The sequence below is a fragment of the Salvelinus alpinus genome, chromosome 14 (assembly GCF_045679555.1).
Source record: "Salvelinus alpinus chromosome 14, SLU_Salpinus.1, whole genome shotgun sequence".
NCBI lineage: Eukaryota > Metazoa > Chordata > Actinopteri > Salmoniformes > Salmonidae > Salvelinus > Salvelinus alpinus.
The window spans coordinates 35,690,546-35,978,659 of NC_092099.1; the positions used below are offsets into that span (position 1 = coordinate 35,690,546).

Below are 288,114 nucleotides of genomic sequence, written 5' to 3' on the forward strand. Positions count from 1 at the left end.
TGAAAGGGATAACGAATCCAGTTTTTTGTGTCATCCATACCTGTGTAATTGTGCACCCAACTCACTCAGGTGCTTCGCTATATCACATTTGACATTGTCCATAAGCTTGAGTTCATTTGCACACAAAAAATCATACAATGATGGAAAGACCTGTGTGTTATCCTTGTTAATGCAGACAGAGAAGAGCTCCAACTTCTTAATCATAGCCTCAATTTTGTCCCGCACATTGAATATAGTTGCGGAGAGTCCCTGTAATCCTAGATTCAGATCATTCAGGAGAGAAAAAATATCACCCAGATAGACAAGTCGTGTGAGAAACTCGTCATCATGCAAGCGGTCAAACAAGTGAAAATTATGGTCAGTAAAGAAAACTTTAAGCTCATCTCTCAATTTAAAAAAACGTGTCAATACCTTGCCCCTTGATAACCAGCGCACTTCTGTATGTTGTAAAAGCGTTACATGGTCGCTGCCCATATCATCATCAGTTCAGGTGCCTTGCTTTAACAAAGTTAACCATTTTAACTGTAGTGTCCAAAATGTCTTTCAAGCTGTCAGGCATTCCTTTGGCAGCAAGAGCCTCTCGATGGATGCTGCAGTGTACTGAAGTGGCATCGGGAGCAACTGCTTGCACGCGCATTACCTCTCCACTATGTCTCACTGTCATGGCTTTTGCACCATCAGTACAGATACCAACACATCTTGAGCACCCAAGTCCATTTGATGTCACAAAGCTGTCCAGTGCTTTAAAAATATTGTCTCCTGTTGTCCTGGTTTACAGTGGTTTGCAGAAGAGGATGTCTTCCTTAATTGACCCCCCATAAACGTAAAGGACTTGTACCAGGAGCTGTGCCAGGCCCGCCATGTCTGTTGACTCATCCAACTGTAAAGCATAGAATGCACCGGCTTGTAAGCGAAGCAATAATTGTTTCAAAACATCTCCTGCCATGTCACTGATGCGTCATGAGATAGTGTTGTTTGATGATGCATTTTCTGTATTTTTTGGGGCCTTTTCCCCCAGCATTGTTCCAGCCATATCGGCGTAGAATTAAGTCCTCCGCACAATAGTATGGGGCTTGCCTGTCCTAGCCACTCGGTAGCTCACCATATAAGACGCTTCTAGCCTCTTATTATTAATGGTGCTAGCTGTTGCTTTTATACAAGTCTTACTACTCGAAAGTAGTCTTCATTCTCACTCAAAAACATCCTGTGGCTTAATTTTCAAATTGGCATGTTCCGTTTCTCTTTGTCTGCGCAAGAGTGAAGGTTTTATCAAGTTGTGAGATAGTACTTTTGCACATATAACACACCGTGGCTGAGGAAAGGCACTACTTCCAATATAAGTGAACCCCAAATCAATGTAGTTCTCATCATCATCTCACGTCCCTGTCTGTTGTTCGGTGCTTTCCCGGGTAAAGGGGCAGTAGCTTTTCAGCTGCATCATATTCACAACTGTCAGTGTCCATGCTAAGTTAGCCGGGCTAACAATAAATGTAGAATTACTGATGCTAGCATTGGATGTGCTCGTGGAAGCAGAACAACTTGTGTTGTCGACAGGTGCAGGTGTAGTACTGCTGGTATATGTCTCTATGGACGCGGGCCTAACTTTTTTAACCATCTATCCATTTTTCCCCCATTTCTTTTTCATCTATCCATTTTCGAGCAAACGGAATGAGCACCAGCTACGTTTGGCTACATACGGACCGTTATCGGAATTCCCGCGAGAGTAACGGTTAATGTGATTGGACGTTAATTATTTGACTAGGCTACCTGTATTTGACATTCTGTTGTTATTTCGCTGAACACTAAATGGTTTAATTTAATTTTTGGCAGTGAAACGAGGCTACTCAGGCGAGAAAAAAACTCACCCAAATATATAGCCCAGTTGAAAAATATAAATGAACTGTTTGAAAATGTGAAGAAATGTAAAAACATTTTTTATTTTTTTTTTAAATGTGAATCCAATTTTTATTATGCGTACCCCCGACGGCATTACCCCAGTTTGGGAATACTTATATTAGGCTATCATATTAGAACACAAAAACAGGCCAGCATTGTTTAGAAATGTGTTGGACCTCTGTGTAACCCCACCCCTATAAGCTTGGTCACCCCAGAGACTGACAGCACAGCGTGATTTTTAGGTGCAGCTGTTGTCTCACAGCTGCCACATATGGAAAGTAGCTTTCCCACTCCTTATATGGACATATTGGAGATGCAAAACGGATGTTGGTGCAACCTTTATTATTGTCCCTTGACTTTCTGGCGCTAGCCAGTTTTCTGATAATAATGCATAATAAACACCGATTAAATATGATTCGTCCTCAGAAAAATACATTATTGTTCAATTACTCTGAAATAAGTTTATATTTGTGATAACTGACAAGTATTTACGTTTTTTACATTTAAAGATCTTGTTTTACTCCGGAAGAAATGTGGGTGAGGTCCTTCTATTTCCGTGTCTGGGGAGATAAGTGGTGTGATTTCAGCGTTTGTCTTGAACAGTTAAAAAATGCAGGTTTGTAAACTTATAACACCTTTTCTAGCTATAGAAAAAGTAGTAATGAAGGTCATAGCTGACGTTTTGAGCAGTATGAGTATATGTTCGCACGCCACCTTGATTGGGACATAGCTAACGTTAGCTGCATTTAAACATTAGCTAATGTTCGCTAGCTGTAATACCACAGATAAAAGGTGGTTACCGGTAGTTATAAGTATCTTTGGTAATTCCAAAGAGCCTAGCTATAGATGTTTAAAAACTATGTGGCAAACTAACAACACTGTTTGTGCTTAAATAAAACTCCAATGATCTGTTATTTCTCAATCCCAGGACCCTAACGCAGATACCGAGTGGAATGACATCCTGAGGAAGAAGGGGATCCTTCCTCCCAAGGAGAAAACTCAAGATGAGGTTGATGAGGACGCTCTAGAGCAGCAGATTCTTCTTCAGCAAGAATCTGTTGGTAAGAGGTGGCTATTAATATCATATAGCTACCTCTGTGGGACTAGGTTTCTCCTGAACTGGTCTAAAAATAGTTTTTATGTTATTCTTAATTTTTTAACTAACAGGACATGGTTTTGGAAGGCTGATCCTTGGTCAACAGCATCCTCTGTTAGTAGTTTTAATACCTTAAATTATACTTTTTCTGACTTGTATTTCCTGTGGTGTTTTGTGACCAGTAAAAACCTATGAGAGTATGACTCTGGACCAGCTGGATGAGAACGAGGATGACTTCAGTGAAGAGGATGAGGCTGCCATCGAGATTTACAGGTTTCAAAGCATTACTAAGATGGTACATTATACATACAACAGATATTGGCTGCCATATGGCCCGGGGCCATAGCTGAGCAATCGGTCAAGTTGAGCCGGCTCTGTGTTTGCCACATTGGGCATGTTAATTATTTTATTGAAAACAACCTAAGTGCAAAGAATTTCTGATTCCTCCCCTATGTCGGTGTGTAAACAGCACATTTTAAGTCTTTGGGGAACTAAAAATACTCACTTGATGGGCAAGTGCCTTTCAGACCTTAATGTCAGTCCCTTAATACAACCTACTGCCATTAAAAGAGATGCTGAAAAATGTAAAGCTCCATTGTGGCTATCATGTTAATGGTGAAATAGCCTTTTGCATCCCAAATAGAGAATGACAATGTTATGACCTTGTTATTACCAGAATGAACCTACATTGCCTCAACTCTCGCCATTTCCTTCTCACCAGGCAAAAGAGGCTTGCAGAATGGAAAGCCACCCAGATAAAGAATTGCTTTGGAGAAGTAGTGGAGATCTCTGGGCAGGACTACATCAAGGAGGTGAACAAAGCTGGAGAGGGCATCTGGGTTGTGCTGCATCTCTACAAACAGGGGTGAGTTCTGTTAGATTTTTTTTTTTAGATCTGATAACTTTATTGGCCAAGACCTTATTTGAAAATCATGAAACAAGGTTTTCCTTTTTTGTTGTTCATATAAGCCTGATTAACAGTGGTCCTTTTTAAATTGCACTGAATAGGTCTATCTGCCAAATACATAGATTTAACTAATTGACCCATTGTAATCAAATCTCTCTGTTCCATTCTCTCATCCTCCCAGAATTCCTCTGTGCACCCTGATAAACCAGCATCTGTCAGAGATGGCCAGGAAATTCCCCCAGACCAAGTTCCTGAAGTCCATCTCCACCACATGCATCCCCAACTACCCCGACCACAACCTACCCACCATCTTTGTCTACCATGAGGGAGAGATGAAGGCACAGTACATCGGGCCTCTGGTCTTCGGGGGCATGAACCTCAAAGTTGAGGGTAAGAGACAATCGCCTCAGCTAGACTTTTATAGGATACTATTAGCGACATGATATGGTAGTTTATGCTGTCCAGTGTGTATACTTCTCACCCTCAGATTTGTGCATTGTCAGTTTTGAATGACAATTTCTTACTTTCTCTACTAGATATTTAAATCTGCTTTATCCTATCATCCTCAGAGCTGGAGTGGAGGTTATCAGAATCTGGCGCTGTCAAGACAGACCTGGAAGAAAACCCCAAGAAGCAGATTGAAGACAAGCTGATGTCGTCGATCCGATCCACTCTCCCCACACGGAAAGACAGTGACTCCGAAGAGGACTAGCCGCCTAACACCAAATAACATTACTCTTAACGCTCAACCATCACTGTGTGTGAGGATGGCTCTCTCCTGTGGTGAACTGCACACCTCTCACGCTCTCTATGTTACCTCAGTCAGCAGAGAGGCTCCATCAGAGTACTATCCCTCCCCGGTTGAAAGATCTCTTATGTTACGAGATCATTCTCCTAAATCAGATCGGAACTTGTGTTTTTACATAACATTTGGTTGAAGATTGTCCTTTTTTTAATTTAACATATGTTTCATAATAAATGACAATAGAAATGAATACATTTGTAATTGTTTAAATTAAATGTAAGTAACCATTCACCCATGCCATAATCAGTTGACGCTTTTTATAAAGTGTTCACCCTGATCTGTGTAACCATCACAAAGGACTCCTTTGACTGTGTTCACTGTTAGCGGTCTGAATTTGTGTATGTGCAATTGTCTACAAAATGGCAAAGTACAGAATCCTCATCTTATATCACAAAATATTTACATTTACCAACTGAAATCAGGAAGACACTTCACAATCTGCAATTTATTTCTCATAAATATCAAGTCCATTGCCAGAGAACACTGAGGATGCTGCTTCTGTCTGTCCCTCAGTCTGCCATTTTGTGCTCAATGTTCAGGGGGGTTGCAGTGTGCTGATGTCTTCTGTCCAGTTATTCCAAAGTCAGATTTTTACATCACACATCAGAGTGCTTCTGTGTAGCAGGGAATAGAGAGAACCTCGGTCATAGGCATGGCATTTCTTGAATTGTCTACTTTGTTCTAACTTTTATGTAGATTCTATTCAGGGGTAGTATATGTCTAAAGTACATATTGTACCTTGATTGAGCCCTGCGGACTGGCCACAGAAAGACTGTGGTCCTCAACCTCTAAGAGAAAGGCACTGGAGAAGCTTTCACAAACTCTTGAGCTTCAATCAGAAAAGGCTACATGGACACTGCTGACCTGCAAACCGATATTTCATTTCAGAATTGGTTAAAATTGCGTAAAGGTCAGGGTTAAGGGTTTGGTTAAGGTTAGTCGGTCTTGCAGGTCAGAAGTGTCCTTGTCTCCTGCTTCAATATTGATATTCTGCTAATCATCAAGGTTGAAACAGCACAGGGTCCTTACCAAAAGCATGAGCTGCTTCTTTCTCCTCTGAGACAGTTTGGGTGACAGGCGCATCAGCGGGTGCACTGAATGGGACTAGAGAGGGGAATGCCTGTTAGATTCCAATCGCATGTAATTACTAAATAATCAGATCAATAAAACATGTTATAACAAATACAGCATGTTATCATCTAAAGACAAAATCCCATACTGTGCTGTCCAGGAAATCCAATGACACTTTTGCTTATATGCCTGAAACATTGTACATGGTTGTTTGAGGGTGTGTACATAGTTCTAATTTGCTCTCAGACATAATTCACTGACATTCTGAAGCAATATGGAAATACAGTTTGTGCATCAAGGAGTCTTTCTCTACTTACCGCATGCTGTACAGAGTCTACCGAGTTGGCCTTTGAATAGTGAAACAGGAACTGACGAAAAGAGCATATACAAAGTCAACACTGTTCCAAAGACAATGAATATTGCAACTGCAAGTTAACCTCAGTATTTTGAGGAATAAGTTATGAACAAGTATTTAGTAATAGGGTGTGATATTGTTGAGGAACTTACTCTTTTGAAAACATTCTGAACTTGCTCCTGTGACGGGGAGAGGGACAGGGAGAGAATAATTACACTGGCGTCAGAGCTGCTATCATATATAATCTGTGATAAGATTGAGTCATACAGTAGCTAAGCTTTACCTCATTCTGATCTCTCCCCATCATATCACCAACATCAGTCTGGATCCCAGGACCCTGCAGCAGACAAATCAATGGTCAATGATAAAACACAAGTCTATAACACATCTAAAGGCACTAAACCCAAGCAAACATAAAAGCTGTTGTACATGTCATCCATTGTCTACTGTATACTGTACCCATTGCAAAGTAATGATCGTATCTCTGTCATCGGTGTGTCTAGTTGATAGGAGTGGGGGGAAGTCCTATATATTCTTATTCCCCTCATCCTGTCCCCCACCAGTCTGATTTAAGTTAGAGTGACTCACTTGTGTGTCCCCAACCCCCTCTCCACGTATAACCTAGCCCAGCCACCACAAGTAACAAGAGGCACCCTTTAATTTGGTTGGAATCACCTGCTGACCCCTTATCAGACACGGATGAGATTTCTCCAGTGGTGCAAACTCTCCTCTGATGAACGCAGAAGAGGACTGAGATGTTTAAACAGTGAAAGACTGAGATACAGCGAGTGATACACATTCAAGGCATATATTGAATGATTTGGGCCTAGAATACCTTCATACTACATTTTAACACTTTGCTTCTGGTATCAGGTAAGGAAATGTATCCTTGTTGTCAATCTAATAATCCATTCATAAGTAATTCATAATTTATTTAAAAACTAATTTCACAATATTTGTTTGAATTACACAATTGCCTTTTATTTTCACTTTTCAGGTATAGGCATGCAAAAAAAACAAAGTCCCATACCCTTCTGAAAGCAATTCCATGTTCACACTCTTTGTATGGACTAGCCTCTACAGAAAGAAAAAGAGTAAGTTTCAAAAGTATACATTTGTTTATTTTATCAATCTATAACATACAATAAAAATACATGTAATAGCCAACAATATCAACAATATAAATAGCTAATTCAAAAACAACATAAACATCGATTTCAGATTTTAAGATTTAGATAGCCTAAATTATACAGAAATGTTGAAGTTCATTTAAATGACATAAATAATCTCTCACCTGTCGCCTTCCAACATCCAAGGCACCAGACCAATTGAAGTATGCAAAGTTGTTGAAGATACGAAGCGCTCATCTCGAGCTATGAGATTCTAATGCGCTTTGGTGAGGGTATATGCGCTCTGTGTTGGTTTTGTGGTCTGCCCGAGAAAGTCTTGTTATATTGCCACGTCACAGTACAGAATTGAACTCTACTGACTATCTCATCCGACATAATTATATAGGCTATAACTTTGATGGGAGAAGCATCATCTCCCACGCACAGGTGACCAGTCAACGTCCCACTGGTCTCCTTGGTCACCAGCTGAGTGTTTGTGCGCAAGTCCCCTCTCCCTCGTCATTTTGAACGGTTTTAAGATACATTTAGATATGGAAACTAAATCAAAGAAATCCATCAAAAACAGGATGTTAACCAAACATAAAATCGGAATGGAAGTTAAACAACTGGTGTCGAATATTTTTTCAGTACACTTGATTATAGGACAAGGTGATGAATAATGACCCCGTGATGTTCAAGTTCATTGAAAACCATAAACAACCAAGTAAATGTTGGGGAGTAACAGATTACATGCAGTCTCTTACATGTAAGGGATTACAAAAAGCTGTAACAGTAATACGTTACATTACCAGCAAAAATATTGTAACCAGATTACAGATACTTTTGAAAAACTAGATGATTACTTCGAAGATTACTTTTAAATTCAGAAATAATGTTTGCCAAAAAAGTATTTGACACTTCTCTCTTTTCTCAATGACATTCATACATCATTGAAAATAGGCGCAAATTTAAATTTGTTCAATGTGAGCGAGTCTGACCATAAATCAGAGACCACTATGATGACACACCAAATGTGTTTTATGGATCGCGGGAAAAGAGCAGGAATAGGCTTTTGTAGGCTACAGTCCAAGTGATGTCTTCCAGTGGTTTGACTGCTGTCGGCGTCCAAAGATTATCCAACTTGAATAAACTCTAGAAGATAAGGATGTCAGCAGTGGTGTAGTTTACGGTGATACTGATATCACTTATTATTGATATCTACATAGCGCATTGATGTGAATCACACTGCTGCTTTTTAATTTAGCTATTTGCGCCTTATGGATTGTGATTGTTGTGGATGGCTGTTCACAAATCTAAATGTGTATTTGAACCCAATAATGGTTGAATTCCAGAAGTTTAAGCTGCCTATCAATCATTGTTTTTTAAACCAGTGGACAGCCTGTGAAAAAAAATCCATAGGCCTAATGGACACATGCTCAAACTTGCTCACTTTTGATAGACTTAAAGGGAAAATCTGTAGTTGCTACTTCCATTTTTGGACTTATAAATTATATACAGTACCAGTAAAAAGTTTTAAATGAGTAGGACACACCTACTCATTCAAGGGCCAAAAAAGTGTTAAACAAATCAAATTATATTTAATATTTTCAAATCTTCAAAGTAACCACCCGTTGCCTTGATGACAACTTTGCACACTCTTGGCATTCTCCATCTTCATGAGGAATGCTTTTCCAACAGTCTTGAAGGAGTTCCCACATATGCTGAGCACTTGTTGGCCACTTTTCTTTCATTCTGCGGTCCAACTCATCCCAAACCATCTCAATTGGGTTGAGGTTGGGTGGTTGTGTGGGCCAGGTCATCTGATGCAGCACTTCGTCACTCTCCTTCTTGGTCAAATAGCTCTTACACAGCCTGGATGTGTGTTTTGGGTCATTGTCCTGTTGAAAAACGAAAGATAGTCCCACTAAGCGCTAACCAGATGGGATGGTTTATAGCTGCAGAATTCTGTGATAGCCATGCTGGTTAAGTCTGCCTTGAATTTTAAATAAATCACAGACAGTGTCACCAGCAAAGCACCCCCACACCTCCTCCTCTATGCTTCACGGTGGGAAGCACACATGCGGAGATCATCTGTTTACCTACTCTGCATCTCACAAAGACATGGCGGTTGGAACCAAAAATCTCAAATTTGGACTCATCAGACCAAAGGACAGATTTCCACCGATCCATTGCTCGTGTATCTTGGCCCAGAGCAAGTCTCTTCTTCTTATTGGTGTCCTTTAGTAGTGGTTTCTTTTCAGCAATTCAACCATGAAGGCCTGATTCACGCAGTCTCCTCTGAACAGTTGATGTTGAGATGTGTCTGTTACTTGAACTCTGTGAAGCATTTATTTGAGCTGCAATTTCTGAGGCTGGTAACTCTAATGAACTTCTCCTCTGCAGCAGAGAACTCTGGGTCTTCCTTTCCTGTGGCAGTCCGCATGAGAGCCAGTTTCTTCATAGCGCTTGATGGTTTTTGCAACTGCACTTGAAGAAACTTTCAAAGTTCTTGAAATTTTCCAGATTGACTGGCCTTCATAACTTAAAGTAATGATGGACTGTTTTTTCTCTTTCGTTATTTAAGCTGTTCTTGCCATAATATGGACTTGGTCTTTTACCAAATAGGGCTATCTTCTGTATACCACTCCTACCTTGTCACAACACAATTGATTGGCTCAAACACATTAAAGAAGGAAAGAAATTCCCCAAATTAACTTTATACAAGGCACACCTGTTAATTGAAATGCATTCCCAGTGACTTCCTCATGAATCTGGTTGAGTGTTCAAAGTTGTCATCAAGGCAAAGGGTGGCTACTTTGAAGAATCTCAAATATTAAATATATTTTGATTTGGCTACTACATGATTCCATTTGTGTTATTTCATAGTTTTGATGTCTTCACTATTATTCTACAATGTAGAAAATAGTAAAATAAAGAAAAACCCTTGAATGAGTAGGTGTGTCCAAACTTTTGACTGGTACTGTATATATTATATATATCCATTGATTCTTGAAGAATATAATTTATAAATGCCTCATGATGTAATGGGTTCGTGTTGGTGCTAAGGAAGTCAGGCCCAGGAGAACGAACTTGGTATAAACGGAGTCGTTTAATAAGTGCTGACCAAACTCCAAAAACCAAAACATATAAAACAACAAAAGTGGGTACAAAACCCGTCGCACACCAACACATTACTAGCACAATCGCATACAATCAAACAATCTCCGACAAGGACATGAGGGGAAACAGAGGGTTAAATACACAACATGTAATTGATGGGATTGGAACCAGGTGTGAAGGAAGACAAGACCAAACCAATGGAAAATGAAAAATGGATCAGTGATGGCTAGAACGTCGGTGACGTCGACCGCCGAACATCGCCCGAAGGAGAGGGACCGACTTCGGCGGAAGTCGTGACACATGAGCTTAGTTCAACTGTCACACTCCACAAGAACCCAAAATATAAGCTTGTTTTTCTCCAATGTTTGTAAACATTGTAAATGTAAAGAAACACTGTATAGCATCATAACATGGTTAAAACAATAATTTTGATATCATTGATGGTCAGTCCTTGCATCCATAGCTCTGTTTATTCATCTGAGAGTGGTTACATTTCTCCAGGCCCATCCCTCAGCTTTTACCAAAACAGAGGCTGGGCGGCAGTTTTGTTATTGTTTCATCTGTGGATTTGCCCTTTAAACAGCTGCATATTTTCAAGATATTAAAGTGTCACCAACAAAAAAGGTCAACAATAGGCCTATTGCAAATGCAGCATATGGCATTCATTTTTCACATGTAAATAGCACTTTTCAGTGGTGCTCAAAGCATACCATTCCATGAGTGCAGCATTTATTTTTCAACTCGAATTAATGAGCCAAATCAGTCCTCCATGACAATAAAATCATAAACAACAGAGTGGGGCTGGCTAATAAGTCCAAAGTTTTGGGGCTATGCTCAGGTAAAACAATTTAGCTAATCTATACTTCCATATTTCCAAGTCCTATTCTTGAATATTAAGAGGTATAATATTTATTGGAATGACTGGAATTGTGATAGACTTTGGTTTTTAATGTAAAGATATAATTGAATCATATGTAGTAGAAAGCGATGGGTTAGAAGAAGCCTACATAACAAACCCATAAAGTAAAATTTAACATCCATACATGGCCAGCTATGTAAACTTTAACATAGATTTTTCCTGCAATAGATGTCTATCAATTGGTAACACACATTTTTGTCTTCTTCTAATGCCTCTTAAGGGGAAAGTAATCTAAAAGTAACACAATGTAATCAGATTACATTACTGAGTTTGGGTAATACAAAAGTTACGTTTCTGACTAAAGTTTTGGCCAGGTAACTAGTAACTGTAACGGATTACACTTAGAAAGTAACCTACCCAACCCTGATGTCACATATCTGTGTGTGTATCTACTTACTAATCTTTTCAATCTGTGATCTTGAGAATGAAATCAATGAATATTTTTGAATGAAAATGTGTCATCAACATTTACATTTTTGTCACTTAGCAATCGCTCTTATCCAGAGCAACTTACAGTTAGTGCATTCATCTTAAGATAGCTAGGGGAGACAGCCACATACAGTGGGGCAAAAAAGTATTTAGTCAGCCACCAATTGTGCAAGTTCTCCCACTTAAAAAGATGAGAGAGGCCTGTAATTTTCATCATAGGTACACTTCAACTATGACAGACAAAATGAGAAAAAAAAATCCAGAAAATCACATTGTAGGGTTTTTAATGAATTTATTTGCAAATTATGGTGGAAAATAAGTATTTGGTCACCTACAAACAAGCAAGATTTCTGGCTCTCACAGACCTGTAACTTCTTCTTTAAGAGGCTCCTCTGTCCTCCACTCGTTACCTGTATTAATGGCACCTGTTTGAACTTGTTATCAGTATAAAAGACACCTGTCCACAACCTCAAACAGTCACACTCCAAACTCCACTATGGCCAAGACCAAAGAGCTGTCAAAGGACACCAGAAACAAAATTGTAGACCTGCACCAGGCTGGGAAGACTGAATCTGCAATAGGTAAGCAGCTTGGTTTGAAGAAATCAACTGTGGGAGCAATTATTAGGAAATGGAAGACATACAAGACCACTGATAATCTCCCTCGATCTGGGGCTCCACGCAAGAGCTCACCCCGTGGGGTCAAAATGATCACAAGAACGGTGAGCAAAAATCCCAGAACCACACGGGGGTAGTGAATGACCTGCAGAGAGCTGGGACCAAAGTAACAAAGCCTACCATCAGTAACACACTACGCCGCCAGGGACTCAAATCCTGCAGTGCCAGACGTGTCCCCCTGCTTAAGCCAGTACATGTCCAGGCCCGTCTGAAGTTTGCTAGAGAGCATTTGTGTCACGCCCTGGCCTTAGTATTCTTTGTTTTCTTTATTATTTTAGTTAGGTCAGGGTGTGACATGGGGAATGTATGTGTTTTTGTATTGTCTAGGGTGGTTGTATGGTTTAGGGGGTTAAGTAGAGTAGATGGGTTTGTGTTTAGTGTAGGTGTCTAGCTGTGTCTATGGTTGCCTGAATGGTTCTCAATCAGAGACAGATGTCATTAATTGTCTCTGATTGGGAGCCATATTTAAGACAGCCATAGGCACTAGGTTAATGTGGGTAATTGTCTATGTTGTACGTCTATAGCTTCACGATCGTGTTTTGTTTCAGTTTGTTAAAGTGTTCGTTGCGTTTTTTTCCTTTGTCTAAAAATAAAAGAGAATGTATTTTGCACACGCTGCGCCTTGGTCCACTCTCTCTCAGCAAGACGATCGTGACAGAATTACCCACCAGAATCAAAGGACCAAGCAGCGTGTGAAACAGCAACAGGACCCACCTACACAGGAGTTATGGCAATGGGAGCAGGATCTGGGCTACACTACGTGGGAGGAGATCGACAGGTGGGCGATCGACCCATGGCGAATGCCGGAGCCCGCCTGGGATTCTCTGGCGCAGTGCGAGGAGGGATACCGGCGAATGGAGGCAGCGCGACGATGTGGTAGGAAGCCTGTGAGTCAGCCCAAAAAATTTCTTGGGGGGGGGGGCTGAAAGGGAGTGTGGCGAAGTCAGGTAGGAGACCTGCGCATACTCCCTGTACTTACCGTGGAGAGCGAGAGTACGGGCAGACACTGTGTTACGCAGTAGAGCGCATGGTGTCTCCTGTACGTGTTCATAGCCCGGTGCGGGTTATTCCACCTCCCCGCACTGGCAGGGCTAGATTGAGGATTGAGCCGGATGTCATGAAGCCGGCCCAACGCATCTGGCCACCAGTGCGTCTCCTCAATCCTCAATTACATGGCACCAGCCTTATGCATGGTGTCCCCGGTTCACCTACATAGCCCGGTGCGGGTTATTCCACCTCCCCGCACTGGTCAGGCGACGGGGAGCATACAACCAGGTAAGGTTGGGCAGGCTCAGTGCTCAAGGGAGCCAGTACGCCTGCACGGTCCGGTATTTCCGGCGCCACCTCCCCGCCCCAACCCAGTACCACCAGTGCCTACACCACGCACCAGGCTTCCTGTGCGTCTCCAGAGCCCTGTTCCTCCTCCACGCACTAGCCCTGTGGTGCGTGTTCCAGCCCATTATCACCAGTGCCTACACCACGCACCAAGCCTCCTGTGTGTCCCCAGAGTCCTGTGCGTCCTGTTGCTGCTCCCCGCACTAGCCCTGAGATGCGTGTCCCCAGCCCGGTACCACCAGTGCCGGCACCACGCACTAGGCCTAATGTGCGTATCCAGGGTCCAGTATGCCCTGTTCCTTCTCCCCGCACTAGCCTGAAGGTGCGTGTCATTAGCCCGGTACCTCCAGTTCCGGTACCACGCACCAGGCCTACAGTGCGCCTCAGCCGGCCAGAGTCTGCCGTCTGCCCAGCGCCATCTGAGCCATCCGTCTGCCCAGCGCCATCTGAGCCATCCGTCTGCCCAGCGCCATCTGAGCCATTCGTCTGCCCAGCGCCATCTGAGCCATCCGTCTGCCCAGCGCCATCTGAGCCATCCGTCTGCCCAGCGCCATCTGAGCCATCCGTCTGCCCAGCGCCATCTGAGCCATCCGTCTGCCCAGCGCCATCTGAGCCATCCGTCTGCCCAGCGCCATCTGAGCCATCCGTCTGCCCAGCGCCATCTGAGCCATCCGTCTGCCCAGCGCCATCTGAGCCATCCGTCTGCCCAGCGCCATCTGAGCCATCCGTCTACCCAGCGCCATCTGAGCCATCCGTCTGCCCAGCGCCATCTGAGCCGCCCGTCTGCTCAGCGCCATCTGAGCCACCCGTCAGTCAGGATCCGCCAGAGCCGCCAACCAGCCAGGATCCTCCAGAGCCGCCAACCAGCCAGGATCCTCCAGAGCCGCCAACCAGCCAGGATCCTCCAGAGCCGCCAGTCAGCCAGGATCCGCCAGAGCCGCCAGTCAGCCAGGATCCGCCAGAGCCGCCAGTCAGCCAGGATCCGCCAGAGCCGCCAGTCAGCCAGGATCCGCCAGAGCCGCCCGTCTGCTCAGCGCCATCTGAGCCACCCGTCAGTCAGGATCCGCCAGAGCCGCCAACCAGCCAGGATCCTCCAGAGCCGCCAACCAGCCAGGATCCTCCAGAGCCGCCAACCAGCCAGGATCCTCCAGAGCCGCCAGTCAGCCAGGATCCGCCAGAGCCGCCAGTCAGCCAGGATCCGCCAGAGCCGCCAGTCAGCCAGGATCCGCCAGAGCCGCCAGTCAGCCAGGATCCGCCAGAGCCGCCAGTCAGCCAGGATCCGCCAGAGCCGCCAGTCAGCCAGGATCCGCCAGAGCCGCCAGTCAGCCAGGATCCGCCAGAGCCGCCAGTCAGCCAGGATCCGCCAGAGACGCCAGTCAGCCAGGATCTGCCAGAGCCGCCAGGATCCGCCAGAGCAGCCAGTCAGCCAGGATCCGCCAGAGCAGCCAGTCAGCCATGAGCAGCCAGAGCAGCCAGTCAGCCAGGATCTGCCAGATCCGCCAGTCAGCCATGAGCAGCCAGATCCGCCAGCCAGCCATGAGCAGCCAGATCCGCCAGCCAGCCATGAGCAGCCAGATCCGTCAGCCAGCCATGAGCAGCCAGATCCGTCAGCCAGCCATGAGCAGCCAGATTCGTCAGCCAGCCATGAGCAGCCAGATTCGTCAGCCAGCCATGAGCAGCCAGATCTGTCAGCCAGCCATGAGCAGCCAGATCCGTCAGCCAGCCATGAGCTGCCGTCTCTCAGTCCGGAGCTGCCGTCCCTCAGTCCGGAGCTGCCGTCCCTCAGTCCGGAGCTGCCGTCTCTCAGCAAGACGATCGTGACAATTTGGATGATCCAGAAGAAGATTGGGAGAATGTCATATGGTCAGATGAAACCAAAATATAACTTTTTGGTAAAAACTCAACTCGTCGTGTTTGGAGGACAAAGAATGCTGAGTTGCATCCAAAGAACACCATACCTACTGTGAAGCATGGGGGTGGAAACATCATGCTTTGGGGCTGTTTTTCTGCAAAGGGACCAGGACGACTGATCCGTGTAAAGGAAAGAATGAATGGGGCTGTGTATCGTGAGATTTTGAGTGAAAACCTCCTTCCATCAGCAAGGGCATTGAAGATGAAACGTGGCTGGGTCTTTCAGCATGACAATGATCCCAAACACACTGCCCGGGCAACGAAGGAGTGGCTTCGTAAGAAGCATTTCAAGGTCCTGGAGTGGCCTAGCCAGTCTCCAGATCTCAACCCCATAGAAAATCTTTGGAGGGAGTTGAAAGTCCGTGTTGCCCAGCAACAGCCCCAAAACATCACTGCTCTAGAGGAGATCTGCATGGAGGAATGGGCCAAAATACCAGCAACAGTGTGTGAAAACCTTGTGAAGACTTACAGAAAACGTTTGACCTCTGTCATTGTCAACAAAGGGTATATAACAAAGTATTGAGATAAACTTTTGTTATTGACCAAATACTTATTTTCCACCATAATTTGCAAATAAATTCATTAAAAATCCTACAAAGTGATTTTCTGGAATTTTTTTTCTCATTTTGTCTGTCATAGTTGAAGTGTACCTATGATGAAAATTACAGGCCTCTCATCTTTTTAAGTGGGAGAACTTGCACAATTTGTCACGTTCCTGACCTGTTTTCTCTTGTTTTGTATGTGTTTAGTTGGTCAGGACGTGAGCTGGGTGGGAATTCTATGTTGTGTGTCTAGTTTGTCTGTTTCTATGTCAGCCTAGTGTGGGTTCTCAATCAGAGGCAGATGGTAGTCGTTGTCTCTGATTGAGACTCATATATAGGAGGCTTGTTTTGTGTTGGGAGTTTGTGGGTGTTTGTTACCTGTCTCTGTGTTTGTGTTCTGCACCAGATAGGTCTGTATCGGTTTTCACGTTTGTTATTTTGTAAGTTGTTTGTAGTGTTCACTTGTTTTGTATTAAACATGTTTAACACTAGCCGCGCTGCATTTTGGTCCTCTCCTTCACCCCTGGAAGAAAACCTTTACAGAAACACCCACCAAACCAGGACCAAGCAGCGTAGCAACGGGGAGCAGCAGCGGCCCAGTACACAGGACTACTGGACACAGGAGGAATGGTCTTGGGAGATCATGGACGGAAAAGGACCCTGGGGAAGGGTTGGAGAGAATCGCCGCTCTCGGGAGGTGAAGGAGGCAGCCACAGCCCAGGAGCGGTGGATTGAGGAGGCAGCACATAAGAGAGGCTGGAAGCCCGAGAGGCTCACCCCAAAATTTCTTGGGGGGGGGCTAAAGGGGAGTGTGGCGAAGCCGGGTTGGATACCTGAGCCAACTCCCCGGGCTTACCGTGGAGTGAGAGGGCGTCGTACTGGTCAGACACCGTGTTATGCGGTGGAGCGCACGGTGTCCCCAGTACGCGTGCTTAGCCCAGTGCGGGCTATTCCACCTTGCCGCACTGGTAGGGCTAGGTTGGGCATCGAGCCGGGTGTCATGAAGCCGGTCCAACATATCTGGCCTCCAGTACGTCTCCTCGGGCCGGCGTACATGGCACCAGCCTTACAGGTGGTGTCCCCGGTTCGCCTGCATAGCCCAGTGCGGGCTATTCCACCTCGCCGCACTGGCAGGGCTACGGGGACCATTCAACCTGGTAAGGTTGGGGAGGCTCGGTGCTCAAGAGCACGTGTCCTCCTTCACGGTCTGGTATATCCGGCGCCACCTTCCCGCCCCAGCCCAGTGCCTCCAGTTCCGGCACCACGCACCAAGCCTCCTGTGCGTCTCCAGAGCCCTGTACACACTGTTCCTTCTCCCCGCACTCGCCCTGAGGTGCGTGCCCTCAGCCCGGTACCTCCTGTTCCGGCACCACGCATCAGGCCTATAGTGCGTCTCAGCCGGCCAGAGTCTGCCGTCTGCCCAGCGGCGCCTGAACTGCCCGTCTGCCCAGCGGCGTCTGAACTGTCCGTCTGCCCAACGCCTTCTGCACTGCCTGTCTGCCCAGCTCCGTCTGAGCCATCTGTCTGCCCAGCGCCGTCTGAGCCATCTGTCTGCCCAGCGCCGTCTGAGCCATCTGTCTGCCCAGCGCCGTCTGAGCCATCTGTCTGCCCAGCGCCGTCTGAGCCATCTGTCTGCCCAGCGCCGTCTGAGCCATCTGTCTGCCCAGCGCCGTCTGAGCCATCTGTCTGCCCAGCGCCGTCTGAGCCATCCGTCTGCCCAGCGCCGTCTGAGCCATCCGTCTGCCCAGCGCCTTCTGAGCCGCCCGTCTGCCCAGCGCCTTCTGAGCCATCCGTCTGCCCAGCGCCTTCTGAGCCATCCGTCTGCCCAGCGCCTTCTGAGCCATCCGTCTGCCCAGCGCCTTCTGAGCCATCCGTCTGCCCAGCGCCTTCTGAGCCATCCGTCTGCCCAGCGCCTTCTGAGCCATCCGTCTGCCCAGCGCCTTCTGAGCCATCTGTCTGCCACGAGCCATTAGAGCCGCCCGTCTGTCCCGAGCCATTAGAGCCGTCCGTCAGTCAGGAGCCGCTAGAGCCGTCCGTCAGTCAGGAGCCGCCAGAGCCGCCAGCCAGTCAGGAGCCGCCAGAGCCGCCAGCCAGTCAGGAGCCGCCAGAGCCGCCAGCCAGTCAGGAGCTGCCAGAGCCGCCAGCCAGTCAGGAGCTGCCAGAGCCGCCAGCCAGTCAGGAGCTGCCAGAGCCGCCAGCCAGTCAGGAGCTGCCAGAGCCGCCAGCCAGTCAGGAGCTGCCAGAGCCGCCAGCCAGTCAGGAGCTGCCAGAGCCGCCAGCCAGTCAGGAGCTGCCCTACAGTCAGGAGCTGCCCTACAGTCAGGAGCTGCCCTACAGTCAGGAGCTGCCCTACAGTCATGAGCTGCCCGTCAGTCATGAGCTGCCCTTCAGTCATGAGCTGCCCTACAGTCATGAGCTGCCCTACAGTCATGAGCTGCCCTACAGTCATGAGCTGCCCTACAGTCATGAGCTGCCCTACAGTCATGAGCTGCCCTACAGTCATGAGCTGCCCTTCAGTCATGAGCTGCCCTACAGTCATGAGCTGCCCTACAGTCATGAGCTGCCCTACAGTCATGAGCTGCCCTACAGTCAGGAGCTGCCCTACAGTCAGGAGCTGCCCTACAGTCAGGAGCTGCCCTACAGTCAGGAGCTGCCCTACAGTCCGGAGCTGCCACCCAGTCCGGAGCTGCCACCCAGTCCGGAGCTGCCACCCAGTCCGGAGCTGCCACCCAGTCCGGAGCTGCCACCCAGTCCGGAGCTGCCACCCAGTCCGGAGCTGCCACCCAGTCCGGAGCTGCCACCCAGTCCGGAGCTGCCATTAGTACAGAGTTGTCCCTCTGTCCGGAGCTACCTCTCTGTCCGGAGCTACCTCTCTGTCCGGAGCTACCTCTCTGTCCGGAGCTACCTCTCTGTCCGGAGCTACCTCTCTGTCCGGAGCTACCTCTCTGTCCTGAGCTACCTCTCTGTCCTGAGCTACCTCTCTGTCCTGAGCTGTCTCCTCTATGTAGGAGGGGCCTTAGTGAAGGTTCCTGGACCATGGTCGGGGGCGAGGGTCGCCACTCAAAGGACGCTAAGGAGGGGGACAAAGACAATGGTGGAGTGGTGTCCTCGTCCACCGCCGGAGCCGCCACCGCGGACAGATGCCCACCCAGACCCTCCCCTTGAGTTTTTAGGGGTGTGCCCGGAGTTCGCACCTTGAGGGGGGGGTTCTGTCACGTTCCTGACCTGTTTTCTCTTGTTTTGTATGTGTTTAGTTGGTCAGGACGTGAGCTGGGTGGGAATTCTATGTTGTGTGTCTAGTTTGTCTGTTTCTATGTCAGCCTAGTGTGGGTTCTCAATCAGAGGCAGATGGTAGTCGTTGTCTCTGATTGAGACTCATATATAGGAGGCTTGTTTTGTGTTGGGAGTTTGTGGGTGTTTGTTACCTGTCTCTGTGTTTGTGTTCTGCACCAGATAGGTCTGTATCGGTTTTCACGTTTGTTATTTTGTAAGTTGTTTGTAGTGTTCACTTGTTTTGTATTAAACATGTTTAACACTAGCCGCGCTGCATTTTGGTCCTCTCCTTCACCCCTGGAAGAAAACCTTTACACAATTGGTGGCTGACTAAATACTGTTTTGCCCCACTGTATCACAGTCATAGTACAAGTAGCTTACAGTCTTTCCTCAATAAAGTAGCTATCAGCAAAGACAAGTGCTAGGGTTATCTTAAGAAAAGCAAGGGTGTTAGTCTCATTGGCCTCTTCTAATCTCACCTAACTGAAGCTACATGAATGTCAGTGTTGTCTGTGTACATTTAATGATATTTAAGTGTAATTTTTCAGTCTTCGTTAGTTTGACCACAGAGAATGACTGTGATTGCTGGGGGTGGTTTCCGTATGTAAGTGTGAAAGCTGAAAGTGTGGGTCGGTGTATCGAGTTTCACCTGGAGACAATATTCCAGAGAGGCTGTGGATTTGCTGTACCTGATCGATTGACCATGGATGGAAAATAGGGCAGAACACTCAAGGAGACCCAGACACCCGCCTTGGAACATGTACAACACAACCACATGTAAATTCTGCATGCTGTCTGTTTAGTCTATGTTAATTAGTAGTTATGATTGCTTATAACATGGTTATGAATGCTTATTACATCCTATAACATCCTGCTTCTGACAGAGTCACTATGCTCTATGATGGAAAAACAAAAGCTTTTGCGGTTAGACTTCAGCTTAATTTATCCTTACTGTGTTCTAGGTTCCCTGAGCAGTGATTCTATGTTGTATCGACCATATTATACTGAACAAAAATATAAACGCAACATGTAAAGTGTTCGTCCCATGTTTCATGAGCTGAAATAAAAGATCCCAGAAATGTTCCATATGCAGAAAAAGTGTATTTTTTTGAGACCAACCACCCGGACAGTTGATGAAACTCTGGGTTTGCACAACCAAAGAATTTCTGCCCAAACTGTCAGAAACAGTCTCAGGGAAGCTCATCGTTGTCCTCACTAGGGTCTTGACCTGACTACAGTTCGGGATCGTAACTGACATCAGTGGGCAAATGCTCACCTTCGATGGCCACTGGCACGCTGGGGAAGTGAGCTCTTCACAGATGAATCACGGTTTCAATTGTACCGGGCAGATGGCAGACAGAATGAATGGAGTTGTGTGGGAGAGCGGTTAGCTGATGTCAACACTGAACAGAATGCCCTATGGCGGCAGTGGGGTTATTGTATGGGCAGGCATAAGCTACTGACAACGAACACAATTGCAATTTATCGATGGCAATTTGAATGCACAGAGATACCGTGACAAGATACTGAGGCCCATTGTCGTGCCATTCATCCACCGCCATCACTTCATGTTTCAGCGTGTTCCAGTTCCCACCAATATCCAGCAACTTTGCACGGCCATTGAAGAGGAGTGCGATCACATTCCACAGGCCACAATCAACAGCTTGATCAACTACGAAGGAGATGTGTCGCGCTGCACGAGGAAAATAGTGGTCACACCAGATACTGACTGGTTTTCTCATCCACGCCCTACCTTTTTTTTAAGGCATCTGTGACCAACAGATGCATATCTGTATTCCCAGTCATGTGAAATCCATAGATCAGTGCCTAATTTATTTATTTCAATTGACTGATTTCCTTATATGAACTGTAACTCAGTAAAATCTTTGAAATTGTTGCATCTTGCGTATATATTTTTGTTCAGTGTAGAAAGGACAGTACATTTCAGAGATGAGCTTCAGAGACAGGTGGGAAGATTTATATCTCTAATAAACCATTGTATTGATTTGCCAACAGTGTAATCTGGATTGAGGGATCAACTACAGCCAACCTAGAGGCATGGCTCAAAAAAGGGCTTAGGCGGTGGCCTTGTCAGGGTCGTGGCAATAGGCACGGTCAGCCCTTCGGCACGGCTGAATTGTACAGAACATTTTGGCGGTGTAGAGAAAAGTTTTAAAGCTAATTTCCAGCAATTCTTTGCATTTTTCCATGTCTATTGCTGTGTTATTTTGCTCAAACATAATAACAAAATAAATACTGCTAAATTAAAAGTTTTGGGAATTTTTATTCTCCCCGACTGTCTAGCTTATATTATTTAAAAAAATATATAGGTCCATTATCTTTTCTACATACTTTATATCTGGTTTAAGTCATTTCATTTTACACTGAAAGCATTTTTCCATCCTGAAAATGAATTAAAAATAAAATATATATTTATTTTTGCACTGTTTGGATTTATGTTTAGGCGAATAATGCTTAGGCGGCCCAGCCAAGAATTTAAATGGCAGAAAAATCCATGAGTGTACTGCCTCAGATGGCTTGACCAGCAGCATTGATCTGCCCCCTGCTTTGAACCAATTAGCCCATCTGATTTTAATCCCTGCTAGCCAACAGGAACCTTTCCTGTTCAACTGTGTTGATGACTCCCACTGTTCCCACAGGTAACTCCAGAGAGATACCATACATAAAGTTAAAGCCTCACATGAGAGTGATAAAGGGGGAGATAGAAGGCTGTACAGAGAGAGAAAGAGAGAGATACAGTAGATGAAATGAGAGGCTGAGAAAGAAATGCCAAAAAGGAGAGAGGTGGAATGAGAGAGAGAGCAGTCACCTGATAGCCGATGCTCATATTCTCCATTAAGTAGGAACCTTATTTTGCATGAGTATCGCTGAGACTGCGTCAGGGTCTGAAGAGTCTTCTAAAGAGGGCCACAATCTATCTCATACTGAGCCTCAGAACAGCACAGTGGGCCAGTCGCTTTTAAATGGCCTCTTCATCACTAGTTTCCTATATTTGCTATTGCTGTTCTTTTCAGGGCAATCACACTAGACAGTTGATGATTACAACACTTACATATGCATGAAACTCTGCGTATGCATGACACCCTGCATGACTATTGACAGTTGCACAGACACAAGTGTTTATGACACGGAACTCATCCCTTCTCTTCAATTTTTTTTATTTTTATTTATTTTATTTCACCTTTATTTAACCAGGTAGGCTAGTTGAGAACAAGTTCTCATTTGCAACTGCGACCTGGCCAAGATAAAGCATAGCAGTGTGAACAGACAACAACACAGAGTTACACATGGAGTAAACAATAAACAAGTCAATAACATGGTAGAAAAAAAGAGAATCTATATACAATGTGTGCAAAAGGCATGAGGAGGTAGACAATAAATCGAATAATTACAATTTAGCAGATTAACACTGGAGTGATAAATCATCAGATGATCATGTGCAAGTAGAGATACTGGTGTGCAAAAGAGCAGAAAAGTAAATAAATAAAAGCAGTATGGGGGGTGAGGTAGGTAAATTGGGTGGGCTATATACCGATGGACTATGTACAGCTGCAGCGATCGGTTAGCTGCTCGGATAGCAGATGTTTAAAGTTGTTGAGGGAGATAAAAGTCTCCAACTTCAGAGATTTTTGCAATTCGTTCCAGTCGCAGGCAGCAGAGAACTGGAAGGAAAGGCGTCCAAATGAGGTTTTGGCTTTAGGGATGATCAGTGAGATACACCTGCTGGAGCGCGTGCTACGGGTGGGTGTAGCCATCGTGACCAGTGAACTGAGATAAGGCGGCACTTTACCTAGCATAGCCTTGTAGATGACCTGGAGCCAGTGGGTCTGACGACGAACATGTAGCGAGGGCCAGCCGACTAGGGCATACAGGTCGTAGTGGTGGGTCGTATAAGGTGCTTTAGTAACAAAACGGATGGCACTGTGATAAACTGCATCCAGTTTGCTGAGTAGAGTATTGGAAGCTATTTTGTAGATGACATCGCCGAAGTCGAGGATCGGTAGGATAGTCAGTTTTACTAGGGTAAGTTTGGCGGCGTGAGTGAAGGAGGCTTTGTTGCGAAATTGAAAGCCGACTCTAGATTTGATTTTGGATTGGAGAAGTTTGATATGAGTCTGGAAGGAGAGTCTGCAGTCTAGCCAGACACCTAGGTACTTATAGATGTCCACATATTCTAGGTCGGAACCGTCCAGGGTGGTGATGCTAGTCGGGCGTGCGGGTGCAGGCAGCGAACGGTTGAAAAGCATGCATTTGGTTTTACTAGCGTTTAAGAGCAGTTGGGGGCCACGGAAGGAGTGTTGTATGGCATTGAAGCTCGTTTGGAGGTTAGATAGCACAGTGTCCAAGGAAGGGCCAGAAGTATACAGAATGGTGTCGTCTGCGTAGAGGTGGATCAGGGAATCGCCCGCAGCAAGAGCAACATCATTGATATATACAGAGAAAAGAGTCGGCCCGAGAATTGAACCCTGTGGTACCCCCATAGAGACTGCCAGAGGACCGGACAACATGCCCTCCGATTTGACACACTGAACTCTGTCTGCAAAGTAGTTGGTGAACCAGGCAAGGCAGTCATTAGAAAAACCGAGGCTACTGAGTCTGCCGATAAGAATATGGTGATTGACAGAGTCGAAAGCCTTGGCCAGGTCGATGAAGACGGCTGCACAGTACTGTCTTTTATCGATGGCGGTTATGATATCGTTTAGTACCTTGAGCGTGGCTGAGGTGCACCCGTGACCGGCTCGGAAACCGGATTGCACAGCGGAGAAGGTACGGTGGGATTCGAGATGGTCAGTGATCTGTTTGTTGACTTGGCTTTCGAAGACCTTAGATAGGCAGGGCAGGATGGATATACAGTGGGGAGAACAAGTATTTGATACACTGCCGATTTTGCAGGTTTTCCTACTTACAAAGCATGTAGAGGTCTGTAATTTTTATCATAGGTACACTTCAACTATGAGAGACGGAATCTAAAACAAAAATCCAGAAAATCACATTGTATGATTTTTAAGTAATTAATTTGCATTTTATTGCATGACATAAGTATTTGATACATCAGAAAAGCAGAACTTAATATTTGGTACAGAAACCTTTGTTTGCAATTACAGAGATCATACGTTTCCTGTAGTTCTTGACTAGGTTTGCACACACTGCAGCAGGGATTTTGGCCCACTCCTCCCTACAGATCTTCTCCAGATCCTTCAGGTTTCGGGGCTGTCGCTGGGCAATACGGACTTTCAGCTCCCTCCAAAGATTTTCTATTGGGTTCAGGTCTGGAGACTGGCTAGGCCACTCCAGGACCTTGAGATGCTTCTTACGGAGCCACTCCTTAGTTGCCATGGCTGTGTGCTTCGTGTCGTTGTCATGCTGGAAGACCCAGCCACGACCCATCTTCAATGCTCTTACTGAGGGAAGGAGGTTGTTGGCCAAGATCTCGCGATACATGGCCCCATCCATCCTCCCCTCAATACGGTGCAGTCGTCCTGTCCCCTTTGCAGAAAAGCATCCCCAAAGAATGATGTTTCCACCTCCATGCTTCACGGTTGGGATGGTGTTCTTGGGGTTGTACTCATACTTCTTCTTCCTCCAAACACGGCGAGTGGAGTTAGACCAAAAAGCTCTATTTTTGTCTCATCAGACCACATGACCTTCTCCCATTCCTCCTCTGGATCATCCAGATGGTCATTGGCAAACTTCAGACGGGCCTGGACATGCACTGGCTTAAGCAGGGGGACCTTGCGTGCGCTGCAGGATTTTAATCCATGACGGCGTAGTGTGTTACTAATGGTTTTCTTTGAGACTGTGGTCCCAGCTCTCTTCAGGTCATTGACCAGGTCCTGCCGTGTAGTTCTGGGCTGATCCCTCACCTTCCTCATGATCATTGATGCCCCACGAGGTGAAATCTTGCATGGAGCCCCAGACCGAGGGTGATTGACCGTCATCTTGAACTTCTTCCATTTTCTAATAATTGCGCCAACAGTTGTTTCCTTCTCACCAAGCTGCTTGCCTATTGTCCTGTAGCCCATCCCAGCCTTGTGCAGGTCTACAATTTTATCCCTGATGTCCTTACACAGCTCTCTGGTCTTGGCCATTGTGGAGAGGTTGGAATCTGTTTGATTGAGTGTGTGGACAGGTGTCTTTTATACAGGTAACGAGTTCAAACAGGTGCAGTTAATACAGGTAATGAGTGGAGAACAGGAGGGCTTCTTAAAGAAAAACAAACAGGTCTGTGAGAGCCGGAATTCTTACTGGTTGGTAGGTGATCAAATACTTATGTCATGCAATAAAATGCAAAGTAATTATTTAAAAATCATACAATGTGATTTTCTGGATTTTTGTTTTAGATTCCGTCTCTCACAGTTGAAGTGTACCTATGATAAAAATGACAGACCTCTACATGCTTTGTAAGTAGGAAAACCTGCAAAATCGGCAGTGTATCAAATACTTGTTCTCCCCACTGTAGGTCTATAACAGTTTGGGTCCAGGGTGTCTCCCCCTTTGAAGAGGGGGATTACCGCGGGAGCTTTCCAATCCTTGGGGATCTCAGACGATATGAAAGAGAGGTTGAACAGGCTGGTAATAGGGGTTGCGACAATGGCGGCGGATAGTTTCAGAAATAGAGGGTCTAGATTGTCAAGCCCAGCTGATTTGTATGGGTCCAGGTTTTGCAGCTCTTTCAGAACATCTTCTATCTGGATTTGGGTAAAGGAGAAGCTGGGGACGCTTGGGCGAGTAGCTGCGGGGGGGGCGGAGCTGTTGGCCGAGGTTGGAGTAGCCAGGTGGAAGGCATGGCCAGCCGTTGAGAAATGCTTGTTGAAGTTTTCGATTATCATGGATTTATCGGTGGTGACTGTGTTACCTAGCCTCAGTGCAGTGGGCAGCTGGGAGGAGGTGCTCTTGTTCTCCATGGACTTTACAGTGTTCCAGAACTTGTATAGGTCTGTAATTTTTTATCATAGGTACACGGAATCTAAAACAAAAATCCAGAAAATCACATTGTATGACTTTTAAGTAATTAATTTGCATTTTATTGCATGACATAAGTATTTGATCACCTACCAACCAGTAAGAATTCCGACTCTCACAGACCTGTTAGTTTTTCTTTAAGAAGCCCTCCTGTTCTCCACCCATTACCTGTATTAACTCCACTCGTTACCTGTATAAAAGACACCTGTCCACACACTCAATCAAACAGACTCCAACCTCTCCACAATGGCCAAGACCAGAGAGCTGTGTAAGGACATCAGGGATAAATTGTAGACCTGCACAAGGCTGGGATGGGCTACAGGACAATAGGCAAGCAGCTTGGTGAGAAGGCAACAACTGTTGGCGCAATTATTAGAAAATGGAAGAAGTTCAAGATGACGGTCAATCACCCTCGGTCTGGGGCTCCATGCAAGATCTCACCTCGTGGGGCATCAATGATCATAAGGAAGGTGAGGGATCAGCCCAGAGCTACACGGCAGGACCTGGTCAATGACCTGAAGAGAGCTGGGACCACAGTCTCAAAGAAAACCATTAGTAACACACTACGCCGTCATGGATTAAAATCCTGCAGCGCACGCAAGGTCCCCCTGCTCAAGCCAGCGCATGTGCAGGCCCGTCTGAAGTTTGCCAATGACCATCTGGATGATCCAGAGGAGGAATGGGAGAAGGTCATGTGGTCTGATGAGACAAAAATAGAGCTTTTTGGTCTGAACTCCACTCGCCGAGTTTGGAGGAAGAAGAAGGATGAGTACAACCCCAAGAACAAGGTCCCTACCGTGAAGCATGGAGGTGGAAACATCATTCTTTGGGGATGCTTTTCTGCAAAGGGGACAGGACGACTGCACCATATTGAGGGGAGGATGGATGGGGCCATGTATCGCGAGATCTTGGCCAACAACCTCCTTCCCTCCGTAAGAGCATTGAAGATGGGTCGTGGCTGGGTTCTTCCAGCATGACAACGACCCAAAACACACAGCCAGGGCAACTAAGGAGTGGCTCCGTAAGAAGCATCTCAAGGTCCTGGAGTGGCCTAGCCAGTCTCCAGACCTGAACCCAATAGAAAATCTTTGGAGGGAGCTGAAAGTCCGTATTGCCCAGCGACAGCCTCGAAACCTGAAGGTTCTGGAGAAGGTCTGTATGGAGGAGTGGGCCAAAATCCCTGCTGCAGTGTGTGCAAACCTGGTCAAGAACTACAGGAAACGTATGATCTCTGTAATTGCAAACAAAGGTTTCTGTACAAAATATTAAGTTCTACTTTTCTGATGTATCAAATACTTATGTCATGCAATAAAATGCAAATTAATTACTTAGAAATCATACAATGTGATTTTCTGGATTTCTGTTTTAGATTCCATCTCTCACAGTTGAAGTGTACCTATGATAAAAATTACAGACCTCTACATGCTTCGTAAGTAGGAAAACCTGCAAAATCGGCAGTGTATCAAATACTTGTTCTCCCCACTGTATGCTTTCTCTTGGCCAGGTTGCAGTTGTAAATGAGTACTTGTTCTCAACTAGCCTACCTGGTTAAATAAAGGTGAAATAAAATAAAAAAATAAAAAGATGAAAGCACACTTGTTCCTTTGTCAATATCAGTATACCTATTAAACCAGGGTTAGGGTAAATGCCATTTTAATTGTAGTAAATTCTGAAAGCAAACCAAATTCCAATTACACATTTTTCTCATGGTTTGGAATTTCTGTGTGCTCTCTGAATTTACTGGAATTTACATGAAATTGATCCCAAACCTGCATTGAACCTGGGGATGTTTGCATGATACAGGGCAGTGTGTGTCACAGTGAGTGAGAGCGAGAGAGTGTGTATATCTGTTTTTCTGTCAACACATAACGTTTGTGTCCTTGAAATGCTAATTTTTTTGTATTGGTGTGAGTGTATCGCAATGTTGTGCTCTCTAATAACGATTAGGTAAGCCTTCCCTTGGGCAGACGTGTCAAACAGCGAGCGACCAACAGCTGGGGGAGAGATGATGCGCAACAATACATAACACAAAGTGATGACCAAACCCACTTCAGGGAAGGACTTAAAGGACAGTGATACACCTCTACCACAGTGCTGTAACCCAACATGCTGATGCTAGGCTGGATCTGGAGTCCCTCATTGGCCGTGGGCTTTTATAGACCTTTGGGGACAGCTGAGGAAGATTTGCCTCAAGCACTCCACTGGAATCAATCAATCAAATGTATTTATAAACCCCTATTACATCATCAGATGTCAAAAAGTGCTATACAGAAACCCAGCCTAAAACCCCAAACAGCAAGCAATGCAGATGTAGAAGCATGGTGGCTAGGGAAAAACTCCCTAGAAAGGCAGGAACCTAGGTAGAAACCTAGAGAAGAACCAGGCTCTGAGGGGTGGTCAGTCCTCTTCTGGCTGTGTCGGGTGGAGATTATAACAGTACATGGCCAAGCATTCAAACGTTCATAGATGACCAGCAGGGCCAAATAATAATAATCACAGTGGTTGTAGAGGGTGCAACAGGTCAGCACCTCAGGAGTAAATGTCAGTTGGCTTTTCATCCCCGAGCATTCAGAGTAAGAAACAGCAGGTGCGGTAGAGAGAGAGTGTCAAAAACAGTAGATCCGGGACAACGTAGCACGTCCTATGAACAGGTCAGAGTTCCATAGCCGCAGGCAGAACAGTTGAAACTGGAGCAGCAGCACGACCAGGTGGACTGGGGACAGCAAGGAGTCATCAGGCAAGGTAGTCCTGAGCCATGGTCCCAGGGCTCAGGTCCTCTGGGAGGGGAGGGAGAGAGAGAGAATTAGAGGGAGCATACTTAAATTCACACAGGACACCGGATAAGACAGGAAAAATTCTCCCAACACATAAACTATTGCAGCATAAATACTGGAGGCTGAGACAGGAGGGGTAGAGAGACACTGTGGCCCCGTAAAAGGGTTAGAGGCAGAAATTCTCAGTGGAGAGAGTGGAACCGGCCAGGCAGAGACAGCAAGGGAGGTTCGTCGCTCCAGTGCCTTTCTGTTCACCTTCACACCCCTGGGCCAGACTACACTCAATCATAGGACCTACTGAAGTGATGAGTCTTCAATAAAGACTTAAAGGTTGAGACCAAGTCTGCGTCTCTCACATGGATAGGCAGACCATTCCATAAAAATGGAGCTCTATAGGAGAAAGCCCTGCCTCCAGCTGTTTGTTTACAAATTCTAGGGACGATAAGGAGGCCTGCGTCTTGTGACCGTAGCGTACGTGTAGGTATGTACGGCAGGACCAAATCGGAGAGATAAGTAGGAGCATGCCCATGTAATGCTTTGTGAGTTAGCAGTTAAACCTTGAAATCAGGGAATCTCCCATGAGGACTCCCTTTCAGTTGCATTCTACATGACTATTTGATGTGATTTGATCCTGATCTCCTAAGCACACTCAGATGAGTAGTAAAATATATTGACTCATTATAGTGAGTTTAGAGGGTGGTAGGTCTTGTACTAATTATTGGCTCCCAATCTTTAAATTTTCTGTGTGTCCCTGTTGGTACTTGAAAATTATGTGACAATATCCACCTCCCTCTCCCTTTCATTGCTTGGTATTAACCTCTGAGGGAGTAGAGTGTAAATGCCTACCTTAGTGAAGGTGTGAGGCCTTTAGCACCATGTTAATTAGCCTCACAGAGAGACATGGCTACGACGAGATATGACGTTAGCACACAGCCACATGCCCAGTTCCAGGGATCCTATGAATCACAGTCAAATGTCAGGGGACACCCTAGAAGGTGTCAAGTCACCTGTCCCTAGGTTAGACGGTTTTATGGGAATTAGTGGGACGTAAACATCATTATACGGGCATTATAGGGGGCAGCGTGACGGGGGCTGTCAATGCCTGACAGTAGGGCCCAGTAAACCCACATATCCTGCTCAGGATTTTTTTAAACACTTTTGATCCCCCTTTGACTGTTTTTTTTCAATGAAAAGTGGTAAATGTGAGTGTCGATGGTAATACGGTTAAAACAACCCACTGCTGTAGTTTAATGTTTGAATTAATATCCTTTAGAATGTTTTTCTTTCAGACAGTGAATATTGTTTTATTGACTAAATGACTCTACTATAAACACACTATATCACAGCTGAACATTTAAGTTCTCCTACTTTAACTTATTTGGTCTTTCGTCTTTTAAAAGTTAGGGGACAACAAAGCGCCGTCTTGCACACACAATGCTGTGTATTCTCCCTGAAATGTGTCTATGAGCAAATTAGGTAGCATTTAATGTTTATCTATTCAGCTGTAGTTAAACTTTCATTATTGACAGTACTGGTCAGGCTGGACAGGGATGGTATAAATCTAGATTTTATGATTTAGTTTATTGACGGTCATAGATCTTCCTTCCAGGAATTTAACACTGTGACGCTATGGCCGTGAGTCTGTAATAGATTGACTAGGTTTGTCATCCTAGCCCAATCAATGACAGACTGAACACTTCTCTCTTCAACAAAGGTCATATTCTCAGTTAATGCTGAATGACTCGCTAGGATGGAACCTACATGTCTGTTGATGACTCAGTAGATTGTCTTACAACCAACGGCAAAAAAGGGTTTACATTTTTTTATGAGAACGAAACTGGAATAAGGCTGTAAAGGACAGGGTGCCATCTTGTGGTGTATAATGGTAGCAGACAAACATCTTCTGTATAGAATCAGATAATGAACAAGTTGAAAATCCTGAACGAGCACTAGTGTCTGCTTGAGCTATGGTCAGACTTGCCATCTGTCTCACTAAAGCAGAATAAGTGCACGTTCAATAATATGAGGGACAGAGAATGATAATAAATTAATTCATTATTATTACTCTGCTGTGTTCCACTAGTTGTTCTTTTGTTTTGATCAATCAAATCAAATCTTTTCACGTCAGATCTTTTCTACAGCTGATCTGATTGTTCAAAAGACCAATTAGTGGAAAAAATATCAGAATTGGGTTGACTGTGTAAAAGCAGCAGTTGATCCATGTTCCATGCCTTAAAGAGGGGCACTACATAAGCAGAGACCAGGCACTACATAGTGTGAATCATTAATGAGCCTATTACAGACTACATTTACATTTACATTTAAGTCATTTAGCAGACGCTCTTATCCAGAGCGACTTACACTACATGTACGCAAGCCTACCAGATGAGCTAAACTACTACTAACTTCGAGGCAAATAACACTGAAACATGCATGAGAGCACCAGCTGTTCCGGAAGACTGTGTGATCACGCTCTCTGCAGCCAATGTGAGTAAGACCTTTAAACAGGTCAACATTCACAAGGCCGCAGGGCCAGACGGATTACCAGGACGTGTACTGCAAGCATGCGCTGACCAACTGGCAAGTGTCTTCACTGACATTTTCAACCTCTCCCTGTCCGAGTCTGTAATACCAACATGTTTTAAGCCGATCACCATAGTGCCTGTGCCCAAGAACACTAAGGTAACCTGCCTAAATGACTACCGACCCATAGCAATCACGTCTGTAGTCATGAAGTGCTTTGAAAGACTGGTCATGGCTCACATCAACACCATTATCCCAGAAACCCTAGACCCACTCTAATTTGCATACCGCCCCAACAGATCCACAGATGATGCAATCTCTATTGAACTCCACTCTTCCCTTTCCCACCTGGACAAAAGGAACACCTATGTGAGAATGCTATTCATTGACTACAGCGCAGCGTTCAACACCATAGTCCACTCAAAGCTCATCAATAAGCTAAGGACCCTGGGACTAAACACATCCCTCTGCAACTGGATCCTGGACTTCCTGACAGGCCGCCCCCAGGTGGTAAGGGTAGGTAACAATACATTTGCCACGCTGATCCTCAACACAGGGGCCCCTCAGGGGTGCGTGCTCAGTGCCCTCCTGTTCACTCATGACTGCACGGCCAGGCACGACTCCAACACCATCATTAAGTTTGCCGATGACACAACAGTGGTAGGCCTGATCACCGACAACGACGAGACAGCCTATAGGGAGGAGGTCAGAGACCTGGCCGTGTGGTGCCAGGACAACAACCTCTCCCTCAACGTAATCAAGACAAAGGAGATGATTGTGGACTACAGAAAAAAGAGGACCGAGCACGCCCCCATTCTCATCGACGGGGCTGCATGGAGCAGGTTGAGAGCTTCAAGTTCCTTGGTGTCCACATCACCAACAAACAACATGGTCCAAGCACACCAATACAGTCGTGAAGAAGGCACGACAAACTTATTCCCCCTCTGGAGACTGAAAAGATTTGGCATGGGTCCTCAGATCCTCAAACGGTTCTACAGCTGCACCATTGAGAGCATCCTGACTGGTTGCATCACTGCCTGGTATGGCAACTGCTCGGCCTCCGACCGCAAGGCACTTCAGAGGGTTGTGCGAATGGCGCAGTACATCACTGGGGCCAACCATCCAGGACCTTTATACCAGGCAGTGTCAGAGGAAGGTCCTAAAAATTGTCAAAAACTCCAGCCACCCTAGTCATAGACTGTTCTCCCTGCTACCGCACGGCAAGCGGTACCGGAGCGCCAAGTCTAGGTCCAAGAGGCTTCTAAACAGCTTCTACCCCCAAGCCATAAGACTAACCAACACCTAATCAAATGGCTACCCAGACTATTTGCATTGACCCCCCCCCACCCCACCCTCTTTTACACCGCTGCTACTCTCTGTTGTTATCATCTATGCACTTTTTATTTTATTTTTTATTTCACCTTTATTTAACCAGGTAGGCTAGTTGAGAACAAGTTCTCATTTACAACTGTGACCTGGCCAAGATAAAGCAAAGCAGTGTGACACAAACAACAACACAGAGTTACACATGGAATAAACAAACATACAGTCAGTAACACAATAGAGGACTTTAATAACTCTACCTACATGTACATATTACCTCGACTAACCGGTGCCCCCGCACATTGACTCTGTACCGGTACCCCCCTGTATATAGTCTCGCTATTGTTATTTTACTGCAGGTCTTTAATTACTTGTTACTTTTATTTCTTATTCTTATCCATATTTTTTTTAAACTGCATTGTTGGATAGGGTAAGTAAGCATTTTACTGGAAGGTCTACACCTGTTGTATTTTCGGCGCATGTGACGAATTGGATTTGATTTGATATATACAGTGTGGTCAAATTATTTATACCCTTGATAAAGTTGAGAAAAAATGACTGTATAAAATAAACTATTAAAATTCTGAGCTATATTTTATGACCAAAATAAAGGGGAGAAATTATATAACTTTATACTAATATAATTGCTCAAAGAAAGAGATTTTGTTTTTCTCAAAAAGGTAGGTGTCAAGATTACTGACACCCCTGCTGTGAATACCTTTCAAAACCTCACCGTGCCAGGATAACGGCACTGACCCTTTTTCTAAAATGTTTTATGCGTTAGAGAACACATTAGGAGGGATCTTAGAGCATTTCTCCATATAGATTCCTTCCAGATCCTTGATATCCTTTATCTAAGCTTATGGACTGCCCTCTTCAATTCAAACCACAGGTTTTCAATGGGTTTCATGTCCGGAGACTGAGATGGCCATTGCAAAATGTTGATTTTGTGGCTAATTAACAATTTATTTGTGGATTTTGATGTGTGCTTGCGGTTATTGTCTTGCCTTAAGATCCACCTGCGATCCACCTGCCAAGTTTCAGCTGGGTCGTTCCACCTCAAAAGGCACAAGAAAGAGAATCTCAACACCCTCTATCTAAGATGTTTCTGAAAACGTTTCTGTTGTTAGAAATAGATAAGATTAGCATTCCTGCAACATTATTTTGTATAAATATAATTTGATCTTTGAGAAATTAAGCTAATTTATTGCATCCATATTGGCGATTTTTATTTATAGGATTCATATAATATTCAATAAATATAGTACCTAACATCCGATTTGGACCAAACTGTTTTCTAACAATGAGTTAGAATCCAAAGGAATGGTCAAAAGCCACCCACAGACCCTCCACAACCCACACCAATCCCACACCAATCCCACCCAAACAACGAGTATATAGTATCAGTTCTCTGTATCTGACAAGTAGTATGGAGCTGAGGCTCAAAGTATTGTTTCTTCATCCTATGCAATGTATTTCCAGTGAATTTGGTGATGTTTTTGTCCCCTGTTAAATTAGTCAATGAAGTTGATAGGCTTATGTCCCATTCTACATCCTGATATTACCAGGTTCTGATCACTAGATGGTGCTGTTCCTGCTATTAGATGAAAATAATTTGAAGGTCCCCCCCCTTCAAAGTTAAAGGGATAGTTCACCCAAATTACAAAATTACATTGGTTTCCTTACCCTGTAAGCGATCTATTACCAAGATATGACAGCAACTCATGCTTTGATTTTGTTGGCAACTGTTTCCAATGTTTAGCATTTGTGGCACAAATCCAATGCAAGTGAATGGTACCTACAGTGCATTTGGAAAGTATTCAGACCCCTTCCCTTTTTAATTTTTTTTGTTATGTTACAGCCTTATTCTAAAATCGATCAAATATTTTTCTTCTCAATCTACACACAATACCCCATAATGACACAGCGAACCCAGATTTGTAGACATTTTGGCAAATGTATTTGCTCAGGGAGATGACCAAGAACCCGATGGTCAATCTGAGCTCTAGAGTTCCTCTGTGGAGATGAGAGAAACTTCCAGAAGGACAACAATCTCTGCAGCACTCCACCAATCAGGCCTTTATGGAAGAGTAGCCAGACGGAAGCCACTCCTCAGTAAAAGCACATGACACCCCGCTTGGAGTTTGCCAAAAGGCACCATCCCTATGGTCAGAGGACTCTTTGACCATGAGAAACCAGATTCTCTGGTCTGATGAAACCAAGTTTGGCCAGAATGTCAAGTTTCACATATTGAGGAAACCTGGCACAATCCCTACGGTGGCAGCGTCATGCTGTAGGGATGTTTTTCAGCGGCAGGGACTGGGAGACTAGTCAGGATCGAGGGAAAGATGAGCGGAGCAAAGTACAGAGAGATCCTTGATGAAAACCTGCTCCAGTGTACTCAGGACCTCAGACTGGGGCAAAAGTTCACCTTCTAACAGGACAACGACACTAAGCACACAGCCAAGACAACTCAGGAGTGGCTTAGGGACAAGTCTCTGAATGTCCTTGAGTGTCCCAGCCAGAGCCCGGACTTGAATCCAATCTAATATCTCTGGAGAGACCTGAAAATAGCTGTGCAGCGATGCTCCCCATCCATCCTGACATAGCTTGAGAGGAGAAGAATGGGAGAAACTCCCCAAATATAGCTGTGCCAAGCTTGTAGCGTCATACCCAAGAAGACTGAAGGCTGTAATCACTGCGAAAGGTGCTTCAACAAAGTACTGAATAAAGGGTCTGAATACTCATGTAAATGTAATATTGCTTTGTCATTTTGGGATATTGTGCGTAGATTGATGAGGGGAAAAACGATTTAATCAATTTTAGAATAATGCTGTAACGTAACATTTGGAAAAAGTCAAGGGGTCTGAATACTTTCCGAATGCAATGTATATTAATTAGCATTTTCAAAATGTCATGTTCAAATCATCCTAAGGCATCTAAAAATGTATTGTGTAACTCAATGTTACTTATCGATGATTTGGAAATTAAGCGTGAATATGCGAATATAGGTACCATTGACTTTCATTGAATTTGAAGCATAAATGCAAAAACAATTTAACATTTGAAACAGTGGCAAGGTACACAAAACCAAAGCATTGGTTGCAGTCATACCTTGTCCATAGAGTGCTTACATGGCAAGGAAACCAAGCCTTTAGATCAGGGTTCATCAACTAGATTCAGCCGCGGCCAATCATTTTTTTTGCGGATGGTCAGGGGGCCAGAACATAATTACAAATCATTTGTAGACTGCAAATTGACTGCAAGAAGATCAAACAAATACAGTTGAAGTCGTAAGTTTACATACACCTTAGCCAAATACATTTAAACTCGGTTTTTCACAATTCCTAACATTAATCCTGGTAAATATTCCCTGTCTTAGGTCAGTTAGGATCACCACTTTATTTTAAGAATGTGAAATGTCAGAATAATAGCTGAGAGAATGATTTATTTAAGCTTTTATTTCTTTCATCACATTCCCAGTGGGTCAGAAGTTTACATACACTCAATTAGTATTTGGTAGCATTGCCTTTAAATTGTTTAACTTGGGTCAAACGTTTTGGGTAGCCTTCCACAAGCTTCCCACAATAAGTTGGGTGAATATTGGCCCATTCCTCCTGACAGAGCTGGTGTAACTGAGTCAGGTTTGTAGGCCTCCTTGCTCGCACACACTTTTTCAGTTCTGCCCACATATTTTCTATAGGATTGAGGTCAAGGCTTTGTGATGGCCACTCCAATACCTTGACTTTGTTGTCCTTAAGCCATTTTGCCACAACTTTGGAAGTATGCTTGCATTGTATGCATTGTCCATTTGGAAGACACATTTGCGACCAAGCTTTAAGATGTCTTGAGATGTTGCTTCAATATATCCACATCATTTTCTTACCTCATGATGCCATGTATTTTGTGAAGTGCCCCCGTGCTTCACGGTTGGGATGGTGTACTTCGGGCTTGCAAGCCTCCCCCCTTTTCCTCCAAACATAACGATGGTCATTATGGCCAAACAGTTCTATTTTTGTTTCATCAGACCAGAGGACATTTCTCCAATAAGTACGATCTTTGTCCCGATGTGCAGTTGCAAACCGTAGTCTAGCTTTTTTATGACGGTTTTGGAGCAGTGGCTTCTTCCATGTTGAGCGGCCTTTCAGGTTATGTTGATATAGGACTCGTTTTACAGTGGATATATACTTTTGTACCTGTTTCCTCCAGCATCTTCACAAGGTCCTTTGCTGTTGTTCTGGGATTGATTTGCACTTTTCGCACCAAAGTACATTCATCTCTAGGAGACAGAATGCGTCTCCTTCCTTAGCGGTATGATGGCTGCGTGGTCCCATGGTGTTTATACTTGCACACTATTGTTTGTACAGATGAACGTGGTACCTTCAGGCGTTTGGAAATTGCTCCCAAGGATGAACCAGACTTGTGGAGGTCTACAAAAAAAAGTCTTCGCTGATTTCTTTTGATTTTCCCATGATGTCAAGCACAGATGCACTGTGTTTGAAGGTAGGCCTTGAAATACATCCACAGGTACACCTCCAATTGACGCAAATGATGTCAATTAGCCTATCAGAAGCTTCTAAAGCCATGACATAATTTTCTGAAATTTTCCAAGCTGTTTAAAGGCACAGTCAAGGTACAGACTGGAGAGTGAAGGAAAAGCAGCCAACAAGTGCTCAGCATATGTGGGAACTCCTTCAAGATTGCTGGAAAAGCATTCCAGGTGAAGCTGGTTGAGAGAATGCCAAGCGTGTTTAAAGCTGTCATCAAGGCAAAGGGTGGCTACTTTGAAGAATCTCAAATATAAAATATATTTTGATTTGTTTAACACTTTTTTGGTTACTACACGATTCCATATGTGTTATTTCCTAGTTTTGATGTCTTCACTTGCTAGAGGTGTCACTACAGACCCTGATTAGATTCCAGGCTGTATCACAACCAGCCATGATTGGGAGTCCTATAGGGCGGCGCACAATTGGCCCAGCGTCGTCAGGGTTAGGGTTTGGCCCTGGTATGCCATCATTGTAAACAAGAATTTGTTCTTAACTGGCTTGCCTAGTTAAATAAAGGTTAAATAAATAAAAAAACAACAACAAGGCACTAAAGTAAAACTGCAAAACATGTGTGTCCTTTATGTCCTGAATACAAAGCGGTATGTTTGGGGCAAGTCCAACACAACACATCACTGAGTACAACTTCATATTTTCAAGCATTGTGGTAGCTGCATCACGTTATGGGTATTCTCTTCATCGGCAAGGACTAGAGAGTTTTTTAGGATTAAAATAAATGGTATAAAGCTAAGCACAGGCAAAATCCTAGAACACTAGGGCAACATACACTGGAGTTGCGTGCCAAGACAACATTGAATGTTCCTGAGTGGCTTAGTTACAGTTTTGACTTAAATCCTCTTGGAAATCTATGGCAAGACTTGAAAATGGCTGTCTAGCAATGATCAACAACCAAATTAAAAAATAATAAATGTGCAAATATTGTACAATCCAGGTGTGCAAAGCTCTTAGAGACCCAGAAAGATGGCGCTTCGTACGCTATTCAGAAGAGGACTGTGCGAGGAGGGTCAGACGGAACTGGCCTGTCGAGACAACAACCTATCCTTGCGATGGCCATCCGTCTGGATAAACTTATTCGGACACGTCGGCACTCATTGCTTCTCTCCCTCCCTCAGTGAACACTTTGGATCAGAGCCGGAACCCATGGAGCTAGGGGTCACACGCCTCCCCCGCAGCAACGCAGACAGACAGCTGGGGCTCTGTCTCTATTGTGGTCAAGGAGGGCACCAGTTCCAGCAGTGTCCGGTACATCTTCCACCTCCTGGGGTAGGTGTGAGTATCCCCTCTTCATCACTTTCGGCCAAACCCTTTTTGGTGTCGATCGCACTAGTTGACTGTACCTCATGTACTGTTTCTACAGCATTAGTGGAGTCCGGTGCCACGGGGAACTTTATTGACCAGGCCCTTGCCTCCTCTCTCAACATCACATCATACCCGCTCTCCTCTCCTTTCCCGGTTCAAGCCCTCGATACTCGGCCATTAGGTTCCACACACCCTCACCGTGGAGTCCATCCATCAGAAGAACATCCCCTTCTTCATCACCAGTGCACCAGCTCACAAGATCATCCTCGGCCTCCCTTGGCTTCAACGACACAACCCGATCCATCTCATGGTCGAGGATGGAAATCACAGACTGGGCACCCGAATGCCGGAGGACCTACTTCCCCATCCCCTGTGGTTCCACGTCGGTTGAGAGTCCTGTGGTTGCCCTTCAGCCGAACATCCCGGAGGTATACCAGGACCTGCGGGAGGTATTTTCCAAAACCCGCGCCACCATATCTACATGTACATACTACCTCAATCAGCCTGACTAACCGGTGTCTGTATGTAGCCTCGCTACTTTTATAGCCTCGCTACTGTATATAGCCTGTCTTTTTACTGTTGTTTTATTTCTTCACCTACCTATTGTTCACCTAATACGTTTTTTGCACTATTGGTTAGAGCCTGTAAGTAAGAATTTCACTGTAAGGTCTACACCTGTTGTATTCGGCGCACGTGACAAATAAACTTTGATTTGACCTGTCTCCCTCATCGCCCCTGGGACTGCCATCGATCTGCTTGCAGGCTCTGTGCCCCTGCGCAGACACATCTACCCTCTGTCGGTGGCTGAAATCCAGGCCATGGAAGATTACATGCACGAGGCAGTTCAATGTTTCATCGGCACGTCCACTTCTCCTGCGTCGGCAGGTTTCTTCTTTGTGGCCAAGAAGGATGGAGGGTTACACCCATGTATTGATTACAGAGGACTCAATGAAATCGCCACCAGGTACCGTAACCCTCTCCTGTTGGTGCCGGCAGCCATCCAACAGCTCCGCGGAGCCCGGTTCTTTACTAAATTGGACCTGCGGAATGGATACAATCTCATCCGCATCTGGGAGGGGGATGAATGGAAGACAGCTTTTAGCACAATGTCTGGTCACTACAAGTACTTGGTGATGCCATTTGGCTAAGCCAATGCTCCGTCAGTGTTCCAGGCATTCGTCAATGAGCTGTTCCGGGACATGCTCGGAAGCCAGATGATCGTGTATATCGACGACATCCTGGTCTACTCGGCTACCTTGGAGGATCACATCACTCACATCTGAGTAGTCCTGGAACGCCTCCTGGCTAACCACCTGTTTGTCAAGGCTGAGAAGTGCCAGTTTCATCAGGAGACTGTCTCCTTCTTTGGCTACCAAATCAGCCCACAAGGAGTCAAGATGTTCAAGAAGGTAGGGCCAGTCCCAACCACCATAAAGTCAGGGCCAGTCCCAACCACCATAAAGGGGTTACAATGGTTTTTGTAGTTTGTCAACTTCTACTGCAGTTTCATCAGGAACTTCAGCTCCATCGCTGCTCCTCTCACCTCTCCTCAAGGGTGGTCCACGTAGGTTGGTGTGGAGTCCAGCAGCTGTCGAAGCTTTCCGACTACTTAAGGGACGTTTCACCTCCGCCCCATTGCTCAAACACCCAGATCCCACGATATTCTTTGTGGTGGAGGTGGACGCTTCAGAGGTGGGCATGGGGGCAGTTCTGTCTCAACGACAAAGTAATCCACAAAAATTGTATCTGTGTGCATATTACTCTAAGAAACTGTCCCCTGCAGAGAGGAATTACGACGTCGGTGATCGGGGGCTCCTGGCGGTTAAGTTGGCATTAGAGGAGTGGAGACACTGGCTGGAGGGCGCCAAGGACCCATTCGTCATCCTCACGACCATCGGAACCTGGAGTACATATGGACAGCGAGGAGACTGAATCCACGCCAAGCAAGGTCGGCCCTTTTCTTTACAAGAGTTGACTTCACGCTGACCTATCGCCCAGGTTCAAAGAACACCAAAGCCGATGTCCTGTCTGTATGATTTGGGAGAGGGTCCTATCCAGAATGCACCCATAATCTCTTCCTCTTGAGTCGTAGCCCCTGAGTTCTGGGACGTAGATGTGGACATCCGCCAGGCTCTGTGGAGGGAGCCCACAACCACTACCTGTCCTCCTGAGCGCATCTACGTTCCCATGGGGATAAGGGATTGGCTGATGACCTGGGCGCACACAGTTGTCATCGCTGGACATCCAGGTATTTCTTGCATCCCCCAATCTATCTCCGAGAAGTATTGGTGGCCTAACTTGGCGCAGGATGTTAGTCACTACGTCAACTCCTGTTCTGTATGTGCTCAAACCAAATACCCCCGGCACACTCCAGCAGGGAAACTCCTTCCCCTTCCCGTGCCTCAGCGTCCCTGGTCTCATCTATCCATTGACTTTGTCACTGATCTCCCCACCTCTGACGATTTCACTACCATTTTGGTGGTTGTGGATATATTTTCTAAATCCTGTCGTTTCATCCATCTCTCTGGTCTCCCTACCACTCTCCAGGTCTGAGGCTGTATTCCAGCAGGTCTTCTGGAATTATTGCCTTGTGGAGGACATAGTCTCAGACCGTGGCCCTAAATTCACCACACGGGTATGGAGAGCCCTTTTGGAGAAGCTAAGGGTCACGGTCAGCCTCACTTCCGGATACTCAGTCCAACGTGTAGGTGGAGAGGATGAACCAGGAGCTGGGGAGGTTCATGAGGAATCACTGCAAGGACCGGTATGGAGAGTGGGTCCGATTCCTTCCATGGGTGGAGTACATGCGGAATTCGTTACATCACTCCTCCACCGGGCTGACTCCCTTCCAGTGTGTTCTGGGTTTTCAGCCGGCTCTGGCTCCGTGGACCCCGGGCCAGACCGAAGCTCCTGCGATTGATGAGTGGTTCAGGCGCGCAGAAGAAGTGTGGAGCGAAGATCACGTGAGACTCCAGCAAGCCGTCCACCGTCAGAAGGAGCAGGCAGACCGCCACCACAGTGAGACTCCCGTGTTCCATCCTGACGATCGTGTCTGGCTCTGTACCAGGAACCTTCCAATCCGCCTGCCCTGCAAGCAGCTGAGCCCCGGGTTTGTGGGGCTGTTCATGTTTCCTCCGCCCCACCTGGATGTCGAGGGAGCTCCTGGCTATGCCGTCAGATCCCTACTGGACTCCCAATGTTGTGGGGGTCGGCTCCAGTACCTGTTAGACTGGGAGGGGTATGGCCCAGAGCAGCAGTGTTGGGTTCCGGTGGAGGACTTTCTGGATCCCAATATCATCTGTGATTTCCACCTTCGCCGTCCGGACCGGCCCGATACTCGTCCTCGGGTCCGTCTCTCTGGCCGGCATCATCCTATGGCTGGAGCCAGAGGGGTACTGTCAAGTTTACTCCCAATCCTGCACTCCAGTGTTCGACGTCACCGGTTTGCTAACAACCGGTCCTCGAAACCATCATTACGCGCACCTGGCATTTATCATTACACGCACCTGCACTTCATCATTAGGCACACCTGGGCTCCATTATCTCCTCTATATTTGGCACTCCCTTAGGTTCTTTCCCCAGGAAATATTGTTTCTGTTGTTCATGTCTAGACCCTACTCCTACGTTGTATCGTTTCATGTTTGTTATATTAAACTTACCACCTGCTTCTCGACTCTCAACGTCTACGTTACAATACTGTATACTTGTTGTTGGGATTGGCATGGGGTCCGTGGGTGGCTTTTGACAATGTATTTGGATTTCTCATGTCTTACTCATTTTTAGAAAAAAGTTTGGTCCAAATCAGATGTTAGGTACAATATTTATTGAACATTATATTAATCCTATAAATTAAAATGGCCAATTTGGGTACAATCAATTAGCTTAATTTCTCAGATCTAATTATATTTCAACAAAATAATGTTTCAGGAATGCTAATATTATCTGTTTCTAATGACCAAAACAATTTCAGAACAATGTGTGATTGGTGGGTGTCATGGCTTGCTGAAATTACATGGAACGACCCAGCACACAAGCACACATCAAAGTCCTTAAAAAACATTTTTAATTGGACACAAAAATCAACATATTGCAATGGCCGTCCCAGTCTCTGGACTTAACTCATTGAAACCTGTGGTTTGAACTGAAGAGGGCAGTTCATAAACGCAGATGAAGGATATCAAAGATCTGGAAGGATTCTGTTTGAAGGAATGGTCTAACATCCCTCCCAATGTGTTCTACAACTCATAAAACATTAGAAAAAGGGTCAGTGTTGTTATCCTCGCAAGGTGAGGTATTGAGAAGTACTGAAAACAGGGGTGTCATTAATTTTAACCCCTTACTTTTTGAGAAAAAATATTATTACTTGTTAAACAAAATATTTCTCTGAGAAATTGTATTAGTATAAAATATCATTCCCTTCATTTTGCATACCTAGCTCACTATTTGAATAATTTATTTTATATAGTCATTTTTGCTCATCTTTATCAAGGATGTCAATCATTTCAAACTCCACTGTATATATGAAAGTTTGTCTTTGGTTCCTAAATTAAATCATTGTTAGAACAGGGATGGCTTTGGTTCTCAGTGAAAGTCTTGAGAAATCATTTTTCAAATGAAATATAAATGTCATATATCAAACTGTTATATTCAATTACATTGCGATCACTGACAATCAAAATAATAACCATGTCAATGGCATTACGCAAATCCAACTAAATCTTTCTGAACAAATTATGCAACCAAATAGACATAGCGGCCTTGATTAGAGGGGATTACATGGGGCCAGTCCAACCCAGGTAGCTAAGCCTTCACTTCCTCCCTGAGAGAGAGAGAGGCCTGACCTCTGGGATTCAATCCAACCAACCATAACAATGTTTAGACAGTGTCTTTGTTTACCTACTACTACCCAGGCACACTCTGTATTCTGGAAGTATCTACATGTGAGGGTCTCTACCCAGGCTGGTAGTGGTGGTAGTATGTTTTTAAAGTAAAACCTGTCATTTTATTTGAACATGGGAAAAAAAACTAATGCCCTTAAAGGAAGTATAGCTGTCTTCAGACTCAAGCCATCTATCAGCCCAGTCAGCAGAGCTGACCGTTACGTGTGGCCACTCAGGGCATACTCCAACCCTGGCTAATCACCTCATCAAGTGGTCACAGCCGGCAATTTGAGGCCAAAGAGGAGCAAAACCAGTATGACTGTTGTTATCAAGTAGACCTGTTTGCATCTTAAGCTCAACAACAAGTCCCAAGTTATGTTGTTTTCCTTCAGGGGGAGATGGTTATTGCATCTCTCACAAAACTAAACAAATGAGAGGTTGTCTGGGAAGCGCTTTCTCTTGTGTTAGAGTAGAGGCGGACTCCTTATTTTAGATCATTTAATTTATTGATACCATGGAGAAGTCTGTTTCTTTGAATTGACAATTGCGCATTGAAAATAGAAACAAAGTCTCTTGGGGCTGTTTTGAATCAATAGCGAGAGTGGAAGGTTTGCATGCATATATATACGTCATCCACACAACCGAAAGGTTGCTGGTTTGAATCCCGGAGCCAACTAGGTGAAAAATCTGTTGATGTGCCCTTGCCCAAGGCACTTAACACTAGTGTTGCTCTGGATAAAGAGGGTCTGCTAAATGGCGAAAATGTTAAAAATGTTAAAAGAAATATGTCATGAATCTTGCATGAGGGCAAATTAGTTAGTATTGTATAATGACTGTTTTAACCAACAGGTATGTTCTGTTTTTTTATTCTAGATAAGTGGCACCTGGAACTTTTCCCGAATACTGTGATATCATGAATGTAATTTAGCTCTGGCAAATCCTGACCAAGGTGGCCCAGATCCTAGGCATAAACATCCTACATAATCCTGATAATGTCAACGGCCTGTTCTGTGTTTCTGGTTCCCAAATACCAGTATATGATATGATCAATAACCCTAACTGTATTACTATACTTTTGTGCAATTTAATGGCCCAAATATGTCACTTTGCTCACACACATTCAGCACCTCTTGGCATGATCTTATCCCAACTCTTATGCCAACATAACTCTTATGAAATATAACTCATATGTCAACATTTTATAACATCACTAGTCATGGTGACTCATGAGATACTGTGTTGATACTCATTACTTAACTGTGGTGAATGTGGTGAAACGTGCATAACGTACTGGGAGGCCTTTCCACTCTGTCAGTGAGTTTCTTCCTGAGCGGGAATCCTATAGATTACTCTTCTTAACCAGGATCTCAGGTTAGCCACGGATTCTTATGCTTCAGGGATTAAATGGTTTTTACATCAGAGGTTTTGGCTTTTCTTCGCCTCTTTGATGTCTGCATGGATGCTGACCAGATGAGACTCTAAGAGCCTGTTCTGCTTTTGCCTTTGTCAGAGTGTGCTCTGCGATAAACTGTTATATACACTGAGTGTACAAAACATTAAGAACACCTGCTCTTTCCATGACATAGCCTGACCAGGTGAATCCAGGTGAAAGCTATGAACCCTTATTGATGTAATTTGTTAAATACACTTCAATCCATCTAGAAGAAGGGGGGAGACATGTTTAAGAAAGATTTTTAAGCCTTTAGACCAGTGGTCACCAACCGGTTGACCTCCAAGCTATTCCTAGTCGATCACCAAACATTTCTGTAAATAAAACAACAATAAAGCATTGCGTTCCAATTATTGTTATTCGTTTCACGCTGTATTTGTATTTATTATGGATCCCCATTAGCTACTCTTCCTGGGGTCCAGCAAAATTAAGGCAGTTTATACCATTTTAAAAACATTACAATGCATTCACAGATTTCACAACTCACTGTGTGCCCTTAAGCCCCTACTCCACAACTACAGTACAAAATCCATGTGTACGTGTGTGAATAGTGCGTATGTTATCGTGTGTGTGTGTATGCATGTGCCTATGTTTGTGTTGCTTCACAGTCCCCACTGTTCCATAAGGTGTTTTTTTAATCAGTTTATTAAATATAATTTTACTGCTTGCATGAGTTACTTGATGTGGAATAGAGTTCCATGTATTCATGGCTCTACGTAGTACTGTGCGTCTTCCAAAGTCTGTTCTGGACTTGGGGATTGTGAAGAGACCTCTGGTGGCATGTCTTGTGGGGTATGCATGGGTGTCCGAGCTGTGCGCCGGTAGTTTAAACAGGGCACTCGGTGCATTCAACATGTCAAAACCTCTCATAAATACAAGTAGTGGTATTTGGTATTTTATTAGGATCCCCATTAGCTGTTGCTAAAGCAGCAGCTACTCTTCCTGGGGTCCACACAAAACATGAAACATAATACAGAACATCATTAGACAAGAACAGCTCAAGGACAGAACTACATAAATTTTTTAAAAGGCACACGTAGCCTACATATCAATGCATACACACAAACTATCTAGGTCAAATAGGGGAGAGGCGTTGTGCCACGAGGTGTTGCTTTATCTGTTTTTTGAAACCAGGTTTGCTGTTTCTTTGAGCAATATGAGATGGAAGGAAGTTCCATGAGATAAGGGCTCTATATAATACTGTACGTTTTCTTGAATTTGTTCCGGATTTGGGGACTATGAAAAGACCCCTGGTGGCATGTCTAGTGGGATAAGTGTGTGTGTCAGAGCTGTGTGTAAGTTGACTATGCAAACAATTTGGGATTTTCAACACATTAATGTTTCTTATAAAAAGAAGAAGTGATGCAGTCAGTCTCTAATCAACTCTTAGCCAAGAGAGACTGAAATGCATAGTGTTAATATTAGCCCTTTGATTACAATTAAGAGAAAAACGTGCCACTCTGTTCTGGGCCAGCTGCAGTATAACTAGGTCTTTCCTTGCAGCACTGAACAATAATCAAGATTAGACAAAACTAGAGCCTGCAGAACTTGCTTTTGGAGTGTGGTGTCAAAAAAGCAGAGCATGTCTTTATTACGGCTAGACCTCTCCCCATATTTGCAACCATTGAATCTATATGTTTTGACCATGACAGTTTACAATCTAAGGTAACGCCAAGTAATTTAGTCTCCTCAATTTGTCAATCTCTCCTCCACTTTGAGTCAGGAGAGATTGACATGGATATTATTAATATTAGCTCTCTGTATACATCCAAGGGCCAGCCATGCTGCCCTGTTTTGAACCAATTGCAATTTTCCTAAATCCTTTTTTGTGGCACCTGACCACACGACTGAACAGTAATCCAGGTGTGACAAAACTAGGGCCTGAAGGACCTGCCTTGTTGATAGTGCTGTTAAGAAGGTAGAGCAGCGTTTTATTATGGACATACTACTACTCATCTTAGCTACTGTGGTATCAATATGTTTTGACCATGACAGTTTACAATCCAGGGTAACTCAAAGCAGTTTAGTCACCTCAACTTGCTCAATTTCCACATGATATATTACTAGATTTATTTGAGGTTTAGGGTTTAGTGAATAATTTTTCCCAAATACAATGCTTTTAGTTTTAGAAATATTTAGGATGAACTTATTCCTTGACATCCACTCTGAAACTAACTGCAACTCTGTGTTAAGTGTTGCAGTCATTTCAGTCGCTGTAGTAGTTGGCATGTATAGTGTTGAGTCATCCGCATACATAGACACTCTGGCTTTACTCAAAGCCAGTGGCAATTCATTAGTAAAGATTGAAAAAAGTAATGGGCCTAGACAGCTGCCTTGGGGAATTCCTGATTCTACCTGGATTATGTTGGAGAGGCTTCCATTAAAGAACACCCTCTGTGTTCTGTTAGACAGGTAACTCTTTATCCACAATATAGCAGGGAGTGTAAAGCCATAACACATAAATTTTGCCAGCAGCAGACTGTGATCGATAATGTCAAAAACTGCACTGAAGTCTAACATAACAGCCCCCACAACCTTTTTATCATCAATTTCTCTCAGCCAATCATCAGTCATTTGGGTAAGTGCTGTGCTTGTTGAATGTCCTTCTCGATAAGCATGCTGAAAGTTTGCTATTTTACAGTAAACAAATTGACAACATTGTATCTGGTCAAACACCATTTTTTACAAAAGTTTACTAAGGGTTGGTAACAGGCTGATTGGTCAGCTATTTGGGCCAGTAAAGGGGGCTTTACTATTCTTAGGTAGCGGAATGACTTTTGCTTCCCTCCAAGCCTGGGGGCACACACATTCTAGTCGGCTTAAATTTCAAATATGGCAAATAGGAGTGGCAATATCGTCCGATATTATTCTCAGCAATTTTCCATCCAAGTTGTCAGACCCTGGAGGCTTGTCATTGTCGATAGACAACAATCATTTTTTTCACCTCTTCCACACTAACTTTACAGAATTTAAAGTTACAATGCTTGTCTTTCATAATTTGGTCAGATATACTGGGATGTGTAGTGTCAGCATTTGTTGTTGGCATATCATGCATATATTTGCTAATCTTGCCAATGAAAAAAATCATTAAAGTAGTTGGCACTATCAGTTGGTTTTGTGATGAATGAGCAATCTGATTCAATGAGTGATGGAGCTGAGTTTGCCTTTTTCCCAAAATGTAATTTAAGGTGCTCCAAAGCTTTTTTACTGTCATTCTTTATTTAATTTATCTTTGTTTCATAGTGCAATTTCTTCTTCTTTTTATTCAGTTTAGTCACATGATTTCTCAATTTCCATTTTTTGCCAATTGGTTGTGCAGCCAGACTTATTTGCCATTCCTTTTACCTCATCCCTCTCAACCATACAAGTTTTCAATTCCTCATCAATCCATGGGGATTTAACAGTTTTTACAGACACTTTCTTAAATGGGTGTATGCTTATTAGAAATTGGAATAAGCAATTTCATAAATGTGTCAAGTGTGGTGTCTGTTTGCTCCTCATTACACACCACGGACCAACAGATATAGTCATTACATCAATTACATAGGAATCACTACAAAACTTCTTGTCTGACCTCTGATACACTATATTAGGCCCAGCCTTTGGAACTTTGGTTTTCCTAGATATGGCTACTATATTGTGATCACTACATTCGATGGATCTGGATACTGCTTTCAAGTAAATTTCTGCAGCATTAGTAAAGATGTGATCAATACATGTTGATGATTTCATTCCTGTGCTAACTACCCTGGTAGGTTGACTGATAACCTGAACCAGGTTGCACGCACTGGTTACGGGTTGAAGCTTTTTCTTGAGTGGGCAGCTTGATGAAAGCCAGTAATATTTCAAATCACCCAGAAAATATACCTCTCTGTTGATATCACATACAGTTGAAGTCGGAAGCTTACATACTCTTAGGTTGGAGTCATTAAAACTTGTTTTTCAACCACTGCACACATTTCTTGTTAACAAACTATAGTTTTGGCAAGTCGGTTAGGACATGTGCTTTGTGCATGACACAAGTAATTTTTCCAACTATTTTTTACAGACAGATTATTTCACATATAATTCACTGTATCAGAATTCCAGTGGGTCAGAAGTTTACATACACTAAGTTGACTGTACCTTTAAAAAGCGTGGAAAATTCCAGAAAATTATGTCATGTCTTTAGAAGCTTCTGATAGGCTAATTGACATCATTTGAGTCAATTGGAGTTGTACCTGTGGATGTATTTCAATGCCTACCTTCAAACTCAGCGCCTCTTTGCTTGACATCATGGGAAAATCCCAAAAAATCAGCCAAGACCTTAGAAAGAAATGTGTAGACCTCCACAAGTTTGGTTCATTCTTGGGAGCAATTTCCAAATGCCTGAAGGTACCGCGTTCATCTGTACAAACAATAGTACGCAAGTATAAACACCATGGGACCATGCAGCCGTCATACCGCTCAGGAAGGAGACACGTTCTGTCTCCTAGAGATGAATGTACTTTGGTGCAAAAAGTGCAAATCAATCCCAGAACAACAGCAAAGGACCTTGTGAAGATGCTGGTGGAAACAGGAACAAAAGTATCTATAGCCACAGTAAAACAAGTCCTATATCGACATAACCCGAAAGGCCGCTCAGAATGGAAGAAGCCACTGCTCCAAAGCCGCCATAAAAAAGCCAGACTAAGGTTTGCAACTGCACATGGGGACAAATATTTTGAGAAATGTCCTCTGGTCTGATGAAACAAAAATAGAACTGTTTGGCCATAATGACCATCGTTATGTTTGGAGGAAAAAGGGGAGGCTTGCAAGCTGAAGAACACCATCCCAACCGTGAAGCACGGGGGTGTCAGCATCATGTTGTGGGGGTGCTTTGCTGCAGGAGGGACTGGTGCACTTCACAAAATAGATGGCATCATGAGGTAAGAAAATTATGTGGATATATTGAAGCAACATCTCAAGACATCAGTCAGGAAGTTAAAGCTTGGTCGCAAATGCGTCTTCCAAATGGACAATGACCCCAAGCATACTTCCAAACTTGTGGCAAAATGGCTTAAGGACAACAAAGTCAAGGTATTGGAGTGGCCATCACAAAGCCCTGACCTCAATCCTATAGAAAATTTGTGGGCAGAACTGAAAAAGTGTGTGCGAGCAAGGAGGCCTACAAACCTGACTCAGTTACACCAGCTCTGTCAGGAGGAATGGGCCAAAATTCACCCAACATGTGGGAAGCTTGTGGAAGGCTACCCAAAATGTTTGACCCAAGTTAAACAATTTAAAGGCAATGCTACCAAATACTAATTGAGTGTATGTAAACTTCTGACCCATTGGGAATGTGATGAAAGAAATAAAAGCTTAAATAAATCCTTCTCTCTACTATTATTCTGACATTTCACATTCTTAAAATAAAGTGGTGATCCTAACTGACCTAAAACAGGGAATTTTTACTCATATTAAATGTCAGGAATTTGTGAAAAACAGAGTTTAAATGCATTTGGCTAAGGTGTATGTAAACTTCCGACTTCACCTGTACATTATCAAGCATTTCACACCTGTTATCCAGATAATGACTGTTTGCACTTGGTGATCTATAGCAGCTTCCCACCAGAATGGTCTTTAAGTGAGGCAGATGAACCTGAAGCCATATTACCTACCTTTAGGTAACAGACTGTAGCTGTTGACGGTAGGTGCACTTGATTCAGCAGCCCTAGCGCCAGGAAGGCTATGTTACCAATTTTAACCATGTAATGTCTTAAGGTAGAATTCTGCCTACCCGGAAGGCCCATAGAACAAATCAATTGTACCTATTCGCCTATCTCTGGCCAATCAGATAGCTCAGATCATCATGTCTGCAGTTTCCTTGTGCAATAGTCTGGAAAATGAAGCCTGGAACGCACATCAAAGTTGATAATTTGAGATTTCAAAACTTTTAAAACCATGACCACAGAGTGACTCAACAAATACAGCAACATGCTGCTATTTGTATGAGTAAGTTCATGTTTAAGTTGTTATTCAGCACTGTCAACACTTCCAACAGTTTTATAAGCCATAAACTGCGTGTGTTTTATACAACTTTAAAATGACACAAACGCTATTGTTACCTGGCTGAGAGAGGAAGAGATAGTTAGGGAGAGTCTTCCACAGCCATTACAAAATTATACATTTTGTAGCTACTTAGCCTGCTATCTGAGTTGGTCATATTCTTGTTATTATCATATCGAATAATGCCTCAAGTTTCTGTTTTGAAAATGGCATCCACCAGCAATTTTGACCACATTTTCAAATGATAGGATTACGGTTTTCCGTGTCTTTCAAAGCAGTGCAATATGTTTTGACAGTGTTCTCAAAACAAATGTAAGTGTTATTCTCGCTTTGCTTCTTATGTAAATTATTACATAAAACAATATATCCCACCAGTTGTTACATGAATTGAGTGCCTGGGCGATTTACAATGTTGATGGTATTGGGGTATATACAATGTTGCGTCGTAACCATATAATGGACCAATGACGTTTCACAGATAACGACACGTGCTTATGTGCGCGGCGATGCGTCTCTGAAATTGAATTCACCAACTGATCAGCAAGATAGAGTACTGCGAGGACCAGATACTTGCCTTTTAAATGTATTTTTCCTAACAGTTAAAAGTTCATTTGGCTATTTAAATGGAGTAGGAAATTTGCAAACCTCCGGTGAAGGATTTGAGCTGCCAACAATGTTTTGCTAGCCAGCAATTACAGACCGCCTTCTTGCTGTATTTTGAGGAGGCGTAGCTAGTGAAGTTAACGTTATGTCACAGATTGGAGGTTTGGTTATGTCAGCCAACTAACGTTAGGGACATGGGAAATGGGCATTACGGTGCTGTAATATAGAATCTGTATATATAGGTTGACAAAATGGGAAGTCTTCATACGAACTATTTTGACGTTAGTCACCAGCTTGGTGCATGTTCTATTCGGATCTCGCGGAATAAGGCCTACTAGCTCTTCTCTTGGAAAACAACACGGGTCTTTCACAATGGCACATGTAAAAGAGTGAAGTATTTTTCTGATGAGTAAGGACTGTTTTTGTCCGAATATCAGTTAAGTTGTCAACACTGCTAGCTAGCTATACGTTTATAGTCCGAGACGAAAATGGAGACGGGAATCCAAGCTCACCAGTTTGTCCACGCGGTATCCAGCCCTAGAGCAGCGGGTATATGCACTGAAATGCTCGAGGTGGCAGCGGAAGCAACCCGGGCAGGTGACTACGACCTTGCCGCGGAAATCTATAGCTCTCAGCTGGTGGACCTCCAGCATCCAGACCGGGGCATCTGTTTGCTCAAAGCTGACGCTCTTGCCCAGGCCGGGCGGATAGCGGAGGCGCTTGACTCGTACTGCACGGCGGCCAACATAGGCAAACTTCGGCCGGACGAATTGCAGCTTTTGGTTGTAAACATAGCACGGACTCTTCGCGAGAAGGAGCTAAACATTCATGGGAAGGCAAAGAGTTGTCATAAAAGTGGGAATGGAGACGATGATATCGAGGCCGATACAGAGGCATTTGAGGACGAACCCCTGGACTTGTTTTCGTGCCGCCTTTGTAGGTGTTTACTGTCCGAACCAACCACCATGGAGTGCGGCCATACGTTTTGCAAAAATTGTTTAGAAAAAGAAACTGTCAAAGACTGCATACAATGCAAACATAAACTGAACAAAAAAGATGTACAGATCCTACCCATTGGGCTTAGAGTAAATGTCATCCTCAGTAGTTTGTTGGATAAATGGTTCGACTCTGAAAGTAAAGCCAGGAGGCATTGGATAGAAGGTGAGGTCTCACAGAAGAAGCACGACTACACAGATGCTTTGGAGAAGTACAACAAAGCCTTAGAACTGGGTAAGATAATGTAACATTTAAGCAATTGTCGGATTCTTATGTTTTAGAACAGATTATGTATTTTATGTAACCCCTTTACCGACTTAAAACCAGATAAATCTGGTAGACCAGATGACCTACTTTTCACTATTTCACATCGTGTCACCGATAGGGGGCGACACTGCACTGCATCTTTCGAAGCAATTATTTCATAAGCCCAGTAGTCCCCACTCCCCGATTACCTAACCCACATTTCTACTCTGACTCCGAGTCTCATACCCCATGGATTGATATAATATTCATTGCATAATGGTTGTGCTGTTACATTAAAATGGACTGAACTCCATTCAGTCTTTCCCCCACCAGCTATCATTTTACCAACATGCTCCATGTGTTTCTTATTTAGGGAAGCTGCCGGGATTTAGGTCACTCCCTCCTCCTCCGTTCTACCTTTGAAACACCCGATCAGCCCTGAGCAGTTCACTCCCTATAGATATGGACAGGAGTTGTTTTCCAACTCTGTGACCTGATTTTGACCAAGAAAAACTCAGGCCCCTAATTAGTCCCTTAGGAAAAAAACGTGTGTCCTGACCCTTAATACAGAAAGAGCATTGAGTCAGTCAGGAGTGAGAGTGAGCCAGCATCAGTGTGATTAAATCCTTTGGCGTTAAAGTGGAGGCTGGCCACACAGCAGCTCTGCTTTAATGTCAGCTACTGACCCGGTTGTGTAAATTGTGGCACTGCGGAGTCATGTCATCCAGAGATTAGCCAAAAATAGGCAATCATTAATCAGAATGTTGACCTTATCGTCTCTCCCCTCCCCACTAGCCAGAAGGGTGATACATGCTATTGTAGGCCTAATTCCCAGCACAGACTGTGCATGGGAGATTACAGTGCAATATTCTAATTCAAGGAAAATGTTTTCTTCAGTTTGGACATGATAAAAGCATTTGGTTGTTGTCTGACTCACTGTAGGATTGTCTATGCATTTACAGGCTGGCTGCCTGCCCAGTAGCAAATGTCATACTGTGATAAACATCCAACTTCACAACAATGTACCTGTTTGAAAGGGTGTAAATTAAATTTTCTCATTCTGCTTGTTCTCTCTGTTGTGCAGCGCCATCTGTAGGTCTGCTACTGGCACAGCGTGCTGAGCTGCACTTGGAGAGTAAGAACTACAGCCAGGCCATCCAGGATGCAGAGAGCCTGTGTAGACTCAACCCTCTCTGGCCAAAGGTGAGGGAAATAGATATGCAACTCAATCTACCCAGCAGAGTATAGACCACTAAATGTCCTCATTATATCTGGGCCTAAAATATTAATGTCTCTGTCTAGTTATTCACATTTTAGTCATTTAGCAGATGCTCTTATACAGAGTGACTTACAGGAGCAATTAGGGTTAAGTGCCTTGCTCATGGGCACATCGACATATGTTAAAGTATGATTGAGGCTGCTGTGTGTTCACAGGTGAGATAGGATGCTACATGCTTGTGTGCATGTCAATATGCAAATTACCACTGCTGACAGAGACATGCAAAATAGAACAGATATAGCTGAAACCCAGGCACTGTGAATAGGGAAGAGCTTATGTTGACCTGGTTGAAGAGCTCCTGGATGTTATGACAATAATTACCAAGTTGGGGATTTAATTCCCATGTTTTGCCGTTTTAAAAAGTTCTCTTAAATTGTTTAGGAAGGTCATTAACAATATTCAGATTACTCGTTATCAGTGTTTTGAAAATATACTTTATTTTTGAAATGCCAATAGAGTAGTTCCTACTCAAATGTTTTTCCTCTCGCTGTGTTTTCCCAGGCCCACTACATCAAGGCCTCGGCCCTGAGTAAAGCCAACCGCAACGATGAGGCCTTAAAGGAGTACTTCATGTGTGTGGCACTGAAACCTGACTGGATGATGGTGAAGCTGGAAGCCCAGAAGGTAATACACAATTTTACCCCCCTTCAATTCAGCATTCCTGTTGAAGCTAGTTCAAAAATGTAAAAACGTTCAAACTCTTTTGTCCATTTAATTCCATTACACAGGCTCAACCACAAACATAATGTCCTTAATGTCACATCACAATAGTATAAAAAAATCACAGTACAATCACAGTTGCTATGGTACTAATGCAGTATCACTATGTACGATATGACAGTGTAAATCTGTCTCTATGCTTACTAGACAGGATTAGTTTGGTTTTAAATCCTGCTCCACAATAGGTGATGACGCAATGCCCCCATTCCAGCTGTCTTAGCTGGGGAGCTATGCCAACCCTATCCCCTTCTGTCACTGTGGCCTGTTTTAGTAGCTCCACTGCTGTTACATATTCACTGCAATATGTACTGTCACTATGACAAGACCATCTGTTCAGTATGTGAGCCATGTCCTTTATTTCCACTGTCACATATTCCCTTTACACTATGGATACTATTTCAAGTTCCAAGTTTTTATTGGCACTTGCACAAGTACAATGAAACACCTTTCTTACAGAGAGAGCATTGAGGCAAGTCAGGAAGGAGAGCGAGCCAGCGTCAGAGGGTGATTAAGAGTTATAAGCTACTTATGAGTGCTATGACATTGTATGAGCGTACTTACTGACCGTGTGTTCTGTTTTTGTAGGTGCTTAGTGAGCTGTTCTCGTCGGTGTTTGAGAAGGATGGTCAGCCCACTCCCATACATCCTCTACAGGGTGGTCCCTCCACTCGCCTCAAGCCCCCCGCCCTGTACGGCTCTCTAAACCCCTTCACCACGCCACAGAAGCCTGGCTGCTCCTCACAGGTCAGTACATGCATACATACACGTTTACACCCCCACACACCTATTTCTCCTAGTAACCCCTCTCCTTTTCCATTCTCCAGGACTTAGAGTTCAGAGTGAGTAAGAGTTCATTGTGCGATGGTCCCTCAGACTCCTCCAAACATCCCCTGTCCCCCAGCAGTGAAGCTGAGAAGCCCTTGCTAGAAGACGCCAAGAGCCTGGCCAGTGTCCTGGCTGCCCAGCCTGCCCCCCCAGGCAGCCTCAAGAGGAGACACAGTGGGGACAGCATAGCCTTCAGCCCTCCCTCCAAACTTCTCAGACCAGATGAAGCCTGCTCCTCCTCTCACCTTCCTGCTGCTTACCTCTGGGGAAGGACGGTGTCCTCAGACCTGCTCGACAGTAGAGATATGGAGTGCTCCCTCTGTATGAGGTAAGAGGACCATCAATCAACCACCACAATTATATCTTTACAGTTAGCTACTCAGGATGTTTGATTTTCAGTCAATAGTGATAATTACCTCTACTGATAAAGCTCCTGTTATTGTGTTGTTTCTTCCAGGCTGTTCTTTGAGCCTGTCTCCACCCCCTGTGGACACACCTTCTGCCTCAAGTGTCTAGAGCGCTGTCTGGACCACAACCCCAACTGCCCTCTCTGCAAAGAGAACCTCTCCGAGGTGTGTGTGTGTATGCATACATACAGAGGAAGTAGCTGTGCTCTATATGTGTATGGAAGGCTTAGGGCAGAGCTGGTGATTATGAAAATGATGGCTGTAATTTCTGTCGCGTGATAGATGATTTAGCGTGACAAAAACAAAGTTGGCACAAAGCTTCCTCTGACATGTATTAAACTAGGATATTGGACCAATATAAAATGTAAAGAAAAATGCACAAAGACATGGATGATCCAATCAAATGTAAATGTCCTATTCCACTGTGTAATTCCAGTATCTGGCCACTAGAGGATTCAACAAGACCCTGCTGATGGAGGAAGTTCTGCAGCGTTACCTGGGAGATGAGCTGGCAGAGAGGAAGAAGGTCCACGAGGAGGAGATGAAGGAACTGGCAAAGTGAGTCACAGATTTGATCATTTTACTTAGCCATTGACTTAATGGTAAATTAATCCTGTAGTCCTGCTTTTTATGCTAATCACTGACCAATCGTGTCCCTCCTTCCACCCTAGCTTGAACCAGGAAGTGCCGATCTTTGTGTGCACCATGGCCTTCCCCACCATCCCCTGTCCACTGCACATCTTCGAACCGCGCTACCGCCTCATGATCCGCCGCTCCATGGAGACCGGCACCAAACAGTTTGGCATGTGCATAGCTGACGAGTTGAAGGGTTTTGCTGATTACGGCTGCATGCTGGAGGTCCGGGACGTCAAGTTTTTTCCTGATGGGAGGTCTGTGGTCGACACCATCGGTGTGTCCCGCTTCAAAGTACTGAGCCACGGCCAGAGAGACGGATACAACACGGCCAAGATCGAGTACCTGGAGGATAAGAAGGTGTGTACTGGCAAACGCTGTGTGTGAGGATGGTCATGTATGTGGATACAAAAAGTGCATTATAGATATTCGTATCCTCACTTTTGTAAGTTTGGTGTGATTAGAGTGTATGCTAACTTTTTTTTTAAATATTGTGTGTGGTCAGGTGGAGGGCCCGGAATTAGTGGAGCTGCAGAAGCTTTATGTCTCTGTGTACGACCAGGCCAGCGGCTGGTTCACCTCCCTTAAAGACAACATGACGAGCCAGATAATAAGCCACTTTGGACACCTACCTGGGAAGGACCCTGACCCACAGGTACGACACTAACCTAACCATCTCTCTCTCACACACACACTCATGTCATATAGTGATTGAGTGTGTTGCTGTTATCAAGTTGACTTCCTCCCTCTCCCTCCAGGGTAATCCCAGTGGTCCAGCGTGGGCTTGGTGGCTGTTGGCTGTGCTGCCTCTTGACAACCGTGCCCAGCTCACAATCCTGGCCATGCCCTCCCTCAAGGACCGCCTCATTGCCATCCGCAGGGTCCTGATCTTTGTCACGCGCAAGAGACCCCGATGACCGCTCAGCCGCCACCACAACCGCGTAGACCATGCATGATCATTCACTCATTCAGTAAACCCACTTAGCTTTCATATGAGGGAAATGCCTTTGACTCCTTTACAAATGGCGCTCTCTGAATCTGAAGAAGCCGTTGGATTGTAGGGTGTGGGATAGGGAGGTAATTGTTTCTGGTTATCCATCCATCTACCTATCAATGTCCAGTTCACCTGTCCTCTGTCACAAGAACTCACTGGAATTATGGACTTCTGTCACGCTATCTCAACTTCTTATGTTCCCTCTTTCAAGGGAGGGAATAAGAGCACGAAATCAGACTGGTGACTGTCATGATGTAACTGAACAGAACTGGGCCGACCAATTAACGGTGTTGGGTCCACAATGTTCTGACTTGGTGTACATTTTCTTTTTTTTAAGAAAAATAAAAGGACCTGACAAGTACCAAAAAATAATTTGTGTGACTGAAAAAGAAGCCAATGTCGAATGTATTGTGTTGTCTTCAGTTTGGGTGTTATGTTTCTGTTTAATCCCCGCTGACTATGTTGAGACTCATAAAACCCAGAGCGATAGAAACCTCCAAATGGAGTAGAAGGTGTACATATGAGAATGTGCTCCTGCTTAATTGGCCTCTTCATTTCTACATGACTGGGGAAATGGATGCAAAACCAGACATTTTTCATCTAGCCCAGTCATATGTACAGTTGAAGTTGGAAGTTTACATACACCTTAGCCAAATACATTTAAACTGAGTTTTTCACAATTCTTGACATTTAATTCTAGTAAAAATTCCCTGTCTTACGTCCGTTAGGATCACCACTTTTATTTTAAGAATGAAATGTCAGAATAATAGTGATTTATTTCAGCTTGTATTTCTTTCATCACATACACTCAATTAGTATTTGGTAGCATTGCCTTAATTGTTTAACTTGGGTCAAACGTTTCGGGTAGCCTTCCACAAGCTTCCCACAATAAGTTGGGTGAATTTTGACCCATTCCTCCTGACAGAGCTGCTGTAACTGAGTCAGGTTTGTAGGCCTCCTTGCTCGCACACACTTTTTCACTTCTGCCCACACATTTTCTATAGGATTGAGGTCAGGGCTTTGTGATGGCCACTCCAATACCTTGACTTTGTCCTTAAGCCATTTTGCCACAACTTTGGAAGTATGCTTGGGGTCATTGTCCACTTGGAAAACCCATTTGCGACCAAGCGTTAACTTCCTGACTGATGTCTTGAGATGTTGCTTCAATATATTCACAATTTTCCTCCCTCATGATGCCATGTATTTTGTGAAGTGCACCAGTCCCACCTGCAGCAAAGCACCCCCACAACATGATGCTGCCAGTGTAACGGATGTGAAATGGCTAGCTAGTTAGCGGTGGTGCGCGCTAATAGCCTTTCAATCGGTTACGTCACTTGCTCTGAGACCTTGAAGTAGTGGTTCCCCTTGCTCTGCAAGGGCCGCGGCCTTTGTGGAGCGATGGGTAACGACACTTCGTGGGTGACTGTTGTTGATGTGTGCAGAGGGTCCCTGGTTCGCGCCCGGGGCGAGGGGACGCCGTAAAGTTAAAACTGTTACACCACCCCGTGTGTCACGGTTGGGATGAGGTTCTTCGGCTTGCAAGCCTCCCTCTTTCCTCCATAACGATGGTCATTTTGGCCAAACAGTTCTATTTTTGTTTCATCAGACCAGTGGACATTTCTACAAAAAGTACGATCTTTGTCCCCATGTGCAGTTGCAAACCGTAGTCTGGCTTTTTTGGAGCAGTGGCTTCATCCTTGCTGAGCGGCCTTTCAGGTTATGTCGATATAGGACTTGTTTTACTGTGGATATAGATAATTTTGTGTCTGTTTCCTCCAGCATCTTCACAAGGTCCTTTGCTGTTGATCTGGGATTGATTTGCACTTTTCGCACCAAAGTATGTTCATCTCTAGGAGACAGAATGCGTCTCCTTCCTGAGCGGTATGACAGCTGCGTGGTTCCAGGTCTTGGCTGATATCTTTTGATTTTCCAAAGCAAAGAGGCACTGAGTTTGAAGGTAGGCCTTGAAATACATCCATAGGTACACCTCCAATTGACTCAAATGATGTCAATTAGCCTATCAGAAGCTTCTAAAGCCATGACATCATTTTCTGGAATTTTCCAAGCTGTTTAAAAGGCACAGTCAACTTAGTGTATGTAAACTTCTGACCCACTGGACTTGTGATACAGTGAAATAATCTGTAAACAATTGTTTGTCCTAACTGACTTGCCAAAACTATAGTTTGTTAACAAGACGTGTGGAGTGGTTGAAAACTGAGTTTATGACTCCAACCTAAGTGTATGTAAAATTCCAACTGTATATGCCTCAATAATAGTGGTAAAGTAATAATCGCGCATATCAAAGAAATGCTAAAGAGTCCTAAAATTGGTTTAAATGTAGATTGAAGAGGTTTGGGGTTAAACTCAGACATTTTTGTAAACTTTCAGTAAAATAGAGACATGCATTTCTCCACTGTAATTTGACATTGTTTATGAACACTTTTTTTGTATGTGGACACCTATTAAAATTAGTGGATTAAGCTATTTCAGGGGTGCAGAGAGCAGCGCTGGGTTCTTGAGGTTGCGAGTGGAGGGACCACCCAGCAGAGGATGTATGGGAGAGGGCTAGCGAGGATGTATAAAATCAAGCACACAGCCATGCAATATCCATAGACAAACATTGGTAGTAGAACGGCCTTACTGAAGATCTCTGACTTTCAACATGGCACCGTCATAAGATGCCACCTTTTTAACAAGTCAGTTCGTCAAATGTCTTCCCTGCTAGAGCTGCCCCATTCAACTGTAAGTGCTGTTATTGTGAAGTGGAAAAGTGTAGGAGCAACAACGGCTCAGCTGCGAAGTGGTAGGCTACACAAGCTCACAGAACCAGACCGTTGAGTGCTGAAGCCCGTACAAATAGTCTGTCCTCGGTTGCAACATTCACTACCGAGTTCCAAACTGCCTCGAAGCAACCTCAGCACAATAACTGTTAGTCGGGAGCTGAATGAAATGGGTTTTCATGGCCGAGCAGCCGCACACAAGCCTAAGGTAACCATGCGCAATGCCAAGCGTCGGCTGGAGTGGCGTAAAGCTCGCCGCCATTGTAGTCTGGAGCAGTGGAAACGCGTTCTCTGGTATGATGCTTCACCATCGCAGTCTGACGGACAAATCTGGATTTGGTGGATGCCAGGAGGAGAACACTACCTGACTGCCTAGTGCCAACTGTAATGTTTGGTGGAGGAGGAATAATAGTCTGGTGCTGTTTTTCATGGTTCGGGCTAGTCCCCCTTAGTTCCAGTGAAAGGAAATCTTAACGCTACAGCATATGATATTCTAGACCAGGGGTGGGCTACTCCAGTCCTCAGGGGCCTGATTGGTGTCACACTTTTTCTCCACCCCTAACAAACACAGAAGATTAATCAAATTGCATTACAAACTGAATATCATGATTAGGTGATTATTGGAGTCAGGTGTGTTAGCTGAGGTTGGGGCAAAACTGTGACAATCAGGCCGCTGAGGACTGGAATTGCCCACCCCTGTTCTAGACGATTCTGTGCTTCTAACTTTGTGGCAACAGTTTGGGGAAGGCCCTTTCCTGTTTCAGCATGATAATGCCCCCGTGCACAAAGCGAGGTCCATATGGATTTTTTGTTGTTTTGAGATCAGCGTGGAAGGACTGGCCTGCACTGAGACCTGACCCCATCGAACACCTTTGGGATGAATTGGAACGCCGACCGCGAGCCAGGCCTAATCGCCCGACCTCACTAACGCTCTTGTGCTGAATGGAAGCAAGTCCCCGCAGCAATGTTCCAACATCTAGTACAAAGCCTTCCCGGAAGAGTGGAGGCTGTTCTAGCAGCAAAGGGGGGACCAACTCCATATTAATGCCCATGATTTTGGAATGAGATGCTCGAGCAGGTGTCCACATACACTATATGACCAAAGGTATCATAGTTTAATGTAATCATGATAGTCCAAAACAACGATAATGTACTGTACGTGTATAATTATTTTGTTTCACATTGATCTGTTTGAAATGTAACTCCTTTTTGGATGGTGATATGACATGCTGTATTCCCCATGTATATTTGTAAAAGGAGCTGCATCAATTTTGTATCTGGAATAATAAAACACTCAAGTTCAGATATGTCTGAAATGTATTTTGTTTCCGATTGTTTTCCTTGAAGTGGTCAAAAAGATTAATTGTTGGCATATCATTGTGATGTTATCTGAACAGGAAGCTGAACCAACTAAGCCACAGTAGAGATAATGGATTGAGAGCATGTTTTGCAGAGAAACAAAGAGCACATTACATGCAAATTACTCTCATTGTGGAAAATAAGTCTACTATAATATTTATTCAGATCTTTGTAGAATATCCCCAATTTTAGGACCTGTAGGTATAATTGTATTTTATATTATTTGATAAAATATTGAATTTGGCCTTTACTACTATTTTACACATTGAATAACACTTTCATAAATGGCAAAACAGACAAGTCAAATAAATGATAAGGAATATGGTTTCGAAGTGTCTACTATATCTAGGAGATGTAAAGGTCAGGATATATATATATATATATATATATATACACTGCTCAAAAAAATAAAGGGAACACTAAAATAACACATCCTAGATCTGAATGAATGAAACATTCTTATTAAATACTTTTTTCTTTACATAGTTGAATGTGCTGACTACAAAATCACACAAATTATGAATGGAAATCAAATTATCAACCCATGGAGGTCTGGATTTGGAGTCACACTCAAAATTAAAGTGGAAAATCACACTACAGGCTGATCCAACTTTGATGTAATGTCCTTAAAACAAGTCAAAATGAGGCTCAGTAGTGCGTGTGGCCTCCACGTGCCTGTATGACCTCCCTACAACGCCTGGCAATGCCTCTGATGAGGTGGCGGATGGTCTCCTGAGGGATCTCCTCCCAGACCTGGACTAAAGCATCCGCCAACTCCTGGACAGTCTGTGGTGCAACGTGGCGTTGGTGGATGGAGCGAGACATGTTGTCCCAGATTTGCTCAATTGGATTCAGGTCTGGGGAACGGGTGGGCCAGTCCATAGCATCAATGCCTTCCTCTTGCAGGAACTGCTGACACACTCCAGCCACATGAGGTCTAGCATTGTCTTGCATTAGAAAGAACCCAGGGCCAACCACACCAGCATATGGTCTCACAAGGGGTCTGAGGATCTCATCTCGGTACCTAATGGCAGTCAGGCTACCTCTGGCGAGCACATGGAGGGCTGTGCGGTCCCCCAAAGAAATGCCACCCCACACCATGACTGACCCACCGCCAAACCGGTCATGCTGGAGGATGTTGCAGGCAGCAGAACGTTCTCCACGGCGTCTCCAGACTCTGTCACGTCTGTCACATGTGCGTGTGAACCTGCTTTCATCTGTGAAGAGCACAGGGCGCCAGTGGCGAATTTGCCAATCTTGGTGTTCTCTGGCAAATGCCAAACGTCCTGCACGGTGTTGGGCTGTAAGCACAACCCCCACCTGTGGACGTCGGGCCCTCATACCACCCTCATGGAGTCTGTTTCTGACCGTTTGAGCAGACACATGCACATTTGTGGCCTGCTGGAGGTCATTTTGCAGGGCTCTGGCAGTGCTCCTCCTAATCCTCCTTGCACAAAGGCGGAGGTAGCGGTCCTGCTGCTGGGTTGTTGCCCTCCTACGGCCTCCTCCAGTCTCCTGATGTACTGGCCTGTCTCCTGGTAGCGCCTCCATGCTCTGGACACTATGCTGACAGACACAGCAAACCTTCTTGCCACAGCTCGCATTGATGTGCCATCCTGGATGAGCTGCACTACCTGAGCCACTTGTGTGGGTTGTCTCATGCTACCACTAGAGTGAAAGCACCGCCAGCATTCAAAAGTGACCAAAACATCAGCCAGGAAGCATAGGAACTGAGAAGTGGTCTGTGGTCACCAACTCCTTTATTGGGGGTGTCTTGCTAATTGCCTATAATTTCCACCTTTTGTCTATTCCATTTGCACAACAGCATGTGAAATTTATTGTCAATCAGTGTTGCTTCCTAAGTGGACAGTTTGATTTCACAGAAGTGTGATTGACTTGGAGTTACATTGTGTTGTTTAAGTGTTCCCTTTATTTTTTTGAGCAGTGTATATATTTAACCCCTTTTTTGTGGGGGGGTGCAAAACTGCTTCCATTCATTTTTGGTACTGGTACCAGGTTACCTTCATACTAGTCCCGTGACACCTGTGGGGGTCATAGAGCAAAACGGAGAACACCATCTTGTTTGTGAGAGTGGTATAGTAGTTTTGATGCTACAGACGTTTTCGTGAGAAGACCGATTTTCGGGATGTCTCTAAAAGGCGCTGCATGGTCAATCTGACGTCTGCGTTGGCCGTGCAGCATTTACGGTGATATGGCCTCTAAGAGTCAGGGCATTGATACGTATTGTGCATTGCCGAGCAGCGTAGAGCTGTTGTGAAGGAAGTTCTCAAGGAAGTGAGTGGGCCTCCTGCCCTCACCTACCTTCAACCAATCATGTCAGTACGGAGCCCTCCGCATTGTCACAAAATTTGAGAGGCGCACAGCGATGCGGTACAGAGCTCAATTTGGCCTCTGGATGCCTCCGGGGGCTCCGCAATTGCATCACACCATCCATACGGCTCCTCCGACCACATTTTCGGATCAAGCTTAAATTGTCTTTTAGTCTGACAAACAATGCTGTAGCTCTGCCTTTTTCCACCGCAGATGGGGGAGGCAGACATAGGCGGTTGTGATGGATTGAGACGGAGCTCGCAGCTAAAAGAAACGGACATTTTGTATTATTATGTTAAATAGATTGAATGATTAAATAAATCTTCCGTTTTGGAACTCTGATCTTCTGACATAATCTGCTGCTCCCTTTGGCTTGTCCCTCTTAAATATCTGTTTTTGTAACATGTTTGCTTGGTGTTGTCTGTTTATCCTGGAAGGGCTTATGAAATGTTATTTTCTGGCCTGGATATGGACCCTCTGCTTTTACAGGCAAAGAATTTTACACCAACAGGTTTCTGTGCCAATGCACCACACTGTTGACATAAGAGTGTAAAAACACCAGCAAATCAGCTCCAAGTGATTTTAATTTGAGAAATCTGTTCCAAATTATTCCCACACAGAGAGACATACAGTAGGCTATGTGATCGTATACAAATGTAAGCAAAATTTGAATTGATTGTTTTATTCAAATATAGTGCTGAGCGATTAACCAACATTTTTGCGGGGTTATTAAACAACTAATTGACCAACATCGGTTCAATTACTTGAATTCCATTTAGGTTGGGTTTTGTGAGCCCAACGCGCCGTTTCTCTAGAGAGAAATCAAATCATTTGCGAAAGAAATCAACTCTAGAACTATGTGGGACGTTGGGCTGAAGGGAGTTGTAGTTTTCATTAAACAAATATTCAACCTAGTTCAGCACAGAAACATGGTAATTAACTACAATCCACTGCTCCATTTCCCCTGGCTCGGCTACGTGTCAGAGAAAAAGGCGAAGCGAGAGGTTTCTCTCTCTACAAAATCTGTCCAAAATAATCCCAATAAGTCTCTATTGTTCTATTTTGGGTCTAAACTTGTTGCCTGCCTTTCGGACGACTCCCATAGAGCTCCTCAGTGGAGATGTCATAATACCCATAAAACCTAGTGGTCAAACAGGGAAATGGTTCCAAATTGTTTTTACACCATTCATTTTCCCCATAGGGGATTTTTTTAGAAACACTTAAAATAAGGGCTGTGTTTTATGTAGGCAGAGCCCCACTTGTTTTGAGCCTCACATTTTTAGCAAGGCTTGCCTGTTTTGCATGTAAAAAAAAATATATATATATCGTTGAGTTAATAAAGCTGCAAGGCAGCTCCAAAAGTAAGACAGCTCCAAAAGGCAGCTCCACAATGCAGGTGTTTCAGCCTAGCTCAGTGCTTTCTGCAGTGGTGGGGCAAACCAGCAGAAAATACAGAGAATTGTGCTGTGATTGGCTCAGTGTTCTGTCACTCATAGAGACACTACATCACTGCCAAGTCTAAGGGTAGTGCTTGAAAATTCAAGCCCGTTGGGTGCTGCCATAGAGATACATTAGAAGTGCCCATCCAAGAAGGCTCAAGATCATTGGCCACAGATAAAATGACAACAAATCATGTGATATCTACAGTAGCTTTTATTGGACTGATCATGTTAACATCATACTTTCAAAATCTTAGCTAGTAATCATCATGAATCAAGTCAACAATCTACTGGCAAATCCTTTTTAATCCTTGTCATATGAAGAGAAATAATGAAGAGAAATTATAGATGTATCGGTGCTCATCGGCCATTGGCTCATCGGCCAAGTTGGAAATTGCAAATTCAACAATGAGTGGTTTGGAAGGAATCAGTGGCTAACTGTAAGCATTGCAAAGCAATCATTAGCCTGCTATTCAGTGGAGTGGCTGTGTGGTCCCAAGATTAAGATCCAAGTTTAAAATGATAACCATTCAACATTGGGCATGCTGTCAATGAAGCATGATTTGTGCCGCGCTCAAAACAACTGTTAACTCTGAACTGCAAAATCTGACTTTAGTGAGTTCAAGACAACTGGGAACGTTTTGAACTTTCATCCAACTCGGAATTGTGAATCGGGAACTCGGGCCTCTTTGTAGTGCTACGACCTGAAGATCACTGACGTAATCATGTTTCAACCTTTTTCTTCTTCTTCCAGTTCCCAGTTGTCTTGAAGCACCATAAATCCAGAGAATGCCAGACTTTGATGACAAAGTTTGCCCACAAAGGACCGCCACGCCACCTTCCTGTTCAAGTGGGCACAGCACAGTCCAAAAATGTATTGTATTCTGCTGCATAGATGATGTAATATGCCAGGGATATATGTATACTGTTGCTAAGAAAGTAATACTAAGTGTATGTTGTGTATCAAGTTGTTAGTAGCCCATGTGCCTCACCTTAATTATTTGGTATATTTTCACCTCTTAATTTCGCCTACTGTTCTGACTTGGTGGTGCACAGGTAGCCTATAACCTATTTTTGAGAAATGTAATCATCTAATATTGTAAGAGCTTTCATTGGCTGCTTACATGCCCCCTTTATTTATCCTATGGTTCTGACAGAGTACAGGAAGAACACTAAGAACGAATGTTCTGAATTCTATCGCTATACATTTCAAAAGTGCTGAACAAATAGTTATATTGACTACATCCGTCCTAGCTCGCTCATTAATGTCTTAATTGAAATTACAGATTGCCTCTTATCCGCTTGTCGTCCCCTTATGCCAGTTTCTACATCTCAATTGTCAGTAGAAACCACATTTGTTTAAGCAAGTCAGCCATATCAGATATGTTTTTTTAAAGGCAGTAAATGAGGCTGAATGAACTGTTGATGCCAGACAAGGCTCCGCTGATAGCCAGGTGTAGCAGTGGTAAGCTGTTGGGACTGCTGTTGGGACTCTGCTATTGGGACAGCTGTATGTAGGCCCTAACAGTTTGTGGGCACCGTTTGTCACCGTTATAGTGCAATTAATTTAGTGTTGTGGCTTTGCTGGCATGCATCCCACATTATAATTTTTTTGCTCAACCAAGATTTACATGCTAAAATCGCCACTGATAAGTCCATACAAATCTCAGCCCTTGGTTAGAAAATACATAATAAAAACTATAGATTGACTCCCAGTTATGCTTGCCCTATGATGTACAGTGGCTTGCGAAAGTATTCACCCCCCTTGGCATTGACCCCCCTTGGTATCTAGCCACTGGGATTTTTGCCCATTCTTCAAGGTAAAACTGCTCCAGTTCCTTCAAGTTGGATGGGTTCCGCTGGTGTACAGCATGTCATACCACAGATTCTCAATTGGATTGAGGTCTGGGCTTTGACAAGGCCATTCCAAGACATTTAAATGTTTCCCCTTAAACCACTCGAGTGTTGCTTTCACCAGTATGCTTAGGGTCATTGTCCTGCTGGAAGGTGAACCTCTGTCCCAGTCTCAAATCTCTGGAAGACAAACAGGTTTCCCTCAAGAATTTCCCTTCATCATTCCTTCAATTCTGACCAGTTTCCCAGTCCCTGCCGATGAAAAACATTCCCACAGCATGATGCTGCCATCACTATGCTTCACTGTGGGGATGATTTCTCGGGGTGATGAGAGGTGCTGGATTTGCACCAGACATAGCGTTTTCCTTGATGGCCAAAAAGCTCCATTTTAGTCTCATCTGACCAGAGTACCTTCTCCATAGGTTTGGGGAGTCTCCCACATGCCTTTTGGCGAACACCAAACGTGTTTGCTTATTTTTTTCTTTAAGCAATGGCTTTTTTCTGGCCACTCTTCCATAAAGCCCAGCTCTGTGGAGTGCACGGCTTAAATTGGTCCTATGAACAGATACTCTAATCGTCGCTGTGGAGCTTTGCAGCTCTTTCAGGGTTATCTTTGGTCTCTTTGTTGCCTCTCTGATTAATGCCCTCCTTGCCTGGTCCGTGAGTGTTGGTGGGCGGCCCTCTCTTGGCAGGTTTGTTGTGGTGCCATCTTCCTTCAATTTTTTTTATAATGGATTTAAATGGTGCTCAATGGTGGATGTTCAAAATTTCATATATTTTTTTATAACCCAACCCTGATCTGTACTTCTCCACAACTTTGTCCCTGACCTGTTTTGAGAGCTCCTTGGTCTTCATGGTGCTGCTTGCTTGGTGGTGCCCCATGCTTAGTGGTGTTGCAGACCCTGGGGCCTTTCAGAACAGGTGTATATATACTGAAATCATGTGACAGATCATGTGACACTTAAATAAAGTCCACCTGTGTGCAATCTAACTAATTATGTGACTTCTGAAGGCAATTGGTTGCACCAGATCTTATTTAGGGGCTTCATAACAAAGGGGGTGAATACATGTGCATGCACCACTTTTCCGTTTTGAATTTTTTGAAACAAGTTATTTTTTTCATTTCACTTCACCAATTTTGACTACTTTGTGTATGTCCATTACATGAAATTCAAATAAAAATCCATTTAAATTACAGGTTGTAATGCAACAAAATAGGGAAAACGCCAAGGGGGATGAATATTTTTGCAAGGCACTGTATTAGGCTTAGGAGTTTTCCTGCTCAGGTAAAAGGGTCAGGAAAACTCCTGGCCCCACACCTACATGAATATGAAGACTACAGTAAAGGGAGATGAATCATTTATTTTCCATAAGTCTTTTAGATTTAGCTCCAGTCACACTTCTGTTTTTGGGTAAGGATTATATGAGCAGGTCATTATGGACAACTTTAGCATTTTAGCTAATTAGCTACTTATGCAACTACATAGCATGTTAGCTAACCCATCTCCTAACCCTTTCACCTAATTCCCAACCTTAAATTTAACCCCTAGCCTAGCTAACGGTAGCCACCTAGCTAACTTTAGCGTTAGTCACCTAGCCACCTTGCTAACTTTAGCCACAACAAATTGGAATTCGTTACATATCAAACATTTTTGCAAATTTCAGAACATATTGTACAAATTGAAATTCGTTACATATTGTAAGAATTGCAATCTGTAACATATCATACGAAATGGATGATGGAAATAAACAAATTAATACATACCATTTGAAACGTAACATGTCATACCAATTGAAGTGCCCCGGCTTTCCAGAGCCCTATATTCCCCTTTAACTGTGTGTGTTTTCCTTTCTAACCTCTAACCTTGTCTCTGTGTGCAGTATCCTGTGAGGCCCAGAAAGTCAGTGTTCAGGTGGAGTGCGGTAGCAATGCTGGCATGGGAACAATGAGCTCAGGTGGCTCCCGAGTGGCGCAGCGATCTAAGGCACTGCATATAAGTGCAAGAGGCGTCACTACAGACCTGGTTTGATTCCAAGCTGTATCACAAACGGCCGTGATTGGGAGTCCCATAGGGCGTCGCCCGGGTTAAGGCTTGGCCGGGATAGGCCGTCATTGTAATTAAGAATTTGTTCTTAACTGACTTACCTAGTTAAATAAATAAAACATTTAAAAAATGTCTTCCTACCTGGTGCGTGCAGTCGGCCCAGGCTGCCACTGGACCAATTGTGACAGCAACTCCACCAGCTGCAGTATACCCAGCATGCACTGTGGTCAGCACCACAACCTGACAGTCACAGCCCAGGTGTTCGTAATGTTTTGTACACAGTGTATAGTTAGTCTATAATGGGGCTGTTGCTGGGTAGTGACGTTGAGCTCCTAGCTGTTGGTAGCCTGCAGTAATGTTATTTGACCACCGGGTGGTAGTGGAGAGTTACAGTAGATGAGTCACTCAGTGGGGTTATTTTTGGGGCACTGAGTTCACAGACACTTAGACAGACAGACAGCTCATGTTCTCCCTTTGTGACAACAACAACAGACAGAACACACCCCAGTCTGCCTTTGATGGTCACCTAGATTCTGAGCACAGATGTCAATATAAGGCCTTGATCCATGAGGTGAATATGTTGATTCAGAACCGTGATCTATTTCCCAATAGATTGATCAAAGTAATTTAGTATTTTTCCTAATTTCATGTGCTGTGTGTTAGTCTGTGTCTACATCAATCAGCTTGAGAATGTATAGCCTACAGCTATCTGCGTGTATGGTTTATCTATACATGTTTATACATGGTTTAAGGTACAGTGGGGAGAACAAGTATTTGATACACTGCCGATTTTGCAGGTTTTCCTACTTACAAAGCATGTAGAGGTCTGTAATTTTTATCATAGGTACACTTCAACTGTGAGAGACGGAATCTAAAACAGAAATCCAGAAAATCACATTGTATGATTTGTAAGTAATTAATTTGCATTTTATTGCATGACATAAGTATTTGATACATCAGAAAAGCAGAACTTAATATTTGGTACAGAAACCTTTGTTTGCAATTACAGAGATCATACGTTTCCTGTAGTTCTTGACCAGGTTTGCACACACTGCAGCAGGGATTTTGGCCCACTCCTCCATACAGACCTTCTCCAGATCCTCCAGGTCTTTGCTGCTCCTATCCTTACGAGTTTGCAAAACTCACTCAAGCACTCAGGTGTGCGCACACACGCTTGTGGTGCATGAAAGTACAGAAGCCTGGAACTGTATCATCGTATCACATGATGCTTGAACCAACAGATCCCATGAGATAGTATGTTTGTTGGCATCTCATTTCATTTAGATTATCTTTTTGTAATAAACCTATCCCCTGGAGGTGCGTGAAATTGGCTGAGGCTTTTGAGTTACACACACTCATCCCACACATTCTGTATATTCTCCACTCAAACACCATACACATCTTATCTGTAAATATGAAAATACTTGTGTAACTGGGTTGTACCGGAATTACAACGCAGTCATGAGGAGTATTTGCATAGTAATTTGAGTATTGTCACAACATTGTTTTCTAGACCAGAGTAACTGAGGTACTGTCTACTCAGCAGGAGTAAAAGATGGGTTGCATTTGTTTAGAAGGGTGTCAAAAATGTTATCCTTGTCTCTCGTGTATATTATGGGGTAAAGGGCCACGGAAAACTCCTCATATCGTTCACCTGCCCATAAAACCCCTCCCTCCCTCCCTCTTCCTCACCTCAGTGCAGACCATCTGTGAAAGTGTGTGATTGTGTCTGGAGTGCAGTGGTAGCTGGATGGGTCCTGAACAAACATTGTCTTTTTGCCCACACCTGCCGCCGATATATTGTATGCAAACGGTTTCGCTTTTCTGCTTTTCTCTGTGGCCGGAGGAGGAAGCAGTGTTTGTGCGTGTGTGTACAAGCACAGTGTGACAGTTATCAGACACCACAGGTTGTAAAGGTGGTTAACTGTAATACTGAATAAACAGGAAGAACTGAATGGCTCTGCTTCGAGTGTCCTTTCATTTGCACTTCCAAGTCTTTACCTCCCTCTTCAATGTGTCTGCTCTTGTTTTCCACTTTTGCGCCCCTGAGGCAAGTAGGCAAACACACACACACACACACACACACACACACACACACACACACACACACACACACACACACACACACACACACACACACACACACACACACACACACACACACTGAGGTGAATCTCTTCTGTTTACCCAACCAGCTCTAGTGTAGGGGGAGGTATGAGGTTGTTAGGACAGACAATATTTAAATATTCTGTTTGGATGCTCAAATATTGAACTTTACTCTACTTTTATAGACTGCAATGGTTAATGAGAGATTTTGTTTTGGGCATATTTGGATCTGCTTACATGAGGGAAATCACACAGACTGAGTTATGAGGAAATGTTTAGGAACCGAGGAACTGTTTACTTCCCATATTGCCAAATTAGATTCTGTGAGGGAATGCAATTTGGAAAGTGACATCATTGTAATGTATAGGGTATTGGCATTAAAGAAAGGTACATTACATGTACCTCCTGAGGTGCACTCCTGAGGTGCACTCCTGCGGTGCACTCCTGTTTAGAAGGGTGTCAAAAATGTTATCCTTGTCTCTAGTGTATATTATGGGGTAAAGGGCCACGGAAAACTCCTCATATCGTTCACCTGCCCATAAAACCCCTCCCTCCCTCTTCCTCACCTCAGTGCAGACCATCTGTGAAAGTGTGTCCTGAACAAACATGGGTCCTGAACAAACATGGTCTTTTTTGCACCTGAGGTGCACTCTTGAGGTGCTGACTTGCTGCACCCTAAACAACTACTGTGATTATTATTATTTGACCATGCTGGTCATTTATGAACATTTGAATATCTTGGCCATGTTCTGTTATAATCTCCAACCGGCACAGCCAGAAGAGGACTGGCCACCCCTCATAGCCTGGTTCCTCTCTAGGTTTCTTCCTAGGTTTTGGCCTTTCTAGGCAGTTTTTCCTAGCCACCGTGCTTCTACACCTGCATTGCTTGGTGTTTGGGGTTTTAGGCTGGGTTTCTGTACAGCACTTTGAGATATCAGCTGATGTAAGAAGGGCTATATAAATAAATTTGATTTGATTTGATTACATACACTGAGTGTACAAAACATTAAGAACACCTGCTCTTTCCATGACACAGACCAGGTGAATCCAGGTAAATGCTATGATCCCTTATTGATGTCACCAGTTAAATCCACTTCAATCAGTGTAGATTAGGGTTAGGCAACCCTAGTCATGTTTTTTATTTAACCGACCTAGAAGACCAGGTGTGTTGAATTTAGGCAATCACTGAACTGATCAATTAGCTCAGTTGGTCAGGTGTGGTGCCTAGTTGGAACAAAATCCTGTAGTATCTGTGGCACTCCAGGAACAGGGTTGCCTACCGCTGGTGTAGATCAAGGGGAGGAGACAGGTTAAAGAAAGATTTTCAAGCCTTGAGACAACTGAGACATGGATTGTGAATGTGTGCCATTTACAGGGTGAATGGGCAAGAAAATATATTTAAGTGCCTTTGAACGGGGTATGGTAGAAGGTGCCAGGGGCACTGGTTTGAGTGTGTCAAGAACTGCAACACTGCTGGGTTGTTCACACTCAACAGTTTCCTGTGTGTATCAACAATGGCCCACCACCCAAAGGACATCCAGCCAACTTGACACAACTGTGGGAAGCGTTGGAGTCAACATGGGCCAGCATCACCCGTGGAACGCTTTCGACACCTTGTAGAGGCCATGCTCAGACAAGTTTTTAGGCTGTTCTCAGGGCAAAAGGGTGTGCAACTCAATATTAGGAAGGTGTTTCTAATGTTTTGTGCACTCAGTGTATATGAGATAGAGTAACAACTGACTGCAATATGAGTGGTATTACAGTGCAGTGCAGATGCAGAATAAAATGCTCTTATGTTACAATAAGGCCCTTTTCATAAAAGCCATGTGATGCCAGAGAAATATAATTCACATTCAACAAAAGAGCAGGGATTGATGCTCTATAGAACATGGTGAAAAGGAAATGTTTTGAATAGAATTACTGTGAAAATATACAAAAAACTGTTCAAAAGTTTGGGGTCACTTAGAAATGTCCTTGTTTTTGAAAGAAAAACACATTTTTTGTCCATTAAAATAACATCAAATTGATCAGAAATACAGTGTAGACATTTTTAATGTTGTAAATGACTATTGTAGCTGGAAACGGCAGATTTTTAATGGAATATCTACATAGGCGTACAGTACAGAGGCCCATTATCATCAACCATCACTCCTGTTTTCCAATGGCACATTGTGTTAGCTAATCCAAGTTTATAATTTTAAAAGACTAATTGATCATTAGAAAACCCTTTTGCAATTATGTTAGCACAGCTGAAAACTGTTGTCCTGATTAAAGAAGTTGGAGCATCAGCATTTGAGGGTTCGATTGCAGGCTCAAAATGGCCAGAAACAAAGAACTTTCTTCTGAAACTCGTCAGTCTATTCTTGTTCTGAGAAATGAAGGCTATTACATGTGAGAAATTGCTAAGAAGCTGAAGATCTCGTACAACACTGTGTACTACTCCCTTCACAGAACAGCGCAAACTGTCTCTAACCAGAATAGAAAGAGTGGGAGGCCCCGGTGCACAACTGAGCAAGATGACAAGTACATTAGCGTGTCTAGTTTGAGAAACAGACGCCTCACAGTCAACTGGCAGCTTCATTAAATAGTACCTGCAAAACACCAGTCTCAACATCAACAGTGAAGAGGCAACTCTGGGATGCATTAAGAATGTCTACACTGTATTTCTGATCAGTTTGATGTTATTTTAATGGACAAAAATTTGCTTTTCTTTCAAAAACAAGGACATTTCTAAGTGACCCCAAACTTTCGAATGGTAGTGTATATACTCAGAGACTTGTCCCGAAGCCACTCCTGCGTTGTCTTGACTGTGTGCTTTGGGTCGTTGTCCTGTTGGAAGGTGAACTTTCACCCCAGTCTGAGGTCCTGAGTTCTCTGGAGCAGGTTTTAATCAAGGATCGCTCTGTACTTTACTGCATTCATCTTTCCCTTGATCCTGACTAGTCTCCCAGTCCCTGCTGCTGGAAAACATCCCAACAGCATGATTCGGCCACCACCTTGCTTAACAGTAGGGATGGTGCCAGATTTCCCCCAGACGTGATTCTTGGCATTCAGGCCAAAGAGTTCAATTTCAGTTTCATCAGAACAGAGAATCTTGTTTCTCATGGTTAGAGTCCTTTAGGTGCCTTTTAGCAAACTCATAGGGGGCTGTTATGTGCCTTTTACTGAAGAGTGGCTTCCGTCTGGCCACACTACCATAAAGGCCTGATTGGTGGAGTGCTGCAGAGATGGTTGTCATTCTGGAAGGTTTCCCTATCTCCACAGAGGAACTCTGGAGCTCTGTCAGAGTGACTATTGGGTTCTTGGTCACCTCCCTGACCAAGGCCCTTCTCCCCCGATTGCTCAGTTTGGCCGGGCGGCTAGCTCTAGACTTGGTGTTTCCAAACTGCTTCAATTTAAGAATGCTACTGTGTTCTTGGGGACCTTAAATGCTGCAGAAATGTTTTGATACCCTTCCCCAGATCTGTGCCTCGACACAATCCTGTCTCGGAGCTCTACGGACAATTCCTTCGACCTCATGGCTTGGTTTTTGCTCTGACATGCACTGTCACATGTGGGACCTTATATAGACAGGTGTGTGCCTTTCCAAATCATGTCCAATCAATTGAATTTACCACAGGGTGATCAATGGAAACAAGTTCTAAAAAACTGTTTTCACTTTGTCATTATGGGGTTTTGTGAGTAGATTGATGAATATAGAAAAAAAATACATTTTAGAATAAGACTGTAACGTAACAAAATGTGGAAAAAGGGAAGTGGTCTGAATACTTTCCGAATGCATTGTACATACTTCCAACTGTCATATATTTCTTCCCACAGTCCAGGGCCTCAGTGGCCCGCTCAGACAATACCCAGCAGTCAGACTTACGTACAGCAGTAAATAATGTACATGTCCTATTTCTAGCAGCTAGAAGAACTGTGACATCGCCACATTGTAAAGACAGCTGTGGCTGGGAGAAATAGGGAACCATTTTAACAATGGCAGCAAGATAAACACATTTACAAACTTTAGTACTGTGATGTTGAAGGTGGGACAGCAAGACTAACCTAGTTCTTCAGCAGCAATGACTGCTGTTATATACAGGATAATTTGGGGCCTTCATGGGCCTGTCTTAGTTGAGTCATGGGGCATGGGTAGTAGGGAACTGATCCCCACGAAGAGCACCTTGCTTTGGGACACAGCCTGGACAAACAGCCTGCTCACTGACATTTCAGCCATTGCGCATGACATGAAAAGAGTTTGCAAAAAAGTCTGCTGATATTCAGTGGTGTTGGAAGCAATGGGATAGAACCCAACAACAATACCAGGGTTGACAGCAGTGGTAAAATATTTATCACTGCTTCCATTTCACATGCTCTAATTAACTCTTCATCTGATATAGAGAGCTGGAGGTTGGCGACATTACCACGTGACTGTGTTGCCTACAGCACAGGCCTCAGAGAAAGATGGAGGGTGTTTTCATAGATTTATAAAGAAGGTTTGTCCATCTTATGTTGGTTAAGTCAATGTTTTGAGAGGATGTATTGATTCAGTACGATTCAGCCGTTTAGCTGATCTACCACTGTAAACATTGTCTGCACTAAGGCTACAAAACGTCCTTTTTATGAATTACAGGCTATTTGTCATTGTTAAAGACTAATGAGTTAACTGATCGAAAGCCTTATCTAACAAACTGACAGACAGCATGGATGTGGTTTTATGAAGACTACAGGAAAACAACAATGCTCAAAAAGTCATTATTATGAGTTTAGCAGCAGGGCACATAAATTCAGCATGTTTGGATGAATTTCTGATGGGGGAGCTCTTCACTATTATTCTCTCCATCCACTCCCCCCTGCACCTGCAGCGTCTTTCTCTCGGGTCTATCTGTCTCTCAGACACTGACTGATTCTGCTTCCTGTGTTGGTGAGGCTTTACAGTGGAGTGAGTGGGAGAGCGAGAACGAGAGATAAAGCTCTTAAATTGAATTGAGAGCGAGAGAGGGGCAGGGCGGAGAATTGAGAGGAGCAAGCTCACTGCCAACCGTGGTAGCGCAATATGGAGTAATCGCGTCCGCTCGACAACGACGGGAGTAGTTTACAAAGAAAAACCCGCTTTGGATCGACATTACATTAGCAAGGAATAAGATAACAATTTCAATTATGAGATTACGGCATTGCATATAGACAATTGACTTGAAGAGACTAAAATAGACGTTGCAATTTCTATTTATTATAGAAAAATGGCGAACGAGTCTCCAGCTAAAAGTCTAGTGGACATAGACCTTGCCTCTTTGCGGGTGAGTGCAATGCATGTTATGCGGATTTGTGTTATTTGCTGTTCAAATCCTTGTATTGTAATTTTATTGACGCCACCATGGGATAAACCCTGGTAAAATGTGTCACAAATAGTATGTGTTCTTGTTGTGGATACCGTTAGGTGGCTGAGTTCCAATCATTCTTTTGTTTGCAATGCTCTGGGATGTGAGGCAATTCGGTCGCAACCACCTGATTTAACGGGTTGTAACGTGGCCCATACTAAACCATCCCTCTCTCACAAACAGTTATTTGGTAAATGTTAACCATTTGATCATTTAATTTTATAGGACCCAGCTGGTATTTTCGAACTGGTGGAAGTGGTCGGCAATGGTACCTATGGACAAGTATACAAGGTTTGTTTGGATTTTCATATTCCATATAGGCTATATACTCGAAATAGGCGGAAACTAGCTCAAACATGTATTTTTCTCCCTGCTCAAGAGAAGCTGCAATTATAGACCGTTGGACCAGTGCGGTGTGGACTGGATTAGTAATGCGCTGAGGTGTAAAGGCCAACCTATATAACTGTTCCTTTTATTTTCTTTACGATTTTTTCGTGTGTTTTATTGTGTTAGGACTTACCAACTATTCGTTTATTTATCCGTCAACAACATGTAAGCCAAACCAGACCCTCATCTCCCTGCCAATTTTCCTGCCAATGCTTAGGCCATCATACGAGCCTGACAAACTTCTCCCGTTTTGCTACTGGGTGTGCACGGTTGCGCATTCTAGTTAGGCCTACTGTATACTCAGATCCGATGCCGTGATAGGCAAATTGACATGCCACTGTAATAACAGTCGACTAGCTCAGCATGGGATTCGATGTGGAGGAGATTGCGCCTACAGTATCCAGCTACCGTCACCCCTTCCCCATGTCACTGGAGAGTGGTTAGAGCAGCCTACCTACATCACATCCTGTTGTTTTGAAGCTGCTGTTACCTTGTAGAAAGACAGAATATGTCCAGACTTGTTCAGAATAGACGACTTGCATCACACTGTTGTCGCCTGATTTTATTGGTCACATGGATTCCAATGGAAGACTATTAGACCTGGGTCAAATAAATTGGTTGAAAACTTTCAAATAGCCAATTTGATAATGATGTTGCTTGCCTGGTAGCATATGCAATGGCATAGTCTCAAAAGTGCCAACTCAAAGCCAAATAAATTGCACTATATAAATGATGTATTTGACATATGTAATTAATTACATAAACTTATTTGACATAAAACGATCTGTAAAACTAACATTTGGACAAATGAGTCCTCCGTGGGTGGAAACACTCCAACAAACACATGGATTCACAGTGTACGCCACTACACCCTACTGTATACAATGACCGGGCTGACCAGGACTGGATCAGTGCAGATCACACAGGGGCCTAGTGATGAACTGAGTCAGTCGATATCCAGTGATACAGTGATCAAAGCTGACCTCCATCAGCTCTACATAGCTGTTCAGCAGGGTATGATAGAAACATGTAATAATCAGAGGACATGTCAGAGGTTCAGAGTGAGGATACACAGTGGTGTGTATTCATGGATGCCAACGGAAGCCAGGTGTCCCAAAAAAAAAGAAGATATTTCGTCTCTCATAAATTTTCAAGAGGCTGAATGTATCTCACTGGAGAAAGCATCCCTCTGTCTCAGTATGTTTTTTTTAACAGGTAAGTTGACTGAGAACACATTCTCATTTACAGCAACAACTTGGGGAACAGTTACAGAGGAGAGGGATGAATGAGCCAATTGTAAACTGGGGATGATTAGGTTACCATGATGGTATGAGGGTCAGATTGGGAATTTAGCCAGGACACCAGAGTTAACACCCCTACTCTTACATTAAATACCATGGGATCTTTAGCAACCACAGAGAGTCAGTCCACCATTTAACATCCCATCTGAAAGACAGCACCCTACACAGGGTAATAGGATATTTTTTTTAGACCAGAGGAAAGGGTGCCTCCTACTGGCCCTCCAACACCACTTCCAGCAGCATCTGGTCTCCCATCCAGGAACCAACCCTGCTTAGCTTCAGAAGCAAACCAGCAGTGGGATGCATGGTGGTATGCTGCTGGCAAAGCTTATCTGTGTAGCGTATCTATCTGATGTCTGGTCAGAAAGAATGTGCCATTGTTGCCGCCCATAGCATTGAATGCATGGGAAGCCAGCGAGCATTTGGCATCCCTTGATTAAAATAATAGCCAATTAGCGTTGAGCTAAACTGAGTGAGCTCAGCTGTGAATGGTTCTGGCGCACCCCAAAAAATTATCAAGGGAAGCCAGTTTGGGTTTGGCTTCAGACCAATCACAAGCCATGTCATTATTGACAGAAAACAAAAATGTATTTATTGCATTTCATTGTGTTGTTGTCCTCTGGTGGCTGGCTGGCTAAAATCGTCCCTTTCCTAATTTAGCCATGGATGGAGATAGGGATTTGGACTTGTGGTTTTACTTAATTCTCCGTACTGGCTAATGATTATAATGGCGATTCTGATCAACCGTAAACTCATACATTGTGCCCCTGGCCTGAGAGGATGGAAGATCAACATGTAGCTAGATATAGTATGCTAATGTTAGCTAGCTGGCCTGGCACATCGTTGCCCATGAAAGGAAGTTAGTCTAGTGAGCAAGTATTTTAGCCAGGTAGTCTAGGACAAAAAAAAAAAAAAAGCGTGTACTGTATGACCGTTTAGGCAACATGAAAGAGGAGGATGGCATTGCGTTTCTCTACAAGTAGAGTGAGTCAACATGTTTTTTCTACTTACACATACACAGAAATCAGTACCATGGACAGCCACATCATATTTAGCTTACGTTGATGGGATTAAATCGTTTTTGCTATCTTTTAGTTGTCATTGTATTGAACTAAGCATAGATGATTAGATGTTGAAATGGTGCTGGAATAGTGGAAGCAGCTCCCGTTTTCTTTGAGACTTGCGGTAACTCTCCATGGTTCTAAATCAATAGTTGATTAGTAGTCTGAAAATTTGTCAGAAACATTACTTTGCTTGACCATGCTGTAGGTCATGTAACTGTTTGCTACATGCAATATGTTTTGTGGACTTCACCGGACAGATGTTGCTCTCCAGTTTTGTGCTGAAAGAATTGTGTGGTTGAATTTATTCTGCCACTGTTTGCGTATTGTCTCGACCTTTCGGCCTATATATCACGGTGTCCAGGCATATGAACTAACAGGTTATAGAGCAAACAAGGCAATTATCACAACACAGGTTGTAATATGCCTTTTCTTCTGCATTGGCTTCCCTGGTGATTTTACCCACACACTGCTACTGAAGATACAGGCTCCTCCTCCCTCCAGGAATCCACAGAATGTCAACATCAAGATACAACCAAGAGTTTTCTGTAGTGTGTCATTATCTTGATTCTGTCTAAAACCATCCACTCTGCATTTGGGTGTGTGCTGACAGGTTGTCTTCCTTTTAGGGACTGTAGCAGATATTCTCTGTACATAAATCTAAAAACATACATTCTGTAGCAGCCATTTTCTCTTGAGAGCAGATGATATCCTTGACTGAATCAACTTGTTTTATATGAAATCATTTCACCATGAGTACCTAGCTACAATGTCTTCTTAGATCTGGGGACTGGCACATAAACAATTTGCTATATATAAAGAACCGGGCGTAAAGAAATGTTACATCAAATCATATTGTTTAGGGACTGCCAACGTCATGAAGGCTGCCGGGGGATTAAGCCTACTCGGTCATTAAAATAGAGAGTTTCCCATATCCCACATTCATTTAGTGCCTCAGTCTATGTGTGTGTTTGGGGTTTGCATATGTTTTGATCCACAGCTGTGTGTGTTTGTGTTAGGATCTGCATGTGTATATTCGATCTACAGCCCTTTTTGATTGGCAATCATATTCAGACGTGCTAATGGCAGCTGTGTGCCTTTTTTGTAGCTATGTGGACAGCAGCTGTTGTGGTGGAGAGAGAGATTTCCCTCAGATTACACAGACCCACAAAGAAAACAAATCCAATTTTGATAAACTCCCAAATCCAATTTTGATAAACTCCCATGTCTATTAGGTGAAATACCACAGTGTGCATTCACGGCAGGAATATTTGTGACCTGTTGCCACAAGAAAAGGGCAACCAGTGAAGCACAAACACAATTTGTAAATACAAACTACACTGAGTATGCAACACATTAAGAAAATGACAGACTGACCAGGTGAGTCCAGGTGAAAGCTATGATCCCTTATTGATGTCACTTGTTAAATTCACTTCAATCAGTGTAGATGAAGGGGAGGAGACAGGTTAAATAAGGTTTTTTAAGCCTTGAGACAATTGAGACATGGATTTTGTATGTGGGCCATTCATAGGGTGAATGGGCAAGACAAAAGATTTAAGTGCCTTTGAAAGGGGTATGGAAGTAGGTGCAGGGCGCACCAGTTTGTGTCAAGAACTGCAACGCTGATGGGGTTTTCATGCTGGTTAGTTTCTTGTGTGTATCAACAATTGTCCACCACCCAAAGGACATCCAGCCAACTTGACACAACTGTGGGAAGCATTGGAGTCAACATAGAGAGAATCTCATAATGAAAGGTGTTTTTGTTTAGAGGGTAAGACCCAGCAGGAGTTGTAATGGCCCATTCTGCAAATATTTTAACCCAATTATAACCCCTCATAATAACTGTCTAGTCCATTCTACAACTGGTCAACAGTTCAGTTAATTCTAGTTAGTCTGACATGGTTATTTCAAGGAACTTGATATTGTTTGCTTGGTCCTCAGCTTTGCTGTAGAGAGCTGGTGGATGTTAGGTAGATGTGAGGAAGTAGAAAAATGCCAGAAGTCATCATGTAATGACGAGAAGTTGGTGACTTGAGCGGTGTACTGTGTATACCGGGGTATTTGGAAATAGCCACGGGATGATTATTCAATACCGTTGAAATTATTTATTTGAAGTTTTTCAAAACATTTGGATATTTATATATATATATTTTTCAACTTGTGCAATGCATTAGGAGATAAAGTAGATTGCGTTCTTCATTTCACCTGTCACATATTTTACATTATGACGCTTACGTAGTTACCCTGAACAGTTGTAAATAGCACAACGGGAGAAATCGGGAGCAAGTGAGTCCAGCTCTGTATTGACAGGGTTGCGTTTTATATTGAAAGTCAAGTGTTTTTTTGCCTCTACAGAGTGATTAGGGATGTGCAACTATAGTTTTCCTTAACAGAAAATACATTAGTGCAACACATTCAGAAAATTGATTAATTTTCATCAGATGACAACAGAAGTGTAACGCTATGACTGCCAGCCAAACAAGTAAATGAGCTAACAATTAAATAGCAAGGTCTTTTTTGCGAAACGATGCATGGCCGTCATATTTCTAATGTTTAGGCCTGTCATATAAAGAATGTAGCCGGATATATTTCCTAAGATATATTTCCTAAGTTAATCTTGCATTTTACTGGAGAAAAATGGTCTGGCTTCACCGAGAGGAGAAAATTAGCTACACATCAGTCAGAGTGCTGTCAGTTGATAGAATGCCGTTCGTGAATTCTCATCTGAGTTTAGAAGTGCAACTGAAGCACAAAAGTTGTCTGATGCTGAGCAGAAATTACAATAAGAAGCATTTTAGATCTGCGTTTATAAAACGCAGCATGATATTTCTCGGCCGTCTGTTCCTCCCTCTTCTCCGAGCAGAGCATGTCCAAACTCACCAAACTCTTCGGTTAGCTCCTCCCTATAAATGTCTAACTTTATGAGCTGGATTGCCTGTCTTTGCAATTAGTTTATTTTTGTTTGTGCTTATTTAGAATATTTAGCTAGCAGCCTCCATGGAAATGTTCTATTACTTGTGCTAATTTTGTTAGCGTTCTGGTAATAGATGCCCAATGGTATTTTTAGCATTTTGGCGCCTCCTTGTGTACCAAGCCGATAATACAGTAAATCCCGGGGTGACAGAAGGACGGTATGACGATATGAAAATCTGGATACCGCCAAACCCCACACTGTTTGATGCAATGTCAATCTGAAGTTCCATTTTGGACACAGAGAAAGATGTCGAATGAGTCTGATTGCTTATTTGTGCTGGCTCAAACGCATTAAGAAGGAAAGAAATTCCACAAATGAACTTTTAACAAGGCACACCTGTTTAATTGAAATGCATTCCAGCTGACTACCTCATGAACCTGGTTGAGAATGCCAAGATGTCATCAAGCTGTGCAAAGCTGTCATCAAGGCAAAGGGTGGCTACTTTGAAGAATCTCAAATATAAAATATATTTCGATTTGTTTAACACTTTTTTGGTTACTACATTATTCCATATGTGTTATTTCATAGTTTTGATGTCTTCACTATTATTCAACAATGTAGAAAATAGTAAAAATAAAGAAAAATCCTTGAATGAGTAGGTGTGTCCAAACTTTTGACTGGTACTGTATGTGCCTCACCCACACCTATGCATAACACATTCCTTTATGGCTGCACCTCAAGATCAGCTCCTGTAGCTATAATTAAGTTTACAAGGGAAAAGTCCAGTGCACATTTTTGGATCATGGCGGAAGGAAGGTTCTGTGTCAGTCTATCTTTTTTATTTATTTTTTATCTCTTTTCCATTCGTTTGAAGCACCTAGGCATGGTTGGCTGAGCTTGCTTTTTGAACTCTGGCTTTTTCTTCTCCTCCTCTCTCCGGGACCGAGGGCTTTTATCAGGCGGATGTTTGGGTTGGGCATCAATACCGTACATCAGAGTAAATACTGGCAAAGACGGAGAGGCAGCGTTGCAGCACTTTACAGATGGGCCAGGGGAATTTTGGCTCTGCAGGAGCTGTCTGCTTTAGAGATCTCCCCCTGCCCTGACCTTCCACCACCTCCTTCTCCATCTGCCTTAGGTCTACAAGAGATGAGAGAGGACAAAGATGAGAGAGCGAGTGAGGAACAGGGTTACGGTCCATGGTGGGAGGTGTGATGCGGTGCAGTGTCCATGTAGTTTGGAGTGGGCACCTACACTTACTTACAACAGCTTAAATGTACTAGAAGCCTGGCAAGAAGTAAGGCCTGATTTTTCACCTGACTTTCATTTCCACACTCTGCTGATTCAAACCACCATCCCTGCTGGTGTCTTTAAAAAAAACTGAAGGAAAGTGTAAATTTAACACTGGATTGCCCCTTCTCACTGTAATGTCAGGCACACCAGTCCATGGCATTAGCTACCACCTAATTAAAACACTGTTTGTGGTTAACACCTAGTTTCCCCTCATTACCTGCTCCAGGTGTAGGTCCTTCATGAACATACCGACATTCTACCCAGATGAAGTCACTGCTACTGCGTACTGAAACGCTGGCTCAACTCTCCCTAACAAGAGTTTAATAGAGAGACTGCAGTTGTCCTATCCTTCCCAGAGCCCGGCCACCCAAGCACAGGGGCTCGGCCAAATGCTTAGCCCCCTGGCAGCTTGCTGTGAAAGGTGGAAAAGCTGCAAAACATACAGCGGTCCTCCTCTCCCTCCACTATGGCAGTAGTGGACGAGCCCTCACTGTGGAATGCAAGGTCTGGGCTGTGTCCATGAGAATTAAGAGGGGGGGGGGGGGGGGGGGGGGTGAAGAGGGAGGGAGGGAGTGAGAGAGAGAGACCTGGCTTTTGGCCCCAGATTGACTTGACACCCCTCTGACTGCCCTCAGGGTCAGGTGGCTGGCTGGCCCATTATCCAGCCATGCATAGCCATGTCTAATTAGCAGCTTATGGCCATGATGTGACTGGGTGACAACTTTACCCCCCCCATTTAGATCGTGTCCATTTACCTCCTCCCCCTTTTTAACTTGTCCCCCTGATTATTAAGCTAGCTTTGGTCCTTCCATATACCCAGCTAGCCCCCAGTACACCATGCCCACCCACTCCCCTCCCCCATATGATAGGAAAATTAAGACGCAGTGAAGGGAGTTGAGACCTGATCAATAAGGGCTAAGCGTTGTTCTTCGCTTGCGTGCCTCCAACAAAATACAATCATCACAAGCACCAGCTGCTTGTTTGTCCTGATCGCCTTCAGACTCATTAATTTCCAAACCATAAGCATCTTTATGTCCCCTGTGAAGAGACAGATTGTTATACAATACACTCAGTATGTGTTCATGCTCTGTTATAGGGCGGCCCAATGACTAATAAATTCAGACAATAGGGTAAATAGACAGCCATTCTAGCTCCCAGAGACAGTGACAGCACTGATCTTTTTGAGTGCATTTCTGTGAAAACACTATTTCCTCTGTGTGGGTTTGACAGCTCACTGGATACTTTCTTCACAGATACAACTTTGAAGTCCACAATGCTATTTTGCAAGGCGTGTATTGTTTCATTGGGTCTGAAGAAGACATTACAGTATTATGTCTATGTAGTGTGTAGAGAACAATTGTGCTCCGCTGGCTTTTAGGTCTTTCAAAATGAGGCTGTAGCTCTACCCCTAAAGAGGGTTAGCTAGAGATGCAGGAGTCTTTTCTGAGTTATTCTATCTAAACCAAGAAGGAGACCAGTAGATGGCTATGAGTCATAAGTCTACACAGGAACGCACCCACGTCCAATGGCACACATGTCATGTCACTGTCAGTTCATCAGTCATGCGTGTTCGATGTGTCCTGATAGGTGTCCCATGGTGTGGGGTAGTAGGTTTAGCTTAGTCAGATGTCGCTCTCCTTCTCCCCCTCTCTCTCTCTCTTTCTTCCTCTTTCTTGCTCTCTCGCTCGCTCGCCTGGCTGTATTGATTCTAAAAAGAGTTGTCTGTTAGACACAGAGAGCCTGGTGCTAACTGGCCTCACAGACAACAGCTCCTTCATTCTGCTATCTATTTCTGACCTCCTTCTGACTGATAAGGCCTAGAGAAGGCCTCTCTGTTCCACACCAAAATGTCCGCCGTGGCCGGCCAGCTGCCATCAGATCCGTGTGTACCGGACAGACAGAAGGGCAACTGTGAGCGGGCGGGCTCTGGAGAAACCCCACAATGCTACACTCTGCCTGAGAGGGGTTCAGACACAAGGAGATAGTATGACTGTCTTATGTATTCTGTCTATTAGTGTAGTCAATCAAGCAAGGTCCGATGAATGGTGGTACTAGCAGTTTAGGATGAGAGACATTGTCTTGTGGCTTCTGGCTGCAAGACATTCACTAGCTCTTAGGTATATATCTTCAGGTTCTGTGTCTTAAAGTCTAACTCGGTGTGTTGTGTTTGTTCTTAATGACAGTTGTGGCTTGTCTGAGCCTTTAGGGTTTAGCATGCTACTGTATGGGAGGCCATCTGGACTGGGTATAGGGGATATAAGGATGGGAGGGGCAGGCTGAGGCACTCTGTCTGATCTGTGTGGGCACATGGTTTTAGGGAGAGATTGGGGAATGTAGCATAAAAAGAAGACAAAAAACAGCAGGTGTCCATTGGAATAGCTTATACCACTCTCAGTAGTGAGACTGTTGGTATATCTGGCTGTATTCACTTTAGTTTAGGGGTACCAAACATATGGCCCGCAGGCCAGTGGTTTGAGTAAATAAAGAACTATACTTTAAAATGACTAAAACCAAATTCAAACTTTGTAAAAATTATAATGGACCTGCAGTCATACAGTTTATGTCCAGCTAGCTAATAATCACCTAAATGACATCTAGAGAGTCAGGGAACATCAGAAAAAATGACTATTTTTTGCAAATTTTGATGGCAAGGAAATTTCAGTGTGGCCTTCCGGCCCTCATTGAAGACCGGATGCGGCCCCTGAGACAAAATGTGTTTGACACCCTTGCTGTAATGTTGTACCTCACTCTTCTTTGTTTTAATGGCTTTTTATATTGCATAAAAGTTGTATCTCCTCCAAACACATTTCTGACCACGGCCCTATTGTCTTCCATTTCGGTTTAACCTTAAATATATCTATCAGTGTGTTTATTTATACAAAGTTTAATTTGTCTTATTTTGTAGTTTTCCTTCACTTAAACTCCTCCCACTTCCCACACACACTCACTTAACACACTTCCATGCAATCTCCATATGTCCCTGATTCTTATAATGGCTGTTTTTCTTAATTGGGGGCTGCCTCTTTCCTTTCATCCCCTTCCCCTCCACTTTCAGGGCTAGGCGGCTGGTTCGACTGACAGACTGGCTGGTTGAACTAAATTAATGACTGGCTGACTGAATGACTGTGGGCCTCATTTAAGGTTGTTTTAATCTGATTCACAACACTTGAGTGCTGCCCAAGTCACCTGACTAGAACCCAGGCCTGTGATTGGAGCAGAGCACCAGAGCACTTCCTCCTGTAGCTGGGCAGACTCTCTAAACTCCCGAGAGAATGTGTACTTCAAACGCACATATGCACACAAAGATACATCCTCATAGTCTATCTAACACATACATACTTCCACACACTGATGGAGATTCAGAGTTGAACCCAGACGTGCTACCTGTCCCAGACCTGCTGTTTTCAACTCTCTAGAGACAGCAGGAGCAGTAGAGATACTCTGAATGATCGGCTATGAAAAGCCAACTGACATTTACTCCTGAGGTGCTGACTTGTTGCACCCTCGACAACCACTGTGATTATTATTATTTGACCCTGCTGGTCATCTATGAACATTTGAATATCGTGGCCATGTTCTGTTAGAATCTCCACCCGGCACAGCCAGAAGAGGACTGGCCACCCCTCATAGCCTGGTTCCTCTCTAGGTTTCTTCCTAGGTTCTGGCCTTTCTAGGGAGTTTTTCCTAGCCACCGTGCTTCTACACCTGCATTGCTTTCTGTTTGGGGTTTTAGGCTGTGTTTCTGTACAGCACTTTGAGATATCAGCTGATGTAAGAAGGGCTTTATAAATAAATTTGATTTGAACACTGACACTTTCGCATGCACTGACTGTACACATACACAGGCTTGTGTTGAGACACTGACTTTCACTTTCTCTCCCCCGTATCACATTTAAATTATTTGAATACCCTGAGTAGCACACACATACAGTACCAGTCAAAAGTTTGGACACACCTACTCATTCAAGGGTTTTTCTTTATTTTTACTATGTTCTATATTGTAGAATAATAGTGACGACATTAAACTATGAAATAACACATGGAATCATGTAGTAACCAAAAAAGTGGTGAACAAATCAAAATATATTTTATATTTGAGATTCTTTAAAGTATCCACCCTTTGCCTTCATGACAGCTTTACACACTCTTGGCATTCTCTCAACCAGCTTCATGAGGAATGCTCTTCCAACAGTCTTGAAGGAGTTCCCACATGCTGAGCACTTGTTGGCTGCTTTTCCTTCACTCTTCGGTCAAACTCATCCCAAACCATCTCAATTGGGTTGAGGTCGGGTGATTGTGGAGGCCAGGTCATTGATGCAGCACTCCATCACTCTCCATCTTGGTCAAATAGCCCTTACAGTGGTTCCTCTTAAAAGTTGTGAGTTTACGCCGCGGGATTTAGAGGTAATTTGTGGTTTAGTAAGGTACCCTGCGTCACCACTTCATTGCTCCACTGATTATGCTTTTGGGGCCTACTGTGTCTCTAACTGACAATGAATGGGCGACATAAACCTAAATAGAAACTGATAATTGTGCACGACTTCAGTATTACTTACTAAAACTGTTGTTACACTAAGGTTTTTATTATTTTATTTTGTTAGGATTATTTTGCTCTTACTGTAGGCCACTCCCGACCAGTCACGTTGTACAGCGTCTGAGTTGGTCTAAGACACTGCATAGCAGTGCAAGCTGTGTTGCTACAGATACTGATTCAGTATCCGTGCCGGCCTCGACTGGGAGACCCATGAGATGGCTGTAGGTTTTTGGTTTTTCTCCCTCTAAAAACAGAAATAAATCATTCTAAATAACAAACTGGTTTTATTTACAAATTAGTACCAATGTCTCACCCCATGTTCAAGAATGGCCTTTTTCAATGTAAAAAACAATGTAAAACAATGTAACAACTAATAATGGCATCTTTATGCAGTCAATAATACAATAATGATACAAATACTGATGTTTATTTAGTTATGGATCCATAACGAATTACTATGGGAATAAATATCACTGAATTACAGAAATATCCCCCAATCCTCTATATGTAATTATTGGTGCAGAGTCACGTCATATTTTTCAATATACTGTAGGCCTACCGTAAGCGACATGAGTCTCACTAATGTTGAGTAATGTGCCGTTAAAAGGGGTGTATGTCTTATTTATTTAAAGAGCACATTGAAGTTAGAAGCAATAGAATTTTAGCACCGTTCCGCGCTGCTCTGAGACGAGCATGGGGACTGGTCTTGATAAATCAATGAGATTTTATTTTCACTGAATCCCTGTTTGGGTATTGGTTAGATTAGAAAATGATGGTGTAGAAATGTAATGCTCTTATTGCAACCTTTAACTAGGCAAGTCAGTTTAAGAACAAATTCTTATTTTCAAGGACAGCCTACTCCTTCCTCCCCTTCGGGGAATTGAACCCCGGTCTCCCGCAGGACACTGGATTCTTTAGCTAAATAGCCCAGTACTGTACTCCCGACCGTCACGTTGTACAGCGCCATATTTTTCGTTCCATCGTAATTGAAACCCAGAGTGTTTTTCGTTTTCCTTGGAAAAGAAACACCATAATATTATTAAAATTAATCCCAAACTAAAATTACTAAAAGTAATTGGAAATGTAGATACAAATTATTTGTGACATTGTGGTTACAATAAAGAATGTAAACAAGGTGCTGTGCTTTTATTTACGGTAGTGATGGACAGCTGGTGGCATTTTGAAAACAGGTTTTCAAACACTTGTGGCCCGATTAGCAGGACAACAGACACTATAGCCCGGCTACTGTAGGTGTGAACATCCCCCTACCTGCAATGTATTCGATGCTTAAGTACTCTGAAGTGTTACATTTCCAACTCAAAACAACAGTACAGTATTTCTTCATCAACATCTTAATGCTTTCGTTAATAAAATAATTATAAAAATGTTCTTTCAAACTGCTGATGTTTATTTAGTTATGGATCCATAACGAATTACTATGGGAATAAATATCAGTGAATTACAGAAATATTGGAACAAAGTTGTCTAATGAAGGTAAACAAATTGTTGCTTACTGGAAAATACTCTTTCAAACACACGGTCACGTTGTACAGCACCATGATGGATATTAGCAGAGCTATGTTTTGGCCTTTATGGGAGGCGCACAATTGGCCCAGCGTTTCCCTCCCTCTAAAAACAGAAAGAAATGTTTTTGCCTTTACAAATATTATTTTGGCCATTATTCAGATTGCAATCGCTCTCTTCCGTTTTTTGAAGACGAAATAACCTCCAAAATATCATTATATATTATCAAGTTGATGACACAGTCATATAGCCGGCATCTACATAAAGCTGAGTGACTCACTCATTCATGGCTTTGGATCAAAATAAATACGTACCAACATTCTTTCTGATAGTCTTTAATAAAGAAATGTCTTAGTTATCCTGACCTGGACACCATGTACAGTATTATAATAGCCCATTATGGGCTATTAGCAGGACAACATACCTTTACCAACACCTCTCTGTATTTTGATACTTTGCTCCGGAGTAGATGGGCATTGCTACAGATGCAGGTTCGATACCCGTGCCGGCCGCCACCGGGAGACGCATGAGGTGGCTTTTGGTTTTAATTTAGAATCCTCCAATCCTCTATATGTAATTATTGGCAGAGTCACATAATTTTTTACGATATACTGTAGGCCTACCGTAGGCAAAATGAGTCTCACTAGTGTTGAGTAATGTGCTGTTAAAAGTGGTGTAGGTCTTATTTATTTAAAGAGCATATTGAAGTTGGAAGCAATAGGATTTTAGCACCGTTTCGCGCTGCTCTGAGACGAGCATGGGGACTGGTCTTGATAAATCAATGATATTTTATTTTCACTTAATCTCCGTTTGGGTATTGGTTAGACTAGATAAGAAAATTAGTGTGCAGAAATGTTATGCTCTTAGTGTAAACTTTATTTAACGAGGCAAGTCAGTTAAGAACAAATTCTTATTTACAAGGACAGCCTACTCCTTCCTCTCTGTCGGGGAATTGAACCCCAGTCTCCTGCGTGCCCTGCCCACACGACACAAGGATTCTTTAGCTAAATAGCCCAGTACTGTACTCCCGACCGTCACGTTGTACAGCGCCATATTCACCTAGTCTGTGCCTCACAATGACACAGCGGTTGGAACCAAAAATTTCAAATTTGGACTAAAGGACAGATTTCCACCAGTCTAATGTCCATTGCTAGTGTTTCTTGGCCCAAGCAAGTCTATTTGTGTCCTTTACCAGTGGTTTCTTTGCAGCAAATCGACCACGAAGGCCTGATTCACGCAGTGTCCTCTGAACAGTTGATGTTGAGATGTGTCTGTTACTTGAACTCTGTAAAGCATTTATTTGGGCTGCAATCTGAGGTGCAGTTAACTCTAATGAACTTATCCTCTGCAGCAGGGGTAACTCTTGGTCTTCCTTTCCTGTGGCGGTCCTCATGAGAGCCAGTTTCATCATAGCGCTTGATGGTTGTTGCGACTGCACTTGAAGAAACTTTCAAAGTTCTTGACATTTTCCGCATTAACTGACCTTCATGTCTTAAAGTATTGATTGACTATCATTTCTCTTTGCTTATTTGAGCTGTTCTTGCCATAATATGGACTTGGTCTTTTGCCAAATAGGGCTATCTTCTGTATACCACCTCTACCTTGTCTCAACACAACTGATTGGCTCAAACAAATTCACTTTTAACAACACACACCTGTTAATTGAATTGCATTCTATGTGACTACCTCATGAAGCTGGTTGAGAGAATGCCAAGCGTGTGCAAAGCTGTCATCAAGGCAAAGGGTGGCTACTTTGAAGAATCTCAAATATTAAATATATTTTGATTTGTTTAACACTTTTTTGGTTACAACATGATTCGATGAGTAGGTGTGTCCAAACTTTTGATTGGTACTGTGTGTGTGTGTGTGTGTGTGTGTATGCATGCATGCACATCTACACAAACAACACACACTCACCACCCTGTTTGCTACAGTGGAGGTGAATAGTGAAAGCCTAGTCTCATTGTGGTTGTGGATGCAGCCGTGGGCATTTTGACACCAGGCACGAGAAGGGCAGCCTCTTTCTCTCTCCTCCTCTCCTCTGTCTGTGCCAACTCTTTGCTCTGAGCTGGAAGACTCACTAGCAAGGTGTTCTACATGCCAACACTGCCTTTAACAAGAGGGAAAGAACTGCTGCAATCCTCTCCCGCCAGCCAGCTTATATACAGCACTGCGACCCCCTTCCCAAGGGTACTGCTAAGGTATTGAACTGACTTCACAAAGACCTTCCCCCTCTCTCCTGTCTCTCCACAAAAGCCTTGCAGTTCTGACTAAGTTTGTCTCAGTTGCACAGGTGGTGGGGGAGTATTCATTGAGGGGAAGTGGGTGGTAGGTTAGGGGGGTGCGGTATAGATGTCATGGTGATGAGTTGCCATGGTTTTGTCTCAGGGTTCTGGACAGTATGGTACTTCATTTAAACTCTGGTTCCCTGTTGTGATGCACTGTTTTCTCCAAGGTAGGTGTGTGTGTGTGTGTGCGTAATGGGTCATCTGTTTCCAGTTCCACACAGCGATTCTCAGTGTAGTGAAAGTCAGCCTTTAACTGACTTGGTAACCTGTAACTACCTCTCCACCCCCTCTTCCCCAAAAACAAAAGCACACTTTCACCGCTCACCACATACTGTAGGGCAAGTCCAGACAAAGAGGAGGGCTAGCACCTGCTCCCCTCATCTCTCTTTCTGCAGGTAAGCCCATCTGATGCCTGTCATGCTCAGCCCCTATCAGTTTCATGTGGAGCAGGGCCATACCCGGAGGAAACAGGGAGGTAGAGTGGTTTAGGCAGGTCTTTAATTGCTGGGCTCAGGACCAGCTGGCAGAGGATGGGAGGGGAGGAGAGAGCCCTGGGTGGTGTAATAGAGAGAAGATGGACCAGGGTATTTTTGGATAGAAGTGTGTTACTGGTGGTGAATCCCTAGCTCTACTGAATGAATGGCCATGAAGGTGCCCCAAGACTTCTGTCTTTCTCACTGTTAGTTTTCACCTATCTCTCTGGCTCTCTCTGATCCCGTCTGTCTCTTGCACTCTTTCTTTCTAAATCCCCCATCCCCATTTCTCTCTCCCTTCCCTCCTCCCTTTCTTCTCTCATCCCTACATAGAGTTAGCTGTGCCACGTGTGTAAGTTATGTGCCAGACAGTGGTGGGTTAAGGCTGAGGGTGAGCGTCCTGCTTTAAATCACTTGGCCTACTTCTGCACTGCACTCAGCTCAGGGGCTGTGACTGGTGCGTGCTTTAGGGATGGGCATTTGACATTTTTTAAACTATTTTTTAGAACACAAGGCCCACACTGGAAAAAAAGTGTGCATTTATCTATACGCCAACAGTGCTCAACAATGCCTAATTTGTCAACCATTACAGATATCAAATCCTAATTGCTAAATTGCCATATACAGTGGGGAGAACAAGTATTTGATACACTGACAATTTTGCATGTTTTCCTACTTACAAAGCATGTAGAGGTCTGTAATTTTTATCATAGGTACACTTCAACTGTGAGAGAAGGAATCTAAAACAAAAATCCAGAAAATCACATTGTATGATTTTTAAGTAATTAATTTGCATTTTATTGCATGACATAAGTATTTGATACATCAGAAAAGCAGAACTGAATATTTGGTACAGAAACCTTTGATTGCAATTACAGAGATCATACGTTTCCTGTAGTTCTTGACCAGGTTTGCATACACTGCAGCAGGGATTTTGGCCCACTCCTCCATACAGACCTTCTCCAGATCCTTCAGGTTTCGGGGCTGTCGCTGGGCAATACGGACTTTCGGCTCCCTCCAAAGATTTTCTATTGGGTTCAGGTCTGGAGACTGGCTAGGCCACTCCAGGACCTTGAGATGCTTCTTACGGAGCCACTCCTTAGTTGCCCTGGCTGTGTGTTTCGGGTCGTTGTCATGCTGGAAGACCCAGCCACGACCCATCTTCAATGCTCTTACTGAGGGAAGGAGGTTGTTGGTCAAGATCTCGCGATACATGGCCCCATCCATCCTCCCCTCAATACGGTGCAGTCGTCCTGTCCCCTTTGCAGAAAAGCATCCCCAAAGAATGATGTTTCCACCTCCATGCTTCACGGTTGGGATGGTGTTCTTGGGGTTGTACTCATCCTTCTATTCCTCCAAACACGGCGAGTGGAGTTTAGAGCAAAAAGCTCTATTTTTGTCTCATCAGACCACATGACCTTCTCCCATTCCTCCTCTGGATCATCCAGATGGTCATTGGCAAACTTCAGACGGGCCTGGACATGCGCTGGCTTGAGCAGGGGGACCTTGCGTGCGCTGCAGGATTTTAATCCATGACGGCGTAGTGTGTTACTAATGGTTTTCTTTGAGACTGTGGTCCCAGCTCTCTTCAGGTCATTGACCAGGTCCTGCCGTGTAGTTCTGGGCTGATCCCTCACATTCCTCATGATCATTGATGCCCCACGAGGTGAGATCTTGCATGGAGCCCCAGACCGAGGGTGATTGACCGTCATCTTGAACTTCTTCCATTTTCTAATAATTGTGCCAACAGTTGTTGCCTTCTCACCAAGCTGCTTGGCTATTGTCCTGTAGCCCATCCCAGCCTTGTACAGGTCTACAATTTATCCCTGATGTCCTTACACAGCTCTCTGGTCTTGGCCATTGTGGAGAGGTTGGAGTCTGTTTGATTGAGTGTGTGGACAGGTGTCTTTTATACAGGTAACGAGTTCAAACAGGTGCAGTTAATACAGGTAATGAGTGGAGAACAGGAGGGCTTCTTAAAGAAAAACTAACAGGTCTGTGAGAGCCGGAATTCTTACTGGTTGGTAGGTGATCAAATACTTATATCATGCAATAAAATGCAAATTAATTACTTAAAAATCATACAATGTGATTTTCTGGATTTTTGTTTTAGATTCCGTCTCTCACAGTTGAAGTGTACCTATGATAAAAATGACAGACCTCTACATGCTTTGTAAGTAGGAAAACCTGCAAAATCGGCAGTGTATCAAATACTTGTTCTCCCCACTGTATGTACAGTTGAAGTCAGAAGTTTACATACACTTAGGTTGGAGTCATTAATTCGTTTTTCAACCACTCCACAAATTTCTTGTTAACTTCTCTGGGATATGTGGGACGGTAGCGTCCCACTTGGCCAAAAGCAAGAAAAAAATGTAGCGCGCCAAATTCAAATATATTACTGTAAAAATCTATCTTTCATGAAATCACACATGAAAGACACCAAATTAAAGCTACACATGTTGTGAATCCAGCCAACATGTCTGATTTCAAAAAGGATTTACGGCGAAAGCACACCAAACTATTATGTTAGCTCAGTACATAGCCACAGAAAAACACAGCCATTTTCCCAGCAAAAGATAGTAGTCACAAAAAGCAGAAATAGTTCGGTTTACATTGGCGCCATGTTCAGAAATGCCTCCAAAATATCCGGAGAAATTGCAGAGAGCCACGTCAAATAACAGAAATACTCATCATAAACTTTGATGAAAGATACATGTTTTACATATAATTAAAGATACACTTGTTCTTAATGCAACCGCTGTGTCAGATTTCTAAAAAAACTTTACGTAAAAAGCACACCATGCAATAATCTGAGACGGCGCTCAAACATAACAACATTTCTCCGCCATGTTGGAGTCAACAGAAATACGAAATTACATCATAAATATTCCCTTTGAGTGTTTTATATCCAATAGTAATAATAATATGCATATATTAGCATCTGGGACAGAGTAGGAGGCAGTTCACTATGGGCACGCAATTCATCCAAAAGTGAAAATGCTGCCCCCTATCATAAAGAAGTTAACAAACTATAGATTTTGGTAAGTCGCTTAGGACATCTACTTTGTGCATGACAGAAGTAATTTTTCCAACAATTGTTTACAGACAGATTATTTCACATATAATTCACTGTATCACAATTCCAGTGGGTCAGAAGGTTACATACACTAAGTTGACTGTGCCTTTAAACAATTTGGAAAATTCCAGAAAATTATGTAATGGCTTTAGAAGCTTCTGATAGGCTAATTGACCATTTGATTAAATTGGAGGTGTACCTGTGGATGTATTTCAAGGCCTACCTTCAAACTCAGTGCCTCTTTGCGTGACATCATGGGAAAATCAAAAGAAATCAGCCAAGACCTCAGAAGAAAAATTGTAGACCTCCACAAGTCTGGTTCATCCTTGTGCGCAATTTCCAAATGCCTGAAGGTACCACGTTCATCTGTACAAACAATAGTATGCAAGTATAAACACATTGGGACCACGCAGCCATCATACCGCTCAGGAAGGAGACGCGTTCTGTCTCCTAGAGATGAATGTACTTTGGTGCGAAAAGTGCAAATCAATCCCAGAACAAGATCAAAGGACCTTGTGAAGATGCTGGAGGAAAGAGGTACACAAGTATCTATATCCACAGTAAAATGAGTCCTATATCAACATAACCTGAAAGGCCGCTGAGCAAGGAAGAAGCCACTGCTCCAAAACTGCCATTAAAAAGCCAGACAACGGTTTGCAACTGCACATGGGGACAAACATCGTACTTTTTGGAGAAATGTCCTCTGGTCTGATGAAACAAAAATAGAACTGTTTGGCCATAATGACCATCTTTATGTTTGGAGGAAAAAGGGGGAGGCTTGCAAGCCCAAAGAACACCATCCCAACTGTGAAGCATGGGGGGGGCAGCATCATGTTGTGGGGGTGCTTTGCAGCAGGAGGGACTGGTGCACTTCACAAAATAGATGGCGTCATGAGGAAGGAAAATTATGTGGATATATTGAAGCAACATCTCAAGACATCAGTCAGGAAGTTAAAGCTTGGTCGCAAATGAGTCTTCCAAATTGACAATGACCCCAAGCATACTTCCAAAGTTATGGCATAATGGCTTAAGGACAACAAAGTCAAGGTATTGGAGTGGCCATCAGAAAGCTCTGACCTCAATCCTATAGAACATTTGTGGGCAGAACTGAAAAAGCGTGTGCGAACAAGGAGGCCTATTAACCTGACTCAGTTACACTAGCTCTGTCAGGAGGAATGGGCCAAAATTCACCCAATTTATTGTGGGAAGCTTGTGGAAGGCTACCAAAAACCTTTGTCCCAAGTTAAACAATTTAAACGCTATACTACCAAATACTAATTGAGTATATGTAAACTTCTGACCCACTGGGAATGTGATGAAAGAAATAAAAGCTGAAATAAATAATTCTCTCTACTATTATTCTGACATTTCACATTCTTAAAATAAAGTGGTAATTCTATCTGACCTAAAACAGGGAATATTTCCTGGGATTAAATGTCAGGAATTGTGAAAAACTGAGTTTAAATCTATTTGGCTAAGGTGTATGTAAACTTCTGACTTCAACTGTATGTACTGTATATTCAGTCAATGAAAAAGCCAATGCCTTTTCAAGATGAATTTACCTAACCCGTAATATCAACTGGTTATATTATATCATGGAACACAATCTTCAGAAAGGCAATAACCTCAGCAGTGGCGCTTGCTTGAAGAAGCCTATAGCTGTGCAATGACATAGCCTTTTATTTGTTAATTAACAGACAACACGCTGTTATTTCCCAAGCCCTTATCACATTCAGACCCACCTATTTTATGGTAAAAACATGATGTGATCTAGAACAGAATATTTTTTCAAATGATAAAAGTTGCAAGTGTGAAGTGACGCGCGTCTGGAACAGTTATTCTCAAAGAGTGATCATTTGAAACTGGGCTCAATTGGGCAAGTTGAAATAAAAACATTTCAGGGTTACAAATCAAAATCTGTCATTTCGCTAGGTTTGATCTAGATTATTCTGCCATTTTATTTCTTATGTTCTGAGTGGATGAACAACTCCACATTGAACAGTGCATGGTGATGAATCACAGCCAGGACATCTGTTTGGTGAGAAGGACTATGCTTAATGATTCTGATGAAAATACGCTCTTTGTCTTTGTCAAACTAATGTTTTAGCATCTTTTCAGTGTGGAACCCGTCTAGCTAGCCTCGGCTAACCAATTGTTAATGGCATTAGCAGTTCGCAAAGTAGGATACCCATCCCTAATCTGCGTTTGTATGTCAGACTCTGACAAGAAGACATACGGACAGACTGACAGTGCATGTCTTCAGAATGACATGATACAAGCCACCATATTGTGTGCGCACATACATTAGGTGGCTCACGTGATGTCGTGTGAGACGGTGACTTTATCTCGTTGGTATTGACTTGAGGTGTTAGAAGAAACTCTTCAGATGACCAACTGTGTTAGCTAATGTTATTCAGTAGTTCCACAGGTTCACTTTTTACACACACACACACACACACTTATGAATGAGGGAAAATCAGACCCCAGATTGTGGCACTAAAGGGTGGGTCAGGAATGCTACTCAACAACAGTAATGCATCACAGTAAATATTATGTTCATCACTGTGGTGTGTGTGTGTTTGTGGCGTGTGTGCATGAGTGTGTGTGTGTCAAGCGGAAAAAGCATCAATGGAAGTCAACAACACATAAATGCCTTGGATGCACGGAAGATATGTGTACTCATAGAACTCTCCCTCTCTCTCCCTCCCTTACTCCCTCTCTTTCATCATCCCTCCTAGGGCTGGGGATGAGACGATATGTATTGTGCCTATAGGATATGCATTGCGTCTCCCGATTCTATATGTACTGAGATTTTATTGCAATTTGATGTTCCAAACATTTTGCTCACTATATATCTTCTGCAGAGAGGCGAGATAGCACGAGAAAACAAGTTTTGATCAGTCAGGGAAATAACAGTGCTGAAAACATGTTGGCTCACTTTAAAAAGAGAACAAGGTATAGGATGAAAAATACTGGAGTTTTGGTGCCAGTACAGCCGACTAGCCCTAGCTAACGCTACCTACAGTAGTAAAAAATATGATACATGTATGAAATATATATATATAACAAATCGATACTTGTAGTCAAATATCGAAAAAAATATCCTCCAAAAATATTGCGATATGTAACTGTATCAATGTTTTCCCCATCTACTACCTCCCTTCCCCCTCTTCCTACTTGGTAAATATCTCACTCTCTCTGTGAAGGCCTCATTCTTTTTTTTATTATCATGGCATCGCTCTGCACTGTAATCATTTTGTAATTGCTCTCTCTCTCTCCCTCCCTCTTTCTCACTCTCTTTTTCTTCATGACTAACACCACCACCCCCTCCATATGATTAAAACAAGCCCTTGGCAACCATGGTCCCATGGCAACTTGTGAGGCAGACAGGTATAGCTGCTATATTAGACCGCTCCCCCTGAGTGAAGCGAGAGAGTGACCGAGCTAGTGAATCAGTTGATCTGTGTCAGGCCCAGTAGGAAAGTGTTAATGGCTTCAGTGGTGTTAATGGCAAAGATTTGCCGAGCTCTATCTCTCTCCTGAGTGCTGTTGTGCACAGTTGCTTTGGGACAATTTATGAGCTCGGGACTCACAAGCCCACAGTGCTTTATAGGGGAGTGTGTTTGTTTTTGTACCGGCAGTGGTCCATTGCTGAGAATCAGATCACCCCCCCCTAAAAACCACAATAATGTAATATTCTGGCGAGGCAGTAACAGATTGCGTAAAATAAAGCTATTTATCATGTCGTGCTGATTTGGCTCCTATTCTGTCTGCTCTCCTGCTGACTAGTGGCTAATGCTGTCCTTAAAAACACCTTCCAACCACCAATCTGTTTTACCATCAGCACTTTTCTTCTTCCCTTCCATACCATTATAATCACAGCCAAACTTCTCTCTCCTTGTGGACTGTAGCTCAGGCCTATTTTTAGGAAGGATTTGTTATTTTCTGTCATCTCATGCAAAGCATTCTGTGAGGATAAAGCATAGGGGGACATCATAATGGAGAACAGATTGATGGAGGAGGGGGAATTGAGGACAGACCGAGGCTGATGATGCTGATGAGGATGCAAGGGAGAAGAGGCAAGTTTACCTTAACAGAACCCTACGACAGGGTTTACAGACTGTTGCCTTGATGGGCATATGGTTAAATCTTTTATTTTTCCCCCTCTCCCTTTTTCTTCTCCCATCTCTCCATTCTCTTCTCTATCCTCTATTGTAATCCCCTCTCTCATTCTCCTAGCCATCTAAATAAATGATCCCCTGTTTCCTGGATGTGTAGCCTAAATGACAGAAGGTTTTGTCAGACCAGATGCAGGAGGCTGGGAGCTCATTAACCCCAGCGCTGCTGGTATCTGGCAGACTGGCACGGGAAGGGTTAAACTGCTCTCTCCGTCTGCCTCTCCTCTCGCTGTGGATTAACAGCTATTTTTGTAGCGCAGCAGGGCTGCATTGTGGGTTAGTATGTGTTTCAGGCAGAGGCAGGGGGCTACAGTCATATGTAATCTGGGTAGTGGTTCAGGGTGAGGCCTCCACGGCGCTAGGCTAGCCCAGGAATCAGGGTTTTGCGCTAACAGCCCTTCACAGCTGTTTGCTCAGTTTAAGAGCGATCAACGTTCAAATCCATCTTTCTGTTGAGTCCTCCAACCACGATAACACGCATACGGTCTCTCATAGGCGTACACACTTAATACACAGGCATATTTTTTTTAGTACACACACCCCCACACACACACACACACTAGAGCTGGTATGATTAACTGAAAAGTATCGACAATGACCATACGATCACTTATTACAGGCATTTTGCTGATATCGTTCATTACGATAAGAAATGTGAAGTTTGACATGAAATAAGGTTGATAATCTGGGAGATTGATGGCTCCAACCATCTAACTAGTTATTAAAAGGATAAATAAACAAAACTGTGGTGCAGATTAATGTTCTATTTATCGTTATCGCATCAATTCAAGCAATTTACCGCAATTGGATTTTGTCCATATCGCCCAGCTCTCTCTCTCTCTCTCTCTCTCACACACACACACACACACACACACACACACACACACACACACACACACACACACACACACACACACACACACACACACACACACACACACACAGACAGACAGACTGAAAGAACCCTTGCACTGTGTACATGTTTACAGAAGGAAGAAGCCGGTGAAGCTCTGCTCCTGCATTAGGGGTCTGAATAGCGGACAAAATGCTGTCTGCTATTATTAGCCTTGGATTGTGTGTTTATTATGATTGGTGATATTAGTATTAAAATAGACACCTAATCTAAGACAAACACAGGTTTCAGCCTCCTGAGTGTATAGCTAACAAAGCACACAATAGTCAGCTTTTGTATGTTCGTTGTATGACCTTGTACTTTGACTGTATCCTATTCTGTAAACGCCCACCTTAATGAGTGGTACCAGTACAGATCCCGGAGGTACACCCAGTCTGAGGCCTTGTTTTTGGGTTACTCCCTTGGAACAGGAGGTGGATGGGTGTTGAATGTGTCACCCTCTCACTAAGAGGGCCGGGGTTTGACCCGGTGCGACAACAAGCATTAATGTCTCCTTGTTGACATGTTGGTATGTGTTGTTTTGGAACTGAGAGGGTGGATAAGCTTCATTATGACAACTCCCCATCTTCTACCTCCCAATGCTAAAGCTTTTTATAATGGATGTCACAAGGACCACAGTAGCCTACAATACGTGTTTTTGGTAGAGAAGAAGACCAACAGAGTACGGACTGTCCATGCAGTTGCCTGAAAAGGACTCTGGTTTTTGTAAAAGAGGACCCATACATTTTTGGCTTTCCAAAGCCATTGCCCGAACAGAATGCTCTCTTCTATCACAACTTCTATGGTTCACACAACTTCACAGCACTTTTGCTGACCATGTATATGCTTGTGCAGTTCTTGGCAAAGTTGGTCAACTTAAATCATTTGGGCTGTCTATGGCGTTGCCGGAGCAGAATTCTGTGTCCTGCAGCTGCTCAGCTTTGGGGAAGAAGCTCTTCTCTGAAGCGGCTCATTGTGTCAGACTAGCCATCATTGCGTGCCGTGAGAAAGAAAATCTCGACGAAACAACACCGGGCACTGTGTTCCTCTCAAGGACTGTTATCCAATCTCCAGTGTAATGTTTCTCACTCCCCGTTTCTCTTTTTTTGGCATTTGTTTTTACTGGCGGTTAAAACAACTCTGTCTTAATTAACTGAGCCTCGCCCTTCCCTGCACCAAAGAGGCACTCTTTTATTACTGTGAATATGAAACCTCATCACAAGGACATATATTTATCATAAACCCAGCCCTTTGAGGAGGTGATAAAAATGCCTGTGTAAAAATTTCCAGTGGTTTAGATATCACCCCACTTGTTCCCACAAAATGGACGGTTATGGAGCCTTGAGGAGGCCTGGTGGACTCAAAGGCCCCGACAGCAGCTTCCTGTCTGGGAGACGTGGAGAAATGACCGAGCAGGATAGATCCTAGAGAGAGAGAGAGAGTTTTTAATTTGGTTTTCAGAAGCATTTGACTCTCCCTGTCAAATTCTCCCCATTGCTAGTTTTCCTTTAGCATCCACCTACAGACACATCCAGAATAGCTCCTCTTTCTTTCTGACGCATAGTTATCCAGGATCCTATCCCGCCTATCCACTCCTTTGAGAATGACGAGTCCAAAGACTTTACATGGATGAGTCGTCAAGGGGAAGGGAAGGAAGCAGGAATCCCTGGTTTGTCATTGGCTGGAGTGTCTTCGATATCATACTCCATACGATCCTCTGTGATTGGAGCTTGGCGTGTGCGGTGATGTTATTGCTCAGTGCACTTAAAGGAGCTGGTATGGGAGGGTCTCCCCTTGGCCCTGGGAAGGTTGGTGGTGTGTGTGTGTGTGTGTGTGCTGCAGCCTCTCGCTGTGTGTAATTGGTAGTCATACAGGCCAAACAGAGAAACAGATTATAAACCCAGCCGGCCGAGTGGAGTGGACGGGGCAACCCTGTCTCTGTCAAACTGCACCTATATACACCGCCAGGACCACCATGCAGCATTCTTCATCTTTACCTGTCCTCTCAGTCTTTCCATCACATTACTGCCACTCAATGATGCATGAGTACAATACATATGATTAGAAATAGTGTGGGTGTTTGGGTAGGTTGGAGACCTTTCTGACCTTTGACCTCTATAGATTGGTCTTTATGACAGAGCTAAATCAGGATTATGATGTTGGCTTGTTTCCATGGTGATGCAATCCTTGCACTCTGTAGTGCAGCCAGAGGTTTATGTCTTATGGGAATGAGAATATGCACACCACGCCACCCCTGCACTGTTGTGTGTCCAGTCAAGAAGATGACACACACACACACACACACTCACACATGTTTTGTTCTTCTATCCTCATGGGGACCTACAATTTATTTCCGTTGAAATTTTTTTTTTCCCCTTAACCCTAACCTTAACTCGTAACCCAAACCCTAAACCTAACCACTAACCCTTTGCTCTAAACCTAATTGTAAACCTAACCGCTAAGCTTAAAATAGCCTTTGTCCTCATGGGGATGTGGGAATTCTCCTTGTTTTACTATCCTTTGGGGGATTTTAGGTCCCCACAAGAATAGAAGAACCAACTCACAAACACACACACACTCCCTCACACACTCTTCCAGATGTACACTTCTCCAGTCACACATTCATTAACCTTACGTAGCAGGCATAAAAGAAACGCCTGAGTGGGATTCCCCACATTCTGGTCCTGACGAGAGAAAATAAATACTATCGGGAGATTCCCTTCTGCACTGTTCAACCAATCCAGTAGTTGTGGAGGAGTTAAGATGGATTGTTGCCTTAACGTCCAAAGGATCTCTTCCATCTCCCCTAAAAACCAGATGCATCCGATTCCGATTGTTTCCGTCCTCGCTGAGAGTGCACATTCATGCAAGAATGCACTGATGCTTTACACTATGCATTTGTAGGCCTACTCTACATTCACAGTCATACACACACACACACACACACCTCCCCTCGAGGCTTGATAAAGAATACATATGCTTTCTGTATTAACCCCTATAACCCAATGGAATGGAAAGAAGAAAGGAGTAAAATACTGCCGTGTGTGTCTCTCTCCAGTGCTCATGTACTATGTAGCTATCTTAGATACGTCATTTGTACAGTATTCAGGCATGCTGCATTTAGAAAGCAGCAGAGGCTAATAGATTTCTGTAGCAGTGCTCTTCTTGCATCACTACCCAGCCAGAGAAACTAGGCCTTTTGACTTTTCACATACAGGAAGGCAAATGAGACCAGGTAGGCTGAGCAACTGATCACTATTGAAGTCGTGTCAGACAACAGACATGCGTCTGTGTTTCATAATGGTTGCCTGTAGCTATAACTAGCTGGCTGCACTGTATCCGATGGACTGTCTGTCCTTGAAATGGTTGGTGTGTAAAATGATTCTGAGACTCCATTATCTGCTCGTGTTAACGGTGCTGTGAGATTATCTGTTGGTTGACTGGTTGGGCTGTATTTTGGGTTGCTCAACAGTGCAGTAGGTAAGTGGCTAGTTTGCATTAACAATATCCATCAGTAGTTTTTCTGGGTTTTCCTGCATTTCTAAGCATAGTTATAATAGTCTCATAATGGTCTGGTTTTATTGAGTTCCCCCATCAGGATGTTAAGGTAATTGTCACTCCCCATAGCAATAATGAATACTAATATCAGAGCTTGGAGTATAAATCATAACTGGAAGCCAGACCTAGCAGCTCGTCTTATTCGCTAATAAGAGCTAGGCTAGTTCAGCCATTAGCTCTCCCCATCCGTTTAAGAGGACAGATAGGCTAATAGCTAACACAGACAGCTCCCGCTAATTCAGTTACCGCTTTCCCCTGCTGTCCCCTCTCTGATTAACCGTAGCATTGGTTCCAGGTTTGGTTTGGTTTTGTTTTATCAGGTTCTGGTGCCTAAGAGGATAATTAAAATTAGCTATAACTGGGCTAATAATTCACTTACTAGCAAATATAAGGAACAAATGTGCACACGTGGCTACATGCAGCTCTCGCTTGGATCTCAAAACCAAGAGCATCTACTCGTGACCACTCATGCTGTAAACGCAATCCAGTTCAAAGGAATAGCACAGATCCATATATGGCAATGATCTATTTGCATAAAGGGATACTGCAGCTCTGATTGGTTGTCACACCTGTCTGTAGAGTACAGCTGAGTCGTGCCTATCAATGCAATAGAATCCCCCATCCGGTGCGTTCTGCCTATAAGAAAATCTCTTGCATAGTTAAGTTTCGCTATGTTGCATTGAAATTGCTAATATTGGCAATTCCTACAGTAGATGGAAACGTTGATAGTGTTAACTAAAGGGAAAGTGAAGTTCAATCTTGTGCTTCTTGCGTGGGTTGATATTTCTTCTGCGCTGCAGTCCCAGGGGAGCTGTATGCAGCTTAGAGGGAACGTTGACTGTGGTTTTGTCTCCGTCCGTTGGTACATTAGTCACATGTGATATCTCAGACAGCACTGGCCCAATTTTGAATAACATGGGTGAATGATGTGTCTTGCCATAAAGATCCTACATTTACACTTACACTGATTGGCCAGATGGTGGTGCTATAACAAGAGATTGACAATTAAAACTTTGAAAAGTCATGAAATTAGGTAAACTCAGCAGAAAAAGAAACGTCCTCTCACTGCTAACAGTCAGTATCTGGTGTGGCCACCAGCTGCATTAAGTACTGCAATGCATCTCCTCCTCATGGACTGCACCAGATTTGCCAATTGCTTGCTGTGAGATGTTACCCCACTCTTCCACCAAGGCACCTGCAAGTTCCTGAACATTTCTGGGGGGAATGGCCCTAGCCCTCACCCTCCGATCCAACAGGTCCCAGACCTGCTCAATGGGATTGAGATCCGGGCTCTTCGCTGGCCATGGAAAAACACTGACATTCCTGTCTTGCAGGAAATCACGCACAGAACGAGCAGTATGGCTGGTGGCATTGTCATGCTGGAGGATCATGTCAGGATGAGCCTGCAGGAAGGGTACCACATGAGGGAGGATGTCTTCCCTGTAACGCACAGTGTTGAGATTGCCTGCAATGACAACAAGCTCAGTCCGATGATGCTGTGACACACCGCCCCAGACCATGAAGGACCCTCCACCTCCAGATCGATCCTGCTCCAGAGTACAGGCCTCGGTGTAACGCTCATTCCTTCGACGATAAATGTAAATCTGACCATCACCCCTGGTGAGACAAAACCGCGACTTGTCAGTGAAGAGCACTTTTTGCCAGTCCTATCTGGTCCAGCAACGGTGGGTTTGTGCCTATAGTCGACGTTGTTGACGGTGATGTCTGGTGAGAACCTGCCTTACAACAGGCCTACAAGCCCTCAGTCCAGCCTCTCTCAGCCTATTGCGGACAGTCTGAGCACTGATGGAGGGATTGTGCGTTACTGGTGTAACTCGGGCAGTTGTTGCCATCCTGTACCTGTCCTGCAGCTATGATGTTCGGATGTACCGTTCCTGTGCAGGTGTTGTTAAACGTGGTCTGCCACTGTGAGGACGATCAGCTTTCTGACCTGTCTCCTTGTAGTGCCGTCTTAGGCGTCTCACAGTTCGGACATTGCAATTTATTGCCCTGGCCACATCTGCAGTCCTCATGCCTCCTTGCAGCATGCCTAAGGCACATTCACGCAGATGAGCAGGGACCCTGGGCATCTTTCTTTTGGTGTTTTTCAGAGTCAATAGAAAGGCCTCTTTTAGTGTCCTAAGTTTTCATAACTGTGACCTTAATTGCCTACCGTCTGTAAGCTGTAGGTGTCTTAACGACCGTTCCACAGGTGTATGTTCATTAATTGTTTATGGTTCATTGAACAAGCATGGGAAACAGTGTTTAAACCCTTTACGGAAGATGAAGATCTGTGAATGAATGAAGATCTGTGAAGTTATTTCGATTTTTACGAATTATCTTTGAAAGACAGGGTCCTGAAGAAGGGGACGTTTCTTTTTTTGCTGAGTTTATATAAGTCCCTCTCACAAATAACTAATTTGCGATTCATAAGATATGCCATGATGGATTTTCCGCCATTTACAATTTTGTGAAAAACACTTGAGGCGCTTCTCTTCTGGCACCGAGTTACTGATTTGCGCAATTCTTGATTTGTGGCATCTATGGACAAAAGGTTTCAACGCAATATTTTCCAGACTAGTACCTAAAACATTAATGTGGACGTTCTGGCACATAAATGCATATAAAGCAGTCATGGATATTTGTATTGTAACAAAAGTGGGTATACATGTTGAAAACACTGTCAAGACTCAACATATGCAAGAACATTCATATCGACTACATGGTGGCGCGCTAACGGGCACGTTTATCTCTTGACCTGTTTGATTTGGCACACATGCCCAGGGATATGGTCTAGCTAACCCACGCGATATCTCAGACACCACTGGCCCGATTTTGACTAAACTTGTAGTGTTTAGCGATCTTCAACAGCTGTTCTTTATTACTTAATTCTAACAGTTCCTCTGATGGAAAGCGAATTAGACGCCATAGTCAGAAGTAAATACAAAAAAAATATATATATCTCGCTCTTCCGCTCTGCTGAACACACCAGACCGGACCACAAGAGAAGTGACAATCACACTGGGCACCACAGAAGAGAGATGAGATATATATGGAGCTTCCCCAAAACCTACAGTAACTCAACCCTAGTCTTCATGCAGATTTGCGGTGGGTAATTGCGCACTGTAGCCCACTGGCAAGGAAATAAACCACCCAGCACCCTGGCAGATTCCCCCAAGCCACGGATGTGCCCCCGAGACAACTGCTCAGTCCACAGACACCACACAAAAATAACAGACAAAATAACCATGGCCATCGTATTCCAAAATGAAACACGTCGCTAAGCCTAACAGGGGAAAAAGGTTATAGCTCCGGGTAGTAAGTGTCACTACCCTACCCAAATCTCCCACTGAGGTACACAGCCAATTGTATTCACCTCAGACCAATGTCCCAACAGCGAGTAAAGCAAGAGTTTCCAGGCTGGGCAGGGGCCTGGAAACTAACCAATGTACTCTCTCCAACACAGCACACTATCCACCGCAGTGGCAAGTTTACCAAAAACAAACAAAGGCAACCAATACTGGGCCTACCAAACTCAAAAACTGTAACAAAAGATACAAACAAAGCATCTATAGAATTTAACATTAACTCCACCTTTTCTCCCAAACACCACACATACTAGTAAGCCAAATGACACTAGTATTAGTCCTTCATAATGCAACAAAGTGCTATACACCAAAATGTCTAGGAACCAACCTTATTATCCCGAATGAGCCCCCACTTGTCACGAACCGGCTCGAAGTTCATAACAAAAGGGAGACAAGGAATAACAAAATATATTTATTAAATGAAGTAAACTAAATACAATTAACAATGGTGTGTGTAATCAGTAGTGTGAGTGTTTGCATGCGTAAATGTGATAATGCGGTTTGTTGAAAGGTGTCCAAACAAAAGGCCACCAAAAATACCACAACAAAATCTATAAAGGTGTCTGCATGGAGAGAGTCTCCTCCATAAATGGGGAAGTGGTGTATTTATCCTGGGACACACCCGGGCCCAAGTGTGTCCCATGTCGCTGACGACCCTCCCGGCTCCGCCCACCGGCATACTAATAAGGAAAACGAGAGCAAAGAGAAAGAATACGGCAGGCAGAGTGGGAGGGTCGTCACTATTAAAATAACACCATATTGATCAGAAATACAGTGTAAACATTGTTAATGTTGAAAATTACCATTGTAAAAAAGCTGATTTTTAATGGAATATCTACATAGGCGTACAGAGGTCCATTATCAGCAACCATCACTCCTGTTTTCCAATGGCACGCTGTGTTAGCTAATCCAAGTTTATCATTTTTAAAGGCTAATTGATCATTAGAAAACCCTTTTGCAATTATGTTAGCACAGCTGAAAACTGTTGTTCTGATTTAAAGAAGCAATAAAACTAGCCTTCTTTAGACTAGTTGAGTATCTGGAGCATCAGCATTTGTGGGTTCGATTACAGGCTCATAATGGCCAGAAACAAAGGACTTTCTTCTGAAACTCGTCAGTCTATTTTTGTTCTGAGAAATTAAGGCTATTCCATGCGAGAAATTGCAAAGAAACTGAAGATCTCGTACAACGATGTGTACTACTCCCTTCACAGAACAGCGCAAACTGTCTCTAACCGGAATAGAAAGAGTAGGAGGCCCCGGCGCACAACTGAGCAAGAGGACAAGTAGATTGGAGTGTCTAGTTTGAGAAACAGATGCCTCACAAGTCTTCAACTGGTAGCTTCATTAAATAGTACCGCAAAACACAAGTCTCAACGTCAACAGTGAAGAGCGACTCCGGGATGCTGGCCTTATCGGCAGAGTTCCTCTGTCCAGTGTCTGTGTTCTTTTGCCCATCGTAATCTTTTATTTTTGTTGGCCAGTCTGAGATATGGCTTTTTCTTTGCAACTCTGCCTAGAAGGCCAGCATCCCGGCGTCACCTCTTCACTGTTGACGTTGAGACTGGTGTTTTGCGGGTACTATTAGTAGCTGTAATGTTACAGTGACTTTTGTGTTTTATGGTGAAAATGCCATTTAAAAACATTCTGATACAGATTATTTATTGTTTTTTGGGGGGGCAAATTTTGACACATTCTAAATTGTGATTAACTAATGCCATTAACTCGATTTGAATTATTTTAAATTGTTTGAGAGCCCTAATTCTGGACGATGGATATGATTAGCATCTAGCTAGCTAGCCACTTTAGCTTGTAACTTCCTCAGGCTCCAAATCCTAATTGTTTTCCCCCCCCAATGTTAGTCTAAGAAAGCTTTCCTTTGAGCCCCTTTGTTTCGTGGATTCTCTGATTTGTATCTCTGTAATTCACTCATCCCAGATCCACACGCTCTGAATGAGTTTATGAAATAAACTCTCTCCCTCTGGACAAGGTGGATCTGACAGGGCGAGGCAGCGCAGCGCTCCAGATGATAGTGCTCTGTAATAACATGAATAATGGCGTCGGACAGCGCGGTAATCCTCCTGTGTGCCCAGGGCTTCACTTGGCTTTATTCAGGGGCTCAGGCCTGAGCAACACTGCCCCTGCCTCTCTAACACCTCTAGCTCCACTCCCCTGGCTGTTTTTACTAGTGATTCTTGTGCTTCAAATGAGGAATGTGAGGAGGGGATGGGTGTATGATGGAGGAGAGGGGAGGGGGGATCCTCTGTCTGTCTGTAAGCTACACACCATAAAGCAGGGATTGCATAGCGGAGCTGCAGTCTTTTCCCAGCTTCTGGCTAGCATTTTACTGTCTCCAAATGGTCTTATGTTAAGATTTGAAGGTGTTACGCTTAGGTCTCTCTGCGGCACGTCTGGCGGAAGCGTGGAGATTTACTTCACACTATCCAGGGTGCTGATTTTGGAGAACTTTTCATATTGTAGTCTATCACCATCACCACTTATAAACCTTGTGTGTGTGTGTGTGTGTGTGTGTGTGTGTGTGTGTGTGTGTGTGTGTGTAACTCAAACCCCAGTGGATCTAAATATGTGCTGAGCACTCTTAGGTGTGGGAAAGTTGTGCCACTGCGCAGAATTTAACTTCTTACTTACTAGTACTTGACCTGATGGTATGTGCAACACACACTTACACCTACGGCTGTGACGGTCATGGAATTTTGGATGACTGTAATTGGCCAGTCCAAGTGACCGCAGTCTCCGTAATAACAAAATGGCAACAACAAAAAAAGTTAAATATATATATATACAGTTGAAGTCGGAAGTTTACATACACTTAGGTTGGAGTCATTAACAAACAGATTACCGACCATTTTGAATCCCACCGTACCTTCTCCGTTGTGCAATCCAGTTTCCGAGCTGGTCACGGGTGCACCTCAGGCACGCTCAAGGTACTAAATGATATCATAACCGCCATCGATAAAAGACAGTACTGTGCAGCCGTCTTCATTGACCTGGCCAAGGCTTTCGACTCTGTCAATCACCGTATTCTTATCGGCAGACTCAATAGCCTTGGTTTTTCAAATGACTGCCTCGCCTGGTTCACCAACTACTTCTCAGATAGAGTTCAGTGTGTCAAATCGGAGGGCCTGTTGTCCGGACCTCTGCAGTCTCTACGGGGGTACTACATGGTTCAATTCTCGGGCCGACTCTTTTCTCTGTATATATCAACGATGTCGCTCTTGCTGCGGGTGATTCCCTGATCCACCTCTACGCAGACGACACCATTCTGTATATATCTGGCCCTTCTTTGGACACTGTGTTAACTAACCTCCAAACGAGCTTCAGTGCCATACAACACTCCTTCTGTGGCCTCCAACTGCTCTTAAACGCTAGCAAAACCAAATGCATGCTTTTCAACCGTTCGCTGCCTGCACCCGCCTGCCCGACTAGCATCACTACTCTGGACGGTTCTGACCTAGAATATGTGGACAACTACAAATACCTAGGTGTCTGGCTAGACTGTAAACTCTCCTTCCAGACTCATATCAAACATCTCCAATCCAAAATCAAATCTAGAATCGGCTTTCTATTTCGTAACAAAGCCTCCTTCACTCACGCCGCCAAACTTACCCTCGTAAAACTGACTATCCTACCAATCCTCGACTTTGGCGATGTCATCTACAAAATAGCTTCCAATACTCTACTCAGCAAATTGGATGCAGTCTATCACAGTGCCATCCGTTTTGTTACCAAAGCGCCTTATACCACCCACCACTGCGACCTGTATGCTCTAGTCGGCTGGCCCTCGCTACATATTCGTTGCCAGACCCACTGGCTCCAGGTCATCTATAAGTCTATGCTAGGTAAAGCTCCGCCTTATCTCAGCTCACTGGTCACGATAACAACATCCACCCGTAGCACGCGCTCCAGCAGGTATATCTCACTGGTCATCCCCAAAGCCAACACCTCCTTTGGCCTCCTTTCCTTCCAGTTCTCTGCTGCCAGTGACTGGAACGAATTGCAAAAATCACTGAAGCTGGAGACTTACATTTCCCTCACTAACTTTAAACATCAGCTATCTGAGCAGCTAACCGATCGCTGCAGCTGTACATAGTCCATCTGTAAATAGCCCACCCAATCTACCTACCGCATCCCCATATTGTTTTTATTTACTTTGCTGCTCTTTTGCACACCAGTATCACTACTTACACACCATCATCTGCTCATCATCATCTGCTCATCTATCACTCCAGTGTTAATCTGCTAAATTGTAATTATTTGCTACTATGGCCTATTTATTGCCATACCTCCTCATGCCATTTACACACACTGTATATAGACTTTCTTTTTTTTCTATTGTGTTATTGACTGTACGCTTGTTTATTCCATGTGTAAGTAAGTCTGTGTTGTTGTTTCTGTCGCACTGCTTTGCTTTATCTTGTTCAGGTCGCAGTTGTAAATGAGAACTTGTTCTCAACTACCTTACCTGGTTAAATAAAGGTGAATATAACCAAAAAATATATAAAAAAATGTCCAATCAATTGAATTTACCACAGGTGGACACCAATCAAGTTGTAAAAACATCTCAAGGATGATCAATGGAAACAGGATGCACCTGAGCTCAATTTCGAGTCTCATAGCAAAGGGACTGAAGACTTATGTAAATACAATGTTTCTGTTTTTTATTTTTAATACATTTGCAGACATTTCAAAAAAACAGTTTTTCGCTTTGTCATTATGGGGTATTGTGTGTTGATTGCTTCGGATTTTTTATTATCAATTTTAGAATAAGGCTGTAACGTAACATGTGTTTTCCTCTGCTCCTGACTGCATGTGTTGCTCCTGACTGCATGTGCTGCCATAGATTCTATTTCTGTGTCCTGCTGCTGAACCTTTCTATGTGTGCTCGTTTGCTACAACACCTTGCTTGTTTCAGCAAGGAGCAACAGTGTCATCACGATAAGAGTCCATGTTACTGCAGAAACGGATTCAACCGCATGAATGCCCGGCTGTCCCATCTTCAGTCAGCAGTTTGATAAAATGTTTTATGCATTATTAAACAACTAATTGACTGACGTCGGTTCAATTACTTGAATTCTATTTAGTTTATTTAAAAATCTTTTTTTTAAGCCTAACATGCCGTTTCTCTAGAGAAATCAAATAATTAATGAGAGAAATTAAGTCGTTAACTAAATGGAATGTTGGGCTGAAGAAAGTTGTAGTTTTCATTAAGCCAATATTCAACCTAATTCAGCGCAGAAACGTTGTAATTAACTACAACGACCATAATCCATTGAGCCTGCTATTTTCTGTCTCAGACAGATATGGATACACTTTTAGGCATGCTACGTTAGGTTAGATTACACCCATACCGCATATGTACACAACACAACGATGAGAAAGGGGGATAGAGAGAGTTTGTGAAAGTATGCCTCATCTTCTTTGAAAAACGAGTTAAATGATTGTCAGACAGCTCTTCACCACGTAGGAAGGCTAGCCTAGCAAAATAGGATGACTAAAGACAGTACAGTATGGGGAGAACAGAGATCATGTTAGATGGTTGGCTGGTTGGCTGCTACTGCCTCAGCAGAGATGAGATGATGACTTTAAGGAATGAGATGATATAGTCATCAAATAAAAGTAAGTAATATACACAACTTTCTTATTTTTCTTTTGTCTACCCAATGTTGATCTGACAGAGACAATGGAATATTTTCAATGTTTTGGCAGTTGAATGTTCAACATTTTTGGCTTTAGAATTTCCATGAAAAAGCTCTAATCATTTTAATCTCATTATTTCATAATGCATTTAATGTTTAAAATAAATGATGAAAACCGTGATTATTTTTTTCATAATCGAACCTAAACCTAACAACGTCAAAAAGCACTAATCGCTCAGCACTAGCCGATACTCAGCACTAGCCGATACTCAGCACTAGCCGATACTCCTCCTGGCTTGTTTCAGATGTACTGCAGCGATCAATAGATGTTTATTATTGACCAGCAGGACTCCCACACCCCTCCTTCATTTTATCTCTTTATTTCTCTTTCTCTCTCTTTCTCCATCTCTCCCTCCAGAACAGGGCTGTACAGTCGTAGCCAAAAGTTGAGAATGACACAAATATTAATTTCCACAAAGTTTGCTGCTTCAGTATCTTTAGATATTTTTGTCAGATGTTACTATGGAATACTGAAGTATAATTACAAGCATTTCATACGTGTCAAAGGCTTTTATTGACAATTACATGAAGTTAATGCAAAGAGTCAATATTTGTAGTGTTGATCCTTCTTTTTCAAGACTTCTGCAATCCGCCCTGGCATGCTGTCAATTAACTTCTGGGCCACATCCTGACTGATGGCAGCCCATTGTTGCATAATCAATGCTTGGAGTTTGTCAGAATTTGTGGGTTTTTGTTTGTCCTCCCGCTTCTTGAGGATTGACCACACGTTCTCAATGGGATTAAGGTCTGGGGAGTTTCCTGCCCATGGACCCAAAATATTGATGTTTTGTTCCCCGAGCTACTTAGTTACCACTTTTGCTTTATGGCAAGGTGCTCCATCATGCTGGAAAAGGCATTGTTCGTCACCAAACTGTTCCTGGATGGTTGGGAGAAGTTGCTCTCGGAGGATGTGTTGGTACCATTCTTTATTCATGGCTGTGTTCTTAGGCAAAATTTTGAGTGAGCCCACTCCCTTGGCTGAGAAGCAACCCCACACATGAATGGTCTCAGGATGCTTTACTGTTGGCATGACACAGGACTGATGGTAGCACTCACCTTGTCTTCTCCGGACAAGCTTTTTTCCGGATGCCCCAAACAATCGGAAAGGGGATTCATCAGAGAAAATGTCTTTACCCCAGTCCTCAGCAGTCCAATTCCTGTACCTTTTGCAGAATATCAGTCTGTCCCTGATGTTTTTCCTGGAGAGAAGTGGCTTCTTTGCTGCCCTTCTTGACACTAGGCCATCCTCCAAAGGTCTTTGCCTCACTGTGCGTGCAGATGCACTCACACCTGCCTGCTGCCATTTCTGATTCCTGCCATTCCTGTCATGGTGGTGCCCCGATCCTGCAACTGAATCAACTTTAGGAGACGGTCCTGCGCTTGCTGGACTTTCTTGGGCGCCCTGAAGCCTTCTTCACAACAATTGAATCGCTCTCCTTGAAGTTCTTGATGATCCAATAAATGGTTGATTTAGGTGCAATCTTACTGGCAGCAATATCCTTGCCTGTGATGCCCTTTTTGTGCAAAGCAATGATGACGGCACATGTTTCCTCGCAGGTAACCATGATTGACAGAGGAAGAACAATGATTCCAAGCACCACCCTCCTTTTGAAGCTTCCAGTCTGTTATTCGAACTTAATCAGCATGACAGAGTGATCTCCAGCCTTGTCCTCGTCAACACTCACACCTGTGTTAACGAGAGAATCACTGACATGTTGTCAGCTGGTCCTTTTGTGGCAGGGCTGAAATGCAGTGGAAATGTTTTTTGGGGATTCAGTTCATTTGCAAAGAGGGACTTTGCAATTAATTGCAAATCATCTGATCACTCTTCATAACATTCCGGAGTATATGTAAATTGCCATTATACAAACTGAGGCAGCAGACTTTGTGAAAATTAATATTTGTGTCATTCTCAAAACTTTTGGCCACGACTGTATTCTTTGCCTACTTACACAAAGGACACACCTCTCTTGCTCGAGATGAAGAGTTGTGGTGGTGTATTCCCCTGCGTGTTCTTGCACATAAGTCTACATCACAGGCCTTTTACAGAGTTGTGCTGCACTAAATTGCTTGGTTGCATGGTGTGTTTGTGCTTTTCTGTGTCAGTGTGGTTGCATGTTTGTTCGTAAGTGTACATCTGTTCATGCGTAAGTGTGTGTACATGAGATTGAAACAAACATATATCAGAAAAGCAACAAAAAAAAGCATTTTGGTGTGCTAATTCTGTTCTGGTATCTAGAATGCAGTGCTTCAACATTAATTATGTTCTGGTATCTAGAATGCAGTGCTTCAACATTAATTCTGTTCTGGTATCTAGAATGCAGTGCTAAAACATTAATTCTGTTCTGGTATCTAGAATGCAGTGCTTCAACATTAATTCTGTTCTGGTATCTAGAATGCAGTGCTTCAACATTAATTCTGTTCTGGTATCTAGAATGCAGTGCTTCAACATTAATTCCTCTGCTCTGGTTCTCTTGTCTCTTGTCTCCCTCCTCAGTGAGCTTGGGCGGGCTGGAGTGCTCTGTATTGTGTGTGTGTGGTTGTATGTGTGTACCTCCAGTTTTTTGGACAAGGGGTTCTTTTTTGCACCCCTCTAGGCTTGAGGAACGGGACAAGAGGGCCAGGTGCGGGCATGGAGCACTACTACAACAGATACACACACACACACATACTTTGTCTCGCTCTTTCTCGCTCTCTTTCGCGCTCTCTCTTTCACTGTGCTCAGGGCCAGTTTCCAGTCATGGATGTTTATTTTTGCATGGTGGCATTTCGGTATTGATAGAAAAGACACAGAAAAACAGGAATGTGTATAGGCTCCTGAGTGGCGCAGCGGTCTAAGGCACTGTATCTCAGTGCTAGAGGCGTCACTACAGACCCTGGTTTGATCCCGGGCTGTATCACAATAGGCCGTGATCGGGAGTCCCATAGGGCGGCGCACAATTGGCCCAGCGTCGTGCGGGTTAGGGGAGGGTTTCATTGTAAGAATTTGTTCTAACTTGCCTAGTTAAATAAAAATGTGTGTGCGAAGCTTCACATTTGTGTGTGCTGATACAGGATGACTCTACTCCCCTGGTATTTCCTCAGGGAAGTGGCTCTCTTATCTGTCTTTTATCTTCCTGAGACACAAGACATTGAACTATACACTTCCTATACTCTACTGCTTTATTAACTTTTCACTCTTTTTCAGTTTTCTGCTTTGGTTTGTTCTGTACTTGATATACTACTGCTTTTGCATTCTGTTGCATTCTTTGTTTTGATTGATTTCCATTAAAAACATTTTTCAACCAGGCAGGTGCGCCACGAAAGTCAGAAATAGCGATAAAATAAATGCCTTACCTTTGAAGATCTTCTGTTGGCACTCCAAAAGGTCCCAGCTACATCACAAATGGTCCTTTTGTTTAATAAAGTCCTTCTTTATATCCCCAAAAACTCAGTTTAGCTGGCACGCTTCATTCAATAATCCACGGGTTTCCCTCCTTCAAAATGCATACAAAATGAATCCCAAACGTTACCAATAAACTTCTCCAAACAAGTCAAACAATGTTTATAATCAAACCTCAGGTACCCTAATACGTAAATAAACGATAAAATTTAAGACAGAGAATTGTTATTGTCTTTAATGGAGATAAACAACAAAGAACGCACTCTCATCCACGTGCATGAAAACACTACAGCCAAAATGGGAGCCAACTGGAAAAACTACAAATTCTAGCTAATTTTTCCAAAAACAAGCCTGAAACTCTTTCTAAAGACTGTTGACATCTAGTGGAAGGCCTAGGAACTGCAATCTGGGAGGTTTTCCCTTCATATTAAACATGACAGCCTTTGGAAACAGTGGTGGGCTGAATCCTTTTTTTTTCTGGATGGTTTGTCCTCGGGTTTTTGCCTGCCAAATAAGTTCTGTTATACTCACAGACATTATTTTAACAGTTTTAGAAACTTTAGAGTGTTTCCTATCCAAATTAACCAATTATATGCATATCCTAGCTTCTGGGCCTGAGTAACAGGCAGTTTAAGTCAAAATACTGCGCCCTAGCCCAAAGAGGTTAACCCCTTGTGTGCTGGGGTCAAAGGTCAGACTCCCAGAATGATTATCTTATTAACTGAAGGGGTCTGGTCCCCATAGTCCTAGAAGGCTTAATTACCACATCTCCTTCCCTTGGTGATTACTGGAAGGGGAGTTAGAAGGTTGAAGGAAAACCATGGATTTTCAAGACTGTTGGAACATGACCAAAGTTTTGTGAAATTACTATTATGGAGGAAGTCCAAAATGGTTTGCTTGTGGTTAAAGATGTAAGTTTTACACAGTCAACTGAGACGGTGGACTTTAGTCTATTTTATGTAATTTGTTTTTATTCAATTCAAGCCGCAGGTAAGACAAACTAACCACTACTTCCTATATTTGACTGACTAGAGGCAGAGAATACAGACTTTTCAGTAGGGTTGGGTAGAGAAGATATATTATGATACAGCACAGAGACTGGTCATAGAGCAAGTTATGGGGAAGTTAATGCACAGAAAATAGAAACACTCACATGGTGGGGGTGTTATTGTCCTTTTTGTATGTGTGTGAGCATGCTCCTGTTTGTGTGTGTGCGTGCATCTGTTTGTGTTAGGCAGACAGAGGGCAGACTCAAGACTGTCTGGAGTAGAGGAACCTGAGAGGAGGATGATGTCATAGTGAAGTTGGCCTCCGGTGATTGGTCTGGGAGAGAACACACACACACACACACACACACACACACACACACACACACACACACACACACCTCTGAAAGTGAGCTAGTTGGGTGCCAATCATTTGTGGGTTATTTTACTTCAAAGAGGCCTAAAACCAAACCCCTTGAAGCAGAGACCGATGGAAGGAGGGAAAGAGTGAGCGAGTGAGAGACAGCTCATTGAGACACAGCCAAAGGCTGAAACTGACATCATGACAGTCAGAGCACATATACCAGCCCTGCCTACCGTATGCACCCAGTCTGTGGTGGTATCTGAGAGTTTGCATGTTTTTGTGTGTGGGGAGGGGCTGTGATTAGGTCGAGTCGACACACTCTTTTCCCAGGTTCTGCCGGAAAACCGCTTAGATCAGCAGAAAAACTTTTTTTCTTCTTCTGTTCTTCCCTTTCCCTCCTCCCCTGCCACCTCTACTCCATCTCTCCCCCCGCCACCTCTGTACCCAAGTCTCTCTCTCAAACTCATATACACTTAAAATTGCATAAAAGCCTTTGGAGAGAGATAATGTGTTCTACAAATTCTCAAGGTGAGGGAAAGAGGCTAGACTGAGTAGGCAATAAGCACAGGATATTGCTTTGTACTGGGTGTGTGCATGCTCATAGTGTGAGAAAAGCATTCAATGTGAAGCTGGTTGAGAGAATGCCAAGAGTGTGCAAAGCTGTCATCAATGCAAAGGGTGGCTACGTTATGTGTGTGTATGTATGTATATACAGTACCAGTCAAAAGTTGCAAATAGTCTGGGTAGCCATTTAACTAGATGTTCAGGAGTCTTATGGCTTGGGGGTAGAAGCTGTTTAGAAGCCTCTTGGACCAACACTTGGCGCTCCGGTACTGCTTGCCAAGAACAGTCTATGACTAGGGTGGCTGGAGTCTTTGACAATTTTTAGGGCCTTCCTCTGACACCGCCTGGTATAGAGGTCCTGGATGGCAGGAAGCTTGGCCCCAGTGATGTACTGGTACCCTCTGTAGTGCCTTGCGGTCGGAGGCCGAGCAGTTGCCATACCAGGCAGGGATGCAACAAGTCAGGATGCTCTCGATGGTGCAGCTGTAGAACCTTTTGAGGATCTGAGGACCATGCCAAATCTTTTCAGTCTCCTGAGGGGGAATAGGTTTTGTCGTGCCCACTTCACGACTGTAATGATGTGCTTGGACCATGTTAGTTTTTTGGTGATGTGGACGCCAAGGAAATTGAAGCTCTCAACCTACTCCACTGCAGCCCCATCGATAAGAATGGGGGTGTGCTCAGTCCTCTTTTTCCTGTAGTCCACAATCATCTCCTTTGTCTTGATCACGTTGAGGGAGAGGTTATTGTCCTGGCACCACACGGCCAGGTCTCTGACCTCCTCCCTTTAGGCTGTCTCGTTGTTGTTGGTGATCAGGCCTACCACTGTTGTGTCATCTGCAAATGTAATGATGGTGTTGGAGTCGTGCCTGGCCATGCAGTCATGAGTGAACAGGGAGTACAGGAGGGGGTTGAGCACGCACCCCTGAGGGGCCCCTGTGTTGAGGATCAGCGTGGCGGATGTGTTGTTACCTACCCTTACCACCTGGGGGCGGCCCATCAGGAAGTCCAGGATCCAGTTGCAGAGGGAGGTGTTTATTCCCAGGGTCCTTAGCTTATTGATGAGCTTTGAGGGCACTATGGTGTTGAACGCTGAGCTTTTGTCCAGGTGGGAAAGGGCAGTGTGGAGTGCAATAGAGACTACATCATCTGTGGATCTGTTGGGGCGGTATGCAAATTGGAGTGGGTCTAGGGTTTCTGGCATGATGGTGTTGATGTGAGCCATGACCAGCCTTTCAAAGCACTTCATGGCTACAGATGTGAGTGCTACGGATCGGTAGTCCTAGGCAGGTTACCTTAGTGTTCTTGGGCACAGGCACTATGGTGGTCTGCTTAAAACATGTTGGTATTACAGACTCGGACAGGGAGAGGTTGAAAATGTTAGTGAAGACACTTGCCAGTTGGTCAGCGCATGCTTGCAGTACACGCCCTGGTAATCCGTTTGGCCCTGCGGCCTTGTGAATGTTGACCTGTCTAAAGGTCTTACTCACACGTCTTCCGGTACAGCTGGTGCTCTCATGCATGTTTCAGTGTTATTTCCCTCGAAGCGAGCATAGAAGTAGTTTAGCTCGTCTGGTAGGCTCGTGTCACTGGGCAGCTCTTGGCAGTGCTTCCCTTTGTAGTCTGTAATGGTTTGCAGGCCCTGCCACATCCGACGAGCGTCAGAGCCGGTGTAGTACGATTCAATCTTAGTCCTGTATTGATGCTTTGCCTGTTTGATGGTTCGTCGGAGGGCATAGCGGGATTTCTTATGAGCTTCCGAGTCTCACTCCTTGAATGCGGCAGCTCTAGCCTTTAGCTCAGTGCGGATGCTGCCTGTAATCCATGGCTTCTGGTTGGGGTATGTACGTACAGTCACGGTGGGGACGACGTCATTGATGCACTTTTTGATGAAGCCAATGACAGACGTGGTGTACTCCTCAATGCCATTGGAGGAATCCTGGAACATATTCCAGTCTGTGCTAGCGAAACAGTCCTGTAGCTTAGCATCTGCTTCATCTGACCACTTTTTTTTTATTGATCTAGTCACTGGTGCAGGAATCAGGAGGATAGAATTATGGTCAGATTTGCCAAATAGAGGGAGAGCTTTGTATGCGTCTCTGTGTGGGGAGTATAGGTGGTTGCACATTTAACATGCTGATAGAAATTTGTTAAAACTGATTTAAGTTTCCCTGCATTAAAGTCCCCGGCTACTAGGAGCACCGCCTCTGGGTGAGCGTTTTGTTGTTTGCTAATGGCGGAATACATCTCAGTCAATGCTTTCTTAGTGCCAGCCTGACTGTGGTGATATGTAAACAGCTACAAAGAATACAGGTGAAAACTCTCTCGGTAGGTAGTGTGGTTTACAGCTTATTATGAGAAACCTTACCTCAGGCAAGGAATAGCTCGAGACTTCCTTTGATATCGTGCACCAGCTGTTGTTTACAAAAATACATCGACCACCACCCCTTCCTTGTCTTACCAGACGCCGCTGAGCACTTGTTGGCTGCTTTTCCTTCACTTTGCGGTCCAACTCATACCAAACCATCTCAATTGGGTTGCGATCGAATGATTGTGGAGGCCAGGTCTTCTGATGCAGCACTCCATCACTGTCCTTCTTGGTCAAATAGGCCTTACACAGCCTGGAAGTGTGTTTTGGGTCATTGTCCTGTTGAAAAACAAATGATAGTCCCACTAAGCTTAAACCAGATGGGATGGCGTAACGCTGCAGAATGCTGTGGTAGCCGTGCTGGTTGTGTGCCTTGAATTCTAAATAAGTCACTGACAGTGTCACCAGCAAAACACCATCATACCTCTTCCTCCATGCTTCACGGTGGGAACAACACATGCAGAGATCATCCGTTCACCTAGTCTGCGCCTCACAAAGATTCGGCGGCTGGAACCAAAAATCTCAAATATGGACTCCTCAGACCAAAGGACAGATTTACACCGGTCTATTGTCCATTGCTCGTGTTCTCCTTATAGTCTCTTCTCCTTATTGGTGTCCTTTAGTAGTGGTTTCTTTGCAGCAAATCGACCACGACGGTCTGATTCACACAGTGTCCTCTGAACAGTTGATGTTGAGATGTGTCTGTTACTTGAACTCTGTGAAGCATTTATTTGGGCTGAAATTTCTGAGGCTGGTAACTCTAATGAACTTATCCTTTGCAGCAGAGGTAGCTCTGGGTCTTCCTTTCCTGTGGCGGTCCTCATGAGAGCCAGTTTCATCCAAGTGCTTGATGGTTTTTGCAACTGCACTTGAAGAAACGTTCAAAGTTCTTGAAATGTTCCGGATTGACTGTCATTTATTTTTGCTTATTTGAGCTGTTCTTGCCATAATATGGACTTGGTCTTTTCCCAAATCAAAATCTATCTTCTGTATACCACCCCTACCTTGTCACAGCACAACTGATTGGCTCAAACACATTAAGAAGGAAAGAAATTCCCCTATTTAACTTTTAACAAGGCACACCTGTTAATTGAAAAGCATTCCAGGTGACTACCTCATGAAGCTGGTTGAGAGAATGCCAAGAGTGTGCAAGCTGTCATCAAGACAAAGGGTGGCTACTTTGAAGAATCTAAAATATATTTTGATTTGTTTAACACTTTTCTGGTTACTACATGATTCCACATGTTTTATTTAATAGTTTTGATGTTTTTAGTATTATTCTACAATGTAGAAAATGTAAAAATAAAGAAAACCCTTGAATGAGTAGTTGTGTGCAAAATTTGACTTGTACTGTCTGTGTGTGTGTGTGTGTGTGTGTGTGTCTGAGTACATAGTGGTCACTCAGAGTGAAGGACGCCAGTGGTCAACTTCCATCAGCTTCCATTTAACTGCAGCATCCATCTTCCTCAAGCATGTGTGGCCATTATACCAGTTTAGCTGAGTCATCCATTGCACACACACACACACACACACACACACACACACACACACACACACACACACACACATGAGCCAAATGAGTCCATTACAGTCCCTCTGAAAGCCTCACAGCACACTGATAGGAGTTAGAGAGACTCATGACTGGAGTGGCCTCAATGATAGAAGCCATTTACTGGACTTCAGCCAAGCCTTCTCACACTAAAGGTCTTGTCAAGGTAATAACATCGCTGAGTAATAACACCGCTGTTAGATGACCATTCTGCACCATTATCGAAAGACCAATTCAATACATGAACAGTATAGGAATTGTAACTCTGCAATTTAGTTTTATGTAGTTGTTGGTATATAACAGTGATGGGACATTTTCTGTTATGCTTACAACAGGCTGCTCTTTGTGTTGTACCTATGTGTGTTTGTGTAAATGTGGACTGGTGAGACATTCTTTAATCCCCACAGTCCTTAGACAGATCTCCAGATTAGATTACCCCCTCTCCCAGACAGGACCCCCCCAGGACCACAGCTGCCTACACCCTGCCTGTCATTAAACAGGGAAATAGTTAGTCCAGTTCTGTTTGATAGGGAGTGTGTGGTTCATTTATAGGGCCTTTCTGGTCTGGCGTATCCCTGGGCAGCCCAAGGGTGTTGTGGTGCAGTCTGTATGGTAGCTGGCAGGGTCCACGTTGGGTCCTGTGCTGGGAGGTCCTGTGTTGCTGCTGCCTGGCTGAGATCCCTGCCCTTGGTGGGGTGTCTTTGTCAGAGTCCTCTCTCGGCAGAGCTTTTAAATCTGTGTCCTGTCTAGTGCGACTCAGGCAGGATTGCCAAGCCCTGAGGATGGACACACACACACTCACTAAACCTGTCACTCCTCTACTTCAGCCTTCTCTCCTCCCTCCCTGTTAAAAGCCGTGGTAGGACAGGTTGTCATGGTGATTGCTCCAAGCAGGGCACTGAGGAGACTAAAGCATTCTGGGATAAAGACTAGCACTCTGAGACTGACTCCCAAACTCAGCACTGACATATGGCCTATACAACTGATCTGTCGTGACTCTGGGATTCTCTGTTTCTCATCTCTCTCTCTCTCTTACAACTAGCTTACTGTGATTAGGATTTTTAAGCAGTAGAAAATGCAATGTTTTAATGCAAGGTTGTGAACCCACTTCTTTCTTTGTTCTAGTCATTCTACTAGTCTGCTTCCAGTCAGACCAACAAAGCCTGTGACCCCCTCATTACCCCCTCCCCCGCCTTGTCGAAGTGGGTTAATCCCTCATCACTCAACGCCCGGACTCTCCCATTTTAGACAGGGGGGGTCAGGTCCAGCTCAGGTGTCGCCGGTTCAGACAAAGGAAACCCAATCCTGCAGCAGTGTTATTCCCCTACCCTTCACTGACCCTCTCTCTGTCTGGCAGTTTCACTGCAGAGTGGTCCCCTCTATTCTGCTGCTTCCTCTGTTAACAGAAAATATGATGTCATTGAAGTCTGCAGTGGTTAGAGTCATTCACATTGTGAGGTAACTAAAGACTGGTTTCAGCTGAAAAGAGAAAAGCATGGCAGAATAGATCTTTAGTACTTGACTCAATGATATGGACTGGGTTGTTGCTTAGGTATCTGATGTCTGGTGTTTCCATGATCATCATGTAGAGTAATAACTCATGGTTAGGAATCAAGGAATCTCCAGTATTTAGTCTGGGATCAAGCACTCAAGGTCTTTCTGACTGAAACTACGTCACATGGATACTTTGCATGTCAGGGTTGAAATTACGTCATTAATTCATCCCCTTTTCTCTCTGCAGGGCCGACATGTCAAGACAGGACAACTGGCGGCCATCAAGGTCATGGACGTCACAGAGGTAAGCTGGTGCTCGATTGGGTTTGTGTGTGATTTAACAGAGAGCTGGTTTGACTGACAGTTTTACTTGGTAGTCGCCATAGCTTTACTTGGTTGTCCATTTGCTCCCACACATTCACTTCCATTCATTAACAGTTCCATTTCGGTTCCCAGTGTTGATAGACTACTTCCTGAATAATCTGTTGATTTATAACATCATGGTCTAATCCTTCCTTGGACTCATTCTAGACTTTATATTCCCTCCAATAGGCTCCACAGAGAGACATTTCCTTTTTAAGACCCAAACCATTAGATACACAAATTACATCCCTTGTCAGACGTTATGTCAAGACCAAATCAAGTAAAAATCTGGATCACAGAATAGATCTTTAGTACTTGACTCAATGATCCAGCTATGCTTAATAATAAATACTCCATAGCCACATTCTAACTTGGGACATATCCCAAGTTGAGTTTTATTGCATCCGAGGCCCTAGATACAGTATGTCTTTAATTTGAACCAAAACACAAATACTGTAGCAGGGTGGCAACAGTCGCCAAGATAAACCTTTCCCCAATTCCCCTAGTCAATATTTTCCCTCCTAAAATAGCCATAATATCAGGCTTATATGAATGTAGGGCTTCAACCTCCGTGTTTTTCCTCTTCATGCCACAGAGCTGAGTTTGTTTGGAGCTGGATGGAGGTGGTTTTATGTAGCCCAGGGCAGCGTTAGGCAGTGCTGAGAGGTCTGGTGTTCAGATACTCTGGAGGAGGGCTGCACACAGCCTCTATGGACCCCCTGTCATGTCTTGTGAAGTCAGCCTGCCTTCGAGGTGTGTGTGTGTACTAAGTGTCTGCCTCCACCCATTTGCCTTAACGGTGTCTCTTATGGTGCCTGAACAGAAAGACAGACCCAGGCTATTGTCACTAAGCAAATGTTAGACTGTATTTGTCTACATGACAAAGCATCTTCCTACCCTGTCTCTAATAATTGATTTGAAAAGACATCTGAGCACAATCCTTTCATTTCTCATGTGAACGTTGCAAAATAGAGACTAAATAAAAGATGGAATAGCGATTAGGACAGGGAGAAGGATGGATAGTCCGTAGGAGCACAGAGAATGAGAGTATTGCCGTGTGGCCATACAGTCCTACTGGTTATCTACACATGTTAGAGATATTTTACACACATCAGCTCTTTTCTGAGAGGAGGGTTTTTAAAGCCGTTTTGTAAAATAAACAATTCAGTTGAGGTTTGGGTGTTTGCCAGGAGCGAGAGTTGGGTTGGAGTAGCTTGTTTATTTTTGAAAATGTTCTCTGGTTGTCCTGCAGGGGGATAGATAAGCTAGTCTAGTGAACCGACAGGACATATGATATGTGCCATCCAGGAACTCCTGGTCAGCAGAAAACATCTGTTTGTGTGCTATTACTTGAGGTATTTTCGGTATATTTTGTTGAACTGTGTTGTTGTAGCCTACTACTTCAAGAAACAGAGTCAGGTAGCATCATTGAGGTGTGAAGCGGTGGTGCACACCAGTTATAGGGTCTATGCCTAGGATGGAAACATGCCTAGGATGGAAGCATGTATTGTCAGCCTAGTACTTCTGGCCAAGCTCCCTACCATGTATGTTTGTTCCTGTATAGAACATACTACAGTAGATCTAGAGACAGCTCCAGTATAGTTCTAGCTTCACTTTACTCTACAGGCTCATCTCAGCATATGTGCCCTGACCCAGATACCACATCCTGTTCTACATACAGCACAGAGAGGGGGAGGGAAGGAGAGTTTCTTTCCTCCTCCTCTCAGAAGGTTCAGTTGAAGTGCAGTGGGATTATGGGAGGAGTCTAAGGCGCTCAGCCGTTTGGCTCTCTTCACCTCTCTTGACCACTGTCTCGCTCTTCTTTCTCTCCCTCTCTTCCTATCGCTGCCCTTTTTCTCTTGGTTGCTTTCCCTCACACCCTCTGTCTTGCTCCATCTCTCTCTGTCTTGCTCTCTTTCCCATCACTACCCATCTCTCCTCTCTCCCTTCCTCTCTTGCTTTTTCTCTACCTACCACTCCTCTGCCTGCCTCTCTGTGTCTCACTGTATAACTTCTAATCACATTAGGTCTACTTGCGGCAGAGCAGAGGGCTGTACTATCTAGAGGCCTGCTCCCCTAACCTAGCAGAAAGGCTGCTGTTGGTGGCTATCATTCACTGTGATTCAATAGTAGTCAGAAGTTCTTAGTAAAAGCCCTGATACAGACACAGCCTCTCCATCTTTCCACTCTCTCTTGTGCTCTCTCTCTCTTTCTCGTGCTTTCTCTCTCTCCTCTCTCCCAGCTGAATATCTTTACAGTAGAAGGTGAGAAAATGGTTGGCGGAGGTGTTACATCACTCTCTGCACCCAGTAAGAAAAAGGGTTGCACATCACCCTTATTTGTTCCATTGTGTGATACTATCTGTATGATGGCTGATACCACCTTCTCCCACCATTTCATGAGTTAGAATGGTGGTTATAGCATCAATGAGGAAAGTGGGGCATACGAAGGACAGAGTGAGAGAAGATAGGGTGATGAGAGATGAGGTTATGGAGAGTGCAGACTGATGTGAAGGTGAGATAGAGGAGAGAGATGATGTCATATTTCCTTGCCTGAGCAGCTGTAACCCAGACCCCAACTGCTTCTGTCTGTCAGCTCCTCTCTCTCTCTGTCTGTCTCTCTCTGTCTCTCTCTCCCCCCTCTCTGAATGATAAAACCAGGCAGGGGAAATGTCACGTCATTCTACCAACAGGAAGACCACATGTTGAGGGAGTGTTGTTAAAAATTACACTGAATCGATGTTTTCTCATTAAATGGATGCCTGACATGGTTTATGAGTGAATCCTACACACCGTGTGTGTGATATTGGTTTATTAGGCTCCATTATCTTGTACGATATAGAATGTGCTGTTTTCACTGCCATGCTCATCAACAGTCTCGGTTTGACTGAAAGTCAATAAATTGTGGTATTTACTAGGCTCATAATGTGGTTGAATAAATACCAGCCTGTTCTGTTATTGTTGTTGTCATGATTACAATAAACTTACGGTCTGAAGAATGCCAAGAGTGGTAAACAACCATGGAGTGTCATCTCATAAGCCATCATAAACAAAACAAATAGCTTGTTAGGAAGTGTGTGTGTGTGTGTGACTTGTGGTTGGTTGGTTGGTTGTTTGTTTGTCTTGGGGGCTCCCAGATTAAACTGTTATCAGGTAATCTGGGAGACATTAACTCAATTAATGGTCTCCCTCATTTGCTCTCCTGCACTCTTTATAGGATGAAGAGGAGGAGATTAAACTGGAGATTAATATGCTGAAGAAGTACTCCCACCACAGAAACATAGCCACCTACTACGGAGCCTTCATCAAGAAGAGCCCCCCAGGACACGACGACCAGCTATGGGTAAGTTGGTTTACCTCCCGCTTTCCCTCAGCCCCAGGGGTTAAAGTTCTCCGTCACTGCGTCGGATTTACATCATATGGCTGACGCAAGAGGTTTAGGTAAAAAACACACTCCAGGCCACACTAAAACTAGGTAGAATGTATTTAGAAATGAAATGTATATTTTTACCACAGCATTGTTGACACTCGTTTCTGATTGGACGGAAGGGCATTCTAGAATGGACATTAACACCAGATAACGGGACTGTTGGAAAAGATATCGGGACAACTTGCAATCATGACACAATATGCACCTACACATGCAGACTGTACTTGCTACAAAGTTACAGAAAGCTAAATCGAGAACCACACAAACTGAAATTGGATATCTTATCAATGCAGGTCCAACAGGGGAAAAAGGTAGCTCGCTAAACAACCAAAAGTATGTGGACACCTGCTCGTCGAACATCATTCCAAAATCATGGGCATTAATATGGAGTTGGTCCCCCCTTTGCAGCTAAAACAGCCTCCACTCTTCTGGGAAGGCGTTCCACTAGATGTTGGAGCATTGCTCCGGGGACTTGCTTCCTTTCAGCCACAAGAGCATTAGTGAGGTTGTTCACTGATGTTTCGTGATTAGGTCTGGCTCGCAGTAGGCGTTCCAATTCATCCCAGAGGTGTTCGATGGGTGTAGGCCAGTTGAGTTCTTCCACACCAATATCAACAAATCATTTCTGTATGGACCGCACTTTGTGCACAGGGACATTGTCATGCCGAAACAGGAAAGGGCCTTCCCCAAACTGTTACCACAAAGTTGGAAACACAGAATTGTCTAGAATGTCACTGTATGCTGTAGCATTGAGATTTCCCTTCACTGGAACAAAGGGGCCTAGCCCAAACCATGAAAACAGCCCCAGACCATTATTCCTCCTCCACCAAACTTTACAGTTAGCACTATGCATTTGGGCAGGTAACGCTTGGCATTGTGCAAAGGGATCTTAGGCTTGTGTGCAGCTGCTCGGCCATGGAAACCCATTTCATGAAGCTCCTGCCAACAAGTTATTGTGCTTACGTTGCTTCCAGAGGCAGTTTGGAACTGTCCTCGGAACTTGCAACCGAGGACAGACGATATTTACGCTCTTCAGCACTCGGCAGTCCCGCTCTGTGAGCTTGTGTGGACAACCACTTCGCGGCTGAGCCGTTGTTGCTCCTAGGCATTTCCACTTCACAATAACAGCACTTACAGTTAACCGGGGCAACTCTAGCAGGGCAAAAATTTGACGAACTTGTTGGAAAGGTGGCATCCTATGACGGTGCCCCATTGAAAGTCACTGAGCTCTGTAGTAACGCAATTCTACTGCCAATGTTTGTCTATTTTTTCACCTTTATTTAACCAGGTAGGCTAGTTGAGAACAAGTTCTCATTTGCAACTGCGACCTGGCCAAGATAAAGCATAGCAATTCGACACATACAACAACACAGAGTTACACATGAAGATTGCATGGCTGTGTGCTCTAATTTTATACACCTGTCAGCAACGGGTGTGGTTGAAATAGCCGAATCCACTAATTTGAAGGGGTGTCCACATACTTTTGTGTGTATATATAGTGTTGCTAGCATTGCTTTGTTTTTGCAGATACATATTTTTTTGGCCCATCTGATGACCTAACGTGGTGATTGATGAACATGAATTTCTCTGGTCCCTATGCTATCATACTCCTACATGTTTCTAGTTTGACCAGCTGTTTTCAGCAACTGGTATTTTTTTAAATTCGGTTGTCATATTGGCAGGTTTGCTAGCAACAAACTATTTAGCTAGCTTCTAGCCTAGTGTTTGATATGCAATGTGATCTCCTCGTAATGAACAGTGACTGAGTGTCCTGACGAGAAGGCAAACTTTTCTAGCTATGCCAGGCAAAAGCAGGCATCATCAGCTCATTGTTATGGATGTATCCAAATGAATGTAAATAGAAAACAACTTAAACACAAATGCAGCTACATTGCTGTTATTCTGGCTGCAGAGTTTGTGACTGTGTTAGCCATAGCTAGTTGGCTAGATTGCAAGCAAGGGACAAGAACTGGCAACGGAACATGTAGAAAAATCTATTGAGTCGCATCCATAAATATCAAGCTAATCGAACGAACGACTGGGTCACGTCTTTAGCAACCAAAATATGAGAAGGTATGAAATGAAAATATGATATATGAAAATATGATGGTAATTGTGTGCTTTATTATTGCTTTCTTTCGTAATTGTGGTATAAATCTTTCCCGCCGATCTGATATTGACTTAAGTTTGTAATGGGATTTATTTTGGTTGCTTTAACCCATACAGCCCAAATTACCCCACCTACAAACGTTAGTATCACTATGACAAATATGGATACCATAGCTGCGTCCAACCTAACTCCAACCCACCCATATCCCTCAAGTGAGTGGGTAGTGGGTACATGCATACCACAGGAGGTTGGTGGCACCTTATTTGGGGAGGATGGGCTCGTGGCAATGGCTGGAGCGGAATAAGTGGAATGGTATCAAATACATCAAACGCAGGGTTTCCATGTGTTTGATGCCATTCCAAAGGCTCCATTCCAACCATTATTATGAACTGTCCTCCCCTCAGCAGCCTCCACTGATGCATACCCTCCACAAACCACCCTTCCTTCTCTCCTCCAATCCTCTAAAGGTTGGGTGAAGTTTGAACTCCCCCTTCCTCACCTCCCTTCTCTCGGAGTCAGTCCCTGTGTGTTTCCCTGAAAGTGCTACCTTTGATGGCCCCTGTCAAACTCTGGGGATTTTTGTCTCTCAGAGGTGCAGGTGCATCAAGAAACTAAAGGGGGGAGAGGAGGAGGGATGGAGTAGGGGAGAGAGGGATTTATCTTGCTATAATTTGCTAGACCAGGGTTATTCCCAATTTATTGCCAACCATCAATAGTTTTCTTAGAAAGAGAGAGGGAGAGAGAAGGAAGGAGAGTAAGTGGTTCTCCCAGTAAAGACTCAAGTACTCGGTCTAGTGTTTTCACAGCTGTCTCTAATCTTTCACATCTACACTGTTAATAATAATGGCTGCATAGTGTGCACATTACTCTAACTCTCTCTCTCTCTCTGGGTCTCTCTCTCTCTCTCTCTCTCTCTCTCTCTCTCTATGGGTCTCTCTCTCTCTCTCTGGGTCTCTCTCTCTCTCTCTCTGGGTCTCTAGCTGGTGATGGAGTTCTGTGGTGCAGGCTCCATCACAGACCTTGTGAAGAACACCAAGGGCAACACACTGAAGGAGGACTGGATCGCCTACATCTCTCGTGAGATCCTCAGGGTGAGTCCACATTTACGCCCTACAAGTTCCCCTGCTGTTGCATGCTGGGATCTGTAGTTTATTTTTTATTTGTTTATGTAGCCTTTATTTCGAAAGGGAGTCATGCTTAGATCAAGGTCTTTTACAGATGAACCATCAGACATACACATCAATACACATGAATATACATAATACACTATACACATCAATATACACGAAAAGCAAAACACAATATAAAACAAACACTTTCTTCAGTAAAAAGTTACTCAATCAGCTGCCTGAATTGCCCTAGAAGCCCCAACTCTTCCTATTTTTGAGCTTTGGAGATTCTACAAGTAGGTTCAAAAACAATAAATGACTGTTATGACTGTGTGTCTCCTCAGGGGTTGGCTCACCTGCACGCCCACCATGTGATCCACCGTGACATCAAGGGCCAGAACGTGCTGCTAACTGAGAACGCAGAGGTCAAACTAGGTGAGTTCACTGGTTTAAACTGGTGGGCCTTTCAAGTGGGCCTGGTTTTAGCTGGGCCTGATTGGAACTGGGACTGCTTTATTACTGGTTTGAACTGGTTTAAGCTGGCTTAAACTGCATGGGGCTGGTTTGATATGTGGGTGTTAAACTAGTTTGAACTTGTTCTGACCGGTCTACTCCCCCCTCCTCCAGTGGACTTCGGTGTGAGCGCCCAGCTGGACCGGACAGTGGGTAGGAGGAACACCTTCATTGGTACGCCCTATTGGATGGCGCCCGAGGTCATCGCCTGCGACGAGAACCCAGACGCCACCTATGACTACAGAGTAAGATGCGCTCAATAAAACCATGCTGCTTTCTGTCAGTGTCCAGCGATGTGACGAGTTGGTGGATTGATAGCTGTTTGCGTTTGTGCCATTGTATGTGGCTGTGTAGGCTGATGGGACAGTACAGTAGCAGGTTGGGGCTGATGTTGTCAGGACCAGAGAGGGTGGTAATTACCATCCTATAGACGTATGCATGCATAGATTTACGCACACACACACACACACACACACACACACACACAATGGTAGCTGTGTCCATATCTTTCATAGTGTGTTTTCTCCTGCAGAGTGACTTGTGGTCCACTGGAATCACAGCTATAGAGATGGCTGAGGGAGCTCCTCGTAAGTACAGACATTCTTTTACTATTGGACTTCTACACTACTATTTGTCCCAGATGGCAAACCTGGTTGAAATTATGTTTGTTTTCCTCTGTCTGACCTGGGTTTGGTCTTGTCTTCCAGCGCTGTGCGATATGCATCCAATGAGAGCTCTCTTCCTCATCCCCAGAAACCCTCCTCCTCGACTCAAGTCAAAGAAATGGTGTGTGACTAATCTCTGCCGTTATGATTTCAAACATTTAAGCCACCATTTTACAATCCCACTGTGAACAATGACACTGGTGAAACTCCTTCATACCCGAGTAGCACAGCAGTCTAAGGCACTGCATCTCAGTGCTAGTGGCGTCACTACAGACCCTGGTTCGAACCTGGGCTGTATCACAACCGGCCGTGATCGGGAGTCCCATAAGGCGGCGCACAATTGGCCCAGCATCGTCTGGGTTAGGGGAGGGGGTAGGCCGTCATTGTAAAATAAGAATTTGTTCTTAACTGACTTGCCTAGTTAAATAAAGATTAAATACAAAAATAGCTCAGCTGACATCCCCTGGTAGATATAGCATAAGCTCATAAAAGTAACAAATGCCTCCTCTCTTCAGGTCTAAGAAGTTTTGCAGCTTCATCGAGGGCTCCCTGGTGAAGAACTACACTCAGCGCCCCCCCACCGACCAGCTGCTGAAACACCCCTTCATCAGAGACCAGCCCAATGAAAGGCAGGTCCGCATCCAGCTCAAAGACCACATCGACCGCACCAAGAAGAAGAGGGGGGAGAAGGGTGAGTCTTAGACATACTAATGCACACACACTTCTCCAAAACCTCTTCTTCACAAGATTTTTTTTTTTACTTAAACATTCTCACCGTTCCTCTCTTCTCTAGATGAGACCGAGTATGAGTACAGCGGGAGTGAGGAAGAGGAGGAGGAAGCTCAGGAGCAGGAGGGGGAGCCCAGGTAACTAACCCACATATACCTATGGCAAAAACTAACCAACATACTAATAGCAAATGCGTTAGCTAAAGTGTCTGTTTGGTCCATAGCTCCATCGTGCTCCATACTAACATATGTCTTTGTTCTGTAGCTCCATAGTGAACCAACCAGGGGAGTCAACCCTGCGTAGGGATTTCATCCGTCTGCAGCAAGAGAACAAGGAGCGCTCAGAGGCCCTGCGCAGACAGCAGCTCTTGCAGGAGCAGCAGCTCCGGGAGCAGGAGGAGTACAAGCGCCAACTACTGGCAGAGAGGCAGAAACGCATCGAGCAGCAGAAGGAGCAGAGGAGGAGGCTGGAGGAGGTATGAAAGAGTGTGTGTGTTCTCTCTCCCTGTCTAATGGTGTGTGTTTGTTCCTTTTACTCTGCAGTCTGCACCCATAAATGGTGTATGTGTGCATAACGTGTGTTTGTGTGTGTGCTAAAGCAGTCAACACACTCCTCACAGACGTCTCCCCCCTCTGTGTTGTGTTTATAGTAATGTGTAGTGATTAGTGTATTTGTGTGCAGCCTCTGGCCCCCTGGGCTGTGTTTCCTAATTGGCCTTTATCTCTCTGAGGAAGACCACAGGGCTCTGTCTGTCTTTATTTTAGCCTCTCTGGGAGGCTGGGTCAGAAAGACTTCTTCCTCAGTCATTAGCTACTAGAACCTGAGAGAGAGAGCTTCCGGTTGTTTTAGTCTGCAGAAATCGGCACAGCCAATTCCCTGACCCATGCCTTATATGCAGTAGTCCCCATGATATTACCATGTCTAAGTTATCTGGTTGGAACCTCTTTAAAGACACATAACCTGTACAATTGAGTCAGACAATATAACAGCTAAGTGCTCCTCCACTGTAGAATAGTTCCCCATACACAAGGGTTAAAGTTCTCTGTCACTTCGACGGATTTCCGTCATATGGATAATTTATTTTAAAAAATTGTTTGTTAATTTTTTTTTTTTGATTTTCAATTTGTCAAACTCACAGTTTAATACATGTACAAAAGGATCCTCTTTCCCTGAAAGAACTACATGAAATGGGAGTGTAACTTCGCCTTTTCAGTCATCGACTTGTTTCAGTCATTTTTTTTTGCTTTAACCTCTGCATACACTTTCCTACAGTTTCTGGCTTTTTTCTGATTAATGAGAAAATGCATTATTGAATCATATTATACTGTAGGGTCAGGGAATCCTCTTGGGCGAGTTGACCAAGGGGCATGAGAATTATATGGCATAGTCCATGTTTAAAGGTTAAATACGGAGACATGCTTTTTCATGATGCAGCCAGGGACCACCACAGGGTACTTAATGGAACTAGGGACCACATCTAGTGCAGGTCTTATTCTACTTAAGTGATAATGCCAGAGAAGCCAGTGTTTGGAGGAAATATTAGCTTGGGTGTTGTTAGGCCCGTGCCAATATATCCTCCAAACACCGGCTTCGAGGGCATTATCACTTTTATACAACAGGTTACCAACATATTCAAATAATGATTGACATATTTTCATTAAAAACATTAGTTTGATCAATTTATTCATACTTTTTCATCCTTCCAGAAGATATAATCCCGACAAAAATCTAGGGTTGCTAGAGACGCGTTCCAGTCATCGTCTTTTTGTTCTCGATCTATGGTCGTTCGTTCTAAATGTTCCATTGCCATACTGGCTGGCAACGTTCTTATCCCTTGCTTGCTAGCTAGCCAACTACAGCTAACTTACAGTCGTGTCAAAAAGTGGAGCCAGAATAACAGCAAAGTATCTGAATTTGCATTTGTTTAAGCTGTTTTCTAGTGACATTTATTTGGATACATCCATAACAATAAGCTGATGAGGCGCGACTTCGCCTGGCATAGAAAATGTACTCACTCGTCAGGATACTGTCGTTCAGAGGAGCTAGCTAACAACATAGCTACAGTAACACAATCACTTCAAACTGAAGCTGGAAAGACTGCAAATTAGCTGCATTTCATTTTACCTTTTTTCAATATAAATTTTTTGGGATATATCCATAAAAATGATGCCAGCTGAATCATAATTTTGACTGGCTAAGAAACGCTGCCTGCCTGTCTGTTTCGTCCCGACTCACGACAGCTAATTACTATGGGACAGCAGGAGATCGAATTTGAATATTGAAACAATGTTGCAAATGTCAGAGACATACAGCAAGGTTTATACAAGTCTCCGCAGTTGAAAATTAAATGTTAGTCTAAAATAAATGTGAGATCATGTCTAGATGCTTTTTATAGTGGAGATCAAGTTTATAAATTACCTGGCTGAGTTGATGAGACAGTGGATTGCGCAGTCAGATGGAACAGAGGCATATTAACGTCATCGATTTAGCCGGTGGCAACTTGTGGAATAGACACCGGCTGGAATGCGGTTTTAACCAATCAGCATTCAGGATTAGACCCACCCATTTTATAATGGTGTAGAGCTACTTACTGTATTTATAGAGATGGCTGCAATAAATGAACACTAATTAGCCAACTGAGAAGCCTGCCAGTATTACTGAAGTGGTGATGGTAAGCCTACAGGTAAAACTTGGCACATACGTAGTGTAGTCCACCAACCGTGAACCCTGGGAAGTGAGACAAGCATCTCACATGCTCACAATAAGAAATGGCTAGCTTATCTCATAAAGTCCAGATATGGTGACCAGAAACAAGAGAGCTAGAGCTCAGAGTGTTAATGCATAGTGATGTCTGCTCCTGACGCCTGCTCTATGGTCATCCACAGCAACAACGTCGTGAGCGGGAGATGAGGAGGCAGCAGGAGCGCGAGCAGCGTCGCCGGGAGCAGGATGACAAGAGGCGCATGGAAGAGGTTGAACGCCGGCGTAAAGAGGAGGAGGAGCGCAGGAGGGCTGAGGAGGAGAAAAGGAGGGCTGACCGGGAGCAGGTAGGAGAACTCTCTATCAACAACAGTTTATTTCATGATACTTGTAGTCTACCCCTGACACTTGCTGTGTGTGTTCGTTTGATTGACAGGAGTACATCCGTCGCCAGCTGGAGGAGGAGCAGAGGCACCTGGAGATCCTGCAGCAGCAGCTGCTCCATGAACAGGCCATGCTACTGGTGAGACCGAACTGTGTAAGCCTATCTATCTTCTATCCATCTGTATATCTCCCATTATCCATCTGTTCGTCTAGCCTTTTATACAGTACCAGTCAAAAGTTTGGATACACCTACTCATTCAAGGGTTTTTCTAAATTTGACTATTTTCTACATTGTAGAATAATAGTGAATACATCACAACTATGAAATAACACAAATGGAATCATGTAATAACCAAAAAAAGTGTTAAACAAATCAAAATATATTTATATTTGAGATTCTTTAAAGTAGCCTTGATGACAGCTTTGCACACGCTTGGCATTCTGTCAAACAGCTTCACCTGGAAGGCTTTTCCAAGAGTCTTGAAGGAGTTCCCACATATGCTGAGCACTTGTTGGCTGCTTTTCCATCACTCTGTGGTCCAAGTCATCCCAAACCATCTCAATTGGGTTGAGGTCAGGTGATTGTGGAGGCCAGGTCATCTGATGCAGCACTCCATCACTCTCCTTCTTAGTCAAACAGCCTGGAGGTGTGTTGGGTCATTGTCCCACTAAGTGCAAACCAGATGGGATGGTGAGTTGCTGTAGAATGCTGTGGTAGCCATGCTGGTTAAGTGTGCCTTGAATTCTAAATAAATCAGTGTCACCAGCAAAGCACCCCACACCATCACACCTCCTCCTCCATGCTTCACAGTGTGAACCACACATGCAGAGATCATCCGTTCACCTACTCTGCGTCACCAAAAATCTCAAATTTGGACTGATCATTCCAAAGGACAGATTTCTACCGGTCTAATGTCCATTGCTCGTGTTTCTTGGCCCAAGCAAGTCTCTTCTTATTGCTGTCCTTTAGTAGTGGTTTCTTTGCAGCAATTCAACCATGAAGGCCTGATTCACGCAGTCTCCGCTGAACAGTTGATGTTGAGATGTGTCTGTTACGTGAACTCTGTAATGAACTTATCCTCTGCAGCAGAGGTAACTCTTGGTCTTCCTTTCCTGTGGCGGTCCCCATGAGAGCCAGTTTCATTATAACGCTTGATGGATTTTGCGACTGCACTTGAAGAAACTTTCAAAGTTCTTGAAAGTTTCCTGATTGACTGACCTTCATGTCTTAAGGTAATGATGGACTGTCATTTCTCTTTGCTTATTTGAGCTGTTCTTGCCATAATATGGACTTAGCCCTATTTGGTAAAATACTATCTTCTGTTTACCACCCCTACCTTGTCACAACACAACTGATTGACTCAAGAAGGAAAGAAATTCCACAAACGAACTTTTAACAAGGCACACCTGTTAATTGAAATGCATTCCAGGTGACTACCTCATGAAGATGGTTGAGAGAATGCCAAGAGTGTGCAAAGCTGTCATCAAGGCAAAGGGTGGCTACTTTGAAGAATCTCAAATATAACATATATTTTGATTTGTTTTACCACTTATTTTGGTTACTACATGATTACATATGTGTTATTTCATAGTTTTGATGTCTTCACTATTATGCTACAGTGTAGAAAACCCTTGAATGAGTAGGTGTGTCTAAACTTTGGACTGTTACTGTATATCTCCCATTATCCATCTTTTCTTCTAGCCTTCTAAGTCAGGGGTTTGCAGTCTATGGGTTTTGCTCTGTAGTAGGGTGTTGAAAAATGGATTTATTGTCACACCCTACTCTTAATATCTAGTTAGAGTACATCACAGTATATCTGAATGGAGCAAACTATTGAGGTTGGAGTTATTCATTCTCTGGGCAAAGTTGGGGAAGCCAGAATGTTTATTACAGTCCTTAATTGAGGATGTCACCAGGATGTGGGAGTGTCCTACCAACAGGAAGAGAAGGTTTTCATTGTTTCTCTACCAATGTTCCTAACTCTGCTGAGATGGTGTGTTGTTAGCGGATCTGCGTGGCAACGTGTTAACACTGTGTGTGTTGTTGAAGGCCTCTGTTCCTCCAGGGGTTTGACGAGGACATTAGATAATGTGAGGATATGATCACCCACATCCCTTCAACTTCACACCACCATTGCTTGTCATCGTTTCTCTCTCTCAACCAATGTCTTACTGTCTCCCTCATGTCTTCTTACGCATCATCAGCTTTTAGCTCAGTCATTTTTCCTTTTTACATTTTAAACCAATATTTGGCCTATATTGTAATAGTAAACATTTTCAAAGCATTTAAACACTTAATTGGGTCCCAGTGAAAATACAAACCCACTCAACATTTCCCTCATTACATGGATACAGCTTGTACCATAAAGACACCAGCCCTTATTTATACAGAACTACTTCAAATAGAACAGCACACACCATGCTTCAGTGCGGGGGCCAAGTTTAGATGATGATACACCAGCACACCTCCCTGCACTCAGTAGAACAAGTGTTGGGAGCTGGAGGAGCAGCATAAGGCCCTGAAGCAGCTATAGCAGGAGCAGACCTACCTACTGTTCCTCCAACAGCAGCCAAAACCCCTGCAGCCAGCCACCAACAGGTCTCATTATCCACAACTACTATTGATCCAGGAGAGGACCAAGTCCCCACAGCTGTTGATCCAGGAGAGGACCAAGTCCCCACAGCTGTTGATCCAGGAGAGGACCAAGTCCCCACAGCTGTTGATCCAGGAGAGGACCAAGTCCCCACAGCTGTTGATCCAGGAGAGGACCAAGTCCCCACAGCTGTTGATCCAGGAGAGGACCAAGTCCCCACAGCTGTTGATCCAGGAGAGGACCAAGTCCCCACAGCTATTGATCCAGGAGAGGACCAAGTCCCCACAGCTGTTGATCCAGGAGAGGACCAAGTCCCCACAACTGTTGATCCAGGAGAGGACCAAGTCCCCACAGCTGTTGATCCAGGAGAGGACCAAGTCCCCACAGCTGTTGATCCAGGAGAGGACCAAGTCCCCACAGCTGTTGATCCAGGAGAGGACCAAGTCCCCACAGCTGTTGATCCAGGAGAAGACCAAATCCCCACAGCTGTTGATCCAGGAGAGGACCAAGTCCCCACAGCTGTTGATCCAGGAGAGGACCAAGTCCCCACAGCTGTTGATCCAGGAGAGGACCAAGTCCCCACAGCTGTTGATCCAGGAGAGGACCAAGTCCCCACAGCTGTTGATCCAGGAGAGGACCAAGTCCCCACAGCTGTTGATCCAGGAGAGGACCAAGTCCCCACAGCTGTTGATCCAGGAGAGGACCAAGTCCCCACAGCTGTTGATCCAGGAGAGGACCAAGTCCCCACAGCTGTTGATCCAGGAGAGGACCAAGTCCCCACAGCTGTTGATCCAGGAGAGGACCAAGTCCCCACAACAACTGACCCAAGAGAGGACCATGTCCCCACAACAACTATTGATCCAAGAGAGGACCATGTCCCCACAACAACTATTGATCCAAGAGAGGACCATGTCCCCATAACAACTATTGATCCAAGAGAGGACCATGTCCCCACAGCTGTTGATCCAGGAGAGGACCAAGTCCCAACAGCAACTGACCCCTGACCCCAAAGGCCCCCATGCCTGGACCGATTGGAGAGGTGAACCCAAGCTTCATTGCCATGACGCTACTGTCGAATGCTGCTTTTGCTTGTGCTGCTGCTGTAGTCATAAACTGCTGTAAGGTGTGCATTTTTATGTGGGGTGTGTGGATTGATTTCTGGTGTGAGGGACTTTCACTGTAGTGGTCATGTTACTATTCCTGCTCAGGATGAGGCCTCTATAGAAACTACAGATACACCCCTGGGAAAATGCATGTCCAAGCTACCTACCCATATCCTTTCTACATTCAGATGGCAATATATTAGCATTTCGCCAATCTGTCCAATCAAGTGTACATGGAAGTGTCCTGTTTGGGTTTTGTTGTCAAATGGAGACCCCTGTTGTCAGATGGAAATACAGCACTTTGGAAAAATGAAAACTCTTCTTTATATTTGTCTCTTCTCCAAACTAAATTATTATGAACATAAAACATTAAACGCCCAGTGCAGTCAAAAACGTGATTGTCCTGTGTTTTACATATTTACACACTGGTTGGAATAATACTGTGAAATTGTGAAGAATTATGATAATGCCCCTTTAGTATAACAGGTAATTCAAAAGACCACCTGAAATGTCTTACTACTGACCCTCCCACTGCTGCTGTGGCTCGATCCTCTTTGTCCTGATGATGGTTAATGACTCTGTCCCTCTCTCTCTGTCCCTCCAGGCTGATGAGAGGTACCGTAAGAACATCCAAGGTTCTCCTCAGGCCGCCCAGGTTAAGGTTCAGCCGCCGGTTCCTCCCCGCGCCGCCGAGACCATCGCCAATGGAAACGCCCCCATTGCTGTCCAGCCTGCCATGCAAAGGCCCATGGAACCCCAGGTAACCACAACAACCAAGATGGCCGATCGCCAGTTGCTTATTCCTCCTTTCGTTACTCTGCCCTTTTCCGTAGCTCTACTTTTTCCAATCCCTTCTTCCTTCCAGGTAGTTCTAACAGGGTGGTCTCTCTCTCTCGCTCTCTCTCCGGGTTGTGTATCTGCAGTAGTGGTGTCTTACTAGCTAAAGTAGATTTTTGTTATTGTGTTTACTATCTCTTCCCCCTCGCTAACTCTCTTCTAGCCTCTGTTCTAGCTGAATTCTTTCACAGTGTGGAGAAATGTGGGTGTTGTTCTCTGTCCCTTACTGATGACATAGTTAACCTTTTCTAGTCCCTTAATAGGTAACTCCATCTTCCCTTCCCTGGGTGACAGCCTATCCTCCACCACTGTGTTATTACGAGGTCCAAGCTGCTTGCTTCTATTCTGGCCACTCATTGCTCAATACCAGCTTTACCCACTCCCTCTACCTCTGACTGCTTTCTCTATTGTGTGTGTGTGTACATTGCCAGGTTGGTGACTCCTTTTATAAAGGTAGAGCTGTTACATGTACATCTTGACTGTGTGCTAAACAACACAAACACATCCATAATTCGTCTTTCTGATTTCACAGTGACTCAGTATATTACTAATATCATCTGCTCAGAGACTCAACCAACCCAGCGTGAATACAGTCATTAATGTCACAGGGCACCATTCAGGGAAACATTCAGTTTTTGGATCATGTCATGGTAATTAGATGTAACAGTGTGGAATTTGGTGATGATGATGATGTAATTGATTGCTAAATGATTTAGCAGAGCCATTAAATGCATTAGTCACTTTTCTGTCGTTAGTGACACGTCATTAGAGACAGATATGAGGCGTGTTGCGCTTGTTACAGAAAACGTATTTGTTGAGTGATAAATCTTTTTGGGGTTTCCTGTCTGAGTGCTTCTCAGTGCATATTTGAAGTCAATTGGAAAGGGAATAAATTCAGTTATAAACCTAGTATGGATATGTCCCTATTGGATTATACTCCTCTTTTTATTTATTTTTATTTCACCTTTATTTAACCAGGTAGGCAAGTTGAGAACAAGTTCTCATTTACAATTGAGACCTGGCCAAGATAAAGCAAAGCAGTTCGACACATACAACAACACAGAGTTAGACATGGAGTAAAACAAACATACAGTCAATAATACAGTAGAAAAATAAGTCTATATACAATGTGAGCAAATGAGGTGAGATAAGGGAGGTAAAGGCAAAAAAAGGCCATGGTGGCGAAGTAAATACAATATAGCAAGTAAAACACTGGAATGGTAGATTTGCAGTGGAAGAATGTGCAAAGTAGAAATATAAATAATGGGGTGCAAAGGAGCAAATTAAATAAATAAATAAATACAGTAGGGGAAGAGGTAGTTGTTTGGGATAAATTATAGATGGGCTATGTACAGGTGCAGTAATCTGGGAGCTGCTCTGACAGTTGGTGCTTAAAGCTAGTGAGGGAGATAAGTGCTTCCAGTTTCAGAGATTTTTGTAGTTTGTTCCAGTCATTGGCAGCAGAGAACTGTAAGGAGAGGCGGCCAAAGGAGGAATTGGTTTTGGGGGTGACCAGAGAGATATACCTGCTGGAATGTGTGCTACAGGTGGGTGCTGCTATGGTGACCAGCGAGCTGAGATAAGGGGGACTTTACCTAACAGGGTCTTGTAGATGACCTGGAGCCAGTGGGTTTGGTGACGAGTATGAAGCGAGGGCCAGCCAACAAGAGCATACAGGTCGCAGTGGTGGGTAGTATATGGGGCTTTGGTGACAAAACGGATGGCACTGTGATAGACTGCATCCAATTTATTGAGTAGGGTATTGGAGGCTATTTTGTAAATGACATCGCCGAAGTCGAGGATCGGTAGGATGGTCAGTTTTACGAGGGTATGTTTGGCAACATGAGTGAAGGATGCTTTGTTGCGAAATAGGAAGCCAATTCTAGATTTAACTTTGGATTGGAGATGTTTGATGTTCGTCTGCGTAGAGGTGAATCTAAAACTCACCAGCAGCAAGAGCGACATCATTGATGTATACAGAGAAGAGAGTCGGCCCAAGAATAGAACCCTGTGGCACCCCCATAGAGACTGCCAGAGGCCCGGACAACAGGCCCTCCGATTTGACACACTGAACTCTATCAGAGAAGTAGTTGGTGAACCAGGCGAGGCAATCATTTGAGAAACCAAGGCTATCGAGTCTGCCGATGAGGATGTGATTGACAGAGTCGAAAGCCTTGGCCAGGTCAATGAATACGGCTGCACAGTATTATTTCTTATCGATGGCGGTTAAGATATTGTTTAGGACCTTGAGCGTGGCTGAGGTGCACCCACTCTTAGTTACTTGTAACAGAAAAAGTATCCTTGAATGTGTGCATGCCGTTATGTGAGTGTTTGTGTCTAACTGTCTATGCATGATGCTACAGTAGCTGATCTGTGTATGCCTTGTTTATGTGATCCATGCTCATTCTCACAACTGGTGATGAGAGTGAAGTGTCATGAGCATCAAAACGGGTGGAGCAGTCATTGGCTGTCTGTGATGTGAAACAATCAAATGGTTAATCTGACTTCCTAAGACTTCCCATTGGTCTCAAGACAACTCCGCCCATTTTGATGCTTCCTGAAGCTTCAGTATCCAATCACTGTCTGCTGCTTGGGTTTGTGGTCTTGTTCTCTTGTTTCCCTCCTCCTCCTCCTCCCCCAAACCTCCCCACTCCTCCCAATGTGTCCTCCCCCTCTGACACCACCTGTCTGTCTCTGTCTCTGGAAGGTCCAGTGGTCTCACCTGGCCGCTCCCCCCGTCGTCTCACGCTCCCATTCCTTCAGTGAGCCCATCGTCCCTAGCTTTGCACAACTCCACCTGTGCTCTCAGGAGCAGCACCATCACCCTGCACCATCATCACCCGCACGCACTGACCCGCAGTCCAACCCCAAGGCCCTGCCCCTTGACAAGGCCCCCACAGACGACACCCCTCCCAGGGTAAGATAGGCCCATCCTCTGGCAAAGTCGGGTAAACTGGTAGTCATTAGACGGCTTTGCTAGGAAGTCTGAACTGTAGACCGGTATACTAGTAGTCACTAGATGCTGGATAGGACAACATTGGAGTGAGTGAGCAGAGTGATATTTGTCTTAGTAACAGTTCTAAAACGGAGCGACCTCCTCCTCACTCTAGCCTGCTGAGAGGATTCAGAGAGAGCAGAACGTTATGAAAGGATTAGAGGCTCGTTCTCTATTCCCCCTCTGTCTCTCCTCTCAGAACCCTCCCTCGTTCAACCTCCCAGCCCTCCATAGCAGACTGATGTAAAAATACCAGAGAAAGAAAGCTGCAGCAGCAATCACTCGACAGCTGAGTGCTTTTGCATCTCAGCATTTTAGAGATGCTCCCAATCAATGGGACGCTGGAGGCTGTCACAAATAAAGGGTAGGATTCAGACTGTTAGAAACGTTCTCCAAGGAAAATATTCCTCATGTTGAAATCGTGACCTTTTTTTTGCCCCCCATCTGCACAAATTAGAGGTGGTATTATTGTCCTCTCTTCACATAGGGCCTAACTATCAAACATCACTTCCTCTTCTTTGGTGAGGTATGAGTATGCCATTTCCTGTTCTGCCCCCTCCTTCCTGTGTAAGCCTTTGGTAGTGTCTCATATCAATGTCAGTGTTAGTTAGCGTTCCATCTGAATGGAGTGGCTGTGTTCCGCCCTGCTTTGCTTTCGATGCTGCCCCCTGTTCCTTCTTAAGCTGTTCTCCCTCCTGTCCCCTGGAAACTACCAAAGAGAAATGCTGAAATCTATGATATAACTTTAAAGCTGTTTTTGTGTTAAGCCACCCCACTGAAAGAGAGCGTTAGGTCTGACACAGCAAAAGACAGCATTCGATCCACACGCTTCCCTTATCAACCCCTGTGTGGGCCCGCAGCTCCCCGGGACTGCTGCGCAGAATAAATATTAGCGAGCAGAGAATCACATCAGACTAGGATTCTATTTCATTGACAGGCACGGCTCTACACAAACCTGTGCATCATATCCAATCAGAGCTGCAGTAGGCCTATATGCAAAAATACCATTGCCATATATGAATCTGTGGCATTCACTTTTAACTGGACTGTTTTTACAGCATGGGCGGTTGTGAGTAGATGTGTTTGTTTTGAGATCAAAGCGAGAACTATGTGTAGCGACGTGCACATTCATATACTTAGTGAGTTATTAGCCCAGTTATAGATCATTTGTAGACAGCAATGGGGGAGTGATTACTTCCTACAAGAGCACAAAACGTGTGCATTTCTAGACGTCTTTGAAAAGCAAGTTAGCTAAAGCGCATTTTTTTGTCTTAAAGGGGGCAGTGTTGTATTTTGAGACATGCTTGAATAAGCTAAGTAGCCAAAAGGCAGAGGGTAGCATAATTTGTCTGATTCTCTGCAATAATGGTATGGGATTAATTATGAGTTTTATTTAGTAAAATGGTTTCTTGCATCAAACAACGCAACAACATTTTCAGTCACCTCCTTGTCTGAAGGACAATAATGTCAAGCCCTTAATGTCAAGCCCTGCATGTTTTTTTCAAAGGTCTCATGGAATGTAGGCCTACATTGAACACCACACATTGGCTGCTACTGTAGGCTGAACGATAGAACAGCAATTTCCATGTTAAAATGTTATGGGATGCATTGTCTCCATTGTTTTTAATGGTAAGCCACTCTGTGGTAGGCCTACGTTATGATCAAATAGCCACAGTAGCCTAATTGACCACTGTTAAAATTAACTTAAAGCGGATACAGCCTTAGTGTTCACAGTAAAAGCACGCACAGAATTTTCTGCGCTCAGCAGACCTGAAATTTGCTCATTGATGAAAAACATTTGAGGGAAGATTGGTGTGGATATAATGCTGTCTTTTGCTGTGTCAGACAGAACTCACTCTCAGTGGTTTGGCTTTACGCAGTGTGAGTATGCAGGGACATAGTTTGGACGTTGTAGAAACGTTTTGGGGACTTTCTAGGGACATCTTAACAGTGTGTGTCTAGCTTTTGTGCTCCTGGCACCCCTGTCACACTACACATACGCCCTCTGAGAGTTTGTGTGTGCCCGTAGAGTGTGTTCATGAGCAGGCATCTGTATGTGTGGAAGGTTCCTGTGAGGACAACGTCCAGGTCTCCAGTACTGTCACGCAGGGACTCTCCTCTCCATGGCAACCTCAATGCCACGCCTAACAACCCGGCGGGCCAGAGGAACGCCTGCAGGTACCTTTTCACGTCCCTCCATTTATCTTTTTCTCTGTCTCGTTTACTTTATTTCTCTCTTTCGATTGATCCTTTTTGCTTTATTTTGTTGTCGCTGTTTGTCTCTCCCTCCGTCTGTCCCTCTGTTCACCACTCCACCATCTCCACTTCTATTCGGGTTGTTAGTACTGGGCGGCAGGTAGTCTAGCGGTTAAGAGCTTTAGGCCAGTAACCGAGAGGTCGCTGGTTCGAATCCCTGAGCGGGCCCCGGTGTAATAATCTTCTGTTCTCCCCTTGAGCAAGGCAGTCAACCCCCAACAACTGCTCCCCAGGTGATGATGATGTGGATGTCGATTAAGGCATCCCCCCACACCTCTCTTATTCAGGGAGGTTGGGTTAAATGCAGAAGACAGATTTTGGTTGAATGCATTCAATGTGCAACTGACTAGGTATCCCCTTTCCCTAATGTAAAATCTCTACACTGTGTGTCTATCTGTACTCTGTAGAGCCCTCTTCTCAATGTATGGATACTGGGTTGGATTTATGTAACATTACTTACTGTTCTGCCATGCGTTACATATCCTTGTCTCCTGTGTGTGTGTGTGTGTGTGTGTGTGTGCACTGTCACACACACTCTTCCCTTCTTAGTATGTCTTTATAATGCTGAGCTTCATCTCCTTTGAGACTGTGCATGTCTGTGTCTATGGAAAAGTATTTGTGTTTATTTATGGGTCTGTCTATTAATATGTACTGTATGTATTTGTATACATGTCTATATGTAAAGAGTATGTGTCTACACTCAGTTTATTAGGTACACCCATCTAGTACCGGGTTGGACCCCCCTTTGCCCCCAGAACAGTCTGAATTCTTCAGGGCATGAAAACATTGCTCAATTGGTATCAAGGGACCTAACGTGTGCCAAGAAAACATTTCCCACACCACTGACACCAGCCAGTACCGTTGACACCTGTCAGTATAGGGCCATGTTCTCCTGACTCATCAGCATGACTCAACAGGAACCGGGATTTGTTGGACCAGGCAATGTTTTTCCACTCCTCAATTGTTGAGTGTTGGTGACCACATGCCCACTGGAGCCACTTCTTCTTGTTTTTAGCTGATAGGAGTGAACCCAGTGTGGTCGTCTGCTGCAATATCCCATCCATGACAAAGACTGACGAGTTGTGCATTCCGAGATGATGTTCTGCATACCACTATTGTACTGCGCCGTTATTTGTCTGTTTGTGGCCCGCCTGTTAGATTGCACGACTGCCATTCTCCTTCGACCTCTCATCAACAAGCTGTTTTCACCAACAGGACTGCCGCTGACTGGATGTTATTTGTTTGTCACACCATTCTCTGTAAACCCTAGACAATGTCGTGCGTGAAAAACCCAGGAAGCCAGCCGTTACTGAGATACTGGAACCGGCGCGCCTGTCACCGATCATACCACACTCAGTCGCTTAGGTCATTCATTTTGCCCATTCTAATATTAAATTGAACAGTAACTGAATGCCTCGATGCCTTTCTGCCTGCTTTATATAGCAAGCCACGGCCACCTGACTCACTGTCTGTAGGAGTGAACAATTTTTGTAAACGGGATGGTGTAGCTAATAAACTGACCACTGAGTGTATGTAAAGTACTGTGTGTGTATGTAAAGTATGTATGTCTGTAAAGTATGTGTCTATACAGTATGGAAAGTATGTATGTCTGTAAAGTATGTGTCTATACAGTATGTAAAGGTTGTAGGTCTATATGTAAAGGTTGTGTGTCTATACTATAACAAACCCTCTCTGTTTCTCTCCACAGTGCTGCAGCGGAGCCGCGTCTGCTGTGGGAGCGGGTGGAGAAACTGGTTCCCAGGCCAACGAGTGGCAGTGGTAGTACTTGCAGCTCCTCCGGCTCCAGTAACTCCAGCTCCCAGCCCAGCTCTCACAGTGGCTCAGGGGAGAGGTTCAGAGCCCGCTGTGAGTCTGATATTCCCCTGATACACACATGCATTCATAGTCTCACGCATAGTTTCCTACATGCACACTCTCAAGACACACACACACATAATTACTGTTTACAAAGTACTCACATTTACAATTAAATTCTTGGCACAATTCTCCACATTGCTCTTTAATTTACTGACCGGTATCCCCCATTGTCCCCCTCTCAGCCTCATCAAAGTCTGAGGGTTCTCCCCTCCAGCATCCAGAGCATACTGGGAAAAAACCTGAGGAGAGGAAGGAGTCGGTCAAAACTAACCGACTGGCGGTGAGACCTGACCCCCGTGAAACTAGTGGTCTACCTAGTGTACTAACTAGTGTTGAACTACACTAAGTGTTGTGACACTTCAGAAAGAGGTGGAATTAAGTTTTGAGTGGGAATGATGGTTTTACAATAATCTGACATAGTTCTGTGTGTGTGTGTGTGTGTGTGTGTGTGTGTGTGTGTGTGTGTGTGTGTGTGTGTGTGTGTGTGTGTGTGTGTGTGTGTGTGTGTGTGTGTGTGTGTGTGTGTGTGTGTGTGTGTGTGTGTGTGTGTGTGTTTCGCCCTCTGCGCTGTGGATTACCGGTACTTGTAAATTCTGTAGGGGGAAGTGGTAAGCTAGAATGAAATGGGGTGTGTATTTGTACTGACGATCTCATTGGCTGAAGGGTTTTGTACTAATGGCTTGCCTCTCTCCTGATTGGTGCTATTTTACTCATGTTCCTTTTAACCTCAATCTCCTCCCCTCATACTTGTTATTTCTTTCTATTGGATCATTCAATCACTCACATACTTGCAGCCCCTTCCTTCCTTGTATGCTCGGGTCTGGTCTCTTGATGGACTCACTAACCTCTTCCAGCCTTGTGGACACATTGGCAGTATGGCAGCAGTGTATGTACTTACTCATCTCTTTTCTCATATCCTATTGGCTTTGCTACTCACCGGCCGGCTCTTCATTGGCTGGCGCACCTGTGACCTCACTTCTTCCCCCATCAGCTTCCTGCATCCTGTCTCCTGCATTTAACCCTGCGAGTAACCTGGTAACACATCCACAACCCGGAAAGAGAGCTAAAAAAGAGAGGGAGAGGGAGAGGGAAAGCAAGACTGAAAGAAAGAGAGAGAAGAAAGAAAGAGAGAGAAGAAAGGGATGGAAGCATAGTTTGACCTCTGTCCCCCCCCCCCCCCCCCCCACAGGACCTGACCGTGCTGGCCAAAGAGCTGCGTGTGGTGGAGGACGTGCAACGCCCCCACAAGGTGACGGACTACTCCTCATCTAGTGAGGAGTCGGGGACCACGGATGAGGATGAGGATGATGAAGAGGTGGACCAGGAGGGAGGAGAGGAGTCTACCTCAGGACCAGAGGACTCTCACGCTGTGTATGTAGAGGAGGACACCTGAACCCTAACCCCTAACCCTTCTCACAATGAGTACAGTTACATGCACGCAATAATACAATTGTTGTGAAAAGTCAGATTAATATAATAGTTTGCTTTAAACATTAACATGCTTTGCAAGAATAACGATTTCTCTAATAATCCTGTTTACATGGACACATCTGAAATCAGGCTACCTGATGGGATATTTGCCCAAAATCACCAATCAAAATAAACATTCTACCACAGCGACCATGTTATTTTTGAGATAACTATTTGATTCTTAGATCGGACATATTAAAGTGTGTTTGTGAAAACTATTTCTACGATTCATACTTTGTTTTTCCGAACTCACTTCAGTCACGCAAAAGAAGGAAGCTTGTGCTGCTCGTGCTAGCACATGCACAGATAAACTGCACAGCTGGAACTCTAAGGCATTTACATGTCCTAATAATTAGAAAGACTGCTCAGAAAACGAGGTGCTTAATCGTTGTATGCTTACTTCGATTATGACCTTACCCTGATTTAAAATGAGCAGTTAGGTGTTTACTTGACTATTGCCATACTCAGCCTAGTGCCATAATCCGTTTAATATCGAATTATTAGTGTGCATTTAAATGTACTCAATGACATCATATTGCAATGATATTTGAGCTTTTGATTGAAGTGAAGGAAAAGTCCGGTCATTATAACTAGGACTGGGAATTGTCAGGGACCTCAAGATACGATAATATCACCATACTTCGGTGCCAATATGATGTGTATTAGGATTCTATATGTATTGCGATTCGATAGTCTAAACCATACGTCTGCTGCAGAGAGACAAGAGAGAGCCTTGAGAAAACGAGCTTTGATCAGTCATGGAAATAAAAGTGCTGAAAACAAATTGGCTCCCTATTTAAAAAGAAGATGGAGAACAAGCTATGAAGGAAAAATACTGGAGTTTTGGTGCAGGAACAGAAAACTAGTGCAAAAATAATATTGCCATATTGTGAAAACGATACCATATATCATCAAAAATAATATCCCGATATGTAATTGTATTGATTTTTTCCCCCAGCACTAACCATCTTCCTGGTTCTCTGTTTATTCGATCTACTCCACCAGCTCCTCCAGACTAAGCAACGGAGAGATGGAATCGGTGAAGACCTTGATCGTTCACGACGAGGGCGAGAGTGACTCTAAAATCACGCCCTGTAAAGATGACACTCTGATCGTCAGACCGGTAAGGCCAACACCCAGGCTATGCCGTCCACCTCTCTTATAACAACATATCAGTCACACACTGTAAACCTTTTAGTTATTTTATTGTGGTATTTAATTTACTAATTTGTCCCTTTATAGTTTACCCACTGTTTGATATTGTGTTGGACCTCATCTTATTTGTTCTGTCATTGTTTACTTTGTGTTGCTGGTGAAAGGGTTTGGGTTAGAGTGGAAAGGGGTCGGTTAGCCTGGAGAAATGGACCTGGTATTAACCACCCGCTCCCCCATTAGATGACAGTATAAAGGCTAGATGGTAGTCCTGCAACAGATTGAACATCATAAAATGGCTCCACTAAAGTCATAGAAATCATTTATGAATAAATGTAAACAAGATTATTATACTTTTGGTGTCTGTTGTTGACCATTTTCTTATACTTAATCCTCAATTGAATGTGTCTGAAGTCTCTTACAGTAGTAGACTGTAGCTTCAGTAGACTACTTTACTAGACTACTTTAGTAGACTAGTCTTCCCTTAACACAATAGCCAATAGAATCCCTCCACCGCAGAGAAAGAAATCTAGACCCAAAGTGTGCCCCTGTTCTTACTTCCAGAGTACAGGTGACAACAAAAAGCGACCTGCCCCCAGCCCTGGTCATGGCCCTGTCCCTGGGTTTAACACCAGCCCTGGGCTGATTCACCCTGCCCTCCAGGGCCTTCCAGGCCTCCAAGGCCACCCTGGTCTCCAAGGCCACCAGGAGAAAAATGGCTTTGTGGGCCGCATTCACCTCCTGCCTGACCTGATCCAGCAGAGCCACCACTCCCCCTCCTCCTCTGCCTCCTCCTCTCCCTCCTCCTCCAGCATGGCGAGCCCCACCATGTCCATGTCCCCCCAGAGCCCCCTGGACAAGCTCAGCATACGCCTGGAGGTATGTCCCTCTGCCCCCCTCTGACCCCTGGTCCTCCTTCAGGCCTGGGCCTGCAAGGAGCACCCTCTGCTGGTTGCATCTGCTCTCTCTCTGGCCACCTAGTGGTGCTCTTTATCGTTTCCTTTTTCTGAGTGCGACGACTAATCTAGTTTCCTCCAAGCTCTGTAGGTACGGTGGTGTGGTGATGGATCATTTTTGTTGCTCCTTCTGAAAAAATATTATTTTGACCATTTTTAGCAAGTTTCTGGTATTTGACATAATTTCTTCTTTTTGAGACTATATTAGGTTGCACTGGCTTACATGTTCTTGGAGGCCCATTACAGGTATTCCTTTAGCCCTAAGATCTCTATCTCTGATTATTATTTGTTTATTTTAATCAGTCAGATCGTTAAAGACATATTCCAGAAACCCTCTCAAGACTAGGCTACAACGTAGCATATTTCATGAATTAGCACTGGCAATTGCTTTACCATTAAAAAACATTCCTTTAAATATATTTTTGTTCCTCAGCTTTTGTTTTTACCTGAACATTCCATCTGTTTTACTTTTACCCACCACCATAGAGACCTCTTGTTTTTGCCTTGTTCACTTTACTTCAATGTGTGATTTTGTGAATTTTTCCCTAAGCCTGATAGCTGCATGCTCCTTACATCTGCCTCAGTTTCTTGCTTCCGTCTTTCAACATTTCTCTTTGGTAGTCTTTGAACTTTATATTGAACTTATACAGTGCCTTCGGAAAGTATTCAGACCCGTTGACTTTTTCCACATTTTTCTACGTTACAGCCTTATTCTAAAATGTATTAAATAAATAAAAAATCCTCAGCAATATACACACAATACCACATAATGACAAACTGAAAACAGGTTTTTAGAAATTGTATTTATTTACATAAGTATTCAGCCCCTTTGCTATGAGATGCAAAATTGAGCTCAGGTGCATCCTGTTTCCATTGATCATTCTTTAGATGTTTCTACAACTTGATTCGACTCCGTCTGTGGTAAATTCAATTGATTGGACATGATTTGGAAAGGCACACACCTGTCTATATAAGGTCCCACAGTTGACCGTGCATGTCAGAACAAAAACCAAGCCATACGGTCAAAGGAATTGTCCGTAGAGCCCCGAAACAGGATTGAGTCAAGGCACAGATCTGGGGAAGGGTACCAAAAAATGTCTCCAGCATTGAAGGACCCCAAGAATACAGTGGCCTCCAACATTCTTAAATGGAAGAGGTACCAAGACTCTTCTTAGAGCTGGCCTAGAGCTGGCTGTCCGGCCAAACTGAGCAATCGGGGGAGAAGGGCCTTTGTCAGGGAGGTGACCAACAACTCTGACAGGGCTTTAGAGTTCCTCTGTGGAGATGGGAGAACCTTCCAAAATGACAACCATCTCTGCAGCACTCCACCAATCAAGCCTTTATGGTAGAGAGGTTAGGCAGAAGCCACTCCTCAGTAAAATGCACATGACAGCCCACTTGGAGTTTGTCAAAAGGCACCTAATGACTCTCAGACCATGAGAAACAAGATTCTCTGGTTTGATGAAAACAAGATTGAACTTTTTGGCCTGAATGCCAAGCGTCACATCTGGAGGAAACCTGGCACCATCCCTACGGTGAAGCATGGTGGTGGCAGCATCATGCTGTGGGGATGTTTTTCAGCATCAGGGACTGGGAAGCTAGTCAGGATTGAGGCAAAGATGAACGGAGCAAAGTACAGAGATCCTTGATGAAAACCTGCTCCAGAGCGCTCAGGACCTCAGACTGGGACGAAGGTTCTTCTTCCAACAGGACAACGACCCTAAGCACACAGCCAAGACAACACAGGAGTGGCTTCGGGACAAGTGTCTGAATGTCCTTGAGTGGCCCAGCCAGAGCCCGGACTTGAACCCGATCAAACATCTCTGGAGAGACCTGAAAATAGGTGTGCAGCAACGCTCCTCATCCAACCTGAGAGCTTGAGAGGATCTGCAAAGAAGAATGGGAGAAACTCCCCAAATACAGGTGTGCCAAGCTTGTAGCGTCATACCCAAGAAGACACAAGACACAATCGCTGCCAAAGGTTTTTTTAATACATTTGCTAACACTTCTAAAAACCTGTTTTTGCTTTACCATGATGGGGTATTGTGTGTAGATTTAATGAGGGGAAAAAACATTTAATACATTTTAGAATAAGGCTGTAACATAACAAAATGTGGAAAAAGTCAAGGAGTCTGAATACTTTCCGAAGGCACTGTATATTTCATATTGCACACACTGCTGTCATTGTTGTCTTGGTCTATGAGTTGGCAGGTAAGTCAATGTCATAATGGTAGAAATACGTGTGATTCTATGTATCCTCATTGTTGTTCTATTCTCCTGTTCCTCTAGAGTCATTCTGTCAGCAACACAATGCAGAAACACAAGTCCTCCTCCTCCTTCACTCCTTTTATCGATCCACGCCTCCTCCAGGTCTCTACATCCGGCGCCGCTCTCAACAACCTGGGTAAACCCGTTCTCCCAGCCCCCTTATTGGATGTCAAGTCCCCTTCAGTAGTATCTGAGTGGTTCCCTCCAGTGTCAATCAACCTGGTGTTAGATTCTGAGGCAACACCAGAGAACACCTGTTTATAACTGACAAAAGTTATATAAATGTATACTAAATATAACTGAATCTATATGATAGTAAAACATAATCTGCTTGTATTTACACTCAATCCCTTCCTTGTCCTCCGCAGCTTTTGGGAACGATGCCAGGCTGGCGGAGGCACTGAGGGCGGACCCGTCACGTAAAGGCTCCGTGGTCAATGTGAACCCTGTCAACACACGGCCGCAGAGCGACACCCCAGAGATCCGCAAGTACAAGAAGAGGTTCAACTCTGAGATCCTGTGTGCTGCGCTCTGGGGTGAGTTGTCACAATTATCTCTGCTATGTAGTTATCTCAGTCATATCAGTCTTCGCCACAGGTGGCAGCAAACTAAATGCCAAAGTGTTTGTAGGAGTGAACCTGCTGGTGGGGACAGAGAGTGGCCTGATGCTGCTGGATCGTAGCGGTCAGGGGAAGGTGTATCCCCTCATCAGCCGACGCCGCTTCCAACAAATGGATGTCCTAGAGGGACTCAACGTCCTGGTTACTATATCAGGTTTGTACACGCTATACATATAGTTACTACACACACTATACATGCACAGTTATTACACATACAGTTGAAGTCGGAAGTTTACATACCCTTAGGTTGGAGTCATTAACTAGTATTTCAACCACTCCACAAATTTCTTGTTAACAAACTATAGTTTTGGCAAGTCGCTTAGGACATCTACTTTGTGCATGACACAACTAATCTTTCCAACAATTGTTTACAGACAGATTATTTAACTTATAATTCACTGTATCACAATTCCAGTAGGTCAGAAGTCTACATACACTAAGTTGACTGTGCCCTTAAACGGCTTGGAAAATTCCAGAAAATTATGTTATGGCTTTAGAAGCTTCTGATAGACTAATTGACATCATTTGAGTCAATTGGAGGTTTACCTGTGGATGTATTTCAAGGCCTACCTTCAAACGCAGTGCCTCTTTGCTTAGCATCATGGGAAAATCAAAAGACATCAGCCAAGACCTCAGAAAAAATGTGTAGACCTCCACAAGTCTGGTTCATCCTTGGGAGCAATTTTCAAACACCTGAAGGTACCATGTTCATCTGTACAAACAATAGTACGCAAGTATAAACACCAAGGGTCCATGCAGCCGTCATACCGCTCAGGAAGGAGACGCATTCTGTCTCCTAGAGATGAACGTACTTTGGTGCGAAAAGTGCAAATCAATCCCAGAACAACAGCAAAGGGCCTTGTGAAGATGCTGCAGGAAATGGGTACAAAAGTATCTATATCCACTGTAAAACAAGTTCTATATTGACATAACCTGAAAGGCCGCTCAGCATGGAAGAAGCCACTGATCCAAAACTGCCATAAAAAAGCCAGACTACGGTTTGCATCATGTTGTGGGGGTGCTTTGCTGCAGGAGGGACTGGTGCACTTCACAAAATAGATGACATCATGAGGGAGGAAAATGATATGGATATATTGAAGCAACATCTCAAGACATCAGTCAGGAAGTTAAAGCTTGGTCGCAAATGGGTCTTCCAAATGGACATTGATCCCAAGCATACTTCCAAAGTTGTGGCAAAATAGCTTAAGGACAACAAAGTCAAGGTATTGGAGTGGTCAAAGCCACTGACCTCAACCTGTAAAACTTTTGTGGGCAGAAGTGAAAAAGTGTGTGCGAGCAAGGAAGCCTACAAACTTGACTCAGTTACACCAGCTCTGTCAGGAGGAATGGGCCAAAATTCACCCAACTTATTGTGGGAAGCTTGTGGAAGGCTACCCGAAACGTTTGACCCAAGTTAAACAATTTAAAGGCAATGCTACCAAATACTAATTGAGTGTATGTAAACTTCTGACCCACTGGGAATGTGATGAAAGAAATAAAAGCTTAAATATATCATTCTCTCTACTATTATTCTGACATTTCACATTCTTAAAATAAAGTGATGATCCTAACTGACCTAAGACAGGGAATATTTACTAGGATTAAATGTCAGGAATTGTGAAAAACTGAGTTTAAATGTATTTGGCTAAGGTGTATGTAAACTTCCGACTTCAACTGTACATGGGAAAACACAGACATGCAAACACTGTCGTGTGAAATTCAGTACTGAGAGAGACTTGATCATTTCTTCAAACAATCATCTTTATTTAATATCGATTAATTATTGCAATAATGAAAACGTCAGCCCAACAGTCTTGTTCTGACTGTTAGGCTGAGAGCCTAACTGAAAATTAAAATAATTATATTATATAGGACCTAAAAATGCTTAGTCACAATGGTTCCATCTCCCATAAGCCACCTTGGTTATCTACACAGGATGGTGTTTTACCCCCAACCTGGCTTTGTTTCCCAGATGCCAGGAAGAATGGACAATGAGGGATTGTTCTGAACTCTTCCAGGCTATCTCTATCTCGTGTCACACACACCATTTCTTGTCAATGGAATGCCAGCTTTTATCACCAACATCAATCAATTGTCAGCTTCAAGCTTTCTCTAGTAAAACCCATGTCCTCAACAGCCAGACTAGCTGCAAGGTGCTAGAGTGGAGACCATAAAACACAGCATTAGCAGGACAGAAATATCTTACTGTTTTGTTAAGTAAATAATTGTTACATATCCAACAAATAAGGTGAATACATAATTTTTCTATCACAACACATACACACACACACACACACTTTTAAGATGTCTAGGTGATCTCTCTGATGAGACCGTTCGTGCAAAGGTGTCGGGCGGTGGCTCACTGTAGGTTCCTGCTTCTCTTTCCTGTGCTGTGGTCACGTCATCCATTCACTGTAACAACCAGCACTGGGTACTCTGGTGTCACCCAACAGACATTCAGCCAGAGGAAATCGAGTAAATGGCTAGTTAGAGTGTGCGACATCATATATTTGTATTGCATGTCCACTGACACACATGCAAAGGTTTCCATGGTGGAAGCACGGAAACACACATAGATACAGTGTCATCTGTCATTTTGATGTCATTTTGCAATGAATGAAGAAAGGGTCCATACTCAAAAGAGACGTTGAGACAATTTGATGTTGCTTCTTCAGTTTTTAGCATATTTTTTATTCTTCATGTCATTGTACTCTATCATTCTCGGTAGATGAATATAAAAGTTGTGTGTGTGTGTGCCGACTTCTTGGTCAGTTTAAAGAAAATGTTGTCTTTCAATTTGACCTCGACCTTGACCTAAATTTACAAACACAATATTCCGTTATGTTGCAACGTGTTGTCAAATATTCAGTACAGGTTCTACAACAATACAGACCCTGTCACTGACTCAGCATATCCTCTGTACTAGTATTGATAATGATGTCTAATATAATACCAATAATTAAATACATAGTAAAAACTCCAATAATACCTTTATTCATTGAAATCGGTGTGTACAATAAAGACGCTTCCTCCACCCATTACATAGGAGTAGGGTGAAGTTGCCCCTACATGCTGATCTTAGGTCAGTTTGGGATTTTCCCCACTAATGGTTAAGTTTAGGATTGGTGGAGGGGAAGCTGATCCTAGATCTGTACCTAGGGGAAACTTCACCCCCTGTGCCATTACATATGGATTATATATCGTAGGTACCCTGACTCTTGACCTCTCCCGCTTGTCTGACCCTGTCCTGTGAAGGCAAGAAGAACAAGTTGCGTGTGTACTATCTGTCCTGGTTGAGGAACAAGATCCTGCACAACGACCCTGAGGTGGAGAAGAAGCAGGGCTGGGTCACTGTGGGAGACCTGGAGGGTGCTGTTCACTACAAAGTTGGTATGTCCCATCTCCAGCATGCATCTGGCCAGTGGAATTGAAAGGATGGGAAGTTCATTTTTGCGGAGAAAATTGAGGACAGTTTTTGCATAGAAATTTATGTCATGGTCAAATGAGTCTGCACACATGTTTAGGAACCACTGTTTTATAAGTCAGCACTTCATGACATGACTGAAACATGTTGGAAGAGTCCAGAGTTTGGTAATGAAATCTACAGCAGCGTACGAAATACCCTCTGTCTACGCAGCAAACACAATGTCCCAATTCTGCACTGTCACATCTCTGAGTAGACTGTAATATATGTCAGCTAATAGCATTTTGGTAGAATTTGATTTCCTACTACATATAGTATCTGGGGCAGAGAACTTAAAAACAATAAGGCTACTGTGTCATTAAACGTCTTGAGGATGCTCTGAATTGACCCTGTTAGTTGGTGCCTCCTTATGGCAACATCCTCATGTGTCCCCACTGGTTTATTCCCCAGTGAAATACGAGAGGATCAAGTTTTTGGTTTTGGCCCTGAAGAACTCGGTGGAGGTCTATGCATGGGCACCGAAGCCCTACCACAAGTTCATGGCTTTCAAGGTGAAACCTTCGATGCCCCTGCTTATGCATATTCACTTCCATCTATTCAATTAGTCATGCAGCTATTGTGAATTGTCATGACAATGATAAAATGACTTCCCGACACACATGCACACACACTACTGTACTGTATGTGAATAACCTTTGCTCCCTGGTTGACCCCTGCAGTCGTTTGGTGACCTGGTGCACAAGCCCCTGCTGGTTGACCTGACGGTAGAAGAGGGTCAGAGGTTAAAGGTAATCTATGGCTCCAGTAACGGATTTCATGCTGTGGACGTGGACTCGGGGGCCGTCTACGACATCTACCTGCCCACCCATGTAAGAAACACACTCATGTCTATGGAACCTCTCATCCCCTTCTCTTCCTCCTTTTTTTTCTTTCAAGGATAACTTCATTATTGAATTAATAATTTTTCTCTCTCCCGCTCTTTTGCTCTCTCTCCCGCTCTTTTGCTCTCTCTCCCCGCTCTTTTGCTCTCTCTCCCCGCTCTTTTGCTCTCTCTCCCCGCTCTTTTGCTCTCTCTCCCCCCTCTTTTGCTCTCTCTCCCCCCTCTTTTGCTCTCTCTCCCCCCTCTTTTGCTCTCTCTCCCCCCTCTTTTGCTCTCTCTCCCCCCTCTTTTGCTCTCTCTCCCCCCTCTTTCGCTCTCTCTCTTATCCTTTCTTCTCTTTCTCTCTCTCTGTGTCTGTCTCTCTGTAGATCCAGACCAGTATCCAGTCCCATGCCATCATCATCCTGCCCAACACAGATGGCATTGAGCTGCTGGTGTGTTACGAGGACGAGGGTGTCTATGTCAACACCTACGGACGCATCACCAAGGATGTGGTGCTGCAGTGGGGCGAGATGCCCACTTCTGTGGGTAAGTGGACACAGACACACTCACACACAATAGGTCCTTAAATTATGTATTTAAACATGTTAACTCGGTTGCCATCCCACCGACTCACCGCCCTATCCTTTGTCTTTCTCTCTGTAGCCTATATCCGTTCTAACCAGATAATGGGCTGGGGGGAGAAAGCCATAGAGATCAGATCTGTGGAGACTGGACATCTGGATGGAGTCTTCATGCACAAGAGAGCCCAGAGACTCAAGTTCCTGTGTGAGAGGAACGACAAGGTGAGACCCCTGGACACGTACACACACATTTGGAGGTACTCTCCCCAGGTCTGTTTACATGAATAACTCTGTCAAAATCAAATTTTATTTGTCATATGCGCCGAATACAACAGGTGTAGACCTTACCGTGAAATGCTTACTTACAAGCCCTTAACCAACAATGCAGTTCAATAATTAGAGTTAAGAAAATATTTACTAAATAAACTAAAGTAAAACATTTTATAAAAAGAAACACAATAAAATAACAATAATGAGGCTATATAAAGGGGGTACCGGTACCGAGTCAATGTGTGGGGGTACAGGTTAGTCGAGGTAATTTGTACATGTAGGTCGGGGTAAAGTGACTATGCATAGATAATAAACAGCAAATAGCAGCAGTGTAAAAATAAAGGGGGGGGGGGGGGGGGGGCAATATAAATAGTCCGGGTGGCCATTTGATTAATTGTTCAGCAGTTTTATGGCTTCGGGGTAGAAGCTGTTAAGGAGCCTTTTGGTGCTAGACTTGGCGCTCCGGTACCGCTTGCCTTGCGGTAGCAGAGAGAACAGTCTATGACTTGGGTGACTGGAGTCTTTAAAATAAAGAAATGTGGGCTTTCCTCTGACACCGCCTAGTATATACAGTACCAGTCAAAAGTTTGGACACACGTACTCATTCAAGGGTTTTTCTTCATTTTTACAATTCTCTACATTGTATAATAATAGTGAAGACATGAATACTATGAAATAACACAAAGGGTTTGAATACTTATGTAAATGTCATATTTCAGTAAAAAAATATGAAATGCACAAAAATCTAAAACTCTTTTTGCTTTGTAATGATGGGGTATTATGTGTTGTTAGATAAGGGGGGGACTATTTAATCAATTTTAGAATACGGCTGTAATGCAACAAAATGTGGAAAAAGTTGCGGGGTCTGAATACTTTCTGAATGTACTGTATACTTCTGGGAAGTTGTTAGACAATCCAGAGGCCAGAGAATTTCTATCTTGGGTTTGACTTCCTGGTGGTTGATATAGCTTTACCATAGATTTTATGGGTTGTATTACTGACTGTTGTTTAAACAGGAATTCTCTGCATTGTTATCACTAGAGGTTTCTTATAATTCATGACGACACATCTTGATTTCCATGGTCAATATGGATCAATGATTGTGAATGGCATCAAAAAATCATATGCATGTCTGTAAGTTTGCCTCTATCTTGATGTATCACCGATCAATCAGTCAAATGTATTTATAAACCCCTATTACATCAGCAGATGTCACAAAGTGCTGTACAGAAACCCAGCCTAAAACCTCAAACAGCAAGCAATGCAGATGTAGAAGCATGGTTGCTAGGAAAAACTGCCTAGGAAGGCAGGAACCTAGGAAGAAACCTAGAGGAACCAGGCTCTGAGAGGTGGCCAGTCCTCTTCTGGCTGTGCCGGGTGGAGATTATGACCATTGAGGCCTGATTGTTCTTCAAGATGTTCAAACGTTCATAGATGACCAGCAGGGTCAAATAATAATCACAGTGGTTGTAGAGGGTGCAATAGCTCAGTATCTCAGTAGTAAATATCAGTTGGCTTTTCATAGCCGAGCATTCAGAGGTCAAGACAGCAGGTGCAGTAAGGAGAGAGAGTTGAAAACAGCAGGTCGAGGACAAGGTAACACATTCGGTGAACAGGTCAGGGTTTCATAGCTGCAGGCAGAACAGTTGAAACAGGAGCAGCAGGACAACCAGGTGGACTGGGGACAGCCAGGAGTAATCAGGCCAGGTAGTCCTGAGACATAGACCTTAAATTCACACAGGACACCAGATAAGACAGGATAATTACACCAGATATAACCGACTGACCCTAGCCCCCCGGCACATAGACTATTGCAGCATAGATACTGGAGGCTGAGGCTGTGGTGGGGTCAGGGGATACTGTGGCCCCATCCGATGATACCCCCGGACAGGGCCAAACAGGCCGGATATAACCCCCACCCACTGTGCCAAAGCATTCCCCCCACACCACTAGTGGGATATCATCAGACCCCAATTTCCTTCCCTGAGACAAGGCTGAGTATAACCCACAAAGATCTCCTCCACTGCACGAGCCCGAGGGGGCGCAAAACCAGACAGGAAGATCACATCTGTGACTCAACCAACTCAAGTGACACACCACTCCTAGGGACGGCATGGAAGAGCACTAGTAAGTTAGTGACTCAGCCCCCGTAATAGGGTCAGAGGCAGAGAATCCCAGTGGAGTGAGGGGAGAGACAGAGACAGTAAGGGCGGTTCGTTGCTCCAGTGCCTTGCCGTTCACCTTCGCACCCCTGGGCCAGACTGCACTCAATCATAGTACCTACTGAAGAGATGAGTCTTCAGTAAAGACTTAAAGGTTGAGAACGACTCTGTCTCTCACATGAATAGGCAGACCATTCCATGAAAATTGAGTTCTATAGGAGAAAGCCCTGCCTCCAGCTGTTTGCTTAGAAATTCTAGGGACAATAAGGAGGCCTGCCGCTTATGAAGGTATGTATGGCAGGACAAAATCGGAGAGATAGGTAGGAGAAATCTCATGTAATATTTGAGGTTAGCAGTAAACCTTGAAATCAGCCCTAGCCTTAACAGGAAGCCAATGTAGTGGCTAGCACAGGAGTTATATGATCAAATTCTTTGGTTCTAGTCAAGATTCTAGCATCCGTGTTTAGCACTAACTGATGTCTTTTTACTGTTTTATCCGGGTGGCCGGAGAGTAGAGCATTGCAGTAGAATAATCTAGATGTGACAAAACCATGGTGTCGTGGAATTATTCTAGTAAAGGAGAGAGACTTTTAGATTTCTTCAAAACAATTGTACTTTATTTTTTAATTACTTCAGTAATGGAGTTGGTCGGTAACCACCCTTAAGGTAATCACTGAGCAGAACTAAGCCACAGCATTTTATAGTTAAGACACATCCACCTGAATACGGAACAAACAACAGATTTGTGAAATTATACAAAGGTAGATTGTGCTCTCATGCAACAGGCAGCAAGATTTACATTGCACCAGGTTCTGTCTCTAGGTCATTTTCTACTTGTTTGTACAAAAATACTAATGCAACATAGGACACCAGGTCCTTCACTTAATTTATGAAGTCCAGTATTCATCTGCCATGTGGGAGAAATAAACTGGAGGGAGGGTATGCCTGGTACTGGCAGACAGGCACACAGACACTAATCATGGAATGGACTGCAGTCTTTAGGTTTTATCACCAAGGCATCGTAAATCAGCTGTCAGCGTTAAGCCTCAGAGACTCCTCTCAGAAGGACAGACATTGTGAAAGTACTAATATGGGAATACATTCTAATATAAAAGTAATGTGATTAACATAATGTTGTAATTCTACCACATCATTTCTGCAATGTTACGAAGATGGAATAAAGTTGTCCTTGAAATATTATTGGTCCTTCACTGTTTTGAGACTGTACAACTTTCAAGATTTATTGTCAGATCCAACAGCAGATCTCTTTGTTTCTTGGGACCTAGAACTAGCATCTCTGTTTTTTTCAGTTTAAAGGTTAAACATTTGCCACCATCCACTTCCTTATGTCTGAAACACAGGCTTCCCGGTAGGCAATTTTGGGGCTTCACAATGTTTCATCAAAATGTACAGCTGTGTGTCATCCTCATAGCAGTGAAAGTTGACATTGTGTTTCCGAATGACATCACCAAGAGGTATAATATCGAAGAGGTTCGATATAAGCCAATTTTTACATTTTCCGGGACAATCAAATCAAATGTATTTATATATCCCTTCTTACATCAGCTGATATCTCAAAGTGCTGTACAGAAACACAGCCTAAAACCCCAAACAGCAAGCAATGCAGGTGTAGAAGCACGGTGGCTAGGAAAAACTCCCTAGAAAGGCCAAAACCTAGGAAGAAACCGAGAGAGGAACCAGGCTATGAGGGGTGGCCAGTCCTCTTCTGGCTGTGCCGGGTGGAGATTATAACAGAACATGGCCAAGATGTTCAAATGTTCATAAATGACCAGCATGGTCAAATAATAATAATCACAGTAGTTGTCGAGGTTGCAACAAGTCAGCACCTCAGGAGTAAATGTCAGTTGGCTTTTCATAGCCGATCATTAAGAGTATCTCTACCGCTCCTGCTGTCTCTAGAGAGTTGAAAACAGCAGGTCTGGGACAGGTAGCACGTCCGGTGAACAGGTCAGGGTTCCATAGCCGCAGGCAGAACAGCTGAAACTGGAGCAGCAGCACGGCCAGGTGGACTGGGGACAGCAAGGAGTCATCATGCCAGGTAGTCCTGAGGCATGGTCCTAGGGCTCAGGTCCTCCAAGAGAGAATTAGAGAGAGCATACTTAAATTCACACAGGACACCAGATAAGACAGGAGAAGTACTCCAGATATAACAGACTGACCCTAGCCCCCCGACACATACTACTGCAGCATAAATACTGGAGGCTGAGATAGGAGGGGTCAGGAGACACTGTGGCCCCATCTGATGATACCCCCGGACAGGGCCAAATAGGCAGGATATAACCCCACCCACTTTGCCAAAGCACAGCCCCCACAACACTAGAGGGATCTTCAACCACCAACTTACCATCCTGAGACAAGGCCGAGTATAGCCCACAAAGATCTCCGCCACGGCATAACCCAAGGGGGGGGGGGGGCGCCAACCCAGACAGGAAGATCACGTCAGTGACTCAACCCACTCAAGTGACGCACCCCTCCTAGGGACGGCATGGAAGAGCACCAGTAAGCCAGTGACTCAGCCCCTGTAATAGGGGCTGAGAGAGCAAGGGCAAGGGCGGTTCGTTGCTCCAGAGCCTTTCCGTTCACCTTCACACTCCTGGGCCAGACTACACTCAATCATATGACCCACTGAAGAGATGAGTCTTCAATAAAGACTTAACGGTTGAGACCGAGTCTGCGTCTCTCACATGGGTAGGCAGACCATTCCATAAAAATGTAGCTCTATAGGAGAAAGCCCTGCCTCCAGCTGTTTGCTTAGAAATTCTAGGGACAATTAGGAGGCCTGCGTCTTGTGACCGTAGCGTACGTGTAGGTATGTACGGCAGGACCAAATCGGAAAGATAGGTAGGAGCAAGCCCATGTAATGCTTTGTAGGTTAGCAGTGAAACCTTGAAATCAGCCCTTGCCTTAACAGGAAGCCAGTGTAGGGGGGCTAGCACTGGAGTAATATGATCAAATTATTTGGTTCTAGTCAGGATTCTAGCAGCCGTATTTAGCACTAACTGAAGTTTATTTAGTGCTTTATCCGGGTAGCCGGAAAGTAGAGCATTGCAGTAGTCTAACCTAGAAGTAACAAAAGCATGGATTAATTTTTCTGCTTCATTTTTGGACAGAAAGTTTCTGATTTTTACAATGTTATGTAGTTGGGAAAAAGCTGTCCTTGAAACAGTCTTGATATGTTCGTCAAAAGAGAGATCAGGGTCCAGAGTAACGCTGAGGTCCTTTGCAGTTTTATTTGAGACGACTGTACAACCATCAAGATTAATTGTCAGATTCAACAGAAGATCTCTTTGTTTCTTGGGACCTAGAACAAGCATCTCTGTTTTGTCCGAGTTTAAAAGTAGAAAGTTTGCAGCCATCCACTTCCTTATGTCTGAAACACAGGCTTCTAGCAAGGGCAATTTTGGGGCTTCACCATGTTTCATTGAAATGTACAGCTGTGTGTCATCCACATAGCAGTGAAAGTTAACATTATGTTTTCAAATTACATCCCCAAGAGGTAAAATATATAGTGAAAACAATAGTGGTCCTAAAACGGAACCTTGAGGAACACCGAAATTTACAGTTGATTTGTCAGAGGACAAACCATTCACAGAGACAAACTGATATCTTTCCGACAGATAAGATCTAAACCAGGACAGAACTTGTCCGTGTAGACGAATTTGGGTTTCCAATCTCTCCAAAAGAATGTGGTGATCGATGGTATCAAAAGCAGCACTAAGGTCTAGGAGCACAAAGACAGATGCAGAGCCTCGGTCTGATGCCATTAAAAGGTAATTTACTACCTTCACTACCTTACTACCTTCAAGTGCAGTCTCAGTGCTGTGATGGGGTCTAAAACCAGACTGAAGCATTTTGTATACATTGTTTGTCTTCAGGAAGGCAGTGAGTTTTGCTGCGCAACAGCTTTTTCCCAAACAATTGAGAGGAATGGAAGATTCGATATAGGCCGATAGTTTTTTTTATATTTTCTGGGTCAAGGTTTGGCTTTTTCAAGAGATGCTTTATTACTGCCACTTTTAGTGAGTTTGGTACACATCCGATTGATAGAGAGCCGTTTATTATGTTCAACATAGGAGGGCCAAGCACAGGAAGCAGCTCTTTCAGTAGTTTAGTTGGAATAGGGTCCAGTATGCAGCTTGAAGGTTTAGAGGCCATGATTATTTTCATCATTGTGTCAAGAGATATAGTACTAAAACACTTAAGTGTCTCTCTTGATCCTAGGTCCTGGCAGAGTTGTACAGACTTAGGACAGCTGAGCTTTGGAGGAATACGCAGATTTAAAGAGAAGTCCATAATTTGCTTTCTAATGATCATGATCTTTTCCTCAAAGAAGTTCATGAATTTATTACTGCTGAAGTGAAAGCCATCCTCTCTTGGGGAATGCTGCTTTTTAGTTAGCTTTGCGACAGTATCAAAAATACATTTTGGATTGTTCTTATTTTCCTCAATTAAGTTGGAAAAATAGGATGATCGAGCAGCATTGAGTGCTCTTCGATACTGCACGGTACTGTCTTTCCAAGCTAGTCGGAAGACTTCCAGTTTGGTGTGGCGCCATTTCCGTTCCAATTTTCTGGAAGCTTGCTTCAGAGCTCGGGTATTTTCTGTATACCAGGGAGCTAGTTTCTTATGACAAATGTTTTTAGGGGTGCAACTGCATCTAGGGTATTGCGCAAGGTTAAATTGAGTTCCTCAGTTAGGTGGTTAACTGATTTTTGTCCTCTGACGTCCTTGGGTAGGCAGAGGGAGTCTGGAAGGGCATCAAGGAATCTTTGGGTTGTACGAGAATTTATAGCACGACTTTTGATGCTCCTTCGTTGGGGTCTGAGCAGATTATTTGTTGCGATTGCAAACGTAATAAAATGGTGGTCCGATAGTCCATGATTATGAGGAAAAACATTAAGATCCACAACATTTATTCCATGGGACAAAACTAGGTCCAGAGTATGACTGTGACAGTGAGTAGGTCCAGAGACATGTTGGACAAAACCCACTGAGTTGATGATGGCTCAGAAAGCCTTTTGGAGTGGGTCTGTGGACTTTTCCATGTGAATATTAAAGTCACCAAAAATTTGAATATCTGCCATCACTACAAGGTCCGATAGGAATTCAGGGAACTCCATGAGGAACGCTGTATACGGCCCAGGAGGCCTGTTAACAGTAGCTATAAAAAGTGATTGATTAGGCTGCATAGATTACATGACTAGACGCTCACTAGTCGCTCACTAGTGTAACCAGGAGGAGAGGCCTCATTTAACACAGTAAATTCACCAGGCTTAAGCCATGTTTCAGGTAGGCCAATCACATCAAGATTATGATCAGTGATTAGTTAATTGACTATGACTACCTTGAAAGTGAGGGATCTAACATTAAGTAACCCTATTTTGAGATGTGAGATATCACAATCTCTTTCAATAATGACAGGAATGGAGGAGGTCTTTATTTCAGTGAGATTGCTTAAGCGAACACCGCCATTTTCTGTTTTCCTTAACCTAGATCGAGGCACAGACACTGTCTCAATGGGGATAGCTGAGCTGACTACATTGACTGTGCTAGTGGCAGACTCCACTGAGCTGGCAGGCTGGCTAACAGGTTGCAGGCCAGGCAGCAGGCTATCTCATTGTGGAGCTAGAGGAGTTAGAGCCCTGTCTATGTTCATAGATAAGATGAGAGCACCCCTCCAGCTAGGATGGAGTCAGTCACTCCTGAGCAGGCCAGGCTTGGTCCTGTTTGTGGGTGAGTCCCAGAAAGGGGGCCAATTATTTACAAATTCTATCTTTTGGGAAGGGCAGAAAACAGTTTTCAACCAGCGATTGAGTTGTGAGAGCTCATCACTCCCCCTAACTGGGATGGGGCCAGAGACAATTACTTGATGCCGACACATCTTTCTAGCTGATTTCCAGGCTGAAGCTATGTTGCTCTTGGTGACCACTGACTGTTTCATCCTAACATCGTTGGTACCGACGTGGATAACAATATCCCTATACTCTCTACGCTCGCCAGTTTTAGCTTTAGCCAGCCCCCTCTTCAGATTAGCCTTTACGTTGGTAGCCCTGCCCCCTGGTAAACAGTGTATGATCGCTAGAGGATTATTTTTAAGTCTAATACTGCGGCTTATGGAGTTGCCAATGACTAGGGTTTTCAATTTGTCAGAGCTAATAATGGGAGGCTTCGGCAGCTCAGACCCCGTAACGGGTGGAGGAGAGACCTGAGAAGGCTCGGCCTCTGACTCTGAGTCGTTGCTAAAAGGGGAAAACCGGTTGAAAGTTTCTGTCGGCTGAATGAGCGACACCGGCTGAGTATGCCGACAGCATTTCTTTCCAGAAAATTGTCCGGCTGCGGGTACTGTGTGGGGATATTTATACTACTATCTGTACTTACTGGTTGCACAGATGCTGTTTCATCCTTAAAATTGACCTTGCCAAGGGGGCCAGGTACACGGTGTTTCCTCCGACACATTGGTGCGGCTGGCTTCCGGGTTGGAGGCGCGCTGTGTTAAGAAGCAGTGCGGCTTGGTTGGGTGGTGCTTCGGAGGACGCATGGCTTTCGACCTTCGTCTCTCCCGAGCCCGTACGGGAGTTGTAGCGATGAGACAAGATAGTAATTACTAGCGATTGGATACCACGAAAATTGGGGATAAAATGGGATAAAATAAAAAAATATATATATTATTTTTTTTAATTGCCCTTGCCTAACGATTGCATCTGAAGCTGTACAGTACAGCTACTGAAGAGTACAGCTACTGCAATTAAATGTCATGGTGTTAATGTTACTACTTAGCTTTGGCTGGTGGAGGTCCTGTAGAACCATGTCCAGATAAAGCGTCCAGGGTGAAAAAGTTAAATGAAAATAGTAGAGCGAGGTAAAAACTAAGACATTGGTAAATGTGTTAAATGCAGATTTTGATTAAACAGTTAGTAAAAGTAAAAACAAAAGGTTGGTAGGTAGCCAAGTAGCAACAAACAGCACAGCAGCATGGAGACAGGTCCAACAGTTGTGACTTTGTGGCAGTGGTAACTAACCGATGATGTTTTTATTTATTTTTATTTAACTAGGCAAGTCAGTTAAGTTCTTATTTACAATGACGGCCTACCAAAAGGCAAAAGGCCTCCTGCGGGGATGGGGGCTGGGATTAAAAATACAAATATAGGACAAGACACCACAACACTACATAAAGAGCGACCTAAGACAACATAGCATGGCAGAAACACATGACAACACAGCATTGTAGCAACACCACATGACAACAACATGGTAGCAACACAACATGGCAGCAGCACAACATGGTACAAGCATTATTGGGCACAGACAACAGCACAAGAAGGAAAGAAGGTAGAGACAATAATACATCACGCAAAGCAGCCACACTGTCAGTAAGAGTGTCCATGATTGAGCCTTTGAATGAAGAGATGGAGATAAAACTGTCAATTTTGAGTGCTCTTTGCAGCTCTTTTCAGTCGCTAGCTGCAGCGAACTGAAAAGAGGAGTGACACAGGGATGTGGGGACCTTTAACATAATGTGACTGGCAGAACCGGTGTTGCATGTGGAGGATGAGGGCTGCAGTAAGTATCTCAGATAGGGGGGAGTGAGGCCTAAGAGGGTTTTATACATAAGCATCAACCAGTGGGTCTTGCAACAGGTACACAGAGATTACCAGTTTGCAGAGGAGTATAGGATGAAGTGATGTGGGAAATCTGATGGCCGAACGGTAAAGAAAATCTAGCCGCTCGAGAGCACCCTTACCTGCCGATCCATAAATTATATCTCCGTAATCTAGCATGGGTAGGATGGTCATCTGAATCAGGGTTAGTTTGGCAGCTGGGGTGAAAGAGAAGTGATTACGATAGAGGAAACCAAGTCTAGATTTAACCTTAGCCTGCAGCTTTGATATGTGCTGAGAGAAGGACAGTGAACCGTCTAGCCCTACTCCCAAGTACTTGTATGAGGTGACTACCTCAAGCTCTAAACCCTTCGAAGTAGTAATCACACCAGTAGGGAGAGGGGCATTCTTCTTACCAAACCACATGACCTTTGTTTTAGAGGTGTTCAGAACATGGTTAAGGTCAGAGAAAGCTTGTTTGACACTAAGAAAGCTTTGTCGTACAGCGTTTAACACAAAATCCGGGGAGGGGCCCGCTGAGTAGAAGACTATCATCTGCATATAAATGGATGAGAGAGCGTCCTACTGCCTGAGCTATATTGTTGATGTAAATTGAGAAGCGCGTGGGGACTAGGATCGAGCCTTGAGGTACTCCCTTGGTGACAGGCAGTGGCTGAGACAGCAGATGTTCTGACTTTATACAGCGCACTCTTTGAGAGAGGTAGTTAGCAAACCAGGCCAAAGACCTCTCAGAGACACCAATACTCCTTAGTCGGCCCACAAGAATGGAATGGTCTACTGTATCAAAAGCTTTGGCCAAGTCAACTCAGTGACTGCCTGCAGTGAAAAACTTTGTAGTGGGGCAGGGGAAAAAGAGGGAGGAGCATCGGGGTTAGTCGCATTGGAAGGGGTGGGAGATTAAAAAATGTTGGACGGGCAATGGCTGAGTCAAATAGGATAATGATCTTCATCAGATGACACTCATAGGACTTCATGTTTCACAATATATGTATGTTTTGTTCGATAAAGTTCATATTTATATCCAAAAATCTTAGTTTACATTGGCGCGTTATGTTCAGTAATGTTTTGCCTCCAAAACATCCGGTGATTTTGCAGAGAGCCACATCAATTTACAGAAATACTCATAATAAATATTGATAAAATACACAAGTGTTATACATGGAACTTGTGATAAACTTCTCCTTAATGCAACCGCTGTGTCAGATTTCAAAAAAACTTTACGGAAAAAGCACACCATGCAATAATCTGAGTACAGCGCTCAGACACAAAAACAAGCCATACAGGTACCCGCCATGTTGTGGAGTCAACAGAAGTCAGAAATAGCATTATAAATATTCACTTACCTTTGATGATCTTCATCAGAATGCACTCCCAGGAATCCCAGTTCCACAATAAATGTTTGTTTTGTTCGATAAAGTCCATCATTTATGTCCAAATACTTCCTTTTTGTTCACGCGTTTAGTACACAAATCCAAACTCAGGAGGCACGGGCAAGTCCAGGCGAAAGTTCCGACGAAAAGTCATATTACAGTTCGTAGAAACATGTCAAACAAAGTATAGAATCAATCTTTAGGATGTTTTCATCATAAATCTTCAATAATGTTTCAACCGGAGAATTCCTTTGTCTGTAGAAATGCAATGGAACGCAGCTAACTCTCACGGGAGCGCGCGAGACTGAGCTCGTGGCACTCTGCCAGACCCCTGACTCAAACAGCTCTCATTCCCCCTCCTTCACAGTAGAAGCATCAAACAAGGTTCTAAAGACTGTTGACATCTAGTGGAAGCCTTAGGAAGTGCAATATGACCCCATAGACACTGTATATTTGATAGGCAATGACTTGAAAAACTACAAATCTCAGATTTCCCACTTCCTGGTTGGATTTTTTCTCAGGTTTTTGCCTGGAGTTCTGTTATACTCACAGACATCATTCAAAAAGTTTTAGAAACTTCAGAGTGTTTTCTATCCAAATCTACTTAGCTTCTGGGCCTGAGTAGCAGGCAGTTTACTCTGTGCACCTTATTCATCCAAGCTACTCAATACTACCCCCAGCCATAAGAAGTTAATGAAGTGGTGATTTAAAGAGCTCAGCCATGTGCTCCTTGTCAGTAACAGCCACATTGTAACGACTCTCCTCTTCGTCTGATGATGAGGAATAGGAATCATCGGACCAATACGCAGCGTGGTAAGTGTTCATAGTAAATTTAATTAAATAAGCTGAACACTGAATGACAAAAAACAACAAAGAGAGTGAACGACACGAAACAGTCCTGTAAGGTGAAAAAACACAAAACAGGAAACAACTACCCACAAACACAGGTGGGAACAGGCTACCTAAGTATGGTTCTCAATCAGAGACAACGATTGACAGCTGCCTCTGATTGGGAACCATACCAGGCCAAACACATAGAAAAGGACAACATAGAACAAAACATAGAATGCCCACCCCAACTCACGCCCTGACCAAACCAAAATAGAGACATAAAAAGGATCTCTAAGGTCAGGGCGTGACACACATTAAGGGACATGGGCAGCTGTGAGGAGGAGGGTTTATTCTCCGGGTCTTTAACCGTTTTACAGAACTTCTTGGGATTAGACCCACAGAGAGAGAACTGCTCGCCTGAGTGTACTTATTTCAAATTTTCCTGAACTAGAGCCAGTCAGCCTGAGTATGCGTGTGCCAAGCCTTTTGCCAAATGTAATTCTTGAGGTAGAGTAACTCTGCCAGATCACGGTCGAACCAGGGGCTGAACCTGTTTTAATTCTCATTTTCTTTATGGGGGCGTGTTTGTTAACAATACCACTGAAAATATTAAAAAAGAAGGTCCAAGCGTCTTCGACAGAGGGGATCAAGCTGATTCTATACCAATTTACAGAGGCCGGGTCTTGAAGGAAGGCTTGCTCATTAAAGTTTTTTAGCAAGCGTCTGACAAATCAGGACAGGTCGTTTAACTGAGCATTCATTGTGAACACAGGCTGTAAAACAGTGATCACTAAGGTCATTATTGATGTCACTGATTTCTTTCATTATTGACTGACGTGTGTGCATGTGTTCCCATACGCAGGTGTTCTTTGCCTCGGTGCGATCCGGAGGAGCCAGCCAGGTGTACTTTATGACCCTGGGGCGCACCTCTCTGCTCAGCTGGTAGAGAGACTACACCCCCTCTACACTGGAAACCAACCAACCACGTTTTACCCGACGTTCAGCGATGCCAACGGACAAAAGCCAACCACCTCCGACATAGACCTTCGACCCGGAGCATCGTGCTATATTGAGGATACACAACATCCAGATGACGTCGCCCCAGCCGTGAATACCAGATATGAGAATTGTAAAAAATGAAGTTAATTGATTATAAATCAAATAAAAAAATGTGAAGAAAGGGGGTGAACAATTTGCCCCACTTTGGTGCTCAACAGATTGTGGACACACGTCTGTGCGGGGCCGTTGCCCTGAAGGCGCGTGTGTGTGTGTGTGTGTGTGTGTGTGTGTGTGTGTGTGTGTGTGTGTGTGTGTGTGTGTGTGTGTGTGTGTGTGTGTGTGTGTGTGTGTGTGTGTGTGTGTGTGTGTGTGTGTGTGTGTGTGTGTCGTTCCTAGTTCCTGACTGTGGTATGGGCTTAAAGTCTACTACTAACTGTGCATCTTCTGCTCGTATTTCAGGAGCCCCCCTCCCCTCCACCCCTTCCTTTCCTTAGCGAAGGAGGGGCAGGGGGCGGAGCATACAGTGTTAATGCTACGGTAGTGTATGTCAATGTCTTTCTGTTTGGTCCAATGATTGCTGACTGCGGGGGGGGGGCAGGTGTTGAAGCTGTCAGTCAGGGAGGAGGCGGGAATAAAGAAGCTGAGCAAGGGAGCCAATTGGTTCTAGGCTCAGTGCTGTCATGACACAGTGTGTGGGAAGGGCCTATGCATTTTACCGTAAGTCTGTTATCTGAGAGGACTCAGCTGGAGTGTGTTGATAGTTAGGACAGCTACCGTATTTTAATGGGCAAGTTCATGGAAAAGGATTTGAACCAGATGGACTTTGAAATAGTGTTTTTTATTTTATTAAGATTCCCTAAAAAAAGTAACTATTTGGAGTTAATATTTATTTGACCTTGGTTTTAAAAATCACAATGCACATAGCCTCCAGTCTTCTTTGCTTTTATTCCAACCCACAACACATTCAAATGCTTTAGGAGTCAGAGAGTGGGTGGGTAAAACATTTAAATAGTATCTATGTATAATAAATATTAATTTAATATCATTCATAGTTTCAATGGTCATGTTAGTGGAATCCTCAGTCCAACATGACGATGTGATCCGGTTTGGACCATCAGAGTCCAGGATGGAGGACATGGTCCTGATGTGAATAGACAGATATAATAAAAGAGAGTGGAGGAGAAGGTTCAGGTCATATACAGTTTGTGTGTGGTAGTAAAGGGGCCAATAGATGAGAGAGGAGGGGTGTCAATGTAAGTTTTTGTAGCAGAAAGGTTACACATGGTCAGCAAAACTCAATGGACTCATAGTCGGTGGATGGAAAAAACGGTGGTGTTTTATTGTTGTTTTTCATTAATATCTTTTTATGAATGCAATGCACTAAGTGTCAAGAATGTAGAAAGAAATATACTGTGTGGTGGTCAAAGGCATGAGAATTTTATTTGTGTTCCTTGTCACAAGTGATCAATTTCAAGTTGACACAAGTGAATATTAAACAATGGAGGCTCTAAGGAAGATGTCAGTTTTTGGGGCAATTCTGAATAGTTTCTGAGACTAGGTTGTGACTCCTTTCACAAACTCAATGTTTTAAAGTGAATCGGGGCTTGAGCGTTAACAGCTCTGAGTTGAGAAGGTGCTAGGCCACAGTAGTTTCCTGTGGGGCCGGTATGCTCACAGTAGCTTAATCAACCTGATGCGCTAACAGGGCTTAGACCTCAGTGTTTAACTGTAAACAACATTGCCAGGCTCAATAAAGAAGTCTTGAGCTCTACTTCTTGTCCTTCTCGTGTGATGTGTCAGCTTGTTAATGGAAGGCAAAACAAAACAACTGTTTCAAATCAGAGGAGAGCAGACTGGTCATCAGAAGCCAGAGCATGGGTGACATCTGTGATTCTACAGCTCTTTGAAGGTGTTCACCACAGAAACCCACTTTGGGAAGAATCTTTTTTATTGTTGTTCACTGTTAAAGGGTATAGTCTGTACTTCTGAAGACTATTCAATACACTGCAATGTTCCCTGCCACGGCTCTCTCACGACAGGGTATCTGACCTGCCTAAAACATGGTGACAAACAACATGAATAATATTATTTTCCTGAGGAGGATTACCCTACTTTTCTCAAGGAACACAACTGTGTTTTAATGGTGATGATGGATCAAAGCTATTTCACCTAAGGGGACAGATTCTCTACCCTAACTGTGTTTCAGACTCCATGGTGGGTCAATCACTCTCTGAGTTGGGTCTTTCTCCTACTAACAGTCATGCCATTCATTGTGTGTAGAGCTGTGGGAAAGGCACTGCAAATTATACATCACAGAATTTTTTCACAAGCCAACCTTTTTTATATATGGAAAAAGAAACCAGTTTGAAAAGCGAACCCCAATGCTGTATGTGTGTGTGTTGAATAGCCCCCCCCCCCCCCCCCCCCCAGCGCTGTCCCACTATGTCTTTCTGGTTACATCAAGGCCTTCATGAGTGGCGTAAGTGAGTTTATTAAGTTTATTAAGTTTATGGTTATTGATATTCTATTAATGGAAAAACGGACAACAATTTCTTCGCAATCTGAAAAGCATTCGCTTGCTGATTTTATGTTTTATAAAAGTGCCAAGATGGCAACATTAAAAGTGTAAAAGGAATGACGAAACCACAATGTTGATAAATATACTTTTTTAAGATCTCACTTGAAGCATTAAGTTTTAGACTTAGTTAAGAAGCTTAACAATAGTTTATGTACTCTGCAGTGGTTGACTATTATAACGCTCATGTTAGGTTGAGAAAATGGCAATGTTTACAGAGGCAATGTTTTGTTACACTAATGTGTATCATGATATTCGTTTTTTTAGCTTGTTTTATATTGAACATGATTTTCGTCAATAATCCTAAATTATGCCTTTTTTTTTTTCTTTTTCAAACAACTCAAAACACAATACACATGCAACATTTGATTCTCCAGATGATCCCATAACATCGTTCCCAGAGTTGTGGGGACATTGTAGTGACATAAAGTCTGTTCCTTGCAGGCTTGGATGTAAGTCAGGCTTGGGTGTTTTTCTCCAGTGTTTCTGCCATGCTACTCTAACTTATGTGCTCTCTGTGTATGACAGGAAGTCTTGTATTTTCCTGAAGGTCTTTTCTCTTTGAATAAACTCTAAAGTAATATAAAGATTTACTGTAGTCTTTTGTCTTGTCCCCTCTGACTGACTGAATTCTTGAAGTGGAGAGTGCGAGAATGTCATCATGCATTATCCAATAGTATGTCCCTGATGGTAAGAAATATTTTCTACAACAAATACATTACATACAAAAGTATGTGGGCAGCCCTTCAAATTAGTGGATTTGGCAATTTCAGCCACACCCATTGCTGACGGGTGTATAAAATTGAGCACACAGTCATGCAATCTCCATGGACAAACATTGGCAGTGACTTTCAATGTGGCACTGTCATAGGATGCCACCTTTCCAAAAAATCAGTTTGTATCATTTCTGCCCTGCTAGAGTTGCCCCGTTGAACTAAGTTATGTTATTGTGAAGTGGAAACGTCTAGATTCTAGAAGCAACAACGTCTCAGCCGCGAAGTGGTACAGTAGGCCACAGCAGCTCACAGAACGGGACCGCAGAGCAGCCACTGAATATCCCTCTGAGCATGGTGAAGTTATTAATTACACTTTGGATGGTGTATCAATACACCCAGTCACTACAAAGATAGAGGCGTCCTTCCTAACTCAGTTGACAGAGAGGAAGGAAACCACTCAGGGATTTCACCATTTGGCCAATGGTGACTTTTAAACAGTTACAGTTTAATAGCTGTGATAGGAGAAAACTGAGGATGGATCAACAACATTGTACATACTCCACAATACTAACTTAAATTACAGAGTGAAAAGGAGGTCTGCACAGAATAAAAATATTCCAAAACATGCATCCTGTTTGCAACAAGGCACTAAAGTAAAACTGCAAAAAATGTGGCAGAGAAATGAACTTTTATGTCCTGAATACAAAGCGTTATGTTTGGGACAAATCCAACACAACACATCACTGCGTACCACTTCATATTTTCAAGCATGGTGGTGGCTGCATCATATTATGGGTATGTTTGTCATCAGCAAGGACTAGGGAGTTTTTTAGGATACAAATAAACTGAGTAGAGCTAAGCACAGGCAAAATCCTAGAGGAAAACCTGGTTCGGTCTGCTTTCCAACAGACGCTGGGAGACAAATGTACCTTTCAGTAGGACAATAGCCTAAATCACAAGGCCAAATATACACTGGAGTTGCTTACCAAGACGACATTGAATGTTCCTGACTGGCCTAGTTACAGTTTTGACTTAAATCGTCTTGAAAATCTATGGCAAGACTTGGCTGTCATGCAATGATCAACAACCAACTTGACAGAGCTTGAATAATTTAAAAAAGATGTGCAAATATTGTACAGTCCAGGTGTGCAAAGCTCTTAGGGATGTACCTACGTATAAAGACTCAGCTGTAATTGCTGCCAAAGGTGATTCTATCATGTATTTACTCAGAGGTCTGAATACGTTCGTAAAATATATGTTTCTTTATTTTATTTGCAAGACATTTGCAAAGATTTCAAAAAACACATTTTAATTTTGTAATAATGGGGTTTTGTGTGTAGATGGGTTAGGGGAAAAAACGATTTAATCCATTTCGAGTTCAGGCTGTAACAAGATGTGCACACACTAACAAGCTTGATTTGATTTGGTACATACAAAAGATACACTAGGGTATGTGTTGGCTTGTACTGTACAAATGTAATCTGAGGGAACTGAGACAGTTTGTCTTTATATTTTCCCAACTTCAGTTTAATTAACTGCTCTGTATTAGTAGTAGTGGTAGTTGTAGTGGTAGTAGTAGACTAAGACAGTGGGTATAACAGTTTACATATAAGTTATTTTCCTCTTATCATGAAATTCTTACTTATAAGCCCTTAGCCAACAATGTAGTTTTAAGAAAAATAAGAGGTAAGAAGCTGTTAAGAAGCCTTTTGGACCTAGACTTGGCGCTCTGGTACCGCTTGCCGTTTGGTAGCAGAGAGAACAGTCTATGACTAGGGTGGCTGGAGTCTTTGGCAATTTTTAGGGCCTACCTCTGACACTGCCTGGTATAGAGGTCCTCGATGGCAGGAAGCTTGGCCCCAGTGATGTACTGGTCCGTACGCACTACCCTCTGTAGCACCTTGCGGTTGGAGGCCGAGCAGTTGCCATACCAGGCGGTAATGCAACAAGTCAGGATGCTCTCGATGGAGCAGCTGTATACTTTTTTGAGGATTTGTATTTGTATTTATTAGGGATGCCAAGAAATCAGCCACTCTTCCTGGGTTCCAAACACATTAAAGCACTTACATGACATATAAAACAAAAGATAAAACAGTACATCATATACATTATTACACCACTACATACTGTATCTACAATACAAAATGTACAATACAAAATGTATAATACCACCATACAACAATATTACAATGTATGCATATGCGTGTGTCTGTACCTTCGTGTGTATCTCTTCACAGTCCCCGCTGTTCCATAAGGTGCCATTTTTACCTGTTTTTTACATCTGTTGTACATATAGTCTTGGCCAAAAGTTTTGAGAATGACACAAATATTATATTCCACAAAGTTTGCTGCTTCAGTGTCTTTAGATATTTTTGTCAGATGTTACTATGGAATACTGAAGTATAATTACAAGCATTTCATAAGTGTCAAAGGCTTTTATTGACAATTACATGAAGTTAATGCAAAGAGTCAACATTTGCAGTGTTGACCCTTCTTTTTCAAGACCTCTGCAATCCGCCCTGGCATGCTGTCAATTAACTTCTGGGCCACATCCTGCCTGATGGCAGCCCATTGTTGCATAATCAATGCTTGGAGTTTGTCAGAATTTGTGGGTTTTTGTTTGTCCACCCGCCTCTTGAGGATTGACCACAAGTTCTCAATGGGATTAACTTCTTGTCAATATGGGGGCGCTGTTTCCACTTTGGAAAAAATCGTGCCCAAATTAAACTGCCTCGTACTCTATTCTAGATCGTACAATATGCATATTATTATTACTATTGAATAGAGAAACATATGTAGCATGAAGATAGCCATTAGGAAGGATTAACAGCAGGTTTAAAGTTAGTTCTGATAAAAGAGTAACACTTTATAGATTTGAGAATGGTCCAGCAGTTACCAAGTCAGAACAGTAGGCTAAGTTATGAGGGAGAAAGAGACCAAATTATTAGGGTGAGGCACATGGGTTACTAACAGCTTACTACAACCTACACTTATGTATACTGTATCTAAGAAAGTAAAACTATCTCCCTGGCATATTACATAATTTATGCAGCAGCATACAAGACATTTTTGGACTCAGAGCTATGCTATGCCCACTTGAACAGGAATGTTGCGCGGCTGTCCTTCTTGTGGGCAAATTTTGCCATGAAACTTTGTCATCAAAGTCTGACATTCTCTGGATTTCTGGTGCTTTCAAGACAACTAGGAACTCTAGAAAGAGGCCTGAGTTCCCGATATGGAATCCCGAGTTGTATGACCGTTCAAAACGTATTTTCCCAGTCGGAGCTCGTTTTTTTCTGAGTTCCCAGTTGTTTTGAGCGCGGCAGATGTCATGCTGGCTTGACAGCATGGCCAACGTATTCAACCTTTTCTGGCCCATGGTGTTGCATGTGAATGTTTATCCTTTTAAGCTTGGTAAAGAGAGACCCTTAAACTCAGACTTGCACCACACACCCTCTCCACCGAATGGCAGGCAGGCAGGGGAAGCAAAATAGGGATTACTTTTCAACGCTTGCAGTTAGTGAATGATTCCTTCCAAACCACTCATTGTTGAATTTGCGATTTCCAACTTGTTGTGTAATGTTTATGTTAATTGGCCGATGACCACTGATATGTTTTATCCATGATTTCTCTTCATATGACAAGGATGGAAAAGGATTTGACAGTAGATTTTCAACGTGATTCATGAGGATGACTGCTTGTCTAGCTTGCTAGCTAAGATTTTGAAAGTATGACGTTGACATGATCAGTCCAATCAAAGCTACGGTAGATCTAACGTGATTTGACGTCATTTTATCTGTGGCCAATGACCTTGAGCCTTTTGGAATGGCACTTCTAATGTAAATCTATGGCAGCACCCAAGGGGGCTTGAACTTTCAAGCTCTCCATGTAGATTTTGTGGTGATGTAGTGTCCCCATTGAGTGACAGAACACTGAGACAATCACAGCAATAGTAGAGAAGATTATCAACCCCTACCCTCTGTATTTTCCGCTGGCTGCCCCTCCACGACAGAAAGCACTGAGATTTTTGGAGATGCCTTACTCAAGAAAGCATAAAATATAATCATTTTTTAATATTTTATTTTTTACATTTTTGCAAACTGATATGTGACACGAAGTAAAAATTCCCTGTCTTAGGTCAATAAGGATAACCACTTTATTTTGAGAATGTGAAATGTCAGAATAATAATAGAGAGAATAATTTAATTCAGCTTTTATTTCTTTCATCACATTCCCAGTTTGTCAGAAGTTTACATACACTCAATTAATATTTGGTAGCATTGCCTTTAAATTGTTTAACTTGGGTCAATGTTTCGGGTAGCCTTCCACAAGCCACCCACAATAAGTTGGGTGAATTTTGGCCCATTCCTCCTGACAGAGCTGGTGTAACTGAGTCAGGTTTGTAGGCTTCCTTGCTCGCACACGCATTTTCAGATCTGCCCACACATTTTCTATAGGATTGAGATCAGGGCTTTGTGATGGCCACTCCAATACCTTGACTTTGTTGTCCTTACGCCATTTTGCCACAACACAAGAATGCTTGGGGTCATTGTCCATTTGGAAGACCCATTTGTGACCAAGCTTTAACTTCCTGACTGATGTCTTGAGATGTTGCTTCAATATATCCACATAATTTTCCATCCTCATGATGCCATCTATTTTGTGAAGTGCACCAGTCCCTCCTGCAGCAAAGCACCCCCACAACATGATGTTGCCACCCCCGTGCTTCACGGTTGGGATGGTGTTCTTCGGCTTTCAAGCCTCCCCCTTTTTCCTCCAAACATAACGATGGTCATTATGGCCAAGCAGTTCTATTTTTGTGTCATCAGACCAGAGGACATTTCTCCAAAAAGTACGATCTTTGTCCCCATGCAAACCGTAGTCTGGCTTTTTTATGGCGGTTTTGGATCAGTGGCTTCTTCCTTGCTGAGCGGCCTTTCAGGTTATGTCGATATAGGACTCGTTTTACTGTGGATATAGATACTTTTGTACCTGTTTCCTCCAGCATCTTCGCAAGGTCCTTTGCTGTTGTTCTGGGATTGATTTGCACTTTTCGCACCAAAGTACGTTCATCTCTAGGAGACAGAACGCGTCTCCTTCCTGAGCGGTATGACGGCTGCATGGTCCCATGGATTTTATACTTGCGTACTATTGTTTGTACAGATGAACATGGTACCTTCAGGCGTTTGGAAATTGCTCCCAAGGATGAACCAGACATGTGGAGGTCTGCAATTATTTTTCTGAGGTCTGTGATATTGCTGTTTAATAAATGTGCAAACATTACTAAAAACCTGTTTTTGCCTCGTCATTATGGGGTATGTGGCAAAAGTCAAGGGGTCTGAATACTTTCCGAATGCACTGTATGTCATGAGGTCCACCTGGCTACCACAACACAATGTCTTCAGTAAGGTTTGTGGTCCTCACGGAGAAGCAACTCCACCATGGAGCTCATGTTGTGTCTCAATTGCACTGGCTCTTTAAGTAGCCCCCACCATTTAGCTCTGCCTGGAGGCCCTCTAAAGCCTTATTCACACTGCAGGCTTTAAAATTATACTTCAGGATTGTGGCAATGAGGCCCTTTATTTACTTCCCCAGAGAACTTGTGGATATAATTTGTATGTGTCCAGTATGAAGGAAGTTAGAGGTAGTTTTGCAAGCCAATGCTAACTAGCATTAGTGCAATGACTGGAAGTCTATGGGTATCTGCTAGCATAGACTCCCTACACTATTCATTGTTTCTTTTCTCACATAAACTGAAATTAAGCAAACAGTGTCGAATTTTAGCAACCAAGAATTGACAGAGCGATTTCCACTAGATAACATAGACACAAAGTCAGATCAGCTTTCCTATTTTGACAACAGATGCCGCTCCGGTGGGAGAAAACAATAAGCGAATATCACAGCCAATCACAACGCTGGTGGGTAAGTACAGTAATACTGTGAAACACTACCATTCTACTATTACATCAGATATATTATGGACATTTTCTGAAATTACAATACAAAAAAAATCCTATGTGTAGCACCTTTAACCAGTGATAACTAGAGAAGTAACGTTAAAGCTAGAATTCTTAGTTGAAGCGGTCCCCCCGCCTGAGGGATGGGCCTGGAGAAATGTAAGCGCTCAAATTCATGGACACAGCTATCGATGCAAGCACTGACCATCTATGATATCAACATTTGAGTTTTAACCATGTTTTGAGGAAATACAGTGTTTGTTTACATTTACATTGTTTAGAAACATTGGAGTAAAACGAGGTTGTATTTTGGTTCTGATGGTGTACGACAGTTGAACTAAGCTCATGAGGGATTTATAAGTTATCCTTTAAGAGTCAATGGGTATACAGTATATCATTAATTTATGACTATATCATTAATGTATGCTAAGAATGTGTTAGTTGTTGCTGCCGGTTAGTACTCTGTATGATCATGGAGTAAAAAGCGTTGGCCATGCACGTATTAAAGAGAGAGAGTGCAGAGCTGTGACCCTGCATGAGTAACCTGCTAAAAAAAAGTCAACTGTGTCAACCCCAGGAGTGGAATTTTCGAGGGTGTTTAGTGGTGTGTGTGGTTGACTTCTGAGTAAAGTGTTGACTAGGGTTCAGTCAGGTAGGTGACATTTAGAGTTTTTTAAATTGTATTTTGTACTGCCTTGATGTTCTTCTCTGTTACGTTCATTTGTGAGTCGCATTATCTTGTTTTGCATTTCACGTTTTAATTCCTTCTGTTGAGTATGAAAGTAGTGTAGTGGATCATGCACAAAGTAGCCTACACAATCACAAAGCATGTGAAATATAGTTGATAAACTAGTTTCAGTGGAATATCATCTGCAGGCAGCAAGAGCGCTCAGCTCTTAACTAGTTGTCGCATGGAGCAGCTCACAGAAGAATGACATCGGTATCCGGTAGGTAGGAAATACGTTTCCACTATGATATCTACCAGTAAATGCTAACTAAGGCAACAATGGGTATGCAAATCAGGTATTGAACAAGTTTTGTCCTTAGTCTTGGTTAGTAGGTTATTTGCGATGTGCAATCCATTCACCATGCACTGTTTGCATGAACATTTCTAAAGGGTTTCCCCAAAAAACTTTCCAATTAAATGTTGACTGCAATGTAGGCCTACCTGACAGAATGATATAATGCTGAGTTGTACCAATGGGGAGGTCATTTGTATTGAATTTGAAAATTATTTCTGTAAAATAAGAAATGCCAAAAGTGCCAGTAAATGCAAATGCATATACAAACCTTTTTTTCCCCTCATACTTTTTACCCCCTTTCTCCCCAATTATTGGGATATCCAATTGGTATGCTCTTTTCTCATCGCTGCAGCTCCCGTACTGACTCGGGAGAAGCGAAGGTCGAGAACCATGTGTCCTCAGAAACACAACCCCCGCCAAGCCGCACTGCTTCTTGACAGCCTGCTTGCTTAACCCGGAAGCCAGTCGCACCAATGTGTCGGAGGAAACACTGTACAGCTCACGACCGAAGTCAGCGTGCATGCGCCCGGCTGCTACAAGAAGTCGCTAGAGCGCGATGGGACAAGGACATCCCAGCAGGCCAAACCCTGCCCTAACCCGGACGATGCTGGGCCAATTGGGCGCCGCCTAATGGGTCTCCCGGTCAGGCCGGCTGTAAAACAGCCTGGGATCAAACCCAGATCTGTAGTGAAGCCTCTAGCACAGCGATGCAGTGCCTTACACCGCTGCGCCACTAGGGAGGCCCCATATACACATTTAATTTGAGTGGTATTTGATCTATTGCTGGTTTCATACATTTAAGTTGACCTATTCCCTTGAGATCAGCAAGACTAAAATCAAACAAATGAGAGATGACAATAAGAGAAAGTTGGTGGTTACATAGTTCCCCCCACCTGAGTATTAACCGCTGTGTGTTTGTGTTTGAGCGAGAGTCCATGTGCACCTGTGGTTGTGTGACTGCACGATAGGTTCCAAGAAGTGCATTCACATGATGTTTCTGTGAATCTCTGAGGTAGAAGCCACTTCCTAGCTCTAGGACAGAAGTAGGGCAGGGCCCCTAAAAGGCGGGGGTATCCTACATCTTCTGACTCACTCCTGTGCCTCTGTTTGGTTAGGACTGGGGATTCTCAAATCAAATGGGGGAAAATCCAGGTGAGGTTTTACACATCAAGAAAACAACCTCCAGCATTGTCTTGTCAACCTAAAGAGTTTAACTTAAAATCACACTTCAGCGAACCTGAAACCCCTCATTGTGAAACGAAGTGAAGAGGAGCACCTTGGGTTTATCATCTCTAAGAAGGTAAATGTATTCATATAGGTACTGCAATTGTTACTCCAAACTATTGGTACACTTGGGCTTATTATGTATGTAGCCATTAGGAAGGAATAACAGCATGTTTCAAGTTAGTTCTGATAATAGAGCAAAATGTTATCCAGAATGGTCCAGCAGCTATGTCATGAGGCCCACCTTGCTACCACAATAGACTGACTATAGTAAGGGTTGTGGTCCCTACGATGAAGCTATATACAGGGAGTACTGGTACCAGATCAATGTGCCGGAGTAATTGAACTAGATATTTACAGGAAGGCAGGGTAAAGTGACTAGACATCAGGATAGAGAATAATAAGAGTAAAATAATGAACAGAGTAGTAGCAGCATATAATGAGTGTAAACGTGTGTGTTGTGTCGGTAAACGTGTGTCTGTGTTGTCGGTATGCGTGTGTGTGTGTTACGTATGTGTCCGTATGTAATGTATGTGAATGTGTGTGTATATATCCTGGTTCCCCAACACTGGCCGAATTTAGCCCATGGTTCATTGTTTTATGTATATATATATATATACATACAGTTGAAGTTGGAAGTTTACATAAACCTTAGCCAAATACATTTAACCTCAGTTTTTCACAATTCCTGACATTTAATCCTAGTAAAAATGCCCTGTCTTAGGTCAGTTAGGATCACCACTTTATTTTAACTTCTTATGGCTGCAGGGGCAGTATTGAGTAGCTTGGATGAAAGGTGCACAGAGGTGCCCATAGTAAACTGCCTGCTCCTCAGTCCCAGTTGCTAATATATGCATATTATTATTCATATTGGATAGAAAACACTTTGAAGTGTCTAAAACTGTTTGAATTATGTCTGTGAGTATAACAGAACTCATATGGCGGGCAAAAACCTGAGAAGTTCCACTTCCTGTTTGAATTGTTTCTGAGGTGGCAGATTTTCAACCAAGCTCTCATTGACATTACAGCGAGATATTGATGAGTTTTCACTTCCTACGGCTTCCACTAGATGTCAACAGTCAATAGAACTTCGTCTGATGACTCTAATGTGAAGGGGGGCCGAAGGAGACTGCCACGAGCTGACCATGCTTTCACATGCGCCTTCACATGAGGAGGACCTCCGTTCCACCGCTCTTCTGAAGTCAATCTAATTCTCCTGTTGGAACGTTATTCAAGATGTATGTTAACAACATTCTAAAGATTGATTCAGTACATCGTTTGACATGTTTCTACTGACTGTTACGGAACTTTTTGACATTTCGTCACGTTATAGAGGATGCGCTTTGTGACATTGGAATTGTTTACCACTAACGCGCTAACCAAAGTAGCTAATTGGACATAAATAACGGGCATTATCGAACAAATCAAGCATTTATTGTGGACCTGGGTTTCCTAGGACTGCATTCTGATGAAGTTCATCAAAGGTAAGGAGACATTTATCATGTATTTTCTGGTTTCTGTTGACCCAAACATGGCGGCTAATTTGGCTATTGTTCTGAGGTCCGTCTCAGATTATTGCATGATTTGCTTTTTCCGTAAAGTTTTCTTGAAATCTGACACAGCGGTTGCATTAAGGAGAGGTATATCTATAATTCCATGTGTATAACTTGTATTATCATCTACATTTATGATGAGTATTTCTGTTGAAATGATGTGGCTATGCAAAATCACTTGATGTTTTTGGAACTAGTGAATGTAACGCGCCAATGTAAACTCAGATTTTTTGTTATAAATATGAACTTTATCAAACAAAACATGCATGTATTGTGTAACATGAAGTCCTATGAGTGTCATCTGATGAAGATAATCAAAGGTTAGTGATTAAATCTATCTCTATTTCTGCTTTTTGTGAAAGCTATCTTTCGCTGGAAAAATGGCTGTGCTTATTGTGGTTTGGTGGTGACCTAACATAATCGTTTGTAGTGCTTTCGCTGAAAAGCATATTTGAAATCGTACACTTTGGTGGGATTAACAACAAGATTACCTTTAAAATGATATAAGACACATGTATGTGTGAGGAATTTTAATGATCAGATTTCTGTTGTTTTGAATTTGGCACCCTGCACTTTCACTGGCTGCTGCCATATCGATCCCGGTAGCGGGATGCAGCCATAAGAAGGTAAGAATGTGACATGTCAGAATAATAATAGAGAGAATGATTTATTTCAGCTTTTATTTCTTTCATCACATTCCCAATGAGTCAGAAGTTTACATACACTCAATTAGTATTTGGTAGCATTGCCTTTAAATTGTTTAACTTCGGTCAAACGTTTCGGGTAGCCTTCCACAAGCTTCCCACAATAAGTTGGGTGATATTTGGCCCATTCCTCCTGACAGAGCTGGTGTAACTGAGTCAGGTTTGTAGGGATCCTTGCTCGCACACGCTTTTTCAGTTCTGCCCACACATTTTCTAGGATAGGATTGAGGTCAGGGTTTTGTGATGGCCACTCCAATACCTTGACTTTGTTGTCCTTAAGCCATTTTGCCACAACTTTGGAAGTATGCTTGGGGTCATTGTCCATTGGAAGACCCATTTGCGACCAAGCTTTAACTTCCTGACTGATGTCTTGAGATGTTGCTTCAATATATCCACATAATTGTCCTCCCTCATGATGCCATCTATTTTGTGAAGTGCACCAGTCCCTCCTGCTGCAAAGCACCCCCACAACATGATGCGTCACGGTTGGGATGGTGTTCTTCGGCTTTCAAGCCTCCCCCTTTTTCCTCCAAACATAACGATGGTCATTATGGCCAAGCAGTTCTATTTTGGCTTCATCAGACCAGTGGACATTTCTCCAAAAAAGTACGATCTTTGTCCCCATGTGCAGTTGCAAACTAGTCTTTTTTATGGCAGTTTTGGAGCAGTGGCTTCTTCCTTGCTCAGCGGCCTTTCAGGTTATGTTGATATAGGACTCGTTTTACTGTGGATATAGATACTTTTGTACCTGTTTCCGCTAGCATCTTCACAAGGTCCTTTGCTGTTGTTCTGGGATTGATTTGCACTTTTCGCACCAAAGTACGTTCATCTCTAGGAGACAGAACGCGTCTCCTTCCTGAGCGGTATGACGGCTGCGTGGTCCCATGGTGTTTATACTTGCGTACTATTGTTTGTACAGATGAACGTGGTACCTTCAGGCGTTTGGAAATTGCTCCCAAGGATGACCCAGACTTGTGGTGGTCTACAATTTTCTTTCTGAGGTCTTGGCTGATTTCTTTTGATTTTCCCATGATGTCAAGCAAAGAGGCACTGCGTTTGAAGGTAGCCTTGAAATACATCCACAGGTACACCTCCAATTGACTCAAATGATCTCAATTAGCCTATCAGAAGCTTCTAAAGCCATGACATTATTTTCTGGAATTTTCCAAGCTGTTTAAAGGCACAGACAACTTAGTGTATGTAAACTTCTGACCCACTGGAATTGTGATACAGTGAATTATAAGTGAAATAATCTGTCTGTAAACAATTGTTGGGAAAATTACTTGTGCCATGCACAAAGTAGATGTCCTAACCGACTTGCCAAAACTATAGTTTGTTAACAAGACATTTGTGGAGTGATTGAAAAACAAGATTCCAACCTGAGTGTATGTAAACTTCCGACTTCAACTGTAACTAATGTAGGTGACTAGCTTTGCTAACCTCTGTAGCTAGCTAGCAAGCAATGCTAAAGGGATTGCAAACAGGTTAGCATAATTGTAGCGAAACAGATTTATTTTTCTTCTAAATATTAGCTAGCTGGCTAGCATTGATGAGGCCAGCAAACATACTCTTGGAATGTATTTCCTCCAACGTTATAATGAAAAGCTACCTCTCAGTCCCAAAACACAAGTTTTATGGAGACTTGTGGGCGACGTGCTGATGATGTTGCCCACTGTATGCACTTTCGGTAGCATGAATTTGTCCAGACTGAGGAGAAATCCACACACAATGCGTCCCTGACTACCTCCTGAGGTAAAGATCTGAACACAATCAAATCACAATGTAACTGTTGTGCATCTAGACCCATCTTTTCAATGCGATCTTCGTATTCTGATTGCATAAGTCACTTGTAAGTGTCATATGTAGACACGGCCTAAGTGTGCATAGAGTCAGTGCAAGATAGGGTCAGTGTGGATATCCAAACGGGTAACCATTTATTTAACTATTTAGCAATCTTATGGCTATTTCAAAGTCTTAAGTCTTGGGGGTAGAAGCTGTCTCGGAGTCTGTTGATTCGACCACTGTTTGCTGGACGGTAGCAGAGTGAACAATTTATGGCTTTGGTGACTGGAATCTTTGGCAATATTTCGGACCTTCCTCTGACACTGCCTGATATACTGTAGAAGTCCTGGATGGCAGGACCTCTGTTGCGATTTGCATTCGAGGGCGGTGTATTTGCCATACAGAGCTGTGATGCAGCCAGTCAAGATGCTCTCGATGGTGCAGCTATAGAACTTTTTGAGGATCCGAGGGCCCATGACAAATCTTTTCAGCCTCTTGAGGGGGAAGAGGCGCTGTCGTTCCCTCTTCACGACTGTGCGGGTGTTTGTGTGTGTTAAGTCTTTAGTGATGTGGACACCAAGGAAGTTGAAGCTCTCAATCCGCTCCACTACAGCCCCATCCATGTGGATGTGGCCGTGCTCTCCCCTCTTTATGCTGTAGTCCACGATCAGCTCCTTGGTCTTACTGACGTTGAGGGAGAGATTGTTGTCCTGGCACCACAATGCCAAGTCTCTGACTTAATCCCGGTAGGTTGTCTCACCGCCATCAAACTTGATGATGGTGTTGGAGTTGTGCGTGGCTATACAGTCGTGGGGGAACAAGGAATACAGGAGGGGATTAAACACATACCCCTGAGGGGCCCCTGTGTTGATGGTCAGCATGGCGGAAGTGCTGTTGCCTACCCTCACCACCTGGGGTCTGGGGCTGTCTCATTACGAAGTCCAGGATCCAGTTGCAGAGGGAGGTTATCAGTCCCAGGATCCCCAGCTTGGTGATCGGGTTGGAGGGCACTCACCTTTCCTCACTTTTTCAACTGCTACCGTGCGGGTCCCTGCGGGGAAGATAGCTGAGGACAATCTCTCTGTTCTTGTGACTGAAGTGTCAAATGCAAAAAATAATGGCAGTAAATTATCCTGCAGAGGTTAACCAGTGATAATTAGAGATATAACTTTAAAGCTAGAATCCTTAACTGAAACAATAACAAAGTGGTAACCCAACCCGTGTTTTGGTAAAAAGCTGAGGGATGGACCTGTGTCAACGTCGTGTGTATAGGTGGCAGGGAAGTCAGGCGCAGGAGAGTTAAACGAAGTGTAAATGGAAACTTTTAATAAATGTCCACATAACATGCTCCAAACACAAAAATATACATACATAAAATAAACATGGGTACGAGGACCCGTCGCGCACCTATACACCAAGAATCAACACTTGACATAAAACAATCTCTGACAAACACATGAGGGGAAACAGAGGGTTAAATACACAACAGGTAATGAATGGGATTGACAACAGGTGTGTGGGAAGACAAGACAAAACCAATGGAAAATGAAAAATGGATCGATGATGGCTAGAAGGCCGGTGACGTCGACCGCCGAACACCGCCCGGACAAGGAGAGGCAACGACTTCGGCAGAAGTCGTGACAACCTGGAGAAATGTAAACACTATCAAATTTATAGACAGAGCTATGCATGCAAAGACTGACCATCCATCATATTAAAATTATAGTTTTAACCATGTTTTGAGGCAATACAGTGTTTGTTTACATTTACATTGTTTAGAAACATTGGAGTAAAACGAGCTTGTATTTTGGTTCTGATGGTGTACGACAGTTGAACTAAGCTCATGAGGGATTTATAAGTTATCCTTTAAGAGTCAATGGGTATACAGTATATCATTAATTTATGACTATATCATTAATGTATGCTAAGAATGTGTTAGTTGTTGCTGCCGGTTAGTACTCTGTATGATCATGGAGTAAAAAGCGTTGGCCATGCACGTATTAAAGAGAGAGAGTGCAGAGCTGTGACCCTGCATGAGTAACCTGCTAAAAAAAGGTCAACTGTGTCAACCCCAGGAGTGGAATTTTCGAGGGTGTTTAGTGGTGTGTGTGGTTGACTTCTGAGTAAAGTGTTGACTAGGGTTCAGTCAGGTAGGTGACATTTAGAGTTTTTTAAATTGTATTTTGTACTGCCTTGATGTTCTTCTCTGTTACGTTCATTTGTGAGTCGCATTATCTTGTTTTGCATTTCACGTTTTAATTCCTTCTGTTGCGTATGAAAGTAGTGTAGTGGATCATTGGAGTAAAGCAAGCTTGTATTTTGGGTTCTGATGGGTTACAACAATTGAACTAAGCTTATGAGGGATTCATAAGTTATATTCTATAACAATCACTGGGTATATATTTTTAATTTATACGTAGCAACTAAAAATTCCAGGTTTAACCATTATTTTATTCCATATGACTCTAACGCCGCACAGTATCATCACTCCAGGGATAGCCAACCCTGCTGCTGGACAGCAACTGGGTATGCAGGCTTTTGCTAAATCACACCTGATGTTTGACATTTTACTGCACTGTAAGGATCTAATAATGCAAGCAATTCGCTGCACCCACTATAACAACTACTAAACTGTCTATGTGAGCAATAAACTTTGATTAGATTTTTGATTCAACTAATCAGTCCTGGTGAGCAACTAGCAGAATCATGTGTTCTTGTTAAGGGTTTGAGTGCAGCAAGGTAGTTCTCCCAGGTTAGGGTTGTTCCCCCTGGTGATAATTTTCATTCAATTAATAGCAGAGTCTTTCTGTGGTGGGATGTGTCTGGCCTTGCTCCAGGTATGAGGTATTAGCTCGCCTGCCTGCGTGTCACGGGCTGTGGTGGTTGACTACCGTCACGGGCTGTAGTGGTTGACTACCGTGGTGACTCCTGTAGTCAAATATTTTTTGTTTTCCGTGAAGGCCTGCCCCAGATTGTCTCTACCAGGCAAATTCCCCTATGGACTTCACCAAGTGAGATCCTAAGTGAATATGTTATCATTAAAATTGAGCTATTTAAAGGTATTGGACAGTCAAAATCATGTTTTTCATGAAACTGGATGATATTTAAAGGAAACCAGATCAAAGTATGATGACCGAAGTATGAAAAATTACAATTGATTCTAGATTGATAATGTTTGATCATAAAGTTACTGGTCAACTCCCCCATGTCAAACACTTGGATTCGTTATTAAGGGAACAAGGTGACATCGCCTTCAGTCTAATTTTAATGAACCAATGGCAACATTTCGAAAAGTACTGCCTTGTAACCAACATTGGAGAAGGCATGTTTACATAGGGATGTGGTATATAGCTAGATACCCACTCTACTGGTGCCAAAATTTGACTTTAGGGTGTCATCAAATATAAATAAAAGTTTACCCTGTTCATCAATGGCAAAGATTCTTATATGTTTCCCCTTTCATCTCTGTCTGGTGTTAGCTAGTTACTGGCTAGCTAGGTCTTCAGCTAGCATGGAACAAAGGGTGGGGGTGTCATTCAAAACTCTGAAGCAGTTGTCATGTCAACACATTGATCAGTGCTGTTGTGAACTGCATCACAAGAGACATGCCAAACAGGGGATGTATAAAAAAGAATTGATATCATTGATGCAATTTCAATGTTTGAGTTGCTTTGTGTATCAGCAAATTTGCTTGAGATGATTTTGTTGCAACATGGCTGACTGCATCCAAGTTTCTTTACATGGGAGTTTCAAAGAGCTGTCAGTCAAGATGAGCTCATGAATATAAGCTCCCGGCATACTCAGCCTCTTTACAAACTTCCTGGTAGTTAGACATGACAGAAAAAGTACTTTTCAGAATGACTGTTTAGGACCTTTAATACAATACAATATGTATTTCATAAGGCCTCATGAGGGCTAACACTCTAAAACATACTGAATTGTTTGGATAACCCAGGCATTGGGTCACTTAGTTTGGTAGTTTTTTAAAAAGAGCAAGGTTGGATTTGGGGACTCTGGGTTACTGAGATATGACCGAGTGGGTCAAATCAGAAGACTGGAGGCTTGACGTAGTAGGGGTGTAGGTTCAGGAAGTCCTGGCCACCCGTGAGAGTAAATGTAATTCCAGTTCATCTGTTCTGTTGAATTTTATTTATTTATTTTTAGCTTTAATTAAGCCTACAGAAGTATATGAGTTCCTTAAAAGCCTATGCAAATCATAATCGGATATCCCCAATGGGATAGTAATAATAATGTTAACATTTTTGTATTAGATTATGTGATGTGGAATAACTTTCAAGTAAAATGTTATGTTACAGTGTACAAAATTAACATGTTCGACAGGAATGACATTTACTCTCACGGATGGCCAAAAATAACTATCTAAAAGCCACATCCCTAATAAGCCCCACCTCCTGAAAATAATCTATGGATTATGTTTAAAAAGACCGAGCTGCTTGGCCAACCCAGAAAGAAAGTGAATAAAAACTAATTTGATAAACCCTGTTTGGATCATTTGAAAAACCCAACATGTTGGCTTGCAAAGTGATGTCTAAATCTGATAAATATCCAGCAAGAATGGGGATATCCAACCTTCTGAATTTTAGATCACCAGCAACCTGCATTCAGAATGACTGCCAGGGTTGGGAAAACTGAAATATGAGACTACCTAAAGCAGTGGTTCCCAACCTTTTTATAGTCCCGTACCCCTTAAAACATTCAACCTGCGTACCCCCTCTAGCACCAGGGTCAGTGCACTCTCAAATGTTGTTTTTTGCCATCATTGTAAGCCTGCCATACGCACACTATATGATACATTTATTAAACATAAGAATGAGTGAGAGTTTTTGTCACAACCCGGCTCGTGGGAAGTGACAACGAGCTCTTATAGGACCAGGGCACAAATAATAATATAATAATAATCAATGATTTTGCTCTTTACTTAACATTAAAAACCTTATTTGTTCATTGAACATTGTGAATAACAGGTTAATGAGAAGAGTGTGCTTGAAAGAATCCCCATAACTCTGCAATGTTGTGTTGTATTGGAGAGTCTCAGTCTTAAATCATTTTCCACACACAGTCTGTGCCTGTATTTAGTTTTTATGCTAGAGAGGGCAGAGAATCCACTCTCACATAAGTACGTGGTTGCAAAGGGCATCAGTGTCTTAACAGCGCTATTTGCCAAGGCAGGATACTCTGAGTGCAGTCCAATCCAGAAATCTGGCAGTGGCTTCTGATTAAATTCAATTTTCACAGAACCGCTTGTTGCAATTTCGATGAGGCTCTCTTGTTCAGATATCGGTAAGTGGACTGGAGGCAGGGCATGAAAGGGATAATGAATCCAGTTGTCTGTGTTGTCCGTTTCGGGAAAGTACCTGTGTAATTTCACACCCAACTCACTCAGGTGCTTCGCATTTGACATTTGACATTGTCCGTAAGCTTGAGTTGATTTGCACACAAAAATCATACAATGATGAAAAGACCTGTGTGTTGTCCTTGTTAATGCAGACAGAAAAGAGCTCCAACTTCCTAATCATAGCCTCAATTTTGTCCTGCACATTGAATATAGTTGTGGAGAGTCCCTGTAATCCTAGATTCAGATCATTCAGGCGAGAAAAAATATCACCCAGATAGGCCAGTCATGGGAGAAACTCGTGATCATGCAAGCAGTCAAACAAGGGAAAATTATGGTCAGTAAAGAACACTTTATTCTCATCTCTCAATTCAAGAAAACGTGTCAATACTTTGCCCCTTGATAAGCAGCACAATTCTGTATGTTGTAAAAGCGTTACATGGTCGCCGCCCATATCTTTGCATAATGCAGAAAATACACGAGAGTTCAGGGGCCTTGCTATAACAAAGTCAACCATTTTCACTGTAGTGTCCAAAACGTCTTTCAAGCTGTCAGGTATTCCCTTGGCAGTTAGAGCCTCTCGGTGGATGCTGCAGTGTACCCAAGTGGCATCGGGGGAAACTGCTTGTACTCCCGTTACCACTCACAAACTTTTACAGATGCACAATCGAGAGCATCCTGTCGGGCTGTATCACCGCCTGGTACGGCAGCTGCTCCGCCCATAACCGGAAGGCTCTCCAGAGGGTAGTGAGGTCTGCACAACGCATCACCGGGTGCAAACTACCTGCCCTCCAGGACACCTACACCACCCGATGTCACAGGAAGACCAAAAAGATCATCAAGGACAACAACCACCCGAGCCACTGCCTGTTCACCCCGCTATCATCCAGAAGGCAAGATCAGTACAGGTGCATCAAAGCGGGGACCGAGAGACTGAAAAACAGCTTCTATCTCAAGGCCATCAGACTGTTAAACAGCCATCACTAACATTGAGTGGCTGGTGCCAACATACTGACTCAACTCCAGCCACTTTAATAATAGAAAAATTGATGTAATCAATTTATCACTAGCCACTTTATATAATGTTTACATACCCTACATTACTCATCTCATATGTATATACTGTACTCTATACCATCTACTGCATCTTGCCATCTTGATGTAATTAAATGTATCTCTAGCCACTTTAAACAATGACACTTTATATGTTCTCATACCCTACATTACTCATCTCATATGTATATACTGTACGCTATACCATCTACTGCATCTTGCCATCTTGATGTAATGTATCACTAGCCACTTTAAACAATGCCACTTCATATGTTTTCATACCCTAATTTACTCATCTCATATGTATATACTGTACTCTATACCATCTACTGCATCTTGCCTATGCCGTTGGGCCATCACTCATTTATATATTTTTATGTACATATTCGTATTCATTCCTTTACACTTGTGTGTATAAGGTAGTTGTTGTGGAATTGTTAGGTTATATTACTGTTAGATATTACTGCATGGTCGAAACTAGAAGCACAAGCATTTCGCTACACTTGCATTAACATCTGCTAACCATGTGTATGTGACAAATACATTTGATTTGATTTGATGTCTCCCTGTCATGGCTTTTGCGCCATCAGTACAGATACCAACACTTCTTGACCACCAAAGTCCATTTGATGTCACAAAGCTGTCCAGTACTTAAAAAATATCCTCTCCTGTTGTCCTGGTTTCCAGTGGTTTGCAGAAGAGGATGTCTTCCTTAATTGACCCCCCATAAACATAACGGACAAATACCAGGAGCTGTGCCAGGCCCGCCACATCTGTTGACTCATCCAGCTGTACAACATAGAATTCACTGTCTGGTATGCGAAGCAGTAATTGTTTCAAAACATCTCCTGCCATGTCACTGATGTGTCGTGAAACAGTGTTGTTTGATGCAGGCATTGTCTGTATAGTTTTTTGGGCCTTTTCCCCCAGCATTGTCCCAACCATATCCGCGGCAGCAGGAAGAATTAAGTCCTCCACAATAGTATGGGGCTTGCCTGTCCTAGCCACCTGTCACGTCCTGACCGTAGATTGCTTTGTATGTTTCTATTTTTTGTTTGGTCAGGGTGTGATGTGGGTGGGCATTCTATGTTTGTATGTCTAGGTTTTGTATTTCTGTTTTGGCCTGGTATGGTTCCCAATCAGAGGCAGCTGTCTATCGTCGTCTCTGATTGAGAACCATAATTAGGTAGCCTGTTTTCCCACGGGTAGTTGTGGGTGGTTATTTTCTGTTTAGTGTTTTTGTTGCACCTTTCAGAACTGTTCGTTTTGTCGTTTTTGTTCGAGTGTTCATATTTATTAAAAGTATTATGAATACTTATCACGCTACACTTTGGTCCTCTTCTCCTTCTCCCGACGACAATCGTGACACCACCATATAAAATGCTTCTAGCTCCTTATTTTTTAATTTTATTTTACCTTTATTTAACTAGGAAAGTCAGTTAATTAAGAACAAATTCTTATTAATGGTATCTGTTGCTTTTATACATGTCTTACTATTCGAAAGTCATCTTAATTCTCGCTCAAAACCTCCCGTGGCTTATTTTTAAGTTTGGCATGTTCTGTTTCTAAATGTCTGCGCAAGAGTGAAGGTTTCATCGAGTTGTGAGATAATACTTTTGCACATATAACACACTGTGGATGAGGAAAGGCACTACTTCCAATATAAGTGAACCCCAAATCAATGTAGTTCCCATCATATTTGCGCCGCTTCGATGGTCCAAAGTCCCTGTCTGTTGTTTGGTGCTTTCCCGGGTAAGGGGGGAGTAACTCTTCGGCTGCATCAGATTCACAACTGTCAGTGTCCATGCTAGCTGGGCTAACAACAAATGTAGAATTACTGATGCTAGCATTGGATGTGCTCGTGGAAGCAGAACAACTTGTGTTGTCGACAGGTGCAGGTGTAGAACTGCTGGTATGTGTCTCTATGGACGCGGACCTTACTTTTTTTTAACCATTTATCAATTTTCGAGCAAACGGAATGAGCAGCAGCTACGTTTGGCTACATATTGGAATTCCCGCGAGAGAGTAACGGTTAATGTGATTGGATGTTAATTATTTGACTAGGATACCTGTATTTGACATTGTGTTGTTATTTCGCTGAACACTAGATGGTTTAATTTTATTTTTGGCAGTGAAACGAGGCTACTAAGGTGAGAAAGAAACCTCACCCAAATGTATAGGCCCGTTGGAAAATATAAACGGACTGTTTGAAAATGTGAATCACATTTATATTTGGCATACCCCCGATGGCATTGTACATACCCCAGTTTGGGAATACCTGACCTAAAGCTTCTAAACTGGAACAACCATTTCAGTAATTGGCGCAATAAATCCAATTAACACGTCGGCTTAGTTTGGAAAATGTATGACATTTATATTTGAGATGCATAACATTAATTAATCATTGTACTTGCAATTTTTAAATCAACCTGAAATAGAGCACGCTGTGAAATATGATTATGATGGGCGTGGTTTTGGTTCAACTCTGGTTATTAACACCAACACGGGTTATTATACAACAATGAGTGTTAATTCAACATTTAATTATGTTCAGAGTAGGCCCTTAACGTTATGTCATATGAAATATGTATAGTATTGTGTTAAATAATAAACAATTTATGATAACATATTTGCTAAGGATCTCACTTGGTGTAGTCCCTTGGACTGAAAAAATATTTTTTTATTTTATTTAACCTTTATTTAACCAGGTAGGCTAGTTGAGAACAAGTTCTCATTTACAACTGTGACCTGGCCAAGATAAAGCAAAGCAGTGCGACACAAACAGCAACACAGAGTTGCACATGGAATAAACAAACGTATAGTCAATAACACAATAACAGTCTATATACAGTGTGTGCAAATGGCGTGAGGAGGTAAGGCAATAAATAGGCCACAGTAGCAAGTAATTACAATTTAGCAAATTAACACTGGAGTGATAGATGTGTAGATGATGATGTGCAAGTAGAAATACTGGTGTGCAAAAGAGCAGAAAAATAAATAAAAACAATATGGGGATGAGGTAGGTAGATTGGATGGGCTATTTACAGATGGGCTATGTACAGCTGCAGCGATCGGTTAGCTGCTCGGACAGCTGATGGATGCAACAACCATGTCTCTGTCACTAACAAATACAGTCTCGGATAGTACTGTATCTCTACAATTCACTTGAAAGGCAATGCACTCTAGGAAAAAGTAAAAGTAAATAAAAAAATAAGGCTTTACACCAAGCAGTGTGTTTATTTAAAATGTTCCAGTGTCTATAGGGGTACACTCTTTCAGTGTTCATTTAACACTCTCGGTGTTGATTTAACACTGGATAATTTGTGTAGCTGTGGAGTGTGTTTGTGAGGGAGACAGACATTCAGTTGACAAGTAAGGGATTCAGTGGATGGTTAGAAAGAGGCATGATACTTTTGTATGTGAGATCATTTTGCTTGCTGAAGATTTTGGACAGTGTGATGTGATCCTTGGTTCTAATAGTTCATTTGAGTCTATTATGGCAATGCGTGACTAAAACTCACAAGTGATTCTGTGTGTCTCTTTGTTTCAGCTATGGATTGGAGTCAGATGTTGCAGTTCTTGCTCTTCTCACTCCTCTGTCTCATTGGCAGCTCCAAGGCAGTAGGAGGTAAGTAGGATGAACTTTACCCACAGAATTCATCAGCCATCAATCAATCAATCAACCATGTTACGAGGACAGCTAGAAGTACTGATTGAATTAAACTGGATCAAGTTAACAGCTCTATATCCAGAAACATGGTCCTTCACTTTGTCATGTCTTAAGTCTGACCTCTGGTGGGGGTTGATGGAATTATATAAATTTATAAAGCAACGCTGCAAATATCTGCGTGCAGTTTTAAACTACCCTTCCTCCCTTTTGTTCCATGCTGGCTGAAGACCTGGCTAGCCAGTAACTAGCTAACACCAGACAAACATGAAAGGGGAAAAATATAAGAATATTTGCCATAGATTAATAGGGTAAACTTGTAATTATATTTGCTGACACCATTCAGTCACATTTTGGCACCAGTAGGGTAGCTATCTAGCTATATAAACCATGCCCCTCTGCAAACATGTCTTCTCCGATGTTGGTTAAAAGATGATAGTTATTTAAATTAGGTAAGAGAATATCATGGTACAGTTCCATTGGTGTATTAAAATAAGAGTTAACGTGATGTCACGTTAACGTGGGGGAGGGGACCAGTAACTTTATGATCAAACTTTATCAATGTAGAGTCTACAGTCATTTTTCATACCTTGATCATCATCATTTGATCTGGTTTCCTTCAAATATCATCCAATTTCATGAAAAACTTAATTTTATATATTCATGACCTTTAAATCAACACTGAAAGTGTTGTCTATGGACCCCATATAAAAACCGGAACAGTGTTAAATTAACTTTCTGCTTAGTATAAAGCCTTATTCAAATATTTCCCAGATTGTCTTGCCTGAGTAAATTGCAGAGTTACCACCCATGACAATATTTGTTATTAACAGAGACATGGTTGTTGCATTCATTCATTTTCAGTCATATGGACTTCACCCAGTATTAAGTGAGATCCTTAGTGAATGTTAAAATAAAATATATTTAACACAATACCATATGTCTTTCATAAGGCCTTATTTTGAGGGCCTAGTTTTACCCTAATAGAGGGGCCTGAAACTCATACACATCACTTTGAACCAAAACTACGGCCGGCGTTGGCTGTTTTGCAGGTTGATATTTTAGAATTGTTTGTTTCAATATACTACACAAAGATAAACTACATACATTTTTCTAAACTAATCCAATCACTTAGTTCTTAATGTTCCTAACCCTGGCAGTCATTCTGAATGCAGGTTGCAGGTGAATTCATTTTCCAACTGTTGGATCTCCACCCACTGATTGGATTTCAATAGGAATTACACATCACTTTGTAAGCCAGCATAATGTGATTTGCAGGCCTGATGTGGCTTGTAAAACATGGATTTCAGGCCCTTGTATTACACTCTCAGAATAAAAGGTTTACGTTTGTTGCTAATGTTGCTAACAAACACTTAATCAATCAATGTACCAATGTACCTGCACAAACAGATATTGAAACAAACAATTCAAAATAAAAAATCTTCCTGCAATAGAGCATGCTGGGAAATATGATGGGCATGGTTTTAGTTCAAAGTGATGTGTATGAGTTTCAGGCCCCTGTATTTGGTTAAAACTATGCCTGCAAAATAAGGCCTTATGAAATACATATGGCATTCTGTTAAATATACATTTTTTATGAAAACATATTAATTTAGGATCTTACTTTTTGAAGTCTACAAGACAAAAAATGGATGAATGCAACAATTATGTCTCTGTCACAAAAAAATAAAGTAATGGGTGGTAACTCATTGCACTGTGGGAAATATTTGAATAAGGCTTTACACTAATCAGTGTGTTCATTTAACCCAGCTCTGGTGTCTATGGGTCCACAGACTCAACACTTTCAGTATTGATTTAACACCATCAGTGTTAATAAAAAATGAACACTGGAGAATTTGTTCTGAAGAGATATATTTTGAAAGGGCCATCTATGTAAAAACTCTGTCTATGCATACTACATGACACGCGTAATAATTGCATACTTTTTTGGTGTGCATCATTTCCCCAATATATTCTGTTCTTTAAGAGGTGGCCTCATTAAATAAGATGGTGGTCCTCAAACAGTCCCTGTACTGCATGTTTGTCTTTACTCTATATATTCTTTGTGTGCAGAGCTCTGTGTGGACAAAGGACGAGAGACTGAGCGGGACTTTTCAGTTTCCGGTGATGCTGCCATGTTGACGTCCACCCTGGTGGACCTCAACATGTTTGACAACCGCAGCATCCCCTATAACATCTCATGGTATGACCCAAGGACTGGGACAGAGCTGACCAGGGAGACAGGAAAGACTCTGGTGCGGGGGAAGACACTCTGGATTTTTAACATCACGATGGAGGATGCTGGAGACTATGTGTGTGTTGTGAGGTAGGGGCTATACTTTTGTCTGCTGTGTGTGTGTGTGTGTGTGTGTGTGTGTGTGTGTGTGTGTGTGTGTGTGTGTGTGTGTGTGTGTGTGTGTGTGTGTGTGTGTGTGTGTGTGTGTGTGTGTGTGTGTGTGTGTGTGTGTGTGTGTGTGTGTGTGTAAATCTTTCCTGTTACCTTTGATAACAGACTACCCTCCGAGTGCTACAAGAAGGTTGCCTTACTGATTGTGAACCACACCAACCCAAAAGAATGCGGTCGACCAGAAATGGCCGAACAGGTCCTGACCAAAACAGCCAACTCTTTCCTGAACTGCCCATTGAGTGACCATATCAGGGAAGTGGACAATTACTCCATCCAGTGGTACAAGGTGAGTCCAATGGGGTAAACAGACAGTGCAGTTTAATAGGAGAGTGTTGAGAGGGAACGCCTGACAGCAGGGGCGGACTGGCCAAATGGCATTTCGGGAAAATACCGAATGGGCTGGTCCAATGGGATAGTCTAACTTGTTTTTTTTTTGTACAGAATTAGAATTATCTGGCTAAGAATGAGGGCCACAGAGACAAAAACGGGCATTTTGGGGGCCTCAAGGAAAGGAAATGGGCCAATGTCGGGGCCTCAATGGAAAAAGAGTCTGGTGTGTCAGAAATGCCATGACGGATTTCTGGTCCCATGTGTCACGTTCGTCGTCCTCCTCATCTGAGGAGGAGTAGTAAGAAGGATCGGAGGACCAAAATGCAGCATGATGATTATCCATTTTAATTAGAAAACTTGAAAACAAAGAACAAAACAATAAACGGACAAACGAACGAAAACGCAACAGTCCCGTATGGTGACATACAAAAAGACACAGAAACAGGAACAATCACCCACAACCCACAATACAAAACAGGCTACCTAAATATGGTTCCCAATCAGAGACAATGACTAACACCTGCCTCTGATTGAGAACCATATCAGGCCAAACACATAGAAATAGACAAACTAGACATACAACATAGAATGCCCACTCAGATCACACCCTGACCAAACAAAACATAGAAACATACAAAGCAAACTATGGTCAGGGCGTGACACCATGCCTGACAATGCTGGAAAGCCTGTTTGAAATCTTTCTTTTCAGTAATTCAGTCCATTTCTCTGTATGCTTAATTTGTGTTTAAAACTATAGGAATGTAGGGTTATTACTACTAGTGACTACATTTGAGACAATGTTACTTCAGACACAGTATATACACTTTCATTGTTCATTTCTCTCACACATTGTACTGCATTGAATTGTTCTGAGAGTTGGTCTTCTAAGGTAAGACATTATCAGAACTTATCTGTAATTGTGTATTCATTTTGTACGACTAGCCATATTCCATTACCACTACCTTTCAGTGTGCATTTCTATTTTAACCCTGTCAGGGCTGTGAACCCATTGTGGAAGATGATCCCTTGTGGAACAGGTTTAGCTATGTCAGTCACAATGCTATGGCGTTACTCCAAGTAAAACTGGTCACCCTTGAGGATCATGCGTTCTACACCTGCACCATGACCTTTAACTTGGAAGGGCTCAGCGGCAGGATCTCAGAGACCATCTACGGTATGGTCGACGGTGAGTATTGCTGGCACAGCTCATAAAAGTGGTCCTTAACCACAGATCTAGGATCAGATTATTACCATATACCCCCAATCCTTACCACAGCCATTACAGAGATACAGTGAAAGTCAAACTGGTTACTGATCATTGCTAGACAACCATGTCAGGTGTTGCCATAGATTTTCAAGCAGATTTAAGTCTAAACTGTAAATCGGCCCCTCAGGAACATTCACTGTCTTCTTTGTAAACAACTTCAGTGTAGATTTGACCTAGATTTGACCTTGTGTTTAAGGTTATTGACTTGTGAATTCATCTTCCAGTGCCTGTTGGAAAGCAGACGGAACCCGGTTTTCCTCCACGATTTTGCCTGTGTTTAGCTGAATTCCGTTTCTTTTGTATAATGAAAAACTATCCGGTCCTTAACGATTACAAGCATACCCATAACATGATGCAGCCACCACTATGCTTGAAAATAGGGAAAGTGGTAGTCTGTAGTGTGTTGCATTGGATTTTCCACAAACATAACACTTTGTATTCAGGACAAAAATTGAATTGCTCTGCCACTTTCTTTGCAGATTTACTTTAGTGCCTTGTTGCAAACAGGATGCATGTTGTAGAATATTTATATTCTGTATAGGCTTCCATCTTTTCACTCTGTCAATTAGGTTAGTATTGTGGAGTAACTACAATGTTATTAATCCATTCTCATTTTTCTCCTATCGCATCCATTAAAGTCCATAACTGTTTTATAGTCACCATTGGCCTGATTGTGAAATCCCTAAGCAGTTTCCTTCCTCTGACAACTGAGTTAAGAAGGACACCTGTATCTTTGCAGTGAATGGGTATATTGAAACACCATTCAAACTGTAACCATCCAAAGTGTAATTAATTTTACTCCTGAACTTATTTCACCATGCTCAAAGGGATATTCACTGTCTGCTTTATTTTTTTTGACCCATCTAACAATAGTTGCCCTTCTTTGCGAGGTATTGGAAAACCTCCCTGGTCTTTGTGGTAGAACCTGTTTGAAATTCACTGCTCGACTGAGGGACCTTACATGTAATTGTGCTGTATGTGTGGGGTACAGATATCAGGTAGTCATTCAAAAATCATGTTAAACACTATTATTGCACACAGAGTGAGTCCATGTGTAACAGTATGACTTTAGACCGTCCCCTCGCCCCGACACGGGCGCGAACCAGGGACCCTCTGCACACATCAACAACTGACACCCACGAAGCGTCGTTACCCATCGCTCCACAAAAGCCACGGCCCTTGGGGAAACCCTACTTCAAGTCTCAGAGCAAGTGACGTAACCGATTGAAACGCTATTAGCGCGTACCCGCTAACTAGCTAGCCATTTCACATCCGTTACACTCACCCCCTCTTTCGACCTCCTCCTTTTCCGCAGCAACCAGTGACCCGGGTCAACAGCATCAATGTAACAGTATAACTTTAGTACGTCCCCTCGCCCCGACACGGGCGCGAACCAGGGACCCTCTGCACACATCAACAACTGACACCCACGAAGCGTCGTTACCCATCGCTCCACAAAAGCCACGGCCCTTGCAGAGCAAGGGGAAATCCTACTTCAAGTCTCAGAGCAAGTGACGTAACCGATTGAAACGCTATTAGCGCGTACCCGCTAACTAGCTAGCCATTTCACATCCGTTACACTCACCCCCTCTTTCGACCTCCTCCTTTTCCGCAGCAACCAGTGACCCGGGTCAACAGCATCAATGTAACAGTATAACTTTAGTACGTCCCCTCGCCCCGACACGGGCGCGAACCAGGGACCCTCTGCACACATCAACAACTGACACCCACGAAGCGTCGTTACCCATCGCTCCACAAAAGCCACGGCCCTTGCAGAGCAAGGGGAAATCCTACTTCAAGTCTCAGAGCAAGTGACGTAACCGATTGAAACGCTATTAGCGCGTACCCGCTAACTAGCTAGCCATTTCACATCCGTTACACTCACCCCCTCTTTCGACCTCCTCCTTTTCCGCAGCAACCAGTGATCCGGGTCAACAGCATCAATGTAACAGTATAACTTTAGTACGTCCCCTCGCCCCGACACGGGCGCGAACCAGGGACCCTCTGCACACATCAACAACTGACACCCACGAAGCGTCGTTACCCATCGCTCCACAAAAGCCGCGGCCCTTGCAGAGCAAGGGGAAACCCTACTTCAAGTCTCAGAGCAAGTGACGCAACCGATTGAAACGCTATTAGCGCGTACCCGCTAACTAGCTAGCCATTTCACATCCGTTACACATGCAACTTATTATGAGACTTGTTAATCAACGTTTTACTCCTGAACGTATTTAGGCTTGCCATAAGAAAGGAATTGAATACTTATTGACTGAAGACATTTCAGCTTTAAATATGTTATTAATTTGTAAACACTTTGAAAAACATAATTCCACTTTCACATTATGGGATACTGTGTGTTGGCCAGTGATACAAAGATTTAAATGTAATACATTTTAAACTCAAGCTGTAACACAACAAAATGTGGAAAAGGTAAATTGAATACTTTCTGAAGGCATTGGAAAGTACATGCCCCTGAATCAGAGGTTATGATTTCATAGAGGTTGCTTTGAAACTTTGCTCTGTGAGAGCTTAGAAATGGTTGTGTTCAATAGGGTCAGGTGACTGCAAATTTCTGTGTCTGTCTATGATGTTTATGAATCATTGTCATCATTTCAGAGGAGTATTGCCTGGAGCCCAAAGTGGTTGAACCTGCCAATGAGATCATCAAAGCAGATTTGGGTGAGTAAGCCACTATAAAACATGTACTGTATATGTGTGTGCATGTGTTTGTGTGTGTGTGTGTGTGTGTGTGTGTGTGTGTGTGTGTGTGTGTGTGTGTGTGTGTGTGTGTGTGTGTGTGTGTGTGTGTGTGTGTGTGTGTGTGTGTGTGTGTGTGTGTGTGTGTTTGTGTGTGCGTGAGTTTGTACAGTTCTTTTAATGCATGATGCAAATAAAGAATTCAAAGTTTGCCCCCCAGGTTCTTCCTTCAGTAAGATGTGTCGGGTGTTTGTCCCGAGTGTGGGGAATAACCATTGTGCAAATTTGAATTGGATTTCTAGAGAAAACTCAATTTCCAAAATTGTCTCAAAGCGCGTCTTTCAGGAATCACAAAGGTAGGTTGAGACAACACAACAGCATCACAATACACAATGTAAGAATTCTACAGTTCCGTGAAGAAGTATTTGCCTCCGTTCTGATTTGCTCTTTTTTTGTATATTTTTGATCCTGAATGTTATCAGATCTTCAACCAAAACCTAATATTAGATAAAGGGAACCTGAGTTTACAAATAAAAGTGACAAAAATGATCAAAGTTGTGCACCACCCAATTCCCCTGTGCCTCAGAACCTCAACAACTTTCTGTCCATCTGTCTGAGTTGAAGCTGAGACGCAGCTTGGTCATGCAGCAGACAATGATCCAAAACACACAGTCAAGTCTACATGAAAATGGTTAAAAAGCAACAAATGTGAAGTTTTGTAATGGCCAAGTCAAAGTCCAATCTAATCCCAGTTGAGATGTTGTGGCAGGACTTGAAACGAGCAGTTCATGCTTGAAAACTCACAAATGTCGCTGAGTTAAAGCAATTCTGCATGCAAGAGTGGGCCAAAATTCCTCCACAGCGATGTGAGAGACTGATCAACAACTACAGGAAGCATTTGGTTGCAGTCATTGCAGCTAAAGGTGGCACAATGAGTTATTGAGTGTAAGGGAGCAATTACTTTTTCACACTTGCATAACTTTAATTAAATAATGAAATAAGTATATATATATTATTTTTGTACACTCAGATTATCTTTATTTAATATTAGGTTTTGTTTGAAGATCTGATAATATTCAGTATAAAAAATATGCAAAAATAGAGAAAATCAGAAATACTTTTTCATGGCACTGAATATGCCTGTCTTGTCACGCCTGCTACCACTCTCTCGCGCCAGGCTGCCCAGCACTGTACACTCCTGCCACCATCATTACGCACACCAGCTTACCTCGTCACGCGCATCAGCGAATTATTGGACTCACCTGGATTCAATCACCTGTGTTATTACCTCCCTTATATCTGTCAGTTCCCCAGCTGTTTTCCCCTGTCATATGTTGTTATGTTACCTGTGTGTTGACGCTGGTCCATGTCTGTTCCTTATTCAATGTTTACTGCCGTACCTGCTTCTCTACTCCGGCGTTGGTCTTTACGATAGAATCCATATACCTGAACACACAGTAGTGCTTCCTTTGAATGGAACTGAAGATAACATACACTGCTATTTTGTGAACTGTGGCCATGATGGTTTGATTGAGCGTTCACAAGGGGGAACTTGTCTGTCTTCTCTCCCTCTCTTCCCCTCCCCCTAAACCAGGAAGTGGAGAGAAGAGAATGGTGTATGGTTGGAGCTTAATTTGACTTTCTTGATGGTGCAAGAGGAGGACTTTTACATTAGCTACACATGTAAGGTTTCCAGCGACAGAGGCAGTCCTTCAGCCTCCTTCACACTACAGCCTACAGGTTAGATAACACTTTTCCTGAAGATAACATAAAAATGTTTCAAAAGAGATCACACACATATTATCCTGTCTCTTTACCCTTGTTTTGATAATGTATAACAACTGCAACCTCACCACTTTTGAAAAAACTGGTTGAAGAATTAAAGCCATTCAGCTTGACCTTGGGTAAAAACTGTTATAAATGCTATCGTCTCTCTTTTTCTGCACAGATCCAAACAACCTGCTCCCTATTGGGGTACTACTGACTAGTCTGGGATTGGTGTTTACTGTTAGTGTTGTTATTTACCATCGTTTTAAGATTGACATTGTGCTGTCGCTAAGGAGGGTGTTCCCGCTTCTCTACACAAACACAGGTACACAATGAGAGACAGTTTACCGCACATATCCTTCCCAAACACACTCAAGGAAACATGAATAGAAACATACCTGAGCACGCACACGCAGACATACACACGCACGGACACCTACACACTATCTGCAGACTCATTGTATGGTGTGCATTCACAAAATGTAAACTCGCACTAACATAAACATACATTCCTACACCAGATACAGACAGTAATGCACATACAGCATGTCTCCCCACAAACCCCCAGGCCCACACTTAAACCCACACACACATGAATGTTGCATTGCTTGTTTCCCACTCCCCACCTGACCACAAGTAAAATCAGTAGCAAATGTAGCAAGGTACTGTAGCACATCCCACATGCCACAGCTGCAGTATGCAAGCACTGCATTTTCCATGACAGAGGAAGCAGAGAGAGGAAGATTAATACGAGGCACTGAATAGGCCATGTTACCATGAAACACAAGCAACTATGGTGTCATTAATAACCAAGCCTCCCCTGTTAGGCAGGTTTGTGGAGACTTTTGTTCCAGCCCAGCACTAACACACCTATTTTGTTTTACCTGTCCTTGTCCTGCATGTGGCAGACTCTGATGGGAAGCTGTATGATGCGTACGTGGCGTACCCCCGTCTGTTTGGGGATGGGGAAGGGGATGGGGGCAGGGCCTGTGGGGAGGCAGAGATGTTTGCCCTCCACACGTTGCCCCAGGTTCTGGAGGGGAGGTATGGCTATAGGCTCTTCCTACTGGGCCGGGACAGCCTCCCAGGGGAAGGTAAGACATCTCTGTTCGACCCTGGGGATCTAGGTTCCACAAGATTATCTTAACATTGGCATTAGTACACATGTAGCATGATGATGAAATATGTGGAATCTTTCTGAAGTCCTAAAGACCTTCTGAAACCATCTTAATGGTTAAACAATGTTGTAATAACCATTTTCCCTGCTCCCTTTCCCCCTCTCCCTCTTCTCCTCCCTCCTCTCTTTCCCCCTCCCCCCTTTCTTCTCCCTGACCCCCCTCTCCCTCTTCTCCTCCCTGGCTCCCTCTCCATCTTCTCCTCCCTCCTCCCTATCCCTCTTCTCCTCCCTCCTTCCTGCCCCCCCATCGCCTTCTTCTCCTCCCTATCCCTCTTCTCCTCCCTCCTTCCTGCCCCCCCATCGCCTTCTTCTCCTCCCTTTCCCTCTTCTCCTCCGTCCTCCCTGCCCCCATCTCCCTCTTCTGCTCCCTCTCCTTCTTGTCCTTCCTCCTTCCTGCCCCCATCTCCCTCATCTCCTCCCTCTCCCTCTTTTCCTCCCTGCCCCCCATCGCCTTCCTCTCCTCCCTCTCCCTCTTCTCCTCTGTCCTCCCTTCCCCCTCTCCCTTTTCTCCTCCCTCCTCCCTGCCCCCATCTCCCTCTTCTGCTCCCGCTCCCTCTTGTCCTCCCTTCTTCCTGCCCCCCATCTCCCTCTTCTCCTCCCTCTCGCTCTTCTCCTCCCTGCCCCCCCCCCTCTTCTCCCTCCTCCTTGTCACCCTCCCTCTTCTCCTCCCTCCTCCCTGCCCCCCTCTCCCTTTTCTCCTCCCTCCTCCTTGCCCTCCTCTCCGTTTTCTCCTCCCTCCTCTCTCTCTAGCCGTAGTAGATGCTGTGGAGGAGAGCATGCTGGCCAGTCGGCGTCTCCTCCTGGTCTACTCTGGCTCTACGTTCTGCAGTGGCCACAGTGACAGCAGCAGCGGTGTCCTGGAGAACTGGCAGAGCTTCGAGAGGCAGACGGCCATGCACCGTGCCCTGCTGGAGGGCTCCCTTAAGGTGGTCCTGGTGGAGCTGGAGGAGGTCACCCCTACACAGCTGGCCCTCTTCCCTGAGTCGGTGCGCCACCTCCGGGAGCGCCAGGGCGCCATCTGCTGGTGGAAGAGTAGCAGGACAAGGAGGACCAAAGGGTTGAGGTGTGGGAGGTGGAGAAAAGAGGAGGTGGAGGAGAAGAGACGGGAGCTGGCTTCGCCCCCTCTCTCCTCACCCTCTCTTTTCTTGTCCTCATGCTTCTGGAAGGAGCTGAGGTATTATATGCCCGTGAGGGGCATGAGGACGAGGTGCCCAGAGAAGAACAGCCTGTTGAACTTGTGATGGGATTGATGGGCTTTGGAGAGGACAGTGATAGACATAAGGAGGAAATATGTTGAATGAAAGGACTTCTGATACCATGGAGAGTATAAATGTTGTTCCTGACTCTCACAACACATTTTCATGAAATATTCTTGAATCAGACTTTGGAGGACTGATCCCCTGGGATGATATTTATTTGAGGCAGGATGATGATTGATCATCCTGCCGATTTAATGTTGTAAAATGCACAGTTAAGAGTGTATTAATATTAATTCTGAACATATTGGCAGAGCCACTCAAACACACACGCATGCACACACACACACCACACACATAATTTACCACCATGTTGTACATACACACCGCATCTGTGAGAGAGCTTTAATAAAGAGAGCCCAGTACATTCTATACAATGTATTTGATGTCTTTATTTGTCTACTTAAAAAATGTTCCCACCAAAATGTTCCTTTATTTCTTTCAGATTTGTTAATCCTCCAATGAGATAAGCTATAAGTGTTTAAACTAATATTTATGGATGCAGTTATTTGTTATGAGGCCAAAGTATTTATGAACAGCTTACCGACAGTTAATATTAAATGTTTTCTAAATGGTGAGCTGACTATTAACAAATACCTTATATGATTTATTAAACACAGTCCTGAAACTTCCCAGACACTTCCCAGAAAGGGTGTGGCGGTTTGCAGAAGTTGGTTGCGTGCTAGCTCTTCTGTTATGTCAAGCTTACATACAGGTAGGACTGGCTGTGACTGGTAATCTGCTTTACTGTAATCCAATGTGATCATAGGCCATTTCAAAGAAAGTGTGGTTAGGAGGACTGGAGATTCTAAAATCCAATGGGGGAAGATCCAGCTGAGGTTGTTTCACACCTGAAGAAAACATTCTCCAGCAATGTCTTGTCAAACTGAAGAATCTTCCTTAAAATCACACTTCAGTCAACCTGAAACCACTCAGTGTAAAACGAAGTGAAGAGGAGGACCTTGGGTTTATCATCTCCAAGAAGATACATGGATTCATGTAAGTTTTGTAATTGTTACTGCAAACTATTGGTACACTTAGGATTAATATTTAGCATGAAGATAGCCATTAGGAAGGATTAACAGCAGGTTTAAAGTTAGTTCTGATAAAAAGAGTAAAACTTTATAGATTTTTGAATGGTCCTGCAGCTAAGTCATGAGGTCCACCTGGCTACCACAACAGAGTGTCTTCAGTTAAGTTTGTGGTCCTCACGGAGAAGCAACTCCACCATGGGGCTCATGTGGTGTCTCAATTGCAATGGCTCATTAGCTAGTCCTCACTATGCAGCTCTGCCTGGAGGCTCTCTAAAGTCTTGTTCACACTGCAGGCCTTAAAAGGATACTTTAGTATTTTGGCAATGAGGTCCTTTCTCTACTTCCCCAGAGTCAGACGAACTCGTGGATACCATTTTTATGTGTCCAGTATGAAGGAAGTTAGAGGTCGTTTCGCAAGCCAATGCTAACTTGCGTTAAGGCAGTTACTGGAAGTCTATGGGTATCTGCTATTGTGCTAGTAGATATCTATTGATCCCCTACACTATTTTGTGTTTGTTTTCTCACATGAACAGAAATTGAGCAAACAGTGTAGAATCTTTACAACCAGGAATTGACAGAGGGATTTCTACTAGTTAACACAGCCACAAAGTCAGAACAGCTTTCCCATTATGACAACAGATGTCGTTCTTGCGGGAGAAAACAATTGGCAAATATCACAGCCAGTCACAACACTGGCAGGTAAGTAATACTGTGAAACACTATCGTTCCACTATTACTGCAGATATATTATGGACATTTTCTCAAATTACAATCCAAAAATCCTATGTGTAGCACCTTTAACCAGTGATAACTAGAGAAGTAACTTTAAAGCTAGAATCCTTAATTGAAACAAAAACAAAGTGGTCCCCCCACCTGAGGGATGGGCCTGGAGAAATATAGGCTCTCAAATTCATAGACACCGCTATGGATGCAAGCACTGACCATCCACAATGTTTCCATTTACATTGTTTACAAACATTGGAGTAAAACGAGCTTGTATTTTGGTTCTGATGGTGTACGACAGTTGAACTAAGCTCATGAGGGATTCATAAGTTATATCCTATAAGAGTCAATGGGTATACAGTATATCATTCATTTATATGTCCAAAAATGTATGTAGCGTCTAAGGAGTCCAGCTTTAACCATTCGTTTCTTGTTAGATCCTGTCACGCCCTGGCCATAGAGAGGCTTTTATTCTCTATTTTGGTTAGGCCAGGGTGTGACTAGGGTGGGCATTCTAGTTTTTTTTATTTCTATGTTTTCTGTTTCTATGTTTTGGCCGGGTATAGTTCTCAATCAGGGACAGCTGTCTATCGTTGTCTCTGATTGGGAATCATACTTAGGCAGCCTGTTTTTCCACCTTAGTTGTGGGTAGTTGACTTTGTTAGTGGCCTGTATAGCCCTAGTAAGCTTCACGTTCGTTTTTGTTGTTTCTTGTTTTTGTTGGCGACATTCTTAAATAAAAATAAATGTACGCTCACCACGCTGCACCTTGGTCCGGTCATTTCCCTGACGATGTTCATGACAGATCCATCCTTTGAAGTTTCAGGATTTTGAGGAACTCCCTCTCCTGGTTTTATAATTCTTATCACAAACGGTGCGCTTCATGTTGTCATTTATATGCTTGGAGATAATTGTGTTAGGTTTGGACACCCTCCACAAATGAATGACTGTTGTGCTATGTGTGCAAGTGTCAGAAGATTAACCTTATCTGTCTTACCATGTGCGTTGCTATAATGCTGAGAATGTGTTAGTCGTTGCTGGTTAGTACTCTGTATGATGATGGAGTAAAAAGGATGGACCATGCACGTGTTACAGAGATAGCATGCAGAGCTGTGGCCTTGCATGGTGACTAAAGAGTAACCTGCTAAAAAGTATGTCTTAGTGGTGTGTGTGGTTGACATCTGAGTAAAGTGTTGACTAGGGTTCAGTCAGTTAGTTGACATTTTGTGTTTTTTTAATTGTATATTTTGTACTGTCTTGATGTTCTTCTCTGTTACGTTCTTTTGTGAGTTACGTTATCTTGTTTTACACTCTGCTGAGTTTTTCACTCCAAATCTTCTCTTTGTTTTGTCTCAAGTCATTCACGTCTTGAACATCAGTCATCAGATTCATTGTGAGAGGTCAATCATGTCAGATATGAGTAATTACATTGACACCGTGTGGGAAAGTAATTTTCATTCATTTTCCCATATGCCGGTTTTGGCGATCGTCCAGTAATGAATGACTTACTATAACCATCATAATACTGTACCTCTCTCACTAGAGAGCTTTTCCACCATCCATTTCAATGGGTAGAAATTGTTACTGTAGCTGGTTGACTAAAGCCGTTAATCGGACATTTCGGTCAACACTTTACTGTAGGTATCCTTGTTGATGACGCCTTTATAACAGCTATATTACACATTATACCAAATGTCATAAGCTGTCATAAGTATTTTTAAATAGTAGTGAGTAACGGCATAAGATGTTGTAAAACTAGTTAATAATGGGTTTTATAGATGACTGTTCATCCTGTTGTCATATTCTCTAATGTCAACTGTTAGTAACAACTGCTATTACACAGTCTGCAAGACAACTTATGTCATATGTTATTACATGCTACATAAGAGTCTACATACCAGATGTTATAACAGGGTGTTTTGTCATTTACCAACCTCTGTGTCACATTATTAAATTGAATGGAATGACGGACGTCATAACCTTGTCATATGGCTTTATAGTGTGTGCACAGACACCTTCAGTATAGTGACATTCATTTGAGGTGTTATGAAACAGCTACTGTATGAATGTGCTTATACCACAGGTTGAGTTGAGTATCACAAAATGTTACCATTCAAATGATCTGCAAGAAACATGGGCAAATGGGAGCACAGATGTAGATTTGATTCTGGCGCCTACTAGCACTCTTGTCTCCACATCCTGTAGTGCTTCTGTCAAGGCACAGCCGTATCACTGTAGCCTAGCAGTTAACAGCGCTGGGCCAATAACTGAAAGATCGCAGGTTTGAATCCCCAAGCTTACTAGGTGAAAAATCTGTGTGTTCCCTTGAGCAAGGCACTAAACCCTAATTGCTCTTGTCAGTAGCCCTGGATAAGAGCATCTGCTACATGACTAAAATGTAAAAATGTAAATGCCATATTGCCAATGGCACATCATCCAGAATAGACACTATGTTGTTACACGATATAAAGCAAAGATATCATACAAAACTTCAGACAAACGCCATGTCGTAGCAGAATGTACATTTGATATCACTCTCATTACAAGTGGACATAAGTAGTGTGACACCACACAGTTGATAACTTAGTTATGTCATGATGTGGCCCTTTCTGAGTATAGATGATGGCTTCTCACTCTCTCCTACACCCAGGTTCTGTTATCTCTGGTCGTAAATTCCTGGCGGAGACCCATTCCCCCTTTTCATGCAGAGAGAGACCACAGAGTGATCAAGGGATTTCACATGGCCGAACTCCTAAATCTCAAAAAATTGGAAAATTAAACTAATTGTCCACTTGTGAGAATGTGGGAAATGTCCGTGGACACTTAAGTGACAGTTATGTTGAGTGTGTTTCATTTGGTGAGCTCACGAAGGACAGGAGACACACATAACTGTATCTCTGAATGTGTACATTTCTCAATTATGGTGTTTGCATCTAATTCTTGAATAATATGATTGAGTAAAGATGAAACTATTTGTGAAATGATGTATAACCTTTAATGTGAGAGAATTGTATTCCCTTTAAAGTTTAACTAAGTCATTGGCCCTCCCCCATGAGCACAGACATGATCAGGCTCATAGAACCTCCTTTTCTACTGTTACGAATTAAAGCCCCTCCTAAGAAAATCCTCTTTAGACTGAGCAAACCCACAGCGTGAGCTGCGATTGCGAATAGTTTAGACCACGCATACCTTGGTGTAAACTGAGGTGGCACAGGTTTGAGTACCAAGATTAGAAAACCATACCACATGGAGCACTGGCTACACGGCTGGAAACGGCTCAACTCTGAGACTATCGATCCCTACAGAATAAGAGCAAATCTTAGATACTAATTACTAGTCTGCAGCTAGAAATTATGTAAATCTGGGACGAGAATACCAACATCCGCCGAAACATCTATTCTTTGAGAACATTTCTGAATGGTACTCTGAAGTATCCATTCCAACCACAAAATACTTTGATCTTCAGGGAAACAGAAAGAGAGAGAGAGACTCGGATGAACTGACTCTCCAGCAGACGGACTGACGATTCCAACAGAGAAGATCACAACAACAGATGTGATTTTCTCTGGGGTGGCAGGTAGCCTAGTGGTTAGAGCGTTGGGCCAGTTAACCGAAAGATTGCTAGATCAAATCCCTCAGCTGACAAGGTAAAAATCTCCTGTAGTCAAATGTATTTGTTTTCCGTAAAGGCCTGCACCAGATTTCTTCTTCCTTTCCTCTACCCCTATGGACCTCACCAGGTGAGATCCTAAGTGAACATGTTATCATTCAAATGTAACTATTCAAAGGTCATGAACAGTCAAAGTCATGTTCTTCATGAAATTGGATGATATTTGAAGGAAACCAGATCAAAGTATGATGACCAAAGTATGAAAAATTACTGTAGATTCTACATTGATAAAGTTTGATCATAAAGTTACTGGTCTCCTGCCCCATGTAAAACAATTGGATTCGTTAGGAAAAGGGGATATTTTAATACAACAATGGCAACATGATATTCTCTTACCTAATTGAAATAAGTACCTCATTGTAACCAACATCGGGGGAAGGCATGTTTGAAGAAGGGCGTGGTTTATATAGCTAGATAGCTACTCTACTGGTGCCAAAATTTGACTGTAGGGTGTCAGCAAATATAAATAAAAGTTTACCCTATTCATCTATGGCAAAGACACTTATATGTTTCCACTTTCATCTATGTCTGGTGTTAGCTTGTTACTGGCTAGCTAGGTCTTCAGCAAGCATGAAACAAAGGGGGGAAGTGTCATTCAAAACTCTGACGAAGTTGTTAAGTCAACACATCCATTAGTGGAGGTGGACTGCATCACAAGAAAAATGTTGATATGCAAGTTCAATGTTGAATGAGTTGCTTTGTGTATCACCAAATTTGCTTGACTTGATGTGACTGCAACACTGCTCACTGCATCGAAGTTGCTTGACATAGGAGTTTCAAAGAGCTGTCAGTCAAGGCGAGCTCATGAATTTAAGCTCCCCTTACACTCAGGGTTGTTTGGATGATCCAACTGCTGGGTTGTAGGCAATGGGTCACTTAGTTTGGTTGTTTTTTTAAAAGAGCAAGGTTGGTTTGGTGATGATGGGTTGTTGAGATATGACCCAGAGGGTCAAATCAGAAGTATGGAGGCTTGGAGTTGTAGGGGCATGGCTTTAAGGAAGTTATTTTGGGCCACCCGTGAGAGTAAATCTAATTCCTGTTAATCTGTTCTGTTGAATTGTTGTGACATGTTACAGCTGAATGCTGACATTTCTGTAGCTTTAATTATGCCTGCAGAAGTATATGAATTATTTAAAAGCCTATGCAAATCATAATGCTATATCCCCAATGGGTTAGTAACCACTTTAGTGCAATATGTAAATAATAATGTTAATATTTTGGTGTTTGAATATGTGATGTGAAATAATATTAAATGAAAATGTAAAATTGCAGTTAACATGACTAACCGGAATTACATTTAATCTCACAGATGGCAAAAAATAACTATCTAAAAGCCACACCTCCTGAAAATAACCTATGGATTTCAATAAAAAGACCAGGCTGCTTGGTCAACCCAGAAAGAAAGTGAATAAAAATCCATCTGATGGTTAAATTAACCCATGTTTGGATAATCACACAACCTGTCACATTATGCTGGCTTGCAAAAAGATGTCTAATTCCGGTAGAAATCCAGCCGGAAAAGGGGATCGAACCTTCTGAATTTTAGATCACCCACAACCTGCATTCAAAATGACTGCCAGGGTTGGGAAAACTGAAATATGAGACTACCTAAAGCATCTAAATTGGAACAACCATTTCAGTAACATATCGGATTAGTTTAGAAAATGTATGACATTTGTATTTGAGAAGCATAACATCAATTAATCAATGTACATTAAAAAAACATAGATATTGACAAAAAAATCTTAAAATCAACCTGAAATAGAGCACGCTGTGAAATGTGATTATGATGGGCGTGGTTTTGGTTTTGGTTCAACTCTGGTTATTAACACCAACACTGGGGTTATTTTACAACAATGAGTGTTAATTCAACATTTAATTATGTTCAGAGTGTAGGCCCTTAACATTAAATGGGTGGTAGGTAGCCTAGTCGTTAAAGCGTTGGACTAGTAACCGAAAGGTTGAAAGATCAAATCCCCGAGCTGACAAGGTAAAAATCTGTTGTTCTACCCCTGAACAAGGCAGTTAACCCACTGTTCCTAGGCCGTTGTTGAAAATAAGCATTTGTTCTTAACTGACTTGCCTAGTTAAATAAAGGTAAAAAAAACAATTTATGATGACATATTCACTAAATATCTCACTTGGTGAAGTCTATAGGACTGAAAATGGATGAATGCAACAACTATGTCTCTGTCACTAACAGATACATTCATGGATAGTGCTGTAACTCTACAGTTCACTTGACAGGATAGGCACTCTGGGAAATTAAATAAAAAAATAGATATATATTCTTTACACTAAGCAGTGTGTTAATTTAACACTTTCCAATGTCTATACACACTTTCAGTGTTAATTTAACACTCAGTGTTGATTTAACACTGGATAATTTGCTATGTAGCTCTGGGGTGTGTTTGTGTGGGAGACAGACATTCAGTTGACAAGTAAGGGATTAAGTGGATGGTCAGAAAGAAGCATGGTACTTTTGTGTGTCTGATCATTTCGCTTGCTGAAGATTTTGGACAGTGTGATGTGACCCTTGATTCTGATAGTTTGTTTGAGTCTATTATGGCAATCCGTGACGAAAACTCACAAGTGATTCTGTGTGTCTCTTTGTTTCAGCTATGGATTGGAGTCAGATGTTGCAGTTCTTGCTCTTCTCACTCCTTTGTCTCACTGGCATCTCCAAGGCAGTAGGAGGTAAGTAGGATGAACTTTACTCACAGAATTCATCAGCCATGAATTAATCAATCAATTAATCAATCATGTTACGAGGACAGCTAGAAGTACTGATTGAATTAAACTGGATCGATTTAACAGCTCACTAGCTTTAAGCACCAGCTGTCAGAGCAGCTCACAGATCACTACACCTGTACATAGCCCATCTATAAATAGCCCATAAATAGCCCATCTATAAATAAAAATAACTAATAACTACCCCTACTGTATTTTTTTATTTTTTATTTTGCTCCTTTGCACCCCATTATTTCTACTTTGCACACTCATCTACTGTCAAATCTACCATTCCAGTGTTTTAATTGCTATATTCTATTTACTTTGCCACCATGGCCTATTTATTGCCTTTACCTCCCTTATCTCACCTCATTTGCTCACATTGTATATAGACTATTTTTCTACTATATTATTGACTGTATGTTTGTTTTACTCCATGTGTAACTCTGTGTTGTTATATGTGTCGAACTGCTTTGCTTTATCTTGGCCAGGTCGCAGTTGTAAATGAGAACTTGTTCTCAACTTGCCTACCTGGTTAAATAAAGGTGAAATAAAAATATATATATCTTTTCTTTTTAAAGTAGCAAGATTGGAATTCCTTTGTTACAGAGACATTTTGCGCCCAAAAACTCCAACGGACAAAGAATGAACTTTGGAACAATATTCATAAGATAGGAATGTTAAGAATGGTCCGTGGGGATCTAAAGAATAATCCTGTCATATTGTTTATTATTTTGTGACCTCATTAAGGATGGTATAATGAAATAACTAACATGGAAAGTGTACATATTTTATCTGTATAGTTTCCATCCCATAGGATGTTAATACAATATGAAGAACAATGAAACTATTTTTGAAAAGATAGAAATATGGTTTTAGTCTTCACATTAACTAAACCACTCCCCTAATGAGGTCAGAAGAGCGTCAGTGTGATGGAACCGCCTTTCCGACCAGAGTGCTTAAAACGACTCGCTAAGAATGAACATATTCAGACCAGAAAGTGTGGAGCGGTGGCTACACGGCTGAAAATGGTGAGACCAGTACATTGCTGGGTTACTACTGGCATGTAAAGTGGTCGGGAGCTGAACCCTGAATAATCAATCATTGAGACCAGCAGACGACCGGCGTGAGATGGAAGTTACAAATAGTTGAAACTACCAGACCAGCCGACGGGAAGCGCGAGTGTCACGCCCTGGCCTTAGTTATCTTTGTTCTCTTTATTATTTTGGTTAGGTCAGGGTGTGACGAGGGTGGTTTGTATGTTTTTGTCTCGTCTAGGGTGTTTGTACTGTCTAGGGGTTTGTTGTAGATTTATGGGGTTGTGTTCATTATAGGTGTTTATGTAAGTCTATGGTTGCCTAGATTGGTTCTCAATTAGAGGCAGGTGTTTATCGTTGTCTCTGATTGGGAACCATATTTAGGCAGCCATGTTCTTTGGGTATTTTGTGGGTGATTGTTTCCTGTGTCAGTGTTTGTGCCACACGGGACTGTTTCGGTTTGTTCACGTTTATTGTTTTTGTATTTGTGTTCATGTTCAGTTTTCCCTATTAAAACATGGACACCTACCACGCTGCGTATTGGTCCGATCCTTGCTACACCTCTTCAGAGGAAGAAGAGGATGACAGCCGTGACAGCGAGCTGGACGTTATGAAATGGTTGGAAACTCTGAAAACCAACACAAAGTGAGAAGATAACCTCCACTACGATAAAATAAACATTCCGTTTGCAGCTGTGCATGTAAAAGTGGACCTAGAACTTTTACTAAAGACGCGAGGTGGGAAGGAAAACATCCTCTCTCATACAATCGTTGGTGCATCTAAAGTATCTGGCCTAACAAACACTTCACTACCAGAGAAGCTCTACAAAGAAGAAGGACATTGTGACCTCTTGTGGACAAGCCAAGCCTTAGACCGAATGGGACCCTAAAGACAACGACCCCCTTTCCCATAGAATGATCAATCGAGTCCAACAGAGATAGACGACAAACAAAGACATCTACACATAAATACTTTGCATTCCTTACCCAAATGAGCGGTGGTTCTTGAGCAAAGTATTATTTTTACTTTGAAGGTAGTTTCCAAATGTACGATAAGTTTGACTCTCTTTGTCTCTCCCTCTCTTTATCTACCCCTCCCTCTGCATATGTGTAACAAGCCATCATATCGTAAGTGTGTATGTATTCTGTGTTATTATTTAGTTAGTTAGTAAATAAATAATTAAGCCAATTTGCATAATGCTGATTCGTAAGTGAGGTTAGGGTTCTTTCAGATATCAAGGATTATGCGACATTCAGAATGAGACTGATATGAGGTAATGATTACTAAGTGACTGTTATCAATATATCATTTATATACACTGCTCAAAAAAATAAAGGGAACACTAAAATAACACATCCTAGATCTGAATGAATGAAATATTCTTATTAAATACTTTTTTCTTTACATAGTTGAAGGTGCTGACAACAAAATCACACAAATTATCAATGGAAATCAAATTTATCAACCCATGGAGGTCTGGATTTGGAGTCACACTCAAAATTAAAGTGGAAAACCACACTACAGGCTGATCCAACTTTGATGTAATGTCCTTAAAACAAGTCAAAATGAGGCTCAGTAGTGTGTGTGGCCTCCACGTGCCTGTATGACCTCCCCACAACGCCTGGGCATGCTCCTGATGAGGTGGCGGATGGTCTCCTGAGGGATCTCCTCCCAGACCTGGACTAAAGCATCCGCCAACTCCTTGACATTCTGTGGTGCAACGTGGCGTTGGTGGATGGAGCGAGACATGATGTCCCAGATGTGCTCAATTGGATTCAGGTCTGGGGAACGGGCGAGCCAGTCCATAGCATCAATGCCTTCCTCTTGCAGGAACTGCTGACACACTCCAGCCACATGAGGTCTAGCATTGTCTTGCATTAGGAGGAACCCAGGGCCAACCGCACCAGCATATGGTCTCACAAGGGGTCTGAGGATCTCATCTCGGTACCTAATGGCAGTCAGGCTACCTCTGGCGAGCACATGGAGGGCTGTGCGGCCCCCCAAAGAAATGCCACCCCACACCATGACTGACCCACCGCCAAACCGGTCATGCTGGAGGATGTTGCAGGCAGCAGAACGTTCTCCACGGCGTCTCCAGACTCTGTCACGTCTGTCACATGTGCTCAGTGTGAACCTCTTCTGTGAAGAGCACAGTGTGAACCTCTTCTGTGAAGAGCACAGGGCGCCAGTGGCGAATTTGCCAATCTTGGTGTTCTCTGGCAAATGCCAAACGTCCTGCACGGTGTTGGGCTGTAAGCACAACCCCCACCTGTGGACGTCGGGCCCTCATACCACCCTCATGGAGTCTGTTTCTGACCGTTTGAGCAGACACATGCACATTTGTGGCCTGCTGGAGGTCATTTTGCAGGGCTCTGGCAGTGCTCCTCCTGCTCCTCCTTGCACAAAGGCGGAGGTAGCGGTCCTGCTGCTGGGTTGTTGCCCTCCTACGGCCTCCTCCACGTCTCCTGATGTACTGGCCTGTCTCCTGGTAGCGCCTCCATGCTCTGGACACTACGCTGACAGGCACAGCAAACCTTCTTGCCACAGCTCGCATTGATGTGCCATCCTGGATGAGCTGCACTACCTGAGCCACTTGTGTGGGTTGTAGACTCCGTCTCATGCTACCACTAGAGTGAAAGCACCGCCAGCATTCAAAAGTGACCAAAACATCAGCCAGGAAGCATAGGAAATGAGAAGTGGTCTGTGGTCACCACCTGCAGAACCACTCCTTTATTGGGGGTGTCTTGCTAATTGCCTATAATTTCCACCTGTTGTCTATTCCATTTGCACAACAGCATGTGAAATTTATTGTCAATCAGTGTTGCTTCCTAAGTGGACAGTTTGATTTCACAGAAGTGTGATTGACTTGGAGTTACATTGTGTTGTTTAAGTGTTCCCTTTATTTTTTTGAGCAGTGTATAAATCTTTGAGTTTATTTCAGGAGATGCTATCTTGTTAAACAACTTCTTCCATGGTGTCCCAAATTCATAATGAGTTAATTGTTACATGATTAATTTAAATCGAGTAACAATTGAACATAGTTAGTTGATTCGATGAATAACAGTCATCACATTAATGATAGTCAAGTCACAACAATATTGAAACAAAAAATTTAATAAAAAAATAATCCTGAAATAGAGCATGCTGGGAAATATGATGATGGGCATGGTTTTAGTTCAAAGTGACGTGTATGAGTTTCAGGCCCCTGTATTTGGTAAAAACTATGCCTGCAAAATAAGGCCTAATGAAACATTATTTTTTATGACAACATATTCACTTCACTACATGGTGTGTTAATTTAACACTGTTTTGGTGTCTATACACAGACTCAACTTTCAGTATTGATTTAAACCATCAATGTTAATCACTTTATTAACACTGGAGAATTTGTTTAGATTAGATATATTTTGAAGGGACCATCTCCATTAAAACTCTGTCTATGCATACTACATGACACGCGTAATAATTGCATACTTTTTTGGTGTGCATCATTTCCCCAATATATTCTGTTCTTTAAGAGGTGGCCTCATTAAATAAGATGGTGGTCCTCAAACAGTCCCTGTACTGCATGTTTGTCTTTACTCTATATATTCTTTGTGTGCAGAGCTCTGTGTGGACAAAGGACGAGAGACTGAGCGGGTCTTTTCAGTTTCCGGTGATGCTGCCATGTTGACGTCCACCCTGGTGGACCTCAACATGTTTGACAACCGCAGCATCCCCTATAACATCTCATGGTATGACGCAAGGACTGGGACAGAGCTGACCAGGGAGACAGGAAAGACTCTGGTGCGGGGGAAGACACTCTGGATTTTTAACATCACGATGGAGGATGCTGGAGACTATGTGTGTGTTGTGAGGTAGGGGCTATACTTTTGTCTGCTGTGTGTGTGTGTGTGTGTGTGTGTGTGTGTGTGTGTGTGTGTGTGTGTGTGTGTGTGTGTGTGTGTGTGTGTGTGTGTGTGTGTGTGTGTGTGTGTGTGTGTGTGTGTGTGTGTGTGTGTGTGTGTGTGTGTGTAAATCTTTCCTGTTACCTTTGATAACAGACTACCCTCCGAGTGCTACAAGAAGGTTGCCTTACTGATTGTGAACCACACCAACCCAGAAGAATGCGGTCGACCAGAAATGGCCCAACAGGTCCTGACCAAAACAGCCAACTCTTTCCTGAACTGCCCATTGAGTGACCATATCAGGGAAGTGGACAATTACTCCATCCAGTGGTACAAGGTGAGTCCAATGGGGTAAACAGACAGTGCAGTTTAATAGGAGAGTGTTGAGAGGGGACGCCTGACAGCAGGGGCGGACTGGCCAAATGGCATTTCGAGAAAATGGCAGATGGGCTGGTCCATTTTTAACTAGTTTTTTTATACAAAAGTATAATTATCTGGCTAATAATTGGGGCCACAATGACAAAAATGGGCCTTTTGGGGGCCTCAAGGAAAGAAAATGGGCCAATGTCGGGCCTCAAGGGAAAAACGGTCCGGTGTGTCAGAAACACCAGGGCGGATTTCTGGTCCCAGTCTGCCCTTTCCTGACAGTGCTGGAAAGTCTGTTTGAAGTCTTTCTTTTCAGCCATCCAGTCGGTCTCTATGTATGCTTAATTTGTGTTTAAAACTATAGGAATGTAAGGTTATTACTACTAGTGAAAACTTGTGACTACATTTGAGACAATGTTCCATCAGACACAGTACTGCACATACCATTTACATTGTTCATTGCTCTCACATATTGTACTGCATTGAATTGTTCTGAGGGTAGGTCTTCTAATGTAAGACATTATCAGAACTTATCTGTAATTGTGTATTCATTTTGTACGACTAGCCATATTCCATTACCACTACCTTTCAGTGTGCATTTCTATTTTAACCCTGTCAGGGCTGTGAACCCATTGTGGAAGATGATCCCTTGTGGAACAGGTTTAGCTATGTCAGTCACAATGCTATGGCGTTACTCCAAGTAAAACTGGTCACCCTTGAGGATCATGCGTTCTACACCTGCACCATGACCTTTAACTTGGAAGGGCTCAGCGGCAGGATCTCAGAGACCATCAACGGTTTGGTGAACGGTGAGTATTGTTGGCACAGCTCATAAAAGTTGTCCCTAACCACAGATCTAGGATCAAATTATTACCATATACCCCCAATCCTTACCACAGCCATTACAGAGATACAGTAACTTCAGAAAGTATTCACACCCGTTGACTTTTTCCACATCTTGTTGTGTTGCAAAGTGGGATTCAAATGGATTTAATTGTCATTTTTTTTGTCAACAATCTACATAAGTATTCAACTCCCTGAGTCAATACATGTTAGAATCACCTTTGTTGTGATTATAGCTGTGAGTCTTTCTGGGTACGTCTCTAAGAGCTTGTGCAACATTTCCCCATTATTCTTTTCAAAATGCTTTAAGCTCTGTCAAATTGGTTGTTGATCATTGCTAGACAACCATTTTCAGGTCTTGCCATAGATTTTCAAGCAGATTTAAGTCTAAACTGTAAATCGGTCACTCGGGAACATTCACAGTTTTCTTTGTTAGCAACTTCAGTGTAGATTTGGCCTTGTGTTTAAGGTTATTGACCTGCTGAACGGTGAATTAATCTTCCAGTGCCTGTTGGAAAGCAGACGGAACCAGGTTTTCCTCCACGATTTTGCCTGTGTTTAGCTGAATTCCGTTTATTTTGTATAATGAAAAACTATCCGGTCCTTAACGATTACAAGCATACCCATAACATGATGCAGCCACCACTATGCTTGAAAATAGGGAAAGTGGTAGTCAGTAGTGTGTTGCATTGGATTTTCCACAAACATAACACTTTGTATTCAGAACAAGAAGTGAATTGCTTTGCCACATGTTTTGCAGTATTACTTTAGTGCCTTGTCGCAAACAGGATGCATGTTTTGGATAATTTTTATTCTGTATAGGCTTCCTTCATGAGCCCTGTCAATTAGGTTAGTATTGTGGAGTAACTACAATGTTGTTGATCCATCCTCAGTTTTTTCCTATCGCATCCATTAAACTCTGTAACTGTTTTAAAGTCACCATTGGCATCATGGCGAAATCCCTAAGTGGTTTCCTTCCTCTCCGACAACCTGTATCTTTGCAGTGACTGGGTGTATTGAAACACCATCCAAACTGTAACCATCCAAAGTGTAATTAATTTTACTCCTGAACTTATTTCACCATGCCCAAAGGGATATTCACTACCAATTTTTTATTTTTTTTCTACCCATCTACCAATAGTTGCCCTTTTTTGCGAGGCATTGGAAAACCTCCCTGGTCTTTGTGATTGAATCTGTGTTTGAAATGCAATACTCGACTGAGGGACCGTACATATAATTGTACTCTAATGTATGTGTGGGGTACAGACATGAGGTAGTCATTCAAACATCTATTAAAATCTATTATTATTATTATTATTATGTGACTTGTTCAGAAAAATTTTACTCCTGAACTTAGTTATGCTTGCCATAACAAAGGCATTGAATACTTATACTAAAGACATTTCCGCTTTTCATTTTTTGTAACCATTTCGAAAAACATAATTCCACTTTGACATGATGGGGTATTGTGTGTAAGCCTGTGATACAAAAATCTAAGTGGAATCATTTTTAAATTCAAGCCGTAACAACAAAATGTGGACAAAGTCAAGGGGTGTGAATACTTTCTGAAGGCATTGGAAAGTACATGCCCCTGAATCAGAGGTTATGATTTCATAGAGGTTGCTTTGAAACTTTGCTTAGAAATGGTTGTGTTCAATAGGGTCAGGTGACTGCAAATTTCTGTCTGTCTATGATGTTTATGAATCATTGTCATCATTTCAGTGGAGTATTGCCTGGAGCCCAAAGTGGTTGAACCTGCCAATGAGATCATCAAAGCAGATTTGGGTGGGTAAGCTACTATAGAACATGTACTGTATATGTGTGTGCTTATGTTCGTGCGTGTGTGTGTGTATGTGTGCATTTGTAAAGTTATTTTAATTCATGATGCAAATAAATAATTCAATGTTTGCCCCCTAGGTTCTTCCTTCAGTAAGATGTGTCGGGTGTTTGTCCCGAGTGTGGGGAATAAACATTGTGCAAATTTGAATTGGATAGCGCGAGAGAACTCAATTTCCAAAATTGTCTCAGAGCGCGTCTTTCAGGAATCACAAAGGTAGGTTGAGACAACACAACAGCATCACAATACACACTGTAAGAATTCTACAAATGTGTTGCTTTTCAAGAATTTTCATGTAGACTTGATTGTGTGTTTTGGATCATTGTCTTGCTGCATGACCCAGCTACGCCTCAGCTTCAGCTCACTGATGGATGGTATGACATTCTCCTGTAGAATTCTCTGATATAGAGCAGAATACATGGTTCCTTGTATTAAGTCAAGTCGTCCAGGTCCTGAGGCATACCCAAACCATCTAAATACCACCACCATGCTTGCCCGTTGGTATCAAATGAAATTAAATGTTATTTGTCACGTACCGAATACAACAGGTTAAAGTTAAATGCTTACTTACAAGCCATTAACCAACAATGTAGTTTTAAGAAAACTAAGTGTTAAGAAAGTATTTACTAAAATAAACATAGATAATAAACAGAGTAGCAGCAGCATAATAGAGGGGTCTGGGTAGCCCTTTGATTAGCTGTTCAGGAGTCTTATGGCTTGGAGGTAGAAGCTGTTAAGAAGTCTTTTGGACCTAGACTTGGCACTCCGGTACCGTTGCCGTGCGGTAGCAGAGAGAACAGTCTATGACTTGGGTGACTGGAGTCTTTGACAATTTTTTGGGCCTTCCTCTGACACTGCCTAGTATATAGGTCCTGGATGGCCCCAGTGATGTACTGGGCTGTATGCACAACCCTCTGCAATGCCTTGCAGTCGGAGGCTGAGCAGTTCCCATATCAGGTGGTGATGCAACCAGTCAGGATGCTCTCGATGTGGCAGCTATGAGGTTCTTACTGTGTAATGCAGTGTTTGCTGCTTTTTCGCCAGACATAATGGGACCCATGTCGTCCCAACATTTTTACTCAAGTTTGCCAAAAAGCACCTGGAAGATCATGAAGATTCTTTGAAGAATGTTCTATGTAGTCAAAAGTATAATTTTTGGACGACATGGGTCCCATTATGTTCTATAGGAGAATTCAGGCCCTCTGTCTGTCCTGAAGCTGAAGCGCACCTGGGTCATGCAGCAAAACACTTCATCAAGTTTACTTGAAAATGGTTAAAAAGCAACACATTGTAATTTACTAGTCAGCGTCCAGACCTAATCCCAATTGAGATGTGGTAGGACTTGAAACTAGCAGGACTTGAAACTTGAAACTGGCATGCTTGAAACCCAACAAATGTCGCTGAGTTAAAGCAGTTCTGCATGCAAGAGTGGGCCAAAATTCCTCCACAGCGATGTGAGAGACTGATCAACAACTACAGGAAGCATTTGGTTGCAGTCATTGCAGCTAAAGGTGGCACAATGAGTTATTGAGTGTAAGGGAGCAATTACTTTTTCACACTCGCACAACTTTGTAAATTAAATAAATAAAATAAGTATCATTTTTTTGTTTGTACGCTCAGGTTCCCTTTATCTAATGTTAGGTTTTGGTTGAAGATCTTATAACATTCAGTATCAAAAATATGCAAAAATAGAGAAAATCATAAATGGGGAAAATACTTTTTCAAGGCACTGTATATGCCTGCATTCGGTGTCATCCAGATGGATGTTCTATTGTATAGTATCTAAACTGTTGGTATCGTATTAGGTATACCACTAAGATTAAGATAGGATCCATATCCCTGAATACATAGCGCTTGCTTTGAAACTTCACAACATCAAATCAAATTGTATTTGTCACAAGCGCCGAATACAACAGCTGTAGACCTTACCGTGAAATGCTTACTTACAAGCCCTTAAAGCCCTTAACCGACAATGCAGTTCAAGAAATAGAGTTATATTTACTAAATCAACTGAAGTAAAAAATGAAATGAAAAGTAACACAATAAAATAACAATAACGAGGCTATATACAGGGGGTACCAGTACTGAGTCAATGTGCGGGGGTACAGGTTAGTCAAGGTTATTTGTACATGTAGGTACAGTAGGAGTAAAGTGACTATACATAGATAATAAACAGAGAGTACCAGCAGTGTAAAAACAAAGTGGCGGGGTCAATGTAGATAGTCCAGGTGGCCATTTGATAAATTGTTCAGCAGTCTTATGGCTTGGGGGTAGAAGCTGTTAAGAAGCCTTTTGGACATAGACTTGTCACTCTGGGTACCACTTGCCGTGCTGTAGCAGAGAGAACAGTCTATGACTTGGGTGACTGCAGTCTTTGACAATTTTTTGGGCCTTCTTCTGACACCGCCTAGTATATAGGTCCTGGATGGCAGGAAGCTTGGCCCCAGTGATGTACTGGGCCGTACGCACTACCCTCTGTAGCGCCTTACGGTCAGATGCCGAGCAATTGTGTGGTGGAATATTCTTTGTAATTTCTTCAAACAATCATGTTTATTCAATATCGATTAATTATTGCAATAATTAAGACCTGTCAGCCCAACAGTCTTGACTGTTGTGCCCAGCAGCCTACCCTTTACAGACCATGCTGTTCCTTATATGGTTGATACCAAGATTGCTCAGTCATAGCTGGTTCAACCCCTCCCATACAGATTGGGGGGCACCATAAACCACTTTGGGTTCATCCTGTGGTCATCTGCCTCTGGTGCTGTCTCCCAGATGCCAGATTAGGAATACTGAGGCCTTTGTTCTGTTCCTCCAGGCTATCTCTATCTCGGTGACACCCACCACATCTGATCTATGGAATGCCAGCTGTAGGTTTTTTTAAATCACCAAGCCATCACTTAATCAGCTGCCAGCCCGAGCTTCAAAAGACTCCTCTCAGTTAACCACAGTTGCCATACCAGGCGGTGAATCAACCGGTCAGGATGCTCTCGCTAGTGCAGCTGTAGGACTTTTTGAGGATCTGGGGACCCATGACAATTCTTTTCAGTCTCCTGAGGTGCAAAAGCTGTTGTCGTGTCCTCTTCATGACTGTCTTGGTGTGTTTGAACCGTGATAGTTTGTTGGTGATGTGGACACCAAGGAACTTGAAATTCTCAAACCGCTCCACTACAGCCCCTTCAATATTAGTGGGGGCCTGTTCGGCCCTCCTTTTCCTGTAGTCCACGATCAGCTCCTTTGTCTTGCTCATATTGAGGGAGATGTTGTTGTCCTGGCACTACACTGCCAGGTCTCTGACCTCCTCTCTATGGGCGATCTCATCATTGTCGGTGATCATGCCTACCACTGTTGTGTCATCACCAAACTTAATGATGGTGTTGGATCGTGTGTAGGTCATTCATCCGGCGCCGGGGTGACAGGCAGTGGCTCGGGTGGTTGTTGTCCTCGATCTTTTTGGCCTTCCTGTGACATCGGGTGGTGTAGGTGTCCTGGAGGGCAGGTAGTTTGCCCCCGGTGATGCGTTGTGCAGACCTCACTACCCTCTGGAGAGCCTTACGGTTATGGGCGGAGCAGTTGCCGTACCAGGCGGTGATACAGCCCGACAGGATGCTCTCGATTGTGCATCTGTAAAAGTTTGTGAGTGTTTTTGGTGACAAGCCAAATTTCTTCAGCCTCCTGAGGTTGAAGAGGCGCTGCTGCGCCTTCTTCACCACGCTGTCTGTGTGGGTGGACCATTTCAGTTTGTCCATGATGTGTACACCGAGCAACTTAAAACTTTCTACCCTCTCCACTACTGTCCTGTCGATGTGGATAGGGGGGTGCTCCCTCTGCTGTTTCCTGAAGTCCATGATCATCTCCTTTGTTTTGTTGACGTTGAGTGTGAGGTTATTATCCTGACACCACACTCCGAGGGCCCTCACCTCCTCCCTGTAGGCCGTCTCGTCGTTGTTGGTAATCAAGCCTACCACTGTAGTGTCGTCTGCAAACTTGATGATTGAGTTGGAGGCATGCATGGCCACGCAGTCGTGGGTGAACAGGGAGTACAGGAGGGGACTAAGCACGCACCCCTGAGGGGCCCCAGTGTTGAGAATCAGCGCGGCAGATGTGTTGTTGCCTACCCTTACCACCTGGGGGCGGCCCATCAGGAAGTCCAGGATCCAGTTGCAGATGAAGGTGTTTAGTCCCAGGGTCCTTAGCTTAGTAATAAGCTTTGTGGACACTATTGTGTTGAACAGCATTCTCACATAGGTGTTCCTTTTGTCCAGGTGGGAAAGGGCAGTGTGGAGTGTGATTGAGATAGCGTCATCTGTGGATCTGTTGGGGCGGTATGCGAATTGGAGTGGGTCTAGTGTTTCCGGGATGATGTTGTTGATGTGAGCCATGACCAGCACTACATGGCTACCAACGTGAGTGCTACGGGGCGGTAATCATTTAGGCAGGTTACCTTCCCTTCCTTGGGCACAGGGACTGTGGTTGTCTGCTTGAAACATGTAGGTATTACAGACTTGGTCAGGGAGAGGTTGTAAATGTTAGTGAATGATGGTAGAAATTAGGCAAAACGGATTTAAGTTTGCCTGCATTAAAGTCTCCGGCCACTAGGAGAGCCGTTTCTGGATTAGCATTTTCTTGTTTGCTTATGGCCTTATACAGCTCGTTGAGTGCGGTCTTAGTGCCAGCATCAGTTTGTGGTGGTAAGTAGATGGCTACAAAAAATATAGATGAAAACTCACTTGGTAGATAGTGTGGTCTACAGCTTATCATGAGGTACTCTGCCTCAGGCGAGCAATACCTTAAGACTTCCTTAATATTAGACATCACACACCAGCTGTTATTGTAAGGGCTGTCTCTCTCCTCATCCTCGGACGAGGAGAGGAGAGAAGGATCATCAGACCAAAATGCAGCTTTCGGGAAATAAGCCATCTTTTTATTTAACACGACGATGGCAACACGAAACAAAACACTTTCAAATATACAAAACAAGAAAACGACGTTGACGAAACCTGAACATAAACTTACATAACTAAACGTAAACTCACGGACAGGAAACAGACGACATCAAAATAAACGAACAGCCAAACAGTCCCGTATGGTACATACATTCGACGACACAGGAGACAATCACCCACAAACAAACAGTGAGAACACCCTACCTAAATATGACTCTTAATTAGAGGAGAACGCAAAACACCTGCCTCTAATTAAGAGCCATACCAGGCAACCACAACCAACATAGAAACAGATAACATAGACTGCCCACCCAAAACACATGCCCTGACCTAAACACATACAAAAACAACATAAAACAGGTCAGGACCGTTACAGAACCCCCCCCTCAAGGTGCGAACGCCGGGCGCACCAGCACAAAGTCCAGGGGAGGGTCTGGGTGGGCAGTTGACCACGGTGGTGGCTCCGGCTCTGGACGCTGTCCCCACACCACCATAGTCACTCCCCGCTTCTCTCTTCCCCTCCCAATGACCACCCTAAAACTAACATCCCCTAAATGAACGGCCAGCACCGGGAGAAGGGGCAGCACCGGGACAAGGGGCAGCACCGGGACAAGGGGCAGCACCGGGACAAGGGGCAGCACCGGGACAAGGGGCAGCACCGGGACAAGGGGCAGCACCGGGACAAGGGGCAGCACCGGGACAAGGGGCAGCACCGGGACAAGGGGCAGCACCGGGACAAGGGGCAGCACCGGGACAAGGAGCAGGTCCCGGCTGAGGGACTCTGGCAGATCCCGGCTGAGGGACTCTGGCAGATCCCGGCTGAGGGACTCTGGCAGATCCCGGCTGAGGGACTCTGGCAGGTCCCGGCTGAGGGACTCTGGCAGGTCCCGGCTGAGGGACTCTGGCAGGTCCCGGCTGAGGGACTCTGGCAGGTCCCGGCTGAGGGACTCTGGCAGGTCCCGGCTGAGGGACTCTGGCAGGTCCCGGCTGAAAGACTCTGGCAGGTCCCGGCTGGACGGCTCTGGCAGGTCCCGGCTGGACGGCTCTGGCAGGTCCCGGCTGGACGGCTCTGGCAGGTCCCGGCTGGACGGCTCTGGCAGGTCCCGGCTGGACGGCTCTGGCAGGTCCTGGCTGGACGGCTCTGGCAGATCCTGGCTGGACGGCTCTGGCAGGTCCTGGCTGGACGGCTCTGGCAGGTCCTGGCTGGACGGCTCTGGCAGGTCATAGCAGGACGGCTCTGGCAGGTCATGGCAGGACGGCTCTGGCAGGTCATGGCAGGACGGCTCTGGCAGGTCATGGCAGGACGGCTCTGGCTGGTCATGGCAGGACGGCTCTGGCTGATCATGGCAGGACGGCTCTGGCTGGTCATGGCAGGACGGCTCTGTAGGGAGGAGAAGGAGAGACAGCCTGGTGCGTGGTCTAGGCACTGGCTGCGCTGGAGAGGAGGAAACAGCTGGAGAGAGAACCCGGAGAGACAGCCTGGTACGGGGGGCTGCCACCGGAGGACTGGTACATGGAGGTGGCACCGGGTATACCGGACCGTGAAGGAGGACACGTGCTCTTGAGCACCGAGCCTCCCCAACCTTACCAGGTTGAATGGTCCCCGTAGCCCTGCCAGTGCGGCGAGGTGGAATAGCCCGCACTGGGCTATGCAGGCGAACCGGGGACACCACCTGTAAGGCTGGTGCCATGTACGCCGGCCCGAGGAGACGTACTGGAGACCAGATACGTTGGGCCGGCTTCATGGCACTCGGCTCGATGCCCAACTTAGCCCTCCCAGTGCGGCAAGGTGGAATAGCCCGCACTGGGCTAAGCACGCGTACTGGGGACACCGTGCGCTTTACCGCATAACACGGTGTCTTACCAGTACGACGCCTTCTACCTCCACGGTAAGCACGGGGAGTTGGCTCGGGTATCCTACCCGGCTTTGCCACACTCCTCGTGTGCCCCCCCCCAAGAAATTTTTGGGTCTGACTCACGGGCTCCCAACCGCGTCGACGCGCTGCCTCCTCATACCAGCGCCTCTCAGCCTTCGCTGCTTCCAACTCCTCCTTGGGACGGCGATATTCCCCTGGCTGAGCCCAAGGTCCTCTACCATCCAGGATCTCCTCCCAAGTCCAGGAGTCCTTGTTGCTCTGTTGAGCATTCCCTTGCCGCTTGGTCTTAGCGTGGTGGGTGATTCTGTAAGGGCTGTCTCTCTCCTCATCCTCGGACGAGGAGAGGAGAGAAGGATCATCAGACCAAAATGCAGCTTTCGGGAAATAAGCCATCTTTTTATTTAACACGACGATGGCAACACGAAACAAAACACTTTCAAATATACAAAACAAGAAAACGACGTTGACGAAACCTGAACATAAACTTACATAACTAAACGTAAACTCACGGACAGGAAACAGACGACATCAAAATAAACGAACAGCCAAACAGTCCCGTATGGTACATACATTCGACGACACAGGAGACAATCACCCACAAACAAACAGTGAGAACACCCTACCTAAATATGACTCTTAATTAGAGGAGAACGCAAAACACCTGCCTCTAATTAAGAGCCATACCAGGCAACCACAACCAACATAGAAACAGATAACATAGACTGCCCACCCAAAACACATGCCCTGACCTAAACACATACAAAAACAACATAAAACAGGTCAGGACCGTTACAGTTATTGACAAATAGACACACACCACCACCGCTCGTCTTACCGGACGTAGAGGTTCTGTCCTGTGGATGTACGGAAAACCCAGCCAACTGAATATTATCCTTGTCGTCGTCCAGCTACGACTCGGTGAAACATAAGATATTACAGTTTTTAATGTCCCGTTGGTAGGATAGTCTCGAACGGAGCTCATCCAGATTATTCTCCAGTGATTGCATGTTGGCCAATAGAACGGATAGTAGAGGCAGGTTACTCACTCACATTCTCACAAGGCACCCCGATCTCCACCCCCTGTACCGCCGTCTTTTCTTCGAGCAAATGAAGGGGATTTGGGCCTGGTCTCGGAGAAACAGTATATCCTTTGCAGAAGACTCATTAAAGAAAGAATCTTTGTCCAGTTCGAGGTGAGTAATCGCTCTTCTGATATCCAGAAGCTCTTTTAGGTCATAAGAGACCAATGTACAAAATAAGTTACAAACAATGCAAAAAAACACACAAAGTAGCACAGTTGGTTAGGAGCCCGTAAAACGTCAGCCATCCCCTCCTGCGCCAATAACAGTATATGTTATCTTAACTGTGGCCATGATGGTTTGATTGTGTGTTCACAAGGGGGAACTTGTCTGAAGAGAAGGAGGGTGTATGGTTGGAGCGTAATTTGAATTTCTTGATGGTGGAAGAGGAAGACTTTTACATAAATTACACATGTAAGGTTTCCAGCGACAGAGGCAGTCCTTCAGCCTCCTTCACACTACAGCCTACAGGTTAGACAACACTGTCTGGAAGATAACATAAAAATGTTTCAAAAGAGATCACACACATATTATCCTGTCTCTTTACCCTTGTTTTGATAGCGTATTATAACATCTGCAACCTCACCACTTTTGAACAAAAATGGTTGAAGAATAAAGCCAGTCAACTTGACATTATGTATTATAAATGCTATCTCCTCTCTTTTTTCTGTACAGATCCGAACTATCTGTTCCCTATTGGGGTACTACTGACTAGTCTGGTATTGGTGTTTACGGTTAGTGTTGTTATTTACATTGCTTCAAGATCGGCATCATGCTGTCGCTCAGGAGGATGTTCCCGCTTCTCCACACAAGCACAGGTACAATGAGACATAAACATACATTCCTACACCAGATACAGACAGTAATGCACATACAGCATGTCTCCCCACAAACCCCCAGGCCCACACTTAAACCCACACACACATGAATGTTGCATTGCTTGTTTCCCACTCCCCACCTGACCACAAGTAAAATCAGTAGCAAATGTAGCAAGGTACTGTAGCACATCCCACATGCCACAGCTGCAGTATGCAAGCACTGCATTTTCCATGACAGAGGAAGCAGAGAGAGGAAGATTAATACGAGGCACTGAATAGGCCATGTTACCATGAAACACAAGCAACTATGGTGTCATTAATAACCAAGCCTCCCCTGTTAGGCAGGTTTGTGGAGACATTTGCTCCAGCCCAGCACTAACAAACCTATTTTGTTTTACCTGTCCTTGTCCTGCATGCAACAGACTCTGATGGGAAGCTGTATGATTGCGTACGTGGCGTACCCCCGTGTGAAGAAAGACGAGGTGCCCAGAGAAGAACATCCTGTTGAACTTGTGATGGGATTGATGGACTTTGGAGAGGACAGTGATAGACATAAGGAGGAAATATGTTGAATGAAAGGACTTCTGATACCATGGAGAGTATAAATGTTGTATCTGCCTCTCACAACACATTTTCATGAACATTTATTGAATCAGACTTTGGAAGATTGATCCTCTGGGGTGAGATTTATTTTTGGCGGGATGATGATTGATCGTCCTGCCGATGGAAAATGCACAGTTAAGAGTGTATTAATTCTGACCATATTAGCAGAGCAACTCAAACACACACACATGCACACACGCACATACACACACAGACACACACACCACACACACAATTTACCACCATCATGTACATACACACCACATCTGTGAGAGAGCTTTAATAAAAAGTGCCTAGTACATTTTATACAATGTATTTGATTTGTCTTTGTTTGTCTACTTAAAAAAATTGTTGAAAGAATTGTTTTTCAGATTTGTTAATCTTCCAATGAGATAAGCTATAAGTGTTTAAACTGATATTAATGAATGCAGTTATTTATTAATAGGCCAAAGTATTTATGAACAGCTTACCGACAGTTAATATTAAATGTTTTCTAAATGGTGAGCTGACTATTAACAAATACCTTATATGATTTATTAAACACAGTCCTGAAACTTCCCAGACACTTCCCAGAAAAGGTGTGGGGGTTTGCAGAAGTTGGTTGCGTGCTAGCTCTTTTGTTATGGCTAGCTTACATACAGGTAGGACTGGCTGTGACTGGTAACCTGCTTTACTGTAATCCAATGTGATCACAGTCTTCTCACAAAAATGTCTATAGAGTCCGAACGGTTTGGCCTTATCAATATGACCACTCTATGGAAAGATGAGACTCACGGACACGATGATGTACTCTGTTTTGCTCTAGGACCCCCACAATTGTCACGACTCATCTGAAGGTAACCCATACAAATGAATGGAAGTATAGAGGTAGTTTTGTGCTTTCAAATACAAGAGGTTAAATATTTGTCTATAGAAAAAAAAATATTTCCTGAGCTTTCCTATATCTCCTAGATATAGGACAGACATTTCAAAACCTTATTCCTTATGATTTTTTTTTACTGTATTTTTTGCCATTTCTTCATGTTTAGTTTTTAGTAGTAAAGGCGAAGTTCAATATTTTATCAAAACATTTTTTTTATTTTTTTTATTTCACATTTATTTAACCAGGTAGGCAAGTTGAGAACAAGTTCTCATTTACAATTGCGACCTGGCCAAGATAAAGCAAAGCAGTTCGACACATACAACAACACAGAGTTACACATGGAGTAAAACAAACATACAGTCAATAATACAGTAGAAAAATAAGTCTATATACAATGTGAGCAAATGAGGTGAGATAAGGGAGGTAAAGGCAAAAAAAAGGCCATGGTGGCAAAGTAAATACAATATAGCAAGTAAAACACTGGAATGGTAGATTTGCAGTGGAAGAATGTGCAATGTAGAGATAGAAATAATGTGGTGCAAAGGAGCAAAATAATTAAATACAGTAGGGGGAGAGGTAGTTGTTTGGGCTAAATTATAGATGGGCTATGTACAGGTGCAGTAATCTGTGAGCTGCTCTGACAGCTGGTGCTTAAAGCTAGTGAGGGAGATAAGTGTGTCCAGTTTCAGAGATTTTTGTAGTTCATTCCCTTCATTGGCAGCAGAAAACTGGAAGGAGAGACGGCCAAAGGAAGAATTGGTTTTGGGGGTGACCAGAGAGATATACCTGCTGGAGCGCGTGCTACAGGTGGGTGCTGCTATGGTGTCCAGCGAGCTGAGATAAGGGGGGACTTTACCTAGCAGGGTCTTGTAGATGACCTGGAGCCAGTGGGTTTGGCGACGAGTATGAAGCGAGGGCCAGCCAACGAGAGCGTACAGGTCGCAGTTGTGGGTAGTATATGGGGCTTTGGTGACAAAACGGATGGCACTGTGATAGACTGCATCCAATTTATTGAGTAGGGTATTGGAGGCTATTTTGTAAATGACATCGACAAAGTCTAGGATCGGTAGGATGGTCAGTTTTACAAGGGTATGTTTGGCAGCATGAGTGAAGGATGTGTCATGACGTTGGCCTATTTGGTTACAGCAAGCCTCTCCCTGCCTCTCCCTGCCCCCTACAACTACGCTGCTGTGGTCAGAGAGAGGTCGTAAATTCCTGAGGAGGAGACCCTGCCACATGGCCACAACAGTATAAGAGGCAGAGGGTACATTTTCATAGAGAACAAAGGGATTTCTTCCACCTCACAGAACTTGAGGTACGAACAAATTTCATGTTCCGGAGAAAGTATAAAAGATCGGTGAAGAATCCAGCTACGAACTGGTCCGTTTGTTACAACTTGGGGAAGCTCATGGGAGACGGTGTGGCCACATTACCATAATGCTGTTTATATAATAGCCTCAGATATGAGGTTTACATCTAATTGTTGTATAAGATGAATGAGTGAGTATGATACTGTTTGTAAAATTGAGTAATATACTTTTGGACTGTTTAATGAAGGAAAACCCAATTCCCTTTTGATTTGAACTAAATCAGATGACTGCCCCTGAGCCCAGTTAGGGTCAGGCATCCTGGGACAGCCCTTTCTCGGCCCTTCCGAATAAAACCCCCACTCGGGTTTTCTATCACCAGACTGAGCTTACCTCAATTACGAGATGGCTGAAGGTTGCAGACCATTGCTGAATCTTTTAACCATACCACGTGGTTAAACTCTTTGACTATCGATACCGACAGAATAATAACAAGTCTTTGATATGAATTACTAGTCTGCAGCTAGGAATTCGGTATCATTGAACGCGAAGAACGACAACCACCGAAACATCCATTCTACAACAACACGAATGAATGTCACTCTGAACTATCCACTCTAACCTATGACAGAGCGAGAGAGAGAGAGGACGGAAACTCTCCAACAGAAACTAACTTTTCAACAGCGATCAAGACGACACACTGAGCGTAAATATATATATTGATTGCAATTGTTCCCGAATGAGTGAGCGTTCATGTGCAAAGGATTAGCATTTCAATTGTTATAATTATTAACTCTGTAGTGACTTCTCAGTCGACCCCCACTTCCCTTTGGTCTAACAAGCCGCCATGCCGGTTTAGCCCACTAGGGCACATTCCCCTATCATTTCTTGTAACCATTATTTACTTTTTGTTTGTTTATGCATTTCTGTGAATTACTTAGTTAGTAATAAATAAATGATTTAAGATAATTTATGTATGGATGACTCATAGTGAAGACTGGGTTCGTGCAGATAACCAACAATTTACGACGTTTGGAATGAGACTAACGTGAGGTAAAATAAATAAATAATTAATTAATCAGAAGACTATTGATCAGATATGAAAATATCTGAAAGGTTATATTGGGAAATTATAACTTTGTAATCTGAATAATTTCCTTGGTGCCCCGACTTCCTAGTTAATTACAGTTACATGATTATTCAATTTAATCGCGTAATACTAATTACAGGAATCTTTGAAAAAACGAAGTCTTCAATTTAATGATAGTAAAGACACGACATATATGACGTCCCCGTGTAAGGAATCTAAGATAGAATTAGACTTTGCTGTGGAATTCTATAAATCAATTGTGCAAACAGAATTGTACAAACAGACTGCTTTGTATACAAACAAATTGGTTGTGTGTGTGTTCCCATTGGAACAAGCTATTTTGATAGCGCCTCCGGTCCTGTGTCGATAGCAATCAGTGATAAATTCCAGATTTAGTCCGTTAGGCCAAACGGTACTACTTCTGTCAGTCAATATTAATTCTAGAGCCAGTAAGGTTAGAAATGAGAAGATATTCGTTCGGCGTTCGAGCCGAAGTATTTAGCTGCCTACCGCACTATACCAGTGTGGACTGACTACAGGCATATCTGTATTTATGTACCTCCGGTCAACATAACACTAGCGAAGTATGCCGAATGGTTTAATGTGAGACGTCACTAGTAAACCCACCCTTTCCATGGTGAGAGGACCCTATTTGTGCTTAGAACGTGATATTTCTGAACAACGAAAGGATTAAGCTGGCACTAAGCAAAAAAAAAGAGGGAACATTTTTCACTTCCTGTATTCCGTTTAAATTTCTCCGCCTTGCGCGACGGAAGTCCCGCCCTTTGTACTTCCGTTTGATTTCAGCATTCTGCATCACTGGTGGTGAAGAATCGCAAGTACATCTCTTAAAAGAAGTGGCGAAATCCAAACGTGGATCACGTTAAAATAATCCAGCAATCTTTTAACAAGGCAGACCTGTTAATTGAAATGCATTCCAGGTGACTACCTCATGAAGCTGGTTGAGAGAATGCCAAGAGTGTGCAAAGCTGTCATCAAGGCAAAGGATGGCTACTTTGAAGAATCTCAAATATAAATTATATTTTGATTTGTTTAACACTTTTTTGGTTACTACATTATTCCATATGTGTTATTTCTTATTTTTGATTTCTTCATTATAATTATACAATGTAGAAAATAATAAAATAAAGAAAAACCCTTGAATGAGTAGGTGTGTCCAAACATTTGACTGCAACTCATTATACAGTATGTTTCTTGTTGTGGAACACTGTATAGCATATAGCTTAAAAACACTGTATATGAAAAGGTTGCTTGTGAAGTCGAACAAGGGGATCAGAGCGATACACGCCTATTAGGGTACAATGAGACATGCAGAGAGAGATGGAGAGAGAGAGAGAGATGGGGTGATTTTAAACCTAACCCCAGCTTTAACCGTAACGTTAACCACACTTTCAACCTTATGTCTAACCCTAACCTTAAATTAAGATCAAAAAGCAAATTAATTTTTACGAAAGTTTTTGTGGCTGTGGTAACCATTGGTGATAACAAGTGACAACCGTTATGGGCAGAGGCTCTGTTTCCGGGCGTGATTACGTCACTCAACCACCGTGAAGATTCCAGTTAGTTTAGCCAACTCAACACTTACCACCCGGCGACTCCCGGACCCAAACCCGGATAAGAAGTGGGGCAACAATTCACTCGGTCAAGGTAACGTTAATTTGCAAGATTTCAGAGTATGTGCATTTAATAGATAATGCGCAGAGAAAAGATCGGATCTCAATGATGAGGTAGGTAGCTGCAATAACGTTAACTTAGCTAGCTAACGTTACTTGTTAGGCAGATAGTGTGGGCTCTGTACTGATCGAGCTAGCTAGCGTTACAGAACCGCTTTTAAAGAAGTAATTGATTTTATGATTATGATCTGGCGTTTCTGCAAAGAAACAATAATCTGATTTAAATAAGTGTTACATCTGTGTTCATAGCTAGTTGGCTAGCTTCATTTGTTTTACCTTGCTAACTTGGCACATTTTGTCACCATGCAATCATGTCTCTAGTTGAGAACACTTTCTGAAAAATCACTTTGGAATTATTTTGATCTTTCACTCCATAGACAGACTGCAAAACATACTGGGGTTGCTTATCCTACCTAGCGTGAGGTGTGTGTGACACTACCAACTTCAGAGATTCAGCACTGAAACACTGTGTTTACTGAGACCTGTGGCAATGGAATCTCTACCGCCAGCAAAACCACGACAAGCTTGTCAAGTTCAGAATCAGCAGATGCCTTGGAGCAGAATGTTGCTGGGATCACTGATTGTCTTCAGTTGTCTGGTAGCTTCTGTGTCCTCTGATGAGGATTACTATAAGTTATTGAAGGTGTCCAGAGAAGCCACAACCAGAGAGATACGACAAGCCTTCAAAAAGCTAGCTCTGATCATGCACCCGGATAAAAACCCAGTAAGTAGCCTGCCCTATAGATATACACTACCGGTCAAAAGTTTTAGAACACCTACTCATTCAAGTGTTTTTCTTTATTTTTACTATTTTCTATGTTGTATAATAATAGTGAAGACATCAAAACTAAGAAATAACACAAATGGAATTATGTAGTAACAAATCAAAATATATTTGAAATTCTTCAAAGTAGCCACCCTTTGCCTTGATGACAGCTTTGCACACTCTTGGCATTCTCTCAACCAGCTTCACCTGGAATGCTTTTCCAACAGTCTTGAAGGAGTTCCCACATATGTTGAGCACTTGTTGGCTGCTTTTCCTTCACTCTGCGGTCCGACTCATCCCAAATTATCTCAATTGGGTTGAGGTTGGGTGATTGTGGAGGCCATGTCGTCTGGTGCAGCACTCCATCACTCTCCTTCTTAGTCAAATAGCCCTTACACAGCCTGGAGGTGTGTTGGGTCATTGTCCTGTTGAAAAACAAATGGTAGTCCCACTAAGCCCAAACCAGATGGGATGGCTTATTGCTGCAGAATGCTGTGGTAGTCATGCTGGTTAAGTGTGCCTTGAATTCTAAAGAAATCACTGACAGTGGCACCAGCAAAGCACCCCACACGATTACACCTCTTCCTCCATGGTTTACAGTGGGAAATACACATGCGGAGATTATCTGTTCACCCACACCGCATCTCACAAAGACACGGCGCGGTTGGAACCAAAAATCTCCAATTTGGACTCCAGACCAAAGGACACATTTCCTTCGGTGTAATGTCCATTGTTCGTGTTTCTTGGCCCAAGCAAGTCTCTTCTTCATATTGGTGTTCTTTTAGTAGTGGTTTCTTTGCAGCAATTCGACCATGAAGGCCTGATTCACGCAGTCTCCTCTGAACAGTTGATGTTGAAATTAGAGGTTTACCGATTTAATCGGCTAGGCCGATTTAATTGGGGCTGTTTCAAGTTTTCATAACAATCGGTAATCGGCCTTTTTGGACACCGATTACATTGCAATCCACGAGGAAACTGCGTGGCAGGCTGACCACCTGCCACCAGTGCAGCATCAAAAGGACCTGGTGGCTACAAGGAGCCACGGTAAGTTTCTAGCTAGCATTAAACTGAACTTATAAAAAACAATCAATCTTCACATAATTAATAGTTAACTACACATGGTTGATATTACTAGGTTGACTAGCTTGTCCTGCGTTGCATATAATCAATGCCGTGCCTGTTAATTTATTATCGAATCACAGCCTACTTCAACTTCGCCAAACGAGTAAAGATTTAACAAAATCGCACAATCGTTGGACAAATGTACCTAACCATAAACATCAATGCCTTTCTTAAAATCAATACACAGAAGTATATACACTGCTCAAAAAAATAAAGGGAACACTTAAACAACACAATGTAACTCCAAGTCAATCACACTTTTGTGAAATCAAACTGTCTACTTAGGAAGCAACACTGATTGACAATAAATTTCACATGCTGTTGTGCAAATGGAATAGACAACAGGTGGAAATTATAGGCAATTAGCAAGACACCCCCAATAAAGGAGTGGTTCTGCAGGTGGTGACCACAGACCACTTCTCATTTCCTATGCTTCCTGGCTGATGTTTTGGTCACTTTTGAATGCTGGCGGTGCTTTCACTCTAGTGGTAGCATGAGACGGAGTCTACAACCCACACAAGTGGCTCAGGTAGTGCAGCTCATCCAGGATGGCACATCAATGCGAGCTGTGGCAAGAAGGTTTGCTGTGTCTGTCAGCGTAGTGTCCAGAGCATGGAGGCGCTACCAGGAGACAGGCCAGTACATCAGGAGACGTGGAGGAGGCCGTAGGAGGGCAACAACCCAGCAGCAGGACCGCTACCTCCGCCTTTGTGCAAGGAGGAGCAGGAGGAGCACTGCCAGAGCCCTGCAAAATGACCTCCAGCAGGCCACAAATGTGCATGTGTCTGCTCAAACGGTCAGAAACAGACTCCATGAGGGTGGTATGAGGGCCCGACGTCCACAGGTGGGGGTTGTGCTTACAGCCCAACACCGTGCAGGACGTTTGGCATTTGCCAGAGAACACCAAGATTGGCAAATTCGCCACTGGCGCCCTGTGCTCTTCACAGATTAAAGCAGGTTCACACTGAGCACATGTGACAGAGTCTGGAGACGCCGTGGAGAACGTTCTGCTGCCTGCAACATCCTCCAGCATGACCGGTTTGGCGGTGGGTCAGTCATGGTGTGGGGTGGCATTTCTTTGGGGGGCCGCACAGCCCTCCATGTGCTCGCCAGAGGTAGCCTGACTGCCATTAGGTACCGAGATGAGATCCTCAGACTCCTTGTGAGACCATATGCTAGTGCGGTAGGCCCTGGGTTCCTCCTAATGCAAGACAATGCTAGACCTCATGTGGCTGGAGTGTGTCAGCAGTTCCTGCAAGAGGAAGGCATTGATGCTATGGACCGCCCGTTCCCCAGACCTGAATCCAATTGAGCACATCTGGGACATCATGTCTCGCTCCATCCACCAACGCTACGTTGCACCACAGACTGTCCAGGAGTTGGCAGATGCTTTAGTCCAGGTCTGGGAGGAGATCCCTCAGGAGACCATCCGCCACCTCATCAGGAACATGCCCAGGCGTTGTAGGGAGGTCATACAGGCACGTGGAGGCCACACACACTACTGAGCCTCATTTTGACTTGTTTTAAGGACATTACACAAAGTTGGATCAGCCTGTAGTATGGTTTTCCACTTTAATTTTGAGTGTGACTCCAAATCCAGACCTCCATGGGTTGATAAATTTGATTTCCATTGATCATTTTTGTGTGATTTTGTTGTCAGCACCTTCAACTATGTAAAGAAAAAAGTATTTAATAAGAATATTTAAATCATTCAGATCTAGGATGTGTTATTTTAGTGTTCCCTTTATTTTTTTGAGCAGTGTATTCTTTAAACCTGCATATTTAGTTCAAAGAAATTCATGTTAGCAGGCAATGTTAACGAGGGAAATTGTTTCACTTCTCTTGCATTCAGTGCAAGCAGAGTCAGGGTATATGCAACAGTTTGGGCTGCCTGGCTCGTTGCGAACTGTGTGAAGACCATTTCTTTCTAACAAAGACCATAATTAATTTGCCAGAATTTTATGTAATTATGACAAACATTGAAGGTTGTGCAATGTAACAGCAATATTTAGACTTGGGGTTGCCACCCGTTCGATAAAATAAGGAACAGTTCCGTATTTCACTGAAAGAATAAACGTTTTGTTTTCTAAATGATAGTTTCCGGATTTGACAATATTAATGACCAAAGGCTCGTATTTCTGTGTTTATTATAATTAAATCTATGATTTCATAGAGCAGTCTAACTGAGCGGTGGTAGGCAGCAGCAGGCTCATAAGCATTCATTCAAACAGCACTACTGCATTTGCCAGCAGCTCTTAACAATGCTTGACATACAGCGCTGTTTATGACTTCAAGCCTATCAACTACCGAGATTAGACTGGCAATACTAAAGTGCCTATAAGAACATCCAATAGTCAAAGGTATATGAAATACAAATGGTATAGAGAGAAATAGTGAACGCATCATATAATAACTACAACCTAAAACTTCTTAACTGGGAATATTGGAGAACTGGGAATATTGAACCACCAGCTTTCATATGTTCTGAGCAAGGAACTTAAACGTTAGCTTTTCTACATGGCACATATTGCACTTTTACTTCTCCAACACTGTTTTTGCATTATTTAAACCAAATTGTAGTTTTGTAGTTAAAATGTGTTCATTGTTCATTCAGTATTGTTGTAATGTAACTCTTCAATCGCTTCAATCTCTTCTTTCTCAACAACTGAGTAGTTGGTCTCCCATGGTTCCAGCTTCCAGCTTAAAAACAGGATGGGGTGCTCCACCCCTTCGACCTCTTGGGATAGCACTGCTCCCAAGCTGACCTCTGAGGCATCCGTCTGAACCACAAACTCTCTCAAGGTTTGGTACCACCAGCACTGGATTACAGCAGAGTCCTGTTATGTCCTAAATGCTTTGGTGGCCCTTTCATCCCATTTGACCATGTTTGGCCCTCTGGCTCTAGTCATGTCGGTGAGTGGGGCGGCCACTGTGGCATAACTTGGGATGAATTTCTGGTAGTAACCGGTCAGCCCTAGGAAGGCTCGAACCTGCTTCTTATTTACTGGTTTCGGGCCATTCTCTAATTGCCTCCACCTTACGCTGTGGTTTGATTAACCCTCTTCCCACGGTGTATCCCAGATACTCTGTTTCCTCTAAACCCACGTAACACTTGGCAGGGTTCGCCGTGAGCCCTGCCTTTCTAAGGGTGTCTAACACTGCCTGTACCCGCGGTAAGTGTGATTTCCAATCTGGACGGTAGATCCCCACGTCATCTAAATAAGCTGCGGCGTACGCATGGTGCGGTTTTAGGACCTTGTCCATTGAGCCGTTGAATGGTGGCTGGGGCCCCATGTAAGGCATGACGGTGTATTGAAACAAACCATCAGGGGTTGCAAAGGCTGTCTTTTCTTTGGCTCTGGGGGTCAGAGGAATTTGCCAGTACCCTTTGGTTACGTCCAGGGTCGTAATGTACCGAGCTTCTCCAGTAGTTCATATACTCGGGCATGGGGTAGGCATCAAACTTGGAGATTTCATTTACCATCCGAAAGTTGAACCGCAAAGACCCATTGGGGTTTGGAGACCATCACAATTGTGCTAGACCACTCACTATTTGACTCTTCGATCACTCCAGCTGCCAACATTTTCTCCGTCTCTGCTCTAATCGCGGCCTGTCGAGCTTCAGGTACCCGATATGGCCTCATGCTCACTTTTCTCCCTGGTAGGGAAACGATATCATGAGCCGTAACCTCAGTTTGTCCGGGTACCTCTGAAAACACATCTCTGTTTTTCTGGATCAGGGTCTTTATTTCCTGTACTTGTGCTGGGGACAGAGTAGGTGAAATATTTACTTCGGATGTCTTCTGACTGTGTGTGGGGTACGTGACCATGAGTGTTTCTCTCTCTCTCCATGCTTTTAACAGGTTTATGTGATAGATCTGTTCCTGGAGCCATCGGCTGTCGGATCCAATAATTAACTTCTCCTTTTCTTTCCAGTACGTCATATGGTCCTTTCCATGTGGCTAGTAGTTTGCACTCTACTGTGGGGATCAGCACTAACACCTTATCTCCTGGTTGAAATTCCCTCAGGGTAGCCTGCCGGTTATAAGTGTGCCGCTGGTGCTCTTGTGCTTGTCTCATGTGCTCTCTGACGATTGGCATGACTGTGGCTATCCTGTCTTGCATTGCCGTGACATGCTCTATGACACTAGTACACATGGTGGATTGGTGCGCCCAGGTTTCCTGGGCGATGTCTAAGATTCCCCGGGGGTGCCTCCCATATACCAGCTAAAAGGGGAAAAACCCCAGCGAGGCTTGAGGAACCTCTCTAACATCAGATACGGCAACATGTAATATCAGTTTTTCCCATCCTTATCGATTACCTTCCTGAGCATTGACTTCAGAGTACGGTTGAATCTCTCAACCAGCCCGTCCGTCTGAGGATGGTAAACCGATGTCCTCAACTGTTTCACCTGCCACAATTTACAAAGGTCCGCCATAAGGCGGGACATAAAGGGGGACCCCTGGTCAGTAAGGATCTCCTTTGGAACCCCTACCCTGGTGAACAGGAGCACTAATTCCTTGGCGATATTTTTGGAAGCCATCGTCCGAAGGGGAATGACTTCTGAGTGGCATAATCTAGAATGACCAGAATGTATTGGTACTATCTGGTGAATTTGGGTAGTGGGCCCATGATATTGAATTTTGTTATCAATGTTCATAAATTTCAATTATTCTAATGTGTCTGCAGAATTTGTGAAGTTCTGGTTTAAATGAATCAGACAGAATTCCCAGAGCTCTGCAGTTAATATACAAAGACATTCCTTTTATACCATTCTTCTCACTTACGCACACACATGCACACTAACATTAGGAGAGCTATCTTCTTCTCCAGAATTCTCACCACAGTTTTTCACTACCCAGCTGCCAGTTCCACCCCCCCCCCCCGATTAGGGAAACATGGAGGGGTACTCACTGTCCTATCGTAATTTCTCAGTGTTCTGGTCGGTTCAAACACAGTTTAATTGTCGTCTGTGTTTTCTTTAGGCACATTCCTCTCTTCCCCAGTAGGACTTATGTTTAATATTTTTATTATTCCTTATATATGCTCCATAACCTATACTCCCTAATGGTTATGTTTCCGGGTAGAATTATTTAATCATTATCTGTAACCTTATAAATTATTTTATCAGCCCACTATATCCATCGCTATCCTCTCAAATGGCTTTTCGATTATGGGGAGTGGCACTAACAGCTGGTTGGGGAGCTGTTAACTGGCACTCCGGGCACTCTCCCCAATGCCGAGCCACTTCAGCCTGAATTCCTGGCCAGTAAAACCTCCTTACAATCCGGTTTTATTCATACCAAGGTGTCCACCCAGAATGTGCCCATGAGCTAGCTCATGTGCCCATGAGCTAGATCCAACAACTGTTCCACCACATCAACCCCTATTTTTGAGACTCTGTACACCAAACCCTTTTTCATGATGAAGTGGGGAAAACTATTAGGCATCATTCCATTTATGGGAGTATCATCTACGACCTGCACATCTCCTCTGGCTTGCTGCAGGGTTGGATCCTGGTTTTGGGTCATCACGAAATTAGTCAGGGACCCTGCCAGGTCTGCTGGTTCTAGATAGTCGTCCTCTGGATTCAGATCGACCCCAGCCCCACTAGTACCGGGCTGCTCATTATCAACGAGGTCTGCCACTTCTTCCTCATCCTCCCCTACTAGCACCTGTGAGGTTGGCCCCTGGGAGAACTCTTTTCTTGGCTTTGGTTGAAGGCTACATGCTCTTCCTGCTTGGTCAGGGTTGTAGGCTTCTTAAATATGCCGTTCCTTTGGCCTAACTTCGCGAAGTTAGGAAAGTATCTACCCAGTATTACATCATATGGCATCTTTGGGACCACGCCGACCTCATAATCCAGCAAACCGTCCTTGGTTTGTATGCTCACTAAGGCTGTGGGGTACAGACGGATATCCCCATGAATGCACGTAACACTGATATTCTGACTTGTATCCAGTTCATGAGGCGGCACTAGGTTTGCAACGACCAGGATTAGCATACTGCTGCTCTCTTCCCCCTCCAAATGTTGGGACAGTCTTACTGGTTTGCCCAGGTCTGGGGAATGGGGATCTTTCCTCCTGTGCCTGCTCAGCTGTTCCTGCCGTACAATACCGTTCAACCAGGCCCACGAGATGGTCGGCGGAAAGTACCTCGTTCTGGCCAACCCGTCGTCGAACTTCTTGAGGTAGACCTCACTGAAACTGGTCGAGTACGATGGTCTCGACGATCTCGGCGGATGAACAGGTCTCCGGTCGCAACCATTTCCGTGCCAGGTGAATCAAGTCGATTGTCTGTGTTCGGGGGGGGTTGTTCATGTCGGTAGGACCACTGGTGGAAGCGGTGTGCCCTCACGGTATTGGTCACTCCCAGTCTAGTCAGAATCTATTCCTTTAGTTTAACGTAATGCTGTGCATCTTTCAACTCCAGGTCGAAATACGCTTTTTGAGCGTCCCCTGCCAGGTATGGTGCCAGAAGCCCTGCCCATTCTTCTTTCGGCCACTTCTCCCTCTCTGCCGTCCTTTCGAAGGTGGTGAGATATGCTTACACATCATCCTGCTTTGTCATTTTTTGAAGAAAATGATTGGCCCGCCTCTGGGTATTTGCAGCTGGTAACTGAGCCCCAATTTGGCTCGCTAGCTCCTTCAGGCCTTCTCTTAACTCCCGGTGTTTCTCTCTTGCTCCTCTCTGAGCAGCTGGTTGGTGCTGGACCTGTAACGTGTCCTGATACATTCGCATTGCATCCTGATGAGCTATTTGTTGAGCTCTAGTTGCCTCTTGTTGGGCGGCCGCCGCTTGTAACATGGCTCCCTCCATACTCATTTTCCCCAGAAAACTGTCCTAACCAAACAAAGCCACAAAAAAAACCTACTCCCCTTTGGAGTGCCAACTGATTTTTTTTTTCTCTCTACCTAACCAGCGGTATGGTTAGTCCATCTGCCCGCATTCTGCACCACGTGTGGCAAATCTCTTCAAGATTAGGAGCGTTTGTCACAAATTAAGTGGGAAACTGTCACCAAAATCACCCCAGAATGAGAGTTATTTCGAACAGGACAGTACCTGTGTGTTTGTTTCTCCGTCCTGGTCCACCCAGGCCGCAGGCAAGGTCAAGGATAGCAGGATTCGGTACACAAATCGGGTTTTCGGTAGGTCCAGGTCCAAACGCCAACAGGTAAGTCCAAACAGTCCAGCTGATACACGGTAAATCCAGCCGATTATATATCATCTCTTTCGCTATTGTTCACAGATCCTTCCAGCCCTTTCTCTCTTCCTGGTTTGTCTTGACCCCTTATCTGTGGATCGGCCCCACCCTCTGAGGGGTCCCCTTGCTTCTGGGAATTGTAGTTTTGGCAGTTGGCCATTTTGTGATCTGTAGTTCTGATTGGGGTGGCCATTTTAGTGATAGGGCAGAGCCCGTTTATTATTTCTGCTCTCACATATCTGCCATTTATCACTCAACCCCCTTTGCCACAAAATGTTATATATATATATATATATATACACACACACAGTGGGGCAAAAAAGTATTTAGTCAGCCACCAATTGTGCAAGTTCTCCCACTTAAAAAGATGAGAGAGGCCTGTAATTTTCATCATAGGTACACTTCAACTATGACAGACAAAATGAGAAGAAAAAAATCCTGAAAATCACATTGTAGGATTTTTAATGAATTTATTTGCAAATTATGGTGGAAAATAAGTATTTGGTCAATAACAAAAGTTTATCTCAATACTTTGTTATATACCATTTGTTGGCAATGACAGAGGTCAAACGTTTTCACAAGGTTTTCACACACTGTTGCTGGTATTTTGGCCCATTCCTCCATGCAGATCTCCTCTAGAGCAGTGATGTTTTGGGGCTGTTGCTGGGCAACACGGACTTTCAACTCCAAAGATTTTCTATGGGGTTGAGATCTGGAGACTGGCTAGGCCACTCCAGGACCTTGAAATGCTTCTTACGAAGCCACTCCTTCGTTGCCCGGGCGGTGTGTTTGGGATCATTGTCATGCTGAAAGACCCAGCCACGTTTCATCTTCAATGCCCTTGCTGATGGAAGGAGGTTTTCACTCAAAATCTCACGATACATTCATTCTTTCCTTTACACGGATCCCTTTGCAGAAAAACAGCCCCAAAGCATGATGTTTCCACCCCCATCCTTCACAGTAGGTATGGTGTTCTTTGGATGCAACTCAGCATTCTTTGTCCTCCAAACATGACGAGTTTAGTTTTTAAAAAGTTATATTTTGGTTTCATCTGACCATATGACATTCTCCCAATCTTCTTCTGGATCATCCAAATGCTCTCTAGCAAACTTCAGACGGGCCTGGACATGTACTGGCTTAAGCAGGGGGACACGTCTGGCACTGCAGGATTTGAGTCCCTGTCGGCGTAGTGTGTTACTGATGGTAGGCTTTGTTACTTTGGTCCCAGCTCTCTGCAGGTCATTCACTAGGTCCTTCCATGTGGTTCTGGGATTTTTGCTCACCGTTCTTGTGATCATTTTGACCCCACGGGGTGAGATCTTGCGTGGAGCCCCAGATCGAGGGAGATTATCAGTGGTCTTGTATGTCTTCCATTTCCTAATAATTGCTCCCACAGTTGATTTCTTCAAACCAAGCTGCTTACCTATTGCAGATTCAGTCTTCCCAGCCTGGTGCACGTCTACAATTTTGTTTCTGGTGTCCTTTGACAGCTCTTTGGTCTTGGCCATAGTGGAGTTTGGAGTGTGACAGTTTGAGGTTGTGGACAGGTGTCTTTTATACTGATAACAAGTTCAAACAGGTGCCATTAATACAGGTAACGAGTGGAGGACAGAGGAGCCTCTTAAAGAAGAAGTTACAGGTCTGTGAGAGCCAGAAATCTTGCTTGTTTGTAGGTGACCAAATACTTATTTTCCACCATAATTTGCAAATAAATTCATAAAAAATCCTAGAATGTGATTTTCTGGATTTTTTTCTTCTCATTTTGTCTGTCATAGTTGAAGTGTACCTATGATGAAAATTACAGGCCTCTCTCATCTTTTTAAGTGGGAGAACTTGCACAATTGGTGGCTGACTAAATACTTTTTTTGCCCCACTGTATATAGGCCGATTTAATCGGTATCTGCTTTTTTTTTGTCCTCCAATAATAGGTATCTGCATTGAAAAATCATAATCGGTCGACTTCTAGTTGAGATATATCTGTTACTTGAACTCTGAAGCATTTATTTGGGCTGCAATCTTGGGTGCAGTTAATTGCAGATTTCTGAGGCTGGTAACTCTAATGAACGTATCCTCTGCAGCAGAGGTAAATCTGGGTCTTCCTTTCCTGTGGCGATCCTCATGATAGCCAGTTTCCTCCTAGCGCTTGATGGTTTTTGCGACTGCACTTGAAGAAACGTTCAAAGTTCTTGAAATGTTCCGGATTGACTGACCTTTATGTCTTAAAGTAAAGATGAACTGTCATTTCTCTTTGCTTATTTGAGCTGTTCTTGCCATAATATGGACTTGGTCTTTTGCCAAATAGAGCTATCTTCCTGATACCAACCCTGCCTTGTTAAAACACAACTGATTGGCTCAAACGCATTAAGAAGGAAAGAAATTCCACAAATTAACTTTTTAACAAGGCACACCTTGTTAATTGAAATGCATTCCAGGTGACTACCTCATGAAGCTGGTTGAGAGAATGCCAAGCGTGTGCAAAGCTGTCATCAAGGCAACGGTGGCTACTTTGAAGAATTGTTTAACACTTTTTGGGGTTATTTCATAGTTTGATGTCTTCACTATAATTCTACAATGTAGAAAATAGTAAAATTTAAAGAAAAACCCTTCAATTAGTAGGTGTGTCAACTTTTGACTGTGTGTGTTATAACATGTTAAAATGTAACTTTTATCATAGGCTATGACATATCACAACATACTGGTGATTTCCTAGTCTGGTCCCAGATCTGTTTTTGCTGTTTTTCTTAATTCTATGGTCATTGTCACAACAAAACAGCACAACCACGTCTGGTAGCAGGCTAGATATTTTCCACAAAGTCCAGTACTTGATTTGTTGCTCTCATTGTCCAGCATGATGAAACTGCCCACGACAAGTTCCTGAAGGTAACCCGAGCCTATGAAGTTTTGAAGGATGACGATCTGAGGAAGAAGTATGACAAGTATGGAGAGAAGGGTCTGCAGGACGAGCAGCAGGGAGGAGGACGATATGAGAGCTGGAACTACTATAGAAATGAATTTGGTAAATCTTTTTTTTTTTTTTGAGTAGTCTAAGAATGTGAAATGTAAACATTGACAAGAAATATGAAGAAAGGGGATAGATAAGCCATTGCTAACATGCAACATTTTCAGTCATTTCCTCAGGACGTTGGTGTGACTTGTCATCTTACTCTTTCTGCAGGTATCTACGATGATGACCTAGAGATTGTCACTTTAGATAGGGGAGACTTCGGTAAGTGATGTCACACTATTCCGAACCTTCAGAGCCATCTTTTCTTGTTGGGGTATGTTTGTTGTAATGATACTGACTCTACTACCATAGATGCAGCAGTGAACTCTGGGGAACTCTGGTTTGTCAACTTCTACTTCCCTCGTTGTCATCACTGTCACGAGCTGGCTCCCACGGTAATACTTTGCTCACTCACTGTAAAAGTGCATTCTGCTATATTTACTGCTATTCATTGGTTGTTTCATATACTTAATTAAAATGTCCATTGAAAAGTGGTAGATATTGCAGATAGTACCTTTTTTTTTAAGTCGTTTTCATTTATCCTTTGATAATTGTTATCTATGTTTAATTTTCTAACATATGTTACCTTGTGTGTGTGTGTGTGTCCGCAGTGGAGGGAGTTTGCTAAGGAGATGGATGGAGTGATCAGGATAGGAGCAGTGAACTGCGGTGACCACAACAGACTGTGTCGCAGCAAAGGCATCAACAGCTACCCCAGCCTCTACATTTACAAAGCTGGAATGGTAGGAGAAACGTCACAGCTGTCTTTTAGGATAGCTCTGTCATGCATCACGTAGCCTGGTTAAACCAGACTGAATGCTACGCTCACCATTGTTTTAGCACATCATTCAATCTGTTTTAAAATCACTCACTGATCATGGTGTTAGGAACAACCCTCTAAAACGCATCCCTTTCTGTCGTCCCAATAGAATCCAGAGAAATACTTTGGAGATAGGGCCAAGGAGAGTTTGACTAAGTTTGGCATGCAGTTTGTGAAGAGCAGAGTTACAGAGCTGTGGCAAGGCAATGTCTTCACCGAGATTGAGGCAGCATTTTCATCTGGAGTTGGATGGCTGATCACCTTCTGTGCTGACTCTGGAGGTAAGACAGGCTGTTAAGGGTTACGTTGAGATGCTTTGTCATGTTTACAAATAGAGACTTTTAGTCAGAATTAGTGAAACCAATATGGTAGGAATTGTATTTTCTATACAGTTAAAATATGATCTGTGTTTGATCTCTTTATAGACTGTCTAGAGTCACAGACGAGGCAAAAATTAGCAGGAATGTTGGTAAGTCCTCATTGAACCCATGCTGTATGTTTACCTTCCCATGAGCATACATGTACATACATACATTGTTATTGTGACTGAAATATGTCTCTTCTCTTGTGTCCTCTTCAGGAAGGTCTAGTGAACGTGGGCTGGATTGACTGCTCAATACAGGCTGAGTTGTGTGGCAGCTTTGAGGTGACCACCAGCACCACAGCCTTCTTCCCCCCCGGCAGTTCACTGAAGAACAAGGGCAGCGTGCTGGTAAGAGAGGCCCATGTTTTAGTTTTGTTTGCGCACACTAAAAACAAAGTATAACATGAAATGAATTTGTAAGTGAGAAGGAGAAACCCAGGATGGGTTTATGAAGAAGCCTCACCATACATGGCTTAGAGAACACTTTTTAAAAATGTTTTATTGACATGAGATAGAATCGTGACTGTTCTGAAAGCCCAGTTTTAAAACAAACATTGGTTTCATCACAACAACAGTTCCTGCAGAGTTTGGATACCAGAGAGATCTATGGACAGGTGATGCAGCATCTGCCTGACCTGGAGGCTCTTACTAAGGAAACCTTCCAGGTATAGTAATAATAACCCAATAATCAAATCTAAGGTACAGTAAAAATCATCTGTATTACCATCTCGTACAACCATATATTTATTGTGCCTCGGGGGGGGTTATGTCTTAGTGCAGCGTCCTCTGTGCTGTCCAATCTGTGAGAGGCAGACTCAGTTGTTGGAGGTCGGCTTGAATGTTGTGGATGTTTGATCGGTGCCATGCTGTTCTTTCCTCTTCCTAGTAATAATATACCTACCTACTAAAAATAACCACATATATTTGAGATGAAATAATCTGTTGTCTGACATGATTTCAGTTGAGGAAAACACCTGTAGTGGTGATGCTGAAATATTTAGGAAAAATACAGTTATTCTGTCCTATTGTGTTCTATTCTCCATCGGTCTCTGTAGAGTAAACTGGCCCATCATCGGTGGCTTGTCAGTTTTTCTTTCGGACAGAAGACCATGGCATCTCATGAGTATAAGAAGCTCAAGGCTCTTCTGAAGGCAGCCCACATACAGGTAAGGTCTGAAATCCACAATGAATATCGCTCTGATTCACTGTTCATTCTCGTCACTGATTCAGTCTGGATGTTTAATACTGCCAGTACTCTGTGCTTTTTCTCAGGTGGGAAAGGTGGACTGCCTTACTGACTCAGAACTATGCGTCTCCTTCTACATTCAAAAGCCCTGCATCGCTGTCTTCAAAGGCCTTGGGATTCATGACTTTGAGATACACCATGGTAAGTCAACGTCTTATTCGAACTCAATCGATTTTGGTTATCTCTGTATTTCACTCGGCATTGCTTTTCACTGGTTGTTGTTATACATATGCACATTTGTATATCTACTTGGGGGGGGCTCCCGAGTGGAGCAGTGTTCTAAGACACTGCATCTCAGTGGTACCTGTTTCGAATCCAAGCTGCATCACATCCGGCCGTGATTGGGAGTCCCATAGGGTGGTGCACAATTGGCCCAGCGTCGTCCGGGTTTGGCCGGGGTAGGCTGTCATTATAAATTAGAATTTGTTCGTAACTGACTTTCCTAGTTTAAATTGTTTTAAATTATTTATTTTTTTGTTATTCTTATTTTGTTTTTCATGAGAGCTTGAGTGAATAAGATTTCCAATCTATTTCTTATAAATGGCAAATAAACTGTTTCTGTTCTAGAGGTCGACCGATTATGATTTTTCAACGCCGATACAGATTATTGGAGGACCAAAAAACTAGCCAATACCGATTAATCGGCCGATTTAAAAAAAAATATATATATTTTTTATTATAATAATAAAAATAAAAAATGTAATTAAAAAATAAAATGTATTTGTAATAATGACAATTACAACAATACTGAATGAACACTTTTCTTTTACCTTAATATAATACATCAATAAAATCAATTTAGCCTCAAATAAATAATGAAACATGTTCAATTTGGTTTAAATAATGCAAAAACAAAGTGTTGGAGAAGAAAGTAAAAGTGCAATATGTCCCATGTAAAAAAAGCTAACGTTTAAGTTCCTTGCTCAGAACATGAGAACATATGAAAGCTGGTGGTTCCTTTTAACATGAGTCTTCAATATTCCCAGGTTAGAAGTTTTAGGTTGTAGTTTTATTATAGGAATTATTGGACTATTTCTCTCTATTATACCATTTGTATTTCATATACCTTTGACCATTGGATGTTCTTATAGGCACTTTAGTATTGCCAGTGTAACAGTATAGCTTCCGTCCCTCTCCTCGCCCCTACCTGGGCTCGAACCAGGAACACATCGACAACAGCCACCCTCGAAGCATCGTTACCCATCGCTCCACAAAAGCCGTGGCCCTTGCAGAGCAAGGGGAACAACTACTCCAAGTCTCAGAGCAAGTGACGTCACCGATTGAAACGCTATTAGCGCGCACCCCTCTAACTAGCTAGCTATTTCACATCGGTTGCACCAGCCTAATCTCGGGAGTTGATCGGCTTGAAGTCATAAACAGCTCAATGCTTGAAGCACAGCGAAGAGCTGCTGTCAAACGCAGGAAAGTGCTGTTTGAATGAATGCTTACGAGCCTGCTGCTGCCTACCATCGCTCAGTCAGACTGCTCTATCAAATCATAGACTTAATTATAACATAATAACACACAGAAATACGAGCCTTTGGTCAATGATATGGTCGAATCCGGAAACTATCATTTCGAAAACAAAAAGTTTATTCTTTCAGTGAAATACGAAACCGTTCCGTATTTTATCTAACGGGTGGCATCCCTAAGTCTAAATATTGCAGTTACATTGTACAACCTTCAATGTTATGTCATAATCATGTAAATTCTGGCAAATTAATTACGGTCTTTGTTAGGAATAAATAGACTTCACACAGTTCGCAACGAGCCAGGTGGCCCAAACTGCTGCATATACCCTGACTGCTTGCACGGAACGCAAGAGAAGTGACACAATTTCCCTAATTATAAGAAATTCATGTTAGCATGCAATATTAACTAAATATGCAGGTTTAAAAAATATATACTTGTGTATTGATTTTAAAGAAAGGCATTGATGTTTATGGTTAGGTTTGGTGTAACGACAGTGCTAAATCATCACCCGTTTGGCGAAGTAGGCTGTGATTCGATGAGAAATTAACAGGCACCGCATCGATTATATGCAACACACTAGATAAACTAGTAATATCATCAACCATGTGTAGTTAACTAGTGATTATGTTAAGATTGAATGTTTTTTATAAGATAAGTTTAATGCTAGCTAGCAGCTTACCTTGGCCTCTTGCTGCCCTCGCAGGCTCCTCGTGGAGTGCAATGTAAGGCAGGTGGTTAGAGCGTTGGACTAGTAACCGGAAGGTTGCAAAAACGAATCCCCGAGCTGACAAGGTAAAAATCTGTCGTTCTGCCCCTGAACAAGGCAGTTAACTTCTTATGGCTGCAGGGGCAGTATTGAGTAGCTTAGATGAAAGGTGCACAGAGTAAACGGCCTGCTCCTCAGTCATAGTTGCTAATATATGCACATTATTATTCGTATTGGATAGAAAACACTCAGTTTCTAAAACTGTTTGAATGATGTCTGTGAGTATAACATAACTCATATGGCAGGCAAAAACCTGAGAAAAAACCCAAACAGGAAGTGGGAATTCTGAGGCTGGTCGAATTTCAACCAAGATCCTATTGAAATCACAGCGAGATATGGATGAGTTTGCACTTCCTACGGCTTCCACTAGATGTCAACAATCTGTAGAACCTTGTCTGATGCCTCTACTGTGAAGGGGGGCCGAATGAGAGGGGAATTAGTCAGGTCTGCCATGACCTGACCATGCTTTGACCATGTGCGTTCACATGAGAGGGAGCTCTGTTCCATCGCTCATCTGAAGTCAATGTAATTCTCCGGTTGGAACATTATTCAAGTTTTATGTTAAAAACATTCTAAAGATTGATTCAATACATCGTTTGAGATGTTTCTACTGACTGTTACGGAACTTGTGGACATTTCGTCAGCTTTTAGTGAACACGCTTCCTGACGTTGGATTTGTTTACCAAACACGCGAACAAAAATAGCTATTTGGACATAAATGATGGACATTACCGAACAAAACAAACATTTCTTGTGGAAGTGGGAGTCCTGGGAGTGCAGATCAGCAAAGGTAAGTGAAGATTTATAATGCTTTTTATGAGTTTTGTTGACTGCACAATTTGGCGGGCAACTGTATGGCTTGCTTTTGTGGCTGAACGCTGTTTTCAGATGAATGAATATTGTGTTTTGCCGTAAAGCTTTTTGAAATCTGACACAGCGGTTGCATTAAGAACAAGTGTATCTTTAATTCTATGTAAAACATGCATCTTTCATCAAAGTTTATGATGAGTATTTCTGTTATTTGACGTGGCTCTCTGCAATTTCTCTGGATATTTTGGAGGCATTTCTGAACATGGCACCAATGTAAACTGAGGTTTTTGGATATAAATATGAACTTAATCGAACAAGACATATATGTATTGTGTAACATGAAGTCCTATGAGTGTCATCTGATGAAGATCATCAAAGGTTAGTGATTAATCTTATCTCTATTTCTGCTTTTTGTGACTCCTCTCTTTGGCTGGAAAAATGGCAGAATTTTTCTGTGAGTTGGTGGTGACCTAACATAATCGTTTGTGGTGCTTTCGCTGAAAAGCCTATTTGAAATCGGACACTTTGGTGGGATTAACAAGAAGATTACCTTTAAAATGGTATAAGATACATGTATGTTTGGGGAATTTTAATGATGAGATTTCTGTTTGAATTTGGTGCCGTGCACTTTCATTGGCTGTTGTCATATCATCCCGTTAACGGGATTGCAGCCAAAAGAAGTTAACCCACCGTTCCTAGGCCGTCATTGAAAATAAGAATGTGTTCTTAACTGACTTGCCTAGTTAAATAAAGGTGTAAAAAATATCGACCAATTCGGTGTCCAAAAATACCGATTTCCGATTGTTATGAAAACTTGAAATCGGCCCTAATTAATCGTCCATTCCGATTAATCGGTCGACCTCTATTCTGTTCTCCCAGGGAAGGATGTGCTGTATAACATCATAGCGTTTGCTAAGGAGAGTGTCAGCGCCCATGTCACCACTCTGAGACCAGAGAACTTCCCCAGTGATGGAAAGGAGCCCTGGCTAGTTGACTTCTTTGCTCCTGTAAGTATCAGCCTAATGTTAGTGACTAATACTCTACTTGCTTATCGATTTCACAGTTGTGACATGTATTTGAAAGATCAAATCACATTGTATTTGTCACATGTGCCGAATACATCAGGTGTAGACCTTACAGTGAAATGCTTACTTACAAGCCCTTAACCAACAATGAAAAAATAAGTATTAAGTAAAAAATTAAATAAAAGTAACAAATAATTAAAAAGCAACAGTAAAATAACAATAGCGAGGCTATATACAGGGGGTACCGTTACAGAGTCAATGTGCAGGGGCACCAGTTAGTCAAGGTAATTGAGGTAATATGTACATGTAGGTAGAGTTACAGTGACTTTGCATAGATAATAAACAGAGTAGCAGCAGCATGATAGAGGGGTCTGGGTATCCCTTTGATTAGCTGTTCAGGAGACTTATGGCTTGGGGGTAGAAGCTGTTAAGAAGCCTTTTTGACCTTGACTTGGCGCTCCGGTACCGCTTTCCGTGCGGTAGCAGAGAGAACAATCTATGACTAGGGTGGCTGGAGTCTTTCACAATTGTTTTGCCCTTTCTCTGATACCACCTGGTATAGAGTCCTGGATGGCAGGAAGCTTGGCCCCAGTGGTGTACTGGGCCGTACGCACTACCCTCTGTAGTGGCTTGCGGTCGAAGGCCGAGCAGTTGCCATACCAGGCAGGGATGTAACCAGTCAGGATGCTCTCGATGGTGCAGCTGTAGAACCTTTTGAGGATCTGAGGACCCATGCCAAATCTTTTCAGTCTCCTGAGGGGAATAGATTTTGTCGTGCCCTCTTCACGACTGTCTTAGTGTGTTTAGACCATTTTAGCTGGTTGGTGATGTGGACACCAAGGAACTTGAAGCTCTCAACCTCCTCCACTACAGCCCCGTCGATGAGAATTGGGGCGTGCTCGGTCCTCCTTTTCCTGTAGTCCACAGTCATCTCCTTTGTCTTGATCACGTTGACGGAGAGGTTGTTGTCCTTGCACCACACGACCAGGTCTCTGACCTCCCTATAGGCTGTCTCATCGTTGTCGGTGATCAGGCCTACCACTGTTGTGTCATCTGCAAACTTGATGATGGTGTTGGAGTCGTGCCTGGCCATGCAGTCATGAGTGAACAGGGAGTACAGGAGGGGACTACTGGAGCACGCACCCCTGAGTGGCCCCCGTGTTGAGGATCAGCGTGACGGATGTGTTGTTCCTTACCACCTGTGGGCGGCCCGTCAGGAAGTCCAGGATCCAGTTGCAGAGGGAGGTGTTTAGTCCCAGGGTCCTTAGCTTACTGATTAGCTTTGAGGGCACTATGGTGTTGAACGCTGAGCTGTAGTCAATGAATAGCATTCTCACATATGTGTTCCTTTTGTCCTGGTGGGAAAGGGCATTGTTGAGTGCAATAGAGATTGCATCATCTGTGGATCTGTTGGGACGATATGCAAATTGGAGTGGGTCTAGGGTGTCTGGGATAATGGTGTTGATGTGATCCATGACCAGCCTTTCAAAGCACTTCATGGCTACAGACGTGAGTGCTACGGGTTGGTAGTCATAAACTAGGTGTGGCTATTAAAATAATAATCTGTTGGTGACTAACATTAATCCCTGAAAGTAAACAGACTTTATTGTTGTGTAAAGTGGACTAGATCCCATTGAGTTGGCTGAGACATTGGGTGAGGTCCATGAACAAATACTAATCTACTGTTTCCTTGTAGTGGTGTCCGCCCTGTCGTGCTCTCCTCCCTGAGCTGAGGAAAGCCTCGATCCAGCTGTTTGGTCAGATGAAGTTTGGAACGCTGGACTGCACCGTGCATGAGAGACTCTGCAGCATGGTGAGTGGCGGGAGAACATACCAAACGTAAACCCAAACCCCCTAGATGTGCTATTCTTCTATGTATTCCACAATATCTGCCTAGATGTATTGAGGGATCCTGGTTGCCAGTCTGTTTAGCTAGCATTCCACTTCTTGTACTCCATGTCGTGTGCATATCATGCGGTGTAAAATGAGTGGAATGCTAGCTAAGAAGACTGCCAACTAGGCTAGTATTGAGGAGCCAGCCATGCAAGACTGTCGCTCCCAGAGTTTAACTATGTCCCCAAATCATGGCCCCTACTGTATGACATAATTTCTTACTATAATGAAGGTATTGATGATTGAAGTAAATAATACGCGTTTCATTCAATGGACTTAGTATGACTCACACATATCAACAAAGCCGTTTTTATTTATTCCGGTAGCATTTTTACTGCTTTCCTCTGGACTGTATGGCATACAGGCATAGTAGAGCTGTCATTCCTCTGGCTGTGTTGTAGCAAGGCTAGGTGTAGGGCTATCATTCCTCTGGCTGTGTTGTAGCAAGGCTAGGTGTAGGGCTATCATTCCTCTGGCTGTGTTGTAGCAAGGCTATGTGTAGGGCTATCATTCCTCTGGCTGTGTTGTAGCAAGGCTAGGTGTAGGGCTATCATTCCTCTGGCTGTGTTGTAGCAAGGCTAGGTGTAGGGCTATCATTCCTCTGGCTGTGTTGTAGCAAGGCTAGGCGTAGGGCTATCATTCCTCTGGCTGTGGCGTAGAGCCATACTAGGGCCATCATTCCAGCCCTGTCACCTGTGATTGTGTGGTGAGCTCAGTATCCACTTTTCCTGGCCAAAATAAAGATGTTCTAATTTATATCCTGAGCACATCTCTGAGTATGAACCCAATTAAATGTGTTTGTTGTTTTGATGGATAACTGAAAGCGGCAGTGGCTACCACAGTTATGTAACGATCTGTATGTCCTATGTGCCTGTTTTCGGTCCATGCCTACGCAACCACCGTGATATTTAATCGAAAGTAGTACTAGCTACCAGTAATGTTGTTTGTTTTCAGTATAATATCCATGCCTACCCGACCACGGTAATCTTTAACAAGTCCTCCATCCATGAGTACGAGGGACATCACTCTGCTGACGGAATCCTGGAGTTCATACAGGTGAGAAGCTTACCATTAGCCTAGTTCACAGTATCAGGCCATCTCCTTTCGAGCCAGTGCTTATAGTGCCACAGAGGTTTAAAACTAAGAGACTCCACATAGTTACTTCCTGTACCTTGTGGAGGAAATGTAGCACTCTCCCATTGCCAATAGTCTGAATTGTCTGTTACTGTTATACAGTACATCCCTACTGTAGTGACTCCTCTTTCTTCCCACTCTTCCAGGACTTGGTCGACCCCACTGTGGTGACCATGGACCCAGACAGCTTTGCAGAGCTGGTGAAGAGGAGAAAACACAGCGAGACCTGGATGGTGGACTTCTATGCCCCGTGGTGTGGGCCCTGTCAGGCCCTGCTGCCCGAGTGGAGGAGGATGGCACGGGTAGGTAGTGGATTGTAGGGTGGTAGGCTATAGGCTGTATAGAATACCTACTAGGTAATATGCAGTAGGTTGGTGGACTTCTTTGCCCCCTGGTGTGGGCCCTGCCCGGCTCTGCTGCCAGAGTGGAGGAGAATGGCACAGGTAAGTTCAGAAGGGCAGTAGGTACAGCAACAGAGCTTCCACTGACGTGTTCTCTGGATATTGAGGGCTTGAATCTAGCATAGATGGAGGGATACATGATATCTATCAAGATAAAATATTAGCATTATCTCATTTTATTCTAGGGTAGGTGGATGTAATCAACAAATCCAACTTAATGCATTTGTCAAGAAGATTTTCTAAATGTTAATTCACTCTAGCGAATAATTTGTTTTCTCCCTGGTTTTCTGTCTGTTGATGTCTCTTCTCAGGCGGTGAATGGTATGATAAAGGTGGGGACGGTAGACTGTCAGAAACACCACTCCTTCTGCCAAGGAGAGAGTGTCAGAGCCTACCCTGAGATACGCCTCTATCCTCAGAACGCCAACCGACGAGACGTATACCAGTATGTACTAGAGGTCGACCGATTAATCGGAATGGCCGATTAATCAGGGCCGATTTCAAGTTTTCCTAACAATCGGAAATCGGTATTTTTGGGCGCCGATTTGCCGATTTTTTTAAAAAATATATTTTTTATATATATATATTTTTTTATATTATATATATATATATATATATATATATATATATATATATTTTTTACACCTTTATTTAATCTTTATTTAACTAGGCAAGTCAGTTAAGAACACATTCTTATTTTCAATGACGGCCTAGGAACCCCTGCCTGAACGAGGCAGAACGACAGATTTTTAACCTTGTCAGCTCGGGGGATCCAATCTTGCAACCTTACAGTTAACTAGTCCAATGCTCTAACACTGATTACATTGCACTCCACGAGGAGTCTGCCTGTGCCGCGAATGCAGTAAGCTAAGGTAAATTGCTAGCTAGCATTAAACTTCTCTTATAAAAAACAAACAATCAATGACTGTCATTGCTCCAATGTGTACTTAACCATAAACATCAATGCCCTTTTTTAAATCAATACACAAGTATATATTTTTAAACCTGCATATTTAGCTAAAAGAAATCCAGGTTAGCAGGCAATATTAACCAGGTAAAATTGTGTCATTTCTCTTGCGTTCATTGCACGCAGTCAGTGTATATGCAACAGTTTGGGCCGCCTGGCTCTTTGCGAACTAATTTGCCAGAATTTTACGTAATTATGACATAACATTGAAGGTTGTGCAATGTAACAGGAATATTTAGACTCATGGATCAATCAATCAATCAAGTTTATTTTATATAGCCCTTCGTACATCAGCTAATATCTCGAAGTGCTGTACAGAAACCCAGCCTAAAACCCCAAACAGCAAGCAATGCAGGTGTAGAAGCACGGATGCCACCCGTTAGATAAAATACGGAACGGAATAAACGTTTTGTTTTCGAGGTGATAGTTTCCGGATTAGTCAAAGGTATATGGTTTAGAGAGAAATAGTCGACGCGTTATAATTCCTGTAATAGCTTGCGGCTGAACTTGAAAGGGGTTCCTTCGTTATTTTACCGTTCATGTCTTCCATGGAGAATGTCTTGATCTACTTCAAATAAGGTTTGTGTTTCGTGCAGGCTTAAACCGCCTCAACGTTTTGATACCCGTGTAAATCTCACTAGGATAAGGTAACGTTTGTCAACATATTTTCATAAATCCACTCTACAAAAAAAATGATCTTCGCTTATATTTAGCCAATATTGATCAGAGTTACCTTGTCCTATGGATATCTACACAGTTATAAAATTGGCACGGTGGTGTAAGACTACACGAAACACAGACCTTATTTTAAGTGAATCTAAAAATATCCTATGGAATAAATGAAGGAACCGCTTTTCAGATTTTGCTAGAAGGTGTCATGGGAATTATGACTCGCACTTTGGTCGTCAATTCTTACCATGCCCATTATTAAAATAGGATTTCCTGCATATAGAAATTACAGTTTTTGTTTTCAACATTCATCACAGGTAACTTAAACTCAATTTTTATTCAAACAGTTGAGAGTATTTGTCTCCTAAGGAGACTCTTCAGTATCATTGTCACTTCAGAGCTGTGTGTGTGTGTATTTATGTATTATATTAAGTTAAAATAAAAGTGTTCATTGTTCATTCAGTATTGTTGCAATTGTCATTATTACAAAAATGTGTGTGTATGATATATATATATATATAACATTTTTTTTTTTTTATAAATCGGCCGATTAATCGGTATCGGCTTTTTTTGTTCTCCAATAATCGGTATCGGTATCGGCGTTGAAAAATCATAATCGGTCGACCTCTAGTATGTACCTTACTGTTCTTTCAGTCTTACTATAGTTACTGTTTACGTGTTCTACAGGTTACACTAAGTTTACATGTTTTAAAGTGTACATATGGCTTACATGTTGTAAAGTTTACAGTAAGTTAATTTGTAAAATGTACACTAAATTATATTGTAACGTTTACATTAAGTTATGTTGTAAAGTCTGTAAATAAGAGTGCTGTTTTTATTTCTCTCACCAGGAGTTACAATGGCTGGCACAGAGATGCTCACTCTCTCAAAGTCTGGGCTGTGGGGTAAGTTCTCTCCTCCTGTGTTTCTGTCCTAGCCTTTTAACAGTCACCATTATTGGAACATTTGTATCTGATTTGTAGTCAACAGAAAGGAATTCATACAGTGTCCGTCTGTGTCTTAGTACTCTCCCAAGAGCATCAGTGGATCTGACTCCAGATGACTTCAGGAACAAGGTAATAGGAGGGAAGGATCACTGGGTGGTGGACTTCTATGCTCCGTGGTGTGGACCATGCCAGCACTTTGCCCCAGAGTTCGAGGTCCTCGCTCGGGTAAGATATCTTCTCCACTCCTCCATCTCTCAAACGCATGTTTCTTGGCCCGTTTTCATAAAGCATCAGAGTAGGGGCGCTGATCTAGGATCATGCACCCCCTGTCCATGTAGGCTAATCTTATTTATTATGATATAAATGGCTCAACTGATCTACTCTGAGACACTTCATGAATATGGCCCCTATTTATGGTTATAATATGAATACATTGTTATTTTCATGCTAGAGCGAAGTTATTGTACTTTATACAATGGGTGGGTCTAATCCTGAATGCTGATTGGTTAAAACCGCATTCCAGCCTCTGTCTATTCCACAAATTACCACTGGCTGAATCTATGAAGTTAAAATGCCTATTTACCCTGTTCCATCTGACTGCACAATCCACTGTCTCGTCAACCCATCCAGGCAATTTATAAACTTGATCTCCACTATAAAAAGCATCTAGACATTCTCACATTTCTTTTAGACTAACATTTCGTTTTCAACAGCGGAGATTTGTATAAAACTTGCTGTCTGTCTCTCCGACATTTGCAACATTGTTTCAATATTCAAATTGGATCTCCAGCTGTCCCATAGTAATGAACGTGTTGGGAGTCGGGACGAGAGATACAAGCAGGCAGCGTTTCTCAGCCAGTCGAAATCATGAATCAGCTGGCATAATTGTTATGGATATATACAAATAAATGTCAATTGAAAACAGGTAAAACCATAAGAAGCGCAGCTAGTTTACAGTCTTTCCAGCTTCAGTTTGAAGTGATTGTTAGCCGTGTTGGCTAGCTCCTCTGAACAACAGTGTCCTGACGAGAGAGCATATTTTCTATGCCAGGCAAAATCGCGCCTCAACTCATTGTTATGGATGTCAAAACAAATGCAAATGCTGCTACTGTTGTTATTCGGGCTGCACTGTTTGAAGTGACTAAGTTAACCGTAGTTGGCAAGCAAGGGATAAGAAATTTGCCAGCCAGTATGGCAATGGAACATTTAGAACAAACGTCCATAGATACAGATCAAAAAGACCGAACAACTGGGTTGCGTCTCTGGCAACCGAACCGATAGAACGAAGGACCAGCTGCATTCGGTAGCAAACCTAGATTTGTGTCGGGATATATCTTGTGGTAATAGTATGAATACATTTATGAAAATATGTTACGTTAAATCGTTATTTCAATATGTTGATAACCCGTTGTATAAAAACTATATAAACTCAAAAAAGTTCTGGGACACTAAAGTCCATGGAGAATAAGAGCACCTCCTCCCAGCTGCCCACTGCACTGAGGATAGAAAACTCTGTCACCACCGATAAATCCACTATAATTGAGAATTTCAATAAGCATTTTTCTACGGCTGGCCATGCTTTCCACCTGGCTACCCCTACCCCGGTCAACAGCACTGCACCCCCAACAGCAACTCGTCCAAGCTTTACCCATTTCTCCTTCTCCCAAATCCAGTCAGCTGATGTTCTGAAAGAGCTGCAAAATCTGGACCCCTACAAATCAGCCGGGCTAGACAATCTGGACCCTTTCTCTCTAAAATTATCTGCCGAAATTGTTGCAACCCCTATTACTAGCCTGTTCAACCTCTCTTTCGTGTCGTCTGGCCAAGGCTTTCGACTCTGTCAATCACCACATCCTCATCAGCAGACTCAACAGCCTCGGTTTCTCAAATGATTGCCTCGCCTGGTTCACCAACTACTTTTCCAATAGAGTTCAGTGTGTCAAATCGGAGGGCCTGTTGTCCGGGCCTCTGGCAGTCTTTGGGGGTGCCACAGGGTTCAATTCTTGGGCCAACTCTTTTCTCTGTGTACACCAATGATGTCGCTCTTGCTGCTGGTGAGTCTCTGATCCACCTCTACGCAGACGACACCATTCTGTATACTTGTGGCCCTTCTTTGGACACTGTGTTAACTACCCTCCAGACGAGCTTCAATGCCATACAACTCTCCTTCCGTAGCCTCCAACCTCTTAAATACAAGTAAAACTAAATGCATGCTCTTCAACCGATCGCTGCCTGCACCTGCCCGCCCGCCCAGCATCACTACTCTGGACGGTTCTGACTTAGAATATGTGGACAACTACAAATACCTAGGTGTCTGGTTAGACTGTAAACTCTCCTTCCAGACTCACATCAAACATCTCCAATCCAAAGTTAAATCTAGAATTGGCTTCCTAACAGTGCCTCTTCAACCTCAGGAGGCTGTAGAAATTTGTCTTGGCACCTAAAACCCTCACAAACTTGAGAGCGTTCTGTCAGGCTGTATCACCGCCTGGTACGGCAACTGCACCGCCCACAACCGCAAGGCTCTCCAGAGGCTGGTGCTGTCTGCACAATGCGCCACTGGGGGCAAACTACCTGCCCTCCAGGACACCTGCAGCACCCGATATCACAGGAAGGCCAAAAAGATCAAAGACAACAACCACCAGAGCCACTGCCTGTTCACCCCGCTATCATCCAGAAGGCGAGGTCAATAAAGGTGCATCAAAGCTGGCCACAAGAGACTGAAAAACAACTTCTATCTCAAGGCCATCAGACTGTTAAATAGCATCACTAGCACATTAGAGGCTGCTACCCTAAATACATAGACTTGAAATCACCGGCCACTTTAATAATGGAACACTAGTCACTTGAATAATGTTTACATATTTTGCGCCACTCATCTCATATGTATATATTCTATTCGACTGTATCTTAGTCTATGCCGCTGTGACATTGCTCGTCCAAGTATTTATATATTCTTAATTCCATTCCTTTATTTAGATTTGTGTGTATTGTTGTGAAATTGTTAGATATTACTGCACTGTTGGAGCTAGAAACACAAGCACTTCGCTACACCTGCAATAACATCTGCTAAACACGTGTATGTGACCAATAAAATTTGATGTGAACATGTCCTACGTTGACCGTGCAAACTGAACGCCAGTTTCTCGTGGTGGTCGAAGAACAACAAAGGTGCTCCTTGAGTCACGGGTTGGGGCTAGGTCTGTGTGGAAAGTGCATGGTGAGAGAGAAATGACTCAAGTAGCGAAGTAAACTATAAAAATTTACTTTAAACACGGCGTATTCCATTTAACAAACCAAACATTCAAATACCATTTATAGAAGGTAAAGTAAAAACCCAAACTGGTCCGTGCATCAATACCGGTATATCATCAAATTTGGTATACCGCCCAGCCCTATAGCAACCTCAGAAATGGAACTCACGACTGGCTTTTGTCCAGACTATAACCTCTCGTGAAAGGATTAAATAAAATAAAATTTACTTTTTAAAATAACTTTTTACTGAAAACATGTCGTTCATCTTTGTGTAATATGTTGGGAACCGTTTCATAAAATAAATAAGGCACTGGATACAGTGATTTTATCATGAATAACACTCCTCTTCGCAGCTAAGAACAGCCCTTAGTTGTGTGCTATTCAGTAGTGTATTACTTTTGACCAGAGCCCTATGGATAATGTAGTGGTTCTAAAGTGTTGATTCAACGGCCATGTCTTGGGTTGCTTCCCAAATGGCACCCTATTCACTATGTAGTGCACTGCTTTTGACCAGAGTGTTATGGGTCTCCCTATGGGCCCTGGTCAAAAGTAGTGCACTATGTAGGGAAAAGGGTGCTTTTTCTGACGTAATCTTTCTTTGTCTAGATGGTGAAAGGGAGTGTGAGGGCAGGGAAAGTAGACTGTCAGGCCCACTACCAGACCTGTCAGTCAGCTGGAATCACAGCCTATCCCAGCGTCCGATTCTACCCACACCTGGGTACCAAGAAGGTAATAGACTCCTGATTGGTAACTTTTTTTGAATGGGTTAGCTATTTATCCAGGTAAGTTATTTAGAAGACAACACATTATGTTTCATATTAACGACCTGACAAAGAGGAGGCAATGATAGTTTGTTTTCATCATAGCAGCTTATTGTTATCTTACTTATTCCTGTCCTTGTTAGAGGACAAGCTACAAGTTGTAAGTTAAATACATTTGATTACTATGTATCAGAAGTTCCAGTAGTTAGATATTCTTATTGAAACTTGTTTAACTGTATATTTGATTTAGTATTTTTCTTTGAGGACCTCTTGCCTACACTTGTTTACTATTAGAGAGGCTGAGTCAGTCCCCCAGAGCACTGTGCCCTAACTAGTCCCTCCATCCATCCTTCCACCCCTTCCTCCTTTCATCCCTCTGTCCCCAGCGCGACCAGGGGGGGGAGCACGTCAACAGCCGGGATGCTAATAACATCGCAGACGTCCTCCGCCAGAGGCTCCAGCAGTTATCTCCATGGTTACAGGGCAAGGCGGACAACTTCAAGGTAAGCTTCTTAAGCAAATCAGCAACTCTGCAATCACCATTTTGCATTTTAATCTTAGTAGCTATCTCTTACCTTTTGCAGTCAAGCGGAAATATATTATTCTCTGGCACAGACTTTTAGGTGAGAGTTTGGGTTTTGGGCTTTGGCTTAGCTAATTCAGGCAAGATGACTGCAGTTTTTATTTCAATTTATTATTATTATTTATTTTTTATTTTTAAAATTATTTTTTTTAAATTATTTTTTAGGCCCATCCACCACCTCCACACCCCTCTTCGGAGGAGAAAAATAAACGTTTTTTCTTATTTTAAATTTGTTACGTATTCAGAGCCCTTGACTTTTTCCACATTTTGTTATGTTACGGCCTTATTGTAAAATGTATTAAATCGCTTTTCCCCCCTCGTCAATTTACACACAATACCCCATAATGACAAAGCGAAAACAGGTTTTTACCAAAATAAAAATTGAAATATCAGATTTAAATAAGTATTCAGACCCTTTACCCACTATTGCTCAGCTTGGCCGGGCGGCCAGCTCTAGGAAGAGTCTTGGTGGTTACAAACTTCTTCCATTTAAGAATGATGGAGACCACTGTTCTTGGGGACGTTCAATGCTGCAAAACATTTTTGGTACCCTTCCCCAGATCTGTTCCTTGACACAAACCTGTTTCGGAGCTCTTGCTCTGATATGCACTGTCAACTGTGGGACCTTATCTAGATAGGTGTGTGCCTTTCCAAATCACGTCCAATCAATTGAATTTATCACAAGTGGACTCCAATCCAGGTGTAGAAACACTTCAAGGATGATCAATGTAAACAGGATGCACCTGAGCTCAATTTCGACTCTCATAGCAAAGGGTCTGAATACTTATGTAAATAAGGTACTTCTAAAAACCTGTTTTCCCTTTGTCATTATGGGTCATTGTGTGTAGATTGATGAGGGGGAAAAAAACATTTCATTCATTTTTAGAATAAGGCTGTAACGTAACAAAATTTGGAAAAAGTGAAGGGGTCTAAATACTTTCCGAATGCACTGTACATTCTACACACATTTTACATACGTGGCTTTTATTTCTTTTTTACAGTAGTTACATAGCAAGAATAAAGTATTTTGATATACGTTACATCGAGATAGATAGTACTTATACATCATGTTTTCACTCACAACAATTATAGAACATTAACTTTTAAACCCACCCCTCAGCTACTCTGTCCATCCCACCTGTCTCCGTAAACAGCTCTATTATGATTTCCATGTGCCATATATTTTTCAACTGCTAATAGTTTGTTGAAGTGACTTTGGATTGTGTTGGCTCAGTGTATCATACCACAATCACATTCTCTCTCTTTCTGCAGGATGAATTGTGAGTTCAAGGGGGTCGATTCCACTGAGATGGTTTTCCTTATGGAAACATAAAGGATGGTCAAACACACACACACACACACACTTAACAAACAAAAACTCTGAGAAGAGATTTGTTTCTGCAAGGAGGATTACTGCCAAGGAAAGAAGACGCTATTGAAAGGTTACCTCAGTATTGTCGTACTGTCAAAACAAACCTGTTTCTCAACTGTTTCAACGATAAGGAAAGACTCTGACTCGCTGTCTTAGGTTTTACTAGTTCTATAGGTGGAGTGTGTCCATATGGTAGGTGTCGACCTGCCTGATATCTGAATGTACTGTCTGATGTAGGTTGGGGACAAGATATTTTATGCCTATATTTATGATACAAAATGGCAGTTTATCAGTTTATAATGGGCCTGCCAATGTCAATTCTTCGTGTTGATTCAACTTGAACCATTTGAGTGTAGCGAACAGTGTTTTATTCATTCCGTGAAGTGACTACACTGTACTGGCTGTGTTGGTTGTATTATTGTGATGATACCAATCTATTTGTTTGTCTGCTGATAGTAGCCTACGGGTTCAGTATGCAACCTCCTGTATACAGTAAAACACACAAACACAAACAAGCACAGTTTAGAAAAGACATCCTGTACACTGAAAACATTAACAGGACATATGTTACCAATTCACTCCACATCATTCATTAATATGTTACTGTCTGCCATCACTGAAATGTGAATGGAAATTGTTTGACTAGTTGTGGGATGATGCAGTCTTGCAAAAGTTTTCTGTCATACCAGAAATGTGGGAAAGCTAGCACGGTTTTATATAATGTCTTTGTAATCTGGTATTTTCAACTCAAAATACAATACTATCATTGGATGATGTTTGATAGTAACTTATGTGGGAACTTGTCGTCTTAAATTAAAAAACTACAATGCTGAATAGTGTCCCTTTTTAAGACTCCAAAGTGGTATCCTTCTTTTCCTTTCAAGTTGTTTTGCACGGACTCTTGTATTGAGTAAATATCATGTTTAAAAAATATATATACAGTGCATTCGAGAAGTATTCAGACCCCTTTTTCCAAATGTTGTTGTGTTACAGCCTTATTCTAAAATGGATTAAATAGTTTTTTCTCCCCTCATCAATCTACACAAAATACCACATAATGACAGCAAAAACAGGTTTTTAGAAATGTCACATTTACATAAGTATTCAGTACTTTGCTCAGTACTTTGAAGCAACTTTGGCAGCGTTTACAACCTTGTCTTCTTGGGTATGACGCTACAAGCTTGGCACACCTGTATTTGGCGAGTTTCTTCCATTATTCTCTGCAGATCCTCTCAAGCTCTGTCAGGTTGGATGGGGAGCATCGCTGCACAGCTATTTTCAGGTCTCCAGAGATGTTCGATCGGGTTAAAGTCTGGGCTCTGGCTGGGCTCTGGCTGGACCACTCAAGGACATTCAGAGACTTGTCCCTAAGCCACTCCTGTGTTGCCTTGGCCATGTGCTTAGGGTCGTTGTCCTGTTGGAAGGTGAACCTTCGCCCCAGTGTGAGCTCCTGAGCGCTCTGGAGCAGGTTTTCATCAAGGAGCTCTGTACTTTGCTTCATTCATCTTTCCCTCGGTCCTGACTAGTCTCCCAGTCCCTGCCGCTAAAAACATCTCCACAGCATGATTCTGCCACCACCATGCTTCACTGTAGGGATGGTGCCAAGTTTCCTCCAGACGCTTGGCATTCAGGCCAAAGAGTTCGATCTTGGTTTCAGCAGACCAGAGAATCTTGTTTCTCGTGATCTGAGAGTCTTTTAGGTGCCTTTTGGCAAACTCCAAGTGGGCTGTCATGCCTATTACTGAGGAGTGGCTTGTGTCTGGCCACTCTACCATAAATAACTGATTGGTGGAATGCTGCAGAGAGGATTGTCCTTCTGGAAAGTTCTCCCATCTTCACAGAGGGACTCTGGAGCTCTGTCAGAGTGACCATCAGGTTCTTGGTCACCTCCCTGACCAAGGCCCTTCCCTTCCGATTGCTTAGTTTGGCCGGGCTGCCAGCTCTAGGAAGAGTCTTGGTGGTTCCAAACTTCTTCCATTTTAAGAATGATGGAGGCCACAGTGTTCTTGGGGACCTTCAATGCTGCAGAAATGTTTTGGTACCCTTCCCCAGATCTGTGCCTCGGCACAAGCTTGTCTCGGAGCTCTACGAACAATTCCTTCGACCTCATGTCTTGGTTTTTGCTCTGACATGCGCTGTCAACTGTGGGACCTTTTATATAGACAGGTGTGTGCCTTTCCAAATCATGTCCAATCAATTTAATTTACCACAGGTGGACTCCAGTCAAGTTGTAGAAACATCTCAAGAATGATCAATTTTAAACAGGATGCACCTGAGCTCAATTTCGAGTCTCATAACAAATGGTCTGAATACTTATTATTACTTATACCTGTTTTTGATTTGTCATTATGAGGTGTTGTGTGTAGATTTGAGGATTTAAAAAAATGTAATCCGTTTTTAGAATAAGGCTGTAACTTTTTTTTTTTAAATGGAAAAAGGGAAGGGGTCTGAATACTTTTCCAAATGCACTGCATATTTAAATGGCATTTAACTTGATCAGTTCCAAAAGTATCCACTAGATGGCAACAGAACAATGTATTGGTCTTCTCATGCTTAGCTCAGATTAAAAAATATATATATTTGTCACTTGAACCGAATACAACCGGTGTAGACTTTACCATGAAATGCTTACTTATGAGCCCTTTCCAAACAATGCAGAGTTAAAATGTAAGAAAAAGATGTCTAATAAAATGTTTCTACAGTTGCCGACTGTCTTTTGCTAATTCATCTCTGATTCAGAGGGGTTGGGTTAAATGCGTAGCCACATTTCAGTTGAATGCATTGTTGTACAACTGACTAGGTATCCCCTTTCAATGCAATTACTGGGATAATTATGAATATGTTCTTATTTATGCCAGCAATCTTTTGCTTATTGTAAGAGGATTCTGCAAGCCATGGTTGGTACAAAGTTTGAGAATACATTTGTACTTTGGGATACACATGTTCTGTATGTTGTCTATTTGAACTATTTCAAAAATAGGATCCCAACTATGTTAAGCTGACTGTACTTCTGTGTAAGTCAAAGTACTAGCTACAAAATGTGGAATTCATCCATTATGCCTTTGAACAGTTTATATCCATCTTTTGACTGAGTTGATTTTTGAATAAGAAGTTGGTATTTCCAGGTTCAGAGGGCACATGGGCTGAGTTTAGACAGGCAGCCCAGTTATGATCTTTTTTCACTAATTGGTCTTTTGACCAATCAGATCAGCTCTGAAAATGATCTGCTGTGGAGATAATATTTTTTAAATCTAAATACACCCAGTTTCCCTTCCAGGGCAGATTACTTTGTGCTTAAATTATAGACTGTTATTGTATCACTTTTGATAGAATAGAAGCTAGAATTACAGTACAATGTTACCAGTGTCATGTCATGTCCATTCACGCTAGTGTTACACACTCCATGGTCCTGTTGCTTCCAGGAGATCTTCTTCTCCCGCCCTCTCTATCCTTCTCTCTATTGCTCTTGGATGACAAATGAAGATGACCTGTCATCTGTGCAGTGTTATCAAATATCTGCTAACAAAAGGTTGCTTGCTCCCAGAACCCTTACTCTGACTGTCTGTGCTCCATCTACAGTCCTCTCTCTGCCCAGACAGTGGTGAGAAAGTGCCTGAAAGAATAACTGACCTCAGTATTTCACACGCTAACGAATTGCTGACAAGAAAAATTGTCCTCCTGGGTCTCCTTTCCCTTCTTCATTTCCTGTGACACCGTAGGGTAGGCTTTCATGAACATCATGGGCCCTTATCAGAAACATATGTCCAAAAACCTTCAACACTCAAATATAATATGATTGAAATTGTGGTTTTACTGTAGGGGGATGCACAAATCAATGGCTAATGTACATGGTGGTACTGTTTCAGGTGTGCCTTTGTTAGTACACAATACATTAAGCAAAATCACCCAAAAGTTAACACTAATCAGTGTAACAGAAATCCCATGCAGCCTTATTTACATGTTGGAACACTGGAACATGAGATGTAATCTACACCTCCGTTAGGATGATAGAGACCCTCATTATTTCCTTTAATGATTTTCTATTATGTAATTATTTCTATACAGCCTATACTTTCTCCTTCTGAACATTTAATGCAAGTGGGGCGAGTGTGGCTGTCCGACAATGATCGCAAGAACAACTGCTGACCGATTTGAGGGCTCCAATGCATCACCCCAAAACATCTGCTGTCGCTTGATTTGATTGAATCTAGGCCTAACAGTGCATTTCCACATAACACCATCCGGGCGACGAAACAACGGAGTCCCATTCATTTTCAATGGAGTGAAGTGGGCGGGATCGTTGGGCGATGTGAGCATGACCAAAGTTGGGGAAAGCTGAACCTTATGCAAATACTCTGCGATATTGCGATGCTTTTGACCAATTGAAGCTCACTACAGCTTCCAGCCCCTACTGATACCTAGCACTACCTACCTTGCTTGCTAGCACCCACATGAGGGCGAAGCTATCATGGCTATCCAAATTATTGTGTTATGTGGAAATCCCCTCTAAGGGCACTATTCAATCCATAGATCTGAAGATCCGCTTTATAGTGTGATTGACAATTAAAAGCTATGTTTCCGTGGTTGCGGACACTGCATTAACACTAAACGCTGCATAGGTCGGCTCAATCGGAAATTACCTTTACATTTTAATGCGGATCTTCCGCAATACTTCACAGATATAGATTGAATCCAGCCCTAATTGTTATAAGGCTGTTGTTTGTAAATTTAGGATGTCAATTTGAATTTCCCTGTAACTCTTTACTCAACACAGTTCTAATTTCATAAAGTCATTATTTTAACTTTTCTGGCAGACACACATACGTTTTTGTCCTTGATACATGGGTAATCTGTTTCTCAACTTGTCTTAATCGTTGTATACATATTCCAAGAAACGTTAATTAAAGTTAGCACGCAAAAGGCTATTTAAAGTCAAAGTAAAGCCAAGAGTCCCATATGAGTAAGCAGAGTAACCTTTTGCTGCAGCGAGTTAAAACTCTCCCTGTTTCCAACATGGCAACTGTTACACAGGAGTTAGCATAAACATCATTACTGTTCAGCTCTATTATTTGCACGATAAGGAAATGTCTTTGTTAAACACAATCTAGTTTTTAAAACTTCAGATCACTCCTCCACCCATTTTTCATCCCTGGCTACAGTAGCTATTTAATCTGGCTTTCAGTCCACGGCTGGCCTTCGTTTGTGTGTGATTCCAGCAGCAGACAATTTTGCTTGATAATTTCTCCTACAATTTCATGTGAATGTTTTTTCAGGTGCTGATTGTTCACTGCCACGAGTGAAATGTTTTCAGTGCTTTAGGTCTACTGCCGAGCCAGATCCAGGCCCCTCTCCTCCATTTTGTTAAGGCTTTTTCCTCTGTGAGACTAATGTAATGCTAAAGTAATGTTCCACATGCATATATACACACACACACACACACACACACACACACACACACACACACACACACACACACACACACACACACACCTCCTCTTCTCCGGAGAGTGCACCTGCAGGGCCAGACAAGGAGGCAGACATTAGTTCTTCTCTCCCAGAACCCAGATCACGACTGCAATGGGCTCATCAGGATTGAAATGGAATTAACAGAAACCCTGGTTGACTCAAACACATTTTTTCTCTACAGCCTACAGGTAACTGCAAAAATATAGAAAACACCAACATAATGTGTATCCTTCATTTACTCAAGTGTTTCCTTTATTTTGTCAGTTACATGTATATGTATTTTCAAAAGTGTGTGGAGATGATTTGTACACTACGTTCAAAGGGATTTATTTTGATGCTTGGTTTCTTTTGAGTCTCAGGGTTTGCCTAGTCTGCATTTTTCTTTTGTTCTTGTTGATGTCATACTACAAGCCCTTGATGTTTAGTTCAAACTCTCACAATATGTCCATTGTGACCAGGGATAATCCTCCTGTCCAGCCCACTGGTACTGTAGGCGTGCATGTAGGCGTAATGCATGCCCAGGGACAGGACATGCATTACGTCATACAGCTACCACAGCTCTGGGCACGTGAAAGTGCTTACAATTAGTTATCTGCTGTGGCATGGTGGAGTGAAGGTTTATGGTACTTTAAATCAAACCCTCCCACATCACCCACATGAGCTGTGGCTCTCTAGATCAGATCGAAGCGGGATTGCTTTGGGTGTGTGTGTGTGTGTGTGTGTGTGTGTGTGTGTGTGTGTGTGTGTGTGTGTGTGTGTGTGTGTGTGTGTGTGTGTTGAGCTACAAATCCACCTGAAATATCTCACAGATGTGTACTGTATTCACGCTGACAGGCTGCCAGGCCAGAGTGTTAAAACAGCTGTACCTGCTGTAATGGCCCAGTCCCCCAGTCTGCCACAGAATAACAACATACCCTTTTAATGAGGTGAAAACCAAGTGGACTTTTCCTGAGTAGCCTACCCTACTATGTGTAAGGGCATTCATGTCCATAATTGCACTAAGGGAGGCTGGAGCACGTATGCCCTGACTAGCTGTCTTGGACATTAGTATGGTGGGGTTGGGTGGAGTGGTTGCTGTGGTCTGTCAGGTGTCAGGTGGTGTAGCTACATGTCAGTACCTCTGTAATGTGTCATGTTCAAGAGCTGAGGAAGTATGATTGATTGAAGACTTAGGAGAGTCATGGGAGACTAGGCCAACAAGCTCTCAGTCTCACTGCAGAATCGACTTTTGTCCATAAATGTCAAATTTCGAAGGTTAAGTTTAAACATTCATTCTGAATGGTTGACGTAAGGATTAAGGTTTGGGATAGGGTTAAAACAAATTGAACACGTGGCACTCAGAGCCAGAGCTCACAGCTTATGCCCATTCACCATCCCCGTCCACAATGTCCTTGCAAACCCCAAGCCTATTTAATGGTAATAGCGCTCACCATTGCCCCTAGTGGCCAGTTTTGAAGTCATATCCCGATGTCCTGCTTACCAGGACGGATGTCAAATTTCGCAGTGGACTTTGAACAACTTGGCTGGACAAGGCTACCATTCAGGCCACCTCCCGTCCAAGTGTCTTTTCGGCCAGCCATAACCCTAACTTGTAGGCTCTAGCTTATACAATGCATTACTTTTTTGGACAATACTATACTTCGACAGCCTAGTTTTCACCTGACACAGTGGTCTGAGGTAGCCTAGTGGATAGAGCGTTGGGCCAGTAACCGGAAGGTTGCTGGATCGACTCCCTGAGCTGACAAGTTAAAAATCTGTCATTCTGCCCCTGAGCAAGGCAGTTAACCCACTGTTCTCCCAGGTGCTGAAGATGTGGATGTTGATTATTAAGAAAGCTAAAAAAAGTCTGGTTCATCCTTGGGAGCAATTTCCAAACGCCTGAAGGTACCACGTTCATCTGTACAAACAATAATACGCAAGTATAAACACCATGGGACAACGCAGCCTTCATACCGCTCAGGAAGGAGACGCGTTCTGTCTCCTAGAGATGAACGTACTTTGGTGCGAAAAGTGCAAACCAATCCCAGAACAACAGCAAAGGACCTTGTGAAGATGCTGGAGGAAACAGGTACAAAAGTATCTATATCCACAGTAAAACGAGTCCTATATCAACATAACCTGAAATGCCGCTCAGCAAGGAAGAAGCCACTGCTCCAAAACCGCCATAAAAAAGCCAGACTACGGTTTGCAACTGCACATGGGGACAAAGATCATACTTTTTGGAGAAATGTCCTCTGGTCTGATGAAACAAAAATAGAACTGTTTGGCCATAATGACCATCGTTATGTTTGGAGGAAAAAGCGGGAGGCTTGCAAGCCGAAGAACACCATCCCAACCGTGAAGCACGGGGGTGGCAGCATCATGTTGTGGGGGTGCTTTGCTGCAGGAGGGACTGGTGCACTTCACAAAATAGATGGCATCATGAGGCAGAAAAATTCAGGAATTTATTGAAGCAACATCTCAAGACATCAGTCAGGAAGTTAAAGCTTGGTCGCAAATGGGTCAAATGGACAATGACCCCAAGCATACTTCCAAAGTTGTGGCAAAATGGCTTAAGGACAACAAAGTCAAGGTATTGGAGTGGCCATCACAAAGCCCTGACCTCAATCCCATAGAAAATTTGTGGGCAGAACTGAAAAAGCATGTGCGAGCCAGGAGGCCTACAAACCTGACTCAGTTACACCAGCTCTGTCAGGAGGAATGGGCCAAAATTCACCCAACTTATTGTGGGAAGCTTGGGGAAGGCTACCCGAAAATTTTGACCCAAGTTAAACAATTTGAAGGCAGTGTTACCAAATACTAATTGAGTGTATGTAAACTTCAGACCCACTGGTAATGTGATAACAGAAATAAAAGCCGAAATAAATCATTATCTCTACTATTATTCTGACATTTCCCATTCTTAAAATAAAGTGGTGATCCTAACTGACCTAAGACAGGGAATCTTTACTCTGATTAAATGTCAGGAATTGTGAAAAACTGAGTTTAAATGTATTTGGCTAAGGTGTATGTAAACTTCCGACTTCAACTGTAAATGCGGAAGACACATTTCAGTTGAATACATTCAGTTGGACAACTGACTAGGTTTCCACTGTGAAACTCATGGTTTGCAGCCCATATCTGCAGTTATATTATGCTGGCTTGCAAAGCGTTATATCATTCCTATTGGAATCCAGACAGAATTAGGATATCTAATGATTGGAACTTTTGATCACCCGTAATCTGCAGTTAGAATGACTGCCAAGGTAGGGAAGACTGATATATGATATATACCTAAACCATCTAAACTGGAACAACCATCTCAATAACGGGTGAAATAAGTCCAAACATTTACAGATTGGATTCGTTTAGAAAAATGTAATCAGAGGGTGGTTTTAACCTTCCAGACTTGGAATTGTATCAACTCACCACCCAAGGCTTTTACTTGCGTCATGTTGTTAAATGCACTAAAGAGGAACAATGGGTACAGTTGAAGATGTGCATGCTCATCCCCAGAATCTTTTCACTTCATAGTTAAGAACACTATAACAATATGGAAGAAAATTAAACGGATTCTACAAGAACCAATATCACTCCCTAAAAACACACCCATGTGGAACAATCCTTGGATTGCTTTTCAGAATTCCCCAATAAATTGGCCTACATGGAAAAGTAAAGGCATAGAAACCATAAATTACATGGTAATAGGAAATACAATTATTTCCATGACAGAATTAAAATGCAATTTTGGACTGATTAATGTAGACATTTTCAAATATATGCAGGTTAAAAGTTTTGTATCACGAAATTTCGACCTGAATGCTTTTGGACATCAGAGCAATGTTGAGGGAATCCTATCTGTCAAAAAAAGATATTGATGGGATAGGTAATATATAAAAAAGTTTGCAGAGAGCCTATCCAACTGACAATTTATTAGAGAAAATAGAAACTATTGGAAACAACTATTGAAAAAAAAAAAATCTACAAAAAAGTACAATAAAAATATTACAATAAAATGTAATTGAATGTATGTTATTTATCTTTGTGTATTATAAGCTAAATTAATCAGTCAATGTGCATGCAAAAACATTCTGTAAATATTAAAGCATTCTAAAAAGCAACCTGCTGCAAAGCATTCTGGGAAATATGATAATGAGGCTCCTCCAACGTATTTTTCACTCTGACGGCTCAATTCAATCTGTAAAACTGAAACGTTACAGATTTCGCAACATACATTTTTAGGTACTTTCCAACTGAGCCGACATAAGCAACATTTACTGTGAATACAGTTTCCGCTCAACTAAAGTGGGAACATTGCCTTTAAATTTCAATCACGATGTAAAGCTGAATATCCGCAATGCGGATTAAATGGAGCCCTGAGAGAGTTAACGGAAATTAACTCAACACAGTCGAGTAACAACAACACCAATTAACTCCTTAGAGTCAATATCCTCGCCCTGGCGGAAATACATTAGATCCGCCTGTTTAAGCTAGATATATCCAGGGTTTTTTGCATGGCAGAGCTAAAGCGATGTTTGAATCGATCTTCTTACGGAAACACAAGCGTCACGGCAGTCATCTGAAGTCAGTACCGCCGATCTGCAGCGGTACTGTAGCGTCCGAACAATTTGGGCTACACACTGACATGACTCCACTGTCGAAAGGTGAGACTCTCACGAACAAGTACATGTCCACAAGCCTCACAAGACTAGTCTGAAGGTAGCCCGGTACCAGTTTTAAAGAATTATCGAAGTATATATGGAAGTACTTCAGTGCCAAAAAAAGGGATTAAATATGGGTTACTCAGATTTAGGACAGACACTTATAAACATTTTATACTTATAGGAGTCCTAAAACTGAAAATCAAATAGCTAAATGATACTTAGTATGACTATCTTAAAACAATTATTTATGTTAGCTTAGTAGAAACCCAGCCCCAGGCCCTTAGACCTTTAGCACACAGCAGGAACACAGCTGTTTACACAGGGCTGACTCAGGCACGGTGTGTGTGTGGTGTGGGGTGTGGTGTGTAGTGTGGTGTGGGGTGGTATGGGGTGGTGTGGTGTGTGGTATCCTGGGGGGCTAGAGAAAAGGCTAATAGATAATAATGACATGTATCTCTCTCAACAAGGTCTCCTCACAGCTGGATTACTTTACATCACTTAGGTTTCATCTGTACTTTCACCTGTATATTTTCATATCCATTTTCTTCGCATACATTTTTAAAATATTTTTCTTAAACTCAACCCCTCTCACCCAATGGATCTGCAATTTACTTTACTTTAGAACCGGAACCCCCAACAGAGGCTAGCCAGCTAACTAGCTATTAGCTAGTAGTCAGCTAGCCACTGCTAGCGGTCATCAGCTAACCTTTAGCCCGGACAAATCCTGCCAGTCTGCACAGCGTGATTCAACACAGAGAATATCGGACTTCTTCTTCTCCATATCTCTGGATTCCTACCGCAAGCTCTGAACCTTTTCACCTGGATCATTGCAGCTAGCTAGCTGCTATCCAAGTGGCTACTCCTGGCTAACGTTTCTGCCCCGAAGCAAGCACCAATTAGCTTGAAGCTAGCCTCTGCTAGGCCCATCTCCTGGCTAGCTGAAGGGGTCCATCAGCCACTCCTTGGGCTACAATACCTATTTTGCCAATTGGCCTGGACCCCTTTTACTGCCGACACGGAGCCCCGCCGATTCATCACGACTGAACTACCGACATAATCCGCCGAGGGGGGTTTTCAACAGGCTCCTCCGTCGCAATGTCCCCTGAATGCCCATCTGCTAGCCGCGGCCCGCTAGCTGTCTAGAGCATATCAGACTGTTAGCTGAAGAGGTCTATCAGCCAATTGCTTGGGCTACTATATCTATTTTGCCAATTGGCCTGGACCCTTTTACTACACGGACCCCTGCTGATCCATCACGACTGGTCTGCCGATGTAACCGCATGAGGGGGCTACAACAGGCTTATTCCGTCGCGACGTCCCTCTAAGGCCCTTCTGCTAGCCTGCTAGCCCCGGCCCGCTAGCTGTCTGAATCACCGTGTCTCCAGTCCGCCTAGCTACTCACTGGACCCTATGATCACTCGGCTATACATGCCTCTCCCTAATGTCAATATGCCTTGTCCATTGCTGTTTTGGTTAGTGATTATTGTCTTATTTCACTGTAGAGCCTCCAGCCCTGCTCAATATACCCTATCTAACCCTTTTGTTCCACCTCCCACACATGTGGTGACCTCAACTGGTTTAAATGGTGTCTCTAGAGACAATACCTCTCTCATCGTCACTCAATGCCTAGGTTTACCTCCACTGTATTCCCATCCTGCCATACCTTTGTCTGTACATTATGCCTTGAATCTATTCTACTGCGCCCAGAAACCTGCTCTTCTTACGCTCTGTTTTGAACATACTAGACAACCAGTTTTATAGCCTTTAGCCGTACCCTTATCCTACTCCTCTGTTCCTCTGGTGATGTAGAGGTTAATCCAGGCCCTGCAGTGCCTAGCTCCACTCCCATTCCCCAGGCGCTCTCATTTGTTGACTTCTGTAACTGTAAAAGCCTTGGTTTCATGCATGTTAATATTAGAAACCTCCTCCCTAAATTTGTTTTATTCACTGCTTTAGCACACTCTGCCAACCCGGGTGTCCTAGCTGTGTCTGAATCCTGGCTTAGGAAGGCCAGCAAAAACCAGAAATGTCCATCCCTAACTACAACATTTTCTGACAAGAGAGAACTGCCAAAGGGGGTGGAGTTGCAATCTACTGTAGAGATAGCCTGCAGAGTTCTGTCTTACTATCCAGGTCTGTGCCCAAATAATTTGAGCTTCTACTTTTAAAACTCCACCTTTCCAGAAACAAGTCTCTCACCGTTGCCGCTTGCTATAGACCACCCTCTGCCCCCAACTGTGCTCTGGACACCATATGTGAACTGATTGCCCCCCATCTATCTTCAGAGCTCGTGCTGCTAGGCGACCTAAATTGGAACATGCTTAACACCCCAGCCATCCTACAATCTAAGCTTGATGCCCTCAATCTCACACAAATTATCAATGAACCTACCAGGTACCACCCCAATTCCGTAAACACGGGTACCCTCATAGATATCATCCTAACCAACTTGCCCTCCAAGTACACCTCTGCTGTTTTCAACCAAGATCTCAGCGATCACTGCCTCATTGCCTGCATCCGTAATGGGTCAGCGGTCAAACGACCTCCACTCATCACTGTCAAACGCTCCCTGAAACACTTCAGCGAGCAGGCCTTTCTAATCGACCTGGCCGAGGTATCCTGGAAGGATATTGATCTCATCCCGTCAGTAGAGGATGCCTGGATATTTTTTTTAAATGCCTTCCTCACCATCTTGAATAAGCATGCCCCATTTAAGAAATTTAGAACCAGGAACAGATATAGCCCTTGGTTCTCTCCTGACCTGACTGCCCTTAACCAACAGAAAAACATCCTATGGCGTTCTGCATTAGCATCGAACAGCCCCCGTGATATGCAACTTTTCAGGGAAGCTAGAAACCAATATACACAGGCAGTTAGAAAAGCCAAGGCTAGCTTTTTCAAGCAGAAATTTGCTTCCTGCAACACAAATTCAAAAAAGTTCTGGGACACTGTAAAGTCCATGGAGAATAAGAACACCTCCTCCCAGCTTCCAACTGCACTGAAGATAGGAAACACTGTCACCACCGACAAATCCACTATAATTGAGAATTTCAATAAGCCTTTTTCTACGGCTGGCCATGCTTTCCACCTGGCTACCCCTACCCCGGTCAACAGCACTGCCCTCCCCTCTGCTACTCGCCCAAGCCTTCCCCATTTCTCTTTCTCCCAAATACAGTCAGCTGATGTTCTGAAAGAGCTGCAAAATCTGGACCCTTACAAATCAGCCGGGCTAGATAATCTGGACCCTTTCTTTCTAAAACTATCTGCTGAAATTGTTGCCACCCCTATTACTAGCCTTTTCAACCTCTCTTTCGTGTCGTCTGAGATTCCCAAAGATTGGAAAGCAGCTGCAGTTATCCCCCTCTTCAAAGGGGGGGACACTCTTGACCCAAACAGCTACAGACCTATATCTATCCTACCCTGCCTTTCTAAGGTCTTCGAAAGCCAAGTCAACAAACAGATTACCGACCATTTCGAATCCCACCATACCTTCTCCGCTATGCAATCTGGTTTCAGAGCTGGTCATGGGTGCACCTCAGCCACGCTCAAGGTCATAAACGATATCTTAACCGCCATCGATAGGAAACAATACTGTGCAGCCGTATTCATTGACCTGGCCAAGGCTTTTGACTCTGTCAATCACCACATCCTCATCGGCAGACTCGACAGCCTTGGTTTCTCTAATGATTGCCTCGCCTGGTTCACCAACTACTTCTCTGATCGAGTTCAGTGTGTCAAATCGGAGGGTCTGTTGTCCGGGCCTCTGGCAGTCTCTATGGGGGTGCCACAGGGTTCAATTCTTGGACCGACTCTCTTCTCTGTATACATCAATGATGTCGCTCTTGCTGCTGGTGATTCTCTGATCCACCTCTACGCAGATGACACTATTCTGTATACTTCTGGCCCTTCTTTTGACACTGTGCTAACAACCCTCCAGGCGAGCTTCAATGCCATACAACTCTCCTTCCGTGGCCTCCAATTGCTCTTAAATACAAGTAAAACTAAATGCATGCTCTTCAACCGATCGCTGCCTGCACCTGCCCGCCTGTCCAACATCACTACTCTGGACGGCTCTGACTTAGAATATGTGGACAACTACAAATACCTAGGTGTCTGGTTAGACTGTAAACTCTCCTTCCAGACTCACATCAAACATCTCCAATCCAAAGTTAAATCTAGAATTGGCTTCCTATTCCGCAACAAAGCATCCTTCACTCATGCTGCCAAACATACCCTTGTAAAACTGACCATCCTACCAATCCTCGACTTCGGTGATGTCATTTACAAAATAGCCTCCAAAACCCTACTCAATAAATTGGATGCAGTCTATCACAGTGCCATCCGTTTTGTCACCAAAGCCCCATACACTACCCACCACTGCGACCTGTACGCTCTCGTTGGCTGGCCCTCGCTTCATACTCGTCGCCAAACCCACTGGCTCCAGGTCATCTACAAGACCCTGCTAGGTAAAGTCCCCCCTTATCTCAGCTCGCTGGTCACCATAGCAGCACCTACCTGTAGCACGCGCTCCAGCAGGTATATCTCTCTGGTCACCCCCAAAACCAATTCTTCCTTTGGCCGCCTCTCCTTCCAGTTCTCTGCTGCCAATGACTGGAACGAACTACAAAAATCTCTGAAACTGGAAACACTTATCTCCCTCACTAGCTTTAAGCACCAGCTGTCAGAGCAGCTCATAGATTACTGCACCTGTACATAGCCCATCTATAATTTAGCCCAAACAACTACCTCTTTACCTACTGTATTCATTTATTTATTTTGCTCCTTTGCACCCCATTATTTCTATCTCAACTTTGCACTTTCTTCCACTGCAAACCAACCATTCCAGTGTTTTTTAAAGTTTTTTTTTACTTGCTATATTGTATTTACTTCGCCACCATGGCCTTTTTATATTTTTATTTATTTATATATATTTTTTGTTTGCCTTTCACCTCCCTTACCTCACTTGCTCACATTGTATATGGACTTATTTTTCACTGTATTATTGACTGTATGTTTGTTTTACTCCATGTGTAACCATGTGTTGTTGTATGTGTCGAACTGCTTTGCTTTATCTTGGCCAGGTCGCAATTGTAAATGAGAACGTGTTCTCAATTTGCCTACCTGATTAAATAAAGGTGAAATAAAAAAATAAAATAAAAATAAATAAATTGCTAAATTGTAATTATTTCGCCACTATGGCCTATTTATTGCCTTCCCTCCCTTATCTTACCTCATTTGCACACACTGTATATATACTTTTTCTATTGTGCCTTTGACTGTATGTTTGTTTATTCCATGTGTAACTCTGTGTTGTTGTTTGTGTCGCACTGCTTTGCTTTATCTTGGCCAGGTTGCAGTTGTAAATGAGAACTTGTTCTCAACTAGCCTACTTGGTTAAATAAAGGTGAAATAAAAAATAAAAAATAAAAGTCCCTGGACAGGTAGGTATTGTTTTGTTCTCAATGTAGCCGGTGTGAAATGCCTAGCTAGTTAGCGATACGTAGCGTTCAATCGCTGATGCCACTCGCTCTGAGACCTTAATGTAGTTGTTTCCCTTGCTCTGCAAGGGCCATGGCTTTTGTGAACAGATAGGTAACGATGCTTCGTGGGTGACTGTTGTTGATGTGTTCAGAAAGTCCCTGGTTTGAGACAAGGAGAGGTATGGAAGCAATACATGAAGATTGAAAATGCTATTCTATTCTTCCTCAGTGTAATCCAGTGTGAAGTTACAGCCTGTGGGTAACTTTATAGGCACTCTAATTGAGAATGTAAGTCAGGCACTTGATGGAGAAAAGCCATTAACTTGAATAGAGGGCTCCTGGGTATAAGTAACCACTATGTGAAACACATAAACAGATAGGATAGGGGCCACACGGGACTCCCCGTGTACGTTACTTAGCCTGACACTTTTTCATTGTGTGAACCGACCTTTTTCATTCTAGTCTGTGGCTGCTGCACACAGTTTGAGCAAATTAATTTAGGAACGTAGCTACAAATAAAAACCAAACTCTCTCAGTTGAACTATTATCCAATGAAATTTAAAGCTTATAACACAAAACAAAATTCCAATATTTTTTCTAATGGTTATTTCAAATGACGTACACTTTCAAAGTTATATTGTGTGTTTTCCGTGAACTTCAATGTTCCCCTCATAAAAACCACACTGTGGTTATAAGGTGTTACAACTCACTGACGCCAGAAATGGTGGAAGGGCTGCCAGCTCTACACCGCTCCACAGCTCTCCGCTCCAACCCATTCCAGTGGCCCCGGGTTGGTCGGGTGGGTGGGGTTTTTCCACCTCTCAGAGGAAAATAAACATGGAGCAATCATTCAGTCACCCTGAGGCCCAGCAAACAGGCTCAGCGAAGCCTCGTTGAAGCCAGCCATCAGCAGGGGAAGTAGAGGTCATCTCTCCAGGGGGAACATTAAACACGCTGGGCCTGGGCAATAAGCAGAAAAGCAGCAGCACAGAACCTGTCTCTATACATCTACCCAAACTTCATGTTTCACTCTTCTAACGCCCATGGTCTGGCCCGTTCACACTTCTACCAATGATAAACCACAAGATAATCCATTAGGGTCTGTTGCAGCCTGGTAAATCTTATCTGACGCAAGTTAGTTTGCATTGGACATGGGACAAAAGCAACCATGGAACCAGCTGGGACACTGGTTAAACACATTTTGTCCGGTCTTGATATGCTTCCTAGCTAATTCTTCTAACATGTGGCTCTTCTACTCATAAAGCCAGAGGATGAGGACGGAACAGATCAGCCATCTCCTCCAAAGGGTCCAAAGGGGTCGCTTGTGGTGATGAGAGATTTTGTTCCAGTGTGTTCTCTATGTGATGGTGGTCGGTGCGTACCGCAAACCGGTGAGGACAGAGAAAACAGAGGTTTCTGACAGAGAGAGAGAGCAAGAGAGAGAGAGAGGGATGGAGAAAAGATGGAGAGAGAGAGCGAGAGAGATGGAGAAAATATGGAAATAGAGAGATGGAGAAGAGATGGAAAGAGAGAGAGAGATGAGTTTGATGTGTTGCCACTGTGTTCTCATCCCTGGACCGTTTCATCTCTCTCTCTCTCCAGCCACAGCCTCTGAGCATTGAGCCAGGGAGGGCTTTGACCCAGGGTTCTCCCCACCCCGTCACCTCCCCCCTGCCTTCCCCTGAGCTCCAGCACAGGAAACAGGGCTGCTGAGCTTTCATGGGAAACGGGTAGATACTGCCTCAGTCTCCCCAGCGAGGTAGAGGAGAGGAACAGATAGAAGGAGAGCAGATAGAGGTGAATATTCTGGAGTCAGGGAATAGTTTCTCAGCATGCGTCATTGCGAAGAATGAGAGAATGACAAATGGCAACTCTAATGAAATAGTTTTAGAGTTGATGCATAATTCCATTATTGCAAAGTCATAATGTGAAATAAAATCACTCCTTTTGCAGAGTGAAGAGTGATTAAAAGTGCACTTTATCTGGCCTATAGTTCCAGCTTTCAGCCGAGAGGTAGCGGGTACAGTAGGGCTTGATGGTGTGTCACTCACTGTGCTCTTATGGAAGTCATTAAATATGTGTCTTATAAACCCAGTCAGTAATGTGTTTAGGGAGGCAGGAAGGCGCTGGCCTGGAACAGAGTGGTGCCCCCTCCATGATCTCACACCACTTGATCTGTGTCCAAATGACACCCTGTTCCCTAGATAGTGCACTACTTTTGACCCTGGCCCAAAGGGTAGTG

At 43.4% G+C, this 288,114-nt stretch overlaps 7 protein-coding genes across 19 annotated transcripts; 6 read left to right on the forward strand and 1 right to left on the reverse strand.

Moving 5' to 3' along the window:
- Positions 1-2,357: 2,357 nt before the first annotated feature.
- LOC139538855 (phosducin-like protein 3) lies at positions 2,358-4,894 on the forward strand. The gene is made up of 6 exons (XM_071341344.1): positions 2,358-2,512; positions 2,825-2,957; positions 3,175-3,265; positions 3,714-3,857; positions 4,081-4,289; positions 4,469-4,894. The coding sequence occupies exons 1-6, from the start codon at positions 2,507-2,509 to the stop codon at positions 4,609-4,611; spliced, it is 726 nt and encodes a 241-aa protein (XP_071197445.1). The 5' UTR covers positions 2,358-2,506; the 3' UTR covers positions 4,612-4,894.
- Positions 4,895-5,122: 228 nt separating this feature from the next.
- On the reverse strand, positions 5,123-7,679 carry LOC139538856 (neuromedin-U-like). The gene is made up of 7 exons (XM_071341346.1): positions 7,425-7,679; positions 7,161-7,207; positions 6,414-6,467; positions 6,283-6,309; positions 6,093-6,143; positions 5,734-5,808; positions 5,123-5,318 (listed from the first exon to the last, which is right to left on the reverse strand). The coding sequence occupies exons 1-7, from the start codon at positions 7,495-7,497 to the stop codon at positions 5,301-5,303; spliced, it is 345 nt and encodes a 114-aa protein (XP_071197447.1). The 5' UTR covers positions 7,498-7,679; the 3' UTR covers positions 5,123-5,300.
- Positions 7,680-51,753: 44,074 nt separating this feature from the next.
- LOC139538857 (LON peptidase N-terminal domain and RING finger protein 2-like) lies at positions 51,754-58,381 on the forward strand. The gene is made up of 10 exons (XM_071341347.1): positions 51,754-53,106; positions 54,203-54,321; positions 54,899-55,021; positions 55,703-55,861; positions 55,942-56,270; positions 56,400-56,514; positions 56,786-56,907; positions 57,021-57,342; positions 57,488-57,637; positions 57,741-58,381. Exons 1-10 carry the CDS (start codon positions 52,365-52,367, stop codon positions 57,897-57,899), a joined length of 2,340 nt encoding a protein of 779 aa, XP_071197448.1. The 5' UTR covers positions 51,754-52,364; the 3' UTR covers positions 57,900-58,381.
- Positions 58,382-76,797: 18,416 nt separating this feature from the next.
- On the forward strand, positions 76,798-175,954 carry LOC139538866 (mitogen-activated protein kinase kinase kinase kinase 4-like). Of its 10 annotated transcripts, none has more exons than XM_071341361.1 (31): positions 76,816-77,169; positions 77,476-77,541; positions 124,768-124,824; positions 128,100-128,225; positions 131,403-131,513; positions 131,876-131,966; positions 132,159-132,289; positions 132,577-132,631; positions 132,752-132,830; positions 133,225-133,400; positions 133,503-133,575; positions 133,703-133,913; positions 136,324-136,485; positions 136,575-136,676; positions 140,824-140,979; positions 143,764-143,973; positions 146,081-146,229; positions 148,016-148,173; positions 148,368-148,465; positions 149,375-149,556; positions 150,661-150,778; positions 151,372-151,686; positions 154,053-154,167; positions 154,400-154,567; positions 154,662-154,805; positions 157,907-158,041; positions 158,526-158,626; positions 158,795-158,944; positions 159,324-159,483; positions 159,601-159,740; positions 172,654-175,954. In XM_071341361.1, the coding sequence occupies exons 1-31, from the start codon at positions 77,113-77,115 to the stop codon at positions 172,735-172,737; spliced, it is 4,080 nt and encodes a 1,359-aa protein (XP_071197462.1). In that variant the 5' UTR covers positions 76,816-77,112; the 3' UTR covers positions 172,738-175,954. The 10 variants fall into 10 exon arrangements, 9 of the variants coding, with proteins under 9 accessions (XP_071197462.1, XP_071197463.1, XP_071197467.1 ...); XM_071341362.1 differs by having other exon boundaries at positions 136,575-136,661; XM_071341363.1 differs by having other exon boundaries at positions 76,817-77,169; positions 146,117-146,229.
- A 7,556-nt stretch (positions 175,955-183,510) lies between these two features.
- On the forward strand, positions 183,511-209,669 carry LOC139538867 (interleukin-1 receptor type 1-like). Of its 3 annotated transcripts, XM_071341372.1 has the most exons (12): positions 183,511-184,360; positions 185,354-185,768; positions 198,280-198,357; positions 200,470-200,722; positions 200,909-201,089; positions 202,130-202,319; positions 205,017-205,079; positions 205,318-205,453; positions 206,692-206,837; positions 207,046-207,189; positions 207,773-207,958; positions 208,792-209,669. In XM_071341372.1, the coding sequence occupies exons 2-12, from the start codon at positions 185,753-185,755 to the stop codon at positions 209,280-209,282; spliced, it is 1,884 nt and encodes a 627-aa protein (XP_071197473.1). In that variant the 5' UTR covers positions 183,511-184,360; positions 185,354-185,752; the 3' UTR covers positions 209,283-209,669. The 3 variants fall into 3 exon arrangements, with proteins under 3 accessions (XP_071197473.1, XP_071197474.1, XP_071197475.1); XM_071341373.1 differs by lacking the exon at positions 185,354-185,768 and having other exon boundaries at positions 183,513-184,360; XM_071341374.1 differs by lacking the exons at positions 183,511-184,360; positions 185,354-185,768 and adding an exon at positions 194,922-195,544.
- A 7,678-nt stretch (positions 209,670-217,347) lies between these two features.
- Positions 217,348-235,062, forward strand: LOC139538868 (interleukin-1 receptor type 2-like). Its single transcript, XM_071341375.1, has 9 exons — positions 217,348-217,421; positions 222,096-222,348; positions 222,535-222,715; positions 223,364-223,553; positions 225,310-225,372; positions 225,505-225,640; positions 233,646-233,797; positions 234,002-234,144; positions 234,567-235,062. Exons 1-9 carry the CDS (start codon positions 217,361-217,363, stop codon positions 234,714-234,716), a joined length of 1,329 nt encoding a protein of 442 aa, XP_071197476.1. The 5' UTR covers positions 217,348-217,360; the 3' UTR covers positions 234,717-235,062.
- Positions 235,063-239,559: 4,497 nt separating this feature from the next.
- On the forward strand, positions 239,560-271,117 carry dnajc10 (DnaJ (Hsp40) homolog, subfamily C, member 10). Of its 2 annotated transcripts, none has more exons than XM_071341376.1 (22): positions 239,560-239,674; positions 240,078-240,424; positions 251,641-251,809; positions 251,969-252,019; positions 252,110-252,192; positions 252,409-252,540; positions 252,727-252,898; positions 253,043-253,086; positions 253,198-253,329; positions 253,557-253,646; positions 254,037-254,147; positions 254,254-254,368; positions 258,156-258,283; positions 259,998-260,114; positions 261,149-261,250; positions 261,475-261,630; positions 262,041-262,174; positions 264,217-264,270; positions 264,390-264,537; positions 268,174-268,296; positions 268,715-268,831; positions 270,184-271,117. In XM_071341376.1, exons 2-22 carry the CDS (start codon positions 240,191-240,193, stop codon positions 270,193-270,195), a joined length of 2,424 nt encoding a protein of 807 aa, XP_071197477.1. In that variant the 5' UTR covers positions 239,560-239,674; positions 240,078-240,190; the 3' UTR covers positions 270,196-271,117. The 2 variants fall into 2 exon arrangements, with proteins under 2 accessions (XP_071197477.1, XP_071197478.1); XM_071341377.1 differs by having other exon boundaries at positions 239,607-239,754.
- Positions 271,118-288,114: the final 16,997 nt, after the last annotated feature.

What these genes read in the sequence shown, in the direction of transcription:
- LOC139538855 (XM_071341344.1), top strand. An exon ending in CTGCATCTCTACAAACAGGG is followed by an intron (nt 3,858 to 4,080) that starts GTGAGTTCTGTT and finishes TCATCCTCCCAG; the next exon opens with AATTCCTCTGTGCACCCTGA. An exon ending in CATGAACCTCAAAGTTGAGG is followed by an intron (nt 4,290 to 4,468) that starts GTAAGAGACAAT and finishes TATCATCCTCAG; the next exon opens with AGCTGGAGTGGAGGTTATCA.
- LOC139538856 (XM_071341346.1), bottom strand. Translation starts at nt 7,497, where the DNA reads ATGAGCGCTTCGTATCTTCAACAACTTTGCATACTTCAATTGGTCTGG. An exon ending in ATGGAATTGCTTTCAGAAGG is followed by an intron (nt 6,468 to 7,160) that starts GTATGGGACTTT and finishes TGTCTGCTGCAG; the next exon opens with GGTCCTGGGATCCAGACTGA. An exon ending in TTCAGAATGTTTTCAAAAGA is followed by an intron (nt 6,144 to 6,282) that starts GTAAGTTCCTCA and finishes TCTTTTCGTCAG; the next exon opens with TTCCTGTTTCACTATTCAAA.
- LOC139538857 (XM_071341347.1), top strand. Translation starts at nt 52,365, where the DNA reads ATGGAGACGGGAATCCAAGCTCACCAGTTTGTCCACGCGGTATCCAGC. An exon ending in CAACAAAGCCTTAGAACTGG is followed by an intron (nt 53,107 to 54,202) that starts GTAAGATAATGT and finishes TCTGTTGTGCAG; the next exon opens with CGCCATCTGTAGGTCTGCTA. An exon ending in AGTACCTGGAGGATAAGAAG is followed by an intron (nt 57,343 to 57,487) that starts GTGTGTACTGGC and finishes GTGTGTGGTCAG; the next exon opens with GTGGAGGGCCCGGAATTAGT.
- LOC139538866 (XM_071341361.1), top strand. Translation starts at nt 77,113, where the DNA reads ATGGCGAACGAGTCTCCAGCTAAAAGTCTAGTGGACATAGACCTTGCC. An exon ending in GGAGAGGTTCAGAGCCCGCT is followed by an intron (nt 148,174 to 148,367) that starts GTGAGTCTGATA and finishes TCCCCCTCTCAG; the next exon opens with CCTCATCAAAGTCTGAGGGT. An exon ending in AGCTCAGCATACGCCTGGAG is followed by an intron (nt 151,687 to 154,052) that starts GTATGTCCCTCT and finishes CTGTTCCTCTAG; the next exon opens with AGTCATTCTGTCAGCAACAC.
- LOC139538867 (XM_071341372.1), top strand. An exon ending in ACTCCATCCAGTGGTACAAG is followed by an intron (nt 201,090 to 202,129) that starts GTGAGTCCAATG and finishes TAACCCTGTCAG; the next exon opens with GGCTGTGAACCCATTGTGGA. An exon ending in GTCTTTCAGGAATCACAAAG is followed by an intron (nt 205,454 to 206,691) that starts GTAGGTTGAGAC and finishes CCCCTAAACCAG; the next exon opens with GAAGTGGAGAGAAGAGAATG.
- LOC139538868 (XM_071341375.1), top strand. Translation starts at nt 217,361, where the DNA reads ATGTTGCAGTTCTTGCTCTTCTCACTCCTTTGTCTCACTGGCATCTCC. An exon ending in GACTATGTGTGTGTTGTGAG is followed by an intron (nt 222,349 to 222,534) that starts GTAGGGGCTATA and finishes CTTTGATAACAG; the next exon opens with ACTACCCTCCGAGTGCTACA. An exon ending in GATCATCAAAGCAGATTTGG is followed by an intron (nt 225,373 to 225,504) that starts GTGGGTAAGCTA and finishes TTTGCCCCCTAG; the next exon opens with GTTCTTCCTTCAGTAAGATG.
- dnajc10 (XM_071341376.1), top strand. Translation starts at nt 240,191, where the DNA reads ATGGAATCTCTACCGCCAGCAAAACCACGACAAGCTTGTCAAGTTCAG. An exon ending in TTTAGATAGGGGAGACTTCG is followed by an intron (nt 252,020 to 252,109) that starts GTAAGTGATGTC and finishes CTACTACCATAG; the next exon opens with ATGCAGCAGTGAACTCTGGG. An exon ending in CTTCTGTGCTGACTCTGGAG is followed by an intron (nt 252,899 to 253,042) that starts GTAAGACAGGCT and finishes ATCTCTTTATAG; the next exon opens with ACTGTCTAGAGTCACAGACG.